The sequence below is a fragment of the Opisthocomus hoazin genome, chromosome 21 (genome assembly GCF_030867145.1).
Source record: "Opisthocomus hoazin isolate bOpiHoa1 chromosome 21, bOpiHoa1.hap1, whole genome shotgun sequence".
Taxonomy (NCBI): domain Eukaryota; kingdom Metazoa; phylum Chordata; class Aves; order Opisthocomiformes; family Opisthocomidae; genus Opisthocomus; species Opisthocomus hoazin.
Window position 1 is genome coordinate 1,266,450 of NC_134434.1, and position 288,358 is coordinate 1,554,807.

Here is a 288,358-nt window from a genome sequence, read left to right on the forward strand (position 1 = left end):
TAAAATAGCATTGTCTCCTGAATAGCAGTTTTTGAAATATCTGTAACAACAAAATATTAAGAAGAAGCATTGTTTCCTCCTCCCTCCCAGTGAAAACATCCTGCTTAACAGCTTGCATTCTTCAACCACTAATTCACTTCTTATTTCTGGTTACCCATTGAGCAATTCAAAAGCAGAGCAGTAGAAAACCATGCCAGGACTTCAACAGAAGAAACAAAAAGAAATATCATGTATTCCATACATAAGGTTTTCAATAGAGTTTAAAAAAAATAAAATACAGACCCAAACATCTCTCAGTTTCCACTTTCTGCTTTACTCACTGATATGATACAGCATTCAGGACCCACCTGAATACAATCAGAGCTTTAAGGCAGCTACCCAATGCCTTTTCTGTGAGTACTCTCTGATAGGTTTCACCTGGGGAAATACTGCCCCAGAAAATTAACTCTGTAACTGCCACGCTACTTAGAAAAGACTGTGGCACCAGCTTTTGTCAAAACCTTCTGTTTTATTAAGAAGTGCCTCATTTCCCATTGTGCAGAAGGCTATGTAGGACTTGCAGTTCCACTCTCCTTGGTCTGTTTTGGAAGGAGAGTTTTACACCTCCCTGTGACATTAGCCTCTATTTTTTCCTTATGATGTTGTGGAGTGGAAAAAAAATAGAACTCAGTTCAATTGATACACTCTCTTTTCCAAATACAAAAATACTTGTCAAACTATTGCCTTAAAGTTTAAAATATACAAAGAATCTAAATTTCCTTCCAGCACATCCAAAGGATGCACCTACCTATTTCATAAATAATACATCAAAGATCTATACTTTCTTCTGAAATATAGAGATTGGGCTATTCTGATTCATTCTTGGAGTGGTTTTCACACTAGTGATAAGACAACGACAAACTGAATGGCCATGTCTCTGTCCTTATGCCTCATAACATAGCCAAAAATTCAATTTGTCAAGAGAAAACATCAGCTGAGGGATATGTAGTGAGAAGAATGGTTACAAAGCTTACAACAGGTCCACAAAGTAGACAGAAAACCAAATCTGATTTTATAGTTATTGATCTGGGCCTCTTCTGTAGGACTTCTCTGTGCACTGATAAGCAGTTGAGTAAGCAGGAGTTATTTTAAACACACGCCTAAAATGAAAACTTCTAATAACAGCTTATGCTAAGTAAAGTCCAGTGTAGCATCACCCAACTACTCCCTCTGCCATGTCAGGGCTTCCAAAGTTGTTACAGTCATCCTCAGAGCAGCTGCAACGGGGCAAACCCCCTCCATCGGGAATAACCATTTTCTATCTTCCACGGAACCCAGGAGCGAGCTCTCCAACCTGCTCAGCATTCGCAGCACTGAAAGGATCTACATCTGAGGAGCCAGTTAAGGCATTCTCCTTTAACAGTAACTCAGTTCAGAAATTAAATGGGACTAATATGCAGAAGGAAATAAGGTCAAAATTTTAATAATGACTCATCCCAAAACTTCATATTGCAAATGATTTGAAAAATCTTATATGACAGGGAGGGCTATATTGTAAAATGGCTTCACAATATTTTTTGAAAATCTGCTCTGTATCTTTAAGCATTGCAAATGGTGAACTTGCAGCTTAGATTGCCAGAGAAAATTAGCCTCCTAGGGATGTAGGTGGGCATTCCCTTGGGACTGATGAAGCCACCCAAGCGTGTTAGGTGCTTGACTCCACTGGGAGCAGATTCCCAGACTATTTATGCAAATTGCATAAGGTGCCTGTCTGTATCTTTTCATGTTTTATAAATGCCTCTGTGATTTTAGCCTTGGGTACAGTACAGAAAAAAAAACAACAAACCAAAACAAAAAACAAAGCCAATTAAAATAAGGCTTCCAAGTGGTGTTTTAGTTTTCTTTCTTTTCATGTAAAAGTGGAAGATATAATGCTTTACCCTCCTCAGATGAATGTATTCTAGAAGGGCAAAGCATTGTATCCTACACTTTCATTGGACTGGATTTCAGAACACTCTCCAACAATAATTAATGAACATCGCCTCACTGCTCTTCTTTAATCTAGATAAGCATCAGCAATATTTTACACAGCAGGGAATAGGGGAACACAGGTGTTAAGTGGTTTGCCCAAGGTCACACACCAAGGCCATAACAGAGTTAGGAACGAAATCAGTTCTCCTTTTCAAGACACCCATCTGAAAACTTTTAAAAATACTACTGAAGTAATGCTGCTACTCTTAAATTACAAAGCCCTATAAGTGCTTACATGCAGTCTGTGAACATCTTTAAAATAATTGTGAAGAGAAGACCCTCCATTTACATGGCATGTTCCCCTGAAGTGGGATGCAGAACTAAGGAGAAGGGGAAGGGCTGAACAGCTGTCCAACAGTGCTGTACCATCGCTTTCTTGCACCTAAGCATTTGCCCTGAACGGGAAGCTATGCATGGAAAGAAGGGTAGGCCAGAGGAAAATAAGCATGCTAAAATACGATATATCACACCACCCAATAATCCTTAAAAAAATAAGAATTCTGGAGTGTATTAATTGTCTATCACACCATCCTGCTAATGAGACTCCTTTCTTAAATGTGATATTAATGGCCTAAGAGCAGTGAAAGGTTATGGGAAGTTATGACGAAATGGCAGATTTCGGGGCTTCATTCTTGTGTCTATTTCTTGGAAATGGGAGAACAATCTACACCAGAAGAAAAAAAAACCTAAGAAAAAACAAACCTGTCTGTTACATTTCCTCTCTCCTAGACAGCTTCATGATCTATGTTGTTAATATAATAACATAGCTTGTTCCATTCTTCAGTTGCTTGTCACCTGAACTTGGCAGACTTCAGAAGGCCAAAAATGGAGAGAAGGCAGCCAGTAATTACCAGAACCAAACCCTCTATCTTACTAGTAGGAGAGGTAGAAAACACAAATTATCAAATATCTATCTAATTATCTATCTATCTATCTATCTATCTCTCTCTCTATATATATATATATATATAGTTAAAGAAAAGGGCTATAGCCTAATGACAATGTGCTTCTGTATTATGTCACATCAAAAGTTACCATAAACAACAGTTTTAATTAATATTTTTCAAACAACAATAAGGAATATGTGTACTCCTTATGATCTTCCAGTCGCATTCTTTGTTAGCTGCAGTGTCCCCTGTTACCTGAATAGTGCTATATTGACATCGGGTATGCAGTGCAAATGGGATGAAAGCATTTTGTCGTACAAAGATAAAGCAGGGAGGGTTTGTTTTATCTGCTTCCCAGCTACCAGGTAGTTTCTGAGATCCACATTTATCCTTCTTTAGCAGTTCCATGATATCTCTCCATAGTTCCTTAACAAATAATAAGACTAATTAAACATCACCTTGAAAATCCATAATCTGCTAGGGGAAGAAATGTTTCCAAATATCATGGAATTATTTAGTTTTCCACATTAGAAAACTGACACATCTGACAGAGGGCTGAGTTTTCAGCTCATTTGGGCTGATATAGCTGGAACCAGACTGTAGCTGTTGGCGTTATTTACCATTGTTTACCACAAGTTAAAACTTTATTCACAAGAATAGTTCTTCATAAGTACAAGTAGAGATGCCAAAAAATTAGATTTAAGGTCCTATTGCCTGTAACTGAGCTCTTTATGAATAAGGATTACTCACAAGGGCAGAAGGTGCCCAAGGAGACCACTAAATCAAAACATAGACTCAAAACCAAAAAGGAATATATTACAATGAGCAGAACAGAAGAAGAGTAAACAGGGCAGATATTTGGAGCTGGAGAAGAGTTGGTAGTAGAGTAAACTGCACCTCCCACATTCTCAGCTGTCTACATGGAAAAAGCTTTACATGCTGCCAGTAAGAAAGTCAGATTATTGCTCTATTAGGACTATCCTATGCTCTCATGCCTTGTCCCCTGCAGAAGACCTCCAGACACAAGCTATCTCCTTACATACGTATTAGAAGTAGGTGAAGGGGTAGGTGCAAACAGCTACTTTCAGCAGCTTTCTGTTGGCAGAGATTTTCTCTTAATTAGGAAAATTCCCAGTACACTTCTTATACGACTTTAAACGGACTTCACACTGAGTGATTGCCACTTGCATGACATAAATTTACCTAGTAAATTTCAGAATTTGGTATTGTATTATGACAATATGTGAATCATCAAAACAGAATGCTAAAAAGCCTGACAGGTATAGCAGACAATAAAAATTAAGCTCGTCAAATCAATCAGGTCCACAGATGTTACATTAGTCTACGTGGCATGGAAAAAGTCACAGAAAGTAAGTCCTGCAGATGCTGGAAATGTGTCCTGTAAGAGGATATTCTTTGACAAGTGGTAAGGGGATTAGAATAAGAAAAAGGATGTTAGGGTAGTTGCATTTCAATCCTTCATAGCTTTGTTGAAAGTCAAAGTCTACAAACTGACCTTGTAGTTGGATTACTGGGACACGTACTGAATCCGAGATACAATGATCACAAAATATTTTTTACAGATTTTGCTCATTACCAAGCTCCTTTGAATCTGAGCAACCACTAGTGAAGTACCTACAGGAAAGTGAAGTGTGAGAGGGGACAATGTAGAGAAAGTGGCATGCTGCTGGCCTGTCTTCCTGGCTGATAACATGTCATATCCGTTCTCTAGGCACCACGTCTTAATGACAAAAAAGGCACACTTCACAACAAGAAGTATTCTTCCCATAGCCAAACTGGAAAATTTCTGAAGTCAGTCATGGCTCTTGCTCTATTTGTGTGTCTGCATTTTCCCCTGATGAAAACAAGGTCATGGAGTGGAAAGCAAGTAAGAGAGTGTGGAAGCACACCTGGACCTTCAAGTAATGAGATACTCCCAGGTCTTTCAGTTTAGTTGCAGCTAATGACAATGCATCATAGGTCACAAGCATTAAAAGCATGCATGTATAACTTATGTCTGATAAAATATTTAATATGACTGTACTAGAAACCCTAATTACATGTGGAGAGTTTGAAGTGAATCGTCCAGATTGTATAGTGACAATTAACCAGCTGTGACTAGGAACAAAGGGAAAATAGCCTGTACTAAGGAAGAAACAGCAATGGCATTTATGTAATTTACATACATTCTGATTATTTGTAAATCAGGATTGGGAAATAGCAAAGCTGTTAGCTGCAGATAGGATCACTGGGCATTTGTGTTTATATCCAACACTTAATTCTGAAGCAATATATACAGGCATAGGTGGGAATGAAAGTCATCCAGAATTTAAGGCACTAGACAAATGTCATAAAAATAAAAGAAAGTAACCCTATATTACAAGATTAGAAGTTCCCCTTCAAATTGCAACCACACAGACACAATTATTTGTTTTGCTTATATTGGAAAGGATTGTATGTTGATACTGCGCATTTCCTAAGAAGATTTTTAAATGAACAGTGTCTCAGTCTCTTGATTACTTCTCATTGTGATAATTCAAAGAATCATGGTTAGTAAGGGCATATACCAAACTTTGTCTGAAAGGGTAATCAGGTGGAACCGTTTACCCATTCTGTATAAAGAATATTTCTTACCTCTCATCGACTGTCCAATGTTTAATTTAAAGCAGGAATTTTTATGCAATTTGATTTGCAAAATACAGTTGGGCAGATCAAGAAAGACATTGTATTCTTTCGTATTCCTATGGAAAATTCCAGCCTTTGTACCACTTTCGAATACAGTATCATACTCCTTTTATCAATTCATAATTCAAATAAGGCACCCTTTCTTCTCTACAGGCTTACACTGCAACAATACACATTGGTTAGAGATGTCAATGTACCTTTTATTACAAAAGTCAAACTAGGCTTTATCCATAATTTTCTAAATCTCATTAAAGGTTCTTTCATATTGCAGATAGGATAAAGTAGCACTTTAAACTTTATAAATCTATTTCCGCTAGTACAGGGAATCTATTGCCATCTGTAGTTACAGTATATGACAAAAGAATGCCTTGGGGGTGAGTCTGTTCAAATGCAGATAAGGTGGCCTGCAATGAATCACTGTCCTCTGGAAGTGACTAGCTTGTTAATAAAAGGTCAGAGATCACAGCATCACTATTTCTCCAGCAGAAAGAGAAAAAGTGACTGGATTTTCTTTATCACTTCCTTTTTTTTTCCCCCCTCACAGAAGTACTTTCAAGTATCGGTCCTTGTTCCTGCTGTCTCTGTTTTGCAGATGAACACTGCCTTTTGAGACACCACAATTGTGTAATATATTTCTAACTAGGTAGGACTACTTCTTTGCAGGATGTGATTCAGTTTCACTTTTGTTGTTAAGAACACACATTTCTCAGTAGCACAAACCCTCCTCTTTTAAAATTAGGCTAGTACCAGAAGATGTGCCTTGGAGGACATTTCTAATCAAGGTTTATCCTCTAGGCCTGTCAATGACCGCAGGTTTATTTCTCTTGACTAATTCCACCGAATTTTCTGAATGAAAATATAATAATGAATGTTTCTCTATATAGCTTAACAATTTATATGTGGCAGTCAAGGTTGTTTCCATTTAAAACTTGTTTAGCCTCAGGCTAAAGAACTTAAGATCACAATTAAGTGCTTTGCAGAACCAGCATTTTGGTGGGTGAATCTTGGCTCAGCAGTCATTTCACAAAATTCCATAAACACTACCAGAGCTAGTTAACTCTTCTCATAGAAGTTTGTATTTGGCCAGAAGTCTGGATCCCCAGATGTATTTTTATCACGATAATTTACCTAGTGAAGTTTGCAGTTAAATATTCTAGGGCAGCAATTCATATACTTAGACTGAGAAGACAGCAAGGCTAGAAGAGCTCTAGCTAGCCAGCAAATATTTCCCAACAACACAGTATATAATTAGTATAACCCTGTTTAAATTTATCAAATACACTCTAGGGAGCCTGCTCCCAGAATAAAACAATCCAAAATAAAGAGACAGGCAGGTCCCAGAGATATTCCTTATCATTGCATTTTAAAGCAATTCTTTTCCAAAGTGATCCAAAGGCAGCAGGGCTGCAGAAGTCAACCTGATAAATGGAAAACCTTCCCTGAGAAACCTTGTTGACTGACAGATGGCACAGAAGCGGAGATACAGCAGAGCTCAGATTCCAAATGAATCAGCTGGTCACTGCTTAATGGATTTTATCAGGAATGGAGGATCAGATTTCATTAACCTATACAGACACGGTAGGTACAATTCACCTGAGTAGAGCAGTACATTTCATGCTGTAGCAGACTTACGAGATTGTCAAAGTGTTGTGTGGGTCTTGTCCTGATATGAATTTCAGCGAAGAAAGGGAAATAATAAAGGACAACCTTGAAAGGCAGTTTCTCTCACTTGTTTTTCAATTTCCTTGTTAGAAACTCATATTACATCCCCAGCTCCTCTGACCTCATCCTACCCCTAGAGAAATCTTATGATTTTAAAAGCATCTTTCTAGGCTGGCCATCTATTTATTATGTAAATAGAGAACGTACTCCACACAGTATTTGATGCTTCTGATACCTAAGAATTGCTGCCACAGAAGGCCAGCCTTTCAATCTAGAAAGTAATTGTAGAGAGAATCCCTCTTTAAAGCATCCTTTAGTCTCAGTACAACTGTTGGATGAATCAGTTGGAATAGTAGCCATACACCCTTTGCAAGACAAAAGGATTAACGTTATTTTGGGACTATGTTTCTCCTTTCTTTGCTTAGTTTCCTCTAGCATCTTGGGACATTCCCCTGAATTGATCTATACCATGTAAGATATCACAGTGTGAGTCTCTTTTGCAGTCCTAGCTGAACAGAGTTGGTGCAAAATTTTAACAGCACAATTTTGCAGCACTTTCACCACATTTGCACAGATGACCATACCTGTATGAGGGGTAAAAATGTACAGTGCAGCCCAATGAAATTCTCCTGCACATAAAATGTTGACTCTTACATATGCATGCTTTCCATAGAGGGAGATATCCCTGCCACTTTTCTTACTTAAAATTTTAGAATGCATTTGGAATTCAGAAGAACATGCAATCTACTCCACACTGAACTCAATTCTCATTTACACAATGCTCCATTTATACCAGTCTGTCAGCTTAAAGGACCTTTGCAGTAGGAGAAATTACAGTTATGCACACTTCATGGCCCCATTATTCTGACAAAGTGGCGTAAGAAAGCTCCGATGCAGAAGAAAATCAGGTCTACTTATTTTTTAATACAGTGACTTTAATAGGGTTGTGTTTTATCTTCAATTCTGTCTATATATCTCAGTTCTCTCCTGTGCTTTTGTGCGTTACTTCTATTGCTTGATACTATACTCAGTCGTCTTGGAGTATTGCATCTTCAATAACATAGGAGAATGTTAGGGTTGAAGAGTAAGCTCTTAATTCAAGTCACATACTGAGTGACAGGGGAATGAAAGCCAATGTGTTTTGACCTTCTGCCATTTTCATCCTTTCAGATGTGCTTGTGGTTCTGCTCTGACTACAGGTCTGTTCTCAGTACTTTATTTAATTTTATTTTAATCAACAGCAACTCCATACTCACTGCATGGTGGAGATGTTCTTAACTCAGCTACTGTGACATCTCATAGTTCTTGAACTGATTTGATTCTCCTTTCTGGTAATATTCCTTGCTTTTGTCCTCCCCCCTGCAGGTTCATACAAAGAAGCCCATACGAACACAGTTTATCTCTATTTTCACAGGAAAAGTTCATGAGTAAGAACTAACGATGCCAGAAGACAGGACGTACACCAAGCATTTGGTGTGGGACATACAGCTCAAAGCTGTCAGGGACATACAGCTCAAAGCAATGGAACTTCCAATTTCAGCACTTTGTACATAAAATCATTATGGAATCATAGAATTGGTTGGGTTGGAAGGAACCTTAAAGATCATCTAGTTCCTGTCACCCAGAGAGACTTCGATGCAGACAGAGGAAATAAAGCATAGGTGAAAGGACTGCCTTCAAACAAGCAGAGCAAAAATGCCATGGTAGGAAAAGTCCGGTTGGTTCTGCAAATCTGGGATATTTTATGAAAAAAATCAGAGTTCTTTTCCATCCTATTTGCCATTGCTTTCTAAAGAAGAATAAGACCCTGTGCTAGAAGCCTATTAGTAGCAACTGTGATTTAAATGTCTGCAGGAAACAGGACTCAGATTCAGGAATGAATTCTACAAGGCATATTCATATAAACGTATTTTTTGATGAAAATATAATGCATGTGAAAGCTTTGTTCCCTGCAGCTTCTAAGGGCTCATATCTGACAATTCTGCTAAAGAATAGGGTAATTAATTATCATGCCAGAAAATATTGTAGTGGCACTCCCCTTCTGCAGCTTCTGTATGTAGGCAGTTCCACACCAGTTGTTCCAGTTGTCCCTATGTAATATTTGACTTTTTGAAAGTGTGCCCCCAAATATAAATGAATATTTCAGATTAAAATTAAAATCTGAGCTGTTTAAAAGAGATTTCAGGGTAAAATGGAGTATTAAGGTTAACCTCATACTGTATGAAGAGATAAAAATCTTTTTGCCGTGTCCCAGTTCACTACAGGTTCCCTTTTCCAACACTTGCTAGCTGCTTTCTGGGCATGAATTTCCTCCACACCTGGAGTTGTCTTCTAAGATGCAGCTGTCCACATAGCTAGAGCTAAGAGCGCACAACACTTTCAGAAGGAGAGTTCTGATACCCTATTTTTGTAAAAATATCTATATATGTTCCATTTTATGAGCAAGCAAACAGATCTAGGCTCATGGAACATCACCGAAATCTCTCTGTTTTTCACATATTAGTAGTTTCTTATTCTAATTGGCCTTAGGTCTCATAGTACATTAAAGTATGGAAATGCTATATGAATTTGTAGGTACATCTTTTAATACTACACCATCCCTGAAAGCATGTCTATGAAGTAATCTGGTTAGGAATTGGCAAATCAAAAAAAAAATTCTATTCAGATTTATCTCAAAGTGAATATAACTTCTACACATAGTATATATATTTTACAACTACATCTTAAGTAGGTAGTAAAAAATACCCTCTTTTCCAAGTGCATTTTGTGTGTGTAAGGCTGTATTTGCATATGCAAAATAATAAAGGACCAATCTCTGTACTTGTGCTATAACATTATAACAACATCTAGTCTAAGGCAGGAAGATGGTACATTGGATTCAGATTTGAATTTCTGGAAAGCTGGGTTTTGATGCTGAGTGAAAAAGGGGTGTGAGCTTTAGTAGCCACAGCGAGCCAGCTCCCTTACCCAGTAAGATTTAAGTGCTGAAGTGTCTGTATGAATCCAGTTTGTGGTGTGTCCTGAACACTGTTCTCACAACTAAACTGTTTCTCAGTGCAGAAAAATCATGAACAATGGTCTTCATTGTAGACATTTCAACAGGAGTTTGAACTCCTGGTCATTCCTTCTTAGGCTAATAGGAATTTGTAAGGAATTAGCACGTTAATTCTAGAATTTCCTATTCCACTTAGGAGATCGGTCATCTTGAACGACTTCTGAGCATCAAGGCTGTGGTGCTCTACTGTGCTATACTGGTGTAGACATTTATCATCTAACAGAGTAGAGGACTTAAGTTCAAAAGATTTGCTACATGTTTCAACTCTTTAAAACAAATCTAGTAATAAAAATACGTTACCAATTCTCTTTCAGAAGACTGTCTACAAGGATGACTTCACAGTTTGCTGAACCACGCCATGCATGAAACATTTAATATGTGGGACAAAAGAAAGACAGGAGAGCTGAACAGGAGCCAAAGGATTTGGATGCATGAATCATACTGAAAAATGGTTCTATTATGGTTACTAAATCCTCTATTGCCTTTTTTTTTCCCCCTAACAGACAAAATACAGAAATGCTTCGCTTACTGTAGCACTATTAATATGCGTGGCTAGAATAGCAACAAGCTACCTCCTTGCCTGGATCCTGCAGTTGTCCCCTTCCTTACCAATTCTTGTCATCACAGCTCAGTTCAATTGTTACATAGCTTTCCCCATAATACTGTGATTTCTAAGTAATGCCTGACTACATCCATAAATTACCAACCACTACACAAGCTCCTAGATCTCTGGGGGAAAGTAACAAGCGAGTTTACGTAAGAATGCTTTGCACATGGGAAAATGACTCAAACAAATAGATGCAACTTAAATTTGTTGGTCAATTCCTTTTTGTTTTATGTGTCTGAACTGTTCAGCTCAGACAGGACAGCAGTTGCAGGCAGAATTTTCAAGGAGAACTCTCTGCTCGATACCTTAAAGATATCCCTCCTAATCTCAACGTTTACTTTTTCATTGACGTTTACATTGATAAAGGGACTTGTCTAGTGATCAGAGTTCAAAAATGGATGATTTCTGTATAATATGCAAGCAATACAGAATACGTTCTACATGGTATTTCATATAGCAACATTGCCATATAAATACACATATTGCCACATTCTTCATGGTGGCAAGCAGTGTTTCAGAAAGAGAAAGAAATTCACACAATGGCGAGACTGTAATACCAAGGAATTCCTTATGAGTGTACAGCAAACAGAAGAAACAGATGAGAAAAACTGGGAAATAAATGCAAAGATAGATTTATTGCAGTGCTAACAGATTGAATGAAATGTGGTGGAAAATGCAACAAATTGGGAAATAAATATTGAACTTCTCAGCTGCTCAGATAGGTATGACTAATATTTACAAATTGGGAATGTATGCGATTCCAGTTAGCTAGCAGAAGATAAAAACCTAGAAAAGACAAGGCTTTTAGTAACCTCTTTACCAGTTAGCAGGCCACTCTGATCCATGAGGCTGCTTTGACTTAGGATTTTACTTCACTTTACATTTTCCTAGAGACGTTTTACATTTTCATAGTGAAGAGGCAAAGTATGCAAAGGTGATATCATAAACATTAAAGAAACAGAGTTCAACGTACTTTCACCATATGAATATAGAAATTTTAATAAACTCATCTATAAATGATTGTCTGTAATGCTACTGTACGATGCATAAAGAAATCTAATTAACCATAGTGAGTCTAACAGCACTTCCACTGCCAGTCAACAGAGCTGCAGTATACGATGAAATTATTATGTGTGCTATTTGCTCTATACACAAATTAATTAACATTTTGGACGGTTGCTACCATGATCCTTTTACAGATTGCATTTGAAAAAAGTAAAACACATACCAAATGGAATTAAATCTAATTGAATAATGTAATACTAGCCTCAGTCCATTTCTCCCCAATCAAAGATGTAATAGGCTTTGTAATACTAATTATTAATGACTTGCAATTTGTAGAACAGATTTTTAACAGTTGAGTTAGGCTACCCACCAGCCTGTAATTTTCAAATCATCTTTTAATTTACCGGGATTACAGATTTTAATACGTGTTGAAGTTTCTTTCCAAACACCTAATGCACTTCATAAATTTTGGCAATATATGGTTCCTGTATTCTGCATCTGCAGCTCTACTGAGAAATTATTATTTTGATTCCACTCAGTAGCAGGTCACTTAAATAGTGTAAACTCTAAACTCAAAAAAGCTGCCAATGGTTCTGCCAAAAAATACGTGAATTTATCTGAGCAAACTATACAAGAAGAGTGGATAGGTGGCTCTTGGTTTTGGTTAAGGTAAGTGCAGAAGAGATGACTGAGTGATGAAGTAATAGCAAAGTCCAGAAATAGTGTGGATAGATACAAAAAATCACTTCCTGTCCCTACCTAATCACACAGAAAAACAAGCAGCATGCACTCCGTATCACACAGTGAGAGACTGCGTGCAGCGGGGATTGTCGCACCAGAAGATGGCATTCCTCAAGCATTCAAACCTCTGAGACCTCCAGCTCCCGGAAGGGCCTGACTCTGCAACCATGAACGTCGCTGTCAGAAGCAGTTTCCCTTGGTGGCAGACACAAGCAAATATGCGTGATCACAAGGTCAGGGCCTAAGAGGTCAAAATCTATCCTGACATACCTAATATTCTTAATAGTGTCATACGCTTTTTTTTTTTCCCCAGCACAGTGCTCTATTGTGTGCTGAGCTGAACCAAGATGATTACAATCAAATGCTTAATTTTAATCACATGCTTAATTACTTTGCTGAATGAAGACCTCTACTGGGGCACAAGTTTGTCCTTACATTTCCAATATTTAGTTTAGCTTACCACTTATTACCACTTTTATTATTTTAATGAAGAGGAAAAATTTCATCCTATTGCTAATAAAGTGATTTGCAATGTTATGCATGTTTTTTCCACTTTCCCAGTGAGGATTTTCTCTATGCAGAGTAGAACTGAAATTCTAGCCTGTATTTTCACCTGACTCATATTAAATGAGTTTTTTTGGTTTAGCGATATCAAGAACAAAGAGAGAAAGCAAATTGTGGGACACAATAACTTGTTCATGAAGGAGTTAAAGTATTCATCAACAGAAGCACTTTGAAAACGGCAAATTCGGATCCATCACTTAGCTGTAGGCTTATGTGACATTTACAACAAGCGTGTATATTTTGGGATAGTTGACAATGACATCTTTATGTTTTTGTTATCAAAGCTTCCATCTTACAATCCCCTTTGGTCCTGAGTATTGTTAAAAATGTGCCTGGGTTATGGCTGTTCATACCTTTCCTCTTCTAAGTGGTACAATGATCAGAGAAGAGCAAAGTTTTATGATCCCTTCAAGGTATTTGAAAATGACACTAAATGACGTTTATAAAGATTTCTAAAAGTCAGAAGAGCCTTATTTTCTGTCTGAGGGCTTGTTCTCATCCTTTTGAATTGTGTTACATGCCAATTCCTCCACTCTCTTTCAAGAAAAATACAAAGCGTTGTTTCACATGTCCCATAAATCTACTGATAGCACTTGCAGATCAGCCATCGTGGCCTTTTTTTGAGTAACAGCTTTTCTTAGGACTTACATGGTATTTATCTTCAGAGCTTCCTGCAAGCATTAGCTGTTATATTTTTGCATTCCTGTGAGAAGTATCCCCATTTTACAGAGGAAAACTGAGGGATATGAAATCAATTTAAAACTGGGCATCAGTACAAGCATTTCTTCTTGGAATTTGGAAGATTTAGAGGAGGGGGTTAGGAGAGGGTTGTTTTTTTCTGAACTGTTGCAAACGAACACAAAAGTTCACACTGTAGCTGAGGAAGTGCCATTCAGACTGCGGCTATTGCAGTCTGTTGACTATAAACTGTACTGCTGTCTGAGACACTGTGCCTCTGGAAGCCTCCTACAAAAAACCTGAGTGCATGGTCTGTTTTAAGCACATGAATAATTCCATTTGCTGAATTACTTTTGTGATGAAAGTTATCCAGCTGGCGAAAGGATGAATTGAGGCTTAGTTCCAAAGGAAATGTGTTAAAAATCAAAGGGTGAAACTCCCATTCACATTGATGGAACAGGCTCAGGCTCATAACTGATGCTTTATGGACATTTGCAACATGTGAGAAGTTGCAGGGAACAACATCTAATGCTAAAATAAGCATATTAATCCCTGGTTTCAAAATCTCATATTAACCGATTTTGCCTAAAACAATACTGGAGAAGTGAGGTAATTTCTTGCAGAATAAAGACTTGTTTAAAGAAAAACTTGATTACAAAACATAAAAAATCTAGGGGGAGAGACAAGAACAATACTACTTACTATGCGTGCTTCCTCTTCCTTCTTAACTGCTACTCATAATTGCAGAAAAATACAACAACATGTTTCCCAGAAAAAGCAAAATGGTTCACGCATTAAGACAGAAAAATAGTGAATGGAAACAGGCAACAATTTTAACCAGCTTGTGGCTCATTGTCCATGTGTGCACAAACCTAAACTGTATCCACAGACAAAGAAGCCAGGGAAGATGAGTTTTTTCCTAGACATACATCCTTTAAGTTCAAGCACAAAGCTCGGGAGAGAACAACTTGTACTGAGTCCCTGCACTTCTGACTGGGCAGTCACGCAGGCAGCAACGTACGCTCAGAGTTCACCTCTTTCCTACCAAATGCCCCGGTGGCAAACCTTAACACAACAAGAACAGTGCTCTGCAGGCAGAAACCTATCACATCCTAGTGGGAACATGTGTTTCCAACTCCATCCACTCGGAGAACAGCATCACCAAAAACTGTACAGCATAGCTGCCTTCACTCACACATACATAATGCTAACCTGATATTGCAATCACCGTTACTCTATGTGGCATAAGAAATTATATTAAACAGGCACCAGGTGACAGTTAGCTGTCAAAATCTGTAATGAGGAACCAATAAGATCCATATTAGAATAATTTTCAAGATGTGGGTTCTTTTCTTTTAGAATGAGATGACAAAGAACCTTAATATCAAAAAATATATATTTCTTTTGATCTTTTAATTAATTTGAACTTGCAAGAGAGAAGGATGGAGGCAGAAAACCAGAAAGCAGAAAGTTCTCTTTCCTGCTTTGTTGCTACTGCAAGTGGGTTTAGAAAAAGTCTGAAACACAGCCTGACATGCTGAGGTACATGACAGCAACTTTGTCTCCTTTTTACCAAGCAAAGTTGCATTGAATGTGTCAGAAAAAGGTCTTGCATGGATTCTGGGGCAAGGTCTAATTGCAAGCAGTGTGCTAAACCAGCCCACCTGTGGTTGTTAGGCCAGGTGTGCAGATAAACGGAAGGGGACACAGAAGAGGCCATCAGCAGGGACCAAACATGTCCGTTTCCCAGAGTGGCCCTGCTGGAACACTAGGAGCCTGGCACAACTTCCATCAGTCCAGAGAGCTGGATTAAAAGACTGTCCCTTCTCATCATCCACCACTCCTGGACTACACCGCAGTCAGTTATTACAAAAACAACCCTCCCTCCAAATCCTGTCCTTTTATCTTTTTAATGATTTTTAACAGGCAGGTTCACTAATAAACTCCCTGGCTGTGAGAAATAAGAATATTACAAGAACTGTAATCACTGCACCACCTGAAGTCAATTTTATCTGGTGACTTTGATACTAGCAAAAAAATCAGTTTTCCCACTCTACATGCCTACTCAGAAAAACCTAATTCTGGGGGCGCAAAGCTGTGAAGACTCCCAAAGAACCTATTGAGGTTTATTGAGGAAATGCAAGATAGCATGACGTTTTAAACACTTTTGTGACTAATTTCTCACTTCCAGAAGAACTAAATCACTGCAGTTTATATATGTCTTTTTGAATTAGAAGAATGTTATTTCACAAATACTTGATGTCTTAACACTGTTTGCTGGAGTTCAGACATGAAAAAGGGATTTGGACTGAAAATAAGTCCTTATGATAATGAATAGACTGACTCACAGGAAAAACACATTGATTGACTTAATAGTTAACTGCCAGTCATCTTCCTTGTTCCTTTGTTGGGGGTGTTTTTAACTTCAAATAAATTGCATCATTATCTCTGCCAGTAACATGTAAATTCCATCTCAGTTTTGATAAAGACCATAAATACCACAAAAGTATTACCTTAATGTCCATTGCACTGATGGATTCTTAGAGGCTGTATTCTTACAATGGTGTGTTAAATTTTTTATCAGTTTCCTTACTGAGGTCAGGACTATTTATAAGCACTGAAGATATTCTCAGAAAATACAAGAAAGCATGGCAGTAACAATATATGGAACAGAAGTACTAGAAATTAAATGGCAGTATTATCACTCAGTATTTATAGTTACATTCTCAGCAACTCACCTGTTGCTAGTGGCTTTCTAATATTAACTTGCTTAATCTCTGAACCAAGAAGGTACTTAAGCATCTTTGTAATTTGAGTGAGGCTACCTAAAAGCTTAAAATGAGACACATGGCTATGGGGATTGAGTTCAGGCACAGACAAATAGGAAACTTCTTCCCTCTGAGGGTGACGGAGCCCTGGCCCAGGCTGCCCAGGGAGGCTGTGGAGTCTCCTTCTCTGGAGATATTCCAGACCCGCCTGGACAAGGTCCTGTGCCCCCTGCTCTGGGTGACCGTGCCTCAGCAGGGGGATTGGACTGGATGACCCACAGAGGTCCCTTCCAACCCCTAACATTCTGTGATTCTGTGAAATTGTTATGGGCAGCAGACTGCTGACAATGGTGAAATCCCAACAATGCTAAAGCGGAGCCTTTGAGCCCCACAGTCCCTGGTTGCCTTGGACCACGAACGCAGCACGCCCCACACATCGATAGAGCTGAGCAAGGGAGGATGGGAAGCTGGCTGAGTCCTGCGTTGCCTCACCACTTGCTGTCCAGTGGTGTTATACAGCCCCAAAGGAGCCGGGGCACTTGGGAGCTATTCTTACTCTTGAAGTGGCGAAAATCAAGTGCCTTTCTTACTGCAAATTATTAACCTGGTCTTACTGAATTGCTTGTGGAATTGTAGCCCATTTAATAAATGCAAGGTAATAAGACACAGTTTGTCAGAAGCCTCATAGTCAGTGCTGGCAGAATCAGGACTATAAATTCTTTCCTAATCCCATACTTATTCCCTGAGATTAGAGTCCCTCATATAGGAAATCAGTAAGTACCAAAGGTTTGAGTAGACAAATTTCTACTTCTTCTTTTAAAAGAAATGTGTATGTAATTCTTGATCATAGCTTCAAATGTTTGCAGAGAATGCACAGAATTTGTCTGGTATGTTTTTGTAATTTATTATGATATTTTACTGCCTCATCTAAAGTCACTTTGAACTTGCATGGAAAGACATTTGAATGTACAGAGTAAACACAAAAGTCCTTTTTGTCTTCTACGAACATTTCAGTTAATTGCAATAAAAAACTGCCAGTGTAAGTTCTACCTGGAATATAAGTGTAAATATAGAATAAACTTGAGAGAAGGAGAAACAGTGTCATATTGATGCGATTTACAACAGCAAATGCTTTACAACAGTTCAATGCTATCACTATGACAATTTATTGCAACCAACCACTTGCATTTCAGTAGTGGTTAGGGTCCAGTTCTGGTAAACGGATTGGTAAAGTTCCCTGAGCTGGACACTAACAGACTGCTGGTTTTGGATGATCTTCAAATCCCTGTTTGGATTTGGAGACTCTTGAGCTTTCTTCCACCTGAGTGAACTGCAGCACTGGCCTTTTCTTTCGTTTTGATTTAACATTGATTTTGGTTTGTGCTTACATCCTGGGCTGCTCCCAGTGGCAATTCGGAAGCTGACTCACAAGTTCTTCCATCATCCCTGCCATGGGGCCAGCAGCCCCTGGGACAGGGGAAAACAAGTAAGAGCAGGAACTGCTCCAGCTCTGCCAGCTTAATTGCTGGAAACATGCCAGAAGCTTCAGACAACTCCAACAGCAGGCCTTTGCTGATCTGACTTGTTTTGACAGAAATGAGCTACGGAGTGCACAGGCAAGCTGCTGTACCACGTCAGTGGGAACCTTCAGCAGCGCAGTAGTGATGAATGGCAGCAACCTCTTCCGTCGACACAGGGTAAGCCACAGCTCAACCCAGTTTGGTCAGAGGTTGCCCAGTTCAAAACAATTTCTACAACTGATCTTTTCTGATCCAAGCTAATTTTGAGTCAAATGAGTGGCTCCTCTGAGAAGGTACGAACACTAACTCTACTTTACTGAATTGGAATTTGTTTTGTTGGTAAAAAAACCTTTAAGCATGTGGATTTTGCAAGTACTTTTTGAACTCTGTTTGCATAGCTAAGCAAAAAAGTCTTTCTCTGTAAATCTGCCCTGAAGTAACTAGGTGTCCAGCTTATAATTAGTACAATAGGTACTCTTCAACTCTGGCAGAAATCCTGGCCACAGCTTCGAGATAGTAAAATCCTTACAACTAAAATATACAAACACACTTCAGAGACCTGTCTTAAAACCACTTTGCAGTTATTTTTACCTCTAGGCACATGAGTAGTCCAATGACTTCAGTACAGCTTAGAGGCTGGCAAAATTAAGTTTCAGAAGTTTAGCCAACTGTATAAATACGAATGGAACTCAAATAAATGCAGGAAATGTCAAACCCCTTCATTTTAGTGAGTTACAGAAGGAGTTTTGAATGGAAACTCATACAACAAAAAACTGATGCTGCAGCCGGCATTTTTGTCTGTTTTGAACTTAAAACTACACCAATGTACACAGGAGAATCATGTTCTGCTTCTACCCCAAATACACCCTACTATATTAGACCATTTCCCTTGGGATCAAATATACTGTGCCAAAATCTACAGTGCAAGACTGATCCAAAGCTCACTGGAGTCTGCAGAAATATTCAAATTGATCTCAGTGGGCTTTGGAATAGGCCCGTATTGACATCCATTCAACTTTATTGAATTAAGCTTTCCTGTGGAACTGCAGCAGCCAATATGGCCATAATGACTTCAAAACCAAGCTTTAAGGCCACTGCCAGTCAAATAACATCACAGCAAGTAAATGACAACAGAATGAACTCCTTATCATGTATCTAGATTAAAAAAAATGCATGTTTTCTGAGCTCACTGCTGTATTTTCCAAGTGAAGAAAACTTTGTTTGCCACTGATCCCTCACAGATTTTTCAGTCCAAATCACAAACTACCTATTTATCACAGGCCACTGAAAGAAGGTTTGCATGAGTATGATAAACATACCATACTAAAAAGCTGCACAGAAGTTAGTATGTTTGGGAGTTTTAGCTATCTGCTGGCAGCCAGCATGAAATAGCTAGTTGTTTTCCTGCCATTAAACTCATATTAAAGTTCCACTGACATCAACAGGAATTAAACACGAGCTTGCTGCTTAGGCTTTGTCGTTCTCTTGTCGCCAGATCAGTTCTTTGCTGGCTTAATGGACAACACACCTTTTTACGACAGGTCATCTCACTCACTCGCTTGAGACATTCATTCTCCCACATGCAATGCCATAATTTCAAAGAGACTAGTTTAGGAACAAGGATGTCTAGGTAAATATGAGTATAAAAGATAATGGTCTCTTTGGAGGTTTATTATGTTCTGGATTGGGATATTATTGTAAGACATTAGTTGGGAAACCCCAAAAGAGAATTTACTGTCAAATCCATGGAAAACATTCATCTGTTTGAGTAAAGGAGTTTAGTAAACATCAATGGAAACATCTACTGAGCATTTCCTAAATCGTGCTGAAATACATCTAGATACATCTAGACAGAGGCTCTATCTATCTGGATAATACATCTACATAGAGGATGCCACTCTTGCCTTTTGTAATACCAGAGTAGGAGATATTAACCTGAATTTTAAAAAGGCATAAAGAAAAGAACTGCATATCCTATTTTGCATGACTCTGAAAACACAGAACACTCAGCAAACAAGGTCTCAGGTTCAATAATAATTGTTTCTTCCACTGATCTGAGCGCTCATTTGACAACATGATCATAAAGGAATGATTTAGAAGGGCTCCTTGCAGTCCTTGTTTCATTAACTTTTCAAGAAGCAGATGCAAATCATATTTCAACCTCTTTAAAAATCCATACTAGTTTGGTGCTTCTGGACAACTCGTTCAGTGTCCAAAGGTGTATCTATATAATGAGATGCCTGACAAATGCCTGTTCACCCTGTGGCTGCCTTAGTTCCCTAAATCCTATGCATTTCATTCTGCCCGAGGCGTAATTCTCAATTGCCTAAACACAAGTATTCAAATGACACTCTGCATTCTGCAGTCCAGTCAAGGAAAGAATCCCCTCTTGCTGTACAGTCCCACCGTTTAATGAAAATCTATCATAAAATATGGGAATTCTTTAAGTAAAGACATTGTCCCTAAAGCCTTGAATGACTGTGCCTCGTGTCTGGCGTCGCTGTTCTTACTGGGCAGATAATGGCAATTAGTTTGTTAAAATCCTGAGTCTCTTTATAACCCATGAGAAGCATTGGACTAAACATCAGCAGAGACTGCAGCAGTGCAAAAAGCACTTACACTACCCTGAGAACTAGCAAAACGAATACAAGAATCACATTGACTACTAAGTGCCTGCAGTCCAATTCTTCCTTTCAAATTCTAACGATTTTGTCCCATCCAGTTGCTTTGAAGCACTCAACAAATCTGATCTACCACAATTAAATACCATCAGGATGGCTTGAAACCTATGACTCCTACACATTTCTCAGAGCTGATGAAAATAACAACCTAGCCTGTGGTTTCTTCTCTTAAAGATCATCTCCTTCCCCATTCAGAGATCCAGGCGTCCTCATTTTGCCAGAATCCAGACAAAGGTGCATTTCACAAGTATGCCCTGGGCTGGAGAACTGTTTATAAACCAACCTATGTTCAATCTATTATGCATGCATCCCCCGCTGGAGTATTTGTAATATGACCTCTGCATACCTGCCAAGAGCTGGGATATCAGTTTGAAACCCAGAGCATCTCTCTCCCTCCCCCTTCCCTCTGCCTTACAGTGATCAGTGAAGGCATCCGCAGTCGAAGCAGTTGCAGGATCACCTTTTCACACCTGCCCCGAGCCCGGATTTTCGTTTGCAGCCCGAAGCCCCTGCCCCCTCCCTTCCTTCACGGCAGACCGGGGCAGCCCCCTGCCCACCTACCCGCGCTGCTCCCCAGCCCGCAGCCCCTCGGCTCTGCCAACGCTGCCTTTCTGCGCCCGGCTTCTCGTTGCGCAGAAAGGGAAACCCGACCTGTCCCCGCGCAGGTGCACCTCTTTTTTTTTGGGGGGGGGAGGGGAGGATAATAAAACCGGACCCACATTTTAAACAAAGTGAGCAGCAGCTCCTGGAATGTGCCTGAGAGGACAGACAGCCCAGCCGGCCGCGCGGGAGGGAGGTTTTTCCCCCTCTGCCTTGCACCCCCCCGGCTCTCGCCGGCCCGGTCCCAGCCGCAGACCCCCGTGCCGCGGTGCGGCCCCGCCGCCGCCCGCCCAGGCACCGCCTCCGCGCCCGTGCGCTCCCCCGCCCGTGCGCGCCGCCGCGCCGAGCCCCCGCCGTGCCCGGCGCTGCCGCCCGCCGGCCCGCGGCACCCCGCAGCACGGGCTCCTACTCGGGGAAATGGCGAAGTAGTCGGCGTTAGGGGCGGAGGGGGGCAATCCGGCGCGGCCGGGTACCGCCTCACAGCGAAGGGGCTGGCGGGTGGCTGCACCAGCGGCTCGGAGCTTGACCTCGATCAGTTTCTGGGACTGCGGGCAGGAGCGGCAAAGCCGATGAGCTGAAAAAAAAAAAAAAAAGGCAGGAGGATTTGGGGGTAAGTAAGAGATTGCCCCGAAACTGACACTGCTTTTTTTTTTGGGGGGGGGGGGGCAGAGAGGTGCAAAATCTATGCAGAAGTCCTGTGGACTGGGGAATGCTGTGAGACAGGCATTGCAGCGCAAGCACTCCGCTAACTCTTGGCGCTCTCCTCTTGCCGCCCTTCCCACCACCACAGCCGCGAGAAGTTGGTGTTTGTTTCTCTTTCCGTCCCTGTTTCAGTAAGTTTTAAAGCCCTGGCGTTCTTAGCGGAGGCGGCCGGCGATGCGCCCCAGCCCCGGCTGCTTGCAGGCTGCGGGCTCCTGCGGTTCAGCTCTGGGGGACGAGCACCAACGTCACACAGCCCCCAGCCCCGCTCCCGGCGCGCTTCGGCGCTGCGGGGCCGGAGCGGCGGGGGCCGGGGGGGGGCGGCGGGGCCATCCCCGCCGGGGCAGCGCCGCTCCGTGCGCGGGGCAAGCCCGACCCCTGCAGTCGCCGGGCGGAAAGCCGCCGCGGCTCGGCGGGGACTGCAGCAGCCCCGGCAGGGCTGGGGAGAGCCGGCTGCTGCGTGCTGCGCGCCGGGGAGGTGCGGGAGCGTGCGGGGGGGGGGGGGGGTGTGTGGGGGTGAATGCGTTGCAGCGGCTGTTAATCTCTTTCCGCTCGTTTTGTAGCAGCAAGAGAGGAGCCCCCCCCCCCCCTGCCCCGGGCATGCCGGCGCTGCCCCGCTGAGACGCGCGGAGTTCGGGGTTCGCCGGCACCTGCCCGCCCTGGAATAGAGACGCTCCGGACCGGACCAGTTGGGGTTTGTTGTCTATGTCTGGTTGGGAAATCTGGTGGATTTTTTTCTCGCTCGTGGAGGAAGAGCCCGGTGCTGGCATTTGGCTTCGTGGTCTATTTTGGAGGGCGAAGGAAGGGACGGGATCTCGCTTGAGCCGTGCGGAGAGAGAGCTCGGACATGTGTTGTCAGCACATCTGGGGAATACAGGCTGCAAGTCCGAAAGGAAATTTGCTGGGATCATTCAAACTGCGATATTGATCTTTGTTATTTTTTTTCGCCGAGGGATGCACTTGGCATGAGAATCGGAGGATGGAAATTGTTTGGGAGGTGCTTTTTCTTCTGCAAGCGAATTTCATCGTCTGCATTTCAGGTACGCAGCTAGCACAGAAAGGGCGGGGGGGGGAGGGGGGAAAGGGAGAAGAAATACCATCCAGGGTTCCCAGGCTTCCCCTTAGCAAGGGGCAAGAAGAACAGTTAAAATTAAATCGAAATAATAGTTGAAAAATTTATGAACAATGTATCGTGAGTGGGTTGTGAGAGTTATCAACAGACATTGGTCCCCCTCCCCTTAATTCCAATACCTGTGTTGTAACTACGATACATTGGTTGCAATAAATAACCACAGTGTTCTGATGAAGCAGATGCTTACAATTCCTAATGTACCTGATTGTGATAATTAATCGCAACATTGCAGTGATCCCAGAATTTCATAGCTCCTGAAGTTCTTAAACTCTGCTGATCTGCAGATCTTAAAAGGTTTGCAGTTCATTGGCAGAGCTGTCATGTCCTGGTGCCACAGTTCAGGGTCTGCAAAGGGAGGAATGACACTGAAGAACGTGCCTCTGCTTTTGAACGGAGCTTTACTGTAGCTGTGCTCTGAAAATGAATTTAAAAAAAAAAAAAAAGAAAGCCCTGTTCAGAGAACTGCGTGGTGGCTGGTATTGCAGCTTTAGGCTTCTCATTTTAAGCTTGCAAAGATCTCTCTCCCCTCCAGTATGTAGAAGTTGGGTAATTTCAGTTGTCACCAGAGCTTGTCCAATTAATGAATAGGCACGGCTGGGTGTCTAGCGTAAAGGATTTGAGCAATTTATTCTGGGGGAAAACACTCCCTTCTACTGCAAAAGCCCTGGCTGCCTTGTTAATTTGTCATGTCAGTCATGCTGGAATAATTATGTTGCAGGAGGCAGGAGGGGGAGGTGGCCAGTTTTCTAGTTTGGGACACTTCAGGGAGCCCCATGGGGATCCTGGCTGCCTGTGTCGCCTGCTGTTCCTCTTCTCTGCAGGCTGCTTCTGCCCTCGAGTTGTTGCGTAAGTCTGGAAATGGGAATGCAAGCAACACAGGCGAGGCACTGCAGGGGGGAGGTAGGGGGTCCTGGTGGACATCTCAGTGTCCAGCCTGGCAGTGCTCAGGGAGTGGGAGCTCCAAAGCTGCTGTGGGACCCTGCCGAGACTGGCCCGGGCCAGCTCCCAGCCCCCAGCCAGCCAGCAGCCCCTGCAGTATCTCACCTCGGCAGTGCCTGCGCCCACTGCGCCTTCTGCAGCGCTTCCTGACGGATCCACCCTCGCAGCTCTTGGGCTGGCGACGATTACACTAACATTTGGGGTGGCAGCATCTATGTTAACTTGTATTGCCTGCACCCGCCCCAAAACTTTTTTGTTCCTGAGCAAACAGTGTTGCTGTGGGCCTGCGGGGTACGTCAGCCCTGCTTTTATCCCTACAGACTGGTACCATCTGCTACCAGGCGCCCGGGTGACACTGGCAGCACCCCAGGCTGACCTTCCACTTGTGCCCATTGGTACCATCAGAATAATTCACTCTTTGCACTCTTTAGAACAGCAAAACCTGCTGCCTCTTGTCATTTAAATCTCACACTTATCTATTTAGCTCAGCATGATATGCCACCTGTCCAGTTCCCTTCAAATTAGGCACTTGTTAAACTATCACAGTGAGAAAGGAAAAATGAAGCTCATCGCTTTCTTGGCCACTCTGACGGTAATATCCTGAGACAGAAAGAAGCTGTCCCATTCTGTGCAGGTCCTTATGCCACGCATTTAGCTGCCAGCGTTTCCTAATCTTCCCCCCTCCCTTCCTCATCTTCAGACATGGGAACCCAGGCTTCTGAAACTGATAGTGGGATCAGCCCTGCAGGGGCTCTCGTTGCTCGCCATCTCCCTCTAGCACTAAGAACAGACTGATATCCGTCTCTGTTTTTCCCTTTTTTATGTTCTTTTTTTGGGGAATAAAGTGAATAAATGAATGGTGGGATGCTTTTGCTGCATGGTTAAAGCTGTGATTTCGAATAGTTAATTTTAACCACATAGAGGACGTGTGCATGCATCTAGGCGTTCTTTTTTTTTTTTTTTCTCCTTGCTAGGGATTTTTTTTTCCCAGGAATCCTTAGGATTTGTCATCTTGGTAAAGGGGATTAAGATCTGTAGATAGCTGTCTGGCACTAATGCTTTGTATCTTTCCTCTGTCATCCTTTTTACACTGTGTTTTGTAGCATATTATCTAGCTGGGATGTCTGGATAACAGTGTAAGTAAGAGAAGGTGTAATGAAGACTTAAGGTTTGCCTCAGCACTGGATTCCAGAAACTGTGTATTTTTAGCAGTTCGGCACTGGTCATTCATTCAACATGTTACTTATAAAAACCCTCTAGTTGAGCACACAGCTCTGAATTACAGGAATGTGAATTAAGGAGTGTGGTAGTATTCTTTTTTGCTTTTTTTTTTTTTTTCTTTCTTATTAACTTAATTGTTTCAGCAGTGAAGAAACAAAACTGCTCTCCTGTGCATGGATCTTTCCTGAACATTAGCAAACGCTTGATTCACTGTCGATTTAAAGCTCTGATGGCCCTCCTACTAGTTCCAGTGGTTATTTGGATTAGGGCCTATTAAGGGCTGCTGTTCAAGGGGATGATGTCAGTCACTGAGTTGAACAGGCTATTGAGTTAGTTTATCATTATTAGTAAACTTATTTAGTAAACATAGGTTCAATGTTATGTCACATTGTCTTTTGCTATGTATTTACGTGATGTTTAAATATAAATTATGCTGAATGTAGCACTTATGCTGTGCTTCTTATTTGAAATAAATAATGAAGTTATCCAATTGGCTTTTTGGTGTCTCCCACATGCAGGAATTTTTGTGAGACTTAGTATATGGAAATTAATTTAATCTATTAAAAAGAGGCATATATATTTTCAAAATATTTTATACCTAACATATTTTTTATCATACCTGTGTGTTTGATAGATTGCTTGGTTTGGAAGAAATTACACCGAGATTAAGGAATATATATGTTTTTAATTACTGGCCCTTGTGTTTGTGAAATAGTTTATCTGTGAGCTTTTTAAACTGAATATTTTTGTTTTCTTGACATACTGAATTAAGGCTTTTGCTACTTGAAATTGCTTGTTTGAAAGGAGAATCTAGTTTCTTTCTGCAGATGCAAATGAGAAACAAGAACAGACTGAAGGACCACAAAAACAATTTCTATACTTTGGAAAGAAACGAAAGCCCTCTCTTGGCTTCTAAGCTAGGATGCATATTTGTACCTTTGAGTAGTAGTCTCCAAGGAAAAACAGCCATTGCTTGTATTATGACTTTTGAGGTTTTGTTCCTTTTAATGATACATAGAAGGAACACAGAGTAGCGGAAGTGAAGATGTCCTGTAGATAGAATGCTGCAATAAGACCTGTCTGGTTGTTGTTCCTTTGAAGATGCAGATAATCATGGCACGGGGTTATTCTGTTTATATAGAAAGAGGGTAATAGTTGTTGGTATGACGTCCTAAATTTCCTTGCTCGGCATGAATGCCACCAAAGATTAATTAGCATCAGTGTTCTCAGGTGGGTTGTTGATCCCCTAATGGCTGCCACCTTTGCTTGCATAGCCATTTGTATAAATCATGAGCAATTTTTTTGTGATTCTAGGTATTGCCAATCAATTTCAATAAAAAAATCAGGATGCTGTTTTCAAACTCTTGCAGGATACTTCATTTAAGTAAGGAAATCCTACTGTCACGGGCATTGATTAGAAAGGTTTCTATGTGTGTTTTCTGTTAATCTATCAATAAAATGATTTATAGAACCTGCACGTTCAACATCTTTGTGGCTTCCTGTGAATTGATGTATTACCTCTTCTTGTTTTGGCTTGCGGGAGTTATTATGGATGAAATTCATGCAAGTCCTACAGCTCTCATTATTTGGAAGTATTTTCAGCCTTTGCTGTCGTCCTCTGGTCATGTAGGGGCAGATCCCTTTTATGATATAAATTCTTTGGCCTGTTTGGCAGCACGCAGGGGTCATAAATCATGTGTCATGAACAACTAAGATGGTATAAAAAAATTCCTGTATTCCTGTGTGTCAAGGAATTCCACTGTGTATTGAGCATCTGATGTAGCATCTCCATGCATTGACAGCTAGGGGTCTGTTCGGAGCACAGCTGCACTTGATTTTCTGTCTTGCTGCTTCTGCAGTCTCTGAGCTCTTATTACCTGGCATAACACAGAGCTGTCCTATAGGAACTCTAAATTATGCCAGGGCTTGAATTATCTGTTGAATGATGGTCTGTAAGGTCAGATAACTCTTCTTCTCTTAGTATTGTACAACCTGAGATAACTGAAGCTAAAGCAGTCTTGTAGAAGAGAAGAGTATCAAGGCTCTAATGTCCATTAGTAACTAACAGTGCATGGTTTGTCATTATGTTTGGACAAAGATGTTGAAACCAAGTTAATTATTCTCAAATAGTGTCACAGAAGTAGCTTTTTCTGGCACTTTTAAGTAAGAAATGTAATATCCTAGGGGAAGGAATTATTCATAGCACAGATACATTGATGTATATGAGAGAAAGTAATCACTAGGCATATAGGAAGGTAGAACAGGCAGCCTGGTGCATCTGGTAACTAAGTGGTTTTGGCATCCAGTCCATTATAGTATTCTTTCCTGCTTTGTCCCATCTCCACAGCTTCATGTGTGTGGGCAAATCTTCATGCCTGCACAGAGTTTGTTGATGTTACTGAAAATCCACGTGTATTCAACCCTCCTGCTCACATTCAAACACAGGATGGAGGCCATATGTTGGATCCGAAGACTCTCAGTTCCTTAGCACTGGAACAATTTCTCACTTCAGAGATGTTGCCGCCTTTTCAAAAGGTGTGAAGATGTTTCTGCTTTAAAATTCTATGGAAATAGCCCCGTAGTCTCCTATATATGTCTGCTTTACTTTTTTTTGCGTGTCCTGTATTTTTCGTCGTTCTATTTTTGTTGTTAGTTTTACAGCTAGAGCGTGACCGGATAGGCGCTAAAGTGCCAAAACAACACACGTATTTTTAGCTTATGTAAAGGTAGTAGAAGGGAACGTTTATGAATAGTTTTGCACATATTATGCTGAACTATTTTCCATCCAATAAACTGATGGAAAGAAACTATTCTTTTCCAAATCTCAGAGATGGAGATACCCAGTTTTCAACGGGCCCTCTTTGCCTTGTTGTGTTGCCTCATTGTTAATGCAATTGAACTAGATACCAAGCCTCCAAGACAGAACTATTGAAAACAGGAATAAACCCGTACTCAAATGAGCACTCTCAATTTAAGGGTATTCTGTAAGTCTTTAAGATACAACTGATGTTATAAAGAAGTTTTGCCCTTGATGTTCTTGGAAAGGTTCCAGTTTTTAAGTCTGCAACAGCTAGATGCTAAATTCATCGAGGATTGAAATGGCTTTCCATTTGCATTGTGAATATTCCTTATATACCAATGAACAAGGAATTCCTGCTTACCCTAAAAGGCTGGTTTGCTTACTTGTTGCTGTTGGTCAAAGTATCGCTTTCTTACTTGGTTGAAAGGTTGTAATTTAGCTGAGGAGAGAGCTGCTGTTTTCATCGCTACTGATTGTTTACAGCTAAACTTAACATGGCAAAGACTGAAGTGGATGATTGGCCCATCTGGGCTGTTAATAGAAGACTATATAAAACTGGTTTATCATTATCTCATTAGCAGCTCAAGCAGCAGACGAAACTAGATGACAGTTAGTTATGGACAACACTGACGTACTGTGATAAGTGTTATTTTGCTCCTATCTTGTTTTTATCCTAACTATACATCATGTTGGAGGGAACAGAAAAGAGGAATCAAATTTTAAATTACTTGTTTAGAGGCAACACTGTGTAGTGTGACTGCATTTCCATTGTAATGCCATCAGAAAGTGCAAAAGTGCCTGTCCGTACATTGGAGAATAGCAGTTACCAAAAAAAAATTCCATTGTGATCGATAAATTGAAATATTAATGACAAATAAATAGGAAAAAAAAATTTTAAATGGATAATAATCTAGCATTTAGGAGAATTTACAGCCTAACCTGTTTACAGCTGAATTCAAAATAGTAGAATGTTTTATCCCTGGTTTAACCATTGATGGTTAAAAATCTGTAAAGGAAATTTCAATGGAATTTCTTGAAGATAAAATAGCAAGTTATTATTGTCATAAAAATAGAGAACTGAAACATTTTACATCTATATTCTGCATAGTACAGTAGCCTTTCTGGTGATGTAGACAAGTACTGGGTGCCTCACAGGCACATGGGTGGCCATAAGTGTAAACTTCTTATTTGTCAATATGGGAAACATTTTCACACAGTGCTTAGGAGTTGACAGTTGAGGTAAGAAGGCATAAGGAAACCTGTATTTACACACACCTTAAAAGACCTTCAAACTCCGAGAATGTTATAAATGGCTTTGGTGTTAATGAGATTTGGGCCTTACAAATTGCAAAAACTTAAAGCTTGACAATGAGAAGAGCTTTAGATGGCAGGTCTCTGTGGTACTGTTGGGTGCCAGGTACAGCCTGTCCAGGATATCACACCTAAAATACTTGATGTTCTTTTTCCTTTTTTCTTTCACCTTGAAAAATGAAGGGTAATCTGTTCCCACATAAACAGCATACTGAAAGCAATCGTCAGAACTAAAGAAAAGAAATGTTTTCATTGTTTGATATATTTTTCCATATTAAACCATTTATGGTTTAGATTCATGGATCTGTAACATTTGTATTTCGGTTGTAAAATTAGTGTTAAACTTAAATGCTCCACAGTTTTATCTTTTGTAATGTTATCACCAGAAAAATATCACAGCAGCTGTAATTCACAAATAACAGATTAGAATATACTTTTTAACAAGATGCTAAAATATAAAGATAGATGAGATATTATCCATTATCTGTTCATTTTGACATTCTTTCTTCCCCCCTGTCATCAAGCTCAGAATACTGTATGGTTGTCATCTGGCTTTTAAGTATGGAATAGATAGAGATGTGCACCGACTGGTCCAAAGTGCACATGCACGGAGGAGGAAGCTAAGCCACATTATGCTTTTTTTTCCCCCCTCTAAATGTGTTGACATCTCTAGCTTTTGGAAGTAATGTCTGAGTAGCTTAGAGATTTAGAGGGAAAACATGTTTTTTGAAAAATCGTCTTCTTGTCAGTTTTGTGGGTTGTTTCCAATTTAAGTTCTTTCCTACTGTTAACTACTATAGTGCCCTGTTCTGCTTCAAGAACAGTCATCAGAATGGAGTTCTTTTCTGCCATGGGTAGAAAGACTAACACAGCAGGACTCCTACAGATTTTGCTCTATTAATGCTAAGGAAAAAGATAATGAGTGATAAAAGTCTTTTGGTATGTGTGACTATGGAAACCTGCACTTTTTGAAGGGATGTTGGAATGACCATGTCCCCCAGTGAACCCTGCCTGATAGCTGTCCTCCTGGTAGGATTTTAGTGGGGTAACTGAAGGAGGGGGTCAGGAAAGCTTGCTACTGCCACAGCTAAATCTTGTTCAGCAAGGTGACATACTTGGGCAGCTACAAAGGGCATTAGTTTGCATTTGTGATCATGGTAGAGGAAAAGAAACTCTCTCTCTCCAGCAAAAAGGTGGTGCTGAAGATTTGTGCTTGCTGGCAGAAGAGGGTAACAATACCTTTGTAGCATCCCCTGAATGTGAAATTTTACAGAGAATGAGCTCTTTGTTCCTGCATAGGTGGAAAGCCACGACATTTGCAGCGGAGGTGTGTGATTTCCCAGGTGGGAAGCGGCAGTCATGGCAGGGAAGGGCTGCTGCTGGCTAGGAAAGGTGTTTGATGGATACTGTGCTGGTCCTAGTCCTGCTGCTTGGGAGCGTGTGAACAGCTACTGACAGGAGATTGCTCTGAATGGGGGTTGTGTGGTCTGGTTTTTTTTTTCTAAGAGTGAAAGGTATGAATCAGAAGAGCTTCGAGTTACATTTCAGTTAAAACGAAAGAAAAATAGACAAGTTTTCGTGGCAGAGCTTGGCACAGTTTGCAGGGAGCATGCAGTATTGGCCACACTTTCACAGATGGAGAAACTGAGGTAAAATGTCATGTGAAAGGTCACCCAGCAGCAATTTAAGTAATTACAGTCCAATTTCTTTCTCATTTCTGCCTTGCAGCACTAGAATTACTCTTACACCTTGTTTCTGGTCAGGGTATAACACTGAACCACCTCACTGAGACAGTGGATCACCTCAGGGCAGTGAGGGAGCACGAGGGCTCCGTGGCATGAGGCTGGCGCCAGGGTCAGGAGGGAAGGCAGTAACAGGCCCTGGGACAAGCCCATGGGCTCTACAGCCTCATCCCCCACCGCTGGGGTCCAGCTGCTTTGTCTGTGTCAGCTCTGATCCTACATGGCTGAGTAGCCATCGGTCAGGCTGTGGAGAGAACTGTGAGAAGCCATGTCTGGTGCCTTGGCAGCTCTGAGCCACCTTTAACCTCAGCCCTCGGGCCTGCCCTCAGCCTTGCGCCCTGCTGCTCCTCACCTCACCTCGCCTTGCGGACTGGAATAATCAGCTTCTCCATGGACCTGCCTCCTCGCCGGGGACGGGTTTCCTCACCACAGGCATGCCCGGCGATGGCGGGAGGGTGGCTGACCCGTGTGGCTCTCCCTGTGCCTGCTCCTCATGGCGGGGGGCTGGGAGGCTGAGCCCCACGCCCTCGTGGCACTGCCTGCCCTGGCAACCTCCTTCTAGAAACATCTGAAGATGGTTTCTGTGAGCTACATGCTAGCACCGCCTTTCGATTTCTGACTGGAGGGGGGACAGCTGCAGCTGGGCACACTCGACAAATTCAGTGGATGGTGAGACCTGGCAATCTGGCCCCAAGCAGCATAAAGCGACCGTTTTTAAACCTCTAGAATCTGAAGCCCAGCTGAGAAGCAAGTTCGTGGTCATTTCTGCTCACTTGCCTCTGGACTTGTGCAGTTTGCTTCAGCTAGATTTATCCTCAGTGTTTAAACTTGCGTGGCTTCCCCAGGAGTGAAGGGTCACAGACTGGGGCCTTGGTGTGCCTTCGCAGAGGCTGAACCCTCCTGCTCTCTCTGCCTGTGCATTACAAGGTATTTTTCCTCTACATAGTAATAGCAGTGAAGTTCCTGTGAGGTATAATTATGGTATATTTAATAATTACGTCAATAAGAGTTTAACTTAAAGTGGTTTCCAGGAGTCAGTGTAATGTTAAGGTAAAATTCAGACCCACACAAGGATCCTCCATAAATGTGTGTTATTTAAATTCTGTTAAATTCTATTAATGTTAAATTATTAACATTCATTCAGTTGGCCTGTATGTTTTTATTGCAACTGTGAGTAACAAACAGGTTCCTCAAAGTGCAGCACTTTGCCTGCCTCAGTTTTCGCATCCACTTGGTGCAGATGTGGGTAACAACAGAAAGTTAAGGGCACCAGAGGTTTTGCCCCTAAATTTTGTCTTTGACATTTACTCCCTCAGCAGCCCAACAGGTTCCTTTACATACTGATGCAGTTTTTGGATGTGCTGTGTATACACATGTGAATTTATTTTGGGGAGTGAAATCCTCACCCCAGGGCATTTCACCCATGATGTCTGTAAGTCCCAGTTTTTATTTTCCAGTATATTCACCTGGCTTCACCATTTGTGCGGGGTTTTTTGTTCACATTCATATTTATAAGCAGTATCTTATTGTTATAGTATTTTTTTGTGCCTGCTGGAAAACAAAGTAATCTACAAGGACTCAACAGTCTCCTCTGGTTTGCCCAGATGAACCTGAGGCTACTATGTGGCAGTTACTAATTGCAAGTGGGATTCAAAGTTATCTGCAGATGCATAAATTTATCTGCAGTAGCCCCTCTGGCACTCTCTTCAAGTTGTTAACAATTCATCTTCGCCAGTCTGTAATTGTGCCTTTACTCTAGAGTCACAGGTATTTAGCTCACTGTGGAACAGGATGCAAAACAGAGTAATAAATAATATGATTTATTTTTATTAGGTAGTGTAAGTATGTTTTCATACTTACGAGCTGAAAACTTAGTCATCCTCTTTAGATTTTATCATGACACATTAATACACAGATTCAACAAAAGGCAAAACTTAAAAGACATGCTGAAGTGTTTTGCTGTGTCTGAGTCTTAATATATAATTGTATAAAACAACTTAGATTAAGGATGTGCTTAAGTGCTTTGCTGAAGCAAGGAGTAGTAGTGGTATAACACATTAATGATACAAAATCTTTGTAAAAGCCCAGCTAAGATGAGCAGAAATTTTCATAATTTCTGGTTAAATTATACAGTTGTGTAGAAAATATTTTTTTATCCAGGTAAAATCATATCGGTGCTTTGTGTGGTAAAGTGAAGATAGGGACTTTTCTGGTATGACTAGCATAGCAAGAGAAACTGTACAAACAGAATGAAAATACTCTTGATTACCGTTTGTTAATTCTCACTTTATGGATGCCTTGAATGAAACAGACTCAGTTTTTCACAATAATAGACAGACTTCCTCTGCACTATGGTAAACAAAACAAAAAAAACTAAAAAGTGAAAGAACAAGAGATGAGTGGTAACACACAATGCTTTTCAACTGTGAATTTCCGTTCCACCTTTTTTCCAGCACAAATTTTAATTTTATTTTGATCAGACCTCAAGTCCTGATACAAAGAGGACACGTACTGACCTGGGCTGCGGGGCTGTGGGTCAGGACTGGTGGAGGGACTCTGACGGGGGAAGACCCACGCTACCAAGTGGTGCTTGGGAAACCTCATGCCTGTTTTGTGCAAGCAGCTGGCGCAGTCTAGATTGCATAAGCAGAGTTTAGTCAGACCAATATAGGAAACTTCTTGTGGGGAATATGTAAAAATACTTGAGGTTCTGTCTGTCCCTCTGTCTGGGACTAAAACAAGTCAAACACGTCCTCTCTACTGCTGAGAGAAGGTGGTCGCATATTCAGTATGTATCAGTAAAAAAATTCCTCATGTTTTAAATGAGGTAAGGCTTCATATATGGTATTATGAATACATTTCTACCGTTGGCAAAAAGGTCAGTGTAAGTATGGCACTATTTAAAAAAATGGCTGGACAAAGCTCTACAATACATTTACATCATATATATGTATTTGGGCTATATCTACCAAAGGGCACAGAACCTGCAAACCTCCTCTGTTCTTCCTCCAGCCGTTTTCCTGCTTGGCTCTACTTGAAGCTTCACAAACAGCAGCAAGCAACTCTCATTACTCATGCTAGTAACTCTCCCATTTTTAGTTCCTTACTGTATGTAACTGGGACCTTCTGCATCTACTGTGGTTTTTAAATACTGACATACTTTGCAGTAATAAAAGAGCATAGCTGACAAGGTAGTCAGCATCTTTCTTTTAATGCTCCTGAAAAAGAGCCTGTGACTCAGATTTCAGACCACAGCAAATAACTGTTGAATGTAAATGCTTTTTGAAAGGTCTCCCTTTCAATGGCTGCTTTACTTATATCCTGATAACTGTTGTGGAGGACCAAGGGATGAAGTGTCTCTTGATCACATAATATCATCGGATTACTGGACACCTAGTAATTGATTCTAGTCATTGCATTCTCCAGAACTTAAAATCTTTGATATATAGCATTCTTATGTATAAAAGCCGAGTATATGACATCATACTATTGCATTATTTTTAAAACTCTTAAGTGTTTTGAATATAGCTTTGACTGATGTTATATAAACTGCACAGAAATAATCTCCTGGCATTTGCTTGGAATGACAGTCATCAATTCCTACACATTTATGTAAAATCTTATGTAGAAACAAAAGAAGTATTAGTTTTACACAAGTTTGTTTTGGATATTTTGCCAGGGAAAAAAGCAAGCTTTATTGCTAATATAGGCTGAAATAAAGCGTAAAATAAAATCTTCAAATCAGCTCTTAGTTCACAGAGGCAGTGTGCAGTGGAATTACTCTGTCAAAAATGTTGGCAACGAGTTAAGTATTAAGCAGGGGTCTTTTGGTAAATAGTCCCATTAGAAACATACTGTGACCTCTGCTGCTGGGATTCAGGTATGTGAGAGAACTGTGCTTAGGAGCTTTACTAGTCATGTGGTCAGAATGATTTTCAATCACTTTGGTCATTGCTGGATTAAAATTGAGGCTGCGGAGATTAACGGTCTGTTGTTACTAATCCACTAAACCACTGTTCCTAGATCTTTTAAATTGACTGAACCTATAGATTGTTAAATTACTGAGAGATATGGATTTGTAATGGTTTTAACTATCTTGATGTTTGGTGTTAGCAGTATCCTATTGTTTATTGCTCTTTGAGACAGTGATCTTGCCTGTTCTTGAATGGAAGTGATTTTTATACTTTTTTTGTTTATACTAGTCTATAGCACAGTAAAAGTGTGTATCATTTTAAATGACTGGGGAGGAAGAAAGCTTTACTATGTTTAGATATGAACTGGCATCAGTAGAAGCTCAAATAAGAACAATAGAAATTAGATCTTGCTTTTACTTTGTGATTACAAATGGTGGTCACTGTCCTCAACTGTCAAAATAGCCACTATCTCCCTGCAGTCTGTCTGCCATTAACAGTGGTGGTTGTCCCCTCAAGTGGGTTTTACTGACATTTGAAGATGTGGCCAAAAGCAAAATGGCTGTTCAAGCTTTCAGGAAATTGTGTTTTCTAAACCAGCACAGTATTTGGAGTATCAGAGCTCAGGGCTATTCCCAGAGATCTAGCATAATTAGACATAATTTCTGCACTTGAATTCAATACTTAATTTCTGTGCAGGTGTAAGAAGTTTTTCTCAGCTGAAAAATAATGTAAAAAAAAAAAAAGAGGAAAGAAATGAGGAAACCGTTTATCCATCTACTGAGACACAAGGAAACTTTGGGCACAACAGTGTAGTGGTTTGGATTCAGCAGGGATCTGTAAACAAAATGCATGAAGAGAGCTTTAACAGGTCTCCATCAGCACAGTATGGGAGAGACAGGAGTTAAGGGAGAAGGAATAGTGTGTGGAAGAAATCAGACCGTGATTGTGGCTGGGAGAGTTCTGGAGCATTTAATCTGAGTGGATAGCTTTAGGCAAGGAGAGGGATGGAGCCTTTCACATACGTGTTTTGGGCCCCGATTACTGCGTCTGTGCTGAAGGTTGCGAATTGGAATTGTTCTGGCTTTCAAGTGTTTGTTATTTTGTGAAATACTCCATTCTAAAAGTGTAATTAAAAAAATAAGAGTTTGATTTTGAGTTCTAGAAGATAGTAAAATATATTCTTTTAAAAATTATTGCCTTAGATGAAAGCAGTTGAGTACCTGGTGCCTGCCAGATTGGCATGGACATATGCAATGTCTACATGACACACAGAAGATGAGATTGGTTTTGATTGAATAAATAAGGACAACACTCTAGCTCTAAACAACTAGGTTTTGGTGCTTGTTTAAACTTCAGTGTAAATCTTTCTTTCATAGGAAGCATGCTTAAATTATGATCTATCTATGTCTTGCTCTGAATGTGTTTTTCATTCCTATCATCATATACTGAAAACAAGCAGAAATTTTTTGCTCTTGTGTTCACCACAGAAGATGCAGAAAAGTCATAGGAAAGTATACTTTTGCATTTTAACTGCACTTGCATTGATCTGCTTGGGAGAGGGGAGTAAGCTGTATTTGTAATTTGTATAGTTTAATAACCCATTAAAATCATTGAAAAACAATGCATTTCTGATTTAAAGGGTCAATATGTCATAAAATTTTATTATTTTTAAATTACTAAAAATGTGTTCTACATGTTTATACTAAAATACAGCAAGGTAACATGGCCTCAACTTTATAATTGACTCCCAACTCTGTCAGAGAATTCTAGTCATTAAAAGAGACCCTTTATTTCGTGCAATCATCTCTGTTTCTGAACCCTGGTGACTTGGCTTATTCTTCTGCCTTCTGGTTATCACAGTTATGGATGTCTTGATTAAGGACTGCAAAGAGCTTTTACATCTGTTCTTGTCACAAGGCTATGTAGGATAAAGCAGTCCAAAGATATCTCATCATGCAAACTATGGACCTCCAGTTATTTCTTTCCCTCCAGATTTAATATTATGTTCAAATAAAACTGGGGCTGTGAAAGTAAACCCAAAGCATTTAAATGCAATTTCTCAAAGCTCTTATGAGGAAGAAGAAAATATTAATGTGAGGCTGGAATGTATGTGACCGGATGAAAAAGATGAAGTTGATGCCCTGCCAGCTATTCGGAAATCCATTACTTGTACTATAGGAAATCAGAGTTCGCCATCTAAGCGAAAACAAGTCACACTTACTGAGGTGAAGAGGTCAATGAGAATAGTTATTGTGAAACTGAAGAGAAAAAGTGACCTCTTTCTTATTTATGGTAGAAATACCTGATACCAGCTAAACACGAGGCCTGTCCTCCTTCCTTCTATAGAACGCTAATTTGTGAGAACTAGACACTAAACCCGCTACATAAGGGAGTTAATGTTTGCAGCTTCATAGGCAGGCTTTGAAGCTTCGGCTGCATGTTGAAAGTGATTTAGATTTGGGTCTAAGTTATAAGCCCATGGTAGGGTGGCAAACAGTACCTTGATCTTGAGCTAGCACTTAGGCCAGGCCCTGGGCAGTTCTTCCTACCTAATCAGGTTCACGTTGCAAACAAATGAAGCATTTGTCAAGTGGAGAGACACCAAGTAGTTTGTCCCTATCCCTGTAATGCATTTGTGACTATCTACTGCATGGCTTCATAGAGTTAAGTTGAATTGCCCTAGCTAGTAGCTGAAAATATATTGTACTGTCAGACTTAGCTTTCTCTGTTGAGACACTTCAGGGACCAGGGACTTCACTGTCCACTGTCTAGCATACAAGGCAGTTATTTATAACCCCACGGAGTAAGTGAGAAATACGACCTTATCAGAATGTTAGCAGTGTTTACCTGCTTGGCTTGAGTGCAAACTAATAAGCATCCAGATCCTGTATTTATGTAAATCAACATAACTCAAAAGATCTGTTCTAGTTTGTTAGAGAAAGGAGCTAGCCCAGAGCATGGGTACTGCAGGATCAGGTCCTGGGATGCATCATTTTGGTTAGTTTGTCTTTTGATCAGAAGAAATATGCCCACTAGATCTGTTAACCTGAATGTTTGTTGCATGGTTCTAATCCAGGTTTAAGACTGAATTAAATACATTAACAGTTGCAAAGTACACATGTAGTCTGCTCATTTTTGGGGATTTGTTTTTACGGCAGTCATACACAGAGAATCATATTATTGATGGTCCATTTTTTTAAAGCTTCTGCCATCTCTTGCACTCTTGGTATTGCTGTTTTTTTCTCAGTTGCTCTTAAAGGCAGTATTAACAGATGGTATGCATTGCTCATTAAATTTCCATCTACACCTCTCCAAGGACTGCAAAGATGTTGGGAAACAGACCATGTTACTGCAGTAAGCGCTTAGAAGCTTGGAACTTACTGCACTGTTCATGAGCAGTTTTCACTGTCAGTGTGTTATGAGTGCTATAGCAGTAGAATTGCAAATACATTGGTGAAATATTTCTGATTTATCCAAGTCCAGGTACGTGCCACTTACAAACTGGGTAAAATGTCTGTGTTTCTTTCATATTGCTGCATTTGCACTTTGGTAGTGTCATAGTCAACAGCTATTCCCTTGTATATAAATGTCTTAATGCTGGACGTTAAACCTGTATATCTGTAACACTTAATTTCCCACCTCCGTTTATGTGTGTCACCTGCGGTGCCTTTGCTTTTCCTTGAGATCACTTTCTCTGTAATGCTTAGCTCTGCTTTTCGTCCTGTCTGTAGTGGTGACACTCTTTTATATATAGATGTTACTTTTAGGCTTTCTCAACTTCAGTGTATCTTTGTCTGAAGAGGCAGTGCTTTGATGTGCGAGTCGAAAGGGCGTTGTGCCAGTGTGGAATTCACTTTCCATATGTTTCAAATTGGTGGTGAGAGATGCAGAAATCCAACTAGCAGATCAGAGTTCTCATTTCAGCTTCTTTATTATTCTGATTTGGAACTGATGGGATCTGACTAACAATCCCAAACATGTCAATATAGCCAGATTCTCTTAAGCTTTTGTTTTATTTAGTAAAGAGTTGGATCAGAAAGGTTAAGTTTTTGCTGATTCCGTGGTTCAAGGAAGGTTAGGATTTAGTTCACATTTCTTTCATAGTTGACCTGTGTTAGGGATAAGGAAGCTAATAAATGGATAGTACATTAAGTGGAAATGAGATCTACCCCTACTGTTTTTACAAGAAGAAAAACTTCAACCCTTCCATGTTTGAACTGGTCTAAACACACACAGTGAGGAGTGGAAATTCAGTAATCTCTCCTAGTATTTTGTGTTTATGTTTATGATTTTCTGTTGGCTAGGGATACTTAATGTTCTAAAAGCAAACTCTAAATAAAAAGTGATTTTAAATAAATCCATTTCAATAAAAGGCTACAAAAAGCTGTATAGACACTCATAAGATGAAATTAACCTGGTTTGTATTCATTTAGATTGTTTATTTGGAAGAGGCTAAAGTGAACCTAGTAAACCCAGTTTAAATTTATCCAATACAATTTCTGAGCATAGGCAAGATGATTGTCTACCCTACATGCAAATTTTTTCCTTGTGATTTACAAGAGGCAAATATTGTACTTGTGGAGATTTGCAAAATGAAGGGGCCATCTAAAGTAGCATCAAGAAAGTGAGAGATTTTTTTAAGTTCCCAGCTTAAGAAAATGGAAAGTAATACAGTCAAGAGCGGGACAAAATGTTTTTTCATGTACAATTAATAGAAGTGGTGTCCTTAACCATGAAAATATGTCATTGTGTTAATTATCACCGTGCCAGGGATACTATATTTCTCAGTAGCACAGTAGGACTGATCCTGATCCATAAAGGTGTAAGACAGTAAATTTATCAGTGCTCCATAATTTAAAGTGGTACAAGTGAGAACTGAAGCTGCTTCACAGAGTAACTGGAAGACTTAAGCTGTGCTTAATTCTTCTTGTAGTCTTGCTTCTAATCTCATTAAAACTGCTGAAGGTTTTACCACTAACTTTCACTCTACCAAAACTGGACTGCGGGGACAGCAAATGACTTTCACCTAAGGTGTTTCAAAGCTTAGGCAGTTTGAGGTCATTCACTTTCTTCCCTGAGGATAATTTTCTTCTCCTATTCACCCTCTTTCATTGCTTGCACCCATTAGTGTGTCCTTAGTTCTGAGTTAGGAGAGAAAAAGGACAGTAGACCACTACGGGGGATAAAAAGTATTTGGTTGTGAGGGGTGGAATAAAAGTGGAGGAACAGATACAAGAATGAGGATATAGACTAACAGGGAGGATGCTGGCAATGGAAGGTGGAAATGAGACTGGGTGTTTCATAGTGCACTTTGCCAGAAAAAAATGAGAAAGAGCGCTGATGACAGTCCACTTTCCTAGTTGCTTTTGGTTCTGGTCCTACATAGGTAGGAATTGGGTTGGTAACTTCCACAGGAACAAGAAAATCTTTTTGTCTGAAGAATGACAGAGATAGAGATATAGAGAGCTTGACTGTTCAGTCATCAGATCTTGTTTTTATTTTTTTTTAAACCCTTAACTTAGAGCACAGAAACTGTCAGAATCCTTGAAGACAAAATTGTTAATAACTTAAATGCTGAAGTTCTTCACTACGTAGCTATTGACCTTTGAGGAGTCTGACCACTTACTGAGATTATTTCATTAGTATTTGCACATTGACTTCCTGCCAAAAAGTCAATCTGCTTTTCCTTTGCATGGTTTTGTTATTTTGAAGGTCTTCAGCTGTGGAATAAAATCCACTATGTAACAAAGAGCTGTCAGAGCTGGAAGCTTTCCAGTAAAAGCCTTCCCAGGTTAAACTCTGGTGATGCTGAAGTATTACAAGTGTTTCATGTGGCCTCCCTTCCCTTGTGCCTTACCTAACTTAGCTGCTCCTGAAGAAGGACAGCAGTTAGTTTTAATTCCCACTGCGGGCAAGAAAATGTTCTACTTGTTATTTACGGGATGGAATTTATACATCATTTGAACTTGGGACTTGGACTTTGCTTTCCTTCTTTTCTGAGCCTCAAAACAGTTTTTCTGAAGATGTTGAGCTTAATGATCTCTCGCATAGAGTTGATTAGTTATGATGTAAATGACAGTATGGATCTCGTATCATATTTAGGTGCTCAACATTTTTGCATTGTTGAAAACACTTATACAAGCTGTCTAAAACAGCATGTAAATATCACGGAGAAAAAAGCATGAGGAAAGGCTGTATCAGAAAGTGCTGACTTGAGAGCAGATAACTACCAGTGGTCACCAGCAAAATGTCAATTTCTTTGTGATGCAGGATAAAAAAGGAGGAAGATGGGTGTGTACTACCTCTTCTTTCTTTTTCTTCTTCCCCTTTTTTTCTCCCCAAAAGGAAAGGAAGGTCAGAATGTCACCTGAAAAAGCTGGATGGAGCTAACAACTTCCTATAGGCAGTTAAAGATGTCTGAACTATAAATGTCCTATTTATTGAGCCTACAGGGCTGAGATCAATTTTTTTATGATAGACAGAAATTGATAAGCCTGTCAAATACTTCGAGCCTGGAGGATGAAGGTATGTTTTGTACCTTATCATTAGACTTTGAGTTCCTGGGCTGCATCAAGAGAAGTGTGGCCAGTGGGTCGAGGGAGGTGATTCTGCCCCTCTACTCCGCTCTGGTGAGACCCCACCTGGAGTACTGTGTCCAGCTCTGGAGACCCAGCACAAGAAGGACATGGAGCTGTTGGAGCAGGTCCAGAGGAGGGCCACAAAGATGATCTGGGGGCTGGAGCACCTCTCCTGTGAGGAAAGGCTGAGAGAGTTGGGGCTGTTCAGCCTGGAGAAGAGAAGGCTGTGGGGAGACCTTAGAGGAGCCTTTCAGTACCTGAAGGGGCCTATAGGAAAGATGGGGACAATATTTTCAGCAGGACTTGTTGTGATTGGACAAGGAACAATGGCTTTAAACTAAGAGAGAATAGATTTAGACTAGATATGAGGAAGAAATTTTTTACAATAGGGGTGGTGAAACGCTGGAACAGATTGCCCAGAGAAGTAGTGGAGGCCCCATCCCTGGAAACATTCCAGGCCAGGTTGGATGGGGCTCTGGCAACCTGGTCTAGTTGAAGATGTCCCTGGTCATTGCACGGGGGTTGGGCTAGATGACCTCGAAACATCCCTTGCAACACAAAGCATTCTATGATTCTATCCTTTGTTATACTGGCAAGGCCTGCGTTTCACAAGGGGTGGACTAAAGTAATTCTCATGTTCAGTCCAGCGGAGTCAACAAACAGCTACGTTCTGCAAATGTTGCAGATTCAGGATCAGTTTCAAGGAGAGCCCAATTAGAAGCATATGAAGGCAGCCTGGCCTGTCTCCCTGGGATAGGGCATGCATGACTGTAGGTATTCATCTGCTGCCTGACAGGATGGAACTCTCCTCCTAACTGGAGCTTTTGGATGCTACTCCAACCTAAATGATATTGTGCACAGTAAGTCAGCAGAGCTTCACTGATCTTGCTAAATATACATCTGACTTGCACAGGCTGTAGGCTGTCTCTTCCCAGAGACGAGAGCTGTGGGCCTTATTTTGCTCTGCAGGTACTAAAGGAACATGAAGCAAGTGTGAGAAGGCATTATTATTATTCTCAGTTGTTGCCAGGTTAATACAGTGGAATCTCTGGCTCAGGAGACTCCTAAACCTCTAGCTGTACTGACTGGAAGGTTTTAGATGAAGGATCTATCTTTGCTGCCTATTTTTGTATTCTTTTTTTCCAACACTTTTGCTGCTGACTATTGCTGCAGATCAACAGTTTCTAAACTTGTTTGCCCCTGCATCCAGGGTATGCGATAATGGGGGGATGGAGCAGCTCTGAGAATCCCTTGCCAGAGAAGGGAGAAGAGTGTGAAAGATCTGGAACAAGAAGCATCCATGGGTGTTAGGAGACTAAAGCTTAATCACTGCTTCACAGTCTTCCCCCATTGGGATTACTTTCTTTCAGGACCTTTGCTAAAAAGCAGAGCCTCAGCTTAGTGCCTGTGGCCCCTGGTTCTGTCCTTGCTGAGTGCAGTGCATGCCCCTTTCCTCAAGTATCTTTTTACTGCTGCAACTGCTGGTCCAGGTACTCACTTTCCCAGGCATATCCCCACTCCTACTCCCAGAAGCTCTTCCATAACCCACTCTTAAACGAAGCACTCATGTCTTATCTACTGGGCTCTTCCGACGTTGTTTGATCTGATCTGCTGTTGTTCTTTCATATAAATTACATTCACATTTATTATCATTGCAAATATGCACATTTGTACACAGATGTATACCACATCACACACATACATATATTTGCATATATAAGCGTGATAAAAATGGAATCAGCATCTGAGAGAAACAGATTTCCTTGATAAGCTTGAAATAAGTTACAAAGCCTACATCTTTATCAAATCTTTGGGCTGGATTTTGATATCTGCTATAACTGGGACAGGCTGGCTGGGTGAAGACAGATGTTCTAGGTGCTGGGGTGGGAAGATGAGCAGACAGTTGGTGCGGAGGAGACTGCGCCCAAATGATGTGCTGTGGAATGGTGGAGACACAGAAAGAGAGGAGAAAATTAGGTCCGAGCATGAGTTAGGTATGGGAAAAAAGAGAGGAAAGACCTAACCTTGTAATCACTTTGGTAAGTACAAGAATTACCTCATTTGGTAGAACTATTTTTAGTTTTATTAATAAGTAAGAGTAAGGGAGAGCGAAGCGAGGAATTGATACACACTCACAGTCTAAAGTTATGCTAACACTTTAGAAATACCAGAAGTGTGATAGCCTGTGCAAGGATTGTGTGGGAAAAGACACTAATTTAGCACAGTCTCATTTTATTGCAGAGGTTGAGGGACACAGTGAATAAAGGAGAGGATTGCAGGACGAGGAGAAGATAGTCACAAAGGAATTTAAGGCTTCTTTAGAGAACAGAATTTTATCACTGTCTCTACCAGAATTTGTGTTGCTTGGCAACATACTTTGATCAAACTTTTCAAGGGTGGTCAACTAATTTCATCTTTCTTATTTCCCCCGAGGCCTGATTTGCAGAAGTGCTGAACAGTTGCAACTAAAACAGGTCAATGGGAGAAATATTTTGTATGTACCAAATGCTCTGCAAGTCTCAATACTGTAAAAATTGTACACTGGGACTACAAATTGGCTAATAAAAGGTAGAGAATATCTTTCTCTGACTCTGGCATTCATTTGCACATTTGTAGAAAAAGGACACCACCTCTTCAGGATCGCTCGGGAATCAAACATTTTGGGAGTTTGAATCATGTGCTAAAAATCGGTGATACTTTTACCTTGAAGTGCTAGGAAGACTGACTGAAGTGGCCTGCCATGACACTGCCTGCTTGGCTTCAATTAATGAGCCTTTGAGGGTTTACTTCTGCACTGAGGGTCTAAGCAGCAACTCTTTCTCTCTGTCTTGGTCCCAAGTGTTGAGGAATAAAAATACCCAAATGGTCATCTAAAGGAAAGCGTAAGGCAAAACCAGGCCTCTCTTTTTACTCAGCTTTCTGCTTCCAAGTGTTGGCCCCACCTTATCTAATCTAAGAACCATTAGGTTCTTAGATACTTGTTAGGTGCAGGTCTGGGTTCAGATCATGTTCTGTTGAAGTCATTGTACAATTTGACCAGATGCAGTGGAGGAGAAAGAAGATCAGACCCTTAGAAAGACAGCTTTGGCTATTTGTACAGAAGTAAGCAATGCCAAGAGATATCATAGCTTTGTAATGACAGTAGTTCTCTTGTCTTCTGTGGCTTAGACTAGAGTTCGGAAACCTTTTCCTTCCGAAAGTCCAGACAGGTCTTTTTGATAGATTTTGGAGGGGAAAGAGCAAACATTAATATTAATCTTATTTTTTTTCATATTACTATAGGATAATGCTAATGTGACTGTGGGCCATATGTAATGAGGTGGCTGGCTTCGTCCAGCCCCCAAGGTGCTTCTTAATCTGTGTATTGATGATCATAGACCATCTAGCTCTTCTAGTGCATGGAAGACTATGAAAGAATCTCTATATTAGCCTTTTATAAAAGGATACAAGCATGCGTAGGAGGTAAGTAAAACATGTCATGTTTTAATCCATTAGGAGTGACTGTGGTTCTTAATTCAAAGCCTAGATAAATGTGATTTATTTAAACAGTACTTTCTATTTCTATAGTACCTTTTACTCAAATATCTCAAAACGTTTTCCCCTAATTGTTATACAGAAATAAAGAGATGGTGCTGCTGAGTGTGTAGAACCCTCTTTGGGTAGGTCAAAACAGTTGACTCATAGCTCACCGCCAAATCAGAATAGTAGGGTTTGCACTGCATTTCACAAAGATAATTGCCCAGACAAACTACAAAGCAATGAAAAAGCTGCCCTGAGGGCCTTGAGGCTTATATGTCCAAATCTTGTATCGCTCTTCATGCAGTTTTATGTGAGGCAGGGCGGCTTACAGCTAGTTGATAAACAAAGTTGAAATAGTGTAAATGATGCCAGATTTTTATAACATTAGTTAAACCCAATGAAAATGTCTGTGTTAGAGTTTTAAGTGGATTCTGACCTCATTTATGTTGATCTGTGTTGGAATTGTATTTACAGTTATGACACTAACCTGTCTAGTTAGTACTGTACTAATTTCTGTTGACTGACTTCACTTGAATTGATGGAGCCTCTGGGTTTGCAGACAAGACTTTGACTTCTTTGGGAAACAGTGCCAGGGAGAAGGGTAGGGTGTGTTAGGTAATGAAGCAGCAGCTTTAATACAAAAGGCCTGTTCAGGGTGGTAATTGTCCTAGGTAAATAGGCCAGTGTATGTCCCTCATGTCACATAGTGCTGTCAGCCCCATTTCGCCACAGCATTTGTGCACATGATGCCACACTAAATTCAAGAACGTGGCAGAATGCAGATGGAAGGAAGGTGGTGCTATTGTTTAAGCAGGCATTTGGAGTTTAGGGTTGGAGATTTTCCTTAGTTAGTCTGTCTCTAGCATTTCTTTGTCATTCTTTTAAACTTGAGTTGAATGAAGAGTTGTTCAGGGGAGAAAAGAGAAAGATTGGCACTTGAGATTGGAGGTGACATGATTTCAGAATTGTTGTGCTTTTTTAGACAGTTAAAATTTGCTAAACTCCTGGATCACCTTGACGCTTACTCAAATTACAGCAGTGTTATCTGTGGATTACAGCTATCTTTAATAGCAACAGAATGGTTAATGCCTAACATTTTAATGTGTACTTAGCCTCTGATCTGTGACAAGTCTTTACTCATGTATTGAAAATTCTTTAAAGATGTATGATGATAAGTGGTTAGTGATCACTTTTACATTGTTGACATAATTTCCAAAATGGAATGCCTAGTCTTTTAGGTGTTTTATTTGTTTTAATACTCAGTAATGTGGCTTGATGGTCCACAAAACTGTACCTGCTGTTTTACTGTTTCTCACAGAATAGCTACCAAAAGAATTAAAGGAAAAATGTTGATGTCCTTATGTGGTAAAGATATAATTTGCTAAATGCCAATTGTGCCAAAGTGTCATTTTGCTCATACCAAATTCACCAAAATGTTTTGCAATTGTATTAATTAAAGACCACTCAAAGGAGAAAATTTGTCCTTTTACTATGAGCTGTTTCTGGGGTAGGGGAGAGGGAAAGGTGTAGATCTCCTTTCAACTCAAATCCAATCTGCTGTTATCCCTCCAAAGACTGTTAGAATAAATATTGCTCTATGAATGCTAGGATAAATACTGAGTATTATTGGATTGTCTTTGAAGAAAAACATATTTTAAGAAACCATGAACCCAAAATTGATTATTTTTGTTTGAGTAGTCTTCTGGTTTTTTGGGAGCAAACAGACCTTACTCCCTTAATATCAGAGATTACCATTTTGTTTACTGTCCTGACGTCTCCCACACACTCAGGCTGCTTTCTAATGGCAGAAAATAATGAAAATAAATGGTAAGTGTTTGTAAAGTAAATGTTATCATCATTGGGTGAACCTGCTGATGGCATAGCCCCATATCTAACAGCTAAGCTGTGTAGCAATAGTACAAGTCCAGTGCCAGAAACTTCATATCTACCTTGGGTTGCAGTTGTGGAAATCACTTTTAAAGAAATCCTTACTCAAAAAAAAAGACTGTGATAGATCCATCACAAAAAAAACCCCTTGTATTTGTTCTGGAACCATATTCAGTGCATATTATAAGTCATCAGAATAATTCCTATCAGTTTAAATGTTTTAGAATGTGCCTAACGTAAGCTGCTATGCGAGCACCATTTATAAAAATTTTGTGTTCTGTGGAGTGCTGCGTCAGCCTTCTGAAGTCTTACTAATCTTCACTCACACAGGAAGACTCTTTGAGTTACATAGACTGCTTGCATGATGAAGAGTTATAGACTCAAGCTCCTGATGTAGGATGAGGTACCAATAAGAAGACCATAAGCATGCATGAATTCGAGAACCAGGAGGTGAAGGCAGGACAGTCAATCATTGCAAAATGGAGACACATACAGAAAGGATCTTGCCTAAGGTCTGAAGATCAGTAGAATAGTTTGAAGCAGGTGCAGCCATGGTTAAACTGTTTGTTCTCCCACTAAATAATGGGGTCTCTCAAGCTCTTGAATAGAGATGATCTTCTGTATTTTGTACAGTTTCTAGCATATGACCTATACAACTTTTTGGTGCTGCAAAAAGTACAAAAAATAAATAAGAGCAGTCTTATCAACATACTGCTGCACAAAGTTGTGTCAGGGAAAAAACAAACAGATGCCACATACACAGTACCATAAGGATTGAAGAAAACACATGATTCCTTTTAGGTATGTGGCTGGATCAACTCCAAGCACGTGTGGAAGGGTGGGGATCAGTCTGACTAACATAAAAGAAGTTGGCATCTTTGGGTACTGAGCTTAGTTTCCTGTGTAGCTAAGTGAAAATCTGGCATTGTAGCATGCCAGTTGCAGTGAACCTGGCCTGGTATGAAGTTGAAAGCTGAATAAAGGGTTCTGGTGTAAGATCCTTTCCATGCATCTAGGTTTGTCATCCGATTTTGATCCTAAGCATCTGTCTAACAGGGCTCAAAAGCAAGTTACAGAGTCAGTAGTATTGTTCATTGCAGAACTGTATGGTCAGCCAGCCAGATATAGTGGACTTTGTGTGCATTATTCATCAGCCCTCACTGTGTTTCCCTGGTGGTTAGTGTGGAGTTTCATGAACAGCCAGGTAGGCATTTATGTGAAGGGGAGAAGTAAAATGTGCAGAATTCAGTCAATTTCTTTTGGCTACTACTGTGACAATTTTAATATCTATGAGAATAATGTCAAACTGTCTTATTTTTTTTTGGACACAAACAAAAGTTTGTTTGCTTTAGATTAATTTCAGTATTCCAAATATTTTTTAAAAAAATGTCAATCTCCTGAATGCCTAACATTTGGGAGGTTATTTTAAGTGGACTTAGAGTTTATAGAGTAGCTGAGATGTTATGCATAAAATTCAATGTGTTCCAGTGGAAAGATCAAAGGACTGGAAGTAACTTCCTACAGCGTCTGACTTCTCCCATCAGCGTTGTCATTGACTTCTGCATGCCTTTCCACCCGTTCCTTATCTACTTGTGCTCCTCAGCACCCAGACACAAACCAGATCTTATCCTGCAGCCACAAAGCAGAGTTAGCCTGGTACTGTGTACTGTAGCTTGTATGACCTGCTGAGAGACAGAGCAGTCCGTATCTGCTTGGATATATATGCCACGTGTGACTTCAGGCAAATCGTAGGAAAGGAAATGACAAGTCAGTTGTCAGCAGAATGGGGTTGATACTTTCCTTGCAGGACTGCAGATGCTTTGAAGTGGGCCGTCCCGTTGGTCGTGCCTTTTTCGTCTGTACCTGCAACCCTTTCTGCATACATAAATCAAAGGATTAAGCGACAAGGGCTGAAATACAGGGAAGGAGGCAGGTACATGACAAGAGGGCGTGATTTTTGTTAGATGCTGTGTTTATGGAATAGATCTATAGGTCTGCATATCCCACTGTTCTCTGTTCCCATCTACAGCGCTCATCATATGTGGAAGACTCAGCAGGCATTTATTTGTGGATAATCAGGTATGGGATGTCTGTGTCTCCAGGGTATGTAGTGTGTTCTTCAGGCAGCTGCACAGCAGTGAATTTGCCAGAGTTATCCTGAATTGTTCTTTGAAGCATTCAAAATAGAATACAATAAGAATCTTAACTGAAAGAAACAAAGCTTCTGTGACCTGAATTCAAGAACATTTCCCCCTATTTCTGATAATTTTTAAAGCTGGTGTACTGGTGCTCTTGGTCTTACTGCTGTTGGAGTATATTACTTTGTACTATTGCATTGTGGTTGTGTTTGTAAAGTTGAATATCTATACATATCAGTAGATGGACAATTGTTTAGCATTTTTATAAATTAAATTATGTAGGCAATGAGTATTATTGATGGACAGGTTTTTCTGTACTGCTGTCATATTCAGTAGTTCATACTATAGTTGGTAGGCAGCTAGTCTTTATGGCTAAGCTACTGGAATGAGCCTATCCACAGCTTGTCTCCAGAAGTTCTGCCCCATAGAGTGTGCAGGAGGCAGGGCTGTCAGCTCCCAGGATTTCATTTATTTTTTTAAGTCAATGTCTTCGCCAAAGATGGAACACTGAACAATAAAAAGGGTTAGAAGAGAAGTAGACCTTTAGAGTTCTTTAGAACAGAGGTAAATATAAATAAAATATGGAAGAAACCTGCATAGCAGGTGCAATGCTGTCTGATTTTCAAAGGACACCGGAAATTACCAGTTGTCTCTGCTTTAGATATACCAGGCTGATAAGGAGGGAAACATACACATTTAAAATCTACAACTTCCATTTCCAGTTCTGAGTTGGTTTTGCCCTCACTAAAAAATAATATTTTCCTCTTGCTACAGGCAAGAATAAAAGACTGTCTGAAACTTCTGTGGATTTTGACTTGTAAGAAACAGGACCACACAGATGAAAAGAAGGAGAGCTAGGAAATCCCTGATGAAATCTGTGCAATGGCATATTTCTTCATACAGTTCCCTTGAACTAAATACATTTTTTAAATTCTTACCTTTGGTGGTTTTTTTATTTTTCTTTTATCTGTGCCCAAAGTCTCATCTCTCAAAGACAGGGAGAGAAAGCTATGAACAACAGACACCAAAATCAAGGTGTTTTGTTTATTTTTTTTTTCTGCCTGGAATTTCTGCATCAATAATTTAGAAAGAGATTAAAATTCTAGAGCAGCAAAATGAAGCAGGTACAGACACCACAGCCAGTGTGAAATATCTTCCATTTTAACTTCAAAACTGAACAAGAGAAAGGAAAGAAATATATCTCTGCTTTTGACTAATGGCTGAAGAAGTGGCTGAGAAGGATGAATAGGGGACACCTTTGCAAGAACAAAGAAGCCAAGAATTTGAGTAGGGTTCAGAAGAATAAGCTGCTCTCTCCAGTCACCCAAGGTAGACAGAGCTGCATCGTTTCTAACCAAGAATATTGTTGGTTGGGGTAGGAATAACAGAACAGCAGCAGGGTGCCAGAACAGCACTGCTGTCTCGGGAATCAGTCCAGAGAGGGGGAAGAGTATGACTTCTTCCAGAATCAGTGGATAAACACAACTACGGACAGATGAACGATAGAAGTAATCTCTGAGGGATATTCCACAGAACTTCAGGGAAGCAAAAATGGTGGAGTAAAGTATGGAGGGTGATTTGTCTCTTGCTGAGACTGGGAGCATGACAAAGTAAAAAAAAAAAAAAGTTCTTCCCCATCTTCCACTGTCAAGTGGAATAAACAAGCAATGCTTCCAAACTAGTAAAATCTTTAGGGATGTATTTTGAAAACAGTCCAAAATAAACCAGTAAAAGCTCTACATTCAGATATCTATATGGCTGTCATCACTGTAATATCTAAGCAGTAATTAATGAATTGGGATATTAATATAATACAACATGGCTGGCAACTCAGATGAATAAGACATATTCTGTTCTTATCTGTCTTGTCTTATCCTGGCAGCTGATCTGACTAGAATTACTTCTCCTTCTTACTGCTCCTCAGTTCCTCCACTGCAGTTCAACTTTTCTATAATTACTTCCCATTTGTGATTTTAGAAGTCTGAAAAAAAAGCTGCTTTTCTTCACTGTTTCCAGGTTTGGATAAGCTTTCACCTTAACGTTGATGGTTACTTAGGGTACACAGGTAGTTCATGTTTGTCTTGTGGCCAGTTTAATACTAATGGGATTCTGAGCTGTGCACTTTGTTTTATTAAATGATTTGGGGTTCATTAATGACATAGTGGGTAAGTATAATGGCACTTTGCAACCTTGGATAGCTTTTTATGATGCAGGGCCAGAATGTCTGCTTGCTTTTTGGGGACTCTTAAGAATCATTTTGTGCTGGGAGTTGCTCTGACTTGCCCCAAATATCTCAGAAGCAAATATCCTTCTTTAGTCCGCTTTCTTGCCTCCAGTAATATACATTTATTTTCCACAGTTTCTCCAGGAATGTGAGTGAAGGAAACATATGTAAAAACCCTGTATTGTTAACATGGACTTTGGAATTTTTGATAGCCCATGGCATCTCATTGTTTGGTAGCACGCCGAAATAAACCCGATGATCCTAACATTTTTTGGCAGTTTAAATGGAATTTAATGAGGTCATTGCTATTTTTCTATGCTTTCCATGTATAGTAATGGGAATATGGATGAACTGGGCTCTTTTCAAAATCTGCACGCTGTAGAATCATTATTTTGAGAAAGTCAAGATCTGCTTTAGTCTGAAACCATACTTCATGTTGAAAAATACATCACAGTCTTCTTAACACCACTGAAAGTACTACTACCTACTGGAACAAAGGCTGTCACATCAATTCAGAAAAATTAGCTAGAAAGTTTATTTTTCCCACCATTCTGTTAGAAATGTCTAGTAACCAAGAACCACCTATTAGTAAGAAACTGATAAACTGCAGTGGCAATGGTGAAGAGCAATTGCAAGAAAGCCATATTATGATGGGTTCAATTTTGTGTCATGATGAAACTGCCTGAAATGGATCCATATCTTGGCTTATCCTCTGACATTAGATTTCTTCTTGACGCTAGCAAAGCTGTTATTATATGGCCAGAAAAACATTTTTTGACTTTGCGATCTCAGAAAGTGCCAGGACATAAGGTTTAAGAGCTGAGGATTTAGGTAGTCCAGTGAGCTGTGAGATGATCTGGATTAGTGCCCGGATTGTCAACACCATGATGACTAGAAATCTAGGTCTCTGAATCCAATTCAGTATAACCAAATAATTTTGCCTTCTCTTTACCATTAGCTTTTGTATGATTTTGTGTCGTTTGTTGTGATTGTTTATATGTAGCTGTGTTAGCGAGGAGAGAACGACTCTTCCTGTCTCAGGGAAGTGCATCATTTTGTGTTGACTGAAGTTAGAATGTACAAGACCTACAGATTGCCATTCATAGTTCTGCTGAGTTTCCAAGGGAGATGGAAGGCAGCCTTCTTCCCTCTTTTTCACATGTCCCTGTGTTAAGATTGTGGAAAATGCTCATAATAGTATTGCTTAAGCAATATGAATTCTCTGCATATGATGTTTCCATATCACGTTCTGGATGGCAAGTTTTCATGTGCTGTAGAATTCAGTGGGATTTGAGGCTGCTGTGTATTTTGTAAGATCAAGTACCTAGTATTGATGCCCTGCTGTAAGCCTTGAGGTTAATTGGAAGACCTTTATTTTTTCCTCTTGAGTTTGTTTAAGCAGTGACGCATACTTAAATTCGAGGCACAGCTCCCTCATGGGAAGACTGCTGAAGAAATAATTTCTCTTTCCTGGAGCCAAAGATTTGGGAAAGAAAAAAAGAAGCTAACAGGACAGTCCCCGACAGTTTGTGCTATTACTGATCAGTAACTTTCTGTTTAGAGAATATAGAAAGCAACTAGGGTCAGAAACCCGATGGGACGTCAATATCATATCTGCTTCTGAGGAAGGTACTCAGCGGTTTCCTTTTAAAGGAAGCCCTATTAATTTAGCATTAATAATGTATTGAACTTTAAAGGCTCAAGGATACTGAGGCCATTTCTTTGAAGTTGCTGAGTGTCCCCAAACCGCATTGAAATTAATGGGAGTGGAGGGCATGCAGTGCGATGTAAAGTAAGAGCTATTCTGAAGTTAATATCACAGGATATCTTGCTTCTTATTGCATTATTTTATAGAGCTCTTCAGCCTTTATATCTAGACAGGATTAAACAACTCATTGCAGAGGAACTTCTCCATCTAACACAACACAGAGTTGTCTGTTGTGTATGCTGACACTCCTATCGGAGACTCTGGAAACCACCGAGACAGCCAAATTGTATTAATGTGGTTTAGGACCATGAAACCCTAAGCATGCCATCACCGACTGAGATGAAAGGTGCTGAGTCTCTGGCATTACCCTTTGAATTTCCCACACTGCTTGCAATCAGTATTGTGTTCTAATTACTGCAATACAACAATGTCTTTTTCTCCTACATTAATTTAACTGCTTTGATTTCCTGCAGTAGTTCATCTTTGATGCAGTTTTGACTTGTGCCAGAAAATGAAAAGAACTGTACCTCATTCAAAAGTAACGTGAATCCCATAGACACGTATGAGGTCTGAGGAAGCAGAGGCTCACACCCCTAGCTGATAGTAATTTGTCGGTAGAACCTTCAGCATTCTTTCATATCGAAAGAAGTTGCTGAGCTTTCCCAGACAGCTAGAGAGATATGTAGACGTTCCCTGCCTCTCAGTCATTTCAGAAATGAAATTTTGCTGAAGAAGAAATTACAAAAAAAGTATTAATTCAAAAATTAAAGCAAATTACATGAAGTGTAACACTGCCTTAGTATTCCAGCCATTTTAGCAAAAAAATGCTTGGAGAGGGTGATCATACTATCTTTTACATTACGTGGTCTAACTCTTGTACGTGTGTGTTAGTCACATTAAAAGGACAGCAGCTTTATAAGGACATTTAATGTTCTACAAATTGAGTCAGGAACAGTATGCAGAGTTTCATGTTAAATTGGGTGCAGTGACATAAAGTAATTCACCCTGCAGTGCAGTCCATCATTTACATTGGTGTACTTAGGTACTCAGGGAAGAGTGAGTCAAAATGGTTTTAACTTTTTCTGGCTAAAAGCTTTAGATAGAACCCATGCTTTTGTTAATTTATATTAGAACTTAAATAACAGATGCATGATTGGGCATGTATGCATTACGGAAAAGTGCTTATTAGTAATAAAGTTGGGACCCACTACCCAAAACTATATAACAGCTTCCTTTAACAGCATAATCACATGCAGTTACCTAGCATGTTCATCTCATGTTCTTCATAAACATTATTGGGAATCATATCTGCTTACACGTAAGCTTATTTAAACTGTTTTGATAGTATTCAGAGGTCAAAAAGCAAGGAATTTGTTAACTAATTGTATTTCTACAGCTGAGTGAAGCACAACTTATAAGCGCCTAATGAGCACAGTTTCATGGGATCTATTCTACTAAATCTTGCTATTTCCTTTCTTGAACAATGGGGTGATAACTGGTATTACAAGCAGGTAGGTAGGTACCTATTTTACAGGTAGATAGATGGAAGTGCACAGGCACCTGCAAGATTAATAGCAGAGGAAGAAATGATGCTCTGGAGTCCTGCCTGCCAGTTTTGTGCAGTGGCTTTCAGATTGGCTATCCCTTGCCTTTGTCTCTTTCCTCGTCTTCTAAGTTTAGAAATTCTTTAGTGAAAACATTCACAAATATATTTGACTGGAGGGGCTGAGAATAATATCTGCACAAGATCCTTCTCTCTGCTGGACAGACCTGAGCCTTATACACACCTTGTATTTCCTGCAAACTGAGTTATGGCTAGATACTACCAAAGTCTTGCAGAGTTACAGTGAGAGAGTGCTGTAAGAAGAATGTGCATCGTAATGCACTTGGGCTTACAAGTACTTGTAAACAACTTAGTTGGTTGTTCTTCAAGCAGCATTTAGTGACTCGGGACACATTGTGGCTCTCATCAAAAGCCAACTACATAGGGACAGTAGATGCAGCTGTTAGCTACGTTGTAATGTTAGGCCACATTGTTTGTCACTACTACAAGCATACGTATGAGTCTGTATGAAATCTCACCATTTGGCCCAGGTTTTAAATTGGAATATTATCAGGAAACAAAATTACAATAAATAGAAAATACACAGAACAGTCAAGTCTTTGTGCCATAGCAGAGTTCCCATGATAGTGCCTTACTTTTGCCTTCTGACATGATAAAAAGAGGTCACGTCAGTTTTGCCTGGGTTGAATACTGTTTGGAATTCACAGCAGCAGTGAGAGCTTTTACACATGGGGGTAGTGGAAGAAGGATTTATGGAATAGGAAAGTATTAACTTAATGAAAGAGCATTTGCATGTTTTCTGAGCAAAATGTTATCCAAAAAAAAAAAAGAGGAGAAATCTGTCATAGCTGATGAAAGCATTTTATTTATTGATCCCTTTATAATCCTTTGTTTTCTTTTTCCTCCCTCATCATATGGTGATGAATGCAATGTAGGCTGTCATACTCATAGGCAGGCTAACCTTTCTTGTCCTGTAACTATTCACTTATAAATGATGCTTTATATAGTGCCTGAAGTCTGTGTTGTTAGGTTCTTTTAATATAAAAAGGCTACATAAAAACATCTTAAATAATAGCTGCAAATATGTACAGACTTGTTTTAAACAAACTGAACATTAATTATAGAGGGCTGATCTTCAGCTAATTGCCTCTGCTTAGTTCCCCTGCTGTCAGGTCCACTTTATACATGTGTATTCCATTTGCTTTAAGAGATGTTTGTTTGTGTGAGCCAAAAGCTGGTACTTGTGTGACTGAAAATGTTGAAACTGATTTTAAATTGAGTAAGTCTGTGTTCCCTCCAAAGTTTAGGCAACACATCCTTGGGTTTAATTGTGTGCAAAATGTCCATATAAAATGTAGCAACTAAAAATATTTAAACTAATTACAAAGTATGTACATTACCTAAGAATCTGGAAATGGAGTTTAGCAAAAAAAAGATTAAATTTTTTCTTACAGCCTGCTTTTTTTTTTTTTAAACCATTCTGCATTGTTCTTTGTAAGGGCTCCTTCTCTATTGCAACACCAGACCTTCTGAAACACTACAGGAAAATTCCTCTAATTTTAATTTCTGCCACAAGGCACAGCCATCTTGGGATTACTTCTCAATGACTGAAGAAGAGGGTGATGAAGCTACTCAGAGGGAACTATGTAACTCTGAGTAGAAAGTCAAATAGTATTACATAGTTAAGCAAGAGCTCCTGCTAGCTGAGAGAGAATCAGGATAAAGCCTAGAAAGCCAATAGTCTGTGGGACGTGAAGGGTGGATAAAAGTGAAGATCACACCAGCCATCTAATACCTTGTAAATATATCTTTCATTTTCAGTGTTCACCATTGTAATAGCAGATTTAAGGATTTATTTTTCTTCTAGTAAGCACTATGCCATTTTTCTATGAGTTGCATTTCAGAGTATTAGCAATTAATTAATGCTTTGCACTAAGTTTATTATGAAACTATATGGCTCATAGTTGCATCAGGTTTTCTTTTTAATCTCATAACTATGCAGAAGAGGTAACAGTGATAAAAATGTTATCGTGTATTTAATGCTAGGGCAATGCTACCCAGGTTATCACAAGCAAGACTCTTAGGATGTAAGTTGAGTAGAGATAAGCATGCAGAGTGATTAATATAGCAATCAGAAGAGCTCAGATCAATAAAATTCAGATGAAAAAAGATTTTTTTTCCTAGCTGCTGTGAGCCTGATTCTCAACGGCCTAGCATTTTTCATCTGCGTGAAATGGCAGTAAAGTGCACGGAGAATTCTGATCTGGCAGGATTCTACTCTTGGCTTATGCTCAGATATGAATGACATAAACGATGGCATCAGATACAAGTGTTTTTATCTTTTATTACATATAGAAAGTAAATAATTGTAGAAATTAATTGTAATTGTTTATATCTTGCAAATAAGCATATTTACTAAGGGGTATTTTGTATTAATTACAGCATTTTATATTACGTCAGCATTAGCACTCCAACAAGATGAAGACCTCTTTGCACTGCAAATTATATGCAGATATTTGAGCATCTACATCATGGTACCTGGTATCTGGTACAGTGTTATCTGATGATTTTAAAATAGTTTTTTACTGACTGAGCAACAGCTTCTTTCTGAAACATAAGCCCACTCATTTTAACCTCTAAGCTAGATATAGTTAACTGATGACTTTATGAGGCATTGGCATCTTTTGCTGTTTGCATTTACTGTATATTTTTATGATCCTGTACAATGCTGTTTCCCTACACATGGAAGTCACTAGGAAACAAAAATGCACAACATCTTGCAGAACTTAGCCTGTAATTGTATGCTCCGCAATGAGACATACCTACAATAATCTGACAAAATGAAAGCAACACGTGTCATATCAGCTCCAAATAAATATCCGGTCTCCTCTACAGCAGCTGCATTGAAAGAGATCTGACATAATGGTGTTACATCAGCAGAGCTACTAATCTCAGATACTAGCGATTGCAGTACCGAGGGAGAGAACGCTGTAGCAAATGGAGGTCATTCAATATCCTCTAGCACTCTGGACAAACGTGGCATTTTGGACTGTTCAGCTAATGGCAGAATACAGTGCTGATGCTAACATTGCTACTGCAGAGCTACTCGTGCAGGTAATCTGCTCCCAACAGCTGAGCGTCTGTTCAGATGGGCCTGTTTATTGTGGTGCCTTGCAGAAGCAATGATATTTCTTGGAAGCAAAAGGCATACTCTAGGTTTTAGTGATAAAAGCAGAAGTCTCTGACGTATCAGAAGTGATATTTTTTTTTTTTAGATATTTAACCCTCTTTAGGAATATAGAATTGCTTTTTAGACCTTTTGTCTCCTCAGTATCTTATGTGACAGGTCATGCTGAAAAAAGGAGCTGCCGTGGAGGAGCTGCAGTGTTCTGGTAGGAACACAGGAGTATCACAATCCACAAAGCAAGCACACGTCTCTTTTTATGGTCCTCAGGTGGGAGAATTGCAATGAGAGGTACAATAGTTTAACTGAAATAAGAAGGATGCTGAGAGAATTTTGCTATTTCCAGTGTCACGAGGTGGCACATATGAAGAATCCTTTTCCTTGGCAACAATTCCTGAGCCATAAGGTTGAACCTGTTTACTCAGGCATAGTGCCATTCTGTCAGATGGGCGTTGATACACCAATTGTAGAGACCCTGTGTTGTACATGCATCAGGTGTAAGTGTCCCAGATAGGATTCCCAGCAAGCATTGTCCATATGTCTGTTCATTCTAATTTTATATTCCCTTGTTCCATTACTAATCTGGGTATGGGTCTGATTATGTTTCAATAACAGAGAACAGCTTTTTTCTCCTTTAATAAGACCTCTTGCCCACTTGCATAACATAGATTGGAGTAATGGTTTAGGAGAAGTTTTTGGAAGACAAACTTTCCTCCCTGGCCTTACCAGACCCCCTCCTTCTGCATTCAGAGAAATTAGAGCTTTATGAATCTTTTTGCTTTCTGAGCAAAGTCCCTGTAGAATCCATCAGAGTAAATCTTTGGCACCAAGCTAGATTTCATATGCACAGCAGAGTGGCAATCTGTGTTCAGTCACTCTCTGCACTATTTTGCAGGATGTTTTGCTTGAACTGGTACAAAGCATTGAGGTTTTCAGGGTTCAAGAAAGAGCATGGCACTGGGGATTGTCTCCCTAGCTGCTCTCTCAGAACAAGCACCTGCCTTTACTCTTGATTTCCTCAGTGGCCTCAGTTTTCTGTAAATCAGCAGTACTTCCAGCATTGCTCTTGCCCTATCTTAGATATTTTTTTATTGCTATGGTACAACATCTTGTTTTGCTTATTGTACTCCTTTTTATGTGTTTCATTTTCTGTGTATTGAAGAGATATGGATTGGTATCTGTGGACTGTGCAGAGTGATGCCAGGTCATGCACTTCTGTGATAGCTGAAGCAACTGCACAGACATCCAATTATTTAGTGCCAAGCTTTGATAATCTAATTTTCTTGCTCATCTCATGCAGTCTGTTCCATACTAATGCAGCAGATTTGAAAAAAATATTAGAAAAATCTTAGTTTTCCTGATATTCCTTTTGGAATTAGCTTTGCTAAGTGTTGGGGCAACACACTGAAGTAGAGCTGCAGAGCCAGCATCTTTTGGTTTTGGTTTAATTTAAACTCTGAAAAATGGATTCTATTTTTCTTCTGAACCTGGTATGTATCATTTAGATTGACCACAGAATGGGCAAAAGCAACACGTTTTTCAATTGTATATGTTTCTATGAATGCTTACAGTAAGCAGTTGCATTTGAAAATACCCATTCTCCCTGAAGTCTGCTTAACTTGCCTCTATCTACATACATACTTTTTTTCACCCACTTTTAAAATGCAGCTGCCTCTGGTTGGCTGAACCAGCTTTAACTGTGTGTATTACTACAAGGTCCACTTTAATGCAATGTAGTTTTCTGGGAAATTTTAAGCAGAAGAATGATTGCTGTGCTTTGTTGAGACTCACTTACTAGTATCCTTTCCTATTACTGAAGCATCCTGAAGTGTTTAAGGACTTCTGTTGCAGAGCATAGAGGCATAAAAGCAACCTGCATAAACCAGTGCTAAGATCCAAAAAACTGCAGTTCAGAGTGGATATGAATATTTTGCTGCTCAGATATTGAGATTGTGGGTTGGGATTTGCCATTTTCCAAATGTTTGTATAGTGCAGTCCAGCACAACAAAACCATGCACAGTTTGAGTTCTCTAGGCAATGATATAAAAGCTAAAACAATGCAGATAATATATCTACAAGCTGTAAAGTGTGCACAGTTGAACAGTCCTTTCAGTCTAACATGTCACCATTCAACTAATGGAACAAGCACCAGTACTGCAAGGAGAAATCTGTGTCCACCCATACCCCATTCCACTAGCGTGTCTTGATTTCTGGTGAAGCAGTGTTGGTCCTTCTGTCAGTGTGTTTAATTAATTTCAGCTTTACTTTTGTTTCTGCAATTTGCAGTCCGTTAAATCATAAATATTGTTTTGTGAGTGATAGAACAGTATGTAATGGTCCTCATCTTGTATCCTTCTTAGTCTAAATGTCACATTGTCTTTGTAATTTTTAATGACAATAACGATTTTTATTGTATTGCTGGAACTTTTCCCCAGGTAATTGTGTCTTTTGTATATAATATGTGAACTAGAAATGAAACTGCAGCAGAAAGCTGCTAAATATAGCATCTTCTGTAGCTCTGTGTTTGTGTTAAGAAATTCTTGGACCTCATGCAAGAGATTGAAAGTATCTCATAAACCAAAACCAATACAAAATTTAAGTTAATTATACACGAGGTAGCTGAGCTTCCTGTAGCTCAGTGAAAGAGATGCTCTAAATATGAAAATACCAAGCAAAATAGAAGTGAAGGTGGAACATATTTGCATTATCAGCTCTGATCTGCTATCTTATGGAAATCAACTGCACGTTTGTCTTGCTGTGTGTCTGTATGCCCTTTGAAAGTATTTCCAATTAACTGAGGTTTTACATTTTGACCGCAAAATTTGCTCCGGTTCTCATTTCCTTCAAGACAAAGAGAAGTAATGACCTTATAAGTAGCAAACTGACTGATCAAGACCTTTCTGCTCTTGGCTTTTCAGGAATTTAGAGAAGTCATTTAATCAACAAGCTCATCAGGGTCAAACCTTATGCAAAGCTGAGAGTTTTATTCTTACAGCCTTCAGAATACTGGGCGAAGGAACTTTTCCTTGTGTAACTGCCCTGTGCTATCAAGTGCAACTGTAACAGAGTTGCATGGCGTATATGTACCAGAAGCAAGTATCTTGCCTAGCTACCAGGATAAGTAGCAAGTGCTACATTGCAGGCAGAGAAGGTAGCAGAAAAAATGTATTCCTGCCTCAGCATTATAGCGTAAGCCGATATTTGTAAAGCTATGGGCTATGCACTTCTGTTCCAGTTCTTTGATCTCGGATCACATGGGATGAGAAGAGAAGCACTTACAGACATAGCTGTTGCCTGTAGTCACTCTGTCACTCCTTCCCATGCAAAGTGAGAGGTTATCAGAGAACTGGGAAAAGGAAAGGGAGAAACCACTTTCCAGTCCACCAACTTGGACTCGGATATTCACTACTGTAGATGAGTGCATTCTTTTTCTTTGCATTTTTATCCCATACTGAATTTATGGGTGGCACAGAAACCATCAATAGTGCTATAGATCTTCAGTGTCTACCTGAATTTGTGAGTTTAGTGATCAGTTGTTCAGAAGCTCAGTATGTTTTACTGTGTGAGAAACAGGGACAAGGTCCTCTAATATACAGATGCTTAGCATAACTCAATAAATTGTATAAACATCACTTGGGAACTTGAGAAATGGCTCTTCTGTAGTAGATGATGCCCTGTTTAGAGTTTCCAAAGTTCATGTAATTAAATATTTCCTATGCCTTGCTTTCATTTTATGGTTTCTTTGGTTATTTCTTTCTAGCCCAACAAAATTCACCAAAAATCCATGAAGGCTGGTGGGCTTATAAAGAGGTGGTCCAGGGAAGCTTTGTTCCAGGTAAGTGTAATTCTAAAATTTTTATTAAATTATAAAATTATTATAAAGTTTTATTGGTATTAATATAGTTGGATCTGGGGGAGATTTTTTGGTTTTGTTTTTTTTATCCATTGTGAAGATCTGAAGTACACAAGTACTCAACATCACATTGTAGTGAAGCATAGAAAGGTTTTTTGGTAATATGTTATCCAAAGACCACGGCTGTTTTCCGTGAAGGAAATCGCTTTAATGACATTCCTTTATTCTCTCAGTAAAACGAACATGATGCTACTTTGGGAATGTGTATGTTTTGTGTATAGAAAAGAGAAGGGGAGGACTGAAAAGCAGTGTTATCAATTGGATGAATTTACTTATCTGATGCAGCACTTCTAGATAATCTCATTTGTACAAATTTGAAAGTATATTAGGAAAGGAACCTAACTGAAACATGAACCTAACATGCAAGTTTCACTGATTTTTGTTTCGGAAACAAGAAACAGTGAGTGAAAAAAGATGGAATCCTAACTTCAGTAAAATTTAGGAAATGGTAAATAATCACGAGGCAGCTAAAAGGATCCCAAGCAACACCAGTTGAACTGAATAGGCAAAAGTGAAATTCAGGCTAGCAATAGCCTGTCATTGGTCAGTGTTGGTAGAGCTCCTCCAAAACATGTGTATTGGTTGTCCTGATGCTATATACTCCTCAAGTATCCTGTGGTCTGAGTAGGCCTTAGCTTGTTCTTTGTAGCTCTGGATGTCTCTAACATGTTTCAGGATTCAAGCTGCCTGAGACGCTAGCAGTTCTTAGACTGACAATTTTTTATTTGTTTTTGACGTACATTTGACACCTGATCTTTTTGGGCTTCCTTTGTGTAAATCATTCTAGTCTTTCTTTCAAGCAGAATTACTTTCTTGGGTCTTCGCTGTTCCGTTTGACTAGATGTTTCCACTTAGAAGGGGAGTCACGAAATTTTAGCAACCTCCATTTTCTGCTCAGTTGTGGAGCTGATATGACAGTATGCTCCTCATTTGGTATACACAGAAGCATTTAGTGATTATTTTGTTCAGTATGTTTTCAGTGCAGTTGAGATGAATATGCATTAATTTATGTATATTAGCTATATATTACAAGCTAAAGTAGTGCTTCAAGTTCTATTGTGAATGCGCTGTGAAAATTGCTACATCTTTTTTTCCTCAAAGTACTAGAAGATATTACTTGGCCATTGTGTGAGCTATTTCTAAGAATCTGTAGATTTGCTCTGTCATCAAATATTTTTATTATTGTGAGAACAGTTACAATCTGCCAATCATTCAAAATATCCAAAATGATGATTATCTTAATAGGAGTACTAGTGCAAATGAGACTAAATATTTCAAACCACAAGTATCTGGCACAGAAGTTCTTGTGAAAAGCACATACGAAAATCAGCATCTACAAGCCTGGAGCTTAATTACATCTTGACGTAACATAAAGTAGCTTTTCAGATTTACTTGGGATTGGTTTGGGCTGTCAAAGACATTGCAGTGTATTGTTATGCATGTTTAGTTCCTAACATTAACGGATGGGGAAGAAACCTGGAGAACATAATCACCTGCTTTCAAGAAGAAATTTCAGCCTTCCTGGTCTGCGTGAACCAGGTGGATGCCCAGTAGAAGATGAATAAAAAAAAAATTTGCTTAACATAACTTCTAATTATTTCAGCTTAAAGTTACTGAGAAAATAATTTAATTGTGAGCATGTAAAGGAACGCGTGTGCTCACCTAATGCTTGTGTTATTCTAATTGTAATATCATGCGAAACTGGGGCTTGGGAACATCCCTAGAAGCTTAAGGAGGAAACAGTCACAACCCAAACTTTCAAGATGGAAGGCCTTTCTAGATTAGTGTGGAGAGAGACCTGCTTTCTGAGAGAACCCTGAATTACCAATTCATGTTGCATATTGGACTAAGCTAGTACACGCCCTCAAGAGTTGGCCCAGAAGAACAATTATGAACAGCTCACTGAAGCAGCCATGAAGAAGGTAAGGGTAATTTGGGGGCACCTTTCTTGCAGACTGTCATTTTTCTCTCAGATTCAGCTCCGCAACCTGTAAGCCTCAGCAGAAGAGAGAAATCCCATGAATTTTTACAGAACAAACAACTAATTTTTTTAAGCAGCACCTAGATTTTGGAGACTTTGAAAACCATATTTAAAGCATTTCAAGCATGCATTTTATGATTATGATCTCAGACTAACACATCATAAAGGATATATTAGTGCATATTAAGTTTATCCATAATGTTAGCAGTCACATATCAGATCTCGCATGAGATGCTAATTAGCACCTGAGAGGTGATAGCTGCAAGGCAGTTTGAGGAGCTATAGCTGAAGTTGCTGACTGATGTGCACTGAAGCAAACAGCTATAGCCATCTGCAAAGATGTTTCATTTCCACAGCTGTTTGTCCTGTCCCGGGGCTGGAAGTTACCACCCCAAAAAATATTAGAAAGGAATATTTTTCCAAGACTCTGTCACTGCAGTCCAAAACTGGCGTCTAAGCTAATATGATTGACATGAATACTGCTCTTTAGCTGCTTGAGGGAGCAATCACAAGCACAGAGGTGACTAATTGGGGGTAACAGCATTGTAAAACACTCAAAGATGAGTTGCTAGAGTTTGTCTGTCACAGCTTTGGCTGTGTGAATACTTTTCACCTACTTCAAAGTGAAGTCACTGTCCTTCTGTGAACTATCACTTCTTTCCTGTATAGTTGTGTAAGAATGCATTTAGGAGTGTATCACAATATGCCTAGGTTAGAATTTGCTATTCATAAGTTTTTCTGCTTAATACTCTGTTTTGGATGCGTGTAAGTCAAGTCCTAATTAATGCTCTGGATACTGCGCAAATTTATCTTTGAGCAGCTCATAAAATCAAACCATACTTTACTACGTTCCCCAAATCCCAGACTCCCTTTGCTTTGGGACGGATTTTAGAGAAGTTATTATAAATCCCTTTCTAATGTAATATGTTCACCTGGACACGGGTTTTTTTTCCCAGATTCTGGGTTTCACAACTTAAATCACATGTTGTAAACCAGTGGCTTACAATCACTGATGTGTATCTCGCAGGTAGGAGAGGTTATAGACAGAGATGAGGTGCAGGGCCCATCACACCATCTTTCCCAACTTCGCTTCTTGCACTGCTCAACAGAGAAGAGAGCAACAGCAACTGAGAGGTTCTCTCACTACTGTACCTGTGCCTCAGGTCTGTCTTAGTGCCAAGCCTTGCACGTGAGGGTGCAGAGCTGTCAGATGCATCAGTGGCTGAATCTGCCTATATACTAATGATGCATAAAACACTCTCACCATTTCTAAAAGCAAAGAATTGCTCGTGTGATTTAAATCATGTAGGAAAACAAAATAGAAAGTAAGTAGTGCTTTAAAATGTTAATTGAATGCAAATTAGGTTCCAAATTAAACTTCAGGGAATGTTCAAGGATGAAGAATGAATACTTTTCTTTATGGATGTCAATTTGCATAATAATAAAATAATCTATATTATTACATACTTTCACTACATAGACTTTTTCTGGTATGGAATATAAAAGTAGTTCATGATGGGTTAAAAGACATTTAAATAACCTTTTTTATATCTTTTGTTTGGCTGAGTTTTGCTGTGACTATGAATATGTTGCATCACTGAAGTAGTGCAAGCATTTTCAAGGTGGCAAACGCAGTATTTCAAACTATTCCATACAATTTCTTTTACTTCAAGTAGATGCACATAACCTTTGATGCTCTTGTGTGTCTGATTGTATTGATTCTCTTCATATGGCTCCTGTTTTTTCGTAGCATCATAAAAGTGGGCTTTGGTAAGCATAAAATATAAAGGTAGTTAAATCTAATTTGTGATCACAGAGTTCACTTGCTGTAACTCCATCCTGTTGCTGAAACTCTGAACTATATGTTAATGTAAGGGCATAAGTGTTTTTTTGCCCAAGGAAGACAGTTTCTTCATGACCCTCACTGTATTATACCATGTCTAAAGTTACTTCACAACGTGATAGGGCTAATCTTAGCTAAAAGGAGGAAGTTCATCTCTACCAAATAACGAGTGAACTTTGCTGACAGAGCAGGTAATGTTCTCCTTCCTTGTAATAAAGGCTGTAAAACAACTTCAATTCCAGATAAAGATCTACATCCATTATGATTCGTTATTGGCTACAGATCATCAAACCAAAGGCTTCCCATTTCCCTGAGATGAGAATTCCCCTGTTCTTAGTTCCTTTCACAACTCATTTTACCGTAGAAGGGAAAAGGCTGCTAGAGATAGATAATGCTTCTCCTGCCTTCTGCAAGGATCATTTTGATGGGATTATGCCCTAACGTAAACCTGCTGACAAAGCTGCACTGGCTTAGAAGGAACACAGAGGCAGTGTTTGTGAAGCACAGAGAAACTCCCTCCAAGGACGAAATGCATGAATTTGATAACAATTTACAAGGAAAAAGAAGCCTAAAACAATTTACAATCTTGGTCCTGAGTGCCAAAACTTGAGTTTAAACTTCCTGCTGTCACCATGTGCTTTTGTTATGGCCACACAGGCAGTTCAAGTGTTCTTAGTTTTTCCTGTGTGGGCTTTAAGATTTCTTTTAAACTGTAAATTTCTTTATGTACATGTCCAAAAATAACCTTTGATGGGCAGGTCACTGTAAGAACCATGAACTGTTTGTCCATGGCCAGAAACTGAGAGGTATGAAACTTCAAACCCATACACATCTTGAACTTTCTGAAAAGCTTGTGTATTATGCCATCCTCCAATTACATAGAAGTCTATTTCATACATTGAAGCAAGCAATCACTTAGCTTGGCTGCCTAAATAATACAATACATAAACCTGCTGATTGCTCCTCCTTCATTTCTTCCTTGTGGTCTTATTTTGGGGCTTCAGGAGGCTGCAGCATCACTCACCATCTGATACATTTTGCTTGTCAGTGAAAACAGTGGTGCTGTCTGAGCTACAGTAGTGTTTTAAACAGGCTGTACACACACTTCAAAATCATTCAGTCGGGTGCGAACCCTGAAGAATTAACCAGCCATATATAATTATTTATTGGAACAATAATAGCAGTTTTTCTTTTAGAAAGCAATATATTGGAACACTTCATTTTTTCAGGGTGATAGAGCATAGATTCTGGAAATCATTCACTTATTGATTGGAAATTAGGTTAGTATGTATAATATTTCAGCTTTGGTTGTCTGTTAAAGATAGCTTGAAGGAAATATATCTTGTACCAAATATTTTCTTGGTTTCTTTCTTCCTTTGGTGATTCTGCAAAAACTGACTGTTTACAAATCATGTTACCAGAAAGGAAACTAGATTTATTTTATATCTTTGCATGGTAGTTAAATATAATTAAAATGTAAATCCATTGTCTCACTTTTCAATGAATTCTTGATACAATTCATTATTTTAAAATAACAAGGAACAGGGAAGTTGACTGCTTTTAATTTGGAAGATGAAAGGAACACTGTTGAGGGGAGATATTTGATGGCCTCAGTTCTAATACAAATGTGGCAAAATTTGCTCATCTTTATATGAATTATAACCAAATTATAGCATTGAGTTTGAAACACATTAGTAGTAGGGCTGAACGTAAGGAGACTATCAGAATGAGTCTGTAATTTTGAGTCTTCCATAAAAACGTAAAGAGGCTGGTTAGAGAGTGACTCACACCTCAAAGGTTTGATTTATTGCTGAACTTAAATATGAAAAAAGTGGAATTTAGCGTAATCCTGTACCTTCACAAGGAAGGACAATTCCATGGTTTAGACAACTTTTAGTCTTATTAAGAGTTTTATGGGTACTATGTCTGACTAAAACTGCATTTTCCAGATTAATGATTTCATGGGTTGTATTTTCTTGACAAAGATTCCAGTGCTCCTGTTATGTGGATACTCACATTTTACTGGGAGATGAAATGTCCCTGGGCAAGTTTAGTGATATAACTGGGAGAACTATGCTGTATTACTTTATAGCAAGATGTCTGTTTAACAGTTTCAGTCTATGTCTCTGAACTTCTGATCATGTGAAAAGCTTTAAGCAAATATAAATACTGTGAGTTGTTTTTTGAATTTACCTGATTTTAATACAAATGTGAATCTGCCTGCTTTCAGAAATAGATGGAGAAATAATAGAAGATACTGTGTTTGAGTGGTGATCTGTAACGTTCTCCTTCAATAGCGATCACAGCAGTGTTAGAAGAATCAAAGTTGACATTGATTGTGAAGATGCATGTGTGTGAAATGGGATTTGTTTATTCATTTAAGAAAACGCTACAAGTGGCTGCTGAACATAAGTGTCAATTTAATAATATTCTAGAACATGCATTAGGGGCGTCTTGCTTGTGCCATGGACACGTTCTTAGCAAGTTCATGTGAGAATACACAAAGTGTTCATTCATCTGTCTGTGGCCCAGTGGTCTTTTGTCTGGAAATCTTACCCTGTAAGAAGTACAAAATTAACTTCAAAGGCATAAACCACTTTGGCTGATAGGACAGCCCTCTTTGCTGTAATTTCAGTTAGGCCATTTCTGTTGCAAGTGACAAGCCCGTAGAAGAAGGTGCCAACAAGGATGGCCGCATTTACTAGCAATATGCTAAATTTGTTTTAACTGCATCCAACTTCTGCAATGGCTTCCCAACATGCACAGGAAATTTTCTTCTAATTAGTACCTAGTTCTAGCTAGCTTTGAATTACCTAGAAGCTTTCTGTGAAACTGTTTCCTGAATTAATAATGATGGTCAGTCTCAAGCCAGAAAGAAAAACTTTCTGAATGGTGTCGTATCGAGAGATGGAAAGGTAATGGTCAGGGAGAGATTTTTCGAAACTCACTGAGGGAATGAAAGGGGGGAACAAAAAGGAGGAAAGGGAGCAAAACCAGGAGATTCATGGAGGAAGTAGGTTAGTCACATTATCTTGTCCAAACTGTATTATAAAAGCTGTGAAAGACTATGTTAGGCCTAGTCATATCAGTTTCCTTCCACTATTTATGGCCTGTGTACCTCTAATGTTCCAGTAATGGGTAGTCTAAGCTCACAGTTCATAGGCAGAGTCAAAGACAACCTACTGCCTTGTAGATCCTCTATGATAGTAATAGGTAGAATATTTCTTAATCGGAAAGAAATAGCACCAGCTTTTTATCACTTTCTCCATTAGTTCTGTTTAGCAATGAAAGAAGACTGTAACAAAACCTCAAGTCATTGCAAAGGAAGATGCACAGACACAGTGTGGTTCTCCAGGGCAGTCTGGCTGTGGAGGAGGTGTCCTGGCAGGTGGCCTCCGGGGAATACACTCACAAGAGGGCAACTCTGCCTGCCTGCAGCATGGACCTTCTCCCCTGCACAACACCTGGTGGCACTATCCTTTGGTTCCCACAGCCCGCTTCTCACTTGACTAAGGAACCCAGGGCTGGGGATCATCCTTTACAGTTGCTTTTGTTACTGGCATGGAACTCAAAAAGTTATCGTCTTCAGGTCCTTCCCACTCCTTTTTACAGGGGCCTTTTGAATAGAGTAAGCTACTGTCTTACATATGGCCTGTAGCTGCAACCATTTTGCGAACAGATCTCTGAATACTTTTTTCCCCCCTAAGCTTCCTCATTCCTTCAACACATCAAATAAATTTTAGAGGGCAAGCAATGTGGGCTAACCACAGTAAAGGACTTTGAAAGTCTAAAATTTTAAACCTTGTCAGACTTGTGGTTGGACCACAGTTCTTTGCTAAAGTGGTCTCAGATCCCTTTTCCCTTAACAGCCTAATTATCTTTCTTGGGTGTGTTTTTCACTCCTAAGTTATGATTAATATCCACAGAAGAATATTGCATGTAACAGATGTATCTTGGACTTTGCTTCATTATATTGACAGGATCAAATGATTCAAGTTGTGTTCCTGTTTATTTCCAGCCACAGTCAGGCACTGCAAAGGTCAAGCTTTCTCTTTATAACAAATACTGCACTGGATAGCATGTTGTATCTTGCTGTGTTACCAGCTGTCCAGTACCTCTCCTGCTGAACCTGCAGGTTCCTCCTGCTCAGACGCAAGCAGCATCCCCCTTCTACTTCAGCAACATGCTAATATGGAAGACCTTCAAGGCAGTAATCTGCAAGTCCATGTCAATTATTGTACTTCACACTTTGCTGTTAGGTTAGATGCCAATTTTAGGGACAGCAGTGCTCCACTGACTTTTTGATGAGGTTGAAAATCCTCTTTGCCCATGTCCTGGAGTGGTTGCTGTTTACCTTGCAGTGACAGTAGTATAGGTTAGAAGAAGAAAGAATTAAGCAACACTGATGCTTGGAGACAGCTGTACTTGATAGGGCTACCACAACCTGCATGGGTGATGCCTTCTGGCTGGAGGAAGTGTAAGAGATGGGGTTACCATTTGGACATTTATGTCCTCAAACAGGAGAACAGGGAGCAGTATCCAAAACATCTGCTGTCCTACACACTGTCCACAGTCTACAGTCATTACAGAATCTTGAAGACCTACAGTTACTGTTGGTTAAGTAACTGTGCTTTCTGCACATGTAATGCAATTTTTTTTTAATATTATCCCAACCCACTTTGAACTTGTTAAAAGTGAAAATCCAGAAAGCCCACCTATGTGATCTTTCAGGGTTCATCATTCCATGATGAGCACATCCTCTTAAGCTTTTGCGTAAAAAAAGAAGGATCATTCCTGTTCAGGGCCTCAGATGTATCATCAAAAGTTTGGGGTTTGGAATAAAAAAATATGGCTAAATTATGAATCTTTCTGTTCTCAGGTTCTTCACTGTGACCTAAAAGCAAAGGAAGGAATTCCAAGTATAGATACTGGTATATACAGGAAAGGGTTTATCGCATTCTTGACAAGCTAAGTATAAAAACAGTTGAAACAGTGGTCTATGACTAAGTCATTAATAACTGAAAGCTTGCAAATCCTTATTTTGAAGGATTATTCAGAATAGTTCTAACTGCCAGACAGCAAGCCTCCTGCGTGTTGGTGCTGCTGAGTATATGTATTGGTATGTTCAAGAATTTTATCTTCTCTTACACCTTGACAGGGTAATCTTCACGCAATATCATAGTAGTTCTTGTCATCCTTTGGCAATAGGCATTTTGGTGGTATCCATGTCTTAGAGGAGTAGAATTGAAGCACAAAGAAATCTGATAGAAGAATTAGCAGCTGCTCAGAGACCCAAGGAACTTTTCTAAGCTAATAATTCAAACTGAAAGCAAGTAATGACATCTGCCATGGTTGATTACGTAAGGAGGGGACTTGGAGCTTTGACTATTAATTACCTCATTGTAGTAGGTGGTTTTTTGTGTGTGTGCGTGTGTTGTTGTACGTGACAGATAGTAGCAGTCATCACTCCCTGCATTAAAAAACCCCTTTCTTTACAGATTTTTGTTATACAGTGTAAAATAAGTTAGTGTCTTGTGGAAAAAGAAGTCACTGAGAATAACGAGTAGTATTTTTCTGTGCTAGTAATGTTCTTCTGTAGTGACATGTAATTGGACTTAATCAGAGAAGGGCTACAATGCTTCAGCTTATGTTTGCTTAGGTACTTCTGTGAATCTGTATTGGATGAGATAGAATTGGAAGACATCACAGTATAGAATGGAAATAGAGATAACGAGTGACACCAAGAGGCTGGCTCACCACTCTTCCTGTTGTTGTCCTACGTACAGAAAACAGTCTTGTAAAATGCTTTGATGAAGAGAATTAATTTTTAAGAGTACTACAATTACAGTTTGCAATTATCAATTAGGAATCCACCTCTTATTTCACTGAGACTATTTACATGAGGATATTGTAGTGACTTCAGGGAGATTATTCCGAACTGTTACATTGGTGATGAACCTAGCACCACTGAGGACTTCATAGTAATACAGCATGCTGTTTTCAATTCGTACACCTCATTAGCACAATTTAGTGTCATTAGGGTAGAATTTGCCACTTCATACAGAGGAAAATATGGTCATTGCAGCTACACCCTTTTCTGTGGTTAAAATAAACTTCTGTGAAATAAGATCACATCACAGGTAGAATAACTCTGCCTATTTTTTCTTGTCAATGAAAGCTTTATTGTTACTCACATGAACTTCCCTGTCAAATCCTGTCCCCTGCCTAGTGGAGAAAGAGGTCAAAAAGAGAAGAAAATGAGGCTGTTACCTAAAGGTTGAAACATCATGTAGCATGCAAGTACTTTCCTCAGAGACTGCTATTATTTAAATTGTGAATATGGATTCAGAGGATTGTTGTAGTATTTATTCAGTAGCTTGCAAGAACTTTATTTCTGAAGTACCGGGGCGGGGTGGGGAACACATGACATGACGACGACACTACTTAGGCTCTTCAGTTAGGGGATGCTAGGGACTTGATAGTCTGAAACCACTGATTTGTACTCAGTGAAAATTTCCTTCTCTTGTAACACCTCTCTGAAAAGACCAGTTGTGAATTCACTGAACCATGAATCCATTGAACTCACATTTACCATGTCTGCCTGCCTACGAGTACATGGAATTGTTATTCGTAGAAGTTTTACAGCTGCTACTTACACGCACTAAAATACAGCTATCGTGTAACGTCACCCTGTCGTGGTATTTCTGGGCACATGCTGTTTGTGGTCATTGAAAGATTTACTATCTCCTACAAAGAAACTCACCATAAAATACAGTCACCTACTTAATGCATTTCCGGCTACCTGCTGACCCTGCTCAGAGCTGTAAATCACATCATAGTTAATGACTCTGGCCAAAGAAGGAAGCTTCCTGAATGTTATTGATTATTTTTTTCTACTACTGAAAATACTACTTAAAATTGTCAGTTTTTCCTTTCTGAATAGAGTGTAGGTTTATATCAGGGCACTTTTTCATTTTGTATTTATAAAATGTACAAAAATGCATTAGTGTTTCCAGACCAAGCAGTCACCAACTTTATAGTCAGGACATAAACCCTGAAAATAACAGCATAACATCATAATGGGAAACCTGACAGGTCGTTAACTACAGCTGTGCAAATGGCACTTCTATAATTCACAGCAGCATGGAGACAACTTCACAGCCTACAGCCTTTCAGTATCTGGTCGAAAAAGAAAAATATCGAAGTATGTAGCACAAAATAACCAGGTCACAGTGGAAGTTGTTCACTTGACACTGGAGCACATTGCTGACAGGTATTCTACTCCAACACAGAGGTGGTTCTTTAGGACCTTTTTATGACCTCCCCCTAATTTTTTCTGTCTTTAAATCTAGGAGCTTCAGTTATGGGGGCTTAGGTGAAGAACAAAGGTCTTGAAGAAGAGAGGTCATTTTGCAAATATTAAATGAGATGTAGGTAAAGAAAGATGGATAAGGTGAGTTCAAGGCAACCGTATGGAGGCTGGGAGAGAATTAATCAACCAGTTTAGAAACCTGTGTCATCAGGCTAGTCTGCCTAGTGTCCCTATGCCGTTCACTAAAAAAAAAGCTGTTCATGAAGATCCTTTGGAGAAACTCGTGTCTTTTGGCTCACTAAAATGAAGTGGTACAGCTGCCCCAACAGGGAAGTAACATTAGGCAACAGGATGGCCACTGTGAACTTGGCATACCTCCTTCGTGTGCATTACCAGATTTTCCATTTCAAAAGGACATTTTAATAGCACTGAAGAATGTTACATGATTATTTGCAGTGAAATTTTGGCGTTATCTCATACTATAACTTCAGAAGCGAGGAAGGAAGGTTGGACATATGCAGGCAAGTAATACCCGATTGTACAGCCACTGTGTTTCAGTTCAAAAGAAACCCAAACGTTGAAAAGCACTAGCATTTAAACAATGATATTTCAGTTAGATGGTGAGAAGATGAAATTTTTCTTCCTTGCTTACAAGAAATACTTTGGTCGCATTCAGTTTAGTAATGTGTCTGAAATCCAGGGGTTACTTTATTTCTACACTAGAATAATTAGAAAGTGAGTCTGGCTGAAGTAGTCCCTACAAAAGCCAACCACTGCCAGTTTTGAAAAACCTGGGTTATCACTTTCATCTGAAAATAGGTCCCATTGAAAACAGCAGGATTTGCTTGGTGAGTCATGTGCTACATCCCTTGAATATGTCCATCAGAATCTGATTCTTTAAAAAATACTCAATATTTATGAGATTGTATTCCTTTTACAGTGGTTTTATTTAAAAACATCTCTTAAAACCATAACTTCTTTATTTAGAGTGAAATTACTTATTTACATAGCTGTGCAGTGTATCCTCCATCTCTTTTCTTTTGGAGTGTTTACACTGCAATTGCATTGATAATGTGCTTTTTGAGGATATCAAGTTTGAACACTATATCCTTTTCTTCTCACGGAGGGGAGGGACTGAATGGAAGGAATAATTTGTACCTGGCATCGTGCTAACGTTACCACAGCATTAACAGGTATGGGATGAACAGGATACTCAGTTCTGAGAGGAGCTGCTCCTTTGAATCTGTCAGATGCAGTTAAAGCTGTATCATGGGCCAGCTGCCCTTCATACAACTTACAGACAGGAATGATGGCTAATTCCCAGCTTTAGTCCCAATTTAGAACTGCACTGTTCTGTGTGACTCAGAGGATACAGCATATGACATAGGAGAAAGCATCTCGGATAATCTAGTCAACCTTTCTGTATTTTCAAACTGGGCTACGCAGGCCATGGCTACAGAATAGCCATTTACTATTGCATGTCAGGCCATTTCCCAGGAGTGCTGATTCCACTTTGCTTTTCTTACCCAGCAGTTGGGCATCTCCAGATGGCTTTTCTTCCTAGTCTTAAATTAGGTTTTCTTAAAATAACGAAGAAATAAATGACTGAAGTCAAATAGGATATGGCTGAAACACTTACATCGTGTGGCCCTGGCAAGCTCTGTTATCCACATACTGACATCTTCAGAATTACCCAGTATGTTAATGTGCATTTAAAATTGGTTAACGGGAGTATAAATTAAAGTAATTGAGAAACTAGTCTCTCAAGATTTTATTGCTCATTGTAATTTCACGTTTATGGGCTTACTGCTTTGTGGCAGGACTTGCGGCTTGTTAGTTCTAGAGAGTATAACTGTAAGAAGGTAGTGCCTTACTCAGAGCCTGGTGAAATCAATGGAAGTCCTTCCTCTTGACTTGAACAGGCACTGTCTCAGGGCCAGTCACATTCTTCTCACTGTCAACTGCTTGGATATAGTTTCACAGTTAAGAACACTGTCTAGTGCAAATTCATTTAGACTTCTAAATACTGCATCCCAACTTATTTTACAGTATTTTTCATGCAACTCCTATGCTTAGTTTAAGTAAGAAGAATAACTAAGAAGGAAAAAGGATGAAAATTAATATTATCTATTTGTTCAGATGTGAAGTAGATAAGAGTTGTGCTCGGAGATAGGAGACTCTTCCTACAACTCTAACTCAGTGTGACCACAGTGGAATTCTGAGAGGACCAAAGGAAAAGTACTAATTCAGTGGCAAAATTACACTGAATTGAAAGACATGAAGCTCTGTTGTATTAATGATGCTCAGGCTTCTGTCTTACCATTGTTTCTCCTTTGTTGCTGATTCTGTGACTACTCTTTTCACAGCCTTCTATGAATTAATAGTACATTTGGGCAGACACAGATACAGGCTTAAGGAAGGACAGAGAGCTACAGAGTAACATTTGTAGTAGATAACATGAAATTCTCCCAGCATGTTACATCAAGTCATGAGTACATATGTTATTTGTATCCATGAGCTATAACAAGCACTTCACATTTGCCTGGTTTTTGTGTCAAAACTCTACCTACAACACCACTAGATTGTAAAGATAGAGATGTGAAGGAACTCCAGCAGAACATTAATATTATAAAATACTGAAAACAAAAAAGTTACTCAGTTTCATAAACAACACTTATTGATTTAGAAAGTCCAATCTGAAACACGGAATATTTTTTTTGTAACTGTTTTCACTTTCAGAACTGGTTTAGCAGTTTAAGTCCCAGTGCCTTTTTAAAATTGATGACCAGATCTACAAACTCTATTTAAGTACTTTAAGATGCAAATGACTGGCCAAGAAAAAGGAGCAAAGCACGTAAGATACACAGTTTTTCCCAAAAGGCCCTGGGAATTGGGCATCCAGCTTGCTTAGGCAAGAAGATAGGAAGATCCCAGGAGGCACCTACTGTATCATTCAGTGCCTGAAGACCATCATAATTCTGACTGTAAAGTTCGAAAGTGTCTAAATCATCTTTAAGAAAGAACTTTCATCGCTGGAAGTGCTCTCTATTCTCTTACGGGTTAAAAGTGAGGTAAATAACTGAAGCATTAGTTAACCCCCGCCTCCCAAACCCTACCACATACTAAATGGAAATGCAGAGAAAGTTATATGACATTAAAGCGATGTAGGTGGAAGAAATGGGTTCATGTGAAAGGTGTTCTTTTTTTTGCCTCCTTCTGGGAAGATTTCTGGTAAACTGTTTCTAATGTGCCCTTCAGGAAGCTGTTACTGACATAGTGGCATTTAATTTTCAATTTCCTACTTGACCTTGTTCCGCAACATGAGTTTGCATTGGTTTTCATGCATAATGTACATAAAGACACCTTCAACTACTAAGTACATAATACTGTTGCTGGGCCATATATTTACAGCAAGAATTTTGTGGAGCGTGCTGTTCATAATTGGAGGAGAGGGGATTCTTAGTTGCAGGCTTTTAAATACAAAGCTGTTGGAATAATGTCAGCTGTCTTTACTACGAAAATATTTTCACAAGTGTTTTAAAGGTGTATTTTTGCTTACCAATCACACACCTACAGTGACATTTCCCAAACTGTACTAAACACGAAAATAGCCTCTGCATTACATCTACCTCTGCAGAGAAACAGTGCACTAAATCTAGTAGCGTGACCTGTCTGCAAACATTATGTTTGTGGGATTGGGGTGCAGAGGGGGAGTGCTGGGTTCTTCTTTGCATTCTATATGATTCTGCTGCTTTTATAGACAGAATAGTTGTCAAAAGCCCTGCCATTTGCTATCCCTAGAGAGAGTAAATGACCATTTCTGTAAATGCTTTTCTGTACTAAAGGCAAAAGAAATGACACAAGAACTTCTGTCTTTTTTTGTATCAGTAAAGGAAAGCTCCATTTTCCCTCAAAATGGCCTGTTCTGTTGCTTGATGTATTTGCTTTTATAGCCAAAATCTGCTGTCAGAAACAGTGCATTGGGCTGTCTAGCCCAGTACATATTCTTCTATGATTATGTGACCAAGTTTTTACTGATGTGACTTTTAAAACTGTCTTGAACTGCACAGAGGTCCTCCATGTCATAGTGTTAAACATGCAGGCAATTTCATATTTCAGTGAAGTACTTTCCTTTTACAGCAGAAGTTCAACAAACAGAAATAGATTCAAGTGTCCTTATTCAGAGAATCTCTAAATTTGGTATGTGTTTTCACTCCATAACTTGCCTCTTCACTTCGTGATAGATATTTTCAGTGACTCCAAGATGATACTGTGCCTCACCTCCGAATGGCTATGGGTAATCTTCTCACAGTACAACTTTATTTTGTATTCTCTCCCTGACATAATTTGCATGAAAGTAACTGTTAGATATATAAAGAATTTCATATTATGAATAGACATGATCCCAAATATATTTGTATCTCCTCATTGACTGTCTTAGCTAATGCCCAGGTTTGTTCTTTGCCAGAGTCTGAATTCACTATAAGCTTAACAGAAATGGTCAAACTTTAGTCTAGCCATTTCATGAGCTCAGTTGGATTTTTCAGCCAGAGAGCCCCATTGCTTCAGCAGAAACATTGAGCCACCTGGTGGAGCTCACAAACCTGTCTGGTCCAAAGGAGGAGCAGAAATAGCTGTATCTTTAGGCATTGCCCTAATAAGTGATCAAATTCTGCTTCTCGTATTCCCTTCCTCTAAAACAACCAAAACCTCCAAACAGACCCAGCTACTGTGTAGTGCAAATGAAAATACCAAAGACCAGAAAATGAGATCACAATATTAAATTTCACTAGCATCTAATGTCTTCAGTTTATTGTTCTGTTCATGCTGATCTTAGGTTTCTGGGTTTGTTCAAGTAGGTTTTTCAGAACCACCTTCTTTACTCCATAGCTCTCCAGCTGGGGTGCATACAGACACGTGTGCACGTGTGTATATACACCTCTATCTATAGAGAGTTTAAATATTTTTTAACATTTAACACTCAAATCTTTTCTATATAAAATGTTTATCTATAGCATTTCTTATATAATACCAGAAATAATACAGCTATGGTAGAAATTAATTTAGTAGCTGAAGAACAGCAGATGTAAATTATACTACAAGAGAAAGCTTAATCCAATGGATTTTTATGATGTGTAGAGATGGATAAATTGCTCCTTGAATGCTAAATGAGATTTTTGCATGAAGATGCACAAATAATTTCAGGTTTGTTTTTTTTTTTTTTAATTTCTTATGAGAATTGAAACAACCATTGGAATGCACAACCTTTTTTCCAGCACTGTCTTGTCAAGAGCCAGTCACCTTATTTATGCATTCTTTTATGATTTTTTATGTTTTTATGCGACTATTATTCTGAAAGGATTTGCGCTTTTAAAAATTGGTTTTCTAGACATAAGCCACAGGAAATCAGGATAATAGTATGTAATTCTACATTAATATCAGTCAAACAACGTTGGGAAAAGCCTATTGTCTTATTTTTAGACACAGAAAGATGGGTTATCTTGGAGTTTTCTAATGTCTAGCACTTTTACCCTGTTTCTCGTGATTTCTAAAGAATTGTTACTCTGTTCTTTTTTGTAGTTTCATCATGCTTGGGTATCAGGCTGTATGTGAGGCACAGCTCTAGTTATGTTCATGTACCTTTAGAATACTCATATTACTATTTTAAAGTATTTTCAAATGGCAATGCACAAGCTTAATCTAGAGTATTGTATCCAAAACAATGTTTTCAGTCATAGCTGAATTGGGGATTTGAGCTGATTTTAAATTTCAAACACAACATGAATCATGGAAACATCAAACCAGCCAGATTCTTCTTTCACCAATAAAATACATGCCAACTTTAGTGTTGTGCACTATGAGAAATTCTCTACATATTTCTAGTATTGAATCTACTGCAAGAGTTCATTTGATAAAAGATCACAGGAGTTTGGGTATTTGATTCTCTCATTTAAAACCCAAGCAGCATTGCAGTGTTCCTGCGCAGACACAATAGAGAGCTACTAGGGCTCAGCAAAAGAGACAATAGGATGTTTTAGACAGAGGATGTTTTGCACAGTATATCCATGTTGTGCAAAGGATAGCAACAGAAGAGAGTTATCGTTTTCACTGCAATTTACCATGTTCCTAATCCAACATCCTTTCCAGCTGCTGCATCTAAAGTTAGGAATGTACTTGTGGGAGGACCAGCAACCCACAATGAAGCATAAGAATGCCAACAGCAGACTTAGCTCTGACTGCTAGGTCCATGAGCAATAGTTTTATGCAAAATTGGTTTTTGCTTTGACTGAAATAAATGAAAAATTTTATTTAGTAAAAACAGTAAGCCCAGAATTTTTTAACTTTCACAAAACTGGCACCTAAATCCGAGAACATATGTCCAATATACTGTGTGGGCAAGGCATTTCTACAGAACTCTAAAAATAAGTTGTTGTGTATGTTTTCTGAAGGTGGGAGTGACCTTCTGGAGATACTTGAGCTTTTAGTAATCATCTTCAACAGGAAATGAATCACCTACTGAGTTCACCGTGTTCTGTAGGTATTTCTCGTTCTAAATTTAGAGTCTGCGGGACTAAGTCTATTCTCACAATTTTTACTTCAGATTTGCCATAGTATAAAGGGTGTGGGGAATAATCTGGGTGTGGGGAATTGCTTTTGGATTCTACCACAACCAAAATAATAGTAATATGAGATATAAAAATCAAAATTGATCAGTAAAAATGAGTACTCATTTGTTTGTAGGCACACATTATGTATAATTATGTAAGACTGGTATGTAGCTCCCATTCTAAACTCCATGTTCAAGCTTATTATAAATACCTAAATAAAATGAAGTAAGAATTCCTTGTTGTGAAAGCATCCCAAAGCATCTCTGTCTAAAAGCACTAAGTAGCTTCCTGCATGTCTGAGGTTTTCAGATACTATTTTTTTTTTCTCAGCTCTGCATGGTATTGCCATTCAGTGCACATAATAACAAGATACAGTATTGGAAGTACTTAAGGAGTGTTCAGGTATTTAAGGCACCAGTGATGGAAGCCTGTATGTATTTCATGTCACTGTAATCATATTCTCAGCAGTGTTTTTGCACTGTCGTGGCCTCATCATAAGATACTGCAGTTCTTAACGTCTGGTTTCTTGCCACTTGGTTTTCTTGAAACTAATTTGTAGATACTGCACCTAATCAACTGATTAAAGCCTACCTGCCTACACTAGGGTCCTGTGCCTCTTTACACTAATGAGACCTTTCCAGTAACTTTCTTCAAAGTAGAGAAAGGAGAAAAAATACATTCAGCTTAGTTATAAGCAAATTCATATCTGGTTAGTTCAGTGAAAATTCAGCAGCGTTAAATGTGACTATAAGAGTAAACCATAGATAGTGAGCCTCAAGATTCAGTTCTCTCTTCAAGAAAGCAGAGGGTTCCATTTCTCTCTACCTGAGAAATAGTCCTATTTGATTGAGACAACAGAAAGGTAAAAGTCAACATGAGAAACCATCACCTGTCCTCACAGTACTGATGAGATTCCAGGATCAGGAACACAAATGTAACTCAGTAGATATTCTTCAGCTACAGTCTTTCAAATGGGTCATACGGAACTGTTCATGTAGACAAGCCAAAAAGACTGGAGAAAAGTCACAAAGTCCTATGTAAATACTTCTGGTACTACTGTCAACTACTTTCCCGAGAGTCACCCTGCCGTGCCCCCAGCACGGCCAGTCAAGAGAAGCCCTAGAAGTCTGAGCTTCTTTGGAAAGAAAATCTGCTTCTCATCAGCTTTCAGAGTGAAGAAATATCAAGTGGTACTTGTTTTGGCATATATGCTGTAATTTCATAGGCAAGCTTCCCAGAGATTGTTTGATGGAACAGAGAAGCCTCATGGCAGCAGGCCAGCTGGCATCCTCAACAGCACTTCATGATCTTTGGAACCCATGAGAAACAAGCAAAGCTTCCTCCACAGATGGCTATCAGCCTCCTCCTCATCCGTTCCTCAGTCTGTGACTGAAATCAATATTTTCATGGGCAGTTCAAAATTCCAGCTGGACCTTCTATGGACATGCACTCTTCCAGCCTCTGTTTGTAACCATTTCTTCCATTTTCACATGGGCTTAGCCAATGGTTCTTGGTGTTGAAAGTCTTCACCCCCAAACAACATGGATTACACTTTCCAAGGTGAAGTTATTGCATCATCCTGTCTCTTGTCTTCAGTGAACCCTGCTCTCCTTAAAATATCTACCAAAGCAAAAGAAATAAACTTTGCAATAGCAAAGTGACTCAGACTCTGACTTGAAGAACAAATAGTTTTCTAGCTCTGGTTTCTCTATGCCTGCCTTTGGTCCTTGTTCTGTGTCCTGCTTTTGGCTCATCTGGGTTCCTTGAATCCATCCTTCAAAATACAGAAAGAATCAATGGTTTCAGAGAGGGAACTCCTATCATCTGTTGATTAAGACAGTTTGTCTTTCACAGCGCTGTGAAAGCTGAATTTTCATTTTAGACTGGCTATGGGACCACCATATTTGAGTAGAAGAAAAAAATCAAGATTAATCCTATCTTGTAACTAGCTAATGTTACGGACACCCCTCTGGTTTTTGAAAGACTTGCATAGTAAGTCAGAGAGATTGTTGTCTGGGTTTCACTGGGAGTTCAGAGAAATTTACCCATAGATCAGATCAGATTCAACTGGTTTTACCTCCTTCCCCTAAATCTTTCCAACAGTCCTAACACAAGTCCTTACCCCCACGAGAAAGGATTTGCTTCAAACTAGCATATCAGTTCTGTGCATCTGTGACACAAATTACACAACACTTGATAGGCAAATAGGAAGGAATTAACATTTTCTGTTTCTGGGAGTTCAGTGCTCCATCCACAGACCACTTCCGTTATTCATAACTCTACATGCAGATCTCTTAAGTTCTTTTGGAAGAGCCATCTAAATATCAAAATGTAAAGTTGTATCATGAAACAGGTTTCAAATACAGTATTTACATTCTTGAAATTTTGTTTTAGAACATCATAATTAAAAGAATACCAAGGGAAAAATCATGTCAAAGCAATGAATAACCGTAATTAGAGGCCTTGCTGTAACCTCTGATCCTAACTGACAGTATTCTTGCAGTTTGGATTAAGAAATACCTGATTCACTTTCATTAAACAATGTTTTATAAGTATTTCCTTCACTGTTTCTGGTTATAACATCAACTTAATTATAAAAAATTGTTTTCCTGGGGACTTTGAAGTGTAAGCAATGGAAATTAAAAAAAAAAACATAATACATCTGTACAAAGGTACCTGCTCTGGGCTTTCTGTTCTCCAAACACACTTTTAAAATGCTGTTCCTTAGTTGTCTTTACAAAATAGATGGATTACAAAGTAATATGGAATAGTGAAAATGTTGCATTTCTGTGTTTTGATATGTATTAAAACTTGTCATCCTTGATTTCTGCTACTATTCAAATATATTTCCTGTATTCTATCACTGTCACTTTGCACTGCAGTATTTCATTTCATTTCACTGAAAACCTTTTATATATGGCCAGGAACAGGACCATCACCGGAAAGCTTATTCTTGGAATATTTCAAGGCTGTTCATGAAAGGGCTATGTGTCCTCTGCATTGAAAATAAATTAGTAGTTCTTTGTCAGACCTCCAACATTGTGTATTTTAAAAATGCTTATTGTTATTTGTAGCTATAGAAGCTTGTGCTTTTATACACTTTGCATACAGTATTCTATATTCTTTAATATAGACATTAGTACCAAATTTCAGTGAATGTAATTTCAATATGTTTTGTGAAATCATAGCATGTCTCAGCGAAGGGTGAAAGAACACTGAGATACAGCCTTCTGACAACATGGTCCAGGAGTAACCCTTGCCTCTTGACAGTGTTGAGGCTTCTGTTGTTGTTGTTAAACCATTGCCACTTTACTAATTAGCTTTTGTCATATTGTCTTTGAACAGCTAAATAACTGAGATCTCTTTCAGGTGTCTTCTCTTTTAGATTAATTGTAAACATCTACCAGCTGGTAAGGACAGTAATTCCTGTAGTTGTTCAGTGGAGCTCCTGAAAGGGTATTAGTTTATTTTCTAAAGCCCTGCTTTACGATTTCTTTGTGACCCCAGATTCTGTGTTTGGATTTTTCCTCTCTCCCTCATTAACAGTGGTTTTATGTGCAATACTTTAAAACAGTAGAAAATTGTAGGAAGTAGAAATCAGCAAAGTGAAATGAAAATAGTCAGCTAATGTTGTATTTCATTCTTAAGATGGCAGTCAAAAGTATGTGTTCATGTAATCCGTAGAATCTTTTTCTATTGTCAATGAGAAAAATTGAAAAGTTTCACTGAAGCCTCTTCTATAAAGGAATAAAAGTTTTCCAGTATTGCACCAACATTTAGGAAAACCAAAAATATTTCTTTCAAAGGCCAGTACAAGTAGGAATAGATGGGTACATACATAAGAAACCTGAACAGATGGTTAAAAAAAATGAAAGTGGATGGCTGAGGAAAGGTCTCTCTGACAGTCACTATTAGAGACGACAGTGGCTGTTAATAAAGCAAAGTTAATTCTATAGCAAGGAGTGAAATATTATTTAATCAGCAGTACTTCATACATAATTCAATTAACTGCCTTCACTCATCAGTATTAATGAGAGCTGGAGCTTGGATTAATGTGTTTGAGCTTCACAACAGCACTCCCAGTCTACTTAAATGCTGCCAATACTTAATAAAGCGCTGCCAATCAAATTACAGTATCTGAGCCGAGTGCATCAATGTGCTGATATTACAAATCATCCTATACTCACATCATTGTTTGCTAATTCCTTATTTATGCTGATCTCTGCACCAAAGAGTTTAATTAGTGTACAGTGGTAGAACACCTTAAATTTCTTATCACTTTCTTGGTGACATTTTTAGGATCATTCAGGTTGTTGAGCAATAACTATAAATGGTGTATCCATGTGCTTTCAGACACATAATTTAAATTATTATCTTTAATCAGACACGTAGATTGCCATAGAGGAATTTCTATTAGTCAGAAAGATAAGGACGCTAAATTAATTTCTGCTTTGGTTCTGAAGAACATTTCTGTTGTGGTCTGTGCTTTTCTAGGCACAACAAAGATCTCACCCTCAGTTACAATGAGCAACCCTGGTCGTGCCATTTGCGGCTGCTAGTACTCCTCCTGCTTTCTCTCACTCCACGAAGAGAGAAAGGACAATGAAGGTTTCCAAAATATTTTCCTCTGCCATTGAGGGATTTGATTCTCAGAAGCTGATGAAGCTGCCTCAGCAGAAGCTGAGAAAATGATGCTTCAGTGTTATGTCATGTTCAGTGCAACCTGTGGCCAACCTCATCTAGGAAACTTCAGAAGAGCTAAGCCCAACTCTTAACAGGACTGCTGAAGGGGGAGGCAGCCTAATGCTGCTTATTCCACCTTTAACTCTTGTGAAATAAATCTCTGCAGCTCCTCAAAATGCTTGGCCATGTTTCAGCTGAGTGAATTGAGGGCCAGATCACAGCATCCAAGAGACTGAACTGCTGAAAAGTTCTTTGAAATGTAAGCTCTGGAAGTATTACAAGCTGTCAGAAGGATCAGAATAAGATAAATGACATTATAGAGAAAACAGATGAGCATGCTTTTTTTTTTACATTTCATTTTAATCTTAAGAAATGAAGATGTCAGAGGAATATAGTTTTTGTATACAACAAGGGCCTGATAGTTTCAGAAGACCACAACACAAGTTTGACAGAAATTTTGTTTAAAAGGCATTTAGAACTGTAGATCATTCAGAAGCATCTTTTGGGGGGGCAGAAAGTTATGTGCAAGTCACAGTCTACAGGGTTTGTACTTGAATAGATTCTACCCTTTACTTTGGCATTTGAAAATGATTCCTGTCATCTGGAGTATGTGAAATCCAAGGAAATAAAAGATGTCATAACCATTCAGTTCCTCAGTTCACAAGGTGAAACCAGCTGAAGCTGAATTCGAAGTGGTGTCATTCTGCTAGGAGCTCTAGCACCGAATATGGCATCAAGTCTCTTGGGGACGAGTGAGGATTATCAAGTGCAGCACAACACAAAAGCATAAGACAGCAGCCAGAATTTCTCAGAACAGAGAAACTGGGTCTATTAAGTACTATGTAAGGAGGAACAATATTTATGCTGTATGTTCACCAAGTAGTGCCATCTGAGGATTTAGCAATTAATCTGAAAAATATTAGGTTAAGATTAAGTTGGATATATTTTAAACACAGAAAATAGTGGAGAACTAAGCCCTCACTTTTTAATAAAGTCAGCACAACTCTTAAAACCTCACCGGTTTGGAACCTTTCCCATACAGTTACTATTTCTCCTTTACCATCTTTTTGATAGGAGTTTTAACAGTGGAAAATGGAATGCTAAGTTGACAGCAAGCATTTCCTGATCCAATATCATTATCAGAACCTGTATCAGGGGTTCAGCACTGTGCAAGTGCCTTGCAGGTGGTAAAAGTTAATGTCTCAAAGGAGCATAAAATGAGCTACGTCCACATTGAAAAAAAGGGGTTTGAATCTGCTGATAAAGTTTTAAATCACACTTTATCCTTTTGGCTTCTATTTAAAATAAAGAAATAAAAACTACCTGAAGGAAAAAGTACAAAGTCTACATAAAATCTGGTTTAGACTAACAAAGAGGCACTCAGGTTTTCAGCCATTTTAAGCACTGAAGTCAGACATAGGACAACCACTTTCTAATTCAATTTCTAAGTTTCATTCGCTTACGGTGACATTCAAAATAAGATTGATCAGAAAAATCAGCAGACAATACATGATGTGGAAAGTGCTAATGAAGTAGTATTTCAAAATGGAAACAGAAGGCTTGGTTATGAATGGACTGCACCAGAATGTTTTCCAGCAGTGGCTATGTTTGTCAATGATATAAAAAACTGGCAGCAAACAAAGCGTTATTGACTTATGAATGATCTAGACATACTCAGTTTAAAAACTAAAGTAGCAGCTGATGCAGTGCACTGTAGCAAAAACAAATATGCCTCTTGCAGTGAGGGGACATGCAGAAAACTCTCTCATTTCCCCATCTGTACTCTTAATAGTAACATTGTCAAAAAAAAACCCCAATGTGTCAGAAGTTTTAATAGTTACCAAAAAAATTAGCAATAGATCCTCCCGCCAGCCTTTTCTACTTGTGAGTTTTATGCCCTGCACAGGGGGAGTGACAGACTCCATGCTGAATGTCACTGTTGGCCATAGCTCCAAAGCCAGCTGTAAATTCACAGATCTCAAGGCTAGAAGATGCTGCTAGATAATGGGTATGGATTTTCTGTACATCATGACTGTGTGTCATCTACCTACCACCTGTACTGAACCTAATAATTTGTCTGAATAAAGCAGTACTCCATAAACTTTACGGCTGAGCAAACAGCATGCTGTTGGCAACATCATACTTTGCTCTCCCTTTCAGCTCATCAAAAGATGACTCAATTACCATTTAAAAGTTTATACTGCCTATGAAGTCAAGGACTGTAGAATTAGTAGTCAGCTTGAATGTGTTCTGAAAAGAGTAAATGTATCTTAATGTGAAGAACTGACAGGTTTACATGTAAATGTTAAAGGACAAGCTGCCAGCCAGTGTTGGTGTTAATTTCAACTAGCATTATGTATACACTAATAACGGGCAGATGAAAATGACGGATTCTGTCAACATTTAAGAGGGGATGTTTGTTCTGGTAATGAAGAAAACACTTGAACAAACCTGCCTAGTTTATGCACTTGCCCAAATTCAGAGACACTCGGAGATTCAAAAGGGAGGAATCTGAAATCACAATTTCTTTTCCTTCTGGAAAAGTCAAGGCACATGGTAGAACAGGTAATTAGAAAAACGTGTGTGAAGGTTCACATATTTTGCTTTCTTGAGAGCTGTGGCAGGTATTTAGCTTTAAGGTGCTTTTATCTACACAGCAAAACTTCAGGGAAGCTGCCTTAATTTTGTGTCTTGTTTATCATTGAGCCAAGCCCCAAATGTTGACATCATCTTATTTAAGGAGTGAAAAGAACTTTACATAGTTTTAAACCTATTTATTGTGCCCAGTGCCCCCTGCTCCTGTACAGTCAGGGGCCAGAGCAGTCATTGCCAAATTCAGCATCTGTGGAATTTGTTTTCTAACGAAAAATTTAATAGGATTTCTTTACAATTTAGAAATGCTAATGTACAAGGCATAACAAGAAGTAGGGAAAAGACAATAATTTAAAAACTCTTTTGACAAACTCAAGAATTTCAATTTAAATAAACCTCATTCATGACAATATGGGGATGCATGTACAGATTGAGAAGCTAAATATATTGAATTTCCACATTTCCATCCATAGATTTTTTTTTTCCTTGTGAGAGTGTTATTAAGTGTTAGCTATGGAGCATCCTGTCAGATGCTGAAGTTTAAAGGCAAACATTCAAAGATCTTTTTATGGCTGAGTTAGGAAAGAGTTGAGTATTGAAGTATAAGAGCAGACAAAGTAGACAAGCTATCTGCATTCATCTGCCAACAAGGTAATGCACTAAAACTTGCCTAATAGATGGTTTGTTACAATCAAAGTTTCATGCACCTTAGACTACAAGAATAAATGAAATGTAGAGCATTCAGCTTAAAAATAAACTAAATAAGAATATATCCCGTGTATCTCAAATTAAGGTTTGGATTTTTTTATATAGAGGCTAGAAAGTTGCAGGAATCATCCTAAATCTTTTATGTTGCTTAAAAGCACATTGTGTCAGGGATCTAGGGGGAGTTCATATCGTATCTCTGAAATTGAAATTATTTTCTCCTAGGTTTGGGTGTACTCACTGAGTGATTTTCTCATCGATTGGGTGTCCATTTTCTTTGCAATACCAAAGTGAGTTTTCAGGGATCTCCGCGTCCATCTGGTTTTACATGACTGTGAATGAGATCTCCAGCAGAAGATCTGAGAAGCACTTTGTCCTCCATTGCAGAGGGACCAACTATGATTTCACCAGGAAGTGCAGCTCATGAGTATTTAGAAGTAGCAGCTAGGTAATGCATGTGTAAAAGAGCCACCTCTAGCATACCCACAATGCATAGTTCCCAGGAGGAAGCTTGAGTCTATCAGAATGTAGTGGGTTTTTAACACTGTTAACACCTGTTAAATGTGAGCTTAATGCGTCTTCAGCCTATGGAAAGTAGCAGTTGCCTTGGAAGTAATAAGTTTGTTTTGACTGCAGAAAACGAGGTTCATCTGCTTAATGAGTTATAGAGTGTTTTCAGACATTTAAGGCATTAAGTGTTACCTCTGGGAAGAGAGATCTTAAAGAAACTTCACTAGGGTACAGAAACTGTGCTTCCTACTTTTTCAAAGAGATTTCTGCAACAGGAGACTGCATAATCACTGGCATCTTTGGAGATAGCCAGGCAGGTCTGTGATGACTGCTGTGGACTTGTGCATTAGGCAGTCCATCTGAACTGCTTTATCCAGACAGCATTGCGTAAGAACTTTTGATTTAAAATGCATCAAACACCCCTTGATGGCAGCAAGAAGCTTCGGAGCATCAGAGAAGATATTTCCCAGAGGTTACAGTTTATGGAGTTTTGTCCTGGAAACTGGAGAGTATTCTTTAAAGGAAGACAAACTGAAGATGGGCAAACTCAACTGTGTGAACAAATGTAAAGATTCTTCCTCAGCCACCGGCAATTATCCCCTCTTTTTAAAAGGTTGTGTCCACTTAGATTTTATATGCTACATAGCAAAAATAGAACATGGATGAAACAGGCCAAAAAGCAGAAGCTAGAGGGAATTTGAGGGACTGTAGAAGACATTAAGCGTAAATTTGGAATTAGATGTGGATAATTTTAGTATCTTTTGGCAAGTGATGTGTATTCAGAATGTATCTTAATTCAGGGAAACACTTAACTGCAAGCACTAACTGTATTTTAATATTTTTTTTCAGCCAGAAAAGAAAGGGATGGCTTTATAAATATGGCTTTTCTGAGGAAAAAAAAGAATGTTTTGCTGAAGAAGTGATCAGAATTTTTCGAAATACACACAGAATAAACAAGAGGGAACTTTAGATAATCTAAAACTGGATGTTTTCCATCAAAAAGCCCTGCAAGACATCCATTTTGATTCATCAAGAATAAAACTGTTTTCTGAAAAGCCAGATAATTTGCTATTGTTAGCTACTACTTTCTTGTTAGGAAATATTCAGTGCTCAAATTGTTTCGTTTTGAAGCTGTTAAGATTTTCAAACTTGGGATGTATTGCCAAAGAATCATCACACTGAGGTTTCAAAGGAGTGATTATAACTAAAAATCACAATCATAGCAAATCAGTGGAGTAACAAGAACCAGGCATTGTTACGGTTCTGAAATCTCACACACAAATATAGCAAAAAGTATTACTTCACATCCTAAGACGGAGCAGCAAATCCCTGGGCCAAGTCCCAAAAAATTATGTATAGACACCACTTTCTTATCAAATTGGCCACAGTTAATGCTACAGAAAATAAATTAATACTCCTCTTGTACATTAGGTAGTAGGCTGGTTGTAAGTGGTCCAGGAATTGTCATTATATTGCTCTGCTGGTTTCCTTTGGCAGCATAACAGATATATCCGTTACCCGAGCTGACAACAGCTAACAGTGCAGAACAAAGAAAAAGCATCGCTGTTGATGTAGGTGGAGCTTCCAATGACAGGTGCCTAACCGTGAAACTCACTCTGCCCCATTTCTCTTGAACCACAATTAAACAGCAAGATAATCCTGGGTAGGAAAAAAAGTTAAGACTTTGGGAAGACAGTGTTGGTAACACTGGCCATGAAATTTTTTTGTTTTGCTGAGGTCTTTTGATTCATGTTCACCTTCTTACTTAGAAGGTATTTCTGAAATAAGCACTTTCCATTTTCCTTGTAACATATTTGGCCTTTTCTGTTAAAGAAAGGCATGCAGACTGGAGTAAGTTTAGTCACTGCACATAGCTTATAGTTGCTAAAGCACTGTTGCTCTTCTGCTAAGATGAATGCAAACCAAGAGGGATTTTTATTTCAATGTGTACCACTACAGCAAAATTTCTACACCTCTTTGAAAAGCAGGGTAGAAACTGAATTGTTTTGATTCTTGAAATATCTTTCTTAAAGCTCAGACAGAAAAGTTATTGTGCATGTTGTTGTGAGAAATAAAGACAGAAAGCTTTTCTTGAAAGAAAAAATTTCTGTTTGTCCTGTCAAGTCTCAAAAAATCATTCCGTTTCCTTTCTGCCTGGGATGGTGCAGAAAGTCAGTTAAGTAAACCAGAAAGAAATACAATTTTCATTGTAAGCCTGGTGTTTACTTTTCTTTATTTGGTCAGACCATGGTGGAAGAGCTAAAGTTTACTCTCAACAAGTTATGGTGAATGGGTATTTTTACATGGCAATTTTAATAGTATTTATGATTACTGACTTAACTATGGTAGCTTTGTGTTGGAGAAAGTTTAAACAGAAGCGAGAACACTAAAGACAGCTAATCTGTATTTACTAAGCCTTCTGGGCATTACCTCTATTAGAAGTGCATAAAGAACACTAAAGCACATTGCCAGATACCTAAAACACATAAGGCGCTTATGGAAAAGTAAGCATTACATTCATGATTAACACAGTTTGTGTTCGCTTTGTCACCGAGAGCGCAAATTGAAATCATGTCAACTAACACTAAATGTATTCAGATCAGCTAATATAATTCTTGTTTAAAAGGAGTACTTTATTTTCTGCTAGTGTTGAAGCCAGACACTGGTGCACTGATGGAAGTTACTGATTAATATGTGGAACCCGTTTGTTATAGTTCTAAACGACCTTCTGACAGGTGTGGGGTCTCTGTTGGGTTAGAGAGAAAGTTCAGTATGTTTATTCAACTAATTGAAACTAAAACTGAAAAAATCAAGTGGGAGTTTAAGTCAGAAGAACTTTTTTCTTCAAAAAAAAATTAGGTAGGAAAGGTTAAGAGCTGGTAGTTCCAAAGCCTAAGGAATTACAATGAACTAGTTCAGTTAGTCCTATTTCCAGGATTACTGTCTTCATATTTTGATTGCTAAAATATCAGCAAGCCTGTGACAGAGGTTGACTTAAATTTGCATTTTCAGTGATTATAAGGCTATAGATTTTTGCATCTTGGCAATGTTCTGTTGAATTATCTGGTGTATTTGCTAATCATATTTGTAATAAATGTCAGGGTTTATTTAGGAGCTTGGATCTGTAAGAAGGTACTTTTGACATTAGTCAGCTCTGCAGCCTCTCTCATGTGCATGGCCATAAATTTTCTACTCCATCTGGATGTAACCATGTAACACTTTTCTTCCTAAACTTCTTTTTCTCAAGGAAGGTGTGATTTTATTCTTCTGCTGCTAGAAAGACCATCAAATGCTGTATCCACAGGCTGAAATTATTCAGAAAATAAGATGTATTTGGTTCTGTGTGAAGGTCACAAGTAATAAAGCCTCCAAGGCACTATCTTCCAATGAATCTTTGCTGCCAAAAAGGCAACATACATTATCTTTTACACATCTCCCTTGCAAGCAATTGATGCTCATTTCTTCTGAGCTGCTCCAGGCTCTGGCAGAGAGAGATAGGCTGTCGGGAGCATTCTGGAGCTATGGGCTCTCCCCATGACACGCGTGAAGTTGATCATTGTCTTTGTGCCTGGGAGAGATTTTACGGTTCTGCATTCTGTGCATTGCACCTCTGGCTTCTCTCCATTGCTTTGCTAAAATGCATTGGGTGCTGCTGCGATGCTCTGCAAGGTGGAGCAGTTGCCTTGCAGATTGGATGGTGCTCATGCACTGCTGTATCTCTCACATAAATAGTGTGCTTGCTACCATCATTTTTCATAAGCTGAAATAAGTCATTACAAGCCACAGAAAGAAAATGTGACATGGCTATTGCCTTACAAACCTATGCCACCTGCCAGCACCAGTCAGATGAGCAGCATTTTTTGTAGTGCTCTGTTTGACACTAGTATGAGACATGCATACACACCCACAGCTTAAGAAAACAGTTAGCTAATGAAGGGTTCTGGAAAGATCACTGCTGTGCTAAACAGCTTTTCAGTCAAAGTTTGTGGAGTTGCTAGTTGGAAATAATAGAGGGTTCCCCTTGCAGTGGCTATTTGATCTAACCTTGAGCACACACCTGACATTCACAACTCAGTTACTCGTGTTGGCTTTCCACATCAAGGCAGTGCCCTTCCATTTTCATGTGCTGACAACAGCGTAGCAGCACATTTCCAAACCCTGTCTTACATCAAGAGGGAGCACCCACTCATTGCCCATCACCTGCATCAATCAGAGCAAGTCTGATCTTATGATTCAGTCGCTAGGTTGAGTTGTGCATCTGACTGCAGTCAGAAGCTTTCAAAGGAATTTAGGGGAGTCGCTCTTTGTATCTTTATATGAATGTGTTAAGTGAGATCCAGCAGGATCAGATTAGAAACAGCAATAGCAGCCTATCAAAGTCACACAAGAGTACAAAAGTGTCACCCCATAACACTGAGGGGAGACAGTTCCTAAAGATGGAGGGTAAAGAGTATCCATACTGTTCTGGCACTTTGGCTTACGCTAACAGTCTCCTTGAGCTGTTTTCAAGTAATCCTCTCTGGAGGCTGATCCACAGGGTAGCCCGTCCTGTGGGGATACTCTGACCTGATGTTCAGTCAGTCCTACAGCTACTGGCCTCCTGCCAGCAGCTGGGAGACTGCCACGACACAGCCCTGCCTTACTGCACAGCTTCCACGCGTGTCCTGCTCTGGCTCCTTCTTCATGTAATCCCTGGCCTGTTCTCCCCCATCCAGCAGAGTCATTTACAAGGAGACTGGAGACACTGAACTCGGGGGAAGCACTAATCACGTCCTGCCTCTTTCAGGTCCCTGGCACAAGTTGCAAACCCTTTAAGAACACATGATCTGCCTGCTGGTGGCTAATTTTAGGTGGAAGAATTATGACAATACCTTGGCATGGTTTAAGTCACTGCTTCTGATTTAATGGTATATTGTAGCACTCGAAGGCCTTTTCTTAAATTCAAACATTTAAAAGAAGTTGTGCATGACCTGGTCTTACATACATTGATTATGCAGCACCAAAGATCTAGTAATTAAGTAAGATAGTTATATATTTACCTATTTTTTGAAGAAACTTGATTTAAAATGTAGACAGCAAAAGGATGCGAGCAGAGATCAAAACCTGTATTCTGTGCTAAGTTCAACATAAATTTTAGCCCTTACAGGCTGAATCTGTAGCTGCTGAAATTTAAAGCTATCTTCATTTTCACAAAGTACGCAGAATGACAGTGGATCAGTGGGCACCTCGCCTCACCTACGCACAGCCCCTGTGCTCTGCACTGCTGTCTGGATTCCTGCCCATATCTATTCCCCTCACATCCTGCACACTCTCCTCCCTTTCTCCACTCCCAAACAATGCCTATAGTATTTATTTGGTTGCTTCCCCTGCCCCCCTTTCTTTTTCGGGGAGTTGGAGGGGTTTTGTTGTTTGCAGACAAAACCAGCTTAAGAATCTTCCCAGTCACCCTGTCTGATGGGAGTGCTGCTGAACAGTCCTCTGTATTTGACTGCAAATACAGAAACTTCAAAGTAAATGAGAAAACGCTTACTGGTATCATTAAATACACATTTCAGTGAGTATTTAAGAACCTTCACAGCCCTGTGAAAACCAATATATTTGCAAAATGTTTCCTCACTGACAGCAGAGCTCAGCAGTTTCATTTGCTGTATCTCTGTCCGAAAGCAGCCTCAGCAAGATCAGCAAGGTTGTTCGGAAGCTCGGCTTCACAGCAGAATTCAAAACTGAATGCATTAACAGACCAAAAGGTTTGAAATATGACCTTGTCATTGACAGAATTCAATGTATTTGAGCAATGCATATGGCAATTAATCCAATGGTAGTGGATTTCCTAATGGCAAGTTCATAAAGGATATTAAAACAGAAAACTTGTTTGAACAATAGGTGCACAAAACCTTGAGTAAGCGTATAGTATTACAGAATCACAGAATGGTAGGGGTTGGAAGGGACCTCTGTGGGTCACCCAGTCCAACCCTCCTGCTGAAGCAGGGTCACCTACAGTAGGCTATAGAGGACCTTGTCCAGGCAGGTTTTGATTATCTCCAGAGAAGGAGACTCCACAGCCTCCCTGGGCAGCCTGTGCCAGGGCTCCGTCACCCTCAGAGGGAAGAAATTCTTCCTCATGTTCAGCTGGAGCTTCCTCTGCTTCAGTTTGTGCCCATTGCCCCTTGTCCTGTCGCTGGGCACCACTGAAAAGAGTCTGGCCCCATCCTCCTGACACCCACCCTTGAGATATTTATAAGTATTTATGAGGTCCCCTCTCAGCCTTCTCTTCTCCAGGCTGAATAAGCCCAGTTCCCTCAGCCTCTCCTCGTAGGGGAGATGCTCCAGTCCCCTCGCCATCCTTGTAGCCCTCCGCTGGACTCTCTCCAGTAGCTCCTCATCTTTCTTGAACTGGGGAGCCCAGAACTGGACAGAGTACTCCAGATGGGGCCTCACTAGGGCAGTGTAGAGGGGAAGGAGAACCTCCCTCGACCTGCTGGCCACACTCCTCCTAATGCATCCCAGGATCCCATTAGCTTTCTTGGCAGCCAGGACACACTGCTGACTCATGGTCAACCTGTCGTCCACCAGGACACCCAGGTCCCTCTCCACAGAGCTGCTCTCCAGCAGGTCCACCCCAAGCCTGTACTGATGCATGGGGTTGTTCCTCCCCAGGTGCAGGACCCTGCACTTGCCCTTGTTGAACCTTATCAGGTTCCTCTCTGCCCAGCTTTCCAGCCTGTCCAGGTCACGCTGAATGGCAGCTCAGCCTTCTGGTGTATCTACCACACCTCCCAGTTTGGTGTCATCAGCAGATTTGCTGAGGGTACATTCTAACTCTTCATCCAGGTCATTGATGAAGAAGTTAAACAAGACTGGCCCAGTACTGACCCCTGGGGGACACCACTAGTTACCAGCCTCCAATTAGACTCAGCACCACTAATGACAACCCTCTGAGTTCTGCCATTCAGCCAGTAGCCTTGCATTTGCTACAAAATGCCAATAGGCCAATGGACAAACCCACTTGGATAGCTCTAACAAGCAGACATGTGTTTGGAGTTTAAAGAGGGAGGATGTGTCACACAAGATGTCTCTCTGGCTGTTTGTTCCATTTCAGCTATTTGATGAAGATGAATAATTTCATTTCTTCTCTAGTTGGTAGGGGATTTACAGATAGTCTTGTACCAGTGCAGTTTATTTCCTCTTTAAGAAGCTATTCAGTATTTATGTTGTTTGTACAGGATTTTTCTGGACTAGACACCACACTGGTAGAATTTTCAGATCATACAAATGACTCAGTTTTTCAAGAAAAAGTGACCTTTCCCACCTTCCCTGATTTTCACCTCATTTCAGAGAATTCAGAGAATGCATTTCAGCATTTCTGAAAATCAGGCCAATAATGACCTGCCTTACACTCATTATACTAGTTATCACCTGACACTCATCTGATGGGTGATGCTGGGATTTGTTGGGTAGGAAAACATACATTTCCTATGCAATTTATTTGTGTCGTGGTATGCGCACAGAATGCAGAAAATAGATAACGTGGCATGAGCCAAAAGAATACCCTTGCACTCAGCTGTCCCTTTAAATCTCAGACAGTAATTCCTGCATAAAGAGTTTGTCAAACATTTTAGAGACTGGTAAGATACAGCATTATTCAGGAGGAAGGGAGAAGACAGCAAGTGAGACTCCTCTAGAAGACCTTGTTATTGGGACACCCATGCACCCAAGTTCATTCTGAATAAGAAGGACCACTAAGCCTTTTCTGCTTCTACTTGTTGCACACCCAGGGTAGCAGAAACATCTCAGGAGTATTTCAGGTGAATCACTCCATGCAAGAGAGCTAGATTTTCCCTAAACATGCAGGTTTCCCTAGGTAAGAATGAAGCAGGCCCCTGTGCACAGCAGCAGCTGTGTGCCCCATGCTGTATGTACAATGTGCTGTCAAGGAAGCATGACTAGATTCTTCCCTAACAGAAATATCAGATCTTCAGAGTGTAATTGCCATTAGGAAAAGCAGTAGATCAGTGAAAGACCAATTGCTGGACAGCTGTTAGCTGAAGAGCTTGATGTAGCAGACTGAACATGCCAAGATTTCCTTCCATCCCAAAATATTCTGTAGTAATGCCAGCTTAATGTTGTGGCTTGGCAGCACCGTGTTGGACTTAAGAGATCAGTATTGCCCAGCCCATTTTTTTCAGTCTGTGAGTAAGTGCATCTAGTTGTCTGTCCTAAGGACTTCTGGCCATTCCAAGAACAAAGACACAGAGTTTTGGTAACCTCCCTGTGGAAATAGCATCCCCAGGTAGGGCCAGAGCCCTTTGGAATAGAGTCACAGGCATCTGATTACTCTAGAAAATACCGGAGCACCGAACATCAGTGTTTCTGTCTTAACTGTTATTACAAATATGAACTGCAGCACTCAGTGGTGAACTCTGTGCTTGCTCCTCACTTGTCTCTGCAAGTCAGCAGAGCCAGGGCCTTTCTGCATTACTTGTCATTAGCTGTAAGAGTCTTTTGGGAAACCAAGTAGTACACAGCTACAAGTAATTCTCAAGAGGCTGCTGTCACACACAAATGTTTTGGAGAAGGGGACTGGTTAACCCTCACTGGATGCTTCTTACACGTACCCCTTATGCCTCAGTGCCTGCCTTCTCCAAACTGAATCCCTTAGTGCCCTGCAGTTTCAGAATATGATGCTCATTATATTCATCCTAGCAAACGAAGCGCTAGCAGATGCTGAATTTAGCAAGAAATGGTTAAATTCCAACTTACTACCCAAGAGTTTTGTTTTAGTAACAGTATGCTGTGAAGCACTGGGATATCCAGAAAGAGCACTTTTGATAGAATAAATATGCTGTCTTTTGTAATTTTTGTGTTCCTTCTTTCATTTATATTTTTCAGCAAAAAGAATCGATAGTATCCCAAAGACATTAAAATAAAGCTGAATCTACAGAACAGAGCTCAAGTTATCTGCTGGATAAGCAATCTTGCCCCTTTCCTTAAATCAAGAAGTTTTCAACTACTTTTCTCTAAACAACTTTCTCCTGTGTTCCAATTTAATCAGTTTGGAGCCTGCTTCACTTTTCTGGATCTTCTTTAAAACCTTGGATTTCACTCTCCCTGCCTCAGAACAGTCATTCGTTGTAATAGTAACAGCCAAAGTCCCCAGTTTTACAGCATGAACCACAGCACAAACAGAAAAATAAAAATTGAAGACACGTGAAGAGGAAAGGTTACTTTTAGACATCATACAGTAGCTCAAAACCTGGGTGCAAAGCCCATTTTCAAGGGCAGAACGACCACCACAGCTTTTTTGCATTTCATCTTTTTCCCCTTTCAGTCTACATTTAAATCCAGGCCAAACTCTCCCTCTTTTCCACCCCCCACATTACAAGGAGTGTCAGGCAACTTACTCAGTTGTGATCGCCAACTTGTTCTTTGGCTGTTTCAAGGGGAATCTGATGAACCCTGGCAGTGGTTTATGACTGAGGGACTGACCAGACTTGATTAGAAACTGCTATCTGAATGGCAAGTAATTAGTGCAGCTAGTTATGCATAGAAGCATCCGAGGCACTAGCAGACATAATAAGGGAGCCCAAAGTATGACTGAATGGCAGCCACAGGCGCTGATCCAGTCCATGTGTATGCTCAATGTCTTGTGTTGAGGAGGAGGGGCGAGGGTGTTGCCTTCCTCCCCCCCCACCCCCCCTTTTCATTTTTAGCTTCTTTACCGAGAAGGAATTGCTTTAACGAAGATTGACATTCTAATGAGCAATCTGTGTCAGCTCCTCTAATCATCCTAGTTTCTTTTTAACCTTTAAACAAAACTGTCCTTTAATCTGTTTTCATTTCCATTTCTGACATAGTTATGCTAAAATTCTCAGCAGCAGGAGCTTCCCTAACATTACACAGAAAGACAGCTTTCCCCAAGACTGTCTATCCTTTTGACTGGAATGGAGAGAGAGACACATTAAATTTTCAATGGCTCTGGAAGACTGGTATTGACATTGCTTAGTTCTAGACCTGGATACACCTCTGCCTGTATATACACTCCTTCCCATTCCTGCCATAATAATGCAAAAAAGAAGAGATAATATGAAAAGCATCTAAGTACCTTTTAAGCAACTGATCTATATTTTTGAGAAACATTAAAGTACTATTTGATTGTATAGTTTTAGTATGTGTTAACTCATTACAGCGTGGCAGAGAAAAATCTAATTACATATTGTTGTATAACTGCTCTTTACCCTAAGATTAACATAATTTATGAAAGTATTAGTCTGGTTTAATCAGTGTAATGATAGAAGTGGTAGTTCTCTATACTAGTATCCCAAATGTGTAGATGAAAATAACTAAAAGCTTTACAAGGTTAGAAGACACTAATTGTGATTGCTAAATACTTTTTTCCAGGTAATACTCTTAATTGAAGAAAATGTTTAGACAGAAATAAGGAGCTATAATTTAAAAGGTAAATTGTAGATGGTATTGCAGGATGTCTCTATTAAAGGCATAGCAGAAATTTTACACTTTTTAAAAGAACATATCTTTCCAGAATCTTAACTCCTCATTTCCCCCTTCCAGCTTTCTGTTCATTCTCATTTAGCCAGTGTAGTTGTTGAACTTTTCCTGTCATTGAGAATCCTTCATACAGAGGGAAGATGACATTTGAACAGAGCAGTATGAAGTTAGCAGTATATAATATGATGCTGTTGGAGTTCTACAATATTTTCAGTTTGTATGTGTTGCAAGATCTATTGATGAGAAATTCTAATATTTTTTACCATCTTATGAATAATGGTAATGCTGTCTTACTCTTAAGGATATATTTCTGCTATCAACTTTTTGTTCCTTTAAAAGAAATCAGAATACTTTCAGTTCTCAAATTTGAAACCATTGTGATACTGTCTAATCTTACTGCAGTCTAGAGATTTCTGTGACCAATTACTTACATGAATGGCATTCTATACTCTGTCATTTCTTTGGTGTCCCTGATTTATCTCAAAGCCTTTATGACTTCACGCTTGGCTTTTATGTAGAAGCAGAGCAGGTCATGTGGTTATCCAGAGGCATTAGTATGGTAATTTTCTTCAAGTTGAGAAGGTGGAAATAATTAATGGACTGCTTTATTGATGTACATAGATAGCTGATTCTCTCTGTGGTTTCAAATCCCAGCTCCATTAAAGTAGCTTCAGATTTTATCTGAGGGACCAGTAATTACACAGGGCAAGAATAATTGCTGCACAAATACAATCTGATTGTGTTTTATGCTATTGCCAGGGCTGATGTTAAAGCTTAAATATATAAACAATGATATGCTGCAAGAATAGGTTGACTCCTTTTATTTAAACTCATGAACTCTAGAGTAACTTAAATTCAGAAAAATCTGTGCTCTTGAAAGTTAAGCAAACTTCAAAGAGGAAACTATAATCTTAGTGCAGTGCAACACAGAAATAACTTTACTGTCTTGACTAGACTCCATCTCCTATTGACAGTGACCAGTAGCAGACACCTTGGGAAAAATAAGCACCATAAAAATTGGATCCCATATACTACTTTTTATCTTCGAAACTGATGCAGATTTTAAGTGAGGATTTTGGCAATTCCAGTCACTGTGGTATTCATCCTAGAGTTCTGACCGACGCTAATGAATTTGTTCATAATATCCATTTATACCAGAAGTCATTTTTCCGATCCTTGATTTCGAGACAGTTTCTCAGATTCATTCCCCATAAAGAAGCTCCTGTGTGGGAACCTCCCTAGGCACTTTTGTAAGCAATACAGAAAAGAACTGATATAGCTTTGCTGCTACATAATCTTTCATGTGCTCCTTTTACAGCTTGATCATCAGCTGGCCCTACAGACTCAGTCAGGATTCTTGCCTCTCATACACTTGAAAAAAGTTATTAGTGGCTTTTATGCCTTTAGAAAATTGTTCTTCAGTATCTTCTTTTGGCTTGTCTTATTTTAGTTTTCTATTTAACTTGTCAGAGTTTATGATCTTTTCCATTTTTCTTCTTTGGACATCAGTTTTCAAAGGATGCTTTCTTTTAGCCATCTGCTTTATTTTTCTGTTGAAGCTTGCTGGCTTCTTGGCCCTATTTAAGCAGAGGCTCAGAATAAACACATAACACCTGAAAATTTAGCTTATATTCTTGCAATTCTAGCATCCATTTTACCATTCGGGTGTTTTTTAAACAGCATCTTCATTTTTATGTAGTTCTTCATTCAGTTACACAAAAATCAACCACATGAGAGTTTTCATTCATATAAAGATGCTGAAATCAGTGTAGTATGATATTGATTATAAACAAGCATTGCTTCTATCGTTACTCCTAAACTAAAGTCCCTGCATTGCTCAGACCTAAATTAGAGGTGGTCTCCTCAGTGAAAGGTTTGCACAGCTAACACTATTTTAATGTGCTACTTATTCCAAGTGCCCAGTGCAGGAAGCGTGATCATCAGACCAGTGAGACACACAAGGTGGACAGCAGGTTGGTGGCAGGACGGTCTCCACCTGTATCTAGTTCTGAGGATGGCAGCTTTTTTAAACATGCTTTTCTTCCAGATACCTTACTCTTTGATTTGCTGCTGTACTATCTCATCTACTTATATGAGGCAACACAAGGAACATAGTAGAAAGTCTACTGTTTTTCCCTGAGCTCAGAAGCAGTAGTGAGAAATATGAGGATATTTCCTGGATATTACAAAACTTTGCAGTGATAGAAATCATTTAACTACTGTGCATGAAACCTTCCTGCCCTTTGCTTTTGTTCCCAGAGCAGTAATAAATTGTGTGCTGCCAAGATTAAGCACTTTTAACAGAAGTTATCTTAATGACAATAAGCTGTGAGTTGAGGTTAAGAGAACCTAGGAAGGTAGGGCAAATGTGTGAACAGGAGGGTGGAGCAGGGAGAGGGGGGAAATTTTTGAAAACTTTGAACAACTAAGAGTGACTCGTGCCAATGATTCGTCATGGCACAAAACACATCAGAGCCTTAAGTCATGAGAAGAGCAGGGAGAGAGAAAGGATTTTATCTTAAATTCTCATATGTTTTATGGCTTAAACAAAGATGATGATTTCAGGGCAGAAACCTTGCAGAGCCACTCTCTGCAATCACAGGCACATTTCCAAGTGAATGCAAATATCTTTAATGACTCCCTAGATTATGAAGTTGAGATCTAAAGGGGTAACGCTTCACCAGGTAGGGTATGGCCTTCTAGTTTCTCAGTCATTTCAGAATAGAGAACATGATTCTATGATTCTAGCACAGGTGGGACTTGAATGTAGCAGCCCCCCACAGCGCAGGGCAGCTGGATGAACCCCAGGAGTGCTCTGTCCCCGGAGGCAGGTGTGCTGGGAAGCACAGCATCATCTCACCCCACCACAAGCGATGCATCTGTTCTCTTCTGAGCTAGACCAAACTATTTCAAGCAGTACATCACAAGGACTCTTCAGAAAGTGCCTCAGAGAAATCCTAGCTACAAACTATGGCTTTCCTAAAAGGAAAATGCAGAAACACTGCATGGAGTAGAACTCTGAGAAACTTTTTTATAAGTAAGCCCTCAACAGCCAGACAAGTGATTAGGAGACAGTGCTTAACTGTTCACAACCCTTGCGTGACCTAGACCTTTGAGTGCAGCATCATTTTTTCTAAGATCAAGTAATTAAGATGTCATACATGGCATGTGCCTCTGGATCCATACTGGGAAAAGTGCTGCCTCCTCTCCCAGCATGGATGCAGACTGTTACATGTCCATCAGCACAAGCTGTGGACAGTACCATTATGCTTATATGCAATTTTGCAGTACCTACAGAAGGGCATCCTTATGGAACACTGTTCCCTCATTTTTCTCTGGAGAGGGGAGGCTTGTATTTATTTAAACAAATCCTTGGTGTTCATCACTAGGAGAATAGCATTCAATCCTTGCTTTATTGTTCTAGCTACTGTTATTTCACTGTTGTTATGCATAGGTTTGGTATAAGCCATCAGAATCCCTCATTCTATTGTGTCATGCTGATACTAGAGCATCTTCATACTTCTCAATATAAATTGTTCCCAGTAAATTGAAAAAAGAGCAGCTACAATAAGATACAGACTGAATAAGGATGTCAGATTTTTGCATAGGTATAAAATTTAAGTAATCCCCCTCACCTTCTCCCCATAAAACACACACAGAAAAGTCTGTTGTCCGTAGTGTGCCACCATACAGAGGAAATAAACTTTGAATTTACCCAGTTTTCTTTCTGTTATGAGAAGGTTCAAGGCATGACATCGGTCAGACAAAAACTTAACACCTTATTGTCTATGTAACATGTTTGCAACAAATCAGCTGTCAAGCAGTAGAAGTTTAGGGGGATTTATAGCCAAGGCAGAGATGACAAGATCAGTATACAGAAACTTTTGGCAGAATAACCAGTAGCCAGAGAACCTTGCTAAATGAGATTGTAGGCTAGGATGTGGGCTGCATGCCAACTAGCTTGTAGAGTAGCTCCTGTACAGCACGGGAGCCAGTCTGCTATCTAAAATGCTTCAGAGGTCCACACACAAAGATGCAGCATACTCCTGCTCATACATGACTAGATTTTTATGGAAATACAACATAATTGTGGGGAAGAAGATACTGTTTCATTAATGACTGAACCCCTAGTAGAACCTTGTCTGTTAGTTAAGATGGAATAAGACATTAATATTTTGATACATTTTTCTAGATTTGTACACTAATTTCTTTAGACTAAACAGTTAATACAGTACTTGTGTTTAGTTTAAGCCTTGGTTTCCTGGATGAAACCTCCTTGGATTTTTCCGTTACAGTTCTGAATACTTTCCTATTACTTTGAGTATCTAAGCAGCAGCACTAATTACTTTAATTAAATGTAATCAGATATTAATATTGCATAATATCCCCATCCACCAGTTAACTTAGGTGTGCAGCCCTAGATCAGTTGTCCTTAATTAACCTTCAGTTGAAGCATAAGCACAGCCATTCTGATCACTGGGGCGAGTTTACCATTCCTGCACTTACTTTTTCTCTAACCATAGATGACAGCTAGCAACAAGCACATATTGGAGAGATTCTTCAGCATGAGCTTCCTAGGCATTTAGAAAGAAATAAAAGACTGCAACAGAGACTTACGTGTTTGGGTGACAAGTCTAACCTCTGCAGTGCAACATCACGATATTGGAGCTCCACCTTCTTGACTTTCTGGTGGTGGGCTGGTGTGACAAGCATTGTACAGAATGCAAGGTTTCCCTGTCAAAAACAGAAATAATGTTATAAAACATCCCCTCACAGCAGCTGTTTCCCAGTGCAGCTTTTCTGGAACAATCCCAGCTACATCATAAATTCTTTAAGTATTATGAACTTGAAGATAATGGACTGCTCTGTTTGGCTCGCTATTTTATTGCACTTACAATGTCTAGTGTATTTAACTTTTAAAAGCTTGCTGAATAATTTTGTTTTTACTAATACCAAGAGTATTTCTATCCAGAAGATTTTTTTAGTAACAGTAGAAACATTCAAGCAACAGATTTCCCTTTTAATAATTTTAATTTTCCCTCTTGAATGTACAGCTCCACAGTTTCATCATTAATTTTTTTTTTAAACAGCAGCACAGGGGGATTTATGGAGGGAAACCAGGTTATCTCAATTAACATAAACTTTTGCTTTAGACATCTGCATAGAGAGGGGTTTTCTCTCTGACAAAAACTGAAGTGAGATCCTATGGTATTTCTCTTAAAAAAGCATAAATAATTAAGTGTGCTCTGTTTTATTTTTAATTGCACTACATTTATTTTATTCAATTTCAAAGCATTAGCACTATCATTTAGCAACCTCCGGGAACTTCTATAGTCTTGTAAGTCCCCAGTGGAAGTAGGAATTGAGTGGCAGGGTAAACAGAGGAGCCAAATAAATTTTTAAGACCATACTGCCTGTTTATTTTTCTGATCACACAAAGCTTCGCTTATTTTAAAGGGCTTCCATTTGACCTCCTACAGCATGGTTACACCCAGGGTTTATTATTCAAATAAAAGATTACTGACAATTTGATGCAGGTATCTGCAATACCAGCCATTTTGGATGCTGTTTCCTGATCTTTGCTTTCCCAGAGCCATTACACTGTCATCCCTCCTTATAGATTTCATGCAGTATGTACTAAGAGCAGTTACCCATTTCTGGCTTTACATGTGAGCTGGTTTGATTGTCTGTGTCAGGTGTTAAGAAAAGATATTTCACCTCTGAATTTAAGATATTAGTAGTGCATGTTCACTTCAAAGCTGTTCAACTAGGGAATACAAGGAAACTTGAAGCTTTGCCAGCCATAACATGTCAATTATGGCCATACCACTTGGATCCCTTCAGGGCTGTCTGAGCTCACCTGCATGAGTAGCACCTGTAGATGCATAGACAGGCAAGCACAGAAGAGACAAAGATTCACCTGAAAATTGAGTTTTCAGATATTTTGCAATAGAAGTAACATCTGTGGACAATAGCTTATGAACTACTGGAGCAGGCAGATACTCAACAACTACAAAACTACTTCTGTGATGGACTTTATACTCATGCTGAAGTTCTGCTGTGCAAGCAATAGCCTAAGAAGAGCCCTAAATTTTTTCTACTTTTGTAAAAATGTTCCATGAAGCTATGTATTAACCCAACCAAAGTTTTACACCTAAGTACACTCAAACTCCGAGGGCAAAAAGAACTGAGTTGTTCTGTAAAATATGATAGGAAAACACTCACCCACATCAGCCATTTTCCTGAGGCTACACACTCGGAAGGTATTTTCCACCTGTCTCCCCTCCAAGCAGTATCTTCCAATGGGTTAAATCTACTGCAAATCTGAGTTTCAAATCCAAGCAACACTCTATATGGCTCCCACTAGAGTAGCCTAAAACTGCAAGCAGAAGCAAGCACCCACACTGCAAAAACCTGCATGCAGGTAACTACAGCAACTGAAAAGCTTTTTATAGGCAGCTGGTGGGTGGTTTTCAGCTCCACCCTCTGGCAAAACACCTGTGCTCCTGCCCCAAGGACTCAGCCACATTCTCCTTCCCCCAGCCTGGGTTTGTAGACTTTGTCACAGACAGTTTGTAGATTAGAAGAAATGCTTTGAGGCTCAAAGGTTATGAAAACTTTTAACAAAATCTAAACAGAAAAAGTAAAGCCAAAGAAGGCATCAACATTTGCACCTGTGAGATTTCCACCTACTACACAAAACTGCAGAACAATTCTGATAAAGTCAAAGTTGCCGTATATATTTGAGACACGAGAAAGGTGTGTAGACACAAATTTAAATGTGTCCTTTGTGTGTCTTGTTAGTTGCTCTATACTTGTTTAGTCAGAAATTTTTGCAGCATGTGAAGAGAAGTTCAGGTTGATCTTGTCTATAAATTGCAGATTAGATGCAATATGAACCTCCAGCCTGCAGTTATCTGGTGAGAAACAGTGTATAGTTACATCCCATTTTTCTTCTTTTTCCAATTAGGGGCACAGAAGCTTTGAAAGTAACTCAGCTTATCAAAAAATAGGTGTTCCTGTATGTTCCAAGCTATTACATGTACAGGGAAGGAACTGTCCTTCTTCAACATCAGAGTATGGCTTTTCCAACAAGATTGGTGTTTTAGGTCAAAATTTTGACTAATGAAAGATTTGGGTGATTGGAACAGAAATTAGGAGAACCTGTCTAGAGAGCGGGCCTGTTCTCTGGGATCACAATGTGTGAGCTTCGCTTGTAATAATGCTGTTTTTTTTAAAGGATTCTACTAAATATGAACACTTTTTAAAAAGTTGAGTAGAATGGAAAGGTTTCAGTCTGAGGACACATTGTATGTATGCAAAATTAGCATGAGGCCTAATGAGTCACTTTCGTATTGCTCAATAGATATTCTATAACACTAACAACAAATGAGCTATTTGTAATAGAATTCGGGATTAAATCTAGGTACCTTCAAAAGAGAAGAAAAATATTACCTTCTTTCCTGATACAAAAATATATGAAACAATATATTTTCGTCTTTGTGTATGAAGTTTTAAATTCAAGTGCTAGATGACTTTGCCTGTTTTCACTTTCAGTGTGTGTATCTGGACAGTATGACAAGTTCAGTTATCTGACTGTCTGTCTTGCATGTATTTCTCTAGTCTTTCCAGACTTTTCTTAAGCTTGCACTTTTTTGTATTTTGCAGTTCCCTCCTTTTGGGGTTTGGTGAACTCGGCTTGGAATCTTTGCTCTGTTGGGAAAAGACAGTCACCTGTCAATATAGAAACCAGCCATATGATTTTTGATCCCTTCTTAACTCCACTTCGCATAAACACAGGGGGAAGAAAGGTATGTGTTCTGACATGTTCTGGTATAAAAACAAGAAGTTAGTAGACTTACAAGCATTTGCTATATTTTACATTTCTAACACATTTAGACTTTTATCTCTGTCAGCTCTGAGGCAGAATAACAACAATGTAGTACTTTGCAAATCACACAATTTCATCACTGCTGGAGAGAGAGCAACCACCATGCATTTTTAGATGTCTTCTAGCATATATTTTCATTTTCATGTTACCTGTTACTTGAAACTCTGCTGCCTGGAAGAGTAGCATCTCACTTAGAAACTCCATGTTTATAACTGAATTCGGTGTTCACCCTGCGTGGCATTTTAAAAGTTCTGTTCTAAAAGTGTTGTTCAGGTTGGCCAGGATCTTCTTTTATTCATCTAAACGAGGGTAAGATTGCGGTGCCATCACGTTAAGGGGTAGGAAAGGATGAATGAGCTGCTTTATATTATGAAATGAAAGGAACTGTGAGATACATATCTCAGCATGGGACAGGCAGACAGATGTGTTCAGAAAGTAATCTAGTTTCTATGTTATCTACAGCATATTGGCACACATAAGAAGATTTTTTTTACTGGGTATCTCCTCAAATACATTAATTAGAAAACAAAATGTCAACAATTATTTTAATACATCATCAGTAAATCTCCAAGGACATTGGATCAGATGGAAATGATAGGTTATCAAAGACTATCTTACTCATATAAAATCAGCATGAGGATTTTGTGTTGAAAAGTGACTGCCACAGCTGACTAGTTTATTAACCTCTATTTCTGACCAAACCTCATCTGTTTACCCAGATTTGGAAAGTATATCTTAACAAGCCGAGATACGTAACCAGAGTCATTCTGGGTTAGATATTGTGTGTAGCTATGGCTCAGGCACCTGGACTTCTTGGCTAGTCCATATAGATTAGAAGTGGAGGCAGGAAACAATCTTGACAAAATGATGCTCTGCAAATGGGTGGAGACTGCTGTCTGAGGTATGTGTACATATAGAAATACTGCTGACAGATGCTAATCAGTGAGCATATCCTCCCTTTTTTGTACTGTATCTAAGTTATGTTTGGAGATAAAATTTGCACAAGGTTTTTATAGTAGTAAAAAGCTTAATTTCAGTAAATGTTTCTGCAAGTTTTCGCAACTCAGATATGGAAGCATTGTTCTAATGCATGTATATGTCAAAGTAGTTTGCAAGAAATTATTTACGACTATGAATTTGAAAAACATTCAAGCATGTCCATTTGTGCTTGCTGACCCAGTGCTCAGAAGCAGAATTGAAACTGTTGCATGTCAATGAAAATATGCAGGAAGTTAACAAATCTAAACAATGCAAGCAGATTTTAGATCTCAAGCATGTTGAACTTTTAATAATCTCTTGCTTATATGAATGGCGTAGTTAGGGACATTTTACATGCATGGTTCTTAAAATTATTTTCTGCTACTTCATTCTTGTTTCCTAAAATAATTATACTTAGTAAAAAATAGGAGTACAGACAAATATTAGAGTACAGCACCAAAAAAAATTTTTGAGACCTACTTGGTTCCTAAGTTGCCATTCAAAGCATTTCAGAAAACAAACTGATCCCAATGATAATACATAATGATTTTTCTTTCGCTAAAGAATGTATTCACAGTATGGAAGTTTGAGGACAGTCCTCAAATAACTAAGTTATCAGTTCTGTTTATCCAACTGGAGGGTTGATACTTTTCAATTCTAAAATTATTTTATAAATAAAACATCTTGAACCTGTTAGCATTCTTGAAAGTAGTCATTAGTTCATAATGTTGCTGTGTTGCTTCCCTTATGTGGGGGTGCTTAAAATAGTATTTTAAAGATTTTCATGCTTATTCTATGCAGGCGGTTCTCTTTTGTGCAATCTGTAATACAGAACAATGCAGATGAAAAGGCATTGTGACTTACCATTTCAGAACAAGCAGAGACTCTAACAAAAGGTTATTCCAAGATGATTTATCTTCTCCTGTTGTCTTCACAAATGAGATTTCTGCTGGAAGAGGCATGAGATGTTAGGAAGAGGCTAGAGTTAGATCAGATACAAAGAAAAAGTTCTTCCCCATGAGGGTGTTGAGGCCCTGGCCAGGCTGCCCAGAGAAGCTGTGGCTGCCGCCTCCCTGGCAGTGTCCAAGGCCATGTTGGACGGTGCTTGGAACACCCTGGTCTGGTGGAAGGGGTCCCTGGCCGTGGCAGGGGGGGTGGAAACAGATGATCTATAAGGTGCCTTCCTGCCCAAACCATTCTGTGATTCTGTGAATTTGCTCTGTACTTCCCACTGAGATTCTGGTGGTACACGTGCACAGACATCGGAACCAATGTAAGCTTCATTAGAGATATGATAAAATGGGAGTATTGTTACTTACTGAAGGACAGTAATGCTTCCAACTCTGGCCCAAATTTCAGCGTAATATGTAGATTATTTTTTTAAACAGAAATGCATTGAGGTTTTTCATTTTGATATGAAAAAATGGATTCTGCTGTTTATGAAAAGGCTGACATGTTACAGATTATTTATAAATTACAGTACGACATAATATGAAAGTCAAGAACAAAATTACGTGGAAGTTGCCAGTGGGACAAAGCCAGGAGTTTCAGAATATTTAATATTTTTAGCAATTCTCAGAATACAACTGTTTTTTTGTACCAGCTTAGGATAAAGCAAATGTCTGATTGTTAATAAAATGGAGGCACCGATGGCCTGGGAGATGCTGTATCAGTAATGTGATGTTCTCACCACACTCACAAGTATTATCCTGCTGGTGTCAAGCAGGGATAGCCTTGTATCATGTTACAAGAACAGGATTTGTTCTAGTTCTGGTTAGTCTGTTTCAGAGAGGTTGCTAAAATGGTTGAATCAAAATTCTCCTTTGAGGAAAAGACTGAAATTTTAGTGCCTTAGAAAAAATTCTTCTCTCATAGTTAAGGCTTCAGTGAGGATTTGATTTGCCAGGTGGTATATTTGTGTTCACTTTTTTGGTAATGTTTTTTGTATGTCAAAAATGGAGGTGTGTTTCATATAAGCACTTCAGTTTTCAGGGCAATGAACCAATTGATATAGCAGCCAGGGAATTCCTTAGACAAGACTTAACTGTGATTGTGCTGTACATGAAAGGATTTTATGGAACTGATCCTAAGAAAAATTATGAATAAATAAAAAAGGGATTTGATATGGTTTCAAATCAAGGTTATAATAAGCCAGGTTACGTGCATAGTGAACAAGACAGACAGCTAGTTGCACACAGGGTCAAAATTATACACCTGTTTTGAAAAGGGAGCTGGGAAAAGAGTCAAGCCTTAAGAGAGGGCTGGGTGGAAGGAAACGTTCAGTACAGTTAGTTTTGGCACAGTAACTTCAAATTTTTAACAAATTTTTTTGTTATTAGAGTAGAAATCAGTTTTCTGATTGAGTTCTGATTTTGAAAACAACATTTCTACTTTGTGTGCTTCACTTTTGAAAGTAACTTAAGAAGGAACAGAAGAGGTTCACCTGCGGGAACAGAATCCAAGACCAGTCTAGAGGAATTCAGATAACTCATACCTGGGTGGTACGATCACTGACCTAATGCTGCCTCTTAACTCTTTCATTCCTTACCACTCATTTCTCTTGGCCCTTTATTTTTGGGGGTGGGGAGCATTGCTTGATTTCTGTAAACTGGTTACCTGTTTAGTTCTCAATTTCCACATCAGCAGACTTGAAACTGTTCCAAACCATTCCATTACAGAATTTATGACTAAGTATGCCACCGTAAGTGCATACCTTTCTAGCTGATTTCATTAGAGAGCTTATTTTACTTCAATATTAGTAATCGACGGCATTTTACTAAAATAGATTGAGACATTTCTATGATTACTTAGACCACTTGGGAATAAAAAAATAATTGTCTTGTTCCTCAACAAAAGGAATGATCTGAAAGGAGAGTATGAGGGACAACATCACTGTTTTCCTACCCCGCAGCCTACAAGGGGAGAAAAGTACAATCTGTGGCCTGTTACACAGCAAGTGACTTAATAGTTACTTCTGACCTGAGGCTGAGAAGAAACTTCTTCCCATTCCATTCAGGAGCAAAAGAGATAGCAATGCAATCTGCCACACATTTATACCTCTTTGATCAGATTTCTCACAATAAAGTTCCAGTGAGCAGTAATACATTGCTTTATGTGATGTCCAGCGATTGCAGTGCAGTATTGGGTTATGTGATTTACAATTCAAGCATCATCAGATGTTATTCTGAGTTGTGCTGGGTTATTTTGTATGTTTGCGCTTCTCCGTTTCCTGAGAAAGTGGCTTTTCAGGTCCTGAAGGCTTGATACAGATAATTGGATTCAAGATCCAGAATCTCAGCAGAAGATATTTAATGAGTTTACATGCAGATAAATTCCTCAGAAGAAATGCTGCTTTTGAGGAAACTCCCCAAGTTTCAGTTCTCTCTCAGGCCCAGCTTTGTCTCTTGATTTTCCATTTTAGTGAATTTAACATGCAGCCCATTTCAGATGAACAGCCCTTTTTAATAAACAATACAAACCCTTATTAATATGCAAATCACACTCCTCCACTCTGTCTCAAAGAAAATCACTGTTTTGCTTTCTCTGCTTTTTTTTCCTTGGATTCACATAAGCCCCAAGGAAATCAACAGCAAGACAACTGAAGAACTTCACTGACAAGCCAGTGTAGTCTAGTGACATTTAGGCAACAAGCACTATGGGTTTCAGTCTCCAAAGCAGGGATTTATGGACTCTCATGGACGATAGTAGTGGCTGAACAAACCACCTCTCTTCCCACAGAGTTAGTCCTCTGATGGGATTTCTTCCTCCATTCACCAGGGCTGACAGTCTCTCTTCTCCTTTGGTCCCCCAGAATTTGTCACCTGACTTACCCGTAGCCTATCTGCCTTTGAGCTCCTTATTCTCTGTGGGCTTAATTTTAAGAGCCCTACTTCCAAGATGCTTTAAGACTGAACTACAGTTCTTGGCCATAGTTTTTTTTTCTCCTGAAACTTTGTTAAGTAACAGTATGTGCTTTAGACACTGAGTACATCTCTGCCAATTAATTTAACCTTGTCACGTAAGTGATGCCATGTGTTACTAGTCATTTTAGGTCATGCTCAAGGACTTAAGTTGTGGTTTAAAGTGGGTAAAGTTCTGTTTAAAATCACTTTATTTTGAAGACGGGGAAGACCACTGTACCTGATGTTGACCTCTGGGGAAATAAACAAATCGGTGTCTGCTGGCCAAGGACTGTTAAATACATTCTCTAGCTCAGTGTGCATAAATGAAAGTTACTCGGTAAGATCCATAAGTCTGCCTTCTCATATGGGACATTAATGAATGCAATCACATATTATTTAAATTAACATCTTTGTAAATAATTGGTTCATTCTATGCATCACAAGATAATGGTGATATTTAGCAGTTTCTAAACTAAAATAGGACAGGAGAAAAGAGATTTATGAATTGAAATCAGTTAAATGGTTTCTCTGCCAGCTAGTTCTGATTCCATGCTGTTCAATCAATTCAAAGTATTACTAGCATTTTTCTCAAGAGTGCAATATATGACAACTGCCAAGCTTTGCTTTGGTGATTACTAAAAGGACAGATACTGGTGTGAACCATATTTCAGCAGTGCAGGAATATAAAAAATGAATTGTTAGAACTGGTCCAGGAGGAATAGATAGCAATACGACATCAATGTCATCTGTAAACTGATTTGTGATGAATTCTTAGAGGGCTTAATAATAATGTGATGTTTTGATTTAGAGTGGCTTTAGAAAGTCAGAAGTCTGATGCAAACATAAAAAACTTTGATGAATAAAAAATGAAATATAGTATAGTTGCTTAAATAATTGTTTAACATTGCTAACACTTCTGCAGTATTGCATGTTCTCAGATGTATTACTAAGTGAACGTAAAATTAAACCAGCAGGTTAAAGTAACTTGGGTATTTGTCCTCGTCACTGACTTCAGAACAGGAAAAACTGCTGAGTATTATTTCAGAGGTACTTGCAAACTTTGCTCTTAGTAGACCATATATAGGGAAAAACATATGTTCAGGGTCTAGATCTGTCTCTATACTGGGACTTCTGTTTCCTTATCACTTCAGTGATCCTTTCTTGAGGTTGACTCAATTTGAAATATGTGGGGACTCCGATGTGTGCCTTCTAAATTTCTGGTGTCTGTGATAGTGGAGCACCACTGCAATCATAAAGGAGTCCTGAATAGGCACAAGAATGCATTTCTATGGCTTCTTCATAGTATCAAGGGTTTTTTGCTCCAGTATACCTACTCCACTTGACATTTATTCTTGTCTAGTGTCATGAAACAAGCTCACTTGTCTGCCTGGGAAACCTCCTAGGAAATCCTAGATTTGGCAAGAAGTGATTCAGCAGGCTTACTACACAAGCTATGCTGTACCCTGGTTTAGAGCTGGGGATATGCTCTTATTTTGGCAGCAGAAGTACCTTTCAAATTCTATGCTAAGCTGTATCTCAGCCACAGTCGTGTGGTAATTAAAAGCAACCCGTGGTTTCCTTGTGAAGGCGGGTGTGCTAACCCTGGAAATGCATTCAGTGGGATGTTGTATGAAACTTCAAGGGGTTCCGCTGTTGCAGACATTGGGCAGTAAACCCAACAGAAGGTTAAAGAGTTGGTGATGTTATTCACGACTAGTAGCTAACCGCTACTAGTCAAAGGTCTCGTCCATTGCTTTCCTTTTTCCCTCTTCTGTTCTTTATTTCATTAAGTTGCTTTCCTGTTTCCAATTCCTAATGATGCAGCTTCAAAAAAAGATTGGAGCAGCAGCTGGCCTCCAACTACTAAATAGTTTGGTGCATTCAAAGGAATTTAAAAAATACGAACTTTGTTCTTAATGCCCTTTTTCTATCTTCTAGTATACATCGTGCGTTGTTTTGATAGTATCTTATTTGGAGTTATTTCATCCTGCACTTGGGTCTATTTATAAAGCTAGATATGTCTTTCAAGCCTTGCAGAAGTAAAAGTAACATATATCTTGTCTTTGTACTTGATTCTGTACTTGGGGCTGTAGCCACTAATATGAAAAGGCTGAGGATTTTTTTCTCTCATATGGATCTGCTGTCATAGTAAAGATGTGGAAGTATCCTGACACCATATGCTTTAAATGGAATATAATTTTGTATTTTAGCATTGTTAAAACACATTTCCTGGTCTCAGAAGGATGATTAATTCTTACTCTTTTTTTGTTACAAACATAAAATAATAAAGGTATGGCATGTTGAGACTTAGTAAAATGTGATAATATTTTCATGAGAGTGGGTATTTTTGGCACTGCAACCATTTCTTAAACAACAATGATTTACAAAGCATCCAAGACAGATTTTCTTTTTTCTCTTTGTAATCAATATAAGCTCAGCCTGAAATTATTTTGAACTGATAAGTAAATAATTATTTACCAACAGTTCAAAATAAATCTTCTTCAGTTCTTTTCATTTCAGTGTTAGTTTATTCTCCTATATGAGTTCAAACATTTAAGCTTTGCAGCTTCCTAGCTGGCAACTGAGTATACTGCATAATAAATAGTTCTTGTAACAGTATGTTGTGGTGTTGGTTCTTCACCAGCTGGAGTTGGTGGCAAAACTTATTGTTGGCCGATCAGTCTTTATATCCTACGTGCATCAAGTACATATTTACAGCCAAGCTTTTTTTCCCTGAAGATGATTTTCACATTGCTCTGGAATTCTGTAAGAGAGTGTAGATTAGGAAACCAGTTTATATGTGGAGAGAGGAGACTTATAATGTGTGTTAGGTGTCTGCTGCCCATCTAGGCAGGAGATACATTTTGGCTGAAGATCTGTTTATGGGAGTTAGGTGCCAAGCCGGCTTTCCACACAGTTCTGTGCAGCATAGTGATTGCTGGCTGCAGCAGTGAGGTAGGAGCTGTGCGAGACCCAGTTCCTGACAAACTGGAATGGGACGCAGGCACTGAGAAACCTGGGGAAAAGGTTCTTTTCCTTTTTTTGCATAACTCTCACTTTCATCCAAATTGTTAAAGCTATGGTCTGGAGACTCGTTTGGCGTTGGGTTGCAGCAATCTCAAAGAAGTGAAAACAATCAGGAAATAAACTAAGATCCATGTTGACATATCATCAGTTCATTCACATATAAGTTAATAAAGTTAAGGTGAAGTAAACCTGCTTTTTGGCTGGAGCATTAAACGCAAAATAATTGCAAGTCTGGTGCTTGTGAAATTTTCTTTTAGTTTTGTGTCTCCAACACAACAGATAACAGTTCTTTTAGTCACATGTCCCTGCAGTGTTTTACACTGAATTATATCAAGAAATCACCATAGATTTTGCAGGGATTTCTGCCCATCCTGCAGCTGGAGTAGGTACTTTATAATAGACATGTGTCAATTCTGCTGTAAGGTAGAGAAGACGTGGATGGATAGCACTGCTGTCAGGGTGAAATACAAATTGCTGTGGTAGTCAAATGTGCCATTCAGAATTTTGAGTGGCAGTTTGGTGTTAGAGAGAAGTGCAAGTTCATTGTTTTTCCTTCTGGTACTGTTAATCACTTGTTGTTGAAGCCTGAAGCAGACACGGTTTGCTTATAGGTAGGAGAATTAAACTATTTATTTTAGGATTAGATGCTAGAAAGGAGCTTAAGGGAAAAAACTGAAGCGGTGGTCAATGAACTGTATCTAATAATCAAAAACAAATCTGTGGATCAGCAGCTCCTCATCAAACTGGGATCTGGCTGGTAAAGCAGTGGGGATATTTAAGCTGCGTGTCAATCAACAGGCTGAGGAAAACCATCAGTAGATGATTCTGGAGCAGAGGAAGAAAATGTACGTAAATTGGGGGCGAGAAACTGTTCTTAATGTAAGGGATTGTATATTACAGGGGACTGCAGGCCTTGCAGGAAAATTGGAAAGATAAAATAATGATTTTGCATGTACCTTTTTTTTGCTTGGGATATGTTTTTCCTGTGCAGAGAGTGACAGAAAATCATAGCTCATAGTAGGATTGCTTAGATGTGTGGCAGCCCTCTGCGTCACTTAGGTAAGTGTTTGAATCTGTAACTATTGTTTGTTTTTTATAACTTTCAGCTGAAAGCAATTATAACTGAACAGTCTTACCGCTAGCTGCTTTATCAAGTTATTGCTTGTGTCCCTGAACAAGAAACAGTCCCAAACTATCAATGTAGGTCTGACAATGGAAATTTTAGCTTTAAATCAAAAAAAGAGAAGGAAGTTAAACCTGACTAATAAAAATCATTGGGGTGTCTGTTTTAACTGGCACATGTGAAGAATATGATTAAAATAAAGAAACATTTACTTTCGTGAACTTGCATAGAAGACTAGGAAAAAAATGTACAATCTTGAGACATCAGTAGCAAATGCCAAATATGTAACAATCCCATTTTCATGAGTCTTCTCTAGGATCCAGTTCATCTTTGCTGTCTCAATTTAGAACATTTGTCTTATAGGAAAAATAAGTGCCTTTATGTGTATGTGTACGAGACTTTTAGCCTACCTCCTTTTCCTAAATCTGTATCCTATCATTCATCATTTCAACAGTCAAATAAAGGCAAATGAATGTATAAGGTTTCTTCTGCAGTTTATTTTCCAGAATTTTTCAGAATCTGAAAACTCAGTGTAAGACATTTGATTAAAGCATCAGTCTGAAGAAGCAGCATCATTTCTAAGGAAAGTCAATAAACTGTTGATTTTTTGAATTTATGTTTTGTCTCTGTTGCATCAGCTCCAGCTCTGAATAATGCTGTGAATAGGTAAAGGGTTGGCTTCAGTAAAGTTACCTTGAACTTAATTCTGTATAACTTGCATCACAGATAAAACCGTGTGAAGGACGTTCATATGGGTGCTGATATACCCTGAGGGGATTGTTTCACAAAGGCAGCTGGAGCATCTGAAGTGACTATTAAAAGATAAATCTGTTTTTTTCAAGAAAGATGACTCTTTATTTCAGTGTTATGAATTCACAAGGTCTGACTATCTCAAAGCCGCCTTTGGGATCAAGGTGAAAATGTACATTGTATAAATATAAGAGGTGCTAATCTCTATCCTGTGACATACTGCTCAGAGAAAAACAAATGTACTGCATACTGCGCTCTTATTTTTTTTAACATCTCAGTGCCACCTGTCTCAGGGAAGCTATTCAGCAGAAGAGGATGTTGCATAGAATACACTAACTCACATGGCATGTTGCCACATAGATACATTTGAGGTGTGTATCAGGGATGAGGAGGAAGGGGAAGGAGAAGAGCAGGCAAGGGTTAGTAACGACAAATTGTGTTTCTTTACTTTCTTTGGATGCATAGTAAAAAGGAATGAGCATACCCTTTACTGCCATATCCTTGCTTCTGTGCCCCAGCCAGCAGCTGGAGGCAGCATATCAACATCATAATTTGCTACTGATACTATTAAATCCCTATAGGCGCATTCTGCAGTCCTCCATTCCCTGCCACACAAACAGAGCAAAGAAATACATTGCAGATACAACTTGAAATCACAGCGTCTTTCAGGGCTGTGCCAAGGGCAGCACAGCTGTGCTGAGGTGGCACTTAAATGCTCCTTTGAAGATACTTTGCCTTAACTCACTATTTAGCCTTAACTAAGTATTTCATCTAGTCCTGTTTCACCTATGACTATTTAAGACCTCTACACAAAATGGTGTTCAAATGTACTGTGCAAAGTACAGGCTTTAAAAAAAAAGGATTAAAATGAGAATAATTTTTAGTCCCACAAATATACTTTTGATATCATCACAGCCCTACCAGATAAATATATTTTTGTGTTTAGTTTTGTAAAGCATATTATTTATATGATGGATGTTAATAGCTCCTTCTGAGTGACTTAAGCTGTTGATGCAAATACACATTCATGGTCTTTTCTTTCAGTGTGTTACTAAAAGTGACAGGCTGACATGGTTTCAATAGCCTGAAGATGGACTGGGCTGTAACTCCCTGTTTGACATGTATGGGGCTCTTTGCTAGGTATTGCTCAATTCAAAGCAGAGAAGCACCATTAAACGGGTCTTCTAGTTTGATATTGCCCTGGGACAGGTTTGAACACTGGAGAGAGAAACTCTGCACCCACTAGCAAGATGGATTTGGCATTAACAGAAGGCAGTGATATTGAAGAGATTCTCGGGTTCATTAGCCACCCAACAGTAAATCCATGCCTCTAAATCTCAACCTTAGGCTTATAACTTTGGCACTTCACAGAATCACAGAATGGTAGGGGTTGGAAGGGACCTCTGTGGGTCATCTAGTCCAACTCCCCTACCAAAGCAGCGTCACCCAGAGCAGGCTGCACAGGACCTTGTTGAGGCAGGGTTTGAATATCTCCAGAGAGGGAGACTCCACAACCTCCCTGGGCAGCTTGTGCCAGGGCTCTGTCACCCTCAGAGGGAAGAAGTTCTTCCTTCTGGTCAGCTGGAACTTCCTATGCTTCAGTTTGTGCCTGTTGCCCCTTGTCCTGTCACTGGGCACCACTGAAAAGAGTCTGGCCCCATCCTCTTGACACCGACCCTTAAGATATTTATAAGCATTTATGAGGTCCCCTCTCAGCCTTCTCTTCTCCAGGCTGAACAAGCCCAGCTCCCTCAGTCATTCCTCATAGGAGAGATGCTCCAGTCCCCTCACCATCCTCGTAACCCTCCGCTGGACTCTCTCCAGTAGCTCCTCATCTTTCTTGAACTGGGGAGCCCAGAACTGGACACAGTACTCCAGATGGAGCCTCACCAGGGCAGTGTAGAGGCGAAGGAGAACCTCCCTCGACCTGCTGGCCACACTCTTCTTAATGCACCCCAGAATCCCACTGGCCTTCTTGGCAGCCAGGGCACACTGCTGGCTCATGGTCAACTTGTCATCCACCAGGACTCCCAGGTCCCTCTCCACAGACCTGCTGTCCAGCAGGTCCACCCCAAGCCTGTACTGGTGCATGGGGTTGTCCCTCCCCAGGTGCAGGACCCCTGAATTTCATCAGGTTCCTCTGCACCCAACTCTGCAGCCTGTCCAGGACTTTATCTTGTCTATTTGAAATCTCAATGCAACTGAGCCACTGTCTACCCATGACCAGATGGATGTTGTATCCAGGCTTTTTATAGTGCTTACACCACACTCCTTTTACATATATATATTTTTACAAAAGGATATTGTTTGGAAGCACAGGGATGTATGCCAGTATCTGTGATCAAATTTCAAATGAAATGGTCCTCTATTATCGTGCCATCTATCTACCCAATTGTCATCACCCAAATGTCCTCAGTCCTTGAGGCAGAAACGTATTGGTTGGAAATGTTTTTTGTATCTTGTCTGACCTTTTGGGAGGTCTCTGTGACAAATCTTCTGTTAACACAAAGTGCTCCATAAACAGAAGAAATAATGCAGCCTGGCTTCCTACAGAATCTCATTTTAGCTTCTTTATAGCCTCTGTCCCCCATTATCACTTCTCCACTACTCCACAGATCCCCTCCATTAGAAGGCAAAGCAGAAAATGCTGTGGCTATTTCCAAGTTCCTTTGTGCCAGCTGGCCTGCAAATGCGCCTGCTGATTGTCCAGCTGGCTGCTGCTAACAGCAGTCTGCAATACCTGAGTTTCACCTGCCTGTTCCTCAGTACAAAATTGGTTTGGTCCTTTCCTCTACCCAATTGTCACAAAACACGGAGATATCTTCTTCTTTGTTAAAGTTGGATTAAACTGGCCAGCAGATACTGGAGTCAGTGCAGGGAGAGTAGGAAACAGGTCAGCAACTGGTTTGTTACTATTATAATGAATTATTTGTAGTATCTTTTGTCATAGGTGTCTTACTGCAAGCAGTGTGTGTCTGTGAAGGCAGGAACTACAAAGCTAAAGAATTCTGCAACAAACAGGGCATTTAACGGGTAGATGTATATTACAGGACGAAACTGCATATCCTGTACATTGCCGCTGTTAACATCACCGTTTGGCATGTCAGTGTTTGGCTGCTATTTTCTTCAGCAGAAATGCATTTTCAATATCTTTCAGGGAGTACAGCACTGAGAACTCATCATGGTAAGCAAAAGAAAGTTAATAAACTAACAAGAATGTGACATCGCTTGGATAAAAATCTTAATGTACCCAAGGGATGTCTCACCGCAGGAGTTTTCATTCTTTTAGAAAAACTTCATTTGGAAGATCCAGCAGCATTTGAACATAAATGGTATGCTGTTTTCTTACTATTATGATAAATTCAGGTTGGGGAGCTAAGCATCACAAAGCCTTCTGAGAACCATTCAAACATTCTGAGAACCATGCAATGCAAGGACACATGTAAGGACTCCTGTACTTACACTGAGCAAGGTCACAGCTAAAATCCTCTTACAGCTATGTGGTAAGTGACACGGGCCAAAGGTGCGCTACAAGAGAATCTGCTCAAAAGTACCAAAGCCAGCTCAGAGAAGAACAAGCAATGGTATTAGCTTAAATTACAAAAACAGGGTGTCCGAGTTGGCACTGCACAGCTGGTCTGGAGCTCAGACAGCCGTGGTGGGCATCTCTCTGTTCATCTCCATGGTTTGAGGGAAACTTCTGCCTAAGCAGCTCAGGGTATTTGAATGAACTGTTATTTTTCCAAATGTCATGTTCTTCAAGTGCTGTTTGAAGTTGAAGGTTTACTCAGTTCCCATTAGAATATCACTGCAAATATCACCAAGATGTTTATATGTGTCCAGCTGCTTTATCACTCCTGTTCCTACTCTCCCAAAACAGTGCAAGGGAAGAGGAGAAATTATTTAGCAGGAAGAAGTCTTAGACCAGTTTCATGATGAGTGCTCACCTCTGCAAGTGAAGGCGTAATATCCTCATGAAAGGACTGGTCCTTCATTCTCAATGACTGTCATGTCGTATGTGTTGCTACCCAGACTGCTAACAATTGCCCCTTGTCCCCTAGAAACCAAGCAAAAAATATAAAATCAGAAACACAGTTGTGAATATATTCTTCACCACAAACTCCAAAATGTTTGTTCACTGAAGGCTGTGCTAGTGAAAACCTCTACAAGGCACTAGATGAGAACCCAAAAATCATCACAAGTCAGGTAGTATTTCACTTGTATCTCCATCATTATTTGGGTTTCATTTCCAGATTGCTGATAGTGCTGTTAATAATGAGGTATTCTCAGTCCAGTGTCTTTCCTCAGCTAGTTCTGGGCTCTCTGATTGTCTCATTGAAAGGATTAAGTATGATTTTGGACAATGGATTTTGCTCATATCCTCCCTTCCGCTTAGACTTGTCTTTTCCTGAAAGCCCTGTAGCTGTTAAACCACATAGCTATTTCAGCATCTAAACTCCTTTGTCTGGTAATGTTTGTCCTTTTTTGGTGCACCATTGTGCCCTGCATAACTAATCGTATGAGTAAAGGGATGTGCAGTGAACTATATACTAAAGAGATTCCTAAGAAGAGGAACTACTGGGAGGAGTAGTTCTGCCAGATACCATCTGTTATCTTTAGAAGGTTTGGGACCTCTGTTTTCCTGTGAGCAGCATGGAGGTGATTACTGGAGAGCGTGAGCTGTGCGGTTCAGCTGTAAGCCAGTGCTGCGTGGTGTGGAAGAGTGCAGCAGCCTTTAACTGAACACCCCACGCATAAATTAGGAATAATATTACAGCATCTGCTGTATGTAATGAGAGAATAAAACAGCTGTGCTAGATGAAATATTGAGTATGTCAAATTATTACAACAAACTTTATAAATATTACTGTTAGTCTGACTGCAATAATTTTTTAATAGCATGAGAAGACAGAAGGAGAGAGGAGTTCTGCACATCAAATGTGAAAAAGAATGATGCTACTGTAGAGAGCACGAGGACCAGCACCCAATTAGCGCAGACAGAAACTGGCTGCAAACCAACAGGAAACTGGAACAGCAGTTCCAGAATGAGAAGGATAGCTCTCATCTCAAGATCTGCCATGGTAGCAAGGGTCCACAAAGCATTAAAGAGATATATTTTGCATTTTTTTGCAAAATGAAAGTTACATTTCATTAGTTTTTTGTGGTATTTGGAGCCCAATCAATAAGCTTTACTACCTGCATCCTCTGTTGGCTCATTGAAGCTAACTGGGCTATCAGCTTTCCGTCTTGATGCACTATAGATGGGCAATCACACTTTATTTAATGACTAAAATGGACACCTTTGATGATACTGGATTCTTCAATGAGATATGTAATTGTTCCCAGCTCCAGCTTATGCAGGTTTTATTGAATTATTATTGAAAACATAATTTCATGCTTGGTTAAGTGGTAAATTTAATTAATTCACTAGCAAGATATGGTAACAAATATGACATTACCAGTATTACCTCTAAGAAAGGAGACAAAGTTCAGTACAGCTAGCCAACAAGTATAAATTAGCTAAGTACTTGTTGGTTAGCTTTTCAACATTTACTGCTGATGAGTTTAAAAGTGCAGAGAAAAACTTCTCCAGCTGAAGTAGGTCAGTTGAGACTGAAAGTTGTTGCTTAGTTGTAATATATAAATTGAGCCTTGTGGGTACATTACAATCCCAGTTAGAATCATTAAGGTTGGAAAAGACCTCTAAGATCATCAAGTCCAACCGTCAGTGAACTGTTGGTAGAATGGAAATGCCGGTGGTCCTGCTCTTTTGTGGCTTCAGGACACACATGAGTCATTGACTGGGTATGTGGCTGCTTGTGGGATTTCATTAATCACAACTAAGAAATCAGCGTGTGCATCTATGCAATACTGTCACAAATGCATGCAAAAGGCACAGGAAACAGGCAAGAACTAGCCTCTGTTAAACTGAAGTCAGTGGGACGTGCCTGAACATGGGCTCTGTGCAAGGTACACCCTCTTTTTCCTTTTCAACACAAAATCCACGAGAAAGACTTCGCTGGATGGAGCCCTGGATTGCTCTATGCAGAACTGACAGTAGTGCTGCTTGGAGCAGGAGATTGGACTAGAAACCTCCAGAAAGCTCTGTCAACCAACATTGCTTTGAGTCTGTCTGTTGAACAGATTCTGGCTGCTTTAGTCCTAACTTCTCTCCAGAAACATTAACTGGTGTTCCTCTGCTTTAACACAGGCGTCTAAGAATAGCCTGAGGAAATGCCTGCTTTTCTTGGAAAGGAAAGCCTAACTTTCAGATGCCTGCAGTTTAATGAAGCTAATTTTCCCTAATAGTTCTTGAATATAAAGCAGTTCAGACTGTCTTTGACACTTCAGCGTAAATGCATTGTAAATTAAAGGTAGCCAGACAAATTTTCAGTGAATTTGATGAGATGAAAGGGTAAATCATTCACTGGAAATGTATTTTTTTCATGATAGACTGAAATTTATGGAAACCCGTATTGACTTTGCAATTACACCAGTTATTTAGCATCTGCAACACTACTTGCTTCAAAAGTCATCATTTTTACCTCACTAATTCAACCGGTCATATTATAAGCACAGTGAAATTGCATTGAACATAGTTAAAATAATTTGTTCTTTAAAAACCAAGATTATTTAATTATTTTTGCAACTTTGCATAACACAAGCATGTATTACGAGCTTTATGGCTTTGACTCTTACTGGCTGAGCTAGCAGTATTTAATTTTAAAGTCCATGTCACTTCATGTAGTGAAGAACCAGAATTAGACACTGATATTTATGCTGCATTCCTAAAAGTCAATAATCCATTGAAATGGTTAGGTCTTTTATAGCACAATTGTCCACATTATCTTTTCTCAAGGACCCCTACCTACCTACAAAATGTTTCATTGTTTTTCTAGAAAGAATCTGTGGTGATACTTTTACTTGAAGTAGCAAGATTTAGTCCTTTTGCTTTCTCTCTGCCTGAATTCCTGAAGCACCACTGACGCTACAGACCCCAGTAGGATTTTTATTCTGGCCTGTTGATCTTTGCAAGCAAGTTTTAATTCAGAACTTTTGGAGTCTCTTTTGTATCGGTTTGAGTTTCTTCATGACCGCGTGAAGTTCAGGATCCAGCACACCTCTTTGGCCTGAATGTTAATCTTTTTTCATTAACCAAATTTTGCTTAATTTGCTTTAACGTAGCATCTCATTGCATTCAATGGAGTTGCTTTTGGCAGTCAAAGGAAACTATTTGCAAGGGGATAGCAAGCAATATTTGGTTCTAGTTGAGGAATCAGTGGATATGTTAAGTAGTATAACTATTGCTAGGGAGTAGAGAAACCTGATTTTGCCAAACACATTTGGAATAGAAAATGGCTTAACACATAAACGAAAGTATAACGTAGTGAAACTATAGCTTTTAATTAGTGAATCTATGTTTCTACAGTAGAACTCATTGAGTGTGGGCTTGAGAAATCACTGGAAATTCAAAAATGAACACTGAGTTGAATACAGTATCTAATGAACTAGGGAAAAAAAATTGAGAGTACAGAAAATGTAACAAAAGCCTGGGTAAAAACTAAGATAGATGTTAGAATTTTCCTGGCATGGAAAAGTCACTTAACAGCCAAAGTTCTAAATAAAAGGAAAATAAAATTTTTAAAAACCACACAGGGGAGTAGTAAATTTGTCATTTATACTGAGTAAGAATTGGCAAACTTCTTGTCAATAGGTGTAAAATGCCTTCTGTGTGGGAATATTTCAGGACGTTAAAGACAAAGAAAGGTATTTGGCCTAATGCTTTTGCCTCCAATATGCAATTTATTTCAGCTGTATCTTTCCACTTTTTAATACACTGGGTTTTTTCCATCTTCTCTGTAAAAAATGGCCACACGGCAGTCAGGAATTCTAGTGAGACTAGACTTTTTTTGAAACAGAGAGGTGTGTCACTGTCATCGCTTTGTTTGATGTTATGCTGGCCACCATTTTGTATCTTTGTTATCAAACTCGATAGCAACACAGTTGCTGCACACCTTGATATTATTTTGTTCTTAACCAAAGTAAAAATACCTCAAAAAAAACTTTAAAGATATCTGAATTGAATTCTACCACCTTTCTATCTCTGCCTGTCGCAGGAGCAAAAACTACTCTTTTATATTAAAAAGCCTTTGATTAATTGTTCCTAGTCTTGGTATCCTTTTAGAAAAGGTTCTTAACAAGTGTATGTAGTCCTTCTGTATTCATAAAGTGCTCTATGTAATATCACATTTTCTCATTTAAATATTTTCTCCATGTTCTGCTTTTTTTTATGTTTGCAGCTATTTTAAAGCACCTTAGCTGAAACCTTTAGAAGTGAAGTACCCACAAATGCCCTTTATTAGCGTCTGTGGCTTTGTCTGTCATGATCCCTTATCATTTTCTTTGAATGCATACATCTTGCTTTGATAGTTGCATATGAGATTGCCACTGTGCCTCTCGACAAACAAGGGTGCATTTTAAAGGATAAGCAGAGTGCCTGTGAAATCATTGCACTGCGTTACTATAGCTTATCTTTCTACTTTCATGGTCTGTAGTCCTCATATGGATTTATTTCATCTGTGCTTGCACACGGCTTTGATAGCACCTTGTACCCTTGCATCATTTGGCCTGCTTTGGCTCACCATAAAGCCTTATACTTAAAAGATAATGTTCACGTTGGGGGAAGTATACAAGGCAATAAACAGCTTTCGCAGGTGATTAAACACACTGAAGCAAAGCTGAGGCATTTGAAAACCCCAAAAGCTGTTTATTGTACGCATGGCAACGCGTTCACAAAGAGAAGCTGTGCTCAACAAGCCACAACATTAAATAAAAGCTTTTCTTTGCCTTGTCTTGCAAGGACTGGAAAGTTTTGTAGTGCTGCCTTCATTTTGCCGAATAGATCTCTCCTTCTCATTTTTAATAGCGTGGGTGGCTTTCATTGTGTCACATACGGTGTAACAGGAGATAGTTCCAATGTAATTGCTTGGGATAAAAGCAGCAAAATGTCTTTCTTCAAATCACTACAGAGGGTCTTGATGATAGTCCTTTCCTCCTCTCCCCAGCCCACAAGAAGCCCCCTTTATTCCCAACTCCTTTTTTTGCTCTTGCTACTACCTCCTTTGTCTATGTTTCATTATTTGGCTTTTTGGCTGCTGTTTTTTTTTTCTTTACAATGGCATCTTCACTTCTACTTTCCCCAGCTCTTCAAAGTTTTCCTAAAAAGAATGCTTGAGGCTGAAACGTGTCGCCACTTTAAGGAGGAGGTTAAAAACAGGAGTATTACGAGTCACAATGTTTTTAATGCTAGGGAATCTCTGTTACACAAATAGTACTGCCTTTGTAATGATGAGTTATCTAAAACTGAACAGCCTTTTTCAGCAATTATAGTTTATTAAACCATATGATCATCAAGAGTATTTTCTTTAAAATGTGATGAGTCTTTTTTTATTCCAGCAGAGGGCCATTTGAGAAACTCTGGCAGATTTCTGTGGGGCTTCCTATCAAATGCAGTGAATAAAACTGCACCTGCAATTTTTCAGCCTCAACTTATTGGCACACATAATAGTAGTTAGATATCACCACGGCTATTTATGCAAGTTAGACACTTAAGTGATACTATAGTTAGCTGCTGGTACAAAGTGTATGACGAAAAAATAAGTCATAGGTCAATAAACCTCATGGAAGACTATCATTTTCTATGAATATGAATGGAGGAAACTTACAGTCTAAGGAAAGAATGTTTAATATTTTGCAGTCGTTCACAAAGACAACATTTTTGCTGTTTATTGCTGAGAATTACAGCATAGTCGTTCTCACTTATAGATTAGACCTTGAGGCAGTGTCTTCTATGAAAGGAAAATACGAAAGGAATAATAGAAGTTTGATAACTAGCTTAGATTGAAGCCATATGCAGTAAAAGAGAATTCATCAGATAAAGTGATAGTCAGGAAAAAATCAGGTTAGCAATTCCAAGTAGTAGTTGACTGAGGGTTTTTTCCTTTCATCTTGTCCTTTAATCATATCCACAAGAGCATTGCGTTCTAGGGAAACTAATATTTACTCATTTATGCATACAAAAACATTCCAATGGTGTTATAAAAAAAAGCCCTGTGTACATTACATTCTTCTCTGAGATAAATATAAATCCAGTATAATTCCAAATTTGCATGAGTATTACTGAAACACAAATCTCTCCTCTAATATCTTTATCCATTGTGCCTAGTGAAGTTTGTCTAGGCCAAATCCCGAATCACCAAAATTGTGGCTAAATAGGGAGAGCCAGCAAGAGCCTTCACATCCTGGCAGCCCCATGGGGGATTTGTGAGAGCTGCGTGCAGATGAACACACAGTTTTGTGATGACTCCTTGAGAAGGCAAACTCAGAGCAGACACTGGTATCATAAGGAAAGACACACGTAGGAAAAATGGGTTTCATCTGCAGTCGCTGGAAAACATTCAAAGGTAATTGCTCATCCACAGATTGTGCTGGAGCATTTCGGGAAAACATGCACATGTTCTGTCTGCGCCTGGCGGAAACGATGAAGTGCAGAAAGAGATGTCAGTCCCTGTGCGTGAAAAAACGTAGCTGACAGTATTTGTGTGGATTTTCTGGGAAGACAGGTGTCATTTGAAGATGTGCTGAGGATTTCAGCTGTCGCATTTGGAACGGGAATTAAGGCTAATGATAGTAAACATATTGACTTTCTTTTGGAAATCTCATTTCCCTCTAAGAGGAACAGAAGTTGTTTGTTCCCATTTCAGGTTAGGAAAGAAGCTCTCAGACTGATTTGGATTGCTTCTCAGAAAGGTTAATCCTCGAACTCTGTTCTCCATTTACTGTTGTCAATCTCTATAATGAATATGAAGTAAACATACATGGGTCGCTTTTTTATTTATTGTATAGTTTTTAATATATGTAGAATAACACGAGAACTGGCTTGAACAAAATAGAATAGGATGCTTATTTTTAAATCATTTTGAGTTAACCAAGACTAGTTTTGTAAATAGATTTTCTCTTTTTAACCAAAGATGTAACATTTTTCATGCCTGATTTTGACTAGTGGATTGTATATAACTGAAAGAATGCTTTCCTGATGAGTAGTCAAAAAAGCCAGATGCTTTCAGTGGGAGTTTTTTTGTTGAAATAGGTTTGGTAGGGCTTTTTCCCTCTATTGCACTTTCCATCAAAATGTTTGTTGCTCATTTTAATTAAAAACATGAATTCTGTTATTTTCTGCACTATAGGAATAAATATCACCGTAATGAATGTTTCAAGAGAAATAAAGCTATTCCAGTAAAACTTTTTTTCTGAAACATAAAGCCATTTCCATTACAGAATTTTCTGAGGAAACTTTGTAAGAATTCTGGGACCATATTTTTAACACGGTTACATATCTAACAAAGATTTACAAATGTTCTGAACTCCATTTTCATCAACAGAACTTAGTGCCAGAATGAGTCTATGTCTTTCAAAATCACTTCAAGTGTCTGTTTGCATCTTAAGGACGGAATTCGTTTTAAAACTCTGACCCCTAGACTTCTGTGAAGTAAATGATCACTTAAGGCAGCATTGTCCTCCACTAGATTAAATAGACTTCTAAATTGTATCTTCATCTGAATATATTTTCACTTCAGCCACAGTTAATGTGAAATATACTGCATTTTGTATTTGCTGCATGACAGGAAGATTGATTTATTTCAGGTAGTTTATAGACTATTTTATTATTCACATCAAGATCTCATCTATTCCCTCTGCATTCATATTTTATAGCACTTTAACTGATTGATTTGATTTGACCCAATACTTTGATGGCACCTTTGCCGTGGAGGCTGCACACATAACACAAATCATTTACTTGATTCATTTCAAAACTATTTACCTTTCCCCTGGGTTATTTTGTGAACTTCTGGCCTTTTGGTTCTGACCAGATTAACCAGGCAAATTCAGGTAAAACACAAGTCCCTAGTCCCCAAGGGTACATGCCTTTTTCACCAACTTACATCATGATATTTACAGTGCTGTACAATACGATTGTATTCATGCCCACACAGCAAAGATTTCAGAGTTTAGGCCTGTATTTGTCTCATTTCCAAAGCACCTCTTGGTGCTTGTTTTTCTCTGTCTGCACTGCTAGGACCAAATCAGGTCTGGCACAAACGGTTTCATCCCCACTGAAGTCAAATGAGCAATACTGGCTTTCACCCATGTCTGAATTTGCCCATTTTGTGACAGAGAAAGGCAACAGAAGTTTTTATTCCTAGAAGCTTGGTGGTTTATCTGCAGTATCTGAAGTAGCTGTGATAGTGAGGCAGAAGCAGAGCCTGGATCTCTGCTCCCATAAGCAGACATTCTGCATTATCCTTCCTCAATACGAAACAATTTAGAACTCCACTGTATTTCAAACATGTACTGATCATTTAGAAACCCTTAATAAACTACTCAGAAATGGAGCCTAGATATAACTTCTTCCAAAAAAAGTCTTTAAATTATTTTTAGAAAATATAGCAAAGTAACTCTGGGTATATTTTATGATTTCTTTCCCTTTATCTGTTTTGTTTTCTTCATGCTCCTGCATCTCATAAATGAAGAGAGTTTTGGCTTACCAGCATGTTATCAGAATATTTGATCCTTCTGGCAAGGAACTTCCTACTGCTTTTCATAGTTGTGAATGATTTTCTTACTGGAGTTATGGCTTGTTCAGAACTTGCTCAAACTAAATTTACACAAGAATAAGCTGGCAGTGGTGGCTGCTCTCATACGTACTCTGTGTGTGCTATTTCCAGTACAAATGCAAACCTCTGTCTTAGCTGTGTTAAATATTACAACAGTAAGCCATAGTACTGCAGTCCCTGAAGTGCAACTTGCTTCAATGGGAATTTGTGCTGAAATACACATCAGAAATGCAAATTCATCAACTTCCACTGTAACGACCAGCGCCTGCCCTGCATACAGGCGTAAAATCCTGTTCACTTCTCTGAACCTGACGAATTGCACTGTAATGCTACTACACTGCAACAATACGTACTAGAAGAATTCTTTAATAGAAATGACTGCTATTCTCAAAGGTAGTGTAAGCTTATCAAGAAATCACATTATTAACGTTAATTTCAAGATAAAATCCATCTCTCTATATTGTTATGACTTTCAAACTGTTAATTCTCATGCTTAGTTCTAGGGTAGTTTAGTTAGTATTGGTTAGGATTGCTACCCCAAGCTGTTACTTCATAATTCTCTTTCTAGATCAGGCCTCTTTATTTTTTTTTTCCCAAAAAAATTAAAGTGCTGGAGTACATTTTTCAGCCAAAATCTTTACGTCACAAAGGTTAAAAACTGATGGTGACTCTGTGTTTTCTAGGTGTTGTCTTTCTTTACAAATCTTATTTTATGTTTAATCTCTGGCTTCACTTTAGTTTACAAGCATGCTAAAACTATTTTAAATCTTAGAGAAAGGTGAAATAAAGTTTCCAAATAACAGGTTCTAAGTTCTCAACCTTTTTGTAGTACATGTTCTGAGGGTGGATGACTTATTTCTCTTTGACTGAAATGCTTTCAGCATCTGGCTTTTGCAAACAACAAAGGCCGTTCCGAAATGATTGTATTTGGGCTATGACCGAAGCTGTGCGGCTGTTATATTTACAGTACAGTAGATGTCAAATAACAGTCAAAGTAATTTGGGCATCACGGGAAATAATAGGAGTGATTCTAGTGCTTTCTGTGAAAACCTTCAAATTCCCATTTCATTAAAAATTCCACTCTGCAGCTGGTAGCAGAGATTACTAGGTTTCACCATCTGTGCAGATTAATGTTTCCTAAAGGAGAATGAATGCAACAGATGAGATGGCTGGCTTTTCCGATAAAACAAAAACCCAGAGTAGAATCTCTTGCCTGACTCTTGCATCTTACACCTGTTTCTTTTCACGTGACTGAATTGTTTAGGACAAACACTTCCAGCTTTCCTTAAAGATGATTAATTTTAAGATTGCAGAACACCAAGATGTTTGTGGGCTTGTAACTATTTAGAATTAGTAATGGGAAGAGTTAGATTTTATTACAAATCCGTTAAACACCTTCTTGAGATGTTTCCCTGCTCATATCCAAGTAAAATGTCTTAACCTAAACAGGCACAGCGATTTAAAGGTGTCATGGTACGTGCTACAGGCTGGATTAGCAGTGACAAGCCAACATGGGGAAGCTCAGTTGCTTTGAACCCACACTTCTGTTGTTTTCAGTCTCATCTCTTTCTTTTCTGCTGGCCATAACTAATCTTTCCAGGGGAGCAAGCATGTGATTCATTTAAATTGCATTTTTAATCAATCCTATGTCACTACATATCTTCAGTGTTATAATTTTCAAATTACATTAGCTTCACTGCACACCAAACACTGAAATAAATTCTTGGCAGTGATCGTTGTATTAGGATGAATTAGTAAAATTAATATGAGTTTCTGGGTTTGCCAGGAAATGGGATCATTAATTTGATTATTTCTTGGGGGCAAAAAAGGAAAGCACAATAGGCAATTACGGTGACCTTGAGACATCCACCGTGCTTACCAAGCCAGGTATCAGTCCCTGCCTGGGTTTCCTGGTATACAGGCATGCCTTCCCTGAAATACAAGGTGTTTTGCTTTGTTCTTACGTGTGCTGGCCCACAGACAGATGCCGGTACCCAAGACAAGGCAGCCTGTGGCGCAGGGGGGTCGGCAGCCCCCCGCAGAGGCGGCACGCAGTGGGGCGGAGGGGGCGGCTGCCTCGCGCACAGGCGGGTGTTGCCCCCGCCTCTCTGGCTGGCTGCGGAGTTCCATGTTTGTGCTTAAAAAAGACACTCACCCATGCGTGAGGAACAGCAGCAGCATAGGGTATTACCATCCATATGGATTAAACATTAAAAAAACCCAACACCCCAGAAACCAATTACTAATACAAACATGAAAGTGGATAATTAAACTCACTGGCAACATTGGTCCTTGCTCTCCCTTGCATTTTCCTTTTATTGAAACCCAGCTGTTCTTTGGCTGTTGCCAGGGGTAACCAACAGTGACATTCAAGGTCAGTGACGAAAAGCAAGCCTTTTTCCCATGAATATTTTCTGTTTTCTCGAAAACTTGCATCTTAGAATAAATTCCTTTGAAACAATATATTTTGGTCAGTATAGCACCTGAGGGTTTTTTTTGTTTTATTTCCGTTCACTGCGCTGCTTTGATGAGACTGTTACTGCTCTTCCACGTTAGTGGTAATGAGCAGTATCCCAAATAGCTCATTGTTCAAGTCATGTCTCTCGGAAGTGTATTGCAGTGTCCCCAAAGCTGCTCTGTCCTCCTTTAAGACAGATTGGTGACACCACGGAGTGTACTTGTAAAGCTTCCCAGAGCCGCCGTACCATCAGAGGTGGTGTGGTACCAGCAGCCCTTGTCCCAGTTATGTATATTCTACTTGAGCAGCAGCGAGTCTATTCATTTTGGTATTTTGCATATGTTATGATTTTCTTTTCCCTTTTCTGTGTCGCTGGTGATTCATTTTTATATAGTTTTCTGCCAAGGAAATAGTTTATAGCGTTCATTAAAGTGCTTTCGGAGGAATAAAGTCAGAGTTTCATGGGAAGACAGGGAAAAAATCCATTCTTTTAAGTGGGAATTTTGTGGTGATTCATCATGTGGTTCTACTTTATATGATTTTGAAGTGGTTGGGAATGTGCTGTATGGTTTAAATTGGTTTTTGTTCTGTTTTTTATTTAACCTCTATTTGTCCATTGCTCATTTTACACTTTTTATGTGAATAAGCTTCCCAATTGTGAACTAGACAGAAATGAATATTTTCAAATATATTTGATATTGGCTGTGAGTTTCCCATGCATTTTTATTACTTTGTCAGATTTCCAAACCAGTGTTTTTCTGAAAAAAGATGCTGCTTAAGAGATGACTATCTGGGAGAGGAGGGACCAAATTAAGGCTTTGCTTAAGTGAGCACAACTCCTTTTGATGCAAGTGGGAGTTTCACTTGTTTATGTGGTGTGTAATTTGGAAAAGTGCATTTCACATCTAGTTGGACCCAGATTTTCCTGTATCATGTTTGGAAAACAGAGAGAACAAGTGCAGCAGACATCAGAGTCCGTATTTGATACCTACCCTGACCTGAGAACATAAATTTCAAAGTGTTTTGTAGCCAGCCACTTGAAGGTGGAAAGAGACCTGTCAGCTTACCTAGGAGGGAATTCTCTCTCCCAGACTCAGCACAGCTTTTTCAGAGCTGCTTAGTTGGCCTCTGATAGCACTGGAAGTGGTTTAGGCTGGATTATGGGAAGTGCAGATGACAGTATTTACCTATTTTACAAGCAGATTATGATGATTAAGTATTAATTGCTTGCAATGTAGGTGGATAGATTTTAAAACTCACCAGAGGGCTTTGCAGCTTTCCCGTGAAGCCTCCTCGATGGGTAAATGTCAGACCCCATCTTAGCAGAACAATTGTCACCGTCAAAACGTTGCCAAATGCTGGTGTGACAGCTGACATCGCAGGCAGCATGCCTGGATCGAAGCTGGGGGCTTGAGCTAAGAGCGGCGTAGCTGTAGGGTAATCCGCACTGAAACGTCTCTGCACCGGGCTGTGTCAGGCAGAGGGGCGAATCCTCGGATCCAGATGGAGCAGCAGGTAAGGAGGGGCTTACACACACAGCTCTGCGTCCCACGGCAAGAGTTTCAGACGGACGGGATTGTCATACTTCATAGAAAATACTGTCATTGTTTTATGTTTTGTACATGCATATTCACAGCATTCTCTAGGTGCTAGAGACTGAAAGGTGGCTATGAAGCATACAGCCTCTGTTTTGAGAGAATGCAGAGAAATTTTTCTGAAGCCCAGAGCAGCTTTATGGATTGTTACAGAAATTCAGAGTGTATAGCTTAATTGGAGGAGTGTTTGCACCTCGTTACAGGAGTCAAGGCTGCTCTTCTCTTTTGTTTTGTCTTCCCTCCTTTCTTCACTTCAGTCTAAATAGTGCAGTGGATTTCAAGCGAATTTGCATCCTGCGTAAGGTAAATAGCAGAAACTATTTCTTACGTTACTGCATTAGAAGTGACTGTTGGAAGTTTTGTAAGGAAGTCTTGTCACTCCTTATTCTGTCAGGAGAGAGTCACATTACTTTCAAGCAGAGCTATTAAAGTTACCCGTAAGGTAGCTTTTCTCTGGTGAGCCTCATCTCCCGCACCCACCTGGATGAGGTGGACGTTTACGCCTGTCAAAATGAGCTTGTTTCATGCTGTGAAAAATAGTTCAATAGACCACAGAGAAGAGGCTTGTTGCTTCAAATTTGTATGTGTGATAAATCATCCGACAAGCCTTTCTTCTGCGTGAGCGTTTCTGGGATTGGGCCCTGTATTTGGAAAGCGACTGATACATACTCCTTTATAAACACCTATGATTTCAGAACAATGAAGGTACTCTGACATTAAAGTAAACTCAATTAACTCTAGCGTATTTTCATTTGCAGAAGATTAACGGAAGTATAGAAGGCCCAAGCCACCTTTTTCTTCCTTTTACAGATTACTGCTTTTATTTAAGTGAATTTTTCATATGAATAATGAAATATCACGACATGACACCGCAACATCTTCTAGTTAGCTATAAATGCAATTCAGTCAAATACGCAACATTACAGACTTTCAATAGAACTGAAATTTACCTGCAATAGATCCACAGATAATTTGACACAAACTAGGCATCTTTGCTGACTTGTGAAACAAGATGTTTCCACATACCATGCCTTTTGTGTCACTTCCTAACAGGATTCAGAAATCAATAGTTGTGCTGTCAAGGAAGCGTACATTTTTCAGAAAATACCGTGGGATATTTCTGGCCACTACTTCATTAAGAAATGAAATTATGCTGACCATACTTCAGGTTCATAATGAGTTGGAACCATTTCACATCTCTAAAATTCAGGGGAGAACTGTTTAAAATACAGGCCATACATGACTAATTAGAAAAAAAAATAAAAACCCGTAATATGAGTCAAGACCATTTGAAATCCCCAAAGTACAGACAGTTACTGATGTAAATCCAGGGATATATAGCTACAATTTTACTCTGACACTATTAGTTTACAGTATTCATTAAATTAATACAATACTAAAAAAGTTCCCCATTCAGATACATTTCAAAATGCTTGGGCTGAACATGTCATCTTACTGAGCTGACAGACTTCAGCTCTGTTCAGCATTCACAAACCGAACCTATTGTCCCACAGCTGTCTTGAATGCAAGAAATCTGTGGGTTTGGAGTATTCCCAGAAGAACCTGTTCCACTTCTCTGTTCATGCTATCACTGACTACGTTGTTTTATGCTCAGCTTCTTTTTGGTGAACAGTTGACTGATTAGCTAAACAGAGAGAGAGTTACAGGTGTGCCTTATTGGAACTACAGGAATTTCTAGAATACTTTATTCTATCTTTTCTGTATTTTTCCCTAATATTCCAGTTTAAAAATGGTGAACCATTCCCACATATCCACTTTATCCCATTTAAAAACAGCCATGCTGTTACTGTGATATAACAACACAGATTTGGAGTTTTCTGTATTAAATACAGTGGAAGCTATGTTAGTAATAAATATGTCGTTGAAGAAGAGACATGTTCCAGACTGGAGAAAGTGGAACCATAAAAGAAAGAGGAGAATGTCAAAGGAGTGTTTATATTTCATAGGAGAAGGTTATAAAGAAATGCAGAGAATAGATACCGTGCGGGGAAATGAAGACAAACAGGAAACAGAATGGGTTTTCAGATAACTACAGAGAAGGCTATTTTAAGTGGCCATGGACACTGACAAGAGAATGAGTGCCTAATGGACACGTCTGCTGGTTGTGTGAAGAACTGTACCCTGAGCATTTGCAACTGTCTCTCAAGGCAGAAACCTGACTAGCAGAGTAGTCTTCTATTCAACTTTTATATACGTGTCCTACTCCACGTGTCCTCGTGCGCAGCCTTTGCAGAAAGTTGTCGTTACAAAATCCAAAATCACTTCAGCACTTAGAAGTGTAGACCCTATGCCAGGTGCAGTGAAATGCACTTTAAACGTTCACTGCGGGGGCTGTTTCTACTGTCTTTGTCTTGGATCAAGGTTAAAGACACAATACAAATCTGCAAAAGGCAAACTATTCCCTAATCAGCAATTCAGTTTTTAGAATTCTGGCCTTGAAAGCAGGAAAATACAAAGGAGGTCTTATGAAAAATAGAGGAGAAATTGTGGAAAAGCAGCAGTAGACAGATAGATTCGGGAAAAGGGGACTGTTAGCCACCCTTTACCCATCATTCAGGCTTCATCAGTGCTTCATCTTTATCTGCTGTGTGAAGAAACATCATCAGAAGCTCAAGGGAAAACCCATCTGCAGAACAATTGTCCTCTTTTTCCTTTATTTCATCCGTTTTCAGTGAAGCTTACAGACCCAGCACCAACAGTTTACAAGTAAGAGGCTTACCCTTATCTCCATTCCTTTTGAGAACTGGAAGACAACTGCTGATCTGTAATCGTATTCAGCCACCTAAGGGGAATATAACTTCCTACTGTCAGCACAGACCACCACAGGGACTAGTAAATAAGTTAGCAAGTATAACCCACTTGTAAACCTTACATCCAGTTCTCATTCCCTGTGTCCACATAGGAGATTACCAGGTCTCACATCTCAGAACGTAACGCAACACAAGAGAGGCTAGCACTAACATTACATTTCCCACCTGAATAGATGGACATTCGAGATACATTTCTTACTACCACTGTCTTCTCAAGTACTTCTTCAGACATCTTGCCATAGCAGCTGAGCCCATCGTAAGCAGCTGTAAGAACTGTCCTGATGAAAGGATCCCTTTTTACCTGCATGATCAGCTCCTTATAATCCAACCAAGCCAATACCATTTCTCATATTTATATGGGCAAAGAGGGACACCATTGTAATAACTCAAAATCTACGGGCATGCCACTGAGACACTAGTGGCAAATCGCTGCCTTCTTGAGTAGATTTGTCCTGACAGTGCTATACAAAAGTCAAGAGAAGTAAAACCATGACTTTACACAGCTGCCACGTTATGAGTGATGATGGCGGGGGGGGGAGGAATTAGAAAGGAGAGAAATCAAGATTGCTGGGAACTTTTCAGAGCTGAGCTGGAAAAATCAATAACACCACTATGTAAGTTTGGCACAATAAAACTTCTCAGCTAGTTCTGGAAAATCTTAGAATGATGAACCAGCAGCTGCCTTAGTCTGGAGGGGTACTGATGAGCTGAAGCCATGGGTGTATCATCCCTGGGTTGGCCATGCTTATGACAGATAGGCATCAGCTGAATATTCTTATTTCTGTCCATTTTAAAAACAAGTATTTCCTCCATGAAGAGCAGAATTAATTGGAATTTTGCACATGAAAATGTCAACAGTCTGATTCATCCAGTGGCCTGCTATGCAAATAATTTTTTCTCAGTGGAGCTGAATGTATGTTGCCTGTGTGAGCTCTCATTCCCTTGTAGCCCTTCCAGTTTCATCTAAACTTGTATCAGGCTCTTTGTGATATGTTCTTCAAATAGCCAGGCAGGTGTTTACAAAGGAAGCCTGCATTTCTAATAACTGGTTTAAAAGCTACACGTACTTTGGCATGTGTTTTGCCCATAGCATAATTTATGTTTATTTTCTTTATCCCTAGTTCCTCAGAAAGCTACTCTGTTTTTATCAAGGTTATTTTTCAGTGTATGTTTATATTGGGATGCTCTCTTATGCATTTGTATAGATATAGCTTCTGTATACATTCACAAAGTATCCAAAAGAAAAACCCATTAAAAAAAAGTCAGACTTAATAATTATTTCAGTTTTTGCCATGCTGTAAAGTCACAATAGTCTCATTAGCAGTATTGCTGATATCAGAGTCTGGGCGGATGTGTTCAGGAAGGAAAGGGAAGCAGAGCTGAGTACCAAGAGCACTAGAGGGTCAAATCACATATACATCAGTGCATCCAGTAAAGACATGAAGATTACTCCAGATTTACACTACTAGAAGTAAAAGCACTATTTTCAGTTGTGGCCTTTGTCCACTGTTCTTTGTGCTCATTTGTACACTGCTAGCATCCCTGAAAGCAGTCTCAAGCATCAGTTTGAGAAATGCATTTCCAGAGTGAGCTGAGATGGCAGACAGCTACAGGAAGGATTTGAACAGTTGTTTAAAAAACAGGATAATGGAAGCAGCCTCTTTGGGAAATAGCTTTACATATTTCATAGCACCTGGCTCAATGCGGTGATGCCCAATCTATGTTAGCAGTCCCTAGACACAACAGAAGCACAAATAGTGAGCAGCTGCTTTGTGAAGACCACAAACACATCATCAAAAATTTAAAAAAGGTTCAAGGATTGTATAATGGAGATTTACAGAAGTACAGCAATATTTGGGCAGTTTTCACAAATACCCATACAGTCAGGCTCCTTAGATATGCTTCCTCTTGTCCTAATTTGATTCACGTAACTTCTCTAAGACAAAGCAAAAGAACACCTAGAAGTTTCAGCTTGGTATTCTGGGAGGGTTCTCACCTGGAAACAGCCCGACCATATCCCGGGAAGGCTGAATAAAATGTAAGGGTCACATTGTCTCTTTTGGAGTCATGGCTAAAAGAGTGAAATACATGAGAAAAAGCTATGCAAAACAGTTTTCACATAGTTTTTCCCAATTCCCACTCATAAGTAATGAACACAGGGCCTGTCCTTCAGTCTCTTCTGAACCTGAAATTTATGAATGTTTGGGGTTTTTGATAGGAGGACCTTATGGCATACTCATCTTGGATCTGTCTCAGAAATTCCTGACCTGGCATAATCTACCTTCTTATGAGGGTTAAAATAGCATCAAGTATTTCTCAGCTCTGCCTGCTCCTTCTGTTTCATCCTGCATCTTTGAAGCAAATTAGTTGAGATAACAAAACTGAAAAACAGCAAGCACTATAACTTCCCATGATAAAGCAGCATTGTTTCCAGGTTGCACCTGCTCCACGGAGTTGTAATATATAAGCATCAAAGCTATAAACCTGTTTATTGCCCTGAAGAGCGTCGGTGCCTGATGCCAGTGCTTTTCTGGGGAGGGAATGGGAGAGGGAAGAAGATGCATCAGTAGGAGTGTGCGCAGGCTGGGAGGGGAGCCCTGCCTGCGGCTTCGGCGGGCTGGCTGACATCCTCAAACCTGGCAATAAAGTTTTACAGTGGAGAATAACTGCAGTGGTGAGAAGATTCAGTAGGAAATAAAGTGCTGATGAAGCACACGGGTTAGGAGTTTGAAAAGTAGAGTGACAGTATTTTGTCTGGATGAATCTGTAGATTTTTCTCTTTCAGGCTTCTACCATGAGTTAGAAATTGGCCCCAAACCAAATCATCTGATCCAAAGGCCAAAGTCTAAATAGGTTAAAATCAAACTCTGTCTAGCTTTAATAAGCAAAAAGCATAGCTCATCCTCGCTGACATTTCCCTTTGCTTTTAGTTTAACAAGCACTGGATTTTTATGGGACTTTTTTTAACTTAGTTGTTGTCTTTGCTTTTTAGTATGGCTGAGTAAAGAATGCTTGAAACATGTACTGGAACCGTATTAAACTTTAATGAATAAAGTGCTAGAGTACCAGAGGTTTAGTGTTAAGCTAAAAATGTTAGGTCTGAAAAGAGGAGACCAGATTTCCATTTCTATTTACTAACATAAACACTAGTATTAATAATTAATCTAGGATTCTATTAAGGAATACTTTGTTGTTCAAGGAAGGGATAAAATGGGGAGCGGTGTCTAAAGGGTCAGTGAGACAAATGTGACATGGCGTAGACTTGCTTAGGGACCAGAGCAACCAGCTAGTGTAAGTTGATTCCTGATAATGCAGAACTTCAGAAAAACTTATCAGTTTTGCAAAGGAACTTTACAGCTCTTTGTTCACTTTTAATGCCTGACTCATATACCTTGCCAGCAGAATGAATAATTACTACCGTTCTGCTTTTGTTTGTATTTCCTTATAGTCCAGCATACTCTGCACCATCAAGATGAGATTCAAACACCAGTAATAAATTAAAACTAGCTGCTATGGCACCTTTATTGTTTCTGTGGATTGCATCTGTTGACACTGGATGGATGGTACAAGATAAAGAAAAATGCCCATATTAGAAGCCGTGAGGGGGGATTTCAAACTTTCTGAGCACCTGAGTTTGATTCAAATGCTGATTCAGGTTTAAGTCAAATTAAATGTTACTTGTCTGCTCTGAGCCATCCCAATAGCTCCAAGTACTGCTGCTCAGTGGCTATATTTCTATGGAAAGAAAAGGGGAACCAGAGTCCCATTTAGCCCTAGATGCATATTATAACAAAAAATTCATGCTACCCATGGGCAGAGTTATCGAGGCAGGATAGCAGATCCAGTGCTATCAGTATATCTTTACTCAGAGGAGTAATATATAACAGATTATCTTGCCTCAGGTAACAATCCCAAGGCATTGAAATGTCTAGTCTTTTCTGATAGGCAACTGAAGTATCTCCATAGAGAATTTTGCAGGTTGTTAATTATAAAAAACTAGTAAAATTGTAAAAGGAAAGACCAAGACTGTGATCCTGGATTACACTGCTGAGCCGTAAGTACCATAAAACTAGAGTTATGGGAAGAAATTAATAGAAAATTGAAGCTGAGTATCAGGAAAAACTTTCTAACAGTGGGAGCTACTAGACTATGAGAGAGTCTCCCGTGTGAAACAGTAGATGCTCTTCTTACTTGAGAGTCTCAAAACTGAGCTGGACAAAGTGTTCTAGGAGGAATCATCCCGAAGAAGCCTTGCAAACTCACATTTTTTCCTGAGGTATCTGAAGCACTCGGAGAGAATATGAAAGGCACTGTCGCCTTGACAGGAAGCCCCTGTTCCTTTGCTTGCCTTGTTGGTGATGCTCCTTTTGTTATTACATGAGGTTAAAAATATTCAGTTAAAATATTTAGTTGCTCTCTCACTATACCAAGCAATGGTTGCTGCAAGAGGAGAAGTCTCCACAAAGGTGCTGACGCATGTCGGTGTCTGTTGTACACAACAGAATGCAGTCATTTGTCAGTCAGAAATTTCTCTCAAGCCTACTTTATTCATTCCTCCTAGTAACACAGGTCTTGTAACATTCGTCTTGAACATTTTAACCTAAAGTGTTTAAGTGAGCTCTATAGCATTTTTCAGAGCAATTTTTGTTTTTATTAATGACATTCCAAAAAGAGTTTATAAGCATCTATATGCATTTCTTTCAAGTCTGATTTTTGCAGATCTAGCTTACATAGCACAGGATGTGACAGTTTCTATCTGTTTTTATTTTTATTGCTGAATACAAATGTAGAGTTTGTCTGTCAGTATTATTGCTGCCCTGCAGCTCTGGTAGTTTTTTATGCTCTGTCTTTTTAATGATTATGTGTAGTTTTTCTTCTAAATGCCTTTTCTGCTGTTTACTGGAGTTGTGAAGCATTCACCGACTTCATGAGATATGACCAATGCATAAGGAGGAAAGGGGATTTGATTATTTAAATTGCATGGAAAAATATGCGTACTGTCAAAACAAAGAAGAGCGTAGGATTGTATTCTCACTTACACTTGTACAAATCAGGAGTAACTGCGTTGAAACTAGTGGACTGATATCCCTGCAAACCCAATTTAAATAGCAGTAAAATCAGGTCTACCAATCTGATGTACAAGAATACTGTAGTTTTACAGATCACATTTTATTGGGAAAACTGTTTATCTTTTACTTATCTTGCTGTCAGCAAAGCTTCAAGTAATTAAAACTGGCATAAAATATTTTCCAAACCCTACTTTTTTTCGTTTAACAACAATTCGTACAATCGGTTTCTCTCATTTCATGTGGATTTTTTTCTCAGTAATAGCATTTTACTATTATTGCTTTTATTATTCATTATTGTGAATATGAAACTGCATAAATTGGCAAGGATCTCAGGAAATGTTTTCATATAAAACTGGTTTTAAACTTTTCTTATTAAGCTGTGTATTTCAAGTTGATTTAAGCATACTAAGATTTGTATTGGCTTGGGTCACACAGCATAAATTAAGCAACGCAGTTCAAAGTACTCTAGATTTATACTGGTGCAACTGAGTTAATGATCTGATTCCTAAAGTGGGATTCGTCTCCTGTAACTGCAACCATCGAGTTGCACTTAGGCTGCATCAGTGCAGAGAGATGGGCATTTCCAGAAGCAGTTCATCCTACTCCAACATAGCCATCAAACGTAGGTGAATGAATTATAGTCTGCAGGCACCCCTCGCTCTCCCCTAAGTATAGTGGTAGTCAAGACTATGAGTTTAAAATGAAGTACTAAATTGTAAAAATAAGGCAAGATGACTCTGGGCCCTAACATCTGAATATACTGAAAAAAACAAATGAGACAAACTGTCTTCTCAGAAAAAGATCTTCGAGCCTCCATGTGGCTGATATTTGTGCAACGGCAGAAGCATCAGACTGCATATGAGATAACTGTTGCAACCAGTTGTCGTTGCTGTACCAGATACACACACCACAGCAGGGCGCAGCGCGGCGTCCCCGCGGCCGGGACGTGGCTGTGTCAGCTGCAATAACTCCCCGAGCCGCACACGTGTGCTGGGAGGTGCTGCTGTTACTGTACGGCCTGCTTTTAAATCCGGACATAGAAACAACTTGGAAATATTATGCAACTGGGAAAAAAGACTTATGTTGATTTGGTTTGTTTTTTAAAATGATCCAGGTTTGGTTTAGTAATAATTTTATATCGTTGCTGATGTACAGTGCAGTTTATTAGAAGACAAACTATGTTTTCTTACAGTTGTCTCAAGTAAAGAAAAGATAGCATTGAGGCTCATCTGGTTATATTAGACTTCTGTAGTTTAAAAGATTTTCCAATTTTATCTATTTATAAAATTACTTGAAGCTGAGGATTAAAGAGAAAGGTTTAAAGCAGAAAAGCTGATTTAAGACTGAAGATCTTTCTTAGCAGCATCCATTTAAAGTTAATCTTTGATCATCTGTGAAGCTGATTACCTAACATATAAAACCTGCAAAAATTATCCTCTCTTTTATTATGCAATACAAATATTGTATTATTTCAAATTCGGTTGATCATGAACAATATTCAGAAAATCTGTTAACAAAATAGCAATCATAAATGTTAGAGAGACACAAACAGACCATGATGGAGTGAGGCAGAAGGAGAGTGGAGAGCTTTGTCATTGTCACTTGCAGCAGTGAAATAGAATCATAGGATCACAGAGAGGGTTTGTAAGGCAGAGATATAGTTCTCCCTAGATAAAAAAGGGTTTAATATTTAAACATACTTGACAGAGAACATACAAGAGGTCCAAGATATACTCTTACAATCTATCTATTGATTTCACATGCTCTTCTGCCTGGATATTAAATACTCCAGATACACCTCCGTGCATCACTGACAAAGTAAGAATAAAAAAGTATGTTCAGCTTGCCAGATTTTCTTGTCGAGCCCCCTGAATATTTACTTCTTGCATTCACATCACTATGTGATGCCAGCTAACTCAGTTTCTCTAGTCCACCTACTAACAATAGCACCAACAACAGATCCAACAACACCAACATCCACTAAAGGCAAAGACCATCCATACAATTTCTTAATAGCAGAGCTCCTAAAACTGCTGAACTTTGGTGTCTCTGCTGACCATTTCTGCCTCTTGGAAATGCGCTGAGTCTGAGGAGGCTGGCACAGCAAGTAGGAGAAGTTTTCTGAAGTTTTCACAGCCTCAGACTCACTGTAAATGGAGGAGGTTTCAGATCATCTTTTACTTTTTTCCCGCAAGCCAAGAGGAGAGAGCGGAGAGAGCTGGCAATCAAAGACAACACTACTGATTATCAGTAGCAGTTTAAGAGTAATTTCTCAGTTTATAAATCACTTTGTGTCCGTCTCTGCACTTTTATTTTGCACACGTTTGTTTTTAAATGATGTAAGAGCTTTAAAGTCTTCCTTGCTCTCATCCTTTTTGTATTCCAAAGGTTCATTTAACAATGCACCATGCCAAATATATACAAGTCCAGAACAGTCTTGAGCAGTTAGGAAAGCTGCTGGGGCATCCTCATTTCTATACCTTCAGAGTGCTTGTCTGTTGGTTTCATTTACAAAATGAAAGAGTGCATGAAACCTAGGCTTATCCTTACTTTAGCCAGAAAACAAAATGTTGCTTGCCACAGAGCTAGATTTCGCATTACCTAGGTATGAAAACTTTCCATTTGATTTCTGTATTAAACTGTGATAAGGTGTTTGTTGTGCCTTCTGTCACACAAACCCATCACGCATGGGCTTTGTTGTTTGTGTCTATTATGTGCCCCCTGGTTGAAATTAGGGGCAGGCTTAGTTAGTTTTATATTTAGGCAAGATCTGGATACCCATTTTGAGGAAAAAACCCCGACCTATTTTCAACATCTAATTTGGACACAGAACACTAAGTGTAGGATATTTCTGGGTAAAACATGTCACTGGCAGATCAGTAATGCCATTTGTAAAGTGTTTTCACGTTGTCTGAAATTGCAGCTGTTGAAATGATTCTAGATAAAATCACTTTGCTCATTAAATGTGGCTTTGCTGGCACAGTGGCATACACTGTTGAGTTTATTTTCTGAACTCAGGTAATATTAAAGAGGTTGCACTGGTGCAAAGACCCTGCCAAGGGAATCAAACTGCAGGACTTAGTAGTAGTGTGCTGCTTACAGTACTTAATCTACGGAAAAACATAAAAGAGGGGTGGTTCCCAGGCAGTATTTACTGTTTGAAGAATGGAGTTTTTCATAGGAGTGGCTCACTTCTGCTATTTGCTCATGCTTCATCTTTGTTTCTTTATGATTTTAGGAGGCTTGGTATCAATGAGCATTAAATTCAATTTCACGGGGTTTGTAAGACTTATTTTCACAGAAAAACACTATTCAGTGCATAAAGTTACTGGCACATCAAAACCAACAATGTACTTTTGTTGAAAATACATATCTGTTTCTAAATGACTTGGACTGTTGGAAGAGCTCGTGTTTTAAATAGCCCAAATAATACCGTTTGCTTACTTAGGGAAATAAAATCTAATTTACAGTAATTAAAGCACATTAACCTGATTACAAATTATCTCCGTCATCCTACATTTAATACCTAGCAGCTATGTTGCGGAGACAGTATTGGTTTACGCTGAGAAGGGATTGCTCTGTCAAATAGGCGTGTTCAGCAGCGAATGGAATAGGGGAATTGGAGAAGTTGAAAGTGAAAAAAGGAGTTGGTAATTTTAGAAGTGGTTATTTAATTTCGTGTGTGATTATCTGGCAGCAATCACAGTTTCATGGGAGGGAAGGAAGAATATCCTTCAGAAATTACTGGAAGTACTGGGGGGAGGGGTCCTCTGAGAGGACAACTCGAGGGAGATTCTTGAGCATGGCACGTAATTGGAACAAACTATGGGAGGCTCAGAAAGCTCCATTCTGTCCTGGTACAGCTGTTGTACAGTAACGTCTCAGACCAATGCGTTTGGCTCCCACTTCCATATCTACACTGACACCCCATACAAGGAGAAGAAAAGTAAACGGGAGTAGTGACAAGATTTTCAAAGTGGGTTCACCTCTGAGCTCCAAAAGAAATTTAAACATGTTAAAATCTGTTATTGCTAGTTTAGCGCATCTTATTTTTGTAAGTGAAACAAACAAGTGGAAGATGTGAAATGTGGCCCTAGAACACCACTTCTTAGTACTGTGGGATCCTTCTGGGAGAAAGCATATATGAACCTGTAAGTTACTACCACGTGTTAACTATGGGGCATATATTATGACCTATTATCACAACAAGTTTTGTGATCATTTTAGAAAGAGAAGGGGTATTCATCTCTGTTATTTCAATACGGAGGAAAAAAAACTTTAAGCCTTTTAGATTCACATTCTAATCTTCTGTATAACTTTTGGAATTTAGAAGTTAGGCATTTTTCTCCTGAATCCTAATAGGAGTGATTGAAGCAGAATCAGTACTACATTCCCCCGGTGTTGCAGGCAACCCTATATTATTTTTTCCAGGGCACCAAATTCTATGGATTTCAGCCTTGGTTTAACCTTACAAAATCAGAGGCATTACAAATACCTGAGCTGAATTCAATCTACTGTCTAATTAAGTTGTTAAAAAATCTTCTTGGGGGAGAGACAGCAAATAGGTTGAAGATATTTTTACCATCTACAGTTATCTACTGTCTGTAATTCATGGTTTGTGTTTCAAAGAAATGTAAATTTTGCATTTGGAGTGAATTGGGAGTTCATTAGTTAAGAAACAATATGCCATTTCCTAGAGTCATAGACCCTAGGTAATATAGATCATATAAGGAAATATATAACCTTATAGGTGCCTATTTTTCTGGATTTCAGTTTGCAGTGAGTGAAAAAGAAAATCCAGTCTACCATTATACTTTTTAAACTTGAAGTATATAAAGTATAAATCATTCTCGTGCATCATATGCTACTTTTTAAAGGAAAAACATGCATTAAAAAGATTTGTTCAATTCTAGGTCTGCCTTCTAATATCAAAAATCAATGTGCAGTCTGATTAAGTTGTGCTCTATAGATTTCTGCAGTCAAGTTCATCAAAGAACCCATTTCTCATCCTCTAATGATGCTTGAACCTCAAGTTCTTCTCTGAAGTACTTTAATTTTCACTTGGTCATTACAAGAAGACAGTGACTTAATGAACTGCAAATAGGAGAAGAAAGTAACATAAATCATTTTTGCATCCTTTTTTGTGGTATTAGCATAACTCTTCTTTCATCATTTTAATGCCTCCAGTGATTTCTCCACATATGATGGTAAAAATTAAATTATACTGCATTTTTTGCAATCCAGTGCACCAATAAAAATATAAAATCATTAGAATAATCAAGATAAATTAATGTCAGCAAACTGTAATATTATTTTACACTGTTAGAGTGAGTTTCCTGCTAAGATAATAGTCACTAAACATTTATCATAAATAATCAGTACAAAATTTGTAAACTATTCTTCTGTGAAGACCTTCTCCAAGCCAGTTACTTCAAAAATGTAAACCAATTGTTTTCTGCCTTTGTGCTTCTGACTGAAGGTAATATTCAGGACTCAAAAGTGAGATAGTAATTTAAGAGGTTTTCTTTCTAGACTCAGGTTTCTGGCTTCTCACTGTGCATACTTTTGTATAACCTTAAAAATCATGTTGCCATTTCATTTTTCTAAACTAGAAGTCTAAATCAGTCATGAAAAAGAATATACCTGGAGATGTAAAAACAACATAAAAGCACGTATCACATCAAAAGGTAGTAAAACGCAGACCGAAAGCACAGAAACAATCGGTGGTGCAATTTTGCTCAGTTTAATGCACTTATGCTGATCTGGAATGTGTTCCACTGCGTGTTCAGGTGCTCAGTTTGGAGCGCCAGGAAGCGAGGATGCCGGAGGATGTGCCTGACCACTGCCTGATGTGCTTATCGAAGCCATACGTAAGGAGCAAAAACTACAAATGGGTACTTGGCTGGTTTTGGTAAGCCCATCAGCCCTAGCTGCACATACCTCCCAGGCATTTTTGAGAATGAAGCTTTGTTTCAAAAGCATTAAAATATTCCTAAAAATTCCACCCTTCAGTTTTGTGCAAAAATCTGCAGTAATGTCAATGGAGAAGAGGAAATGCCCATATTGTAGGACAGCACTGCAAAAGTGTTAATACTGTTTCAACATAATTGTAAGGAGTCTGAAACAACCACTGTTCATGCAAAGGGAGATTTTCACTGGTCTGCCTTGTTAACTGCTGCTTCCAGAGAGAACAGGAAGGTATCAACAAGTAACGTAGTTTTTGCATTTGCACCAGGTCTGGGCTCATCCAGAATTACAAATTCAGCAAACGACTGAACTAGGCCGCACTTTTGATCCTCGGCCGTGTAGGCAGCAGTCGCGTGGGAAACGGATGGGCCTTCTCAGCTCGGACAGAGAAGCTAACTCGTACTGGTGGAAGCAGGACAAAGTCTGAGCGTACCAGCCACAGCAGACGCCGTTTGAAGCCCTGGTGCTGACTGGAGATTGCCCAGTTGTTTGGCGTATATGTCAAGGGTAAAGCAAGGGATTGCTCCTGAGGTGCTCAACAAGGGCTGGATCAAGGAGAGAGGAGTGCAGAGCAGTCCCGTCACACAGGCCAGGATTTTGTATTTACTACAAAAAGTACTGCAAATACTGAAGGAAGCTAAAAAAATGTGAAATGTGGAAATGCAACCCAAGTATACAAAACGCATCCAGCAGCTGTTCACAGCAAGGAATGGGGCAGGGGTGGCCACAGGCAGCGCAGAGCCGTTCTCGGGGGGCTGGAACTGCCACTCGGTTCACCCTACTTCTGCTCTTCCCTCTCTCACTCCCTTCATCCCCACTGTGCACTTAAACCAAAGCTGACATTTTCTCTGCCCTTTTAACAATCTTTTTTAATGTTACACTGATTTTTCAGCTGTATTTTTGCTTCTGCAATCTGCCTTTCTATTAACGAAAAATATATTTTAAAAAGGTTAAATTATTACTACATCCTCAGTCCTGGTGGAGTGCTTGTTTTTATTCCTGAGTGTTGATTATAGGTTATGAGGTCCTTGCACTTACCATGTCCTGGAAAGGCTCTGACATATATGTATATGTAAAATTAATATTTATGGTCATTGGAGCCTATTAACCTTTTAAAAAACTGAAATTAAAAGCTTGAATTAATTACAAAGTAATGATTCAAAATTGTCATTTACACTTTTGCAATATAGTGGTTTGAAAACAACAAATATTTTTAGTGTAAGCACTGGCTAAAGAGGCTTATGTGTAGCTTTTGGAAAAGAAGAGTTTTCTGAACTTGGCACTGCCAGTCTTCAGTCTATCTGAACAGCGTGTACTTCCAGCGCTGAAGTTCCCTATAAAACCAGGATGGGGTGAAAATGGCTGCAGTAGCTGTGCAGATTGGTCCCCCAGTGGCTTTAGGCATTCGTTATTAAACACAAAGTAACACTTAAGGTACTGAGCAACTTCACAATGAAGGCATAAATCTTTAACTGCTTGGGCACTCACCTATACAGCTAATACTCCAACAATAGGAACTGTTTAGCCTCATGTGCTTTAATGTTTTTTTATGCATTTTTTTTTCATTTATTTTAGAAAATGATCTTATTTCAATAGTAGCTCCAATGGGAGCTATTGTGCACCATTAGGCAACAGGAGCAGCTTAGTCCTAGTAACACACCTTTAAATATCATGTGGCATTTTTGAACAAACACAAAGCTACTAGAGATACCAGCTCAGCTTGATGGAACTCTGTAGTAAATGCAGGATAAAGCAGTTCATTAGACTTCTCAGTTACAAAGAGCCAAATGGTGTTACTCTTGCTACCACCTGGGATTTGCGCTAATAACCATCAGTGAAGGGAAAGATCTTTTCCCTTTTAATTACACATAGTCCCAAATCACTGGCATTACCTAGCTGTATTTCAGAGTGGAATTTAATCTAAAATATAATATCCATTATTAAAAAATTATCATTATTCTTTTGTGTATTTCATGCAAGGGAAAATTTTCCTTCCGCTTTAAAATTTCATTTTCAGAAATACGTGCACATGTCGAACTTTGGAATGCAACTGCTATTATTTTGTTCAGTTGTCACTGTTACCCTTAAAAACAAAACTTTAAGAGATCATAGTCCTCTGTGTCATTCTGTACTCATTATAAAGTATTTCACCTCTGAAACGCAATTTTAAATGGTGAGGGTGTAGTCCACATTTAGGTGTATCTTACTGGTTCTGTATCACCTTTCATGACACCATCAGTGCTGCCGTTTTCCTGAGCAGCCTTTCTGGAGAGCTGGCCCGGCCTGTGGCTCTCCCACCAGGGCCCCAGCTTCGGCTCTGTTACGGTGGTGCACAAACGCTGCTGTGGGCTGCGTGCGCTTGGCTCCTCTGCCACCTTACGCTGAGGAGGACTAATATTTGCTGGCAGAAGTTCAACATATACTCTAAGGAAAATATGCTTGCTTATGTGTAATTGAAGACATAGCTTGTCTGGCCGTATCTGTAGCATTTGTCATAAAATGAAAGAGGAAAAATTCAGTCAGGGTCCTGGATCCTGTTCAATATTCTTGGCTCATTCTTATTAAAACATTATTTTGCTGACAAACTGAGATGACAGCAGTGAAATACAAAATGGTAGAATCCCAAAATGTCTAATGCACTTACAGTGCTATGCTATCTGTGTTGTAAAAAAATAAAAGAAATAATTCCACTATTATTGCCATACTTCAATACCACAGTATATACAGCCTTACTTTCAAACCCTCTCAGGTCATCCTGAGCAGTGCCATAAGACCTGTTTAGAAAATTCCTAGCTAGGATCTACAAAGAAGGGAATGGATTTCTCCTCATTCTCTTACATCTCTCTTGCACCCTCATCAGGCAAGCTAACAGAATTTTTGAGCAAATGCAGGCCTCTCCCTTATTTTCCCTTCATCCTCCCTGAGAAAAAATCCCAACCTCTTCTTTCCAGGGAATAGGGTTTGCATTAATTGCTGCTTCAAACAGCATATAATTAAACATGGAAATTCAGTCTGAGATGAGACAGTAATGGAAATTTTGCCCCAAAAAAGGCAACAACTTTTCTCATAAGGATTCCAGTGCAAAAGAAAAGAGACAGAGAAAATATGCTACAGGGCACATAAAGAATCAATTCCAAACAGAATGTGTTTCAGAGAGTTCCCACAAGGCATCAGCAGCTTCTTAATGCAGTTCATTCACAGATTCCTTCAGGGAGCTCAGTAAATAGAGGCACCTGATTCCAGGTCCATGTTAAAGAGTACATTAAAACGTACTCGAGGATTCGGAGAGGTGCTTGGAGCTTCCAGAGCAGCCGATATGCAGTTGACCACTCACTGGCTTTGGTCCTAACAATCGAGGCTGAGTTAGGTCCAAAGTCCCTGGTGGAGGGGACCATTTTCTAATTGAAATTCAACGGCAGTTGAGTAGCTTGCTCCCTTGAATGTCCAGATCTTGAGTCAATGGTGGCTAAATGAACAGGAACAATTCTCATGGCACAGTACTCTATTTGTAGCTCTGCAACCACCTATCACTTGAGTGTCTAAACTCATTGAAACCGTCTAAACTCAGTAATGGTCGCAGAAATCCTAACGGATTTCAAGGACTCTCCAGCAGCACCTCATGTTTTTGGCAGCCAAAGCTGGGCTGTAAGCAGTAACTTCAGATTTGGACAAGTTGCTTTTCTGGGTTTTTTATGCTTGTTAATTCAGATCTAAACAGGACTAAGGAGAAATTGTAGGCAAAAGAGTGAATGAGAAGGGGAAGGACCAGAGAAGCACTGAATCCAACTATGTTAGACACAAAATTCTTTCTACAATAAATGGCTATTTCTGTTGCAAACTGCGGAGCAGAAAATACATGATTTAGCAAGATCATCCACAGTAGCTTATCAAACAAAATGGAATATAAAGAAAAAAAGACTTTTTATAAATTTCCTAACATTAAAAATCAAAAGATCTTTCCAAATCCTGTTTTTGAGAAACCTCTACTAAGGTAGTTAAAAGAGCACACTAGACAATGTGAAACAGCTTCTGATCTTCAGATGTAGCAACAAAAAATCCATACAAATTCAAAACACACAGTCATTCCAGACTCCTGCATTAGTAGCTTGATCACCCACCCACATTTCCTTAGATGTATTTTAAGATTTTAGGCTACAGACTATTAAAACTCCTTATTCCTCACAGTATTCTATATAGGGAAATCCAAGGTAAACATTCTGGCAAATAGCATCTATGTACACATGAATATCCTGAATGTACTTTTTGTTGCAGAAAAATAGAACAATGTTTTTAATGCCGAACAAAGATGACAAGGGGAAGAAAATTAGTGAACATCTATAAGTGATTGGAAAGCTCTAGCGTTATTCACTGCACACAGGTTGGGGGGGGAGCTTTCCTCATGCAAAGAAGGATAACATCAGTATGAGGAAATGGTTTGTGAATTAGATGTAAAGAAGTCCAAAAGGAGAAAATACCATAAGAGAAACAGCGATGTTGGAAATATTCTTTATAGTTTGTAGAACATCCACTAAAGCTATCAGGTCTGTCCTAGATGATTTGATACATCTAGGATATCATAAAATTCTATTTTTAGGATAAAAGAGATGCCTCCACTTCTCAAGACTTCTGAGTCATAAAAATCCATATGTTTTAGCAAGATTTTTTAAAAATTGGGTGCCAAATCCCTCCTGAAGTTCAGTGATGTCTAACTTCCTCGGGCTCCTCTGAAAAACTCAGTTTTAATGCCTATAAAACTGGTTAATATTTCTAATACCATAAAGACATAAAAACCACAGAAGACTTGCTGACTTTATTGGATTAACAGTAGCCACTTCTCTTCCTGAAAAATATGATGAAAAATCACTTACTGATTATAGAAATATTCATAATAAAGCCTGGTATAATCTGCTACGACATTCACACAGGACATTCTTTCTTTTATGCCTACGGTCAGTAAATAATAAGAGTTGTGAGCAGTTTTACTGTTACTGTTATTTAAATAAGGGGAACTGGTGGTTCCTCAGAGCAGCTGTGCGTCACACAGATGCTGTGCTCGTCAGCAGAATGAGCTGCCGCTGCACTGGGACTCCAGACACAACCAGCCACGGCTACAGACTGGTCATTGACATAAACCTGAAAAAGTCCCCTTCCGAAGAGGAGAGGTCTCTGCACTGGCAGGCTGCAGCCTGCTTCGGCGTGCTGCTGGCTCCGACTCCATGAAATTCATGGGCCAAAGTCGCAGGCAGACGCTGGGTATTCTAGGAGCGTTCGACTGCCAAAAACCGTTTTGTGGTGCTTCTAGACCTGGGCAACCAGCTGTGAGACATGGATTCAAATGACCTGGAAAGAAGATTTGGCTTCACTGAAATCAATGGCAGAAGTCTCTTTTTCTTCAGTGAAGCCAGGATTTCATTCCTGGCAGTTTCAAACCTTCTGTTTGTACTGAATTGTTTTCCTGCTGTCAAGTGTTGTTAGATGGGGGTGGGGAGGACGGGGGGATGGGACTGTTTCTCCTGGAATTATTTCTGTGCTGAGCCAAGATCTAGAGAATTTATCTCAAGAAAACCACTTCTACTTTTAATTTTCAAAGGAAACCTGGAAAATTTTCTTGCCTAGTATCAAGGAAATGAGACTTCCTTTTTAGCAGAAAACCTGAACTCAGATACATTTTTATAAGTCATAATGAGGGCTTCAGAAGCGGGATAATATTTTATAAAGTCACATGCTGCGCCATGGGCCAGCCCTATGGATAGGGTTTGCCTCCAAAGCTCAGAGAAGTCAGTGGTCAGTTACCTCATAACCTAATTAACCCAAATACTACTTACTGATGGAGTTACTGATGGAAGATTAGAATATGAGAGCTCACAGCGTGCAGCTGTACGTGCGGGTCATCGAAAAGCTCCACTGTTGCTGGAAGCTGCCGTGCGTGTGGCGTTTTGCCTCCTGGTTTGTGCTCAGCTCAGCTGCTGCCATGCGTTTACATGCACTGAGAGGAGTGTCTTGGTTGCACAAGTGAAATTCTGATTCTCTCTATCCCTCCTCCAGCCAATCTGTGAGGCAAAGATAAGCACACCTCAAAGATGAAGAGGCAGGTAGGTATATTTTGCAGCTACATAGAGAACAGCTAAATATTAAAAATAAAAACCTGTTTTCTGTGCTAACGAGAAGGCAAAGGAGCCTATTGTCCCCCCACAGTAGCAGATGGCAGCCTTGCACCTGGCTCCCTCGGCGCCGGGAGCAGCTGCAGCTCCAACCAGATGACAGCAGAGATGTTCGCACAGGGAGGAATCCTGTTCCTGAGGACCCTTCGAAATAATGTGGCACTGAACATCTTTTCTCCCTGCTGGAAAAGCCCCTTTTACATGTCAAAGTGGAACTGGCGTGCAGGCTTGGTGACCAAGACCTGCTTTTGTACCACCGATGTAAACTACCACAGTTGGTAGTTTAGCCATACTCATCTTTCATGTCCCTTGTTCAGCGGTATTAAGGAGTTTTCTGTCACGACAGAATAGTTGTCGTGCAAGTTTAAACTCTGAATGATTTTCTGTAATTCTGTTTTTTGTTTCAGTTGGACACAGAATAATCCCTATGCTAGTGGAAGAGATTAAAAGAATAATAAATGTTTTAGTACCAGTTTTTTAATTCTTCAGAGTGATGTGGTGTAAACTGACTTCATCAAAATAGTACCTGATGTACAGTAACATCACAGACAAAGGAATTTTGGTGTAAATCCTATAGCACAGGGCACATATTTGCACCAGCATGTTTTAGAAATGCATTCTGTATTTGGAGAAACATGTTACAATTGGTTTGATCGTATCAGTGCAGCTAGGTGCAATCTGTGAAATCAAGTGCTGAAACTAGAAGTAGGATTCTTTACCTGGAGGATACACACAAGCTCTAAGCACTCCTACAGCTGAAAGAAAGATTAAAGCTCGACATATATAAAGCAGAATTGCTTCTCCCATCCCAGAATGCCCAAAGCAGCCTCACTTGGCATGTCCGTATTAAATGTATTAAACATATCATTCAGCAGTAAATTACACCATTTCACCAAAGTTTGGCATATGTTTTCTGTCTAAAATAGAGGCTGGATGATGCAGATTAGATCTGAGTACTAACCCAAACACAGGATATTTGGAGGCATCAGAAGAACCGATCTTCCCAGATCAGTTTTCCTGTATTAATTTAGTCCTTGTGTCTCAGTATTTAGTGACTGAAATAACTATTCACTGTTAGAAAGCATTTTATCTGCTTAACTCATAACTAATTTTTAATACCACATGGGGACTAAGCCTGCATCCCTGTGCACTGAAAACTTTTGGATACGCTGAGGCGTGGAGGGTGCGTGACAGGGAACTGAAGTTAATAGGTACTTTATGCCACCTTAGTAAATATTAGGTTTTCTCCAGTACGAAAGACTGAAACTCATAATTCTAGAATGCAGTGGGCTAAAGTGAACAGCTTCCTGAACAATTAAGAGATCCTTCTTAAAAAAAAAAGATTTCTTTTAATTTTGTAGAGTGTTATTTTACTGTAAATAGGCTACTTTTCCATGGCTGGGGTTTAATCCTGCAAATATGAAGGCTATTTAAATAAACGGGAATTTTCCTCTTCAGGTTCCTACTTCGTCGTTCATATGCAGTTTCATGTCTGTACATAACAACTCACAAGAAACAAAAAGGGTATTTATTTGTGGATAGAGTTACACAGACCTAGCAGACACTGCATCAGACCAAATCACTGGGGTTGGCTTGACTTTTATTAGTGTATTAACCTCAGAGCTTTCCATATATCGTGTCATTCCTGCTGACAATAAAAAAGGAGAGTTTCGGCCTTCACTTTTATTTAGTTGCACCTACAGTGTTACTTTACAAGAATATATTTGCTATTGAATGCAGTAACAAATCTTCGAATTTATTGAACAACTTAGGGCAGCAACCACTTTCTGAGGAAAATAACCCTCTGTGGAGGAATAAAGCACAAGTTTAGAACACGTGAGCAAACCAGTTGATTGCCGTGTTCTACTACTTTAATTGTCATTAGAATAGTAATTATAATTCTAACAGAACTGACAGTCCACTTTAGGGGTATTTGAAAATTAATTTAAAAGCCTTTAAAAACTATTCAACTGGTGGTGTCCTAGCAGTGACTTATACGGTCGTATTGCTTTGACTTACTGTATATGAGCAGAGTATAGCAACGTTCACTTTGGTTGGCCATTATCGCCCTTACTCACACGGATATTTGCATAAGGGTTGGAGACAGTCTGCAGTTCTGCTCATTTGGAACTGAAATTTATTGTTCACTTAGCTCCTGAAAAATAATCTAATTTTTCAAGCCAATAGAAAAATTGTGTGAATTATTCACCTTGGTTCATTATTATAAGATATTTTATGGTGACACCACAGAAGTCATTATTTAAAATGTATGGGATCATCTTTTACCAAATGTTTTCCCCTTTACCTTCTTGTAAATGTCTTGAAACTATGAAGCAGATCTTGAATCATCCAGTCAGGAGTGCCCAACAATGATAAATAGTCGCATTATGTGCACAGGATTGCAACTGTAAGGTTTCTCCCAGAACTGCGTATTAGCTTTTACTTCTGAGAAACAAGACTTTTGATAGGAATTTTTCCTTAAGTGCTTCACTTCATCATAACCCTGAATATCCACCCTGCAGTTTAGATGCATGTGGAACAAAAATTAGGGTTAGGAAGACTGTAGGCTTCTGGTTTTGATAGAGAATGAACTAAAATTAAAACACAGATCTAAGTGTGAAGGAAAACCTATTACTTGCCAGAAATAAGCCAGCTGAGAGAGAGACTCTGTGTGTGTTTGTGTGATAAATTGTGGGAGTTTAACTGCAGCAGTTGGACTTCGGCAGATTAATGTAATGGGGAGAAGGTGACTTTTAAAATACCAAACCAGAATTTTTCTTCTGGAATTATGGCTACAGCACAACCAAGGATACTGTGACACCCAGTTGGAAATCTCATTTTGTTTAAGGAGAAGATGCTCACCTGATATGTTACTAGATGTGGGCAAACCAAAAGAAAGACAGTTAAAACTTGGTGAAATCTCATTTAACTGTGTGTGTAATCCCGAATCAGATAAGAGTCAGATAGGATTAACAGTTGGACTTGATGATCTTAGAGGTCTTTTCCAACCTTAACGATTCTGTGATTCTAAGGATTAGAAGTAACTTTCCTAGTTTCTGCAAAATGTATTTTCATTGAAGTATCTGCATAGAAGCATCATTACGTGGTGTTTCAGAAACACCACATTCCTCAAAACATGAGAGGCTTTGTCTGAAAACTGACCTGCCAGTCTGGTCAAGCCATCTCTAACTTCTAAGTAGTTCAGCACCTGGTCCCATTCTTTTCTTGTCTTCACAAAGAAGCCTAAACTACAACAGGTTTATGGCTCAAGTCTTGGAAGAGATGCGCTGGCCAAAATTAAGCCCTTTTTCCTGTTAGGCTTTATCATCACATCTTCTTTATAGCTTTAAAATCCCAGAATGAAATCAATAGGGATTTTGTATTTATTCTGAGACTAGGTTTCCATTCTTTGAACTTTCTGCCTTTACACATGTCCTTAGACATGGAGAAAGCCAAAACATCACTGTTTAAATCAATGTTGCTGCTCTAATACTGAGAGCAGAATCAAGTACAGCTCCTGTTGTATGTGTATGAAGTGTTCTGAAAATAAAACCAACGGGGCATCAATAAGAGCAGAACTTAGTTAATACTAGACAAAGCATTATTGTTGCAGAAAATTATGAGGTGATGTGTTGCTGATTTAAGTCTCTGAGGAGTGCCAAAATTGTAACGTTCTGTACTATATTGACAGGTTCATGTAAAATTCAGTACAGCCTGCTACCCCTTGGCAGCCGTTCTCTGCGAGAATGGATGTGTCAGCCCTCAGCAGCAGCGGTGGTGGCCAGCGCGAGACGGCCCTCGGTGCTCCCGGAGCTTCCTCGCTAGCAGGCTGCTGTGTGAGTGCTGTAACATCCTTGTCAAACAGACAGGCGCCTGGGCAGGGGGGAAAGGCCTTCCCACCGGTACCAGCGCTGGCAGATGTTTACAGTGTTCCTTGCAAAATGGTGACAGTTTAACTGAAAAGAAAAGACGGCGCAATGAGCAGCGAAACGCGCTCCTGAACACCTCTGTCGGTGACCTGGTAGGCCTGCAGAGCTGCCTTCCATCAGTATGAGACTGGGAGGGCGGGCAGGATGTAAAGTCAATATTCCTGATGGATCAGAAAGAAAACTTCAAAGCAGTCCAGCCCGTTTTTACAGCTATTAACTATGTACTCCTGCTTACTGATGAAACTCCACAAAGTGTGAGTACAGCATGCAGCAAAACAAGACATTTAAATGTTGTTTAGATTTTCTCCCTGAGCACTGAAAAAGCTTTACTTATAAACTGTTTTTTTTTAAGATGGACTAAAAATACCTGCCTCTTCCAGTTAGCTTCCAGAAATCAATAGGCAGGAAAGCAAATTACTGCTCCTTCTTTTACGTCTCTGCTATTATGGTCTCAGTGGAGTGAAATCACTTTACAGTTAATTAGATTTTAAAAAAATATAGGATGGTTTCTTTATAATTCCCTTGGGTGTTTCTGTACCTCCCCAGCTTTTTAAATCCATTTCCGGGAGATGAGGCATTGATTTGGAGAAGATTTAATAACTCATTGGTAACTGTACAATAATCAGCAGCTGCCATGGTAGCATTGGCCAGGCTTTTTAATAGGTATAAGCAGCAGGTCAATACTTTCAGCAAAAATCTGTGCCTATTTTCACAGCCCAGTCCTGTAAAAATCATCTTAAAATGTGCACCTACTTCAGAGTATCAGTTCAGCTCATAAGTGTGCTTTCAACGAACATCTCCTCCTCCTCCCTACTTCCTGAGGCTTAGTTCACATCTGCAGAACCGCTTAACGTGACAGCAGAGATAAAAACAATCTTACATCACTCTGTGTGTGTGGGCAGCAAAGAAGTGGTACGCAATTAGCACGCCTGTTGGAAACATTCCTCCAAATACTACTATTATACTCCGGTGTTGTGCGATTTGAAACAAATAGGTGAAAAACTGCGACTCTCCAGGGTGAGAGACCACCCTGGGAAGTGCCTTTAAAATACCTGTGATCTTGTGCAATTTAGTGAATTTCACAGCGAAATATTTGTTCTTCAGGAATCCTTTTACAGGTAGCAGAGAAGAGTCTTTAGCTGCTTAGCAGAGTAGCATCTGGAACATCAGGAACTCCATCAGCGTCGGGGCAATCATCCTAATCTTTCCTTTTGTTTGCACTGACATTTTAATAGGGACTTTCCTTTTAGCACATCATTGATTGAGCTTGAAATAGCATAATCCACTCAGTGGGAATTACCAGTGGTAGATTACAGCCAAATTCTCCTTTCAGTTATGACGGAGTCCACATAATTTTGCTGCGGTTACTGTGTATTTGCCTTAGGGTAGCGGGGATCCATGAATCTGCATTTCCAAGACAGCGTGATATTTATAAACCTTGGATAGTAACTGCTAATTGAACTTCATTGTTTAACTGTAGGTTGTTTTCCTCCTGAAGAGAGCTACCCATTATCATTAATTAAAACTATTTAATCAAGATTTTACTTTCCTTCTGACTTTTTTAAATGACATTCACATTTACTGGGAATAATTTTAAACCAAAATTATGTTTCCTTATGTTTGACTTTATATGTCATAGTTTTTACTACTTTTTCCTGCAATCTTAGTATTACTTTCTTTTCTTGCGTGTAGTTAATTTCATTTTGCTGAGTTTGGGTGTTTATGGGAAAAAAGAGAGTTATGCTTGGCTTTAAATGCTTTTGCTTCACTTTACTGATTATAATTATTGAAGTTGTGCTTTGAATACTAGGGGTGATTATTCACATCCTTTATCAGATTTTTATTGTAAAGTTATGTCCTATTTTATGGATACTTTCCTAGTAATATCTGGAGTGCAGATTGGACTTTTGGTTTATTTGATCCCTGCCTTGGTGTATGAGCCTGATTGTCAGTGGGTGCTGATAACAGGGCTTCCCAGTCCCATTGTAATTGCTACAAGTCCTGCAGTTTGGTCTAAGAAGTGGATACATGCAAAAGTGAAGCCTTCGTTATTTTAAAAGAAGTGCTTATTCCCAATGGGTAAGTGAGAAGAAATGAAAATACGACATAAAGACAGTAAAAGTAATATTTTAAGAAAAAAAAATCACGTATTTCTTAAGCCATTCTCATTATTTCAGTGTGCTTCCTGGGAGTTTTGAATACTTTAGGAATGCCCAAATTATAAATAGAATCAGTGATAGCTGCCTAAATGTATCTTATTTTTCCTTAAGTTAACGTGTGGATAAGCCCTTTGAATTTTTGGGTGTTTATTATCTTTAGCAGTTGTACCTTAACAGATAACAACAGATATTTTGGATACATTTAGCTTTTGGTCAGATTTTCAAAGTAGCTTTGTTCCCAGTTAATGAATACAGCAACCATCACTCTTTTTGAATCCCTGGTAATTTCTGTTGTTCTCGGTTTGAGTTCCTGGGTTCAAAACACAGCGGAAAACCCTTGTTGGCTATCTCTCAAAACTGATCAGAGTACAGGTAGTGTCCATACACTGGAAAAGACATGAACATTAACTGGAACCTGCTATGCTGTCAGTTAAACAGAGAAGTGGATGATTGCCGACTTCTCTTGCCAGCACTACAGCCAACTTTACCAATTCGCCATGTTCAAGCCTCTCTTCTACTTTCTCCTTCTCCATTGCTGCTTCACAGATCCAGCTCTTTCCAGATCACAAACCCGTTTCAGTCACATCTTCTTGCTGAGTGCTGCAGACATTACCCTTTTTTTCCTTGTCCCACAGACATTACCCTTTTTTGACTTGTCCCACAGACATTACCCTTTTTTGACTTGTCCCACTTTGCTCAGCTCCCGTGCTCTTCCTTCATCTTCTACACACCTGAAATTACCTCTTGCTACTTTGCGTTTGAGGAGACTGTTCCCAGGCAAAGTTACGGTTCCAGAAGCTGACCTCCATCACGTGAAAAAGTTTGCGTGGTCCGCCTCAAATCTGCTCACTTTTCCCGACTTACTAAAGAGTTACAGGCTACCGATGGTTGCAGTAAATAACAAAGCGCGTGCAAGAACTGACCGTGTCTGTCGGGTTTGTGACTAGAAGGATGTCTCAGTCCCAGCCTATTCAGAAGCAGATGGGACCCCAGCAGGTGGATAAATGCAAACCTCACCTTTAGCGAGTGCTTGACAAAGAAACGCCAGAAATGAGACTGTGAGGAAAGAAGTCACAAATGACACAGAGCGTGTGCCTGATGACGCTAGGGAGGAGGAAGCTGTCTTTTCTCCACAGATACACTGTTTCCATATAACAATTTAGTTATCAACGTCTATTCAGTTTTTAAACTGCTTTAATACTGACTGACATTTTCTTCAAATTGTAACTGGTGCAATTTAATGATAACCTTTAATTTTCTTCTACCCTTACAATGTAATGGGAAGCAACAAAAATAGTAAGTAAATTGCAGACATCAGAAATACTTTATATGAGGACAATGTAAAAAAGTGCATTCGTGCACTATAACATGTGGGAATTTTAATGTGTGATGGCTTTCACCATTTGGTTTTCCTACAATGACTGCTCTTTAGCACTAGTTTGTGCATGATCAATATTTTTATTACTGTATGGAGTAAGATCTCTTCTACCCTAGATTGATGATCTAGTTGTTAGAAACATTAAGAATTTTCCCACTGACTAGTGGGAACTAAAGTTTCTGAGCTTTCTTTTAGAAGACCAAACTGTTTATGAGTAGCCTGCTTGCCTTGTCTGTCCACACACAAAAGAAAGGCTCTCAAGTAGTAATTTCCTATGGCACGGCAAAGAAGTCTCGGTCATTTCAATCAATGTGTTTGATGACCTGAGGCTTTTGGGTCCCTTTGTTTAATAGCACAGTACAGAAAATATTCTGCAGAATTCATTAAGTATCTACTTGAAATACTAGTATAAGTAAATGCTTTAGAGCTCTTTTATTTTAAATTGTTTGCATGTTTGAAGAACAAATTATTCTTTAATATGAACACAGTACTTGCTGTATCTTTCTTTTTTCCCCTTAGTCCATCTTTTATGTGCTGTTTGTGACAGCTGTGGTATCAGAGAGTCTCAGGAACCTGTGACTTCAGAAATAATGTCAAGTACTAACTTACAAGAACTAAATATTGCTGCTTTCCAATTTATGCTGCTAGTCCTGTCTCCCATTCTAAGTTACATCTGATGAAAAGCCTGCAGACAGGAAAGAGCTGGCAGTCAAGATGCAATTATAAAAAGTTACCCAGGAATTTTAGTTTGCATTTCTACATTACCTTCCACAAGCAGGGAGGTTCACTGCAATGAAGGTTTTGGGGTTTAGGTCTAATGCTGTGGTTTGGCTGAATGAGCTCTCTCTCTGTCAAAGGAGATAACTTTTACCACGTGTGCATTGCCAAGGCTAATACCAGCCCATTTACGTATTTAAGCCTGTTCTATTTTGTGCAGTCAGATTGTACCCTTGACTTTCTCAGGTGTAAGTTACTGGAGAAGCGTTGTTCAGGAAGCATCAGAAGGCGTTTTTGTAACTGGCCATGGAAAGACTATGATCCCTTACAGTAACTGGAATTCCACTGAGCAGGGTTTGGTAAAAGGACATAGGAAGGTACAAAAGCATATAACTTTGCGATTTACTCCCCTCCAAGGTTATAAAATTTCCTTAGTTTTATTACAATCACACAGACTACAAGTCAGCCCAATTCACCGATGAGGTCAGCTACAGAGCTGTCGTGTTTTCACTGCTGTGAGTACAGTGATGCTGACATGCAGATTTAGGTCAACTGATGTCTGCTTGATTATGCTGATGTTGTGTGCTCACTGCTTTCACAGCACACCAAGCTCATATGTGCGGTTCCATCCTTTTAGCTAAACTGCTGAATTAAGAAGTCTGTATACATAAATAGCAGTATGGTTCAACTTGGTTCACAGAGTCAATCAGTTAGTGTAAGTTTGTCTTTCATTTTGTAGACTGTTTATGAACACGTGTGTATGTGGGCACAAGTGCATTCGGGGCTGACTTAGAGGTTAGCAAATCAGCCAGGGATACAAAGATGCTTTATGTGAGTGGATCTGTATTTCTTCAGACCCTTTACTGAGAATTTTAATGCCATCTGAACACCTGTATGGCCTTTTACTACAGTCTGCATGATGCAACGTGTTTAAGGGTCCGACATATTTAGCAGATTCTACCTGCTCATTACTCACTCCTCCTCGCAACTTACCGGGCCATCAGCTCTGTGGAACAGAGATCCTTGACCCTGGCTGTAACAGTTTTCATGAGGTCTGCACCTCATGAGGACTGTGAATCTTCACTGTGTGTCCTCACGAGCATGCCTAATTGAAAAACGGCTAAATCAGAGGCCCAGAGTGAACGGACAGCAGAATTGGAGCCTCTGTTCATTCATCTGTATTAAACAAGAAAACAGCTTTGACCTGAAACAAAGCAGGCAAGGTTCCTGCTTCCCAGTCTCCACGCACGCACATCCACGTGCGCTCCCTCTTCACTCACCCACATCTCGCATGTGTAACAGTATTGTGCAAACACACTTGCATACTTATAGCCTACTGTAACGTTACTGCTTTTTTTATTTACTTGTGCACACAAGCCTAATTAACAGCTATCACTCAATTTATTCTTGATTTAAACATAATTAACAATATGCTTAAATAATGATTTTGCTTATGTCTACTAACTGAAGCCAAACTTGTCAAACTATTGCTCCATTAATTTAATTCGTCCTCTTGATTTAGGGAAATTCAATTACTCTAATGCAGTTAGTCATACAGTAAATGTTTTCAGTTTTCTTCTGTTGCTTAGACACTTCCAGAGTATTTTCTAGATTATTATAATTTGTTGCCTAGGGAATGCATAAGAAAAAATGATATCTTTATAAATTGTCAGATGCACCTGACTATTCTATAAATGTTCTGTATTGTAAAGGACATTAGCTTCATTTCAATTTTAAATAATCTACCAAATGTCTTTTCTTCAACAATATCATTTTACAGTTGGGGAAGAAAGTGATCCAAATAATTGTGATTGACAGTCTTACCTGTCACTGTCAGCCCAGCACATGTTGGCAGGATGTTCTACAGAAGGGCAGGAAGGGAAATCTTCCTCCAGAAACACCTCTTTTCCCTGCAAGGGGCTAGGTGCTGGACTTCAGCAGCAGAAGCTCCAGTGGGCATGTGCTCCAAAAGCTACGTGTTGGTGCCCAGGGCGATCTTCCAGGCCTCACCGCTGTGAAAAAAGCAGTGTGTTTTCTTAAAATCTTTTAATTCTGCCTCACACCATTGCTATTACATGCATTCCTACTTAGCTGTTTTAAGCGTATGTTTATTTATGTTTTTAGCCATATGAACCTTGTTAAAATCATGGAATTGCAACTGCTCAGATCGTTAGTGAATTCTTTTCCCACATTAGCTGGAGAGGAGTCTTTCAAATAGGAGCATGTCACCTTAGCTTATTGATATGCTTAAAGGTCCAATAGCTTGTTACATATTCTGATTACTGACATCATATGAATGTTTAGGAACAGAGGTGGTATCATTAAGGTCTCTGAGAATACACCTTGTGCTACACTGGCTGACTAACGCCATTCACTTGCTAGTGAAATTCTGGTTCTTTGACTTTTTTTTTAGCTGTATTCCTCTATTTTGCTGCCTGGAACAAGGCAAGACAGAGATGCTGTTATGATGTCTCCCAGGACTTGAAAAGATAGCCCAGTAGCACTATCTCTGTTGATGTAGAGATAGCTGTCTTGTGAATATTGCTGGCATTTAAGTCCCTAGCAGTTCCAAATATACCCTGAGTGAGAGAGTGGATAGGAAAGGACCGTGTGGGAATCTAAACACAAGCGTTCTGCCTTAGAGAGCAGCATGTTGTTAGCTGCCAACTTTTGAAAGGTTTGTGGTCATTTGGGGGGAATCTTCAGCCATCTATACTGCGACGCTCCAGGAGCTCAGTGAAGGCTCATTTTATTCAGTGCAGCTGAGGACAAGGGCCTGCATTTTCTGAGTGATCGGGCCTCTTAAAATCTCCCTTGATAAATAAAATAAATGATACGTGCCTCTGCTGTTATCATTTCAGTGAAAAAGACCTGGCTTGAAACTTCCCGAGCTCCCACTGACACTAGCAGAACTCCAAATCCAAGTGTCCTGTCTATTCTGCAGTTTGTACCAGTTTAACAGAAATCAGTTTCGTTACGTAGACACAGCCCCTCTTAAACCATGATCTAGCTGTCTTGTACTTAGTAGCAATTAAAAATAATTCTATGTAAACTATTACACAGTTTCCAAATAAAGTCTTGAAGCAATTTAATTAAATTGAGCTAAAAGTAACCAAGTCTTTCATATATATATACACACACACATGCCCACACACATATATTTGTATGTTATATATTAGGAACATGAAAATAGTGGGAGCCCACAAGAAACAAACTGGAGAGAGGAAAGTGTTTTTAAGAGCTCTAAATTTGGCAGGGCGCAGAAGGCAGAGTGGTATTAGGCAAAGGGAAATCAAACTGTGAATAAGATTGCTGTGCCAAGAGTTTTGATTAAATGATGCCTGACTGAGTTGTTTCCCGTGAATACCTTACTCCACCTGGTGCACCCTGCCCACTCAGTACAGATTTCTCCCAACACAAAGCTAACTTAACCATACAGTGCTGTTCATACATATGGTTATGTGAAATTGCACATCTTCAGCTACGAACAATAGCTGTGTTACAGCTTAACTTGCATATAAATCCATTTATATGTGCAGCACTTTCTGAAGCTCTAAACATAAAGATCCAGCATTCAGACGTAATTCCCATCAAGACCCCATCAGCCAGGCCACAGATCAAGGCCTGCCATCCTCTGCGACGCTCAGAGGAGTACATTCAGGGCATCAAGTCGTGCATTTTGCAATGTCCTTCAAAGAGCGCTTTATCCCAACCTTTGCTGATGTTCGTGTTACCCACAAATAGGATGGCACAAAAAGAGTTGCTGCACGTGACCTTTTGTTACTGAGATGACATGATGTCATTTCAATCTAACTGAAGAGATCTTTCAGTCAAAACCAAATAAGGACTTCAGCTTTGCTTAGAGCCAGAAGTTTCACAAGAAGTTGGGTTAGGGTGGTGCCTCTTTCCCCAACAGAAATAGCCTAATTCCACATGATCTTGCTATGGTTTTGAGTCCAAAACCTGGATTTTTTTGTTACAGGATAACCTGCATGTTAATTAGCTTGTTGTGAATTCTTAAACATTGCTTAAATCTGCAAAACTCTGTATTTGCCAGTAATCCTCAGATCTCCCGTACTGCCTGGAGACAGGTTGTCATTTCATCTATTAAAAATAAAAAAATCACCAAGGAATTTTGAATCTTAAAGAAAAACAAAATATTTAGACACAATGAAGTACTTTATTTTAAATAAAACTCTAGGTATGTGGACCAAATTTCCAGGTGACCTTGATAGTTTTTAGGCAAATGCATTTGCTTAAATTTCTGTCTTGTGTGCGCGCATATGCTAACATGGAGTGAGTAGCCACTCGACTCGCACAAGCAAATATACCCACAATTTTTCAGCCATGTTAGTTAGAGCAAGTTGAAAATTTACCCTAAACCTGATTTAATATCTCGTAAATCTGATTTATATGCGCTCTGCTATAAATGATCGTTGACTGAGTATTCAAAGCAGAAAACCAAGTGAGCTATACATAAAGAACGACTACTTATCTTCGCAAGGCGTCCTTCCCTGTGCATATTGAATACTTCATCTTTTCAACGGTCACTTGCTTGTTCTCAGCTATAAACTCTACATCTGATTCTCCTCTACCAGTAGTGTAAATCAGAAGTAGCTACACTAAAGCCAGTGGATTCATACTACAGTAAATCTGACATGAGAGAAGAATCACTCAGTTTCCTATTGACGTCGATAAAAAGAACACCAGGCTCCATATGAATAAATGGCAAGAAGCTTCCTTGAGTCCATTCCAGTTGGCAAAATTTATTTGATAAATACATTTTAATGAGGCCCTTTTAAGCTGTGTTATATTTCTCCTATTTATATGATAATTCTAAGACACTGGTTTACTGCATGAAATATGTTACTTTGATGTAGTCATCTATATGATATAGTCATCTATATGTGAGAACAGGAGGTTGGGTGTGCTGCATATAGACAAAATGTACAATTTAGGGTTTCCAAATGGCACCTTTACGTAATTGTTAGAAGACTTAGAAGAGGTGAATAGCCGTGGTGGTAAAAAAAGAAAGATAATCATAAAGCTAATGATAAATAAATATTTGCACACACATGCCACACAATAATTACTAATTTAATGTCAGAAGACAAAGAGGAACAGCTGCTAGTTGTGCTTTCCATAATAAAAAAGTTCATATGCATTTAAATGTGGTACTGATACCAGATTTGAATCCCTTCCTGTATTTTGTAGGTACTGTTAAATATTCCCTGAAGTTATCCTTTCTCGTATATTTTTAGTAGTAAGCAAAAGTTTTTCTTTTCTAGAAGTATGTGGATTCTGTGAAATGACAGATTTTGCCGTAAATAGGGTTTTGCTTTAAAACAATAGAGAGGAAATTCGCTAGTTATCAATCCAGTGTATTGCACAGATTGCAAACACCTTATATATTGGGGCTCTCGGCAAAAATAACATAATTTGGCAGTAGTTTGAAAACAGAGCTCTTGCACGTCAGAGGCAGTATGAATCCATGGCTGCAGAGGTTTCAGCAAAGAGAGTTTTTAAACAACTTCCCAGTGTTAGCTCGCTAGGGCCAATTAGCTGCCAGTGGGATCATATTGTTTCTGGCTCTGGGGCTGCCTCTGTCAGCAGCAGCTCCAAGTCCTCTGTCTGAGAACATCAGCCAGCGTGGACAAGCTTGCCACTGATCTGATTTTGTTTCACTGAAATGCTGCTGTTCGAATGGAAGCAGAGTAAGTCTGGTACCGATGCCTCATGAAAACCCAGCCCGAAGGCTTCCTTGTTCAGAGCTGGCGATGGTGGCCTGCACCTATCTGGGACAGTGAGGTAAGCAGAGGGAGGAGAGCGTGAAGGCCTTGTGGCATCTGATGAATGCGTCAGTGTGGATGCCAAGAAGTGTCCTGCTTTATCCCCCAAACACTGCGACAGGGAAGTTAGAACAGAAGACACTTTCAGCTCTGCTAAACCAGCCCACAGCGATATGGAAATGTGGTAACCTGCAGCTGAAAATGGAAATTTAAGCAACTCCTGAGATGTATGCAAGGGAGGGTAGGCACCTCCTGTGAATTTGCCCTGGAAAAGAGAATATATTAAATACCACAGAGCTAAGCATGACAGCTGTATGGAATTACTCATATATGAAAATTTTATAAGAAGAAAGGAATGCTTTGATTTTGTCTCAATTTATGTTGAATTGTGTTGCATCCTGTAATAATAATCAATAGTAATTTTCAGACACCTTGAACATTTTTAAAAGCAACTATTTAATATTCAGGCCTTCTTTTTTATCTAATTTATCAATGTCATGAGTTTAGGGGGCTTTCAGGAGTGTTCTTTGTGTTAGAATACACTTAACCAGTAAAAATCTTTCTGCTTGACAAGTCAGATTTTCCTTGCTTATTTCTAGAATTTTTATTTGAAACCAAACTATCTAATCTTTCTCAAAAAATTGTTTACTGCTCTTTTATCACCACTTGCTTTCATAAATGCTGTCAGTGCATATGATACCCTCTCTACTTCAGAACCAGCTCATAGCTGTATATTCACAAAGGTGATAAAATACATTTGATTTTCACTGAAACAAGCTTGAGGGCCCTGTTTATAGGATATCTCCTACAGTCATGCAGTATGAATTCCATTTGTGTGTGAGTTAAGCTGTGAATTCCAAACAAAATAATAATCGTTCTGCCTCACTGGGGTGAAGGCTGAATTTTAGAGTATAATCAAGTTGCAGAAAATGGAAACACCCCGTGTCATGAATGAGAAACTGTCTGCATAGTAAGTGCCATAATTAATTTAAAAGTTATTAACATTAACTAGAATTAATTAATATCAATCAGAATTAATTCTTCTCTGCTGCATACTCTTAACCTGTAAGTGAAGCACATATGCTTTAAAACTTTCAGTGAGCACATTGCAAAGCTTGAATGAAACTTCTTAAGTTGTAATGGTGTTCATGTTAGCATCTGACTTCTTGCTGGTGTCTGGTGTGTCTATACCCTAGGCTGCTAAACTGTCCCGTAGCTGTCATGCCAACAAAACTGAGCCCAGGATTAGTTTTACTTAACTTTGGAAAATGGAAGAGATTGAGCAGAGAGGAGCTCATATCTGCCTGTTATTTTGTTGGTCAGGTCTCGGTTCTGACCCCTTCCCTTCCCCTCAGCTGGGGCCATTGCAGAGCTCTGCTGCTACCTGGGAAAGGTGCTTCGTCGGCTCCCGGTTGTGGTCCTGCAGTGGTGCAGCATCACACGTCTGCCCACCACCAAAGGACTGCCTGCTCCTAGTAGTGTGAGCCCTGAAAGCTGAGCTTCTAGTCTGCTGCCCCCCCACTGATCCTTGCAGTAGGTCCGAAAGTGCGGAACCGGGAAAGGAACCCCAAGCCACCAAGCTGCAGCTCTTCCTAAATCATAATGATAATCCTTTGTAGTGTTTGTGGTTCGAACTATCACTAACGACTGCATCAGTAGCAGAGACCCTGAAGACAGGCTGGTCACAGATCAGAAGGATATCAGGAAACATGAAGAAGGTCCTTAATTAATTTCTAATCCTTTTTCAACCTTAATCTTCTTTTTCATAGTAAGATCTGGCATTACACATTTTCTGCACACATGCTGTCTAGATGATGTAGATTAAGTCTTAGGTCTCCGATTTGCTAGAAACAGCATGTCGGTACGTTGGCTGTTACTGCAGCCTCGTGCCGGAATACCGCAGGATTATTCTGTCTGGGCTGATGTATTCAGCTAAAATATTCATTAAAAGTATGTGAAGTTGGTCCAGCCTTCCAGGATTTTAATCCATGCTTTGTTCTGTTCTTCACAAGGGTTTGTTCAATCTTTTTGCCATAGCTGATGCTATTTTATTTATGCATTTATTCCAGAGTTAGACTTTGCCTATAGCAGTGCTGGGGCAGGGGGCAGGAGGACTTCTCAATACCTTGTGGCTAGGCTGGGGGGGGTGTTTCTGGAAGAAGAGGAAAAATACTGCAGATAGATCATTTTAGTATATATTGGTTATCCACTTATAATCCAAAGGTGGGGGAGGGTGTCCTTAGTAGTTGATGGTACAGTGTCTTCTAATTTATGATGCAAACACAGAAAATCATTGATAGGCCTCTACTACTAACATCACAAATACAGATGCAAAAAAGAGTCAGCAGTGCATGCTGAATGGTGAAGCCCTGTAGTCTTCACATGACAAACATTTATCTTTTCTACTGAACTTTTTAACACCCTCCTCCACAGATATCCTGTGGCAGAATCTGAAGTCTCCCAGTTCAGGACAATTTTAACATGTATGTTAGAGAATTCTGTCCCTGTAAAATTCTGTAGCAAAATAGTTTCAGGATCTTATAGAAGGATCATAATGGGTGTTTTCCAGTGCTTTCTACAGAAGTTTCTAGATTTCCCTACAGTTAAATAGGAATTTTCCGTAAAGACAGGGAGATTTTTTAATAAGTAGTCAGTCAAATTTACAACTATCACCTGATCTTTCTTCTGCTGATTCCAGTAGAAGAACACCAGGCTGTAACTACAGTAGAGGTACAGGACAGTACGTTCGTCCTTTCAGATTCAGAAACGAAGGTAGGTCAGTGCTGACAATGTGCTTTGAAGAGCTCCTGTGTCATACACTCTTACAGCACTGCCACATTCAGGTAAGAATTTTTAATCTGCCCCACAGCCTTGATCAGGAGAAAAATGTGTTCACTAGCTTGCATGAAGCACTGCACTACGGAAATGAAAGGCTCAACATTTCCTGAGCATTGTCAGCTGGGCAGAACGCACACACTCCTGTGCTACGAGCTTTTGTCAGGATTTAGGCATCTTTCACACAGCAAATTGCAGAAAGCTTTCAGAAGTTCTTCTGCAATCACAAAGAAGAGAGACACAAAACAGTTGATGGTTTTACCCAGAAGAGCAGAAGACCTTAGGGACCTTCCCACGTGTGTTTAACTTCCTGCAGAGGTACGTAGGAACAGGTACTAGCAGACTTACAATTATAACTTTGCTGACTACCCACATATATAGGACAGTAAAAATAGAGACCAAACTAACCAAATCACTGAAAGATGAAGGGGAAAAAAAAGCCCTTTACACAATTACAGATGAAAACATTCAGATTAACATTTTCCTAATAGCCTAAGGGACATATTCAGGAGTTTTGTAGGATTATTAAAAGCAGCCCTCTCCATTGAAATGATGCGATTTACAGAGTTCTGTTTACTCAGCGCTTCTGAGAATGAGGTCATGTCTGCTAGGGTGCCTAGATGTAGAAAATGTTGACCTAGATCAGCATTTCTCACGCTTCCAGCATGTGGGGACCGCTTCTGGTTCTTCAGTCTTCATGCGTCGGCAGGTCCCTACAACAGACTCCGCCGCCAGCTAGTGAAGGCAGCTGGCAGTCCCACGTCTGGGGGGATTACGCTACTGACATTTGTCACTGCGTGCCTCCTCATTTTGGTGTGATGGCATCAGGCCCAGAGTTTGAGGGACACTGGCCTAGAGTGTAGAATTTTTACCTTGGAAGCTGTTGGTTTGATTTTGTTTTGCTTTTGTGTGACAGAACATACAAGGAATGAAGGGCAGGGATTTAGGAGTATTAAATCTTTTCTTTTAATATATAATGAAAAAGACAGCAAACAACAGTGTTTAAACCAGAAACCTGAAATCCCTTAGGAGGTGATTTGGCCATAACATTTTTATTCAGGTTTTTACTCAATACCTATTCCTATGTTGTCAATTGTGAGCCTGTATGTATCACATTTTGTTCAGTAATTCTTTGGTTATTCTGTTATGCTTTATCCTCTCTAATTTATGTTGCAAGTCTTTTTTTGTGCTAGGAAAGCATAAGCTGGGAGGAAAAAAGAAAAAAAAGAATGCTTTTGTTAAAGAGCTGGCATTACACCCTGACTACATATTCCTGACAAGACATGCAAAAAGGCACCTATGTATTTGGATAATTAAGTATATGCTTTTAGTCCCAGACTGGATTTGTATTTATACAAAAGCGCTATTTTAATACACCAACTACACTCACTTTTGAGGCAGAAATTAGAATATCGAAAACATTGCTCTGTTTCAAACTCAGACATTTTGGGGTGTTTGCCCCTACATGTATTTCATTATAGCCTAAAGTGTGCAAGAATTTTGTATTGTTTCCATTTTATTTGCTTACGTTAGTACCATATGCTATCATCACATAAACCCTCTGCCCATTTAACCAAAGAGTGATCTAAATAGTCACTCAGGTAGATGAGCCTTTTTCAGTAGGTAGACTGAGCAGACAGTGTTTGAAGACTCCATGATATTCCTTAACATGTGCAAACCTTTCATACGTTCAGATAAAATAAATTCCAACAATGATGAAAAATATTTTTGCAATTACAGACAACTTTTTAAATGTTAGATGTCTACCTAGCCACTGGGTTTGCATCCCCTTTCCTCTCTGAGTAATGTGATTAGCCATAAAGTTGTCTTAAAGTGTTGTGTGTGCCATATCTCTAGCAAAATGATCTAGAACAGAGGTAAGAACGTGTCTGCCTGTTAAATGGTGAAGGTGCTTAAGTTATTCTTCCATACATGAAGAAATCAGTTGTTGGAAACCTTTGCACTTAAGAAAAATATCATCCTTCTTCCCTTACCGTGGTGGGTCATCTCCGACTCACAAGAGAAAACATTGCCTTCCTCCACCCTTGCTATCTTACATTACGTCTAGAAACTCATGCACATTCACTGCTCGTGCTAACCAAAGCTCCCGTCCAACGGCTTCAGCCCTTCGCTTGGTGACGTGACCCTACTTAAGGGTGGGAGTTGTCATTAAGGCTGCATGAATAATCCAATTTGGTGACTGAAATCACCTCTGAAATGAGAAAATCTACCACAGAAACGTTTAGGTAGCCTTGCTTGTCAGTTTTTTATATGCAGCAGATTTGGCCCAGTGTCCTTATTGCAAATCGATATCAACAATAGAAGGATAATGGATTAGAGTTCTAGCAAAAACTTCCCTTATAAATTCAGCCATTTGCCAAGTCAGTTGATGCCCTACTTTCAAGACTGTCATAGCAAGCAATTCTGAACAGCCTCTGCTTATTAAAAATGGAGTACTAAAATCAATATAATAATATCTTGTTGGAGAAAATTCAATTTATCAACAGGTTTGTCATTTTAAAGATGATTAAAGGACTTGTTTATTAGGCATCATCTAGACTTTAGAAATTGTTGGTATGAAAATAATAAGACATAAGCCACAATAGACTTACGAATCTTTCAATTACATCAGTGAGTGGATATTTTTCTGTAAAGCGACGGCCTGAAGCATTTCTTATCTTTACTTTAGACTATATCAGTCACCAATTACATAATAAAAGCTGGTACTGCTCACAGATTTCAGTAGCTCAGGGGCAGACCCATTATTCAGAATGTGCATTTAAGATTGTTAAAAATACCAAGTGTGCTGAAATTTTCATTAACGTCTTGTAAGAAAAACTGATTCCGATCTGCAAGAGTTCATTTTTGGAAGCTCCAGTTCAACTTCTGCCTAAGTCCTATCAAGTCAGGAAGAACATAAGCACGTTTAAAGGATTCTCCTCTACTGCAGGTGAGAAGAACAAATCTGGGGGTGAGAGTGAACTCTGAAACTTGTCTTTGTCTAGGATAGAGCGAGCAAGGCTGTCTTTACATACTAAATAGTATGTTCAGTACCTTTCAACTTCTCAGCTAGAATTCTTCACAAACAGGAGTGTGAACACATAAGTGCACAGGCAGACACCCAAAGTTGGGAAAGATACCACTTCAGAGGCATTTGGGAGCATTCAGCCCCCGGTTTGCATGCTACAGAGATGGAAAAAAGTGTAAAAAATAGGATGAAAAGCAATTACTACTAAATGGAATGCTGATCCATAACTGAATATGAACTACTATTTTAAATGATTCTTCCTGGGAAGATAATAAACTTGTCAACGTTATTGTTTCAACAGATTAAACATTCTTAAAACTCTTTAGAACATATATGATCAAACGCTCCTTAAAAAGGAACTTGTTTTTTATGTCTGGAAAACTAAGATCCTGTCTAAATTGTTTCCCTGTTGGAAAAGCATTTAGTCATATGCTGATTCTTAGCTGACTTTATCCCACAACCCCTTTCTCTTTTCCTTATGGATTCTTCTGCAAAGCCAGATAAACCTCTATTTTGGTAGGCACAGTGACCAACAAAAACAGAGGGGAACTGATGGTAAATTGGCATGATACAAAAATTATTTTTTTAAGAGCCTTTTTCAGAATAATTTCTCACTGTTTCTTTATTATTTGAGCTAGCAGAAAAGTGTCTTTGCATGGAATAAAACATGCTCAGGAACGACGTGAGAGAAAAAATCGCTGCTTGGTATTCTGAGCTTTGTATCATTTTGATGACTTGTAAAAATCCTAATTTACACAACTCCAGTATACATGGAGCTGTACAGCAGATTAGGACACCGAACAAACAGCTTTTCCCCCATAGCCATGCAACCTATAAACACAGCAGGTAACACAAAATGAGGGAAAAAAACCCCAAACAACAACAAAAACCCCTCAACAGAATAAAGACAAAATCTCGTGACCAGCTTTTAGCAGAAGAGTTCTCAGAAGCAAAGTCTTAGGAAGCTTTCTGATTGAAAGGGGTTCGCATGTACATCCCCTGGAAGAACAATGTCCACACGCAGCGCCAAGCCTGGAAGCATCAGAGGAGACGAGGTCTGCCTCTGTGCTGGCCCGCAGCCCGAGCTCGAGCTGCAGCCCAGATTTCCCAGTCTTCCATCCAGTTTGCACATGGACTCTCAGACACACTTGAATTAGAGGCACACTGGAACACAGGGACGATTCTTCTAGTTAAGCTAGAACTGATAATACTTTAGGAAGCTCTATTTCAAAAAAATCTGGGCTTGTGGTTTCTTTAAAGTGCATTATCAGGGAAAAAAAAAAGGGGGTTCGGAATAGAGTGAAATGTCAGTAAAGATAAGTTCAGGAAAGGATTTGTTTGTTTGTTTTTCTTTTATTTCTACCTCTACTGCAGTTCCACTGTTTTCTCAACATAAGAAAGTACGCAAATGCTTTTGAGGCAGATTTAAAAAGTAAAACAGTCCTCTGTTAAAGCAGGAACAGTAATATTTGTAACTGGAAAGGCTATTTTATTCACCGCCTTTAAAGAACTAGAAAAAGCAGGCCAGGACAAAACAGCTCACTTCTGCTGCTCAAAAAAAAGCAGCGAAATATGCTACTAGGCAGAATAGTTCATGATTTTGCATGCCACAAAGGATTTGCCTTGACACATAATGATTTTTATTGAGGTCAAATTTCAAGTTGTCTAAATACTAGTTTACCTCCAGAAATGCAGGGCTCAGGAAATTATTTTGCAATAACTATGCATTTTTCCCTTGGCAGTGATTTGGGAAGCAGCTTGATACTGTGAAATACACTGCTTTCAAAAACTTGCCACAGTTCTGCTAAAAAAGCTGATAAAACTTTTGTCCCTTTCATGGCTAAAAAGCTGAGCTTTATAGATTCTTCTTTTCATTTCCACTGACTTATAATTTCAGTAAAGCATTAGCATGCTTCTGTGGCTGCACCGTGACTCAGCCACTGCAATCTCCCTTCAGCAGGGCTGAGCCCATTGCACTTCCTTGGAACTTCACGGCTACGGTGGCATCGCAGCAGTGGTCGCTTTGCTATTTTAGAGGGTTTATGAAAACTTAATAGGCATAGAAATTTAGAAGTTCCTGGCAGCAAAAGAATTAGAGAAATAAAGAACTACAACAAATGGGGTTTTCTGGCTCTGGTAAAATCGTATCGTTACCTTAATAATGGTGTGTTTGGCTGCGGTGTGAAACAGGAGAACTTTGAATGCCCATCCTTTACCCTGCTCAGCCCTTCAGACAGCAATCTAATGCTCTGGCTGCACGACAACAAGAACGTTTTGCCATCTTCTTAATCTACACCTGTGTGTGAGAACAGATATTTTTCTTCCTCTTTCTATTCACAAAGGTTAGCAAAAAAGAAAATATTTTATTTCTTTATGTGTACATATACATATATAGAGATCTGCATACATATATATAAAGATATGCAGATAAATAAAGTGGTGAGTGTATTAATAATCTACACAACACTACAGTGTTATTTGACCACCTAGCTTGAAAGATACTCCCCGGGTTAATTTAGCACAGGTTTTTTGTTAATGCTATATGCAGGTAGTAAAGTAGAAGATACACCAACAGTTTAAGAAATTATTTAAATAAATCAACTAGCTATATCTCACCTGCTCAGCAGGGAAAATTGTTTTAAAAGTTGCATTAGGAACAAAAGTACTGAAGAAAATGTACAAGCAAAATAAAGATATTAGAAAGTCTGAATACATTTATTAATACACAGTTGATCAAATGAGATATTAAGTATCTAGTGTCGAAAGGCTGTCTTTTTATATAGAAAACATAAGAAAGTGAAACACATTCGTTTCAATGTATGTCCTATAAATTTCCATCTGATCTGGTTTCCGTTGGAAAACCTCTGGCATTTCAACCCAAGACCTCTCTCAAAGAGAAGCTCTGAAATCCAGGCAGCTACCAAAGGTCAGTGCATCTTGATATCACTCACTGAAAAAGGACTCAGAACCTCAGGATTTTGACATATTCAATGTTACATTTTAAATCCATATTAAAAATGGGAAGAGTAATTTTTCATTTATCTGGATTTGTCAGAAGTTTGTAGGCTTCTGTACCATATACAAACTTTTGAAAATTTATGTAAGCCTTCAGATTTTTAAAGGCAGCTTTTTTGACATCCTTTTATGAGATACAAAAATTACTCATAACACAGTTTTTAATGCAGATTCTTCAAACTAAAAATCTCACTCCAGATTGCTAGATTGAATTAGGGTAATGATTTCTCCAAGCCCCAGTTATTCTCTCAATTACTTATTGATTTAGCCTAATTCTAAACTAAGGTTAATGAACTAAAAGGAGCACACAAATGTAATTTTTCCCTCTTTTATGTAACACCTGTAACTGTGTCAGAGCACAGGATGAAGACTTGTTATCAGTGGTAAAAAGGTGGCTACAGAAACAGACAATTGTGAATTGCTGAGTCTAGTTCTGCAGTCATAGAGTATTAAGTCTAGCTTAGAATGCCTTGGAACACCCTTTTTAAACACTAGAGCATGGCACAGGCACACGGCACTTCAAAACGAACTGGAATTCTCTGCTAATAAACCAAAGTCACTCCAGAATCTACCACAGTAAAGACACATCCATGCAGACATGCTGTTGATGCACTAATAGTATTTATTTTTAAAAAACCTGACAGTGAGCTCGGCATTGAGACTGCCCCATTCTACACACGATCACCAAGAACTTGGAACTTGACATAACCCCTACACCATTTTGCCTGGCTGAAGACACCTGGGATTATTGTTGCCTTATCTGCTAGGTAACTGCGTGCTGGTTCTCGTTACGTGCAAAGAAGTCTCTTAAGGTCACTTTGCAACATAACTTGTTTTCACACATTCCTCTTCCGTGGCTTCAGTTTGCCTGCAAGTATTCAGGCTGGAGGTTTCAAGAAACTAGAGAGCAGAAGATGGTGAACACTGAGATTCAGACTACTTTCATGCAGCAAAACATCTTCATTATTTCCTTTTTCACTCCAAACAGCCTGTAATAGAATTCTCCATGCAGGAAGCTCTAAGCATCAAGATATATCCCCCAGTTTAAATCCTTATTGGCCCCTCAGGCCTTCAGCCAGCACTGGTAGAAGCAGATGCCTTGTCCAGTCACAGAAGCCAGTTTTTCTGCTTGCGTATTTCAATAATTTGATTTTAATTTTAAAAAATCCAATTAAAGCTCCAGGATGAAATTCACCCACTACATATGGTTTAAATGCAGTTGGAATATTTTAGATCAAGGAGAGCACGATTTCTCTGTAAAGCTAGTGTCAACACGCACAGCAATTATTAATGCCAGACACCATAAATTTGGCTGCATCTGCTTTAGGCTTCGTAGTTACTAACAAGCAAGAATCACTGCATTAATAGAGTAGTGGAAATACAATAAAGCACTTTATTATCCCTAAAAGGCAGCATGTGGTATATAGACTCTGTGGGGTATTACCAATGTCCCAGAAGCAGTTTCATTCGTTCACATCCTGTGGCATATAATTATCTTAGACTAACCATGACCCTGTGGGTCCTCTATTAAAATTATATTTTTGTTACAGAATGGTGTATACATTATTGAAGCACATTATTTTGATCACTGAAAATTGACATATTGTGCTCATTAGCCAGTAAGCCTGAATATTTAATTTATGAGGTTTGCTCTAAGTTTTTTACAGATCAGTCTTATGGGAAGTAAACAGGCAAAAGTGCAGAGCAGTCAATGGGAAAGGTTCTTACTGAAAATGGTGCTTGAAAAAGCAAAACAAGTGTGTCATGCCATATGCTGATACATGACGTTACATTAGGCAGGTAAATGGGTTAATTGGACTCATTAACATCATTTCCTTTTTAAAACTTTTCAATTAAGAAGATGAAAAGATTATTTTAATCCTTACACTTCTCACTTACATTTTACATTTTTCACGTGGGCCTTTTTTAATCAAATATTGATGATGGTGACTGTTGTTCTTCAAAGCTCAGCAATTATATTGCAGCTCCCTCCCAGTATGTGTCACCATATCAAAACTCTGGTATTTCCTTATCTTTAATTACCCCCCTCCACTTTTTTTTTTTTAATAAACACAACATAAGATCTATTGGATTCTTGCCAGAAAAGGCACTCCGGATATTTTGCTTCTCCAGCAGCCTTCAAGCAACCTGCTGAGCCTGCATCCTCCAAACCCTCAGCTGTAGACTAGAAGCCTGCTGGACTGACGCAGCAGACCCCACAATTCTGTCCCCCAGCTGAAACCACCTCTTCTGACTCTAAGCCCACGGATTGCAGTCGTGTCACACAAAAAAGATGAGGTTTACGTTTCTTCCTGGCCGTGGAAGGCCCCGTGGTAGCTGGGTGAAAGCTGGACGGGATGGGGCAGCAGCGCTCTCTGCTGGCAGCCAGGACAGCTGTCAGGAAACACGGCTGGACTCTGCCTCAAAATTACCTTCAGAAATAAAGCATGAAATACTTTGAATAGACATCTGTGTCTAAGTCCTCCAGATATTTACAGAAAAATCTAGAGAAAATTTATAAGGTCGAGAAGCATGCTGGTTATGGTTATTGCAAACATAATTTTTCAATGATCTTATACCAGCAGCGTTCCCACAATTTCTTTGTATGTTGTTGCATACAATGATTATGCGTAAAGATAAAGGCAGGGGAAAAGTATGATGAAAAATATCTATTTAAGTGTACAAATATTCATTGACTGCATTTAAATAAAATGTAATATGCTGTAGAAAACAATTGTTCAAAAACAATTAAAAAATTCGTATGTTGTGCATGTGTCGACATATGTACACACACAGGGAATACTGCAGGACAAGGATAAAGCTCTCAAAAGTTTGGAAAATTGTAGAACAATTGTCTCCTATTTAAGTATATCAATCTCCTCTTTAAAAAGAGACTTTAAAAGACAATATCCTTTTTAAACAACTGTTAAATAACTTAGAAGAATAATTCTGTAAAATCGTTTTATTTTCCAGCTTGGGTCCCCTCCAATAACAGCTGGAAAATCAAGGCAGCAGCATAAAACTACTTCTAAAACTAAATGGATGCCAGAAGCACAATATTAAGAAAATAAACGTTCTTGTGTAACCACTGCTTTGACATAAGCGAATGTAATTCTGCTGCAGAGAACCAACCAGTGTGCCTTAGTAGGTTACATTTTAAATTCTAGTTTGGTGCAATGCTTCATCACTGTCCCTAAAGTCAAATATGAAATCACAGACTTGCCCTGAAGTCTATGTAAAATCTGTTTTCAAACCCTGAAGCAGTCTGGGCTTGGCACAAGAGAGATCCAAGGTACTTACTACAGCACAAGCAACTCCAATCAATGAGGACGGTACTTTATATCACAGAATATGGTCTGGTCAGGATACTATGAACAACAACCAAAGAGACAAAAAATGAAAAGGACTTGCTTGAGGGACTCGGAAAAACATGGTTCAGTTTACCACTGCGCTTAGAAACTCAAGTTGAGGTGACCTGAGTTACACAGTGAAATGTTGTGTAGACAATCCTGTCTAAGTGTCAGGAAGAAAATGTAATAACCTGGCATTAATGTTGACTTACCCCAGTGAGACAAAAGACAACTGCAGATTTATTTTTGCATTTTTTAGGCACTTTGAGACCCCTAGGTAGCAGATGTTAGGAACAGTTTAACTTTTTCCATGGAGCACTTGTGCCTCCATGAACCTGCTAGGGAGAGGAGTTGAGCAGAAAATCAGTGACACGTTACAGGTTCCACAGGATCCGTGCCACCCGCCACTGTCGCTACGTGCGTACCGAATGGCAGAAACCAATGGTATTGACAAAGTATGTGGCATTAGTAGTTCAGGTGCTGCTAACGGAGGGAGAAGCCCACCACTCCCTGAGCTTGCAGAGCTGCTTTCCTGCTCCGCTGAAATATAGGACTCCGAGAGGAAAATAGGGAAGCCAGGTGGCAGATAACAGAAACTTGATTATTGCAGGATATAAAACTGGGGCGCGACGACACCTTCAAAACACTCTTCAATCCTTGGTGATTTGCCTCCCTACACAGTACTAGGCCTTCTCTGGACTGTATCTATTTTCATCCTAAAGAAAGGAACATCTAATATTGCAGATAAGATCCAAGGACACCACAGCAGGCGGCCGTGCACAACTGATTTTCCTGCTTCCTTACATTAAGTGCTGGTCCACTGGCAGGTGGTGATACAAGTTTTAAAATGTTCTGGGAAGTAAGCTTCAGACCACTCTTACCTGAATAAATCCAAAGTGCACTATTTTGCTGTTTTGTAAAGGCCACGAGGAAGCAGAGAACCTGCGCTACCCCTTGAAGAAAGGTGACTGTGAACTTGCTACCGTAGCATGGGATTGAAAGGCAAGGAATCCATCTCGGCTCCTGCTCCTTTCCTCCCGCATTCCCTGCTTACATTCCTAGCATGGCTTCGCCCTTGCGCAGGTTTCTTTTTCTGTCACGTCAGCTCGGGGTTTTGAAGGCTATTTTTACACAGACTGTAATGTAAAGATGTAGGCCACAAAGAAAGTTCTGAAAAATACATAGTTCAGGACTAGTTGTGGAAGAAAAGACGAAAGGAACAAGATATACAGTTAACTAGGACACAACAAAAGTGCTTCCACAAATGCGGTGTTAAAGAACATCATTAGAAAAAAAATTTTCAGGATTGTTTGGGGTTTTTTTACCTAATGGCCATAAAGGTCTGTAGAGTTTCAAGATAAACATGCATCAAAGAGTTTGTGTTTATTAGGTATGCATTTTTATTGACTTTGCTTGTGTTCCACCTTTCAAAAAGCAGAACTGAGACTTTTTTGTGATCACAGGACCAGCAAGTTCTACACACATACCACATGAGTATTCAGATCTGACTTAGAAATGTAGTATAGAATATATTAGTAGCGTGTGCCTGTGTGGCTGTCTTGCATCAAGATAAAGAGAGAGAATAAAGTTGCTGGGGAATTACGTGCACAAAGCTCTGTGAAGCAAGAATTAAAATGAATGAGATTAAATAGAAAATAACTACATCAGGAATATGTTAATAATTTAATTAAAGTCTACCAAAGTTCTACTGAACTATTCCACAATTAAGAAGCCCATCAACATGCTCTGTTCTACTTGGGAATTTTGCCACGGGTGAAACTACCTGTTTGGAAACGTTTCTTAATGCGTGAGAAAAATGGGGTCAGCTGAGAATGTGGTCTGATCGTTAACATTGACAATGTTGGACGAAGCTGTTTCCTCAGACAGGCAAAATTTTACCAATGTTTTAACGTATGTTTTCTTTACTGCAGTCTCATTTCTAGTGCACAAGATAAACATGAATATTGATCCTTTTGAAAAATGGGAGGGCAAGGTTTAGTACTCTTTTTTTTTCCCCCCAAGATTGTTTGCTATGTTTTCCTCTTCACGTAACTTCCAAGTCAAACAGAAACACAGAACAAAAGGTTCACTTAATAGCAGAGCAAGAAGCAACACAAAGGCCAGGACTGTGAAGGACTTAGTACCAAGGGTTAGTCTGACACATTAAGGAAACAGTTATATAGATTTTAACAGGTCTTTTGTATTATCCTTTTAAACTACCCTATAATTTTTTATCCAATTTGCAGAAGGGTATAAAAAATAAATACTACACTCTCTGGAGCAGCAGATATTGTTGACTGTAGCAGGCAGAGTCAACATCTTTCCCATAAGGCACCCGTGCCTTACTGTTTACCTTGTAGGAGAATGCACAAAACACCTCGTTACCTCCTGAGCCTGTGGCCCTTTACACCACCAAGGCTTTGCACAAACCCAGCTCAGTTTGATGTTCTAAAATAAGAGTGCACTATCACTTTAAAGGTTCAGTACCAAAAGATACGGAAAATCCTTCTGCTATCAGTAGCTTCACATAGCGAGCAAGATCAGAATCTGCTTTCTCTCCAGCAGCAATTAAAACTACGCATAGTGAAAAGGCAATGCATTTTTTTCTGACGAAAACAATGGAAGACAAACTTCTTTCTTTTCTTGCATTACTTATTGCATGACACTTTCCTACTGAGTAAATGCATTTGAGTACTTTGAGCTTGCAAACAGAAGGTGATTGCATTTATGTGATACTATGTCCTACAACTGTAAATGGTTATACTTGAAGCATACGCTTTTAAATGTGAGAAGATACTGGGTTTGCATGTGAACCAGACAATATCCTGAACTGCACTAAAGAATTTCACACAGCGTTGCAGCGGTACTTCCCATAGCCAAGCACAGCCTACTGTACAATCTTGGCAACTCAGAATGTCTCCAGAAATAAGAAGAAAAAAATGGTTCCAGTATTTCATTCTGATGTCATCTGAGTAGATGGCAAATATAAGACACTTGTATTCTTCCTGTAGTAAGCAAATGCCCATAAAAGAAGTGCGCATTAAAAGTTGTTAGTAGTGGTGGTGTGTGTGGACACTTTGCAGAAAAGAAATGGGCATGGACATGTCAGGTCCCGAATCTAGACAGGTGCATGTGGCTACTCTTCCCTTGTGCGTACACTCACAGCAAGAAAACTAGTGCTTCCCTTCAACCTAAGAAGGCTGATAAAAGGGAGAGACCTTGCATTTTTTAGATTGAAGATCTTGGATTTCATCCTGCCTGGTGACAAGTCTGTGTGCCCATGCAGGAGCGTTTTATAGTCTCGCTTCAAATGTTCACCCCTCCCCGCAGGTCAGAAATGGGGCACGTCCGGTACTTCGCTGCATTCCCAGTATTCTTTATCTGCAGTTACGGAGGGAAATTCTCTTTTAAAACAGTCAATACAACCTCATTACAAGCACTGCATTTTTATGAGGGGGAAATGAGACAGGCAAATGTTACGCCTGTTCATGAATTTGCCTCTTATCGTTTCGCCTCTCTGCTCTACAGAGAGTTATTTGATTCATATTAGGGGTTATTTGGGTCACTTTTACCTTAAGAGAGAAAATAATGGTAACCTAATTTGAGATTTGTACCAATTTCAGTAAGAAAATGGATTCTGAATATTTTGCATAGTTGCTATGTTTAACTGAGCGTTCAGTGAAGCGTGAGTTTCCAAATGTGAATAAGCGGCTTTAAACCATGTTCCCCTACTTGTTTTTAAACTATATTTGTTACTTATGATTAGGAATTTTATGTCATTCATACGCAGTGTGCTGAAGCTGAATTCGATACACTGACCTTCTTCCACCTAATTAAGCTAAACTTGGTATTTAATTATTATGTATGCAAAGTCAAGCAGAAAAACTAAGGAGCATTTATAAATAAGAACATTGTGTTTTATTCGCGATGAATAGGAATATTTGTGTTTATTACTTTTCATAAGAAACTTAATACTGCTTACTTTGAGTTGGAATAAACACAAAAAAGAGAGCATCTGTATCAAAGTTTAAAAACCACAACAATCAAAAGCTATTTAATCTCATCCATTTAGTTCTATTGCACAGTCTGTTCAGTGTAACTTTTTACAACATACTGTGCAAAAAAACAGGGCATTTAAACTCAGTAATTAGTATTACAGATAAAATGACGCTGCAGCAATGTTAATTACTATAGTACTGATGTAGTGTAGGATATAATACATAATAGTCATGTCTTTAATTTTAAATTGAAGTGCAACAAAGCATATTATTGCTACACTTCCTCTTCTTAAAGTAAATGAACGTTATTCAAGTGTACCATTTGTATCCATGCAGAATGTTTTTAAATAAATCACAATTCTACTTTAACTCAAACTGGCATATTTCACTTTCTAAAGGCATAAATTAAGGAACCTCTTGCTATAGGAACTTCTCCTACAACAGTGGAAATTATGACAGAATTATATTCCATATGAAAAATTTTCACAATCACTTTCTTTTTCATTACAGCAGCTGTAAATCAGTTTGCAAATGAAGCGCAACATTCGGTCTTTTTAAAAATAAAGATTAATCTTGAAGAGCATTACAGCTATTTGAGGTGTACTAGGAACTAGAGATATATGATCAAATTGTAATTAGTTCTTTACTGCTATGGCTAAAATATCTGGCAACTATAAACATAAAATATTCATAACAAAACAAAGAGACTTGCAGAGGAGGACGATGAAGGCTTTTACCTGCAGCTCCAGCAGGAGCAGGGCTCCCTATTTATGAATAATTATATCACTGCTTTTGCAGCACCTTTCCTTTTGGGTATCTTTGTTATAAATATTAAAAGGAAAAAATGAGTTAAATTTCAGATTTGTTCAAGGGTACTTAAATAATTTATGTCATCTGAAATGTTCCCATTTTCAGTGCAGAAATTTTGTAATGAAGCCATTATTCAGACCTTGCATACAAGATACTCTAAAATCCTACTTATTTAGAAGAAGAATAATCCTATTCATTGTGTTAACATGTGCCCCTGGCTAAAATATGTATATATGGAGTTAGCAAAATATTTAAATATATAGTAGAAGATTCACAGCAGAAGTTGAAGTATAACCTCCGGTTGTGTATTTCATCTCACAACAAGAAGATATATTGCTACATTTAAAAAAAGGTGTGTAAAGAGCAAAATCTTGACATTCGTACAACTAGTTTCTAGGATTTACAAATTATTTTGAAAAAATGCTTTTTTCCCCCCCCACCATTTTGTTTAGGTCAGTGGGACGATGTATAACACAGGGAGACATGTATCTCTGCGATTAGACAAAGAGCATTTGGTCAACATCTCCGGAGGACCGATGACGTATAGTCACCGCTTAGAGGAAATCCGGTTACACTTTGGAAGCGAAGACAGCCAGGGATCAGAGCACCTGCTCAATGGACAGGCTTTCTCTGGGGAGGTACGTCAATGTATTTGGAGTTACAAATGAACCAGTATGAATTACTCACTTTCCATTTCTGCCTGAAGGTATTTGCAAACTAATTTGTACTCATAAAAATTGTTTCCCTTTATCCATTCTGAAAATCAGAGAATTACTTTTTTTTTTCAAATTGTAACTCATATCTAAAAGTGAAACTGTGGTATTTATTGTATGCACAGACACCCTATATTCTCATATGCACTATTTACAAAGTAATCAAGTATCTTTTGATGGGTCCTTTATATCCCTAGTAAACGCGAAGACAAGATTAGCCACAAAGTAGTACTGAAAGTGCTTCAATTTCTTATAAGAAGTGCTACTTTTGCTATGCATTGGTGTGTAACACTGTACATTGAGTATCATTCTGCCTTTGATTCATATAAAAATAAGGTGATACTTCATTTTAAAGATGGTTCCACAGAAATCTGTTGGTCTGCTCAAGAAATAAAGTTAACTCCATAAATACACCCTAGCAGAACTGGTACTTGCCTCATATTTTAAATACACATCTGTAAGTGTCCCAGAAAAGACTGTAATTTAATGATCATGATAGCTATTGCAGGATAGCCCATTACTCTTGCTGGGTAAATATTTCGGTCTTGTACATGGAGTACTTTTTCAAGACGCATAGTAGAGTTTGCAGACTTTCTGGTAAACAAAGCAGAATCTTTCCATTCTTCTTATGTAGGAGCATTTCTACACAGAAGAAATGCACGGGTTTTGTAGTACCCCATCCTCCATCAGCTTGTGCCATGCCTGTGAACTATCTAGCACGCAGCTCTACTCCACAAATCTTAAAAAATAAAATAATACTTCAGAATAACTATACATTACTCTAGGGATTATTTTTAAAGATACTCAAAGTATCCTTTTACCATTCTTTCTGAAGACAAAAACGAATAGTTTTTCATAATAAAGCACTTATTTTTGTGGAGGTGAATAATCAAATTACCATCTGTACTATCTATCACAGACTCTGGTGATGAGTCAGTTAATGCATGGCATTTTCTTTGGCACTGTGCAACAGCAGTTATTTAAGAGTGGGAAATTAATTGCAGAGTTGTCAAATGATGGTGTTATAATTGATGGTAATCATTTGCTTTGTTTTATAAGCTACATAGTTGTATAATACAGCCAGTGGCAGCTTTTTCATGAAATTATTCATGTCTTACACAACTGACTTCTGGTTGCCTTCATCAAAGTCTATGATAAGTGAACATACAATGTATTACTCCTTTTAGAGCTGAAAGTTAAGTATGCTGTAGTAACTAAGGTCTTTGCTTTGCTACTCAGATTTACGGAAGAGCAATACTCAAACAAAAGCAGGTTTACGAACAAGAAAGCAAAGATCTGGTTGAAACACATCATATCAAGTGCAATGGTATATCAGCATAATTTCAGATATTTTTAAAAAAGTTTTTAAGTTATAAATTCATCAGTCACAGACTATAACGAAAGGTAAAAACATAGAGCATTGTTTTGCAATACTTTATGTTAATACTTAACTAGGCTCTTCCCATTCTGAAAGTAGGAGTTTTGAAGTACGAGTAACATTTGGTATTATTTGCTAACAGAGACCTCAAGTTTTTCTTAATAAAAGCAGAAAACCTAGCTAATTGGAAACTGCTGTCAGTCATTTAGTCATGCAAAGCTGAATCCACAGTGTATGCAGGATTCATCTAGTTAACTGAATTCCTCCTGCAGTGAGTAGAAGGAGACTAGCATCTTCAGAGGATGATCGTTCCTAACAGGCAGACACGCATCTTTTAGGACATCTCCATCACTTTGTGGTGATGCCTCTCCCTTGACAACAGAGACAAACAACAGGCCAAGTAGCTTAGACTAGACACCTCTGTTTCAGACGGCGAGATGAATTCTGTCCTTTGAGGATGTGTTTTTCAGAATTTCAGATGGCCATTTTGGACAGCTGGACAATTCCAATAAGGTCAAGTATTAATTACTAATTTGAACCTGCATCTCGGCAGTTAAGTCTTATTTATAGAACACATACTGTTTCCAAAGTACAAGCACAGATTCAAACCAATCATGCTGAATAGCGTAGGTGCAAATTTTAACTAGAACAGGTAAGACAAGCAATGCATATTTGCTGGCTTAGACTTTAGCAGGTATAGGCAGAGACAACTCCTTGCAGCATTAGACTGTTTGACTGCCAATTGCACGCCAACTCCCCTGACACTGCCTTGTTACTGCTGTTCTTATTTGTGTTGGACAAACCCACTGTGGGTTTTACCAAAACTGCTGTTTTGCTGTGCAAATAACTCCCAAGGATAAAATTACCCAAGAAGTGTGATCCATTCCAACAGATCACAATCAGCTCATTCCTACTGCTCTTTCCCTCCACTCCCATCCGTACCTGTCCCCTCATTTTCACTGAGGTCTCCAACGCACGTTAAAGTCAGCACATTGCAGAGAGAGAAGGGGAACTTTGGGAGAGGTCAGGGGAGAGAGCGGTACCTTTCCCTCCCAGCACCAGAAACTATTAGATTGGCCCAAACATGAAATCAAATACAACTGCAGACAAGGCAGAAGCTTTTAAACAGCCCCAACAAATCTTGAATCAGCTGCAATCTCCTTTACATACCTGGAAATCCCACCTAACATCCATACTAAGCAAGAAGTTTGTTCTCAGGGACTTTTTTTGCCTGCTGAAGTTGTACTGCAAATGGGCAGGCACTCAGAGCAAGCTAGAAAGCACTGGAGTTGTACCATGGAATGAAAAAAAAGGTAGAAATGGCCAATTGCTTCAAAATATACTGTGGTCTGAATGATACCGAGAGGCTTGTAATTTCCAGGCGTTAACATTTAACTAGATGTTAAAGGCTGTCAAGAGAGATCTCTACAATAATCTGGTTACCTTTTAGCCTCTAATTATCACTTCAGGAGGCAGAATAACTGAACTAATGCTTTAACAGTTTGAGTGTAAGGGCTTTAAAACTGTGTATCAGATTATCATCAATATAAGAACGGCAAGCTTTGGAATGCTTAGGTAAATAAGTCAGGCATTTACCTGTCTCTGATACATACTGGAGTGTGTTTAATTCCCCATTCTTTCCATAAGCATCCTACTGTATTATAATGATTAGAAGAAAATCTTGGCTCAAGCAAAGTCCCCAACTAAGACACCAATCATTTGTGTCTGCTGCCTAATGTCTCCATGCAAAACAGGTTTTAATACTTCAGAGTCCATATCATTTAATGAGAAACACCATCTTCCTTCCTTTCAGACAGCAGCAGGACAAAATACAGCAGAATTTACCAGAGCGCTGCTGTTCAGGCACTGTCTACCTTGTTAAAATAAAAAGGTAACAACCTCTTAAAATGTTCCTGGTGAAAATGGGACCCTTTAACTTTACCGTGTGGCAAAGTCATAAAAACCCCTACCAATTTTTTTTTCCCCAAGTAGAAAAATGAAAAATGTGCTGCAGGAGACCTCCAGCCACTTTATGGCTGTGTATCGTAGTGACCTTATCAATGTAAAGGCAGAAAGTCAGGGAGCTTAATTATTTGGGGTTTTGCACTTTTCACAATCTCAGTAGCTAGAGACTTTCAAACAAGAGACCATAGTCCACAACACATGAGAAACAACAGAATTCTTCCCTGCCCACCAAGTCACCCTTCAAAAACCCATTGACAGAGATTATAACACACAATGGTTTCATCCACTACATAAGTAAAATGAAAGCCAGAATACTATCTAGATAAATGAATACATATTGCAAACTATTCACACAGTTTGGAACTGAGATTTACCTTTGGTGCTTCTGAAAGCCACTAAGAAAACAGAAAAAAAATACAACAAAATGGGAATCAAAGGGGGAGACTGGAAATTCTGAAATACCAGCCTCCATCTACTACTGGAATTTCTTTAGATGCAGACATATTCTGTTTGAGTGGGGAACTTCTAGTGATTACTGTAAAGGATTACTTATCAGAGAGATCAGCATTGCAAATCCAACTTCTGATATTTTTAGAAGCAGGACTGTCAGATAGACAGCCTATGAGAAGCATCCGGCCAGCTGGGATAATTTAATCCAGCCTGCTGCAGAATTAGTCTGAATTGTTAAATCAGAAACAGTGGCTCTGTCACTGAGACCTGCTGTACAGCTTTGGCTTGCCGGTGTGGTTCCAAAGAGCCTCCCCAAAAATCCTAATGTTGGTACTGCTTATACAAAAGAAAAAAAAAAAAACAAAAACAAAAAAACACACACAGAAAAACAAACAAACACACACAACCAACCAAAAGCCCTTTACTGGATATGTACTATGACTTTAGTTATGCTGGGAGAACAGAACAAGTCATGGCCAATTAGTTTGTCAGAAGAAACGGCAAGTATGGGCCAACTCTATATTGTATTACTTGTTACAAGCCATTTACATCTCCCTTTATTTGATAAGGTTTGTATCTCCTTCCCCAAAATTTCATCACCTAGAAGGCGAATTTTCAGTTGTGCTTCCCATGTGGAGTGTGGCTTGGAATCTGCCTCCTTTTCTAACCTATGGGTCACTTCGCACAAAAGCCCTTGTTTTCTCTACACCGTTCCCTACACTTACCCAGCATTCAGATTCCTCTCCCACGTGTGTTTTTCTGTTCTGTTCTCTATAGGAAGCTGCACTGATGAGAGGATTTGTGAGTCTAGCACAGCTCTACATCACATTGTTATAGTATGTAGTCCTTCCTGTTCCTCAGGAAGGGAGCGTTTAATGAGCTAGCAATGTCCCTGAGCAGAGAGGACAGGAATGTCCTGCTCCTTCACAGCCGCGTTCCTACAGGTAGTTACAACACTGAAGCAGAGCTTGTAAGCCCGCCCCTGCTACACCTCGTAATGCTGGCACTCCTGCCAACTGCTTGCAGAAGGGAGTTTGAAATTCAGATCTGTCAGTTGCCACAAGCCATCTGTATTACATTTTGGAGACTTTATTGGAAATGATGCAGGTCATTTTTAAGTATTTCAGCCAGAAGATAAGTTTACCGTACTCCGGTGCTTATTAATGTTGAAAAATAAGCCTCTGAGGAAAGTACCAGATGAGTGAACACATGTCTAATGGAAGGGTGGTTTAGTAAAATCTCTATAACCTTCAGATTAATGTTCAGCTTCAGAGGAGAAAGTCAATAGGATAATGAATTAAATTGCTATAGGAACAGAATATAAATCAGGAAGAGGTGGTGGTATTGTCATCACTACAGCATAAGGAGACTATTCACATGACTAATTCAAAATCAGTGGGAGGTGAACAAGTGCATTGGTTGCTAGAATGCACCTCTGTCCACCCTAAAGGTTACAGGTGGTTTCACCTGAAATTTTGTAAAATATTCATATCCATCAAAAGTGGGGTTAAAGTCCAAAAGACACATAGTTGTCAACACATGCTTATTGTATTTTTCTAAACCAAAATCAATTTTGTATTTTAAGTTAAATGGGGTTTTATTGCTGGTTTCTATATATAAAAAAAAGGGAGATTGAACAATGTGTTAGCACAAATTGAGGGCTGTTCACTACCTGACTGTGGTCTGCTCATTTAAGAGCTCTGACCCATCCAGTGGAAATTCCTTCCCACCCTCTATTGACTTTGTAAGGAAATTAGGCTCTTCAACAGAAATGTGTTTTAGTAGCAGGTTGCCTGGTCTGTCTCCCCTCTAAAACTACGCAGAGATGAAATGGCTGCCTCTCCTTCTGGACACCAGAGCCCTTCAAATTTAAAAGCATAGTCCCTAGGAAAAAACCAAAAAGCATGGTCCAAGGAAGAACACTGCCAAGATAACCTAGACAGCAAAACTTGCAGGGGGGCATACTGGAAGCCTAGGTTATTTTATAAAGGGAAATTTATCAAAACATTTTTAAATGTTATCAAAAGACTTCCCAAGGTGAAATGAGATGACAAATCAACATGCTGAGCAAAAGTTGCATTGACTTCGGAGTCATTAAGGTGCTATGGCTAATGCACTTACTTACTGTATCAGAAACCAGCAACAGAACAGTAGGTGACTATAGAACAGTATAAATAGAATAGGAAGATAAAAGATAATGCTTTAATTTACTGTATATTGATCTGTCAGATATGGGTCATACTATTCCAGAACCACTGCATGAAGCAATACACAGTAATTAACACTACTAGCCTGTTTGCACAGCCATGGAATTCCGATTATGCAGGCTGTGAACCTGTCAGACTGCGGCCTCACTTCCCAGGACAGTGGCTGAGAGCAAGCGGAATGAAATGCTCTGAGACTCCTGGGCAAAGCAGAAAACCCGACCATCCCTGATGGTCCCTGTAAAAGTGCAATAGTTAAACAAGCCCTCTGCACATCGACAGGTACGTCACACGGAGCTGCTCTCGCAGGGACAGGCGCGCAGTGCCTCTCAGCTCTGCGGAGCCCAGGCGGCTCGCAGTGCAGCCACGCTCCTGCGGTCCTGCAAGGCAGCTCAGCACCAGCCTTCTGCCTCAACTTGGGTAGTTTCAATGAGAGCAAAGGGCAGAGGAGTTTGGGGCACGTAGCAGTGGAACAAGTAAACTTAGCCCCCAGTGGCTACACAGGAACGTATAAAGGGACAAACCTCAAGATAATTTGCATCTGCAGGTTTCATGAGATACTGCAAATAATTTCCCAAAATCTAATATTGAAGATCTGAATGCTGGAGCTTTTTTCCCCATATTTCTCATATTATTTTGTTCTCACTCTTGTGTACTTATATTTCTTAAACAATTCAAAACATCTGAGTTACACACATTTAACTGCTACTTTGTTGATAGATAAGAAACAGGTTTGCAGATAAAAATGCAAACTAATTGCAAACTAAAACCCAATCCCATTTACTTGATTTCATTTTCCATTAGATTTTTGTAGGGGTGTTTTTTTGTGGGAGATTTTCAGCATTACATACCTTTACATGAATCATGGACAGAATTGTGGGGAGAGGACATGACAGAGAGTGATTCCTTGAAACCAAAAGCTGAAAGGGGGTGGAAAGGCAGGCAGTAACTGAACTGCATAAACATCCACAGCTACCTGGCAGCAACCACAACTTTAAAGTACCGGTCAGAATAATATGTTGACATCCAGGTCTTCTGCAAGCAGCAAATAGGCAATATTTAAAATAGAGGAAGTTTCTCCTTTTGAACTAGTCTGCTGGAAACTGAGAAAGATGACTTTCCAGGAATATGGAACAGAATTTTTTGTGGTGTATTTTACATCAAAGTGCAGTAAACTTCCTACATGGGCTATGTGCTAAAAATGCATCTTAATCCTTAGTGACCTCCAAAAGCAGTTTCATCTTTAACACCTGAAGTAGAATAGTTGACTTTTAACTTATGTTCCTTCCTGGGTTTTTTGGCTAGACAGTCATCCTGAAGTCATGGGTAACATCCACTTGTTAAATAACAAATCCCAAAACTCAACAGCCAGGAGAAGTTGTAGAATCAAGTGAAGGTGTAGCAACTGTAAATCATGGATCATAAATATATAAATAGAAAAAATACACAGCAAATACAACTCATTTTTCTGTGATTGGCTGCATTGCTAGGCAGCACCAGTTTACTCTTGCAGTCACGGTCTTACATTTAGTGCTGTGGTAGTCATACTGCCATTTTTAAAAGAAAATTAGATTCTAGAAATAGCCTGTTTTATCCTTCCCTTAGGAAAAAACCTTAATTACACAAATCAAGTTGTATAAGGTCCAAACTTTATATCAGCAATAAAGAATTTTACTTCATGTATAATCAGTTTCTCATATCATAAATACCATTCATGTTATTTTTTTAGCTTTCTAAAAGTTGATTAGCAGTGGAAATACAAATGAGGTTTTTGACTTCTTTGCAAGGGGAAGAATTTACCTATAGTTTATACTATCGGTCTGTGTGTGCATTTTATGATAGCACAGATAAAACTGGAAAAGTTTAATGGTTTTGTTTGAAGCAAACTGTAATAGGATGTTTCTCTTGGTGTATAAACCGTGGAAGTTTAGTTATTGCACCAACAGGGAGTCGGGATCGGACCTAGATACAGCTACAGCTCTTCATAGAATACAAAGTAAGAAAGATGGGGGGAGAACTACGTATTTACTTCTTTCAGCAGAAAATCTAACAATAACATATAATTGAAAGGAACAGTCATTTAATTTTATAATCCCAAACAATCATTAGATACCATCTGGAGTTTGAATGATGCTTTAGAACAAGTGTTTAACCACTTATAAAAATCTGAGACTAAATTTTGGGTACCCGAGCAGGATTTTGATCTGTGTTTTAGGCTTGCATTTTTCATTTTATCAGATTGCAGAGGGATTTGTGTGGTCATTGCAGATGAAAAATTACAGTTCACTGTCACATCAAATAAAGGAAAGACATTTTCAGAGGTCTTTTAGTATGTCATCATTTTGATTATTTAGACCTGGTAAAATTGCCCAATACAAATTTCATTAAGTCTTTCTGGAATAATCGAATACGTTAACATTTCAGCCAAGAAATGATACAGAGATCAACTAATTTCTGCAGATTATTACTTGATTTCTAGAAAGCATTGTTAAATATTTAACTATTTGAAAATGTTGTATATAATGTTGAAGGGAGTTATTCTTAAAGCAATGAATGAAAGGCTGTTGAAGTTAAGGTACCAGCTGCCGCACGGCACCGACGTTCTCTCTATGATTGCCACTGGTGTGCAATAGGAGTACCACTCTCAAGTCAGTTACAGCAAGACTCAGAAGTGTTTCTGCAAATGTTTGCTTATCCATCACCTAAGTCTGAAAGCATCCAAATTCCCTAGATTTCTCAATGTTTTACCAAAGCATGTTATTCCCCTTGGATTCTGCATAGGAAATTCTAGGTGCCTAATACAAGGAGCTCCATTTCTAGGGCCCAGTATTTTTGCTTCTGTATATTGCCTTCTGGAGATTTTTTGATACAAGCTCCATCGATACTGTCTGCTATATACTGAAATTTAATAAACTGTACATGCAGACTTTTAGAGTGGGTTGCTTTTGGTTTAGGGGGTTTTTTTCTTCTTCTTCTTTTCCATTATCTACACATATTTGGGTGTTCCTTGCCAGAAAACTTTTCTTCTTTGGAAACTACTTTTCTGAATCTTATGGACTACCCATCCGTTAGCAGAATTGTAAGAGCTGTCCAAACAAATCGCAGGCTCCATGACAATTTCAGCTTATATTAACATAGCATGTAACAGAGCACAGTATCTGCTGCATGGAATAATAAATACTGAATTTCTTAGATACTGAGTGAAACAGATCCCTTTAGTAATAAATATATTTTTGCACATGTTTACTGTTCAGTTACCAACTGTTCTCTTTTTGGGAGGGAGGGAGGACTGGAAGAGAGTGTCAATGTACTGAGAGCCCAGTCTGTCACAGACTATAATCTAAATCCCTTTGGTGCCTCAATTTTAAAATCCAGCATCATAAAGCAATAAGGTGGAGTTTTTGTGCTTAGAGTAGCAGCTGTAGGATTTGCTCTTTTAAACCACTGGGACATTAAAACATTCAGCACTCCGAATCTCCTGTGTCACTTATGAAGTATTCATTTTGCCTCATTCCAAATTATTATCATTTGCTTGGGGTGACTTTACTTGGTATGGGACGATTCTTCTTTAATTAACGAGTAATTTACCTCTGCAGCCAAAAAAATAGGTTCAATGTGAAATGGTTTTTATGTTACTTGGTAATGATTATTCCTTTACACTTCTCACAAATTTTAACCTTTTCCCCAAATATATTTAATCTAACATTTCAGAGAAAGGAGGGGTCAGACTAACTTCTTACACAAAAGCTCTTGCAGCTATTATAGACAACTGCAAAAGAAAATAAAAAGCAAGCATATGTGAATTTTTATTATCTTTGCAATTTACCAAAACAATAAAAAAACAGTGAGCAATTACTGTAAACATACCCTGGACAAAACTCTTGTGAAAGCAATGGGCCTTTGTCTAAGGTAAAACTGTATGATTTGTTATTTATGTACGAAACATGAATATCAGACTGCAAAAAGCCATAATACCCTTTTAGCCCAGTCTCTCTTGACTGATACTGCGTCTGCACTGGAGAATGAATGCTGACAATCAGATCATAAACAGGAAAATCCAGAGTTAATAACAGATGAGACATAACTCTTTCAAGGTACCGATCCATCACCAGCAAACAATGAAGTTCCTCAGGCACTTGCACGTTTGGTGCCGAGCACTCACACAGCCACGTATCTGGTTTAATGCCTAAGTGGAATCAAAAAACGCTAGTTCCAAGAGCAAGATTGGCCCTTATAGCCCAGGGAGTGGGGATTCACTTTGGAAGTGGTCTTCTTCAGTAATTTTGATGTTACTCTGTACAAATGGAAGAGCTTCATACAGAGAATCTGACCCTGGTTTTCAGCAGTCTGAACCTGTCGGTGAAGCCCTGTTGTGGGAGGCAGGAGTTCCTGGCTCATACCCACATCCAAAGCGGGCAAAGGAGGCAGCCAATACAGCAGGAAAGGTCTTCCACATCCCATGTGGACGCTCTGGTTGCTGTGACTTTGGACCTGAACGGTGGCGGGGACCACATCCTCCTAGGACTGAATTAGCCCAGGAGGAGCTCCAGCCCTGAAGTCTCCCTCCTCCCTGATAATAATTACTGTTTTCTAATACACAGTGGCAGCTGGGAACCCTTACCATTAGCTCTCTAACCTTCAGTTTATTTGTGTAACTTCAGCTACTCCTTTGTCAGGTCTTTGTCCCTTACCTTATGTTGAATAGCCTCTTACGAGGCATTTTAGTGTCTTAGTAAAAAGCCAACTAAATCATGTCAATTCTAGCTGCCTTTTTATTACATTTTTCAGGGAACACTGAGGCTGCAGAGTTACAGTTTTCATTTAGCATACTGACTTGACCTTCCATCATCACTGTAGACCTTTCCTTAATTAAAAGCACAGAAGCATACACTGCCTCCCAGAAAGTCAAAATGCTTTGAGGTATTTTATTTTAACCATGTGGGCAATTCATACTTTCAATAAAGACTGAGAAGGAAATACTTCTAAATCTTGCTTTCTTTAGACAAAATTGAGATAGATAATGGATTAGGATATTTTACAAACAATAAAGGGAAGGAAACTTAAGTCTTTGTTATTATTTCATAAGCATGTCTTTCTAAAATTATTGCAATTAGATCAGTTTGTCAGGCCTACCTACCTTTAAAATAGCACAAGAGTGATAGTAGGCACAATAGCATCAGTGTTAACACTGGGGAGAATTAGAATCGACACGGTTAAACCACATTTCTTCGGAGTCCATTTTCTTTCCATTTATCTTTCCATATCTCACTATCTGTCTGCACTCTTATCTCTGTATAAGCTAACGGGAGATTACTGCACACATCTGGCAAAATTTGCTGGGTTAAAACTCAGTAGAAATTAATTCATTCTATTCAGTAGTTTTGTTGGGTTTTTTGATCTAACTGCCATGAGAACATTTTCTAGCTGACAATTTGCCATAGGCACGTTAGAAAAGCACCATACACAAGTCATTACTCTGAAAGTTCTGTCAAAGGCAAGGAGAGTTCTGGATTTTAGCTAGAAAGGGCAAGTCCATTACCATCCATCTCTTCCCATCATCTCGAATTTTATTTACTCTTTCTTATCAAAATATGAACATGCTACTGCCACCTAGTCCCTGGAAATTCTGCTAATAACAGAATCCGCTGTTAACACAGTCTTAATCTGCTTAACTTTCAGTATAGGGTTTGTCACAGTTGTCACATTCTATCAAATGCATAATTCCTATGAATAAGAAATAAATATTTTTTATTTTTCAAGGCATATTCAGTGTGAACAGTATATCTTTAGCATATTTTGTTAGGTGAGGTTTTGCTCTTTTCATCTTTAGCAATTTCTTTCCAATTTCCTCTGACAATCTAAGAGCAAAGCAATCAAGGACTGAACTATCAGTCCTGTACAGTTATCTCCAACCCAGCCTGATACTTGGAAGTCTATGTCCAAAGCACAGCACATAGGTATGGGCCCGAGAGGCCCACCATTTTTCGTGCTTATACAGGATTAAACCTTACAGCATCCATGGCTGCAGGACCTCAGCCACCCAATTGTCATTACCTGCTGCTTTTTTGATTCATACCCTGTAAGTCTGAAACATCCTGGTGAGGTTGTGTAGACCAAAGTGTCTTCCTGCTGCTCCAATCCACGAAACTATCAATGCAGTATGTTTCACTGCACTAAAATTCATTATATAAAGCAGTAGAGGCTTTCAAGTTGTGGTCTTGCTAAGATTATTCAGAAGAAGCAAGAAACAAACCTTTATCCTTTTTTTCTTTTTTTGACAGAACAAAAAAAAGCGTATGGTAATATGCATAGATGATGAATTAGCATATTTGTCTGAAATAAGGAAATCCGATTCAGAAGAGGATAAAAGATTTCCTAGTACGAAGTGTACTACTGCCAAGTGCTTTGAGACAAGGCAGGTTAGCGTTCGTTACTTGCTTGCTTCACATTAAAAACAGGGAAGGGTCAATAATATATCACAAAAATATGCAACCAATAAAAGCATAATTAAAAATACATAGAGTATTTGCAGAACAATCTATCATGGGTGAAGCCTAAAGGCCTCTTTACCACACATTCCTCTAGCAGGATGCGCCTATAGTTCAAACACAGAAAATAACAATCCAAGAGACAGTCAGAGCTCTGGTCCCAATTCTGCACATTGTGAAATTACTTTGTGGCTTCGGGGTTTGTTCCTAAAGAGTATCGTGGCGCTGACCTACGGAGGCAGTTTTAACCAAAATACAAATTACTGTGCCAAGATTGTTCCGGTTAAGCTAGATTTTGGCACATTTTGTTCCATTTTTACCTTCAGAGCAGTAGTCACAGTGAGATATTTCCAGTGAGGTGGCTAATAGATAAGCTCAGGAGAATGGTGCTGCTGTGGTTTTAGACAGCACAATCCATCCCTGACCATCCCTGCTTTAAGCGTGGTTAGTGCCGTAAAAGAGGCAGCAGACAGGAATATATCTACGCACATCCAAGGCTGCGAATTACAGCCTAACCCCAACAGTTTAACTTCTTTATAGGAGTCTTAAAGCTCCCATGCTCTACACACCCAGACCATCCCTTGGACAACCCGCCTGTACCCACAAACAGAGCTTTATACACACTTAGAGCCCTGCTGAGGGGAGGAACATCACAGTAAAACCAACAAATTACTGTAAAGTAAGCTGGAGTGAGGAAGACATCAGGTCTCCAGGCTCTTGGCTAAATCACAGGACAAACCAGCAGGAGATCGTGGAGATTTCTGATAGCCTCTGCTTGTGCCTCAGCAAAATTTCTTTGAAATCTAGCTCCCTCCACGAGGTACTTTGGTTTTGACACGTAAGCATTTTCCAGTAAAACCCTGTTTCAGCAAAAAAAAATCCCAACTAGTTCTGCTTATGATTAGTGCAAGGCCTTATTCTGTGCGAAGCCCAAGGGCGTGTTCGGTTAAGAGGATTTTCAGTGTTTGATTTGTAGCTGAGAGCCTCCCTATCTGCTGCTCCTAAGTCACAAAAGGCACAACAGAGGAACTGTTCCTCCTCCTAACAGGTAGAGCTATTCCCTGCGGCAGTTAATTAGGGGGGAAAAAAAAAAAATCACCCTTATTTTTCCAGATTCTAATGAATGTCTGTTTCATTCTCATAGGATTTTCTTTTAGAAATCCAGGAAAATGATGAAAGGAAAAATGGCAGAGAAAAAAAAAAACACACACCTCAGTATCTGAAGTTTCAAGAGCCTTTTTCCTGTGGCCTATTTCAAAATACATACCTACTTTTTAGATATACTCAGTAGGGGCAACGAATACTTCAAAGAAAGCTGGAAATCTTTTGTTAGGATTCCGAACTTTCAGGCAGCACACTCGGGGTCTGTCCCCACGAATCTTCATGTACAGCAGCAGCCGCGCTGCAGTCAGTGGAACCGTGGCAACACCCGGGCAGCAAGGCAGGATGTGCGTTCACAGCGCAGCTGCTACCTTGTTACTGTCGGGAGCACAGTACTGGGGGTCACAACACAAGGAAAGCAGGATGCATTCCCCAGGATCTAAAATATTTAAATCAATCTAAATTTAAAATGTTTTGGCTCCACTGTGAACTTATATGTGAACTTCACATTCATTTTTTCTTATTTGATGTACGTAAGGTATTACCAAATATTAAAGTATCTAAAAATTGCTAATACTTTAGAAATTACCCAATTATTAGAGTGAACAGAGATTTTTTTAAAATGACGCAGACTTCTTCACTAGCACAGAACACCACATCAGTTCTGTGATGCCATCTGTCTTTCAAATGATCTTGTAAACTCATCAGTATTTTGGTTGTGAGCATCAAACAATCTTTCGGCAGCTTGAAGTAGATTGATTTTACCTGTGTACTGCTAGATGGTATTCCTTATTTTGTGCTCTGAAAGTGGCAGCTTATAACTCAAAGTGAATGACCATTATTACATCTAGAGACACACATTATTTAAAATAAAAAATAAAAATAATGGGGAAAGTCTAGATAATCGACAGAATTACTCAGCTGTATCATCTTATATCAGCTGAAAATCTGTCCTTTAATGTTTATGAAGAGGAAAATAAAAGTGCAATGAAGAGCTGGAAGAGACCATCTGTCTCCTTTTAGTTCGTTGTTTTGTTTAGAGTTGGGCCTGAATCCAAAACCTAATTCAGACATGTCCAGTGTTTGGAAGCGGTCACATCGTGGTCCCCTTGGATATTCAGAACTGCTGATAGCTGCTCAAAACAGACGCTAATGATAGCCCTTGTAATGCTTTTTGTCAAACGCTTTACGGTCATTAACACGTTCCCTATTAACTATCAATTACCTTGCAGTGTAATTATTTTGCCTATTTTACAAATGGGTAGACTGAGACAGACAGGCTGAGTCAACTGCAGTCACGACAACAGGCCATGGCGCAGGGAAGACCAGAACGTGAGTTTTTATGGGATTCTCAAAGTCCCAGAAATTTTGGCCACCTGATTTCTCAAAATTCATTCACCATGGTAGTTGGAGGTCTTCTACAGGCAGGCCTTGTCATGGTGATTTCCATAGTGACAGTTACTCACCCCAATGCACGCCGCACTGTGCAGGCTACAACATCCAATTAGATTAAAGGGCAGTCACGAATTTCCCATCATATGTGGACAATACTCCGACACCCAGAAAACCATTTATCTTCTGTACCTGAACCTGCCTCTTACCACCTACTCAGAGATCAAACAGGGTGAATCAAACAAGTTAAAATAATTCCAAAGCGGGGGGGAGGGCAGTGTGTGTTTCAGCCACAACACCAATTCTGCTGAATTGCAGCATCACTCTGTACGTTTCGGTTGTACATTAGGGTTGCCCTCCTTGTGTGATAAAAGCTACAGAAAAATATTTTTAAAACACAGTGAAGTTAATGCGACATTTGGGATCTTTTGCATTTCTGAAATCTAGTGACTCTAATTATGCAACATCAAAGCTGAAAAACAGACTGCAAAGACACAGTTTGGCAGTAGAAAGGAAAGGTGCAATACTGTCACCTGCCAGAGCATCTGAGCTTATTTCTCTGTGCTTTCAGAAACACTTGCAAAAGCAACCTGCAGCATCCTCGGAATGATGTAGACAGCAGAGCAGCAGTGCTGCCCTTTCCCACTGCGACGGCCCCTTGAAAAAGCAGCAGTCTGGTTTTGTATAGATATTCACTAACCTCTGAGCACCACTGTGAAAGGAAACTAGGGTGTATTTAAGGAACATTTTGCTTTTCTAGGAAATGTGCAGTGAGGAATGTCACCGCTGGGTAGCTGTACTAACATTAGAAGAATGACAGATTTTAAGTGACAGGAAGAAACAGGACAGAAAAGGGCAGAGGAGAGGTTTGTTGTTCATAAAAGCAGGGGAATATACGGGCCTGAACATGGGCGAGGAACATGTCGGGGACTTGGGTGGCACAGGCATCATTACAGGAAAGTCTGAAAAAGAGCGTGGCTCAAAAGGCATCCAGCCCGTGCCGGGCACGTTCATACACTAGCATGTTTTTGATGTCATCTTTTCATCTGCTGGCAGTAACCAAACTTGACAGGGGCTACTGGAGCAAAATTTAAGCCTATTATATGAAGGTGGGCATCCTCCGTTCTGCACAGAAATATAAACTGACTTGATATAACAGCTGAGTTTAGGTAAAATTACAGGGGAAAAAGTAGACAAATTGAAATTTGGGCTGGAGCACAAGAGCCAACAGCAACTTTATCTAATGTGTTTGAGAGGTGTAATGCCCTGAAGTACTAACAAATGCATTTTTACATCTCATCCTGAGAGTCTTACAGATTTTTTTCTGGAAATGTCCTAAAAATCTCAATCTTGGTGTTCAAACTCACGATTATTTTAGGCAAACCTATTTCCCTGGTGAGTTGCCCTCTTTTCTTCTGCAGAGAATTTCCTCTGCTTTACTGCCAGTTCTGCACAAAGTGATTTATTAGAGAGACAGCAATTTTTTTTTGCTTGTGGAAAGTGTCAGTTTCTGAACAAGATCAAATAATCTCTTCTGCTTCAGTATTGACTAATTTTAATTATTAAAAACTTTCTCCCAGGAAAATCTCTTCATGCTGTTTGCTGAGAATCTAACAATTTTTAATAGAATTCGGGAAATTATTTTCTTGACGAGATCAGGGAACACTGGAGACAGAATTCTGACTTTAAACTGGGCTCACAGTTCAATGACTTTTTTTAAAAAGTAGGAAGAACTAGCTTTTTCCTTTACCTTGTTTCTATCTATGTGTCTCCCCTTTACTTGCAATGAGGGGCTTTGCAAAGGCTAGAGTAATAGTAGCACATAATTCGTTATGCAGTAAAACTTAATCATGTATAGTTAAAAGAATTATAAAGCTAAACACATACTTTACATATATACAACACTTTAAAATCAGAAATCAATCTTTTGTTAGATTCATTTTAGTGTTATGCAGTCCCCATTGCCATAATTTTATATGGGGTCCTTTCCTTACAACATCCTAGTAAACTGATATTGTTAAAGTGTCAATGAAAAAAATAATAGCTACATTCGTATTATAATTTCTCACACTTAAGTTCTCAGGTTTTCGCATCATTGACAAATAATTAGATGTTTTAGCAAGGTAATAGGATAATTACACTGTTGCTCCATAAAGACGGTACTGTCTACATTTAAAGTATAATGCAACTTTGCCTACAGACATTACAAACCAGAGTATCATACCACAACAAATTGTTTACTGTAGTATAATGAAATCAAATACATGCTTAATGATGTCAGCTTGACAAAATAATAAAGTAACATACAGAGTCAACATTATCTTCAATTAGGCATCTACTTTGGTTGAAGAGTTCTTAACATTACAGTTCAAAGAGCTGGATTTTTCTCTGCTGTGATTTTCAGCTCCATTTCATCTGTACACTCTTTCAAAGTGCAAGAGCCATACCACAAGATAACGTACATAAAGAAATAAAATAGAGGAAGACGTGGCAGGCGCAACATTAGGACTAACCGAAGGAACTACAGCTGGTCAAATCTGTGAATAGTAATGGGGGGGGAAATAAGCCAAAACCCATGGGAGACATTGCTTGTGTTAAATGATCTTTTCTTGCACATCTAACAAAGAGCAATACTATTCCAGTCACCGTGCACCAACATTCAGAAATATTCTCATGATCATATGAGATTGGCATGATCTCAAAGCTAACCACGGTATTTGCCACAGCCCAGCGTCACAGCCACGCTGCGAGCACGCAGCTCCCTCGCTACGCAGAGAGAGCAGGAGCCAGGATTCGCTCTTTAAGACCACCATCCCCCCAAGGGCGTTTAGGCAGGTGGAGGCGGCTGCTGGGGGGGACAGGAGAGGCACCATCTACTGCTCTGGGCCTCCCCTCCTCACCTACAATCCGTAACACCACTCGAGGAAATGGTGCTGTGGTGAGGCAAGCTGAAAGCTGGCTGGTGCAGAGCTGCAGCTGTACCTTTCCCAGTCCCTCGCTTCACTCGGAGATTAATCCCCCGTGGAAGTGACACTACAGATCCCCACTCAGTCCGCAGCTCAGGGGTCTGTAGCTCTTCCAGTGGGAACTAGAAGTAAGAAACAAAGGGTGTGTGGTATTTGCATGGCAGCCACAGCAACATTTTGAAGGCCAGGCCCTTTGCCAGTGAGAATAAGCAGCTGCTTTCACAGCCTGAGTGAGGCCAGGCTTTCTGCCAGCAGAAAATAGTTTACTACATGGACAAAACAAATTTCAAGAGACTTTTAACAGGATCATCTCCCAAATTCAACTTTTCTAATTGCAGAAAGCCCAACAAACTAAAGATTTCTTCAGGAGTCAGTATTTTGGAGTACGGCACATTCTCTGGTTTTCTTTCATTAAGGGAAAATATCTGTTTGGCATTTCAGGTATTTCCATGCTGGTATTTTGAGCATTTCAGGTACATAAATTAACCTGCAAATAAATACAGACTGTGTTTTCTAATGAGAAAAAAGCGCTACTGCCTGATGTAGAAAGCCTGCTGATACAAATTGCAAGTGTGACATTACTGCTGCCGCTTTCACCACCATAACGTCCAAGAGGTGTATTTTGAGTACTGGAGGGACTCTAGACTCATCTATGTTTTAAAGACAGCCATGGAAACACACGTGTTGCCAATCTGAACTGCTGTCACTACACTCACCGCCCTTTCCAGTGAAGAGCTGAACTGCCAGTTGTAAGATGCCAGGCTGCATCATAAACGCTCACACACAGGGCCCCCAGAGCACTCTGCTCGGGGACCTCCTTTCCGCAAACCTCACATCGCACCAGGCAGATCAGCTTCTGAGGTTAGAGACGACGCACCGTGGCGTCACCGCCTGTTCATTCGTCCCTCGGTCTAATTCCGAACTGAAGCGCTATTCACTCTTTCACAGTGAGGCTGTCCGCGTAACTGATTTTCTTCGCCCTTTTGTCCATTTAATATTCACATCTCACCGCTCAAACAGCCCACAGAGACGTGGCAGATACCGTATTTCTGTTGGAGTTGCAGTTGGTTTTCATTATTTTTCACTGACCTTCACTTACTGCCTTGAAAAACTTGTGAATAAGTGTAATTTGGGGGCGTATTCACAAGATAACTCTCAACTGTACTTCCAAATGTTTAGATGGGATTTTCAGATGGTGTCTCGTTTCTAAGCATTTGCGTTATACAGACAAGACAAACTGTGAAGCAAAGGTCACTTGTGCTTAGCTAGGCTGGGCAGCAATTACCAGTGAGTTAGGAAAAGGTTGCTACTGTGCTGAAATAAATAATTAGAAAGTTTCTGAAACAAATGGAAGAGGAGGGGTTCTTTTCTTATCTATACGAAGCAGAGAGATTTGTTTGTTGTGGATGTAGGGAAGAAGCTTTGAGGGATGATATAAAAGAGAAAATTGCAGAAAATACCTTTAACAAAGAAAGGTACTATTAGATCCTTGAGCTTCAACCAGCCACGGTATAATTAAGGCTGCTAGAAAGGCTGCTGTGATCATTTCTCTTCCTCTGGTGGTTTGTAAACAGCACTGACCTGCAGCTGGGTGGCTGTACTGAGCTGCTCTTACCACGAGGTAATTTTCAGTACCCTTTACAAGGCACCCGGACGAATGTGTGCCTATGATAAATAAATGCTACTGCCTGTGGTTTCATGCCCTTTTAATTTGTGTTGTACTACATTTGTTGAGTAGTGTTTGCCAGTATCCCACTTACTTTCACCAAATCTGCAGATAGAGCCAAAAGGCTTACTTTATAAAAGATAACTGGCTTAGTTATGACTTCTCAGTGCCAGTTATCTTTCCTACTGAGTATAATGCCACTCAACTCATTTAGAAACAAGATAATTTTATAGTTGTCTGCCTTAAGCTGTACTATCTCATCTTGTTAGATAATTCATGTCCTTTTGTTTTGACTGTGCTCATTATTTCTTAACTTCAAACTTACCTTTTAAACTACAAATGTGAAACTGTGTCTTACGCAATTTACATAAACAACAAAAGGAAGTTGTGCTTTCCTTAGCTTTAAAAGAAGCTTCCAGGATATTCTTAAAGAAAAAAAAAAAATCCACACCTTATTTTCTGCCTGCAGGGCAGATCTGTGCTTTCTTTCCTCTCAGTCTCTGCCTCTGCACCTTAAACAGGAAATCCTGGTGTGAAATTTCTTCAAATTATTTCTAAAAATTTGACTCTGTAATATATCATCTCATCTACCACAGCATTAATATCCTAAAGGACCTTCAATAATTCAATAAAACATTCATTCCAGAAATGCTTTTGGCTGTTTTGAGTCAAGCTGAGCTTCCTCAAACTTTTCTGTGTTTGAGCCCTCAGCTTACATTCAAAGATTTAACACTACAGTCACTAGCAATTATGTCCATTTCAAATTCTTTTCCTCTTTTATCACGCTTTAAATGTGTCCTTGTTATCACTCTTTAAGGTGCTGGAAATCCAAGTGTCCTGCAATCTCCTGCCAAAACTATTTATATTCTGAGCAACTTTTTGAACCTTTTATGGGCGAGATGTCACAAATTGTCACGGATCAGTAACACAAACTGACCTTCATAACACGACGTACATTATTTAGGTGCTTTCCCCAACACTCTTAATATTATATCTGACCATCTCACAACATTGTTACTGGAGAAGTGCAGCTATTCCCATGACAGAGATGGCAAGCCAGGCAGAAATGGTAGGAATATTTGCTTAAGGACAGAGAAAGAGTTGAACATAATTTTCTTAAGTCATAGGTGAGCAACCCAATCAGTAAAGGGGAAGGAGACTCTTGGGAGAAAAGTGTCTGTCAATAAATCACACAGAAGGGTCCCCCGAGACCCCATGTGTGTTTTCACATATAGCTTTCAATGGGTATAATATTAATATTTTGCGATTTCATTGGTTTAAAACAGAAAGTCTAATCTCACGAAGCATATAGTCCATCCTGCACATTTATGCACCACTTTCTGTTCCCAAAGAGCAAGCAGACCATCTCTCTCTCGTCCCCCTCCCTGCAAGAGAAGCCAATTTCCACACATTCTGTGCTAAGTTCTTCTCCCATCCTACGCCTGCCAGCAGGGAGTGGGGAAGGAGAGGTCACCAAGCTGTGTGTGCACCATGGTAGGTGCAGCAATGATATACTGGAAGCCTGTGCTAGGCTGAGATCAAGCAACAAAAGAGAGTGTTTGGGTAGGCAGGCAGGAGCTGTTGCCCAAATGGGCTGGACAAGGGCTTCCACGAACCTCAGATGGACCATGCCAATAGCTCCTTAAAGTACATCCTCAATGTTATTCTGTGCTTTCCTCATATATACACCTGTTTGTCATTTTAAGAATGTAAAATTCCATGCTTTGTTCTTGCCATGGGAAAATGATATTTCTTCATTTAACAATATACTTCTATACTCAAGAGAGCAGGTGAAACTGGTAACTGCCTTGTTTCTGCTTCTGGTTTGTAATCCTAATGCTAACCTTTTCCTCGCCTGTTAGTTAACACTGGGTATGTTAAACTTGACTGTTTCCTACCAGATTATAAAATGAGGATAAAAGGATAAGGCCTAGATCAACAACTAGATTTTTACTAGCTCAAATTCTATTAACTTTTTTGCTCATTCTTTTATTCGCCAGTCTGTGATATCTCTCTGTTTGCTCTTGCCCATCATACCCACCCTTTGAACAGAAACGTAGCTACAGATTGTACTTTGGCAAGGTAGACAAGAGCTGTAGTGGCACCGTGTTGTTAGAGAAGGCTTGAACTGTTCATGCATCTCTGTTGCACCGTTTGGTGACCTCATACGTGTGTCCTTTTGACTCGGGGTAACACAACAAACAAAAATAGCATCAATCACCAAATTTTTGACTTGCAGAACCAGGAACCATTTTCTGCTGCTTTCTGGACTGCTTTCTAAAGAAATACAGAATTCTCCCAGAAATTCAGAGCACCATTATATAACTGAATCTCTCAAATGGAGCGTTTATTCTGAATTCATCATCATGGTGTCTGAGCATCTGTTGTATTTAAAATGAGAAAACAATTTAAATGCAATGTTTAGTCAGAAAATCCTGCAAAATCCAGAAATGATGATATGCTCATCTAATAGCCTTTTTTCCTGCATTACCCCTATTCTCTCTTAAGAGGTAACTGTTATAGATGATGGATTGGGTCAGTGCCGAATTACAGCTTGCAATGAAAGTCTGCATCAGCCAAGACACAATCAACATTAAACATTTGAGTCTAAGACTTCATTTTGATCCTCACACAAAGTGAATTGCAGAACAGCATCATTTATTTATGTTTATCCAGCTTTTGCTCATCTGCTAACGATGAATGACAAGAGTGGTTGACTGGCAGGCCAGCCAAAAATACCCTGTGTTTAGAGTAACCAGCAGTGGAAGGCGTCGGGAATGACTGCCCTGTCAAAAACCAGCACCACTGACACAGCTGTGTACCTCTGGGGCTCAAGTTGGATTTTTCCTTCATCTTTTTTGCTACTACCGGGAAGAGAGTGCAAACGGTTGTGACGCAACATCTCCTGCAGCATTTGGGTGGCACTAATCCAGCACCTTTCGCATTTGTTTCTTAAACCTAACGTTTATTTAAGTTTTTGGTGTTAGCACAAAGGTGAAAGTCCTAATAGCAAACTCTGAGGCATGCACAGCCAATCTGATCTCTTAAGCTGGTAATTTTTGTACTTTTGACTGTAGCCCTGTGGATGCTTAAAAGACAATGCTTTTTTTTTTTTTTTTTTTTTGAAGAGTCATAATATATGCTGAAAATAACACACAGCGTTAACTGCTTACCAGGGCACCCTAGATAAAGCTGACTGTCGAACACTATTTGTTGAACAGTGGTATTACAAGTTAGTTCTTCTTACCAACTGGTCTAATGAAGTGTTAGACACCATTTGCAGTTTAAGTGCTAATTCCTAGCATATCATTATCTCTAGTAAAGTAGCTTTTTCAGCCAAGTACAGTTAACCCTTGGCTGCATTTCCACTTTACTGCATGATGCATTATTGCATTTCTCTGCACATGCTTTCATACAGCTGTCTGCTCAGAAGCAGGAGAAAACCGAGTTCTTTCCCTATTTTTTTTACATAAAAAAGAATTGTAATATTTTTTATTTATCTAGGATACAATCGCTGGTGTATTGCTATAAATGTAGATGACAAGCTCTTCTGTTACACTAGTATTTTACAGGCATTTCTTTTAAATCACAAAATAACTCTCAAAAGCAGTAAAAAAACCCCACAAATCGTATTTGTCAGCAACAGCCTAAAGAACTTCAGTTTTAATAATAGAGACAACATCAAAGAGAGTCAGAGATATAAAATTATTTCAAAGAAATATTATTCGCATTTTTCTGTTGGCATATTAAACCAAATTAATCTTTTTAACTGATTTCAATCTTAAAGCCACAGTAGTTTGATAAAATGCTAAGTAAACGGGCTGGAAGTATATGTGGTCATAGAAAATTTATTTTACCAATTTACCAACAACGTAAGAGTACCACACTGCTGTGGGCTTATACATAAAAAATAACAGGTAGATCTATGGATTAATTAATAAGCATGGGGGTAATATCACCTTGGCAGATCCTAACATTTCATGGTAGAATATCCTGTGCATGAGAAAAAAATGGCTTTGTTTTTCAAAGACAATTACTGTGAATCATAATTTATGTCTTCTTAAACAGCATTCCTCTGAGCCCACTACCAGCTCCGCTCTGCAGCTGCGGCTTTGAATAGGCTCGCTGAAGGCAAAAAACAGACCGAGAACTGGACCAGAGGGTTCAAGCTCTTACCCTGCTTAAGTTGTAATGACTCGTGCCTTGAGGAGGCCAGGAGTGTCCACCAAGCTGCGATAATTAAATATGTACAGACTTGGTGCGTTCTCCTCGCATACACGTGAGACTGTGTGTGGACAAACAAGGTTTGATCGTTATAAGAATTTAGGAAAAGACGACATTAACAACCAGCTCAAAATCCTAACCAATTATGAAAAAAATGCAATTAACTTTTTTTCTATCTTGAACAGTCCATGTGATGTTTCAGCCTATTATTAAGCAACACACCATAAAATCACTTGCCAAAGATAGCAAAATTTCCAGCGCATCACTGCCAGGTATTGGTCCTATGGAACAAGACAGATCACGACATGCTCCGAGGAGCCCAGTGCACGTTCTCACAGATGGTGCTATGCCTTTCCATGAAACAGCAGGCACATTTTATTTAAGACAAATCTAAAAATATTTTTGTCATCCACAAAAATTATACAGCCTAGAACCAGGGGATATTTTAAAAAACTCATTTCTTTCACAAAGTGAGGACCTCAGATCTTGTACCTGTTCAGATCCACAAAATTAACACCATAAATAACTCTTAGGTGATACGACATTACTACGCTTTCCAAAGGGTTTCACAAGACCTGTGACAGCAACAAGATTTTAACAGTGGAATATCAACTATTGTTATTAATACATTTTAGCTCATTAATATTATTTTCCTTACTGGGCACCTGCCATGCAGAAACCATATTTCTTTTGCTGTTTTTATTAAATTTTGGATAAACAAAAATGTATCATTTTTTTCTTAACGAGAGCAACTTTTTACCGTGACTCAGAATCAAAACAAACATTTAACTTGTCGTGAGCAATTTCATTTGTTTTTGTTCCCTGCTGTGCTGGAAACATGCTTTGTGCTTGCTCTCAGTCAGGTATAACAACAGTTTGTCAGGTGGCACAACATAATGCAAATATTATAGTTACAGATTGGCTGTTCCCTGCTGCCATTCACTTCGTGGTTTAGATCCCTCGTCATTTACGAATCAAAATGTTTATGCACTCAATTATAATGCTTTCAAGTGAGAATAAAGGGTATTCCATTATTCTCAAGAGCACTGTGGAAACATTTGTGTGTAAAGTACTGTGATACCCTAAATCCCCTCAGTTTCATATTTCTCCATGTCTCACTGCAGCAGAACATCTCACAGTGGTCTAACATTTAGAGAGGGGTTATGCATGCACACTAGATCAGAGCTTTGTAATTCACAGAGGGACTTTGTCCAAGTTAAAAAATTGCTGAAACGAGTCCCTGAACTTTTTGTCACCCACAACAACAACGCAGCAAACTGCCTCCTTTTGCTTAGCCAGAGCGTCTTGGTCAAATACCACACAGAAAATATCCTGCTACTAGCTCTGCCCAAAGATGCACATTTCACCTGGGTGATGAATCAAGAGAGCTAAACACCTTGCAGAGGAAGACTGGTACAAACAATAGGAGCACAGGGCTGAACTTTATCAAAGTACAGGCAAAGAACAGGTTATTACGATTATAAACACACACGCGCATGTGTTGGGAAAGGAAATTAGATGTTTTCCCCACAGTGGCCAGAACATGAGCCATAATATCAGCCTATTGTATTGTTTTGCCCAAAACCCACAGCCTACCAGGCTGAGGAGAGGGTGCTCAGTAGATAACCCCCAGCGTACTGTCAGCTCCTGCTGACATTCCCAACACCACCAACCTCAGGCATCTAAAGTGCTGTGTCTGCTCCTGGTCCAGTGCACATTCTTGGGTGATGGAACAAGGGTACATTCTGGATTTTCATCAGCTAAAAGACAGCAATTAATCTTAATTCTCTTCTTCTCCCTGAAAAGTAGAACTTCTGTAGCTCGAGGAAAACCAAGAGCTATCCATTGTTCTGTGGCAAATTAATCTTAAAGGGGGAATCTTCCAAAGAAAATCAATAGCTTATAAAAAGATTCTGTATTGTGTTTGAGCCCTGAAACTCAAACCAGAACCAAAGGGTACTTTCAAACAAGTTTGCTCTTGTTGTGCTTTGTTTGCAATCCAATGTCGTCATTTGAAAAAGTGAGATTTTCACATACGAGCAATTTTAGTTCTGTGTGGCTTCACCTTCCTGGAAGACTCTAGTGATATTTAATACATGTATTTCAGGCAACTTAAAAGAAATTTTTCTCTAAAGAAGGAATTTAATAGAGAATTATATATTTTATCCTGCATGTAATATTCTATGTCAAAGACATCTTTATTCATTTGTACTTTTCTAAATTAGTCTGTTCCATACAAGAAACTTTGAAAATTATGTCTCCTTACATGGTCAATCTTCTTTTTTAAAAAAAAAAGAAAAACCTAGTAAATTTAACCATGGTTCCATGGAAACAGCTTTAAAATTAATTTGGGTGCAGGGAGGAAGGATACAACCCTAACACAGAGAAAGTGACAGGTTTCAGAAGAAAAAAAAGTCTGCCTTGATTCAGCACTGGGATCTCTGAGAAACAATAATGCATAGCAAGGCAAGGGGAGCTTCTCAAGCTATACTGAAGCAAGATTTCTCAAGCACATTCTCCAAAACAGTTCAGTACCAAACTGAGATGCGATTAGGAGAGGCAGAATGGGGCAGAGGCATACAAACCCACAGGAATGGGAAACCTGAAATTAAAAACACTTGAAAGCACTGGTAAAGGATTCCAGAGTTCTCAGACTTTTATTGCAAAGCCAGGGCAACACAGGGGTAGAGAAACAATTATAGATCAGCAAAGGAAATAACTATTCTAATTTCTAATCAGTTCAAGTCTGTTAACTCATTCCCACAAATACCTATCGACCACCTGCAGTCTGGGTGTGTGTTTTGTACAGAGTGAGTCGCGTCTCTTTCTTACATCGAGAGGTCTCCAGCAGAGCCAGGACACTTTTATGTGCCGAGGCCCACGTGTTATGCAAGACTAGAAGGGCACTGGGCAGTAGGCTCCCTGCAGTGAGCCTGGGACAAATACCCTATATGTGCTCATATATACTTCAGGAGTTTTACTTCCAAAAGTCCCATCAGTAAAAATGAGAGTTTGGCATTGACTTAGGGCTTCCATGGGTGAAAGGAGAATTTGGTCCTTACTTTTACCTGTTCCTGCACTAGACATTTTGGTTTGTCAGATAAACTAAGTTAAGCTAATTCACTTTTATTCTGGGACTTTGTAAGGAAGAAATTCTAGTCTAAAGCAGATTCCATCACTTGTTTCCTCAATAATTCACGAGTTAGTTTGGCTGCCAGAGTGAACAGCTGTACATAAAAAGAAAAATATATTACTAAGCCTAAAAATTTCAGTGAGTGCACAGTCCCCCAAACCATGATGTTATCAAAGTTCAGTAGTACCACAAAGTGATGACTAATGAGCCTATAACATCTATGCGCTATAGAGTAAATGCTGTCATTAAGTCTTCACAAGACCTTTAGAAAACATCCTGCTTCCTAGCTGTCAGAATTTAGTAGATTACTTCACTGGCTACTTTGACATTTTTACTTTTTTGTTCCTATTTGGTTTGTTTGCTTGCCTTAAAAAACACCTACTGTGTGAACTATAAAAAGGTCAACCAATGGTTCTCATGACAAAAGTAACTGAAATTAAAACATTACAGGAGTAATTTTGACCCTTACCTTATTCTTTTGGTCTGTGAACCGTTAGCTGTAAATAGCAGAGCTACGTGCCAAAGATCTAATCTTACTAATACAAATATTCTCTTTCCTTTCAGAAGTTCCACTGCCCCTTTTCACATCAATGTCCAAGCACTTCAGCAGCATCACTAAGTGATTTGGGGGGCAGTGGGAGGACAATGCTTGGTGGATTTTTATATTAGGAAAGCTCATAATTTGTGATTCTGAGTAATTTACTTATAAGAGGAATACATTTTGCAGTCAGGGCGGAGTGTAGGAAGTAGAACTGTCTGAACACTCCCAGAGTTTAGATGCATCATATATTTCTCAACTTCTCATAGACTGAGATAATAATGGCATAGGTTACACATAAAATGGGATGCTGTTGTAATTCAGATCACTACTAGTACAGACGTAGGTAGACAAACGTATTCGGATGGCAAAGCAAGGCTTTATCTTTGCAACTTGATTGTGCACTGTGGGTATTATATGGAGGTCCATACTTGCATCATCCTTGCTATTGTATTTCACTACTGAAGCACCAGACACTGCATTCATCCAAAACACAAAGTCACCAATGCGGGCAACTAAACCCCATTTCAGCGGTTTTTGTGGTGGGGTTTTCCTGATTATAAACATGGAAAGCACACTATGATGAAATTTCTTTACTGGCAGTATTAAGCTTTGGCCATTTGTACAGCTAAAAAGACTACTAGATGTAGATCAAGTTAGTACTGATCTTGTTCACAATATGTAAGTCCAGAAATTTCAATGTAGAGCCTTTAGATTTACGGCAGCACACGGAAGACACACCTGATTTTTAAATACGAACATCGGGCTGCTACAATTCTGAAAACACCAGAATAATGACGTTACTTTTCTAATTGACATCTGAAGACTAAGAAATATGTCTTTAGGCTAAATAAAGCTAACTAGGCTTTCAAATTCTTAGAAGTATTTAACTGCCTCATGAGTTAAAGTTGTTCGTCTTTTTAAAAAAAAGTGAGGCTACAAATTGCAATATAAATGGTAACAGTGTCTAGTGATGCCAGACAAATGAAATACCATTGTTATGGGTAAGGCATTTACATATGCAGGGAGAGAGTTGAACTGTGCCTTCATAATTTAAAAATTCCAGCAAATGATCAAACTAAAAAGCAGAAGGAAAGCTGTAGGAGCTAAGGAGAACCTGGTTAACAATAATACAGTAAGTGCCTAACTGTAGGAGCTTTGGTAACTAAGTTTGTAAAATCTGGAGCCAATGAATATTAGTATTCTGAATTTAGCAAGTGCTGGTTTAAACATTTCTAAACCTATATCCCATATGTTTCTTCAGCTATTTCAATCCCTGACTCCTCTGGGTTTGGCCTGAGGCTGAAAAGTACAGATTACTTGATGCCCATGGCAAGTGCTGCTGCAACAGGGAAATTATGTCAACCCCTGCAGTGCAATTCATAACTTGATGTGGGTAAATTCACTTACTGGCAATTTAGAAGAAAACGTGCTGGTACTGTGCCAGTTGGAGCCAGATGGTGACTGAAATCATTAAAATCATGCGTGCTGCAAACCACTGAAAAATTGCACAGTTACAAGATATCCAAAGCATGGATGAGTTCCTAATACAAACCAATTGGTGTATAGAGAGTAGTTGCAAACAGTGTATGGTCTGATTTGCTACTGTTTGATTGTAGTCTTTCCCCTTCCTTGTTTTCTAGGTTCAACTAATCCACTATAACCATGAGCTGTACACAAATGTCACAGAAGCTGCAAAGAGTCCTAATGGGTTGGTGGTAGTTTCCATATTTATGAAAGTAAGTATTCAGTATTATCAATACCTAATACGTAGACAATGGACTTCTTTTCCCATGAGCTGTAAATCTAGGAATTGCACTCCTCGTTGTGCTCCAACAATCCCTAGAGGCTCTGATCTGGAATCTGGAGACACCATCATCGTGCGAACTGAACACACAATCTCTACTCCAATGCATTTGCAGTGTAATGCAAGGAAGATGAAAAGGGACGAGGAAAGGGGGGGGAAATCCTTATATCCCAAACATCACTCATAACACTTTAATGGCTATGACAAAAGTTACTAATTTTGCAGATTTGGTATTTCTTCATGAAACGTTATTCGTTCAATTAAAAGTAAATCTCTCCCAGTAGGTTGAGGCCCTGGGAAATAGGGCATGTTTGCTCGTTGAAGACATGCTGGTGTTTCAAAGTCAGCAAAATAATTTTTTTTCCGCACAATGTTATATAAAACATCTTAAAACTATCAGAACTGAAAGAACATTAAAAGTATAAATCTTAATTTCTCCCATTTCACAGAGCTAGAAACACATGTGAATATTTTTTCATATTTTAGTCTCCATCCTGTAGGTGTTCAAGATGCATGGTTAGGTCTATAAATTACAGTAATCTAGCACTGAACTCGATACTTAATAGTTTACTCAAACCTCCCTAATTACATTAGAGAAACCTTTTCTCTCATTTCATATGAAGAATGCATTTCCCCCAAGAAATGTTCATATTCTTCTATTATGTTTCTGTTTCATCAGTCTAAAAAAACACATATTTCTGAAGTGCTTCATACTGAAATAAATAGCTTTTATCATCAGACCTTAGTACTGGATATCTGTTAATTCCCTTTAGCACTCTAATCCCATTTCATGGGTAAAGTTCCTGACAAACCTCAGAATTAAAATATGCAATTCGGAAACCATTCTGAATAATTAGGTATGAAAATTGCCCTTTTACACAGGTCTAATATTTAAGAAAGATATTTAGGTTAGCTTTTTCTCATCCAAAATCTATTGTATTTCAATTGTTTGACTTGAATTTGTGCAAAAAATATAAAGTTGAAGCAAACCTTCAAACTGCCCAGCATGCCAGTTTAGTGTAAACACTAATGTACATCACTCATGTACTTGCTGAGTTGCACATCTCTTTTAACAAGCAACAAAATTTGGAATCTGCCTCACCATATTTTTCTCTAGGCCTTTCTCACTAGCATGAAAAGATACGTTCTTTTTTAAATGTCCAAAGGAGTTAGAAAAACAACTAAGTGGAGAAGCTATCTGAATTTCCACAAAATGGAACCTGAACTGAATTTTCCTGAAGGCTGCCTGTCAAACACAGCTGGATTACAGTTTGTCCAATAGGCCATTTATTTTCCTAAATATTAGTTGAACTTTTTGTGAAGTTTTCCTTTTCTGAAATAAATTTATTTCATTCTGGATAAATGCTAGATGTATAACAGCAGCATCCAGTGTTTGATTAAAAAAAAAAATAATCACAGAATAATTACAAGATAAGTAGGATATTAGAAGGCTTGCTACAGAGTTACTGAAATGTCTCCATAAAAAAAACATGAAACCGATTTTGTTGCTAACCAATAATAATTTTTCTATTTACAATGCAATAAAATCTCCCGTTAAATTACCGTTGATAATTAACAATATTGTTGATAGAGTACATACACCCCCACACACAAAACACATAACTCAACAGCAATGCTTCTAAGCCCTCTCTTATTTTTCCTCTTAATGCTCTTTAAGTATGCTTATGTTAATATAGGCTGAACTTTTTATGTGTATGTATACACGTATGTACGCACAATTCTGAGTGCACGTGTGTGAAATCCAGGCATTTCACACCTGTGTGTAAAACAGTGGGAAGACAGATCTTATTTACAATCTAAATAATCTACTGCAAGGAAAGTATATTTCTCAATAAACAGAAAAATTATAGAATACTACATGAAAATCATGCTTAATTATAATAACCACCTGTAAATCCCATCAAAGCTGTTGGAGAAGAATCCTGTACTCACACTTGTATTCAAGCATTAATTCCTATTCATCCTGTTCTCCCATACCTGGTTTGGGGGATTTATTTTTAGATATTATCTAACATGTTTTGTTAGAAATATATCTAAGTAATTATTTCCTCTTCCCACAACGGTGAAAAAAAGGCAGAAACAATTTCAAGGAGTGGTAGGAAAGAGAGAGTAAGTGTGCGTGTGCGTGCCCACGCAGAACAGCTACATCTCCAGAAAGGAAATGTTTGTGAGAAGATTTTGACAGTGTACGTTTTCTCTCCTGTAGGTATCTGAATCATCAAATCCATTTCTAAATCGTATGCTTAACAGAGACACCATAACGAGAATAACATATAAAAGTAAGTTGCTTTTTAATTTACTATGGCTAACAGCTGTATGCTTTTAGTATCAAATAACATTATTTAGCAATCCACTGAAACAAGATGCACTTCATTATGAGCAAAAATTACAAAGTTTGCATTGCCAGCAACTCTACATGAGAAACTTGGGAACCTGAATAATCTGGTGAGGTCATCAGGTCATCAAATGAATTTTGAACTTCAATGTCTATTTTATGTTTGAACAAGCAATGAGTTAATGAAGTTATACTTAATAGATACGTATACTGTATTCACACGGAATACCCAGGAGAAACTGCATACTGTTAGCACTAAAAGTAACAGGAGGACCACCCTGGATTATACCTAATCAAGTTATGTCAAGATATTGCATCATTAACTGTAGATTTAGTATTCACTAATGCTTTCTTTTTTGTACAAAAAAGTTATGACATTTCTATGCAACAATTGCTCTCTTTAGTGGATATATAAAGAGGACATTAACATAGCATGTATATTTGTTGTATTCACATTTGGAAAGCCTTTAACTGATGATGCTCAATAATTCCATGTTAGTATACTGAAATTGTGGAAAACCAGAGCTAAAGTGTCAGTGAAAATTAGGCTACTTTAGAGAAAATAATGAAAAATACATATATCTCAATGGAACAAATTAAACCTTTTCTCCTGAAATCTTTATTCCCTTTGTCAAATAATCACTTGAATTCCAAGTAGCCATTAAGTTAATAAAAGAAGTTAAACGATACCAGAATTCAACTTTCAGAAAGTACATAGCAAACTGAAAGAATAAGTATTGTAAAACTCAGCCTCCATTTTTTATTCTGGAAACTATGACTTAACATTTGTCATTTTGCTTTTGTTTATGAAATCTGGGAGAGAGTTGTTCACAATAACTGGAATGAGACTGGTTGTCAGAACTCCAAGATTTTGTTCACAACTCTACCAGAATTTGCTTTAGTTTACCTCTCTGGAAATTAAATATATTGCACTGTGTACTCTACAACAACCTAGCGTTACCCGGAAAACCTTGCATCTGAAACTCGCGAGATCTCAAATGTCTATTTAGCTTCAATGAGTCACCAAACTTCAGGTTTATGATGGAAGGTTTGGAAAGATTTCTATACGCGTCTCTAAAGCACATAGTCTGATTTCTTTCCACGGTCTCCATCTTTTCCCCCTTCCTGCAAAGCCAGGATTGTAAAAAGAAAAAGTGTAAATCTAAGACCAATCTAAAGTGAAAGCACAGATTTTTACCCACTAATTCCTGATTAAGAGAGCACTAGAAAGATTTTGAGTCTTGCCATACAACACAGACTTTGAACAATGGAGCCAATCCAGCCCCATTCTGAAGTGGACAGTTTCTTGTCCTCTCCTATAACAGACACCTTTCTTCCCACTAACGTTCCTCTAGTTTCACCTTACAGTTAACGAATCTTGTTACGTCTTTGGTCCAAATAAGAGGTCTCTAGTGTGATAAAACTCTGTTCCTCCATGATACCTGTAAGAAAGGCAGGTGAGAGAGGTGTCCCCATAGAACATTTTTTCCAGATTGTTCTATCAGTATGAATACTGATACGTATGAAGTATGAATATTTCCATCCTCTGCATGGAAGAAGCAGGAGATTAGCCCAGGTTTTAAGGTGCCTGTCTTGGTTCCTTGCAAAAACACAGCAACACTGTTCTGTAAGAGCTTCCTGCCTGCTGCTGCAGCACCCTGGAAACAGGACATTATCGTTAAGGCTGGCTTTTACAGGCTCTTTGCTCCCAAACTACATATTCCCAGCTTCTGTCTGTGGACCAGCTAGAAGATCTCCGACTGTACCATTGAGCAAGCTGCTTTTCCCCATGTACGCACACACAGACCTGCCAGGTCTCAAACACTGAATAAGAGAAAAGTCCTGCCTCATTTTTCCCATCACAGCAGCTGTATCCCATGCATTTACATGAGTGTCACAGTCTTTTTTCCTGCTTGGCCCTGCATGCTACAACGGCTGGCCAGAAGAGCAAAGATTGGACAACTTGTGGTGGCTCAGAGCAGAGGAGAGGCCATGATTAGGGATATACAGCTCCACAGGGCAGGAAGGCACCGGCAGCCTCTTTTGCTCGTTGCATGAGTGAGCGTGCAACCATCGCCCATGCCAGCAGACACGCATAGCTTCCAATACAAAATATTTTGTTCGTATGTTGCAGTTATAAGTGGGCACTCCACTTCTCTGGAGCTGACAGCATCCTACAACCTTTCATTGGTTCTTCGCCTCTTTAGAAGGAAAATGCAATTCCAATCACATCTAATTTGAGTTTACTAAATAAAATTTTGCATGAAGATAAACACATAATATAGGCTGCAAAATCAACAATTAACAGAACTGTTTTAATTCTTAACCACTGTTTATCTGTTAAAATGAAATCCTTGGTAGATGCACAGCACATAATATTCTGCAGGGTATTGGGTTACTCACTGTAGTACTGTAAGTATCGAGTGGGAATTTTTTTGTGTAAATTGGGAACGTGGAAGTGTTAGTGAAAGTAATTTTGCAGTTGTCCTGTGTGATGGATTATAGCACCATTGCTGAAAACTAATTTTACCTCTTACACTGTGAGGATTTCTACTCTGCCTTTAGCAGCTGGAGTTTTTTAGCTTGTGCTTTAGGGGTCCACTCATGAAGTCAATACGCAGCAGGCTGCTGACAAAATGGCCAGTCCCAGTGTGCTCGATGGGGACCGTGGAGTGAATGAGTAGTGGAGCATAGGTTCAGAGTCAGGACAGTTTGTAACATAACTAAAGTTTGGGTTTTTTTAAAGAACAGCAACAAAGTTAAGAACTGTCTATGCCGCTGCATGAAATTTCCATGAGCAAAATGAATTAAAAGGAGAATTTCTACTCTTAGATAGTAATGGTTACAGTGAAGTAAAGTGGACCCCAAGGAATTTATAAGCAGATTTTAAATGCTTATTTTATTCTGTTACGACAGGCAAAAGAATCTCCTGTGAAATAGTTGAAACAAGTGTTCTTTTAAACAGGCATTAGTCAGAAGTTATATGAATATCTCTAAAGAAAAACTGCTTTAATATTCCTCTTTAAGTATGACATTCAAGGGAATAAGTTAGCTTTCTTTCAGAACAGTTATGCTACATTAACTTTCGCCCAGTGTTTGCTTAACATTGGAAAGAAATTACATTTTAAATTCCCAAAATTCCATATGAAAATTTGGGCTTGTCATTCTCCACCAAAATACTGCCACCTGTTGAGGTAGACAGAAGAGCTGTAAAAGTCTGCATTTCCTCAAATTCAATCTTTAGCTACTTTATAGATAACGTACAAGTTAATAAAATCCGATTTTAAGATACTATCCTGAAAAAGCTCAAGATTCAGATTTCTGGAAGTAAGAGACTATTTTTTCAAGGTTCATGTTTCAGTGCATTCTTTGAAGGACTGAGCTCTTGCGGCTCCTGTCTCAAACCAGGCCCCAAGGGACAACCCTCAGGTACACGAAATGAGTCTGTCAGTCTGGGTCCATGTGACTTCTGAAGGCTGGTAGAAGGAGAAATTCTGTTTCAGGATTAAAAAAAGCTAAGGGCCTCTACATTCCTTACCCTGTAAATCTAATCTAGTTAGAACCCTACTTTCCCTTTTTGGATTATCATTATATGAACTTCAAAAATCAAAGGGACCTTCCTTCATTCAGTAAATAATATATTCTCTATGAATACTATTGTTTTAAAGAGAACACACATAGAATTTGCTGTGAAAGCAGTCCCTACACACCTATTACAAGTCTAGGGATAAAAGAAGAGGATTTCCATCATTTGATAAGAAAATTATCAGTCAAGGCCTTTATGCAAATTAATGTGAAAACTGATGGAATCTAATTTGTATAGAGAAGAGTTCATGAGTTCAGAAATCGCCCTAAGGCACAAGCAGATCAAGATAAACAGAATGTTAGCTGTAGATAGGAATGATGCTGAGAATCTAGTAAATGCTGGATGGGTTTATTAAAGGAAGTTTATTACTGTCCAGAGATCACCCATGTTGATTTTGTCCATTTTGAACTACATACTTGCAATAAATAGGACAAGACGTTAAAGTGTTGCAGTCCAGTATTAATGCAAACTCACCAGTTCTGTTTCAATTCCAAAATGGAAAATCTTTATCAAAATATGGGGAAGGGAAACAGCAGAGCTGTTCCCAGGAAAAAAAGTTGGTAACCAAATGCTTATTCTGTTATGTCTCCTTAAATATATTCCAAATGAAGAGAGAGTCAATGGACCAGGTTTGGAGCCACTTCGCTGCTGGGTGCTGGTGGGGGAGATGGCCACATGTTTTGTAGGTCCTCAGTATGCAAACAAGGTAACCTAAGCAGGTGATCTGAAGCTCAATAAGGCCAAGGACAGAGCATCTCTCCTGATCTCGAAAGCACTGGAACAGGTTGGGCTTGCCTGAAGGAGTAGGCGGACCATGCCCCACACTGCTCCCACAGTGTTACATGCAATATTCCACCCCCAGAGTGTTATCGTGTTCTGAGAGTGACTAAACACTGTAAATCCACAGACAAAAGCCCATATCAAAATAACAAATTACATTCTCTATTAAAGCAATGCGAGGCAACTACAAAACCCCCATGATTACCTGCACTAATGCCAGCAGTAAATCTTTTTCTGTATCTTCCATTTGATAAGTAGTTCTATTGTTAATAATCTGTGCACTGTTCTGAATACAAATAAGTCAACTAGAATGCAGCACACACAAAATATATATACCATCAATATCCCTCACTTGTACTAGTCTTTACTTAGCTTTCCATCTCCTAGTAAACTTTTCAGGACAAATTCTACCTTGTTTAAATCATTTTTGCCCAACCAAGTCCATATAGATATGACAAAGCAGATTTGGCCCTTAGAGTTTGAATCTGTCTATTCTGACTGATTCCGTGCCATTTGGAGTTAACACACCACTCTCTCCATGGTCGATAAATAGTGAACAGGATGTTCATGTGGGAAAGGGAAAAATGTGTGATGACTCATTGAAAACAGGCATTGGCTTGAAAAAACACATTCATTCTCTTCTCATGTAATTCTAGCAAAATTACTGCTGCACTGTAAATAATGTTTTTAATGAATAGGACATAAGTGTAATCAGTCATCTCTACCTGTTAAAATTTAACAGCATTTTGACTCTAATACTATAGCGATGGTTTTGCACTTTCATCTGGAAAATCTTTCTAAGACTCTGTATCCCAGGCCATGGGCCAGTGAAGGCTGAGCATTTTAAAAAGGGGGACAGTCAGCCACCTACGAGACACTACTAGTACTTTCCCCTCTACTGTATGGATCCAGCTGTATGGCATGGCAATTACCCTGGCTCAAAGTGCAAGAATACGGCAGAAGGCTGTATTTCTGATGAACTTGAAAGGACGTGCCAAAATTATGTATCATAAAGTAACAAACACATTTAAAATATGAAATAACTGTAAGGCAGTGATCAATGTGTTATATATGTTACACTCTTCCCTTGAGACTAACTGATGCTGTAGCCACTAATATTGCTACCCCAGAAACCTGTAGCATGTTGACTACACTATGTCAAAATAAAAAAAAAAAGTCACATTTGCTTTGCCTGTCATCTTGGATTTTCTGTTGTCCTTCAGCTATAGTACGTTAAGTTCAAGTTAAAGTACTCGTTTCTTTTTTAGTCCTTATATGCTTCCTTGATCATTCATATTTCTTTCCTTGGTTCCATTTACAATCTTTTCCCGATGGCCAAGCTTTAAAACAAAAAAGGTCACAAAACCAAAACACTTTTTAGACTTACAGTAAATGGTACACAAAAAACATCAAAGAATCCAACAGAAATGCCTAAATTATTGACATTAACTGAAAACATGCACTTTCAACCTCTTTCTTTAGTCTGAACCGTATCTTCTCTTTTATTTGCACTATCTTCCTTGCCTTCCATAACATCAACACCAGTTCCTCTTGCATATTGAAAGGGGAAACACGCCTCAGTATGGAGATTTCCTTGCCCAAGTTTCGCACTCACTCTCTGCAAATGAACCATATTGACACACTACATGCAAGTGAAAGCATTCAAAGACATTTCACAACATTATGACTTGTAACTAGCCCAGCTTTCTCTGAGATACACGATAGCAGTAGCGTATCAGAAATAAAACGTGTATATCCCCGAGTATTTCCTATTAAGGAACTCCTACAGCCTAAGATTTGGCAGGAAAATCTGAGCTCCAGTTTTGACAGCACTGCCAAAAATATTGTAGGACCAGCATTACACAAGGGAAATAATGCACATAGTACAGAAAAGGCTGAGGAACTCTGATGAATTTTTAAAGATATACCATATCTCATCATATTTTAGTACATGTCCACAGAGTGAATTCTGTTGCAGAAGGATACCTTGTGAATTCCCAGGGAGACTTAGGATAAAAGCAGGGACCCTACTAAGCTGCTTTCCAGCATACTTTTCTACCTCGATTTTAACATTCTGAGCAAGCTTGCACTGCATCCACCCCACTGTGCACATGCAAGGCCAGCAGACTTCATTGAGCAGCTTTATTATTACGCATTAACCTTAACTTCCTCCCGTGGTAGAATGGAAATTAAGTTTTAACACTCCTGGCCTTCCCAAAGCTTTGTTGAGCAAAAATTGTTAATCACTCCCAAATACGGTAAGTCAACATTCTCCAAAGACTGCTGCATCTAAATCAATAACTGCAACTTCAAGCAGCTTTTAACTCCAGTTCTTAAATGAGATTCAGAGTTTGACTGTGAATGCTACTGCTAAACTCACAGAAGGTGTGCATGGGCATCTAAGAGCAGAGCTCAACCCAGGCAGGATTAGTGAATTCATGTTACTTGTTCTTGTCCAAACTGCTGGGGCATTCAGAAATGTACGTTCGTTACACTTCATATTTTGGTAAAACTGATGATGAAGGTCTGGAATACAAAAGGTGGGATAAAAAGGGTGGGATTTTTTTTCATGAAGCTATTGTTTTGTGTCAGTTGTTTTCCTTCTTTATTCTCCAGATGATGCATACTTACTACAGGGGCTTAATATTGAGGAACTTTATCCAGAGACCTCTAGTTTCATTACGTATGATGGGTCAATGACAATTCCACCCTGCTATGAAACGGCAAGCTGGATAATAATGAACAAACCTGTCTACATAACAAGGATGCAGGTAAAAATAATTTTAAAAATTACTCGATCTAGCATAGGTACAAAAGAACATTTTAAACGTATGTATTTGTAGCTTCACAATCAAAAATCAGAATCAACCTTTTCCTGTAGAGATCTCTGCCTGCAATTTATACAGTTTGCAAAAGCATTGAAGAGTTTTCTGCCAAAATAAAAATATTAACTATTCAGAGCTCTCTGAGTATGTATACACACATAGAGGTATTTCGTGGTGGACCCTACTTTCAGTGAGGGTTTCAACCAAACTGTTTCCAGCAGTCTCTTCCAAAATTAATTGTTCTATGATTCTGTGAATAGACATACGGGGATTCTAAAACAAATATAGCAGTGTTATACTTAATAACCTCTGTTATTTTTCTAAAATAGGCCATTCTTAGGTCAGAAAGAAACAGTCAAATTGTGAGTGACACTTGTGGCCATTTAAATACATGTCAATAGCACATTAATGTGACAGAGATCCAGTTTATGAGGCCTTCTTGAAAAAATCAGCTAGTACTTTCTGGTATCAAGTGACATGGCAGGATAGACATTACAAATATTTTTAGAAAAATCAGATTGACAAATTGAAGCCCCTATTAGAAAGGAGCAGGATAAATTATGGAAAAGAAAATACATTTAATTTCATAGTCAAAAATGTCCTGTTAAGGAAACACGCCAGTGTAAAAGCCATAAAGACTATATTTCTGTATGACTTGCAAACCAAGGCCTAACATCAGAAAACAAGAAATTTAACACCAGTTGCAGCCTTCTCCAGAGCTTCCATAAGTGAGCTGCCTATGGAGCTGTGAGCTGAACTAAAACCTATTCTCTTGCGTGCTAGAATCCCAAAGGAATACTTGAACCACCATCTGCCTGTCCCAAGCATGCAGCAGAAGCAATCTGTCCTGAGAAATGAAACAAGGAATGATAGAACAACTCTAAATATTACTTTGGAATTTAAAATCATATTAACATTGTAAATAAGACGACTTTAAAAGCCTAAGATATGTTTTATCTTTGTGATATTCCTTCTGTCCAATTTTCTCTAGATGCAGAGAAAGCACTTTGTTTCTTTTCTGAATGGGTAGCTGGGGAGAATGACACAGCTGAGCGTAGCCAGACATGCTGTACATTCTGAGCTTTTCAAGCAGAGGACCTGAACATTTTCCTACAAGCAACATTTTTAATTACAACGCTGATGTACAAAACAACGATTAGAATATTTCTAGCCCATACTGGTACCCATGGGTTATAATTTCATGATACTTACTCCTTGTCATGCTTTACTGGTCAGTTACATCCTCCATTATTAGTGTTGCAAATTGATTTCATGGAATACTTACTAATTACATTACGTACTCTGACTGAAATAGTAATGCACAGCTCAAGTTTTTCCTGGAAGCTGTAGAAGATTTTCAGTATGTAAAACCCAGCTACTGGATTTCCCCATTTAGGTATTAAAAGCCACAACCAAGCCTCTTCAATTGTACACTGACATGGAAATGATTTTCTTTTTATATTTGTAAACCAAAATATTTTGAGGGTTTCTGATTTACAAATTGCATCTTCCCCCTCCTCCCCCCTCCTCCAGTTTCCTACACAAAGTTTGAAAGGTTTTGGTTGACTTGAACCAATTAACATGCTTTCAACACAGTTCCATAGTCATCATAAGAACCATTGCTCTCTGCCTATAGTTTACATCCAACCACTGCTGGGTGCACTGAAAATCATGAATGATTCAGTAATTCCTTTACTGCTGATCTATAAAACCATCTCAAAAGGCCGGTTTACCAGACACAGCACGGACAGAATCAAGACAGACCTGTCAATGGAAAGAGGATTTCACTTTTTACCATCATTAATTTCATTACTTCGGCAGCATGACTATCAGTTGTCCTTTCCATCCTGACTGGCCATGCCTGGGTCTTGCGTACCATCATCCAAAGCTGTGTCTTCTCAGCTGCAATCTACACTAATAGCTACAAAACTTAGGAAATTAGCTCTTGTAATTCATCAAGTTCATTTTCTCTGCATCAGCTGCTGCCATCCAGTACTCTGGATTCCATTTGTTTCCTGAGCAGCCAAGGACACCTCATACCATTTTCATTTACTCCCCACAAAACTAGTTACTTTCATTTAAAATGGGGCTCAGAAACAGAGGACCGTGGAAGGAACGGTTTTACCTCAAGTTAACTCTTTCAACGCACCACTGACTACAAGTCACTGAAATTCTGTTCAACTTTCATTTATTAACTAGTCTATTTAATAGTGTTGTATGTTGTTTATTTACGAGAAAGACCAGTACTAAAATCCTTGTTTTGTATTTTGTATAGATGCATTCTTTACGACTGCTAAGCCAGAATCAGCCATCACAGATATTTCTGAGCATGAGCGACAATTTCAGACCAGTCCAGCCTCTCAACAATCGATGTATCCGAACTAATATCAACTTTAGTTTACAGGGAAAAGATTGTCCAAACAATAGAGCACAGAAACTACAGTATAGAGGTACGTTCTACCTCCAGAATAATCCTTTCTCTGCTTACACTGAGCTCTTTTCTTTGAGAAACCCAAGTTCTTAGCAAAGCATACAAATAAAAACAGATGAAACTCCAGATCTGGGGGACTAATGGTATGAGTCAGACATTACATCTTTGAAACATGTGAGGAAACTTGCCCAGAAACACGCAGGAAAATCATGAAAAACCCCATCTGGGACATCTAATACATTTTGAAAAACAGATAGGACAGGCCTTCAGTTTTCTAGCCTCATTTTAAAGTCTTCTCACCTTACAAAGTGCTTTTTGCTCTTTTTTAACCACCTTTGAAAAAAATAAGGGGGATAAGCTAGTCTTGATGACAGCTGATCTCAAACAATAGAATAAATTTCACTTTAGAGTTACACACCATAACAAACACCCAGATTGGAGAGTTTTGTATTATGCCATGGATATTAAACAAAGGAACCAACCCAGCCTCCTGCTGGTAGAGTCCTACTGCCACAACTGGGGGCTTGCAGCTGAGCTGTGATGTATCTTATCCATCTTCTATCCTATGCACACACAGTTACATTACCTGTGATAATGGTGTAAAAGTGCCTTCTTACCAGTAATTCAAGGAGTACAACTAAAGAGCAGAAAAGAAAGCACATTTTCAGCAACAAGGCTGGTGACTGAGTTGTAATAACTTCAAAGAAACAGTCATTCAGGTTTAATTCTTTTCCAGAAAGAGGAGGAAACAGCCTCCTGGCTTTTTCAAGACAGTTTAAGTGCCTAATACTGTATTAAATCCAGCCATTTTCACATTTGGAGTTTATTAAAGCATAATTGGTTTTGTTTTGTTTCTCTTTCCTTTCAGTAAATGAATGGCTCCTCAAGTAAGTAAGACAGAGCAGGCAGAACCCATAACCTCAGTGGAATGCTACTACTGTGAATTGACATAATCTAGAATGCACCCAACCTCACTCTCTCTGGGTTCGCGGCAGCACGTGCAAATGTGCTGTAGGAAGAGAGCTGCCATGTTGGAAATTCAACTAAAAATTCATTCATATGATTGGTGGTAATTAAAAAAAAACAAAAGTAAAAAGACAGTATTACAGTAAGTGTGATTACAATTTTGATACAATTTTCCTGAACTAATTTAGCTTCACAGACTAAAGACTTTTCAGCCTTTGTACATATGAAATTCTTCCTCTTTTCCCACCCTCCCTCAAATTATTAAAAAAAAAGGAAAGAAAAAAGGTGGCTCGGTACAGCATCAAAGTGGAGTTGTGTTCTGTGTGCCAAGTAACCCTTGGAAAGCTCTCATTTCACTGTCATTAATGGATACTGACAAGACAGAACAAGACGACTGTAGAGGAAATATTTCTAGGTTATGATCTTTCTGTTCATTTAATTAAAAGAGGGACAGACTTTAAGAGATAAGTATTGTAAATATATCACTGCAGAATATAAAGGAAATTGAAATATTTCCCTCCTTGTCACATATCTGTAGTAGGATTTGCCAAAATTAGAATTGATCCATTTTCTGTTTCTTGTTTTACAACAGGTCATACGTTGTGTTGGTTACTATTAACAATTCAATAAATGTGTTTAACAAATTAATTTAGTAAACTTGCTTTGATTTATTTTTCCTTTTTGAAATAATAAGCCTCTACTACTTGTGGCTGCATTATTTGTGTTTTTCTTTTTTTTTTATCCCCACCCCCCCCCCCCCCTTTTTTTTTCTTCACTTCATTTATTTGTTCGCAGCCGATGTGAGTTAATGGCAATTGGGAATGCACTTTAAAGCTAGTATAACTTTAACTCCACTTTATGGTCCAACATTAATAGGAGCTGGACTCAGAAGCAGAAAGCAGTTGAAACATAGCTCAGTTCAAAATTGCTGTTTTCCCTGCTGAATCCATTATTGCGACAAACAAATTCAAATCACACAAGTCCTGTAAATTGGTGGTGGAAAAGGATTTTTTTTCTTTACAGATAAAGCAGGAGCTGATCAAGTAAAAGCAAATGCCTTTTTTCTTGTTTATAACGGTCATTCACTGTGTTTGGTTACTGTCAAGAACTCAATAAATGTGTTTAACAAGTTCACATAGCGCATGTTTGACCTTCTTGCATATTAAGGGGTATTTTTCTTCTTAAATTTTTATCTGGAGAGTGGTCAGACCTTATGCTATTCTGTTCCTAATGCTCACTTTATAACCCATAGCATGTTGAAGATCATGAAAAATAAAATTAAGCTAGAGAAGTACAATGCCTGACCAATGAATTGTTTATACCAAACTGAAAAATAGACACTACAAGAAGCGTGAGGGAACTGAACCACGGTAAAGAAGTTACAGATGTGGCAGGCCAACTAGCTTTGACATGACAAACATTATTTCGTCTTTGGCTAAAGAGAACAGTGTGGGTGGCATCAGATGGGAAACTCTTCAGTCTGTTGCAGACAGAAGTTTGAAAAGATTGCATCTTGTGTGAGTTCATCTGTGACATGAAAGGGAAAGTTATAAGGAAAGTGAAGACATGCATGGGCTGGCATGCAGGGGACTCTCAAAGTAGGTACATGGATGTAGATTTCTGTAAGGTATTTCCTGTAAGGAATCCAAAGTTGTCAACCATTTAATTGCTCAGTGAAGGGTGGAGAGAAAACATTAGAGAAAGAGCAGCAGTTGGCCTAGACGAGCTGTGACAGTGATGCCGTTTTTGTAGCAGAGTTCTGGCTGATGACCCTGGCCCAGGATTCTATTTGCACGTACACAGTACCTGATCCCCGAGTTATTTTATTTTGAGCATTTCAAATTGCTTCCATATACCAGCTTAACAGCGTACAGTGATCTGAAAAATCCACAACATAACCACAGAAATGTCACACAGCGACTATTACATTCTAAATTAATATTGTCAAATTCTAGCTGAAATTTTTTAGTGAAAAAGCAAAAATTTTCACCTTAGATTTACCTAGCTAATAAAAAAATCAAAACCAACACAAGTCACACACATCTCATATTTTTGAGTTGCCATAGTGATCTCTAACTTTTAAACTTGTGGTGTCAGGATAGTTTCCACTACTTGTTTGGGTGGTTTGGGATTTTTGAAGCTTCTCCTAGGACTGGTAAGGTTGTAGAGTAAAGTTACTGAGAGCACAAAGTCCGCAATGCTTCAACCTGTATTTTTGGACAAATATCTAGCAGTTGTTGATCCAAGTTTGTCAGTGACAGAAGGTAGGGAAGATAAGCCAGGCCTCCATTATAAAACTTTTAATAAGTAATAAAACCTATTTTCCATTTTTTTGAAAGCTGATTGAAGGGATTTAGAGGAGGGAGAGATATGATAGAAGGGACTGGTCCTAGGAAGGAGTCATGCTGTGCTTTGGATTAGGTGAGGCTGCAGTATAGAAGCCCTGCAAACAGAGAAATGAAGCAATCGTACTGGGACACCACAAATATATTTGTCAACATTTCCAGCTCCATTTTGTGAGCTAATGAACTCCACTTGCCTTGAGTTCTTTAGGTTTTTGTTTTAATACTAGATTAGAGTAGAAATAGACCAAACCAAAGCTTTGAATGAAATATCTTCCATATTTCTCACATTTCAGTGCTCAAATCCAGACATCTAGCTCCAGTTTTTCAGATCAGGCTCATTTCTCTGCATCAAGAGACACTGAGCATCCAAAGAAAGCCACAGCTTATCACAAAGCCTTTAAGCAAAAAGATAAAGTTTGAGTATCAAACAACCAGCACAGAGACAATCTTCCAGTGTTCAGAATCTACGCAGCACAGCAACACGTGCACACACAAATCCCTCCAACTTGAGTGCTTTCTGTCCACAAGGCTCCCCAGAAACCTGGCTGCACACAGAGCTCAGTACTTTGTAGTAAGAGCTGAATTTGTAGCCTTGATCCTCATCCCTGCCCGAGCCATCCAGATTATCAATGAGATTCTTTGCCTGTGATAAGGCTCAGTACAGGCATGAGCTACCTGGCAGGGAATCTATACCTGGCAGCGGTCCTTGATGAACAATCAACACCACAGGCAGGATCAGGTTGCCATGACATGATGATGACAGACTTTAAGAACCTAATACTGGAAGGAAATGCTCAGGTTTGATCTTCTGCTATCACAGTTAAGAATGTGATATCAAACAAGGTACTAAACTTATCAAGCTCATTTGATGATAAAAAGCATGGGAAAATTTAAATTTACAGTACTGTAAAATACTGTGTTTCACGTAGTATTCAAAGAAGTGTAATACCTAGCCAAATTTAATAAGCTCAGGTTTTCCTTTAAATTAATCAAAAGGAAAAACTACTTCTATACAGAAAATAAGAACTAAACAGGATCTGTGAGATGAAGACAGAAAACAAAGACCTTCAGCATAATCATATGGATAGATACCAGACATTTCTGTCCTTCCAACATTCTATTCCAGCCTTGAAAGCTCAACCACAAGAAAACATCTCAAGGATCTGACTGGAAGCTTGGATATTTTATTATAAAACAAACTCCTATGAATCTAAAAACATTCCGTCTCACAATTTAAAACCTCTCACTTTTCTATAAAACATACACTCTGAAAGAAGAGAGGGCAAGGGAAATGGTGCTGAAAAACTGAGACCTAAGATCAAGGCGCTGGCAGCCTCCAGCAAGGCTGGGAACAATTACACTTGAAGGTGTGCAAGGCTGTACTCCCCCGTACTGAACCAGAAACTCAAACCCAGACAAGCGACACAATCAAAAAGGTAAGTTGGCCAGCAAAGATCAGAGGAACTTGAAAATCACCTCAGTTCACATTCTTATGAACAGCACTGCTTGCTCTGAGCATCCATACACCATTCCATATCTCAGCCTTAAGAAACATCAACAGTAACAGCTGCTCTTGTGACATTAGTTTGTCAGGCACCTGAGATGCTGGGAGCCTGGTAGAAATGGGCTGCCCAGCAGCCAACACTGGTTTAAGTACATTACATCCAATGGTGTTTCAATCCATAAGACTTCTCAAAACAATTGTTATAAAACAAAAAAAAAAAAAAAAAAAGAAGCTTTAGGATAATACTTCAGAATACATCCTGCTCTGACAGACCCTGCCTTTACTCTCCAAATTTTCGTTTTCTGGAGATTTTAAGCCTTGCCACTTCCAACACTCGCCCTCCCTTTCAAAATTGTAAGCAGATCCAAGCAATGCAGTAAAGGTTTAATCCACAGCATAACAATACTGCCATAAGAATACAGAAGTTGGCAAGTCTCTTCATATTAACTGTTGCTGGAATCTACACATTTCAGCTGCCGTTAAAAAAAATAATAATTATATGAAAAGAGCGGCTACATCTATTAACTGATGAAGATAAGCTGGAAAGCAGGATATGATTTCACCAAAAAAGGCAAACACCAGAAAGCAAATAAAACCCCTCCAACATTTAAGGTATTCTTCATGATTCTTAATAGTAAGGAGGAGAAGTGTTGTAAGTTCTTTTATTTTTTAAAGTACTCAGGGTTAACAATACCAAAATTCCATCACAATCTGAAAATAAAGCTGAAACTTGCCTTCGCCTCTGCTTTCAGGAGCTGAACCTTCCCCAAAAGTGAGAAACTGAAGGGAAAACTGTAAATGATCAGTGTACTTTATTGCAAAGACAAGAAATGCAGCATAAAGGCAGATGTTTTGCATGTTCTGCTGTACATCTCAAAGCTTTAGTACTGGACACCACCCAAAAACTCCCAGATGTTTGATTCCTGTATTCAAAATAGTATAAATTTTTCAGGGAGATCAGCCATAACTATTCCATGTTTTGATTTTTTTTTTATTAGATTTTATTCCCTAGATGTAATGGCTGACAAAGTATAGAGCGTTCACAGTAAGAAATGTTGATTTACTAGCAAATGGCTTACTGCAGTTCTTAACAGCATACCGTAAAATTATTCAAGGAGCCTGTTTGCACAGCAAAGAACAAGAACCATTTACAATGCACAGTGTAATGCAGGCAAACATTTTCTGTTTCCTAAAGTGTCAGGCTTCTATTCTAATAACTAAAGATGTGTCAAACACATACTCAGAGCAGAAAATGAATAACAGGATAATAAATCTTCTAAGAATGGAAAAATAACCCTTAGTATTTAAGTAGAGCAAAAAAATCCTTAGAAGAAGTATTAGAAAAACAGAGTGGGGGGAAAAAAAAAAAATCAACACAGTTTATGAATTTAGGCAGATGTTCCCACCCTGTAAGGAAAGAAAGAGCTAGAGTCAAAAGAAAATGCAAGTGAAACAAAGTTAAAGCTGCAAAAATACTATAGTCGCCCCAGAACAAAGGGTAAGGCTATGAACTCGACCTTTGGGGGGCTATTCCAAGCACAAGGAGACAGTCAACATCTAGCAAAGAGATCTTATTTTCTGAGACATTCAGGCATCCAGGGCATATTGCAGAAATGTGGCAGCAAGGGAAAGCAATGCTGAGTCATACTCAGAATGCCCTTCCCGATTCCTTGACTCTGTTCTGGATGTGCCTCTTCCGATGCTGTATCAGGTGATTTTGTGAACCTGTCTCTAGTGCTCTGCAAAGAAATCAGTCTGCCAGAAACGTCTCGTGCTTTGCTTCACTCGCTGTGCTGCTGCACACCTCTGCTTTAGTCGAGACTGCTTGCGACTTAACCTATGCAAAGCTAATGTCTGAATGTGAAAGCAGACCTCACTCTTACGTTACAATGATGGCAGGATTAGCTGAAGAAAAAAAGAGGGCAATCAAAATACAAATCATGAAGGAGGAGTTATTAGCCACTGTAAACATGATTGTTGCACCCTGACTCACCTGCATCGAGGCTGCATCTTACAAGGTCTCAAGAATGTGTTGCTGACAGCGCCTCACCTCCAAACATCCCCCAAGCTCCAAGATTCAGGACATTCCACATTTTCAGATGGTTCAAGGTTTATTCCTGCTATTTTTGTTCCATCGTAGTGGTGATTTTGAGTCAAATTTGAAGTTTGTTTAAACACCCTGTATAGGCTGAGGGTCCTTTGGCTACAGTCACACAGTTTAAGTTGAACAAAATCCTTTACACTAAAATCTGTTGGCATGCTAAACTGTGAGAGAGTGGAAAAAGGAGAAAAAGGAGAGAACAGGGAGGAGTGGGGAACTGAATGAAAAGATGAATTGACCATTAAAAAAAAAAATCACAGGAAGTGTGTGACACCTGGTTGTACAATGACTGAGTCTCTGGGAAAAGAAAAAAATAGCACTGGGAAAACTATAAAAATATTACTGGGTTCCTGCCACCCTGAAGTGCAAATAATGGAAAGGAAGAGTTGTACCTACAACACTAGTAAATTCATCATCAAGTTGATGAAAAGATCAAAAAGTAAAAGACCAATAAGGTGCCATTTTTGTATACATCTCCACAAGACACTATTCAGGGTTTTTTAATTTTTTTATTTTTTTTTAAGCAGTTGACCATTTGATAGAGAAATATAAAGAGAAATTCTCTAACACTAGCACTTCAGACTTATGGCCTAAAAGATTCTTGTATAAACTGCCAAATTTAACTTGCAAGATGCATAAATGATTGTAAACTACACATGGTAAAGAGGTGAGAATATGTCAACACGATGAGGAAACACCCTATTAATATTCAAATACGTGATAAAAAACTTATAAATGTATATTAAGACAACACAGAAAGTTATAAGCGTAACAGCAGAAAACAGAATTCAGGAGAATTACAAAGGCAAAAAAATTGATGTTCTCCCTCTGTCCTGAATTTTTCCCTTAATGATATGATAATATAGGCATAATTTAAAATTTGACAGCAATACGAAGAACAGTGACATTTTCAGACATTCATGCCAAAGTTTTGCCATACTAGAAGCCTTGGTCATCAAACATTTATTTGTGTGTGTTCTATGAGCTGCAGAAAAATTTACAGAAATGGAACTCCATTGACAAACATTTCACCCAAATGCTGTCCACATTCCTCCAAGACAGATGGCCAGCTTAAATGCTTGCGTTAAAAACTAAATCCCTGAAACTCTGCCATACTGTAAGCAGTGACAAGGGATTGTTCTGTGTGGCCTCTCCTTAAAGCACATGAACTAAACCAAACATCCCCTTTTGAGATCTTAAATCATCTAGCCCAGATTACAGACCAGACCAACAGGACTTTGGCTTTTAAAAGTATTGATGAATCCCAGACTAATTCAGAATCCAAATGATGAAGCAGGGACAGACTAATATCAGCCTTCAAGTTTTGTGAATTGACTCTTTCCCCACCTCCTTACATGTTGCTTATCTTAAATAGAAATTGAGATAACTTCTTCATAGGTGTCATACTTTCCTGTAAGCATGGGAAATGCCAGAGGACATAGTTGCTACCCTAGGTAAAATTTCTGCAGGGATGCTAAAGGATCTGAACTGAAATGTTAATGCAGCTCTGCTTTTTGGTAGACTGATACAGCCAAGGAAAGAAAAAAAAAAAAATTAGAGGAGGTGAAATTCACCCAGTCTTCTAATAAACAGGTAATTTCTACTGAAGACCTACCACCATTCAACTTTGTTTTTTCACCACACTGTACCAGGGAGGCAATGCAAGAAGGTTTCAATGGCATTTGGGGTACAGCTTTACTGTGGACGTACAGCCCTGGCGCCAGCTTTCAGCTCAGAGCCCGCCTGCCCCCTTCGTCCACCTGCGCCATTCTTGCTCTGACAGCTCAGCCAGCTCTTCAGTTTATTTGCGTGTCTTTCACATTCTTTTATTCCCACGTACTTTCCATGCACAGCAAGATAATTATTCCCAGGGCAGGGATATATTTTTCCTCCAATCATTTAGAGCCCTGTTTTCTCATCCTCTGTTTAAAGAGTAATTAGCCCTATCTTTTAAAAATAAAAATTTTAAACTAGATAAAAGAGGTTGGCTCGTAAAGCGGTTAAGCATGTCTAGATTTCCACTGCACATGCAAACAATGGCTACCTTCAAGCTAAGGGCAAATTGCAAGCTCAATTCTCTGAGAAAGGATTCCTATCATTACATGGTAAGCTGCCAGCCAGCCCTTGTGACTGGCACTCGGAATTGTTATGCTTTTGTATGAGTTACATTTCACAGGAGGCTCATCTGCACAGACCAGTGCCCGAGGCTGCGAGCCTGAAAGCAAGCAAGTCTCCAGCAGCCCGACTGCATGGCCGACAAACACATCAAAAAGCTGATATATGGGCGTGCTGTGGGGATTCAGCATTATGCTACACTGCAAAACAACAGAGATCACACTGACTGCAATTATCAGGGCACAACACCAGGAATACATGGTATGCCTCTTGCTTCCCTGCCTCGATACGTCCACGCTAGCTTTCACCACGCAAATTTCAGCATCACCTAGATCAGAGAGCAACATACATAACCAAATTACCATAGCCTGTCCTAGTGCCCACACCTAAAATAGGTATTGGCAACAGGCAAAGTAGGTATTAGGAACAAGAAAATTAGCTTGGCATTCCTTACTTCAGCTGTAGTGTTTGTATACACGTATCAGTTTTCATTTCCGACAGAAGTATTTCTGCAAAAGTACAGATTACATGTTCTACTCTGCTGTATGGTTTTCATTCCCATCAGTGCACACAACCACGTAAACAAAAGACGTGGGAAATCTGGGGCCTAGTTCAAGTTCAGAGAACGCGTACGCAGTAATAACAAAACTGTTTGTGCTCTATTTGCATCTACTTGACGTTGCACTGTGATTCGGAAAGGACGGTGACCTCACTACCCATACAAAATGGATGAGAAGAAACAACCATCTTAAAAGCCAGAACAGGGTTAGATTGTTTAGACCACAACAGCTCGCTTTTTATTATATTTGTTTACATAGCGACTGTGAATTTTTTTAATGTTTTATCACCTCTTCAGTTTTAACATTCCAGAATAATAGTATCAAGTGCTTTCCCCTCACATTCATTATTTATTTGCAGTTTTCTAATAAATTTTCACAAATTAATGAAGAAGTTGCTTGTTCGGGGCATTTAGGGGAAGAATATGTCCTATGAAAACAATATTAAGGTTCCTTACACAAAGGATTCTTTAAAGTTAGACTGTACATGAAAAGGTGACATATTGTATATCACTTTAGTGCTTCCCAAAGCCAAAAACACGGAAAGAGCCAAACACAAAACCAAGAAACTTTTCCAGACTTCACAGCCTTAAAATATATTTTCTTTTAATAGAATTTACCCTTATTTGATTTACAAAAATCGAGCACAGGAATAATGTTCTCTGCAAGCAGCTCCATAAATATTGTGAAATGACTAACAAGAGACATGCGGCAATGGAGTCTAGTTGCTTTTATAGTCTAGGATTTGTCACTGTGAATCAAAACGTATTGTGAAAGGGTAGTAAAGCTTGGTGAGTGATTGCGACATGCTGGAGCTCGGCGAGTTAAGCAACCCCTTTGCATTTCAGGAGTGGGCATCTTATGATGGGAGGAAGAAAGAAAAAATACAAATCAGACAAGATTGACTTGAAGATGTGTCTCTTAATGAAAGTTTTCATGTCAACAGTCATTTCAATGCTAATGTCAACATTTTTTGGAAGAAGTAGTACCCTGTAACATTCATTAGGGATGTCACAAGCGTCCCACAACATATGGTGTCTCAAATCCAATTACTTTTCTATTCAAACCATGACCTTGAATTGGTTTTTAAAAGAAGGAAGAACACAGAAAAAAAAGGCTCTTTTGCTTATGGCTTAGTGGCATACTACTGAAATTCAGAATTACATATCAAATTGGCTTTTCGTTTGCTTTCTGTTTTTTTCCAAATTTAAAAAAGTTACAGAAGCTTACAAAAAAAAAAAAATAGCAGCGGCAGCATCTACTTCCTAAGTCTATCCGTGCATTAAATGCACCATGGACATAGAAAAGGGTGTTTTGAAATACTTTAACCAGCCATTGGCTGGATTTGGTTCAAAGGGTCTCTATTCAGAAGGCTAACGTTGAAGTTCTCTATATCCTACATAGCCTGAAGCTCAAATTCCTCTCTGCTTTGTGATAACCTTGTAACCCAGACATACACAGGAGGCTCACACTGACCGGGTTTTCCTCTCTGCAGCTGCCTGCTTTGTATTATTTCTGAGCATTAGTCTTTCCTGTTCAATCCATGCAAAAAAGGGACAGAAAAATTTAAAGAGTGTGTTTCTCGGGCTGTTATTTAGGCCTTACACCTGGCTAATTCAGGAAACAGCAGAAACCGTTCCTCTATATTTTACCTTTTGAAAGCACTAACTTCACACAAGGATTATTTGGCAATACTTGTTTGCCAGATAGAGCTTTTCTGCTGTGAACAGCTTCCCCTATATGGTTTTAGCAAAAACTCCAAGGGTATTTTGCTTATGTGAAGATCTAAAAATCTGATCCGATCTACATCAAACATGTTACGCCTCCAAAAAATAAGTTCTTCATAAATATAAATGATATCTTATTGGAACTTCTCCACTTGCCACAATAATAGGGATATCACTGTGCTGCTACAAATACACACATAGAAATAATACTGGTTATTGAAATCCTACAATTATTTGACATCTTTTTGCAAGTTCTTCCTAAAACAGATTATATTGCTACAATATAAACACCAGTGCCTTTAATGATACAATTAAATCTGGAGCAATTAGTGTAGATAGTTACTATAGTTCTTCATAGAGCTCTGTTTAAATATACCCAATCATAGTTGCGTTTTAATGCATTAAAATATGTAACTATGTTTATCATATGTCCATTTATTATGCACAGTCACTGGAAATCAAGTTCACTGAATACATTTTCTGATTGATGTTTAGAAACATGGGCAGACAAAATAAGTGCTGGAGCTATATTAACATACAGATAAATACACTAACAAACTTCAAATTTTAAATGGTGAGGAGAATATTAATTCAAGACATTTATCCACTAAAATATTCATAATTTTAACTCTGAAGTAATCTACAAGCTATGGAAAAATCAAATATGTTTAATATTTTAGAAAAATATATGTTCATAAAAAAAATCCAGGAAAAAACAAACCGGGGTATATACCACACAAAATCATGAACTGAAAGGGCTGACCTGTCTCAATAGCCACTAGTAATATTCATAGAAACAGAGCTCAACAAAAGAAGCCATCTTTTAAATATTCTGCATTTGTAGTGTTACTTATAATGTGAAGTGAGGAGAATGAGAAGCTGACAGCACTGCAATAGGAAATATGGTCATTCAAGAGAAGAAGTAATCGGCTTTCTCGGACTTCCCCACAGCCTAGGGCTTTCGAGATGTTGATTCTACCAGAGGCAGTACTTGCAATCTGTGACAAATCACTGCCCCCTCTTATGTCTCTGTTCACACCTAAAAAAATGCGGTAAAATCTTAGCACAATAGGGAAGGGTTGATATAAGAACAACCACAGAAACAATTCAGATGTTGCAGTAATGGAAGACCTTATAAAGTTTTGGATAGATTCACAGCACAGACACAGCCAGAACAGTGCTGTATTTTCCATCTTTTTTTAACGATACCTCCAGGGATACAGAGAGCAAAACCTAATCCCCACCCAGTGCTATAAGGAACTGTCAGATCCGCCTGACCAGCAAGAATTGAGCTATCAAACTACAGCCAGCAATGTTGATACAACAATCTTTAGCATTTTGGTAACGAAGTTAATTTTCTAGATGCCTTGAAAATGACATACCACCCTTTCCAGACGAGGTAACCAGGGTAGTCTTCAGTTACTAGTACAGGGCTACTCAAAAAACTAATTACAATCGAACACCAAGTTCTGTGCCCAGGCTGCACCTGCAAAGACTTGTTTTACATTTCCAGTCCATTTTACTGCATATGTATTTTCTCTGCATCTTCTCACTCCCCATAGTGAGCTGAGCAAGATCATGCAGTGTAAAAAAAAAAAAAGAAAAAATCTAAGCATACCAAAGTCTGTTTTATCAAAGCTCAGAACAGGTTTTCATAAAATCCACAAAAAGCAAGATAAACAAAATATTGTGAGAGAAAGAGAAATGTTACTTTAAAAGCAAAAAGTAAGGTTAAGGATAAATAAAAAGGATAGTAAATGGAAACACATGTAAAACAAAAGCAATAGCAACTATTCTTGTGTCGGGTTCGTCAGAATAACTCTAGTAAAATGGTAACAAGCACTTCTATTAACAATCAATGCTGTCCTTTCAGGATGCTGTTTAATACTGCCAAAATATGGGGAAGACAGAAGAACTAACAATGTCTGGCAGGAAACAGAAAAAGTACACAAATTCTGTGCTAAACTAGAAGATTAGTATAAATGATATGATTCAGCTTAATTAGCAATACTTTCAAGAAATATTTCTGTCCACACAATTTTTAGAGGTGGGGAACACTTTCCTCAGGGGAACTGGAATACAAGCCCACATACAGAGGAATGTCCTGTTCTGTAAAACAAAGAAATCTCTTCAGTCCTCTGTATCATCTTTCACTCTGCTGAAGAGCCGTTGCCATGAGACAACTGCTGCCTCTTTCTTTCATGTATTTGAAGGCCCAAGTTCAGCAATGATTGATTTTTGGTGCTGACTTTACACAGACTACACAATATGCAATAGTGATAACATACAACATACAGAACAACACTTACTGAAGAAAATTATGAAGCACTATTCTCATCGAAATGCCTCACTGAACAACTGCTTAATTAATACTCTACAGCACACACGATGTAATTCTAAAACAGAGCTATGCTACTGTATATAGTAACACCCTCCAAATCCCTAAGCATTACTTTTATTTTCTTTGTAATTTATTGTATCCTTTACCTAGACAAGACTGAGAAGGCTTTCTCTCATGAACTATCGTAATTGCTTTTGTTTTTATTTTCTGTCAGCAGCTGGACAATGACTATTGCAGTTCAAGGCTAAAAATTCATGTCCTAGCATTTTGCTTCCCCTCCTTACAGCAAGAGATGCAGTATTCCTTTCTTCCAGATGCATTCCAGCACTCCAGAAATATCTGCATTTGGTTCCACTGGGAAGAATACTCTCTAATTGGTAAACCATTGTGTACTTTCCTAATCACATAAAGTGATACAGAAGTGCAAGATGTAGAGGCTGTGAGAGAACACCTGCAGCCCACCTGGATACTGTAATGGGAAAAACTGACACTAAGACACCAGCCACTGCATTCAAACATACTGTGCACCTAAAAATGCATGAGAAGCAACAAGCTAAAATTAATGCACCTCATCACATACACTACTGTCACTCTTGTTAACAAACAAAAAATAACCCAGGACCTTATCACTGATACACTGGCATATCCCATATCACCGACACCTTACCAGCTGATACCTGGGGCACTGCACTGCCCCATCCCTCCCTTCACACGCCCAATACCTTCATAGACCTGGAAAAGGACACAGAAGCACTGCATACCTCTACTAATATCAAACGCAAGGCAGATGACTCGGGCAAGATCTTCATTCAAGTTCATTCATTAGACACTTAAAACTAGAGCAAACACCAGCACATTGCTTATATTCATCTATAAAGTATCATGGATGGATGGATTCACAAAAGGGCTTGCTGAGTCTAGGAGAAAAATATAAAATTGCATCGAGCTAGGACTACCCAGTGTTCACAGTGATTGGGTTACAGACAAGAATGCCTCAAATCCATTGTTACTTTCTTCTCTCAGACTTTCATGGGTTATCTGTGGTCTCATCCCCATAAGACAATCACATCCCAGGCCTGGCCTTGCAATTTGTCCTCTTCTAAATGAAAATAGATTGTAACCTAATCGTTACCCTTCACAGGGCACTCTCCAATTCCCACGAAAAGGGTAGAGCAGCTATCCTAATTTGACCATAGAGTCTCACGAATCCTAATTCCAAAACTGCTGAAACAAACAGTGTTACCTGCAAGGAGTTGAAACTTGGTGAATCAGCATTGCATCCTCAACTCCGTATTGCCTGGATGCAAAGCAGGATCTCTTCAGTTTTCTAAAACTAAGTTGTGTGAAGCAGATGAGCAGAAGTTCAAGACCTAAAGGCAGAAAACAAAAATGAACAGAGACTGAGCTGAAGTTGCATCACCTATGCTTGCGAAGAACCTTTTTTTCCACCTTCATTGTGTCAGTCAAAACGTATTTCAAGAAACTCTCCTGTACAGCAGACTCTAGGGACCTACAAACTTTTCAGAATCCATTGTGAAGACTGAGAGATTTGGTGAAACAGAATGTTCCCATATAAACCCACACAGTATGCCTACACTATAGTGCAGAAACCCAACAACAGTTCAGTTTTTAAAACAAACAGCAGAGTCAGGTTAGTATTGTGTCCTCACGTAAAATCCCTCAAACCAGCATATTTGAAAGTTCAGCCTGGTACTATAAGCAGAGTTACAATTATTCATTTCTTTAATAGCAAATTTTCTTCTCCTTGTATATTCCAATTTGTTTCTCCCACCAAAAGTGCATTCCTTTCCACAATTTTGCATACCATTCTAAAGTGCAAGATGAACATCATCGTAAAAAAAGGTCATTAAGTTATTACCTTGTGCTTTTTGGCACTATGCAATTTAAAATTGACTACAGATTGCTCTTAAATTTGTAAGATTTTTTTGTATCCACCTGTGTGCTCATTTGCTGAAGAACAAATGTTAATAAAGAAATACCAGTTCTTCTCTCCCCTACTGCTCAAAACATTTTATTTATACATATTTTTATATGCACAGATACACAAAGTGCCATACATGTGGCAGTCACTGATTACTCTATAATGGCTGGGGGATTCATGTATCACAACTCTAGCATACAGATACTACTACCTTCACCTCACGTTTTCAGAGCCCTGAGGATTTTCATTTTTCAGGTTGATACCATAATTTCTCATCTTGTCAGTTCCAAACGTGTATTGACAAAACTGTCAAGAAGGTGTCTTTTGTGCATTGATTTTCTCTCCCTTGGTTAATTCAAACCTTTTCAAATTATGAGAAAGATGATTTATCCTTGAAGGTGTAAATAAATTCAGTGGAGACAATGTATTTAAATTTATTTCTGTTACAGTATAATTAGCTGATTCTTTCCAATTAAGCTTTATTTTTAAATGGCCCACTGACATTCAACTAATATGCAGCTTTTTGGTCCAGGACTTCGGAAGATGAGAACACAATGGATGATTTTGTTAGATAACTTTCTATGTAGTTCCAAGCTATAGCAAAATCATAATTATGTATTATAAAAACCAGATCTTAGCACTCTTAATGTTCTTCTCCCCATCATAGATATCACCATAATGAAAAACACTATAGGTGAATTTCTAGAGAAGAAACATGCATTCCTTCTTCCTTTCAACAGCCACTAAATGGAAATTTGTGTGATATTTCCTTAGAACAACGCTTTAGACTAAGAATCACTGCAACATATAACCAGAGTACAAATGTCAGATTTAACAGAGCTGAAAAACAAGGCAGTAGGATGATCAGGTAGCAGAAGGAGGGGCTATTGTAAGACAACGAGTTGAGGAGACAGCAGGCTAGTCCTCAAGAATAACAGCAAAATTTCAATTAAAAAAAAAAAATCTTAGTTGAAACTGAACCTATCACAACAACCAAAAATCACTCATAATTTGTTAATAAGCTTAATATCTAATCAAGTCAATTATTTAGCATATTAAAACTCTCATTTGTGATGAGCCTTCACATGTAATTAAAACTTCCCATTTTCCTTTCATTTATTTACAAAGGGATGGGGTAGAGTTTGTTCAGACAGGAAGCAATTTCCAGCTTTTCTCAACCTGAGAATAAACCTACTAAAAGAAACATTTCTTGATATTTGATTTTTATTTTCAGTGACCAAGTGAAAAAATGCCAGCTCTAGCAAACATTTACTACTTCCTGGTGACTTCAATTGTTCTCTGTTAAAAGCAAAATCTATAGAGCTACAACAGTTCGTTTCTGACCATTTAACGACCAGCCATTGTAGGCTTGTACACTTACGCAAGGCAGATTCCACCACAGATGGCTATGTTTATAATAAACAGCTGCTGATATTTATGGATCATCATACCCCCATGGTGACAATGGTTTGTTGTTTTTTTCTTTTTAGAAGAAATGACAGCAGACAGCTTCTTGTGAGTTCATTTAGACTAACTGCATTAAATTCAATGGGAATTATTCTGTTCACACACAGTCCCGGCCCAACATTTAAATGTCATCTCCAGAACACTCCCAAAAGCTTTATTTTTCAGCCTCAAAAATGTGTTTCATGCTAGCATTACCCAAAAAAGTACTTCAGGTTGACTGTATGAATAACCTAGACAGCTTAAGCTGAACAGGATGGTAGCAAGAGTTAAACTGGCAAAAGCTCCCCAAAATCTAGCAAGAGTGCATTTTGATCAAAAGACGTCAAACATATTGCTTAAAACCAAAAATGGTTCCCTCAAGCAACAAAAAAAAAACCCCAAACCAAACAGCACACCCTCCAGGCCTCCGTCCGGTGCCAGCTGTGACATGCATGGGAGCATGGTGTGGACCGCATTAAGGTAAAGCGGCAGCATCCCGTTATGAAGGGAAGAGGGTCCAGGCTGGGCAGTTTGCTAGGATCAACATCTGCCTGAATCTTTTCTTTTTGATTAAAAATCTCTGTAGTCTAAGCTAAGCCCAATGTGTCTTTAAAAAGTTAAATGGTTCCTTTAAGGTTACAGCTGTCGCTGTCTAAATCTCTCCTTTCTTGGTGACATTACACATATCTATGAGAAGGTTTTCCATGGTCGCAGCATAAAGAACTGATGTTTCATTAAGGCTTTTAAATCTTCTGTCTCCAGAAAAGTTCAAATCTCTGCCACTACTATCTTTTTCTTTACATACTCTGAAAGCATGATCAGTCTGACCTTCAATCTCCTTTGCCTTCTGCACTTATCTCCTTTGTCTCCTTGTGATTCTGTATATATTCGCTTTCAGAATAGATCATGTCTTCAGTTTCCCCCACAGATTTCATGCCCATAACCTTTTTAGTACTAAGAATTGAGCCCCACGGAATGAAACCTTGATTCCCCAGCAAAAAATCTGGAGGATCAAGAATAACATTCCTCAATTTGTTTCAAGGTTAAACATTTACTCAGTTTTGTTTGTTTTTAAAGAGCAGGTCATACAATTTCTCTGAGAAGCAGAGTCTACCAATTAATCTCATATTACTGAACTACAATCACTCTTTCTTTACAGGAACAAATACAAGCACCACTAAAGCACAAAAGGCACCCAGAGAGTAAATGAGTGGGGAAAAAAATCACTACAGAAAATGATCTATACTACTTCCTTTAAACGCACATGTGTAGGAGGTGTTTTTTCCCTTGTTTTTCTGAAGGAGGGCTTAAGTTCTCAGCCATTGAGCAGTAGCTTATCGTGTTGCCTTAACTCAGCAACTACACAATCTCCATCACTGCCATGTTTTAATGAATGCTAAAAAAATGAGTGATTTAATCCAGCTAATTTTGATATTTCAGTAGGGGAGAAAACTAAGCATTTCAGATTCTACATTCCTGACAACCAAGAAGATCGGCTAAGTACAGATGGCACATTTAGTCATTTAACCTGTAGGATATTTTACAAATTGTGGAAATATTTTTATTATAGGAAAGGAAATGGGAATATTGTGTCCTACCAAATCAATTCTAACAATGTTTACATTAGCAAAAATTAACGGTCAAGTATTAATCCCTGAACAACATACTTTATAAATAAGGTAGGAGGACTGGATATTAATTTTCACAGTCTGAATGCAATGTCTCTTGTGACTAAAGGATCTGAACCATGCCATAACTTCAATGTATTTTTTATTAGTACAATAAGTCTGTCCAACTGTATGATATACTGACATTATGCTTGAGATACCACTAAGTATACAGGGTAATACTGAAGCCAACATTTCTTGGTCGCTGAAGGATTCAGTAAATACAGCTGCAAAGTGAATCAAAAAGCATAGCAAAACTGACACCTTAAAAGCATATTTTGAAAGCACTAACTATTGCTACAAATGATCACAGGAAAAAATAAAACACAGTTTGCAAAGATCTAGTTCTTCTCTTCAAAGGGAAGATGACGAAAGCAAAGTGTTTAAGGTGCTTATACACTCTTTCAAAATCACTCTTTAAGAAGTAAAATAATGATGTGTCCTAAGAGGTAAGCCAGCAGATGACCCATAAATACCACGACCAATGTACTGCTAGCTTAAACACCATATTTATCCCACCTATCCTCTCTTTCACAACAGAATAACATGGCAAACACTTTCAGAAAAAAAGCCCGTGCTAGAACAGGAAGGTTTGTGTTTCTCCATCAAAAAGCACCGAGAAATTTAAGCATGGGATCTCATGACCTGCTCACCTTTCAATCTCCAGTTTAAAATCTCCACAATATGGCATAAAAAAAAACTTATGTAAAATTTGTACATACACATCTCCTTAATTTTAGGGTAATTAACCATAATCTAAAACATAAGCTGTTGTCCGTGCAGAACTTAAGGTAGAAAGCATAAATTGCCATTCAAATATCAAGGGTACGTGTGCTGCATTTCTGTTTCACTTTAGATTTAACAACAATTGAAAGATTTTTCCAGCTTTCCCTAAATTAGTAGCTGCTTCAGCAATTATGAACAGTAAAAATGATACTTCTTTCTATATCTTCATAAGCATTGACCGGATTTCAAATTCACTAAAGTCCCCATTCAGCTAAATGGAAAAAAAATGTAAAACATACAATTTGGTCAAACATATTTACAGTGTATATGCACAGATCTTTATTGTCAGGACGACAGCAAAGTCAGATTCACAGAAGATTCAGCCAGTTATTTGGAAAACCAGAGGTGTGGTGGTTATGACTAGTTTGCAAAGATCCCACCTCTGATTAATCAAAAGACCGCTCCCAAACCCTAGTGTTTATGCTTATCCACCATTAGCCCAAAAAGACGTTAAAAATAAAAAGTCAGATGGATCCTGTGTATGGATGAGCTTAGGTTACACAAAGACTACGTTTCCATCTGAGCATTATTCATTCCTGAGTGTCTGGAAACTCACAAGAATAGAAAAAAAACCTGAAAATAGGAGAAATGGGTGGCTTCTGAATTACAATTAGATGATGGACAGTGAAGAGAAAGACAGACATTCCCAAAAGCCTAAATCTTGTCTTCACTTAGTCAACTGTGGGTGTGTCTGCCTGAACCACTAGGCAAAACAAAACAAAAAAAAGATTTATTCATACTGTAGTAAAGATTTTAGAATAAGATCATTCAAGTATTTGTGAGCTGAAGGACTGGACTTCCAGGTACATGTTGCTTTCACAACACTGTTCAGCTTGTAGTCTAATTCAGTATTCAAAAGGGCAGTATCACTTCTTATCTGCATTCAGCAAGGATGGTTCTTCTAGTTTAGTATCCAAATTCACTGCTCAGGTTAAAGCCATGGCAAATAATCCCAAAGCAAATAACAGTTACATCTTCCCCACAACCGATATCTTGTTTTCAGGTTAGTGATGTTTTAATTTGTTGTTTACTATTTTATGAAAAAAAATCATATAGGTTTGAATTAATCTACTTTGTATTTGTGGCAGAGAAAATCTTTTATTATTACCTTTCAATTAAAAAGAAATAAAGCAGGATTGTGAGGTAAGAGAAAAGCTGGGGAATTCCTACAGAGTAAGCAGTAAGTTCACAAATGTAGCCTTGTTCATTGTTCCCTCCCTGTAGGTAGATGACGGTGGTGGTGTTTGTAATTATACATTTATCAGCAGCAGCACAAAATATTTAATTATATTTCTGACACATTTATTTCCATGCTCTCTGCTTCCCTCAAGTGCTAGATATAATCACCCTGCTGGACTCCAACCAGCTATAAATCACTTGCTCTACATGGCTTATCACTTCATTTATATTAGCCAGAAAGCCCACAGTAAAGCTGCAAGTACCAAGCCACCCCCCCAGCAGCTCCTTTATGGCCCTCTGCACCCAGGCACACACCTGGCTGACATTAAACCACCAAACATCCTGCTGCAAACACAGCACTACTCAGACCTTCCTTAGTGCTCACTCTCTCAGATTAGAGCTGAGCACCTTTACCCTCCCCAGCATAAAACATCAGATTACTTTCATGAACATAGAAACTTTTTCCTTTTTTTTTTTTTTTTTTAAGGGCTTGGAGCCTGCGCAAGCCCAAGACTCTGCAGCCCTCATTTCTTTGAATTAAAATAAGGGAGGTCATCCCCTTGAAGCTTCCACTGAAGAGAAAATCTTGACTTTGTTGTAATTAAAACATAAATGTGTATCAGTTACTTAAAGGTGAAAGCAAGTGGAAAATATGCAGCAGTGCTTTCAAATACGACTCTCAAAAAATACCAAATACCACTTTCAAAAAAACACTACTTTCACACAGTGTTTATCTCAGTAGTGACCTAGAAGACACAGGGGGTGGCTGTTGTTTTGGGATCTGTATAAACAGCATCTACTGTGTAAACAATAAATACAAATATTTTTCCTACTGCAGTCAAAACTGAATATTATTTGGTGACACCTTCAACAATTCTGAATGTGGAAGAGCCAACAGTAGCCATAATTACATTCAGTATGGCAGGGGCTTAAAAAAACCCATCTTTCATTAAAAACATCAAGCTACGCCCTTGAATTAACATGTCCAACACATATGTCATCACGCTATTCCTAGAATCATGGTATTTAACCGCATTTATATATAAAGAACAAGTGAGTCACTGAGCAAGTCTTCACAGAAATTTAAATTTCACATTGGGCATCACTTTAAATCACACTGATTTTATAGAACTCATACTGGACAGCGAGATCGAACTCAAGACATCCGAAGTGGAAAATACACATATCTAGTACTCATAAGAAGTAATTGTAGGAGATACACTGTGATTCATACTGTGCAGTATTACTTAATTAGCTACTTCAGAAAGGAATTCTTCACAGTAAGAAACAGCTACTTAACAAGAATGGAAAGCTTCTGGTCCCTAAACAAAAAGGCAAACAGCTCTTAAATTTCACAGATGCATACAGACTCTACTACAATAAATTTTACTATTGAAGATGCTTCTTTTCAGTGTTGTAATACTGTTTCACTTGAGACTCATAGAATGTGTCATACAGGGTTCTTGAACACCAAAATATTGGCGAGTTAAATCTGAGCACTCTACCACATTCTTAACATATATTCTTTACTAAGAGAGGATTTGATATTGCTTTAGCATTTATAAAATGTACATGAATATATCAACACATTTTATTAACTTAACAGAAAGCCCCATGCAGTAACTATAGCAATTGACTACATCCAGTTTTCTCTGGTTTGCTGCATGGCAATAATGGCTTAGTACATATTAATCTGGCATTCAGCTGTTCCAAAAGCTAATAAAGTACCTTTTGTACCATCTTTGTTATACATAGTTATTTATACAAATGTGATTGTACCTTGAACCACAAGAGAATAAAAGAATGAAAACCTGTGTGTCCCAAGATCTACAAAAGCTTCTTTCAATGGCACAAAACCAGCCTTCGCGCAGTGTGTGATACTAAAGCTCGTGGTGGACCTACATGGAGAACACCAAGCAGTGCAGCACAACAGCCTGCATAAATTACCGTACCGAGGTGGATGGCGTCTGCCTCAATAGTGCCACATTAGACTCTCCACATGGAAACATATGATGTGTCTCAAACTCGATAAACGTAGATATTTTCTACAACATTTTTCTGTTTTTAAATATGCAACATGATCGTTTTCTAGAAAATAAATCTTGCAAACTGATAAGCGTTATGGTTTGCTTGGATTTGTGATAGCCATCTGGCTTCAAAACAATTGCATTGACACAGAAAATTGATTGCTAAACTATTGTCTGTAGCTATCATTTAAGGAACATATGCTTACATGTTCCCATCTTCGTTTTCCGTTCTTTCTAAACGGCCAGAGGCTGCATTTAGCACACACAGAAAAAACAAGAGACATGAGCTGCAAGAAAACCCCACAAACCCCTCATGAATTTGATAGCACTATAGCAATGTATTCAAATGAGCTACTGCACTGCCGTGATTCAGACAGGTCCCACAAAAACACATAGCTGCATTCATACTTGATAAGGTATCTGCAGCATTTCTAAATCAGTGTGCTTAGTGTTGTTTATGAGCAAAACCAGGTACAACAAGACAATAAACTTGTATAATTTTTCATGCTTTAATAAGGCAATTAATTTATAAAGCAGTTTATACAGCAAAGGAAGTAAAAATATATTGATACAAAGGGGAATTTAAACATACAAGAATAATTCAAAGTCTAGTTTTCTATTGCATGCAATAAGAATTTTCAGAGGTGGTGTTTTATAAAGCACGTGCAGATTAGATTTCAGGTCAGTAGATGTAAGGTAGTTCAAGAAACTTAAGTTTTCTTACCACAACAAAAAAGCTTTGAGGAAGGAGGACATGCTCATGCTCCAGTGTCAGTCATCTAGGTAGCTTTTCAGAGCTTTTTATAGCTCTGTGCATAGAGTGCCTTTGGCTTCTTCTTTTCTTCTCCTTTTTCATCAATTAAATCTTTTTTACTCTGCTCCTGTATGCAAGTATCACTGTAGCTACAGAACAGACCTGGCCCATTTCAGGTCCTCTGGTTTCAAGGCAATGATTTTGGAAACACCTTAAACTACATAAGCCAATACTGAAGTTAGAAGTAGTTTTCAACTTCGATCACAGCCTTTTTCCACTTACTTCCTCCCTAAATTGTTCAGTCCTGCCTCAGACCTTTGTATCTGAAGGGGCATTTGTGAGACATGAGAGAGAGATCAGGAAACCAAATTAAAATACGTCCATCAAAAATATGTGTTTAGTTTTAGCCTGGCTCCCTAAGTAAATGCCTCTGCTGGCACAAAGGATGGGGCAAAATGAGCCCAGAAGCACCCTTGGTACCTTACAGCGTTAGTGAAACTACAGCTTTAGCAGTTTGACAGAAACAGTACATACACTTGGTTGTTCAATTATGATGGTTGTGTGATGGGATTAAGTGGGGCAGAGTAGTCATTTTGGACTGCTGCTAAACATTTAGTTCTTCCTCAGGTATTCAGACAGAAATAACAGCAGAGTCTGCATTGACATAAACAGACAAAAGGAAGGCTGAGCAACGTGACCTAAATACAAGATGCTTAAGACCTGTAAGGAATCCCCAATGACAGAATCTTTTAGATCAACAAAAGCTAGGAAAAGGCAAAAAAATTCTATGAAGTCTTGATCTATTATATTATTCAGCATCATTATATTTTCTTCAGCAAGTACTAAAGATGCTTCAAGTGACATTTCAGGGGCATTTTAGTGCTTCTTGGCACCCTGATATCAGTGCTGAAACAAACTGAAGTGACAGCATATTTTAAATAGGACTTGACTATTCCCTGACCCCTTTCCCCGCTAACCAAAAACCACTGGCAAACTAGACGGCATCTAGAATACACTGGGGGAGGGAGAAGGGGGTGTAAGATTTAAAAAAAAAAAAAAAAATTCAGAGACTTTGTGAAAAATACCAAAATTTCTGAAGAAATTCCCATTTTGCAAGTTTCTCAATACTGCTGTGCTCAGAAGCCCACTGCATCAAGTACTTGGGTTTGTTACACTGGGACACATCCATCTTTTAGATGGGGAGAATGCCATACAGCTGTATTACAGTATGGTCATGAGACTTCATTAATATCTGTCAGGTGCTCCAAGCTTCTCAAACCAAAGACTTCATTTAAGTGCTAAGTCACCTACAGACAGTCAGTCACCTGGTTTTTCCTGGCTTTACAAGAAGTCATGACCTTTTGTAGCATTTCAAAGCAGTGCCCGAGCGCCACGTCTTTTCCAGCAAAAGTTTAGGCCCCGCTGTGCAGTTAAAGGTCTTTCCCTGTAATTACAGATTTGTCTTTTTGCAATTTAAATAGCTTCATATTTAAGCTCTTTTTCCATTGTTTCATTCACCTACAGCACACGCCTTGTAATAGAAAGACAGCAGAGAAGTATGTGTTGAACACGTTTAGGTTACAGACTGGCGACTTCCTTTGCGGCTGTGTTCAGCCCATTTTCAGAGACAGACAGCTATGCAGATATGGGATACGCAGCTGAAGAACAGAAAGGCATGGGGAGTTACAGCAGGGCAGGAAAAATGTTACAGTTGTAGGTACAGAGAGATCTACAGCATTATTAGACTTCAGTTGCCTTCCTACACCACCACTCTTTCTGAAAAGCCTCTAAACACTTGAAAGCATGATCTTGTCTACAGTATTAAATGCTAGAACAGCTCTTTCTTCCACCATATGTTAGAGTCACAGCAGTAAGGTTAATGCCATCTTTGAAAGCCCTTGTAGTATTTAAGAGCTAGATGGGGAGTTTCAGGAAATTATTGCAGTTTTCAAGGTAAACTCTGAATTTGTGCTGAGAATTGAGTAGTGTTATTTTCTCCGGGTTTTTTTGCTCCGTGGTTTCACTTATTTTACGTAACTATATTTAAAACACACATAGTTGGAACTTTATGAAACTCCCTGCACAAAGATATTATCAGGTACAAGTTGCTCGCTATGACCATGCACATAAAACCTCTAGGCTTCATAGAAAAACAGATTAATTTTATCACTTTATTCCCTATCACTTTCTTCCAGCCCCCACAAGGACACACACATATATTTTCATGGCAGAGATTTTGTCAGATGCTTCTGCATTAGCAGCAGCAGCACTGAAAGCGCCTTCGTCTTACAGTATAGAACCAGTAGATAAATCTTGCACAATCTACAAGTGACATAATTGAAGAGAGACAGGGGAAGAGGAAAGTTAGAGCTGGTAGCTGAAAATGTGTATGTGCTCATAAGGAAAATGAACACTGCTAGACAGAGAAGTGGTATTGGTGTGATCACTAGAGACTAAATCTCAGTCTGGAAGCACAGTGGCTTGTACTCATGACCTGAGAGAGGGAATAGCAATCCAAGCTGGACTTGGCCATAAGGTTCTGAATTGTCCTTAAAATAGTGACTTCTAAAAAAAGAAAAAGAAACCCTTCTTCATAAGCTTCCCAAAACACCCAGCTTCAATTCTGCAAGACCACTTCCACAGCCTTCCCCCTCAAACACTTCATCTTTTCAACACAGGCCCCACGTTCACCCTGTTTTACTCCTCCTTATTGCCTCTTTCTCTCACCAAACCCAGATTCCCCACCCTTGGATGATCCACAAGGCCATGTCAAGTCTCCACTTCCTCAGCCTCCCAATGTTTTGCCCTTATTTCACAATCTTCCTTGGAAAATCAGATCCCACGACTGTTTCTGGCTGTAGGAGAGCATGCAGTCAGCTAATCCACTTGCTTGCACCCTTCCTGTGCACAGTGCAGATCATCTGAAATCGTGATCAAGGCTTGATAAGTTATATTTTATCAAGATCGTTAGTGCTATGTTTAATATATTACTTTGTTGCAGAAAACTATTTGTTTACAATTTGCTTCAAAATAATCCATATAGTTATTGTTAGTGTTCAAGCATTCTTTTATAACCTTCCTAGTTCTTTCAGATTTTAGGTAACATTAGAATCAGATTTAAGCATCCTGTAAAAGAACCTGCCCTCCACAAGGAATTACCAAATCATGGACAAGAATTATATTGCAGAGGATAAAGAAGTTACCCTCTTAACATATAAATTGGATTCGATAATCACAAATTTATCACGCAGTCAGAGATGTATCTTAGAATTTTAAAAGACTGAGATTCTTCAAAGTCCACAGAAGAACAAGATAGAATGCAAATACATATCATTGAGTTGTTTTGTGTAATTCTCTCTTGATGTCTCCTCTTTGGTTTTCACTTCAGCACTGAAACAGTATTACTTGGTTTACCAACACAGCCCCTAGTTTCAAGTCTAGTTTCACATAAATCCACCTGTCATACATGGTTGTTATTTTTGCCTCAATGACTACACGTAGTTTGCAATTATATTGTAGATGGCTCCATACTCAATGATAAACAAGCAATGGAGATAATGACCTTTGATAAAATTCCACCTAAATCCAAAAAAGTAGACAATGTACAAATAGCTGTTTGTTTTTTAAACTCAATTTCTCCCTTGACTATACAACAACACATTTTTCCTCAAAGGTTGTCTACTCTCTTCACTGACTTAAAAAAAACAAAAAAGCAAACCAAACAAGCAAAAAACCCCCACCCAACCAAAAAACCCACAAAGATACTTTACAATTAAAATTATCTCGCTGAAGAATTTTGCTGAGTATTGTCTTTGGCAAAGGTGCAAGCCAAAGAGCTCAGGCAGAACTCAGGTCCTGCTTTCAATTCATCCATAATGCTTTGCAACGCTGTTATGCAACATTCTACCTCTGCCAGGGTTTTGGTTGCTTCTCAACCTGAACTCTTTTTCTCATTCAAAATTCTCATCAAAATGTCACAGAGCAGAGGATCTCTATCTGCATCATTTGTATCCCTGAGCACTGTTTTGACTGTGTATGAAGAAATTAATGTCTGAAATGATACCCTAGAAATACACTGAATAAGAATGAGATTAATAGGCAATGATTTACAGAACTAAATGTTTTTTTAGCTTTACATTAAGATTTCTGTTATTTTAATCCTGTTCATGAAATGTGAAATATACGCTAAAGTAACTAAGAAACTTCAATCAATAATTTTATTTAAAAAAAAGAAAAACACATTTTGGCTCATGAGAGGACTTCTAGGACACAGGGTGCTTTACCCTTCTGTTGTTGTCCATCGCACTCAACCTGTGAAGCACACCTCAGAGACAACATGTGTCATCGCAGAAATGGTATACACAATGAAGAACTTGAATAACTGCATTTTTCATTAAAGTTCATACAGTTTTAATTCAGTGGGAATTAGGTCAGACTAACAGAAAAGCATGGGAATCAAAGCTCATGAAATACAGAGGGAACTAAACAACACACAGCCACAAATTTAACTGCTAGACAACTCTAATTCTCAAAATCTTCCTTTACTGAAAAGTTGGCATTATTTATGCATTCAAGTCACCTAGAAGACTAAAGAGCATAAATTATTCCACCGCACATTGGCAGTAAATTTACATTTACTCAACTGGCTTCAGATCCGATTGTTTCAGGTGGTCGAATAAGAAAAACTTTTATATTTGATTATATCTTAAAATTTTGCCATCTGTTCACAAGCAATTTGCCAACTGAAAGACGCCAAAAATCATTTGATAATTGTTGGAGTTTCTCACTCTATTATTGATTGTGCATGACCATAAGACAAAAGCAGCTTATGACCTGCCTGGATTACAACTGACTCATAACAAGACTCACACGTATAATTTACAGAGGAATTCAAGCAGATAAATACATCACAGCAACAATGCCGGTTCTCCCACATATTCAAATAAATAAGCAAAGGTTTTATTCTTGTAGCAGAATGAACTGAGAATTTATCTCTTCACAAACTAAGGAAATATATTAGTAATGTTACCAAATTCAGAGGAATTGTTTCTACGAATAAGAAGTCAAGGCCATGAATAAAACCTGAACAATCTGAACCACTGAGCAAAATCTACTTGCCAAGTGCCTCCACCAAGCTGAATATGACTACCCAGCTTGGCTTCAATTTTTGTGATATATGTTTTCCTTTCATTCACAAACTCAAGTGCATCTCATTCATGCTGGCTCTGCCACATCCACGAAACAGAGGAAAACTGAACAGGTAACAACACAAACAACTCTGTGTAGGATACACAAAGGTATCTTCAGGGGAAAAAAAAAAAAAAGAGTACATACAAGGGGAATGCAGCCCACTTGTTGGAAGTTTTCTCATCTCAAACATTCAAAATGTCAAGATAGTCAATAAAAACATTTTCCAGTGTAAAAATCTTTCAATTAAAATGGCTTGTGCACTTTATTGCAAAGGAGTTAGAATCCTAAGGAACTACCCACATACAAGAAAGGGACTCGACTGCTTCCAAGACCATCACAACAGATATTCCATTTTTAGTTTTTGCCAGCTAGCTTATACACTACATAATCTTCTAAGCTGTTAGAGCATTTCTAATCAACAGTCTTAAAATCAAATGACACTAATTATAATAGGAACTTAAATTATAATTTAGCTATAGAACAAAACATTACCAAAAACTAGGTAGAGAAAAAACTTTCGATTTCTAGGCTCAGAAAGAAATTCTCACTTATTTTAATTAAAGTTCTGGTCAGCAAGCAACATGAAAACAGCCACAGAGTTTAAAATATTAACCTTTGTCTATTCATAAGGCTTCCAAAATTCATATGTTTACCCATTGAAGAAACCTGAGGCCACCCCCCCAAAAAAGGGATGGATATAATTACTTCTTCAAAAGTTCAAAAAGGAAGCCTGAAAAATAATGAATACTAGTGGTAATTGCCTTCAAAGTTCTATCCAGATGACCAAATGCAAAACTGTTTGGAGCATCCTTAACTGCAACTAACACTTTCCAAAAAAAGGGGTGCATTAAAAATGAAATTTGTTCATTCGGATGAGGACTTCTCTCTTTCATATTCCAGACAGTTTTACAACTGTGAATAAAAATATAGACAGGGCAAAGGACAAGTACAACAACATGCAAATGAAACTAACTTGTAAGACATTTGTCATTTTAGTTGCAATTGGTAGCAATACCAGTACTGTGCCACACTGCTGAAGAGTCAGAGAGCATCTGCTTTAAGCTCCTTAACTCTTAAGGAGATTGACAGTCTTCCCAATAACAGGAGATAAAGGCAGCATCGTACACATCTTTGAAAGAAGCACTCTTTAGCAGTGTCTCTCTCAAGCCCTTCCAGCTCTGCATTGATTAATTGAAAACAGGTACAAGTTAAAGATACTTGTTGAATCTCTCTTTGGCTGCTTGCAGGCACTGCTAACCATTCTAAATGTGATAATTCACCCAGGCTTCTGCTTAGCCTATATGCATACACCAACAGATAATTATCTTTACACTTGCTGTGCATACAATATTAACGTACAGTACAGGTGGATATTAAAGTAAAATAGACTGTCAGCCTAATAAAGACTGCATTAACAATAAAAAAAAGTCTATCCCAAAAAGCACATTTTGAATGCATAAATTTCAGAAAAAAAAATCCTGATGAAGATGCAGTACTCCTTGTGGCATTATTTCAAATCCTTCCTCAGTCTTGTCTACACGTGGTGACCACCGCATGATTTCAAATGTTCTAGGTATCAAAAGCATTACAGAGTCAAAGTAGTTTATGAATTTTTGTATATATTATTTTATTTTTTATTTGACTATTTCAATGGCTGCAGAGAAAGTGAATTATTCCCATTCCAGCTCTACCTGGTTTACAGACTTAACAAAATCCTTTCACACAGCAGCAGTAGAAACTACAGGAAAAAATAAAAGAGGGGAGAGAGGGGGGAAGAGCAGCTATATCCCATGCATTTGGTTAGGCTGGCAATCTGTCTTACCCTGAAACCCAAATTATGGGATGCAGAAACAAGGGCAGATGTGGACTGAAGTCATAAGTGACAAAGCTTAGTAACGTTACCTCTTTACCAAGCAAAACTGCTTGTTCTTCTCAATTGATTGAGGTCCCAGAACACATATTTAAGACTTGTTCCTAGTTTTAATTCTCTTTAAATCACTGAAGACACTCTTTAGGACTAGGATCTCATAGGGACTTGTTCCTTCATCAATCAGATCCTATTGTATTTGACAGCTATTGAACAGTGCACAGTAGTTCACCAAGTCTGAAGAAAATAAACAAAATGTGCTGAGGTCGACACCATGATAACAAGAAAGACTATAGCAAACAGAAACAGGCAAACCCTTCAGCACAAAACGATCTATTATTTTGTGGTAAGTTCAAGAAGGAAATAAAAATTTTTTTCAAAAAAAAGAAGTAACCCTGGGAAAGTCTGGAGAGCCTGAAGTTTTACCCCTTTGATATTCTTCATTAAATGCTGTCACTGCCACATTGACAGATGATGTATTGGATGGTAAATCATGTTGGAAATGGACTATAAAAACTACTTGCAGTTATGGAAACCATGTATTTTGGAAGCGTGTCATTTTACTTCGAGGCATATAGCCAAAATACAATTAGTAAATTTAAAGTTATATTGTAGCTGTTTATGAAGAAAAAGAGCTCAACATTCAGCGTATAAACAGCTTGCAGAAAGAATGTGGCAAGCACGTTTCTTCTTCCATACTTCTACAGGAAGAATTCTGGTTTGGGAATTAAACAAGTATTTATGTGGGAAGACATAAGCACACAACTGCTGCTTTAGTGGATGGTGTTATCAGGTGGTGGCACAGTGTGGTAGGTTTTTTTTTGGGGGGGGAGGCAAGTGTTGTTTGTTTTGTGTTTGGCAGTTAAATAAAAAAGATTGAGAAATCAGCTTTCAGGCAGCTGGGTCTTTCTCCAAATTCAGCACTGTAGCTGGAAATCACTGCAGACATGTATATACACATGAGAAAGTATGTGTGTGTATATATATGTACGGAATTTTACTACAGAACCATCTAACACACTATTTGCAAGTACCAGAAAAAGAGAAAAATGCCACCAACGTTGCCATATGCATCTATGGCATTGGTCCACCTTCCCAAACATACTCACTGGCATTTTTTTTTTTTTTTTTTTTTTTTTTTAAATCTTTTTCCTCCACAGGCTGCTATTTACATACAGCTTTCAATTTGCTGGAAAACCTTAAAACAAACATATGCACAGCCTACAAATTGAGAATATCCTCAGTGAAATGGAACAAGAATATGGTCTGGATATACAGCCTGTTTTTAAAGTAAAATGACAAGGTCAGAATCATTTACCAAACCAGTTTGTTTAATCATCCTCTCGAAGCACTTAACATTTTGTTTAACTTACAGAAGAAAAAAAAAAAAAGCCACACACACACAGGCAGAGGAAAAATACGTTGTGTTGTGTATTGGCTTGGAAGAGACTGACTGAACAGAATCCCTTGATACTCTCTAAATAGGAAATCTAACTTCAATTCATTGGGCTTGACACAGAAACCAAAGAACTAAAAATTCTCTCCATAAAAGTAAATGAAAGAAGACATGAAAGTCATATTTAAGTCTTTATTTCAGTTGCGTTTGAGATTATCCATGTCCCCTTAGCTCATTTGGTGCATCAGTAAGATACACATTTCTGGTGAGTGAGCCACTCACTGAGTGAGGTGATGCCACTTCCTGAGAACCACCTGAGCCTCATGAAACATCATTGTGTTATTTTAGGTGTAAATAATCTGGAATTATGTAGTAAAAACTGGATTCAAAGGATTATTAATCAGTTGCACAGTGGCATAAAGCTTAGTAGAATAACTGATTATAGACAATGAATTCTTCCAACGCCTCCAGATTTTCAAAGTTTCAGTTTCCAGATGGTTCATCAAGAACATAGACATCACAGATCTACTCAGGCTTATAGACAGACTAAAAGAACAGCAAGCAAAGCAGTGCAAGAAGAATTTGATAAAACAAACCTAGAACTTTCAACAGTCACTGATATTATTACTCCAATGTTTTAGAATTTCAAGCAAAACCCAGAAATCTCCAGTCACATAACACAAAGTTAACTAAGTCGGTTTTGCACACTGCTGTCATTTGTGTCAGTAGTTCTTCACCAAAGGTGATAATTTCTTAGCATGACACTTGCTATTTATTTCAATCAAGTATACATTTGCCCATGTAAGAACAGAGGAACCTGTGAGGATGAGGATAGCTACAGTGTGAAAATACAGTTTTCCTGTAACTAGTAGGTAGCTTTGATTCACCTCATGTTATTTCTCCCCACAGCCAGAAAACAAACAGGCATGTACATAAGGGAAAGGCATTATGTCCAAAGTTAGAGTTGATTCTACATTTTAAAAAAAAAAAAAAAAAAAAAAAAAAATCAGAGAAACCACCCATCAAACACCCACAGGGGCTAATCTCTTAAGGTAATGCAAACTCACTGGTACCCAGACAATCAAAGGCTCTAACCATTTGCATGACTCAGCTGAGGACAGGCTGAAGACATCAGTGGCCAGGTGTCTGCCTACAGCACTTCCCATTTTACAAGAGAGTTACAAGCCTGTGAGAAATGGGCTCTGTAATGAAAATGCCAGTGCAGCCTAGACTATAGCAGCCCTCAGATGTGCTGCTTTAATGCCAGAAATTACAATTGTGCAAGAAAACGATACACTGGGGAACCTGAAAGATTATTAGTGAAGCTTGGCATGAAGAGTAAGGCAGACATCCTTTTGGGGTAACCTGCTCTCTGGCAGATTTATTGTGACATTGTATCAGTATTCAGGTGGCATTAATTATAGCCTTATCAGCCACAGTATATTGTAATCATACCATGTTTCACCATGGTGACATCCTGACTATGACGCATCAATGCTGCCGTGATGTCTGTCACATATTACCTGCAATACCAGTACAATTTAGTCCTTTTCACAGGCTATATAAATTGCCTAATTTTGTCATTAGGAAGTCAAAAACTTCACCCAGAGTTTTCCCCGAGTTGTACAAAATAAACTTGTATTATGAGAGTGATTTTGACTACAATGTCATCAGCAAAAATTTAAGTTAATTGCTGCTGAGTGGATGTGAAAAGCTGTCAGTCTTCATCGATTTTATTTTACACATGAACGACAAAGCAGTGAATCTGTCTGCTGCTTACATTTAGAAAGACAAATAAGATGCAGATTACACTTTAAGAAGCACAAGATGTTTGCAAAATAATAATTCATTATTAAACAGTATTATTTATTTTAGTTACACAACATAACACAGAATATACTTAATATTTCAGTGATCCACATTTTGATAGAGATTTATCATGCACACAAACTTGTGGGGCCAAGGCACTTTGTCTTCTTTGAAAACTGTGACCAGTAATACTGAACAAAAGCCTTCTCAAAACAAACCATTTAACTTTAGAAACTCTAGCCAAGACAAAGAAAGAAGGATTTTTAAGCCACAGATAACATGCCTTACATCTCACTTTCTCTCAAGCTAACTGAAATGTGGTCTCCTTTTAATTAACAGGAATGGAACAGACTCAATTACCTAATCCTGCATGAGAAGCTCAGCTTGTTGTTGGGGTATATTTTTCACTGCAGAGCTAGTCTAGGTGATTGTTATCTGGATTTGCCTACTCTAAGATTGGGCAGCCCTATACCCAAGAATAACTGAAAGTATGTTCATTGCTAGCCACATGGGACCTTCAGTGTCATTGCTCTGAACCACTCAGGACGGGCATCTAGGGAACAGTGTGGAACCTGTTGGGAATGGGATATTCACAGTATAGCATTAGCTGTTAAAAAATAACTTACTTTCTATATGTACCTCTGCAATATAGCTCAGTCCTGTGACTCCTCTGGCACGGAGAGACAGGGAACACACACCACCTGCTCCAAACCCTGTTTCCACTTTTACCTAAAGACATACTAGAATGTCTGGGGTGTGTGTGTGTCTAACACATCCACCCCTACCGTGAGCGGCCAGTGAGCAATTCAGCTAGAGATACAATAGTTAGCATAATTCTTCTCTCAGAAATATCTAAGTATATACAGTCATTCTCTACAAATGTGTGCACAGATACCCTATATTTACATGTTAATGTACGAAAAGGCATCCTAAGAACACAAGGAGTTCTTGAAGTTGGCTTAAGGGATGAATTCCTGATTACTTCTCATCATGCTCCAGCCTGGTAGGAGAACAATTCCTCAGGATTACAACTCGCAGGTGAAATTCCCAACCCACAGACAACCAAGAAGTCTTTGCTACCAGCAAGGGCATGACTTCACTGTTGGTAAAGTAGTAGGCTCTTCTCTAAAACTTCCTTAAACCATCCTCTGTTTGTTTCTTTATCTAGTTGCTTATACCTTTTCTCAGTGATTTGCTGACTTCACTGCTGACCATTTGGAATATTCACTGTATAGCTGTGTCAAAGAAAACCACACATTTCTATACCATATATTTTGAGATACACTGTGCTTAAACCCAAAAAGCTAGAGGGAAAATTCAAAACAAGGAAATCAAACTCAAAGGCTGCTGTATTGTAAGAAGCAATGGAAAGCACCCATACCATCCAGAACAAGATATTGAATGCCTGAATAATGAGGAAGCAGGGATTTTGTCATAGATTTTCCTGCTGATAAGAAAAGACTGTTTTCCAGGACACTGCCCAAAAACAGGATTCCACTCTTATAAAAGGGGAAAGCCATCAAAATAACAACATTAGCTATTCAGGCTACCTAGTTTTAGGAAAATGCATTTCATTTCTTTGAACAAAGCATTTTATAGTTCATGTTCTTGATAAAAAAATAATCATCTTTCCTTAATCAAATTGTACATCTAATCAAACGATTAATCACGGAGACTGTTACATGAAAATTAGTCCTCTTTACATGTATTGAAGTTTGGAAGATTATAAATTACAAAAGTTTGAAACAACAACAACACAACACAGCTCACAAAACAAAACAAATAAAACCCCACACCACTTCTTTATTTACTTCATGCAGCCAGACCAAAACAAACACTACATGAAGACAAAGGAGGAAATTGCTCTAAGGAACTCCACACAACTAAATTCACAAAAGACCTATGTAGCGCACAGGATTTGTCTTTTAAGCCTTTATTCAAGTAATTTATAACAAAACTGACCAACATTGCCTTTTTGGATATAAATATAGATAAAGCTCTGAAAAGAGGGATACAGTGCCAATTCAATAAATCCTTGCCAGTTGGATTTTGCCAGAATAAGTACTGACGGACTCATTTCCTGGGAAACTGATTTATGAAAAGCAGAAGACCTTTTATGTTCTAAACAAATTTTTAAATGAAACAGTAACTTAATGACTTGTTAATTATTGTCCTGAAGGTTTATTTCTGTTTTGAAATCATAAGAATGGAAAATAAATAATATGAACACTACTGTTGCAAACACATCATAGATTGTATTAAACAATAGAGAAATCATAACAACACAGTTTAGCATATGCTAGTATATATATGTACTTTTGAAGGACAGATATGACATATTGCATTTTTTTAGCAGCTATAGTCTCCTTTAGGGTTTGATCTTACATTCATTGAAGTAAATAGCTAAATCCCCATTGACTTCGATTGTGCGTCATCAGGGATTTAGAAACTAAACTATTGTAACTCATTAATTTTAGATTCCTACGTGCACTATTCACCACAGACATTAAAGACAGTTTAAAAGTGAGGGGAAGAAAAAAAAATCAAGCTAGTAATCTATCCAGTGGAAATACAGTTCAGTGAAGAACTTAGAGTCCTATCTGTTTTCACAGCTGTAAACTGCTGAGGAAGCTCAAATATGTTTTGTCCTTAGCATCTCAACTCAGCTGCAAAAGGATTTATTTTGGAACATGCCACTGCAGAAGCAGCTAATTAAAACAGAGTTCTTGTTAGGCATTTTGCATACGGATTAGAAAAATACAATCAGAACATGATGCAGAAGAGATTTCTCCATAAAACACACTAATGTACCCATGATGCACAGAGATACATATATGTCTAATTCTGCAATGCCCATGACCTCCAACCTTCTACTGAAAGGCAACTCTCTTGTCTTTAAATTTTTACCCTTCCCCCCTGCCTTTTTTAACTTTCATCATAAAACTGCTGCCCTTCATGCATCTTTTTTGCCCTTTTACTTCTTCATTTTTGGGTCAGTTATGTGACATTGTGTACTGTTCTGTTTGTAATGTTGTATTAAAAGCTGCATGCAGTAACAGCAATAAAGCTAAGCAAAGCATTAACCTACAGTGGCTGGGCATTTAGACCAGTGTGTAGGGTTTAAAGCCAGTACCATCACTAACATCCTATTGAATACCAAGTGGTTGTCAAATATTTCTGAGAAACAAATCGCATCTTCCATCATCACACGGTAAGCTTAACAAGGATGCAGAAGAGAAGTAAAGAAAGTTTATGACTTAAGACTTTTATATAATAATTATAGTCATTGACAATAGTCTGAGAAACAAGAAGGAAGCTATGGAAGTTTATAATACACTAGCATTTACAGGCAAGGATGACTGTCACAACTGTCAGAACTTTAATAAATATATTAACTTTCTGACTCTTGCAATAATGAGATGTCTTCCACATTCTGATATTTTGTTATCAAAACTCCATTATCTGTCCTTCTCAGTCCAACATACAATAAAGCATTCACAAAAAGTCACCTTTTAAAGGTGAGCAAAAAAAAAAATCTGACATTTAAGGCCTGGCTCTAAGGTGAGCTGAGCACCAGAAAGGTTTATTGAAGTAAAGGGAAATCTCAAACGCCTCAGAGCTTCAGTTCTACCCTAACTCTTCACCCAGGCATACAACCCGCACCAGTCAACAGGAACTATGCACGTAGCAATGCAGAATTTTCTTCTGCAAATCTAGGTTCAAATTTGCTCCAAGTTTGACCTATTTTTTTGTTTTTGTCATCCCTCACTTACAATGAAAATCCAGGAATTAAATCAGAAGCTTACAGAATCCCTGCAGCAGTTACACTTTTTCAAGAACAAAGCAGGCAGAGCAGCACTCCAGAGGGCACTTTTCAGTTATAAACTGCTTTATGTACAGCAAAGATTAGCTTCGCTCTCCTCTCTACCTTCATGCAAAACTGAGCCCTCCAAAGTCTGGTAAATCTAACTGAATAGTTGTCAAAGACTGCAAGGTTATAAACACAGGGAAAAAAAAGTGTCTGCTCATGGCCACGGACAAGAGGGACAGTGAAGTAGGTGCAGTGACAGACAACGCAAAGAGTCACAAGCTTCCAATTTAACAGAGAGAGTATTCGATAGAGAAAGAATTAAAGTGGGTAAATATGTCTTTTTAGAGCAAGATATGACTACATCAGGGTCTCAGTTCTTCAAATCTGAAGGTAAACAGACCAGAGGGTGCAATCACACATCATAGCTTTGCACCTTGGCCAGTTTAGTGCAAAACTGTAAAACAGTACTACCCAAAGCCAGCTCCCACAACACACTGGCCACAGAGAATTATTTTGCAATGAAATAGCTAACCTCTAAAACAATAGGAATGTTTTTGCTTTAAAGATCATGCTACAAAAGAGGAAATGTTTGACATTAGCCAAGATTAAGGAGACCACAGCTCGCAAATCAAATGTGAAAAAAATGCTTTCACGCAAAATATGACTGCTAATCACACAGTGTAACTGAAGGAGCACAGGTAAAATAGTAAGAAAACAGGCAATAAAGTTCTTCCATGCATCCTCTTTTACACAGAAGGGTCAACAAAAGACCCTTCCCACCAGCTATTTCTTCCTCTGTGTCAAAAACTACCGGGGTCTGGGACCTCAGGAGAATGATATTATGGTATCTTAGCATGATGTGGCACTTAAAAGACCTGGAGCCACACCACTAAGCTCACTATCTGAATTTTCCCTCTATTATGGAAAGAAGATTATTTGGAAGTCATTTGTACTAAAATATCAAAAAAACCCTACCAACCAACTTCAGAGAAAGATTCCACCACCACCACAAAAAAAAAGGGAAAAAAGGTTTTAAAATGTACATAAGCAAACAGAAGGGGAAAGATGCACCGTCTGAGAGCCTTTCCCCATCTAAAACATCATGATTCCTCTATTCAATGTAATAAAGACACAAAATTTAAAACCAGAACTTGACCAGAGCACACAGATAAGATGTCAAGTTTGAAAATTCAGGTAGGGGCTCAGGCTGCTGCTTTGAGAATTAATGTATTCATGCCATTAGGTTTTTTGTGGGTTTTTTTTAATGAAAAATTCAGTATCAAATCTGAGTGAAATTATTTTTGATTCCCACTTTGGTTTAAAGCAACAAGAAAAAACACCCAGAAGCATGCATTAAGAGAGAGAAGAAAAAAAAAAAAGATAGTTTCACAAACACTACCCAGTATTTCAAGTGGGAAATGGGATTTGCATAAATTCTATTATGATTCTATTATATATTCTGCTAATACATGGGAAGTTTATTTTGCTTCACAACCTTTGCAGGTATATAAATTTAGTTATATGTTTGCTGCATGTGTTATTATACAGAAGACTGGAGTTGTGCTTGGAACTGAGCTACATCTTTATCTGACCACATTAAGGAAAAACACAGCACAATTTCCAGAACAGTAGAATATGAGGCAACTACACAAGAAGAAATGACATTTCGATCTCCTTTCAGGGGGCAATTCCTTCCCACAAGTCCAAAAATAACGTTCATTATTCGCAGAGTCCCAGTAAGTGCAACATTATGCCAAGATGCTACAAAAGGCATAGGTTGCACTAGTAAGCTCACTATGTGAGTTTTGTCTTCAGCATGGAGAGGAAGTAAAACCAAAGGTTTTTGTAAAGTAGTCAGAACTGCTTTTGTGGTTCATGTGAGCAGCCAGGTATTCGGAGTTGTGGAATTATTAGTAAAATTAAGGTTTACATCTAAAAATTAAGGTTTGTATGGAAAACGTAGCAGTGTTCACCCATTGAGGAAAAGCATGAAATCAAAAGCAGCTCTGAGGATGGGACACAGCTGCAGCAGGCAGGCGAGGAATCCACTCACACAGCAACTCCCTGCAATGTACCATAGAGGACGGAACGGAGTGGAGACTCCGTGGCCCTGGTCCATGATGATTGCTTTATCAAGAAGAAGAAATGGTCCTCTAGAACTGATAAGCAGCTCATCTGACCCCCTGAGCCAACAGGTTTTCGAACCTTGCCAAAGTGCTATCCTCTCGTGAACGTCGCTTGTTTTAATATCATTTTAATACCAAAACACACCTCCATCCCAAAGGCTCCCCGCCTCCGAGGTGCGACCACCCCTCTTTGAGTCTGCGCTCTCCATTTTTCGTAAACTATACCTTTAAATGTGAAGCGAGAGAATTTTACACCCATCATGATAAAAGGTGCGTATGACTACAGTCACTCAAACTCCACCTTAAAGGCAGAAAGGATATAAAAATAGCCAGAGAAATGGGGGATTTTTGGAGAAGATGATAACACCGTAGATCTTTGGAGAAAAAGAAGATAACAACGTGAGCAAGTCACAGAAAACTCCACCTCAGACTGCCTCTGACAACCAGGATTGGCCAACGGGCTGAGCCTTGCTTCTCCTCCCCTTGGGGCGCCTTGGGTGAGACTCAAACTAAGCACTTTTCTTGTGAATAGTTACTCCCTAATGTTTATAGCCAGGCTGTATTATTTATAACCTTTTCACGCGTTTTATACTTAATAACATCATATTTGCACATGCTTTCTTGCAGACAGCCACTACCACCAGCAATTCAAAAAAACTATTTACCTGTTGCACAAATAAAACTGCCCTGTTTAAGTAGCCCGTTGTCACAGTTTCTCACTGAACGCGACCGAACCCTAGAGCGCGGCTGCGTTAGTTCATGAGCACGACTGGACTGAAGGTGCAGACTGCTATTAGTGTATCCAGAATCATGGTAGTTTAATATGCATATTAAATGCGACTGGACTGGTGGTGGCAAGGTGGATATCACTCAGAATTTAAACCTAGCCACACCTAGCCTCCCACTCCTGTGAGGAGAGTTAGAAAGCAAGGGGGTTTACTTTCTGCCAAATTCCTCCATCCCTTATAACACAACAGGAGTTCACTGCATTAAACATTCACACAGCCTTATTTCTTGTTCTTCTTATCTACTTTTTATCATTGCTAAAATACCACAGTTTACAACTTCTGTCCCCCATTACTAATTTAAAACTAAATAAATCTGTATTTTAAATTATGTTGAAGTCTTATCTATTTAAGAGCAAGCCTCATTAAGCCAATAAGAATATTAATTAACTGTGAGCACATAACATTACAACTTCTTTATTCAAGCATTTCATAGCAAAATAACCTATCAGATTATCCAGGTTCTTTGTCTGAAATTCTCATTTAACATCAAACATTTCCTGTAATTGAGTTGTTTACTTTGCTCATAAAACCAGTACTGAAACATCACTAACCCTACAAATGGTACAATGATAATTTATTTATTACTGGTACTTTGGGGTTTTTCCCAGTCGTCCTACGCCATATTCACTCATTTATGAAATGCAGTTCCACAGAAAAATTGAAGTTTTAGCTAAACAAATTTTAAAGATAGAGAACCTAATAAATCTGATTTAGCTAGAAATTCTATTTGGGACATTTGTACAAAACCAGTACACCTCCTCAGTATTTCAGTGCATTTCTAAAGCACTAAATTGCACTAATATGTGGTATTAGTGACAACTTTTAGATCTCATATACTTGGTGATTTTTAAAAAAAAAAAAACAAATTTTCAGAATGTTGCTCTAGCCAACAACAGATCTTTCCTTGAAATAGCATCTGTGGAGATACCATTTCTGCAAAGCCTTCCTTTCAACAGTTAAAAGGACAAACAAAAATCAGCAGGTTCCTGCAATATTCTCCCATAACCACCACCCAGTGTCAAAGCTCGTTTATGCTTGGCTGCAAAATGTTTAATGCCAAGACTGTTATCTTCATTAAGGCACAGTGAAAGACCTTCCAGAACTAGGAATAATTTTTGCACGTTAAGATACTTTAAAAGACTCATATAATCATACTTTCTCAATCTAACCTGGAATTTAAAAATATACACTCTTCTGTGCTTAAAATCTTGATCCTTCTGCCTCTACCTCCAAGTATCTCTAAAGTGTAATATACCCCACTGGTCTAATTTCAGGTTACCAGCTCATTGGTTCCTGTTAACAAGACAATTTTCCCGAGCATTTCTCAAGTGTACTCATTTAATAGCATTATCATAGTCTTCCAACTGTGTTAATGGACTCCACAAAAATAGACCTTTGTAATGAATATGACTGCTCTCACCTCACCTGTTAAACTCTTTGAAGAATTAGTTCCTTAAAGCTGAAAAAGCAATTCATTTGTCAAGTTCTGCTCCCACTGAAATCAGGAGTCCGGTTAGCCATAATAACCATCCAATGTAATCAAGACCAAGAACCACATTATAGCCAAAATTTGTGCTTTGCACTGCAATACAGTTGTCATATAACTAACATACAGCCTTGCTTCTGCTCAATGCACAGCCCACTGTGTGTTTGCATTCCACCAGTGCAATATACCCTTAGAGACCTCCCTGACTTATTAACTTACCACCAATTCTCCTTAAAAGTCAAGAGGGAAATATGTGCTCTCTCTTGTCTGCTTGCTACTTCTAAATCAATCCCTCAGATACCCAAACAAATAAATTGCTATTTCATCAAAGCACAAAAGGAAATAACTTACTGGCTACTCATGACTTATAATGCATCTTCAGGTAAAGCAATCATACTGAGTATTTTATCCAATTATAATTCACATACTTCAGTGATTTGTATCAAACAGAAGATAAGGATAGACATTGTCTTTTGATGTAGTGTCTGAATATTTGATACAATGGTATGCTGCAACATCAGAACACATAATCAAATAGATACTGTACTGAACAGGCAGACATGGTTTCACAAAATAAATGCAACAGACCAAGACAGGTTTTAACATGAAAGACCCAATCATGTGTTATTTGTAGTCTGATACTGAAAACATATCCTTGGAATTAACGAGTTTGAGTAGTGGCCACAGCTTGTTCTACACAGCATTAGGACTGGAATATGGATCTCCCACATACGAAAAGCAGTAGGATTGGCATGCTTCAAAATATCACAAGTATTGTGGAATGCAAAAACCCTTTCCCTCCAAATTACAGGCAGTATGTCTTGGTAGGTGGTGATACATCATATTGGAAAAGGTTGCGAGTACCCAGATCTTGAACAGAGAGTTACTGTTGCATCTCACATTTACCAGATAAAATAATTGATTAGACTCTGAACCTTCCCAAATCCCACCACCAACAGCTGATGAAAAGCTGTCTAACTGCAACAAGAAAAATTTGGGGAAAAGCTTAGATTCTATCTACTTGTGTTCCAGGTGGCTCTTGTTTAAGAAAAACAAAGAGGTCACTAAAGTTGTCACCGAAGCACCCAGCCAGCAGAAGGGCATTCTCCACAGCAAGTTACTATTTCTGTCATTGCTTCCTCTAATTATTTGTCACAGTTGGTCCTGGCTGAACTGGGACATTTCAGTCAAAGCTGCCCTCTCCCCAAACCTTTGCCCAGAGCACAGATTGTATTTCTGCACAAGTTTGTTTTGAAGTAGAAAAATCCTACTTTTAAGGAATTGAAAGTGAGAGCACACCAAGGAAGGGTGGTTCCCAACAAGAATCCTGTTACTACCGATTACGCACTGTAGGGACGGGCACAGGAGTGGAACTCTCAGTGGTACAGTGGAGCGGGGTAAGGAGACCAGTGCAGGTAACTGCTTGAGAGATGGCAAAGGAAATCTCAGATGTGGAGAGGTCTAACTGTACCACTCTTAATGAGACGGCAATGATCCTTGTCACAGCAATTTTCCCTATTTTCTTGCATTTTTTTTTATTCCACTTCAGTAAATACACCATCCCACCGAAGTCTGAAGAATCTGAGACACAGTTGGATAGGATTCATTAGCTGATAGCACCCAGGTGCTTGACAGCATTATACAGAGCTCTCAATAATGGAGAGAGGTTAAATTTAACAGCAGTTCAGACCTTAAAAACAAATAAAATCATTTTACAGTTAGATGCTTTTCCTCACTGAATGATCTCCAAAGATATTTTTAGCAAGCTCAGCTGCAGAAGCTGGTGCAAAATGTTAATACAACCTGTAAAGCCAAACCTCCTCATGTCAATGGGCACCCAACAGAAGGAGCTGCCCTCCATCGACGTATGTTTTTGCATAAAAGGGAGCTTGCGAAGCAGTATTTTGTTTCTGTTAGAGGAAGGGAATAATGAGCACTTTCTACAGGACAGAGGAGGCCTGAATATATACAGATAACTTTAATTTACAGCTCTAAAAGGCCCGAGCACAGGCTCTCCAGAGAGGTGTTCTCCCAGAGGCCCCAATGGCAGCAGCAGGCCCTGCATGAGGGGGCTGCCATTGCTAGGCAAACACTTCCCCCCCCTCACAGCCTCACAGCCTCCATCAAAGCTTCACCAGTTGCCAAGCAACAGCCACATGGGTATTTTCCCCATATAAAAAAAAAAGACCAAAAATATAGTTATGTGTGTATATAGATAGAGATATACGCATGCAACTTCCAGCCACAGACAAGCAGGGAGCAGGGCCAGAGGAGGTGAGAGGAACCCTCAGTCTCTGCCTCTCCCTGCACCCCTGGGGAAAGCTCTGGAAAATTCTTTCCTCAAAGGCACTTTTTTTGGTGAAAAAAAGGTCCCACTATCCTGACAGGCCTCCCCTCCTTCTGAAAGATGTTTTGGGGTGAGGCTGAGGGTGGGTTTTGCTCTGCCATGAGGGGACAAACCCTTCCCCAGGCAGCACTGGGGCGGACAGGACATGGTGCAGACGCCATCACAGGTGCTTTATGGCAGCAAAGAGGTTTGGTCCAATGCCCCTACAAGAAACTTCTTCAAATGGAGATGAACTATCTAAGAAGCATCAGAAAGCATTAAAAAAATCCAAAGCCAAACTTAATACCCTAAACCACTTGAGGTTTAAGCTGTTACTTTTCAAAGCTAAACGGACAGAGACAGGCCACTCTTGTCCCCTTTTCTTCCTTCCCCGGCCAGTCCAAGATGGCATAGGACAACTTCACCCACGTGTTACACGGGAGTGGGTTTTATAAATACACCGTAAAAACTGGACTGTAGAGCAATATTAATCTGGAGTTATCACAGTTTCGTTGACGGGTAAATACAAGTGAGTAAACAGTTCTTTTGGTGACAGGGAAAGGATACACGCCTGCGTCAAAGTCACACAATTTCTCTCAACTAGTTTCCTCATGACAAGGACGAAGGCGGCACCACAGTGAACATATGAAAGTAGCTTTTTGTAAAACCTGCAGGTTTCTGCTACAGACAAATCCAGCAGCATGTAAGTCCCCAGACCTTTTCAGTATTTCAAGTTTGAAGCAATATGCTGTGTGCTGCCATGACTGACAGGACAGACCGACAGGACGTTCAGGACAGACAGCAGAGACAGACCGGACAGGCAGGCAGGAAAGACAGATCTCCCACCTTTCTTCTGGGTGTTTCCCTCTACAACTGGTCACAACACAACAGACATGCTCGAACCCGAGGAACCCATTTCAGGTTCGAGGTCAGGAGGACACGCAGGCGTGCTCCATCGCGGCAGCTCCCCGGGCACACCCCACTGCCACGCGCTGCTCAGAAACACATGCGGGGCCTTGCTCTCGAGCATCCAAACATCCACAGAGACCAGCCCAACAGTCACTGCTCTGGTGTATCTAGCATGGGACGGGATATGAACTTGTACTTTGCTGACAGTATTCGCATAAATACTGGGGTTTTTTAATCTTCAAATCACACCTTCAGGAAGCCTCAAAATACTTCATACCTGCTACACCTCAGTTATTTTTAAATTCTTCTTCTATTCTACCTACAAAACACTTTCAGGTGTGACATTTAGTGACATGATTTTCTTGCCTCATTCTGTTTTGGTGTCAGATATTTTTCTCAATTGCTTATTAAAAGAAATAAAAGTGCATGGGAAACCAAAGGTAGAAAATACCTGAAACCAAAGTTACCACAGTCTCAAGACTGGTATTGATAAAGAACTGACAAGAGATTTTAAAATACTACAAATTTCAGGTGAAAAAAAAAGTGCTCATGCTGTTATTCAGGGACAATGAAGGAACATGGAGAGTTTAGTGAGGGTTAATGCATACCTCTATCACAGTTTGACAGTCCCTGTGTGATTTTTTTTTTTATTACTGATCATCTTGTTGAAAGGTAAAATATTTTTTTTAATTAAATCCCTTACATTAATGTACCAATTTAATCAGGTTTTTTTTTTGCAGTAGGAGACAATAAACAACAAAAACCAGCCTGGGCACAGAACGTAAACCTGTAAATTGATACCGCTGCCATTAAGGAAGTTCACATCTCTCTCCCCTTGTTTAGACATGCCTGCACCCCTTCAGCCTCAAGCAAACCAGGAGCAGAAACACCAAAACACTTCCACGGTGTTTCCAACTCACACAGGGGGAAGGATTACTAGCAATTTCAGGAAGGTGGGCTGCAAATCTTTCAGATTATTTATCATATCTGATTCCGAGGCAGAATTCTGACTGAAACCCCTTCTCTGTCACTCCACTCCCTCATAAGACTTAGAAAAGGGCAGATTTCAATAAACCAGTCACAGAAAATGGAAACTTTAATTTAAAGACAGTTTCTAAACTTGCCCAACTTTCTTTAAAACAGAGCGTTACTCCACCTTCAGCTGTCATTTCCAGCATTTACATAATAATGCTAATTAGAACATCATCAGCTACCCTTCCAGTGCAACAACAAATAGTTAAGTCTGTGTCATTGCACGCTGCTAATTTCAGTTACTTCATTCATGCTCATCCTAGAATTTTAAGCAAATAACTTAAAGTCAAGTGAAGCTTTATGGCCTTGATTAGTCATTCCAAAAGAAAGCAAAGATGCAAAGCAATCACAAGATAATTTTCACTTTGTCATATGCAAAGAAGTTTGAATGAGAAATGTTCTAAAATTATGTGGGTGTTGGGTTTTTTGGGTTATTTTTTGTTTGGGGGCTTTTTGGTTTTGTTTGTTTGTTTACAAGCACAGTCCTTGACTATTACTGTTTTTAATGATAACAGGGGTGAGGAAGGAGAAGCAGACTGCAGATGCTGACCTGTGAAAACAATTAGTTGCATGCAGATGACAAATATTTTTCCCCTCTGTAGTTTTTTCTTCATCTTACTACGTGAAACCTTTCCACAAAGGAGCAGGTACAGTGGAGGTCTGAACATCTGTGGGAAGTTCCAGCGTACCTGCCTCAATATTGCTCCTAACGAGAAAGACAGCAGAACAACTCGTGCTCAGAATATTACATCCTCTGTTGCTCATGAATTCTGTATATTTATTGGAGCTAGGGAGTACAAAGATAATAGGGTTAGAAACACGTGCATTTTACCATTACGTGCTGAGGAAAGGACAGTCACTGATGCATGCAATTTGTTTCTAACAGTTCTTGTTGTGGAAAATTAGAACTACAGCTCTGCAAGTCTTACCAGTCAGAGGTTTCTCCATTCTATTTTTGGCCTGACTTACTAACGAAATGAGGCTTAAGCAATTACTGTACCTGTGTGTCTATCAGTCCTTGCAATAACGACAACCTGTTTGCTAGCCTTAATAAAGTCAGCAAAAGGGTAGCACTCTCAAAGATATTAAGTTCCTGTAAGTTTAATGAAATAATGGATAAGTCCATTTCAGCTACAAGCCTGTTCTTCCCTTGCAAATCCTTCAAGGTCTTTCAAAAGAAAAAAGGACATGGTTTTACTTAGTTATCAGCTTTTATTTTCCTGTCTGAATATAGCTACTGTTAGTGAGGCTGTCTGCAGAGGTTCTTGTCACCACTTCATGGTTACAGCTGACTATAAAGGCAGATAAATTCCAGTCTTTTAGCAGCAGCCTACCCAGGTGAATACCTACAGTATTAGCCTTAATAACCATTAGGAGGTTTTTTGTGTGTATGGGTTTCATTTTAATTTTTCCCATGTTCTAAACCAGTCTTTAATTTTCAGCAACTGTTTGAACTGATATTTAAATTTTTAACAATTTTTTTAAAAAAAAAAGGATTATGCTCTTGGATGGCATTATGGCAAGAAATTAAAGATGAATTTGCGGTTGACTTTGCACCTGTGATAATTTTGAAATAGCAAATGTTCGAGGAACACATAGACCCTGTACCACATTCTTTTTGATCTAAAGGCTGGTCCTGCATGCAGAATAATCAGATCTTTAGAAAATAGAACACTCCTACAAGAGTTTTAGCTAGGACCAGAGCAAAGGAGGGGAAGGTCAAGGATACCCCCACCTTGACTTCATTCCTCTAATGTTTGCTACATCATCTATTATTATTTCAAATATTTATCATAGTTACACTCTTCAAATGCAACTTCACATAGCGTCGTTGAGTTGTATGAGTTATGTGGTCTACTCAGTAAAAGCATGTAAAGGGCTAGTCTAGCTAGATATTCTACACACTAGAATTCTTCAAAAGAAGAAAGTCAAGGACTGTGACATGTAGTAACATGTATTAATATTCAAAACACTAACTCTGAGTAGGGAAGAAGAGCATGAATGCTGCTAAGAAAGGAAGCAAGAAGTCGCTCAGCCTGATGTACCATGACTAGGAAAAAAAAAAATATGCATGCATTTCGCATCACTGTCTTTTTGCATGTTAGGTCTCCAGAGTCATCTACAAGTGACATCTGACATTGCTGTGACCAAAGGCTGTTGGACCCAGACCAGAAACAGCCTAGCCCCAACATTTTCTCTTAAATCTGCCTTCCTCTCAGACTTGCTGTGCGCAGTTGAGCTGACAGTTAATCAGAATTTGGGCAGGGAGCACTTGGCAGATTGCTTCTGCAGTGGGAGGCAAAACAAATGAACTCCATTTTCACAAGATCAAAGGTTTATATGTTGAGACGTAGGCACCTTGCTAGCATGAAGAAGCAATAAAACATGAATTATTATTGCAACACATTTTGCTCTAGAACATTATATGATAGTTTGGGACTCCATAAGTTGCAACTCATGAATAGTAAACTGTGATTTGTTTTCCATGCATAGCTTCAAATCATCATGATACAAGCTTAGCAAAGGCTGTTTTTAATGAAGTAAAGAACTACACAGTGATTTCTCAAACTAACATGGAGTAGGAAACCTGGTACACTGCAGATATGCTACTAATTATGCAATTAACAAAAACATCCTTCTTAAATTTTCGTGCTTTTAATAGGAAGTGTCTCTACTAGTTTTAATGTTAAACCTCACTTTCACTCCAATTCTCAAAAAGGGCATTGTGCCTACTTTGCTTTTCATAATGGCAAATACAATCTGGAACTGCAGACATGGATGGTGTATAAAAAAAGGCAGTGGCAGAGGATGGCATCTCATCCTAAAGCCGTTAACACTCCCATGCATTGCACAAGTGAGCCAGGACACCCCTGTCAGGGAGGCAGACCCCAAAGCAGAGAGAGAAGGATGCCTGAACATTGGATATAACTTTAGAACAGCCATTTCACTTTCTCCGTGACCTGATCCTAGTGATTTGCTTAAAGAAATCCAAGCCGTCTGCAGCCCAGCAAAAGTCAAATCCAGGTATTTCAAATCCCAGGTTAGTGCATCTCACACAGTAGGCCCTCTCCTTTCCTTTAATATTATGACAGTTACAAAGAGAAAAGAATATACATATATGTAGTCACAGTTACGAAAGAAAGTAATAAAATCATACAAACAACCCCTCACTAGAAATGGCAATTTCTTTCTAAATCTCTTTTTATAAAGAAAACTTCATTCCTGAACAGGCCTGAATTGTGAGAAAACAATTATTCTATATCAGGTGACAGCTGCCAACCAAACTGCAGATGAAATAGTGGTTATAAATTCTTTTTGCTCATTGGCATGTAGCGAATACTTTGATATTTCTGCATTACATCTCTCCTGCAGAAGTCCTATATAGGAGTTCTGAACTCTTAAGGAATCTGAATCATTTTTAAACATTTTCTTTTTCATGCACCACCCCCAGTCCCAAACAGCTTTGGATTTCTAGTTGTTCACTCAAAAACATCATACTCTGAGTCAAGAGGTGTTTTGGCAGCATGTGTTAGTTCATACAAACACTGTAGTATCACCAGGATGAATGAGAGACAATGATGAAGTCAGACACTGGCATTCTTCCACAAACTTTTTTCTTTTTTTTTTTTTAAACATTGCTTTATGATACTTATGCCAAGTCTTGCCAGGTCAGGCAGGTGGAGCTGCCAGAAGAGTTACAAAACCCAGCATACGGATGTACACAAATTGTGTCTCACAGCCTCTCTCAGAATACCCAACATGGGTGCTGCTCTTTATGATCATCCAGACAAAACTGTTTTGTATTGACTTCTCTAACTTCATTTTGACCGTCCATCTACAAGTCTGTTCTACCAGAAGCTGTTTTATGAAGTTTTGTTTTTCAGAAATCATTTGTCACGGTTATATCAGAGCACGTTTCAGTGCAGGTGTCACCAAAAATCCGGGAATAAAACCTCGTAACAGCAATGTAGCTTTAAAAGGCAGGCGTTCTTCACTGCAGCACTGGATGCACAGGGGATAATTCCATCAAACGTGCAAACCTCATACCCCTTCCATGCAGTTTATATAAATCAAACATATACATATTTTTTATTTATGCATATCCAATATTATTCTCTTTGCTGATTTGGGTAAAACTCTCTTGCTTCACATTTAAAGGTATAGTTCACAAAAAATCAAGAGCGCAGACTCGAAGAGGGGTGGTCGCACCTCGGAGGCAGGTAGCCTTCAGGGTGGAGGTGTGTTTTGGTATTAAAGTAATGTTAAAACACAGTTCACGAGAGGATAGTACCTTGGCAAGGTTTCGAAAACCTGTTGGCTCAGGGGGTCAGATGAGCTGCTTATCAGTTCTAGAGGACCATTTCTTCCCACTTTATGATCACGGAGCAGGGCCACAGAATCTTCGCTCCGCTTCATCCTCTATGGTACGTTGCGGGGAGCTGCTGTGTGAGTCGATTCCTCGCATGCCTGCTGCAGCTGTGTCCCACTCCATCATTTCTCTTGACAAAAATACAATTACCTACTATGGTTAGCATTAATGGTTACCTAGAGAATAGCCCCTCCATCCTAATGTCCAGGTGGGTGGGGTTGTACCAGGAACATAGCAGCACTGTTCATGTTTATGGTCAACTGATTGCATCACCTTGGTTGCACAGGTTATAGGATTATCATCCTGGACAGCAATTTGCAGCAGGATTTGCCAAAATTATCTGCGGTACTAATACTGCCACAGTATAAGTTGTGAGAAATTAGTTTTGTCTGCTTTTGCTTGCACGATAGTTTATGTCCTATATGTCAAATGCTGAGACTACAGTTTAACAGTAACCGTTAGTCAGGTCTTCAACTACTCATCTTCTTGCTCTTCAACAGGAGCTGGGCAAGTTTGGAACAAATCCCAGAGTCTTTACAGTGGAATTGGGAGTGCTGCTCTGTCCTTTTGCCTTTGAGGAGATTATCTCCCATTAGAATATGATCATGATGGAATGATGATGTGCTCAATTTCTACACAAAGTCCAGAAAGTTTATTTTCCACGAGCATGTGGGCAGAAAAACCTGCTGAACACTTTGACAAAATAAAGTTCCACATACAAAGGGATTTAATGCAGATAACATGCTTCTGCTGGTGGCTCTCTTTCAACCTCTCTCCTGGGGGAAGCTTTATTAACTTTCTGTCTCTGGAAAAGTTTGACTTCACAAAAACTGCACAAGTTTTAAAAATACAGCTCAAGAAACACAAAACAAAGTATTCGGTTTTTCCAGCCATGAGGTTTGTCATTCAAATGCAAAGCAAACACATAAGGGCACTTCAACATTGGAAAAATATAATGGTTTCAGGGCTAGCAGTGTGAGCACAGGAATGCTAAAACCCTCCGTTCTCATCCTCTTTCACAAAATCTTTCTGTGGCCTTAGTAAACAAGGGTAAGTCACACAAAGATTTGCTAAGCATCTGCTGATAGCTCTAAGTACTCAGCACTTAGAGGAAAAAAAAAAATCAGCTTCTGTCTATAAAGACAGATCCGTGTAAGTGTCATTAATCTGGTGGTTGTTCTAACCTACTCTGCTAGGGCTGGATAATAATAAACAAAGAAGTGTGATAAAAGAGGGACATATAAGTTTAGATAAACTCCTTCCCCCCTTTGCAACGTGAAATGATGTCGGCAAATACTCAGTTGTCACCCGCTGCCCCCAGGATATAATAGAGAGTTTTAATGGATTCATGCAAGAAATTCATGGAATTCTATTCACAGTAAACAGCTCTTCTTCCCATTCTATCAAAGGCTATTTCAACATCAAGCCGCACAACCACCTCCCCTGGTGAATCCAATTTTGTATCTGCAATCATTGCTCCCAGATGGTGGATATTATCAGTCAAGAATCTGTTTTTAATAACAACTTGTTTGATCTGTACAGCCTATTGCAAAGAGCAGAACCCTCCGGCACAAAGTACTTTTCACCAATGTTTTGCAATTATCATAAAAGAGGGCTGTATAACCCCATCTCAAAAAGATTCTTCACAAGGTTAATTTAAAAAGAGCAGAAAACAAAAACAGATGCTGGATTAAGACCAGAAAAACTGGAGGCCTTCCAAATCTTTTTAGCAATGGTCATGTTTAAGTGCACTACATAATATATCCGTAAATACGTGCACACAACCCAGGCCACCTAGATTTTTGCTCTTCCATTTTCCAACTATAGATACTTTATATCTACAGTTGGAAAACTGCGGTCCATTTCACAGTTTCTTGTTCAGAATCAGGACTTCAGAGTCAGCTAAATTTTTTAACACCACAAAAAAAAATATAGCATACCATTAACCTGAGCATAAAGAAGTTTTTGATTCACTCTAGGCGAGTTTTACACACCTCTGCCGCAAGAGATGCGGTATGAACTTTTCCCATGCACTGAAAAGTTTAAATATCCCAGTCTTCAGTCCCCACCAACTCATTCAGGAAGATACATGTAAACAGAAGCGAACAGAACTTTGTTAGTTAAGCCCTCATGAATTTATGGAAGATGACTTGTCATCTTTGATTTTTCTCAGCAGCACCTTTTTAAACGCATAATTCCACTAAAGCTTTTTTCCTGCAATATCACTATCCTTGAATACAGTTAAGTTTCAAATAGAAAAAAAAAAAAGACTGACACCAAAATGCATTAAGACCCAAATATAAATGAATTAAATTAACTGTCAGTTCTTTTCAACTACATTTTCACTAAGATAGGTACCACAATTTTTAGCATGTGTTTAGTGTGTGATTAGGATTTAACAAGCACGGTAACTTTTGCAGCAGCAAGAAATAGAATAGGGATCTCCAGTGTTGTTTTGTATTCTCCGATTTCGTCAATACATGGAGTCTTTTAAACACCTTTTTATTCCAACATACCATTTAATAGTAGCAACAGATTCCAATTAAATCTCTTCCTGTGACATGTCTGAACATATTTGGAAGAATTTAGTATAGAAAAGTAACAGAATACTACATTCAAGGTTTGAAGCTAGTCTGACTCTTGGATTCACAGATGGGTGGGCATATTACTTTATCAGCACCACTGGCAAGTGTTGAATTCTGGAAGTCTGGATTTCTCCTGAGCCTGTTTTTACCTGAAATGGGATAACTTCTTATGATCTATCAATTCATGGTACATTTGCACCTATCAGGAGAAGGGATCCACTAGTCATAATCAACTGTACCTACTGAAAATAATCTGCTTATTTTTTACAAACTCTAACACTAAAAAGACGGCAAAAATTTAGATATTGGTTGGTCCTTGTTTGTTCTCTAGATATATCATTCTGTATCAATGTAAGTCTGTTCTTCTGCTGGGTGCAGCGTAAATGAATGCATCTTCAGAGACCAATCTGCATTTTGATGCTTACATTTTGTATTTGTATATATATATACACACATACATATGCACATAATTCATACAGATATTTATGTATACAAAAATCAGAGTCAGCTCTCAATTTCATGTTTTAAATCAAATGCCTTCAGGGCATTTGCAGATTATGAATACAGAAGGCAAGTTCTGTGCACACATTTCCAGAGCTATATTCTCATGTAAGTGTTCTTTATTTCCTGCCCTTAAATTTGAGTATTAAAAACACTTTCTGGTTTCATTTTAGATTAAACTCTTGATCAAAAACCAATGGCCAGCAAAACAAAACAAAAACATTTGCCCTCTTATGAATCAACTGTCTATATTAAAACATATCACATGTCTATACACAGTAACATCTAGTGCAAAACAGACAGTATGATAAGAATGGAAAGAAGTTAAAAAAAAAAAAACACACACATAAGAAGCAGTGTTCACAGAAGATCAGATGTGTCTGGGCTGTTGATACTAACCATAACTGGAGGGGTGCAGAGGGCAACAAGAAAGATAAATTCAAAATGTCTTCTTAATACCAGGAACTGTTAGCTTAAAAAAAAAAGTCAAGGGGTTACGATTTCAAATCGGAGATGATGAAAACCACTGCCCCTAGGGTACACGCAACTCCACAGAGCAGTATGGGGTAGGTGGAAGGGGCTGATCACACAGAAGAAAAAAGTCTATTCAAAATGTTATATACCTTCTCCACAGAGACATACATCAATGTTTTTTTATTTGTGAGCCCTGGGTGTACACTTCAGAACTGTGTCATGCAGGGTTAGGACAGCAAGATGTGTGTGTTACAACATCCATATTTCTGCCTTGCTAACATAGGGGATTGCCTAGAGCTCAGCTGCGCCTGTGCTGTTTCCTCATCTTCTTGCGTACTCATGTTACAGTAAAAATTAAGTACTTTCAAACATAAAATGGATGGATTTTTGCATAAGTGCCTATAAATTTGGAACACAAAAAAGAACCGAGTTTTGCGATACACATAGCTTATCAGCTACATCCCCTAATTCAAAGGGACACTACTTCCTCCACTTTGCAAAGCCGTGCAGTTTGTGGAACAAACGGGGAATCTGTGCAGCTTTCCACCCCGCAGCCCTGCTGATCAGTGCCCTCAGTGACCCCCACCCCTGCGAAAGATCACTTAGGAAAGCAAGAAGCCCATTTAATTAAGGGCTTCCCAATGGCCATGGCATTGGGTAACCCTAATGCTCATGTGGTAACTTCACTCCTCCTTCCAGAAGCTTACAAATGTGTATGAATCCTTGAAAGAATTTCATGTTTCTATTCCAGACTTCCAATGAAAGTCCATTAAGTGAAACCCCACCAACTCATTTCCCAGTTTTATAAAAGCTTATGAAACACTCCATTTTTATTGTGTGATGATACCTTTTATAAAGCTTAGCAAAACAACAGTAACCACTAAAACAGCCCCTTAAGAGAGGCTCAAATCTATGCCTAGTGGAAGGATTTATAATTATTGCCATAGTCGTCAAAACCAGTCAATCAAGTAACTGAATTAAACACACAGAACATTCAGCTCTTACAGAGTTTTTCTTTACGGTTAGCCCAGCACTGACAGAATTGGACACCTTAAAACTCTTCCAGACTGTGAAGGATAAATTCCTCTCATGAGTGAAGTCATGCAGATGATTCTCAGCTGGATAGTTTTCATTTTTCATATAGATATTTGTTGTGCTCAGGGGACATTAGCGGCACAGCATGCAATGATGGGAAAAAAAAAAAGCTAAGACCACCACTACTAATGGTTCCTAACCGATTTAAAAAATTGGTTACAGCTCATGTGTGTATACACACACACAAAAATAATACATACATAAAATATATATAAAAATAAAATTAACGTGGCTTTGTTTAACGCTTACTGGTTAAGGAAAAGGGATGAGGGGGGAAGAAATGCATGGAGACAGAGATGCCACATCATGCAAGAAGGAAGATGGGGATCTCTGCTCCTAAAGCTCATCAGAAGCCTTTGCTGCAGAAGAACTTGCTCACACAGAAATTAACTGTCCAGCCTCATCCACGATTTGTTAATGAGAACAAACAGACCCACAAGGAGAAAAATTCCCAAGATGTGATAAGAAGGCAGAGAGTTTCACTGCTTCCCCCAGCATATGTATTAATTCAGGGAATTACCCCCCACTCCTAAATAAAAGCTTACTGGGTTCAGATTTCATGCACCATGCTCCTTTTAAATTCATTGAACAGATGGTCACAATAAGAAGCTGCATTAATTCCATTGATAAAATGTGCTTTTATTGGAGGCAAGAAAAATATTATTCCAACCATTTTTATCTACAGAACTGAGCAGCAACACTGGAGCAGGCATAAAGGGAGCTGCAGACGTCTGTGCTTACAGGTTTCTGGAGTTATTTTTGCAACGCAAACTCAAACATGGTCTTTAGAGGACAGAAATGGGATCAAGGACTCGAGAGTCATTTTCACAGCCCAGTGGATTTGCTGTGCACCACTGGTCAAATCTCTTAACCATTTTGGGCCTCACTTACTTGTGTAATAGGGTTGATAACACTCCCTAATCCTTACTACAACCAGGGTAAAGCATAATTAAGGCACTTTCAGATCCCACTGTAAGGCACTCACAGAAAATGCAAACTATGATTACTTGTCTGATGGCATCATGGTCCCCAGTGTTTACCGTCATTACTGATGTCTGATAGGAATGCAACCCTACAGGTTTAGGCTTTTACAGCTCTTAAGCCATCTAGACACTGCAACAGGTTTCATAGTCGTGACTTGCCTGATCTCAGCTATGAAGTGGTAAAATTTCAGTGCAGAGCAAAAGAAATAAGTCACAGGTCACTGTCTCAGGCCCCACCCTGTGGGATTTGTGTCTAATCCCCCAGCTGAAAACATACCACACGTGTCTGTATTGGCAGAGTTCCAATGCTTTACTGGGCACAACATAAGGTAACTTTGACAAAGCCTTGCACAATGCTCACTTTTTCAAATCAATCAAATTCTATTTCTTAGTTTTAAATCAAATTGTCTGAACTAACATGCTTCAAAATTCTACAAGCCCCAGCAGAAAAGTCACAGATTATGAGTGCAAAAGACAAACTTTCAAGTGTGTTATTCCACTGTGACAAGTTCCTAAGAGAATAAAAGTATGAAAGACCTCCTGTATCAGTTTAGCGTTGAAAATACTGTCAAATTGGCAAGAGAAAGCCAAACACAAAACCAGTATTTTCTCCCAATATATAAAAACACAAAGAGAAAGCCAAACACCAAACCAATATTTTCTCCCAATATATAACGGCACAGTTCTGATCTTGATCGAGCAGCAGCTAGAGTAGAAATACTGGAACCCTTTTGGAGTGATATCAGCTGGTTAAACTGCAAGCTCTAATTTGGTTTTGTCAGTTGCTGTCAGAAAGGAAACATTCAGTAAGTTTGATGTGCCTCCTGTAAAACCACCAGTAAGTAATGTCAGCCAGAGAATGCCAGACTGATAAACTCAGCCATCATTAAGTATAAAAAAAGGTAAGGAACACCATGGTCATCTACAATATCACTTTTTGTCTGCGATTGTCTCAGAGAACAAATAATTCCTGTATGAAGACAAACACCTTTTTAGTGGGGGAAAAAAGCTCCGCTGTCTAATGCTTTTTGGAGGGTTGGGTTTTTTTACATGTTTGTTTTTTTTTTTTGTTTTGTTTTTGTGGGTTTTTTTAACATACATTTGTTAGTCCTAAGTTTTGTCCAAAATTCTAGAGCACTCAGATCCCACAAAGCTTTACTTCTATCTCCATGAAACAATGAAGAGGATTTTCAACTGGTCTAGCTCAGAAGTACACTCCATCCTGCTAGCATCCCTCCATGCTGATCAACCAGCCTGTCCTAGGATTGGTACCAACCAAGCGTCTGAAGGACAACAGACCTAGAGCACTCGTGGAGCAGGTTCATTCTCCGTCATAGGTGTCTGAGCTCCTGAGCTATCTTCCTTCCTTCTTTTCCATGTCACTGAGGGTTAGGAGCGAGAGAGGCAGAGCTGACTGCGTGTGTGAAAGTCCTTAGGAAATCTGTGCCAATAACGAAAGAGTAACTTAGAGACAAGTTACAGGACATGCAAAGGCAAACAATCTCTGACTTTCTTGGAATGCTCCCAGCACACGTCTACCACTGGCAAGAAATACAGTTTAACTGCTCAAACTGATGGTATTTAAAACTCTTGCTCTGCCTTCACCACACCCCTGAGCAAAGCCAGCCAATATCATCAAGACAGGAAGGGGCAGTTTTCCATGAAAATATTCAAACTATCAAAAAACCATTTCTTCTCAGCTAGCAGCACAGAAGGAAATGCTGCCTACATTTTTCTGACAGTTTTAAAGAAGGAATTCACAGTTTAGGGTCCCAAAATAACTTTAATCCCATGCACATTAAAAAAAATTCCCAACGCTATGACAGCACAGGAGAGTTAGCAAGAGATAAGCAAATTTTGTTTCATACATTTTCACGAGAGCAGAACACATTACTACACCAAATTCAATATATCCAACTCCACACATCTATAAACCATGAGCAAGGCCATGAAGATTAGATTACTTCCCCCCCCTTTTTTTACTTAAAACAGATTCCCATGGTTCCAGGAGCTTGGATTTAGTAAAAACAGCAAGTGCTGCTACACTTCCACCACTGCAATCAGCTTAACTGCCAAGAAACGTAAAGCAATGCAGTCCCAGACTCCTTCCCTTCTGTTCAGTTAAGTTCATTTCTGTGGCTGCCTGCAGCCTTTTTTTAAAGTTGAGTTATTGCACCGTGCTGAGCTGGCTACCTGCTATCAGCATAGAAATAACAACAGTGTTTCCTAGGTACTGACAGATACAACCTAACGCTCATTTCTTCGAGAAAAGAAAGCGTCATCCCCACCTTGCAGAAGACCACAGAGTCCACCACTGTTAAATGGCATGTTCAAGGTCACAGAAAAAAAAAATAGCAAGTGAGAGCGAGTCTGCTTCTTCTGTAACCCAGCCCAGTACTCTACTAGATGATCATCTCTGATCTGCTGACACTGATGTCTTAATTAGAACCTGTATCACTTCAGCTGTGTGCTTTCTCCAACTACTATTTTGACTATTGTTTTGAAATACAAACAAACAGTTATAAAAAGATCCAAACCAAGAAAAGATGCAACATTAAAATATACTGCTTTTGACCAGAAGCATCAATATCCTTTTATGGCAGTGGGGATGCCACAGAATATTGCTTGTCACTGGTTGCCATTTTAAATCCCTTTCGCTAGCGGGGCCCATCAGTTTACCAGTTGATGTGTAGCTGTTGGAGATTATTTGACATTTGCTGCTTCCACCTTGACTCTTTAAATAAAATGACAATTCTTTTTATGGTGGGTAACCATCCACTGAGGTGGTTCCTCCAAGCAGTACAGGAATAGGTAAAGGTTTCTAAATACTTTCTTCTGTCTAGCATGATCTGATTTAACCACATGTGTTAAAAGGAGTTAAAAAAGAAAAATTGAGGAGAAAGAAATTACAACAAGGTTGATTCCTTAGCTAGGAAAAAAACACACGGATTTATTTTATGACTGTAGGTTAAAGTCATATTAAATTTGTTCAAATTGCAGTATACACTGGTACTAGAAGGAATTACTGCAAAAGGTTCAAATCCTAAATCAAGCACTGCTTCAGATAAGGTCATTGGTGACAGGAGGAAATATTAGGAAGATGTGTAACCCTGACTGATACACACACATAACAGAAAAGGGTTGGACCTGCATCAGTATGGCAGAGGTGATAGGTACTAAATTGCCTGCAACAATGTAATTGTCAACTAACATTACTCAGATTTTAAAACAGAATCTGCTGAAACCTCACAATTTTTCACATTTCATGAGCGCTGCACTGAAGGCTTCATTCGCTGTAAATGAATTCCGTTCATGATATTGTGTCTGACCTTCCATTCCTCTTCCATTTCTTCCTGTACACGTTATGCCATGAATCTCTAAAGCATCACCTACACTCCAGTGTTAACATTGCTACAATAATGTAGAGCACTTCAGTTATGCTGCTATGATGAAACTTAAGTTCCGAATTACTGAAGGAAGTAGTTGTGATTTAGTAATACTAAAGTTTTCAGTGACAGTTTCTGAGATATTACATTGAAGAGTTAGATTTTTCCTCCCAGAAACCAATGGGAACACTCTAAATGTGCACTATTACAGCAAGGCCTGGACAAAAAATAACCCTCAACCTTCATTCACTTGCATTCATGGTCACAGGGCAAGTCTGACAGCTTCATGTATCCAGCATTCAGACTCCGAGATAATCACAGCATCTCCATTTACCATATGCTAGATATGACTCAAGGAGAGTGTGCTTCTCAAATTGAACTCAGTCTTTACTAGAAGGACTCACAGATATGCCACAACCACAACTCCTCACTTCCAAGCCATACCTACACAGATTGACATCCCGGGGATGATATAGCATGATGCACAGACTCAGTTTCAATTGTGGACTCTACTAGAAAATATCTTACTCCAAGAACAAGAATACAGTAAAAATCTAATCAGACTGCCCAATCAGCCCTTAAACTTACTTTTATTTTAAAGCATGAGACATTCGGATTTTTTACATGAAGCAAAAACAACTAGAAAAATCCTCCTCTGAACCACTCAAGTTCTGCCTACAGTTTATGCTGAGGCGGTAAAACATCTCTGGTCTCAGGAGGTAGCGCAACACCTACAGAGAGCCAGACCACGAGCTAAAGACTTTCATATGTTGATACAAGACATATAAAGGTACTTTCTGGAGTGTGAGATTTGGTTGAGCTGTCCAGACATAACTAGTATTTCACAGAACACAACTGTCTTCCATTTTAGAGCTATAAAGACAGATTAAAAACAAAACTGTGCTCCTATCAGTAGACAGTATAACATTTCATCTCTGTGTACCTGAGATTCAATAAATCACAGGGAGGATCCCAAGATCAAAGTCATCATCCTCTAGCACAGAAAGGAAGTGAAATAGATAACATATTAGTATTTCCTAGTGTTATACTAAAGACTTTTTTTCTGTAAAGAGAGTTTTAAAGTCTTAAATTGGAAATACAAGCAACATACCACCAAAAAGCAAAGCCCATATTCTCATATTATACAAGCTAATAACATCCTATTATTCTTTCTCACTTAGTTGATAACATTGCTACAGTGCAGTGCAATATTATTTAAACTGAGATTTTTCATGCTAACCCGTTTGCCAATTGTAAGACTTCAGGGTTGAAAATGTTCTTAAGACATTTTTTGTTGGGTACGATGAAGAAGAAATGTAGTTCAGGGGTTAATGAGCACACTAGAACCTGGTGGTCTGGACACTTTTTATGACCATCTTCCTCAGCAGTGAGCAGGGGCAGGAAATCTACATCTCACATAATTGCATTTATGCAGACAAAAGCATCCTGAGCTACACACAAAACACTCCACCCAAGTGTAACTTACAGCATGCTAGAGATTTCATCCTCTTACTGCAATCGTGTGCCCAGCCCATGTCTGCACACACAACCGAACTCGCAGGTCAGTCAGCAGTGTCAGCCTTGCCTCTGACCTGTCTCACTCGCAAGTCATTGGAAGAGTCAATCCAGTATCATTCACGCCAAGTTTCTGGGTTCTCTCTCTTCTTTCCCGATACAAGCAGATATTTAATCAGATGCTGTTTGCGGCTTTGAGGGTGAACTATGTCCCATCTGAGCTGAAACTGCCTTCCAGCTGCCATTCCCTACAGATTGCTTGCTTTGACTCTACCTAAACATAGGCAAGAAACATATCCTGGAGAGGTGTGATTTTTTTTTTTTTTACCTCACATTATGCTGGGAACCATCCATGTGGCACGCACAGACTCTTGCTTAACTTTAAGTGTCTAAACATCAAAGAGCATTTGCCCAAAAAAAAGGTAGTAGCAAGAGAGCAGCTGGTGCATGTAGACAGTATTCCTATGGTGAAGGGCTACAGCTCTGCCAACAAGCATCTCTAGCCCTGAACAGGCTGCCAACACAGCTTAACTCATCCCCGGTTCGCATTTGTCCACCAGGAAAGCTGTCAGATCACCTTCTGAACAGGCTCCATACCTTTGTAACATGAGTATTTATAGCCGAGGGATTATGCACTCCCCCTGGATGCTTGGGGAAGGAGTCCAAGGACTGGAAGCCAATACAATAGCTTTTTCTTTCAGACTTCTAAAACCCACAGCTTCAGGGATGTAATGCTTGCTATACACATTCTAAGAAAGATTATTTTGGAAAAATTCAGAAATCAATTCTGCAACTGCTGAAGGTGGACCTTTTTGACCAATGAAGCAATTGCAAGTCCACGAGGAAAGAGGCAGGCACAGACAACATTGCCAAGTTGCCAGACTTCAACAAGTTAGTTGAAAAGCCCCATTTTGCAGTCTTCTGGGGATTATTTTCACACGTGGAAGGGCCAATGTCTTCTGCAGAGAGCTCTTTCAACTTCACTCTACATACAAGTAAAAAAACTTGGCTAGAGCGTGGGCCAGACCATGCAGCACAAGCAGGACTCCATCCACGGCTGGGAGTCATCTTCTGGAGAGTAACATTCTGGAACTGAACCAGCTCTTCTCCAAAGTTATCAGCTACAGAAATTTAATTTAA

The 288,358-nt window shown here is 39.0% G+C and overlaps 1 protein-coding gene across 4 annotated transcripts; it reads left to right on the top strand.

Annotated features, from left to right (window-relative positions):
• Positions 1–21,812: 21,812 nt before the first annotated feature.
• On the top strand, positions 21,813–228,211 carry CA10 (carbonic anhydrase 10). Of its 4 annotated transcripts, none has more exons than XM_075441361.1 (10): positions 21,813–22,073; positions 22,726–23,202; positions 61,784–61,858; positions 106,345–106,487; positions 184,563–184,748; positions 213,972–214,067; positions 216,363–216,435; positions 223,474–223,628; positions 225,958–226,132; positions 226,982–228,211. In XM_075441361.1, the coding sequence occupies exons 2-10, from the start codon at positions 23,142–23,144 to the stop codon at positions 227,002–227,004; spliced, it is 987 nt and encodes a 328-aa protein (XP_075297476.1). In that variant the 5' UTR covers positions 21,813–22,073; positions 22,726–23,141; the 3' UTR covers positions 227,005–228,211. The 4 variants fall into 4 exon arrangements, with proteins under 4 accessions (XP_075297476.1, XP_075297479.1, XP_075297478.1 ...); XM_075441362.1 differs by lacking the exon at positions 21,813–22,073 and adding an exon at positions 22,536–22,640; XM_075441364.1 differs by lacking the exon at positions 184,563–184,748.
• Positions 228,212–288,358: the final 60,147 nt, after the last annotated feature.

Bases quoted from the DNA above. Each gene is read 5' to 3' on its own strand.
- CA10 (XM_075441361.1), top strand. From the start codon at position 23,142: ATGGAAATTGTTTGGGAGGTGCTTTTTCTTCTGCAAGCGAATTTCATC. The intron at 106,488-184,562 runs GTATGTGTTCTG...CATTTTGTTTAG, and splicing joins TAAACACAGGGGGAAGAAAG to GTCAGTGGGACGATGTATAA. The intron at 223,629-225,957 runs GTAAAAATAATT...TATTTTGTATAG, and splicing joins TCTACATAACAAGGATGCAG to ATGCATTCTTTACGACTGCT.